General features: G+C 41.7%; 8 protein-coding genes across 29 annotated transcripts; 2 read left to right on the top strand and 6 right to left on the bottom strand.

Moving 5' to 3' along the window:
- The first annotated feature begins 14,950 nt into the window (after positions 1 to 14,950).
- On the top strand, positions 14,951 to 49,340 carry FAM131B (family with sequence similarity 131 member B). The gene is made up of 7 exons (XM_071558549.1): positions 14,951 to 15,296; positions 34,897 to 35,006; positions 36,407 to 36,442; positions 38,976 to 39,069; positions 39,675 to 39,872; positions 40,174 to 40,317; positions 40,750 to 49,340. Exons 1-7 carry the CDS (start codon positions 15,269 to 15,271, stop codon positions 41,292 to 41,294), a joined length of 1,155 nt encoding a protein of 384 aa, XP_071414650.1. The 5' UTR covers positions 14,951 to 15,268; the 3' UTR covers positions 41,295 to 49,340.
- Positions 49,341 to 56,210: 6,870 nt separating this feature from the next.
- CLCN1 (chloride voltage-gated channel 1) lies at positions 56,211 to 93,440 on the bottom strand. The gene is made up of 23 exons (XM_071571901.1): positions 93,228 to 93,440; positions 86,853 to 87,003; positions 86,159 to 86,290; positions 84,547 to 84,675; positions 84,310 to 84,443; positions 83,468 to 83,545; positions 79,597 to 79,675; positions 76,715 to 76,840; positions 73,364 to 73,448; positions 70,800 to 70,901; positions 68,974 to 69,058; positions 68,466 to 68,615; positions 65,870 to 65,939; positions 64,470 to 64,580; positions 64,130 to 64,343; positions 63,276 to 63,409; positions 62,540 to 62,766; positions 62,314 to 62,419; positions 60,594 to 60,676; positions 59,784 to 59,822; positions 59,033 to 59,137; positions 57,184 to 57,270; positions 56,211 to 56,708 (listed from the first exon to the last, which is right to left on the bottom strand). Exons 1-23 carry the CDS (start codon positions 93,438 to 93,440, stop codon positions 56,310 to 56,312), a joined length of 3,039 nt encoding a protein of 1,012 aa, XP_071428002.1. The 3' UTR covers positions 56,211 to 56,309.
- Positions 93,441 to 119,969: 26,529 nt separating this feature from the next.
- On the bottom strand, positions 119,970 to 139,387 carry CASP2 (caspase 2). Its single transcript, XM_071558385.1, has 10 exons — positions 139,104 to 139,387; positions 133,626 to 133,793; positions 131,909 to 131,984; positions 130,418 to 130,512; positions 128,209 to 128,385; positions 126,915 to 127,043; positions 126,407 to 126,497; positions 122,717 to 122,866; positions 122,516 to 122,625; positions 119,970 to 121,919 (listed from the first exon to the last, which is right to left on the bottom strand). Exons 1-10 carry the CDS (start codon positions 139,251 to 139,253, stop codon positions 121,785 to 121,787), a joined length of 1,281 nt encoding a protein of 426 aa, XP_071414486.1. The 5' UTR covers positions 139,254 to 139,387; the 3' UTR covers positions 119,970 to 121,784.
- Positions 139,388 to 140,166: 779 nt separating this feature from the next.
- On the bottom strand, positions 140,167 to 145,820 carry TMEM139 (transmembrane protein 139). 6 transcript variants are annotated; one of them, XM_071558424.1, is made up of 4 exons: positions 145,641 to 145,820; positions 144,589 to 144,752; positions 143,364 to 143,672; positions 140,167 to 142,016 (listed from the first exon to the last, which is right to left on the bottom strand). In XM_071558424.1, the coding sequence occupies exons 3-4, from the start codon at positions 143,609 to 143,611 to the stop codon at positions 141,548 to 141,550; spliced, it is 717 nt and encodes a 238-aa protein (XP_071414525.1). In that variant the 5' UTR covers positions 143,612 to 143,672; positions 144,589 to 144,752; positions 145,641 to 145,820; the 3' UTR covers positions 140,167 to 141,547. The 6 variants fall into 6 exon arrangements, with proteins under 6 accessions (XP_071414525.1, XP_071414509.1, XP_071414536.1 ...); XM_071558408.1 differs by lacking the exon at positions 145,641 to 145,820 and adding an exon at positions 144,990 to 145,081; XM_071558435.1 differs by lacking the exon at positions 145,641 to 145,820 and adding an exon at positions 144,990 to 145,081 and having other exon boundaries at positions 144,589 to 144,728.
- A 16,086-nt stretch (positions 145,821 to 161,906) lies between these two features.
- LOC139673144 (rap1 GTPase-activating protein 1-like) lies at positions 161,907 to 212,546 on the top strand. 17 transcript variants are annotated; one of them, XM_071558261.1, is made up of 24 exons: positions 164,818 to 165,249; positions 170,208 to 170,301; positions 170,749 to 170,784; positions 176,331 to 176,378; positions 177,460 to 177,498; positions 177,606 to 177,797; positions 183,874 to 183,977; positions 185,438 to 185,516; positions 185,802 to 185,855; positions 185,946 to 186,029; positions 186,732 to 186,832; positions 187,433 to 187,562; positions 187,818 to 187,973; positions 190,115 to 190,186; positions 190,367 to 190,453; positions 191,170 to 191,304; positions 195,224 to 195,370; positions 196,610 to 196,713; positions 198,976 to 199,092; positions 203,960 to 204,086; positions 204,175 to 204,277; positions 209,498 to 209,583; positions 209,742 to 209,811; positions 211,437 to 212,546. In XM_071558261.1, the coding sequence occupies exons 1-23, from the start codon at positions 165,206 to 165,208 to the stop codon at positions 209,763 to 209,765; spliced, it is 2,163 nt and encodes a 720-aa protein (XP_071414362.1). In that variant the 5' UTR covers positions 164,818 to 165,205; the 3' UTR covers positions 209,766 to 209,811; positions 211,437 to 212,546. The 17 variants fall into 17 exon arrangements, 14 of the variants coding, with proteins under 14 accessions (XP_071414411.1, XP_071414400.1, XP_071414353.1 ...); XM_071558271.1 differs by having other exon boundaries at positions 164,817 to 165,249; positions 209,742 to 212,546; XM_071558310.1 differs by lacking the exons at positions 164,818 to 165,249; positions 209,742 to 209,811; positions 211,437 to 212,546 and adding an exon at positions 161,907 to 161,969 and having other exon boundaries at positions 209,498 to 209,670.
- Positions 212,269 to 221,476, bottom strand: GSTK1 (glutathione S-transferase kappa 1). The gene is made up of 8 exons (XM_071558370.1): positions 221,347 to 221,476; positions 220,702 to 220,783; positions 219,838 to 219,966; positions 219,381 to 219,481; positions 218,933 to 218,968; positions 214,475 to 214,591; positions 213,870 to 213,963; positions 212,269 to 212,609 (listed from the first exon to the last, which is right to left on the bottom strand). Exons 1-8 carry the CDS (start codon positions 221,410 to 221,412, stop codon positions 212,569 to 212,571), a joined length of 666 nt encoding a protein of 221 aa, XP_071414471.1. The 5' UTR covers positions 221,413 to 221,476; the 3' UTR covers positions 212,269 to 212,568.
- Positions 221,477 to 224,095: 2,619 nt separating this feature from the next.
- On the bottom strand, positions 224,096 to 242,201 carry LOC139678015 (antigen WC1.1-like). The gene is given in 16 exon segments (XM_071568540.1): positions 224,096 to 224,202; positions 224,503 to 224,715; positions 226,361 to 226,430; positions 226,982 to 227,078; positions 227,382 to 227,520; positions 227,826 to 227,864; positions 228,061 to 228,375; positions 228,462 to 228,524; positions 229,311 to 229,625; positions 230,865 to 231,179; positions 231,882 to 232,199; positions 232,624 to 232,935; positions 233,739 to 234,053; positions 235,496 to 235,804; positions 237,304 to 237,618; positions 242,132 to 242,201. Coding segments are annotated over 16 exon segments (3,312 nt in total).
- Positions 242,202 to 258,740: 16,539 nt separating this feature from the next.
- LOC139679815 (taste receptor type 2 member 40-like) lies at positions 258,741 to 259,676 on the bottom strand. Its single transcript, XM_071571888.1, has one exon. It carries the CDS (start codon positions 259,674 to 259,676, stop codon positions 258,741 to 258,743), a length of 936 nt encoding a protein of 311 aa, XP_071427989.1.
- Positions 259,677 to 260,158: the final 482 nt, after the last annotated feature.

The raw sequence follows: 260,158 nt of genomic DNA, 5'->3' as shown, positions 1-260,158 counted from the left end.
CTTGACTCCAGAGGAAACAAAGAATGTCTCAGGCGGAGATTAAAAAAGTGCTGAGTGAATATGAAAAAGAGATCTATGCTCTCATATTTTCTGGTCACTTCCCCTTAAATCCAGATGCTTGCATGTTTGATTGCCTCATCTGTGGGGTGATGTTAAAAGTTCATGAAGCAAAGAGGGAGTAAGAAAAAGAAAAGCAGATCTTCTTAGGCATTTTGTATTAACTCCTTACTATGAAAAAACAAATACAAAACAGGGGTATTTTGCAGGTTGCATGTGTGAAAGGTAGAATTCTCCAATCAGAATAAACAGGGGGAAGCTAATCTGATTTCATGCTTGCCATATAGTGGATTTAAAGTTTGTGCTTTAGGAATCAGAAATGAAGATGAACTTACTTCCTTGTGTTAGTTTTGATTCCTCCAGAAAGAGGATTAGATGTTCCTTATGCTAGCAACCTTCCTTCCTGCAATTATTTGCTTGAAAGAGCAGACATTTTTCTGCTATAAATGAAAATTAGAGCCTTAAAATGTACACAGTTGTAGTCACTCTCATTAGCTGAAGGAAAATATTAGTCCTGAAGAGGCATTTAGCTGTCTGGGTACAGAAATGGATCAGCAGGTATACTTAGCTTCTGCCAGACTTTGTTATTTCTGGAATTAGCAGCAGTCTTCTGCATAAATCACATTGTCTGTCCTATCCAGGACTAAAAGTGATCTAATATTTTGAAATATATTGTGATAGGAATGCTACTATGCACAGTGGGTGAAGCGACAGCACACTACAAAGCAGGTATTGGAGGGATTTAGAAGGTGCAGTTCTAGCTGGCTGCTTCTTTGAGGCAAGTGACAGAAAGCAAGTCCCAGTACTGGCTATCAAATCAAAGTTTAGAAATGCTTAGGGTTCAAGGCACTCACCTCAGAGTGACTAAGTTTTAATAGAGACAGTTACAAAAAATCTTTGCTGGTAATTCAGTCATGTAATGCAAAGAGTAAATAAAGAATAATGCTGCACAGAAGTGATGTGGCCAATTCATGTACTGCACTGGAATAAGGAATATGCTAGCAGTGGTTAGGTGCCTAAAAAGTGAAAATAGATGTGAGAGAATTAAAAATAAGTCTTTGAATGCAAAAGGGAGGATTATTTGCAGGAATGCTATCAGGGAATTAAACTTGTTGGGCAGAAAATCTGTTCTGATAGCCAGGTAGGGTTTGGGTAGCTGCAGATGGGAATCTTTGTGTTAAATGTATGTTTAAGGTCAGAGAAAAGCAATCCAGAATCTGGACAGAGTGCTTTAGTTGTGCTAATAATGCAAAATGTCCGCATCTGTATAATTTCCATCCATATCAACAGATCAATTAGTGCCATTTTTTCTCAGCATGAGTTAGTTAACAATTAGTGATGCCATGTGGGAGTCCATGTTTTTCCTAAGCAATGAAAAGTTCTGACTTGTACCTGTGTCAAATCTCTGACACATCTTTAGTCATATATAATTTCTGTTTAGTCTAACCACATCTTATTGATTATTGCTAAGTTGCCACTTAATAAGTTTTCCCCATGCTGCATTAAAGGCTGTATCTGGGCCTACTGGAAGAGTTAGGAATATGTAATGGATCTGCCTTGGTCCCTTGGCCGAGAGGTGCAGATGTGAGGTTAGGCCTGCCCTGTACAGGGCAGAGCCACCTGCAGCAAATTGCCTGCATCCATATGGACCAACAGATACTACAGTTCGACTCCATGAACTTGGAGTTCTTTTCCAACATGAACAATTCTGATTCTATGCAATGCACCTTGGTAAGAGGTCTCCTAGAATCTGTTGTGCTCCCACAGCACAGCCTTCTCCTGGCATGCTCCTCGCTCCTGCCCTCAACTGTGTTCTCTGTGTGAAAGACGACATCTGGCATAGATTGTCACCTGCCAAGGCTGCTGCTCACACCCTTTGCGGAGGCCATGACCTGCACAGCTGTCTTTCTCCTGAGCAAACCGCAGTTTCAAATGGAGTGCCTTAGTCCCCTTGTGGGATGCGTGTCGACTGCTAAGTGCCAAACACAGAGAGCTGTGCTGGGGACAGCAGAGCCTTAAGAGACAGCAGTCCTTACCAGCCTAGTCATCTTCCTGCATCTGTGAAACTGGCACGCAATCAGGAATGCTATTTGAAAAAGGTCATGAATTGTGGAGAAGTCCCTGAATGACCAGCTACCCGGGACATACAGCTAGCGTGTCTCTGCTGATTCTCTTGAAAACTGAGTCTCCTATGCAAAGAACACATCAGAAGTGTCCCTCCCCAAAACCCAGAGCTGTTTAGTAGCTACAGAGAGCCTCTGTGACCTTTGAAAAGTGCCATTGTAGGTCCTCAAATTCCACTATAAAGGTATTGCATGGTTCACATGCACGTATGTACATACTTCAGAAAGGCATTCTACCCACACACTTACAATTGATTACCATGACTAAAACACTAGAATAGGCCAAAAGTTGTAAACAGAAAAAAACCCAAACCTGTGCTGTGCCATGAAACACTTTTTTAGTGAGGCAAATCAGCCACATACAAATAAGAGAGAGCAGAGTATCTCTGTGATACGGCCTTGGTCCTGCTAGGCCATGACTGGTCATCAGAGCAACCAGGCAGCCAGAACAGAAGAACAGGGGAATGGGGTGGTGTCTGTCCAGGGAAGAAGCTCCATTTCCAGGAAGGCTGGCAGGTATTTTCTATACAGAGCCATGGCAGGGGCTCCTGAGCTGAAGGTGCAGCTCCCAGATGAATTACCACTGCTGTTTTCTTATCTCCTTCCACCAAAATTTTCTGCTGAGCTGCTGCCTCTATCTGCTTCTCAGCATGGCAGCAGGCCTGCAATTCCACGGCTTCTGGAGCTTGCTAACTGGCAGGCTTTCCCTCACATGATGTTCCCACACCTACTGCTCACTGCTGCTGGGCTCTGTGCTTGAGGAATGAGGGATGCAAACAGGCTGTCCCAGTGGATATCTCTTCCCTCAGGTGCTGTGTGACCTGTTCTGCAACTCTGGAAAACTGTGAGATGGCTCCTGGGGCATGCGTATGTGTGTGGTTGAACATGGGTAGCCGCCAGAGCCCATTCTGCTCGGAAAGCTGCCATTTCCACATTCCAAGGCACCCTTACTATTTTCTCCACTGTATGCCACACCCATTGCCACCAGCAAGACAAGCAGTGACATACTTGGCTGTTCTGTGGCAAATATTACTGCTTTCAGAACTGACTGTCAAAGAAACACATCTGTCAGCCCACTAATTAAAAAGTTCCTGTATGTGGTGCAAGCCTCTTTCCACCCAAGTGCCATGCTCTCATGGTAGAAGTCTCCTTTCTTCACTACATTATGTAGTCTTGTAAGCATGGCATGAACAAGCCATGCTCCTTCCCACAAATGAGTGTAATCAATAGATGTAGGTACTCCTGGGCACTCACTGTGTTGCATCCTGGGGGATTTTGAAAAAAAGTCCCAGAAATAATTTTGGTGTGTGTATGTGTTGGGTGGGAGGTGTCATGTCCTACGAAAAGGGTTCTTCCCCTGCATCCTCCCTGTGACAAAGCTGAGTGGCAAAAGCAGGTTCTCAACTCTCTTGATCTCATACTGAGCCTCCTCCATACAGTAGAAGTTGTATTGTGTCTTCCCAGAGAAGCATCTGGTGCAGCCACTTCATACTGGAGTGACAAGAGATGCCAAGCTACAGTCTTGGTAACATTAACCTGGTACAGGATCCTGATCACTCCAGTCCACACATGGCCCCTTTCTATCCCAGTGCTATTATTTTCTTGTGTAAGAAGTGAGGTAGCCAAATAGCAGGGACAGGGTTTGGAGACTGCTAATTCTGTGTTTCGTAGCATGCCTACAAAGATGTGCCATGCATATGCCAAAGTATGCTGTACTTCTGAGTATATTAGGAATGCACAAACAGATTGCTCTGGTCAGGAAGAGTTAAGCCTGGTATAGTCCACACCTGCATTATCTATAGGGTGTGGATCTTGAAGCAAATTATCCTCTCATAAAACCAAATAATTGGTTAACTCCAGATTAGAGTCCTGGCAAAACCTAGTATGTACACAGTGTAGATGATCACAGAACTAAGGCCCGGAGCAAAGCAGCAAACCCACCAAAGAGACGATACTGGCATATGGTCCAACAGTCTGCTGGCAACAAAAAACCCCCCAAACCAACAAAAAAACCCCTGTAACAAAACCAGGTCAAATATTACCCACAAGCTGCACAGTAAAACACCATTTGGGTACAGCTTTCCTTACTTTCAAAAAGTGAAAGTTGTGGGGCTATACGAAATTTCCTGCAGTTCCCAGTTTTAGTACATATGGCTACTAATACCTTTGCTAGTTAATTTCATGACAGTATGAATAGAAGGATACCTACAGACCAGACCAGGATAATTAGCAGTGCCTTGCAGTAGACCCACTGTCCTTTCAGTGGCAGCTAGGAGTCTGTAACAAGTGACAGCTTATGGGAGAATGGTTTTCAAGCAGAGTATGATTTTCAGTAGGTTGAAAATATAAGGGTGTGACAGGCTTTACTGAAGATCTGTGGTAAGTTCATTCTGTATCCAGCAAAGTGATCAAGCCCTGACTGTTCAGGATAGGGCAGTATCAGTTGGAGGCTGCCATTTCCAGTGTTTGTAGCTACTGAGAGATCAGTAGTCAAAATGTAGGAGAGATCCTTGTATTGCCAAGTCACTATTTGCACATTGGGTTCTGGCATGACAGAGGCATAGCATAAATTCTGGGTCAGTTGACTACCACCACTTTGCACCAATGCAGGGGGCTTTTCCTCATAATTGTGAACCATCCTTGCATTTCCTTCAACCAAGGCATTCTGCAGTTGCCTTGATGGAGGTCAATATGATGACAATGTCTCCAAGGTACCTGGCAAACCTCCCACCCCTTTGCTTCCGTGGCTCATGAAAGAAGTAATTTGGAGTTTTTAACCTTATCCAAAGCACTTCAGTTTCCATATAAACCACTTTAGGTATGCATATGGCTAGTTGCAATCTACCTGAAGGTCATCAGTGTTCAGCCTTTATATGCAAATATACTTCTTCCCTGGGATTCTTCAGTCCCAGGTAATGTCTGTGACAGTGCTGGCTACAAGTTGGGAGCAGCAGGTAGTGAAAGATGTTTGGAAACTAAGCCAGCAGAATCTCATCAAGTTGCTAATGAAAGTAAGCTCAGGTTATGAGGAAAGCCCTATCAAACTATTTTCTGCAGAGTGACTCACGGTTTCAGAAACTGTTAGTTGCCAAAAGAAATTAATGGGATATTTACAAAGCTATTTCTCCAGATCAGTGTTGCTTTTCCTGGGCCTCCTACGAACAGCTTTCTTCCCAACACCTTGGTACATGGTGTTCAATACCATGAAAATACCATGAAAAAGACTGCTGGGTCTTACCACCTATAATCCTTTTGCTTCCTGTTTATCTGACCTTTATAGCCATGCTCTCCAAAACTGTGTCCTCCCAAGGTGGTCATCAAGCCTCTATTTTAAGCATATAAAACAAAAATGGGATTTGATACAAAAAGGAAGGCTATATTTGTTTAAAAACATGTTTTTTTATTAAACCAGAAAATGATGTGGATTACTGTAAGGGCTTGGCAGATTTGAAACAGAGTTAGAACCACATATTACATCCAGTCAATGTACAGGTAAGCAGTGCAACCTCGGATGTAACACCCTGAAAGGGAAGGACCTACCTTAATTCCCATTGTCCGCTTGCTTTGGAATACAGACAGCCTGTATTTCTTAAATGCAGTAAAATGGCTCCTTTTTTTTCTGATTCAAGAAAGATGAAATTTGCATAGAGGTGAAAATTTAAATGTACATATATGATATTGTCTGTATCCATTCCTTCTTAAGTTTCAAAAAGAGGCATTCCACAGGGGCTGGACTACATACTGCAAATGAGTCCTCTTGAGGACTGGGCCAGGGAAGGGTAGAGTTCATCTGTGAAGAATACAGATGCAACTCTGGTCTGGTTGATGCTGTTCACTGCCTCTAACTCCTCAGATGGTATCACTGAAGACAGATAGCCCTTCGGTGCCAAAAGCCCAAATTCAACTTAATGACCTTAGCTTGCAGTCAAGATTAGAGGGATACTAAATTGTAGGCTTTTTTTACTCTTTAATGTTGCATATTCTCAGGCCCCTGGCTTGGTTCTGAGGCTGGAATGACTCCTTCACTAGACTCAATTAATTTCGTCTTTCAGCCTACACTGATGAGAAACCTACAGTATGCTGCATCCTGCTTTGCTGTCTCACCAGATTATACCAGAGTCCTAGAGTCTCCATTTGTGTTTGCTTTTGACTCAAAAATTGTTATTCTACAAATCCCTGCACCTCCAAGCAAGGAATGGAATTTCAAGTTACATAGTTGGTGCCTGAAGAATTCCACTCTCCTAAACATAGCAATTATTTATGTGACTTGAGGGACCACGAGACTAGAACTCTCCTCATCTACAATCATTTCAACTCCTTCTCCCAGCTGACAGTAAACTGAGGAAGAAGTAGTAAATATGAAACTATGGTAAATGTTCTCTTACCTACTGCAGATTAAACCCAATTTTGGGGAGATAGAACGGAAGAGCAGCCTTTTGTGAGAGTGAATAAAAGCTAAGAGCCTTTGCCTTAGCTCAGTATTGATACCTAGTACCTCCACAGACTGTGTGGTACAACAATAAACATTATTAATTATTATTCCAAGACTTTCTAATAGCCAGCTCTTGAATTGCATTGGTGGATTTCTTTCAAGAATCAGCTATGATCCCAACAGGTTTGAGGACAGGATGCTCTTCTTTTCTGGGCTGCTTCTGTTAAGGGTTGCCTCCTAGCCAGAAGGTACCATTAGGATGTCAAGTGTTGCAAGACTGTGAGAAGAAAATGCAGCAAGACAGACTCTTCTGAGATGCTGTTCCTCAAATTTCAGTAGAGAACACAAAAAGAAGCAAGGTCCAAATGTTCTTATTAAGATAGTTGTCAGCAGGTAAAGACATTAGACCTCAGAAGACTTGTAAACAGATGGGAATGGAAAGGTCACCTCCAAATAAGCACAGAGGGAAGCATTCTGGATCCCACCATATTCCTTATGGACTGCAGCACAGCACAGCAGAGCAGGTAGATGTATTCACATCTTCCAGAAACAGCAGCAGGCCTGACTTGATTCCAAAAATAGTTTGAGTCAATGTTGATTTGCCAGAGCCTACTCACAACAGCTGTGTTCTCTGTTAGAGAGTAATTTCTGGAGATATTTTTTAAAATATGAGGGCCATTCTGTCAGTGCATGAGTGAACAGTTTAAGTCGATATTTAGCTTCAGGATACATTATACTGTCATTATTCCAGACATAAGAATTTGGCAGTGAGGACAGAATCATGAGCTTTTAAAATAAGAAGTACTTTCTTTGTTCAGACTTGCTTTTAAGGTTTTGGGTATTTTTGTATGTTTTTATTAAGATCTGTAAAACTCCACACTGCAGGAAAAAAACACCAAAACCAAAACACTGCATTTTTAAAACTGTTAGTATCCACAGTTTCTCTGAGCTTCTAGTCCCCTATCTACAGTATATCAAAGAGAGAGAGTGGGGAGATGACAACTGATATTTTGTAAGGCTAAAAATATTTTGCCTTTTTACATAACAGTGAGAATTTAAAAAGCACATTAACTGCTTGCAGATTATTTTTAAAAATGCAGTTTGAGCAACAGCACTAGTGTAGATTCAAGTGACATTTAGCAGAAGTAACTGCTGTATATTTCACTATTGGGAAATGAGACATTCTGCAGAGAATGAAGTAAAGGTCTTAAAAAAGGCAAAGTAAGACTCAGACTGCATCAAAGATGTCTGCACCCTAATATACACCTCATTTTTATGTAATTGGTGGCGTCGGTATCTCTAATACATATCAAGTAGCCTTTTTGACCCTCCAAAGCCACCTCCTTAGACTGCTCCTCTTGGCACTACCTACTGGATGGTGAGGAACCTTAGCACTGTGTGACTGCCAGAGACTCAACAAATTGCCTTTTTTTTACACTCCTGGAAATTTCCTTTCTTTTTTCCTCCTCATTCCTTAGTATCTGCAGAGCCCTTCCTGGCAGGGAGGGAGTGGTAAAAAGAGTGCCTTATCTGAACTCACTTATCTTCCCATTTCACTTGCTGCTGGAAAAGCCCCAGGCCATGGCAGAAGAAACTGGAATTTGAGAGCATGGCCCAGCATACCTTCAGTCTCATTCTGTGTGAGCAGGCATTGAGCTGGTTCACACACAAGGTAAGGACATATAAGGATGCAGAACAGATTTATGAAAGATGCTTGCCAGAATGGTGTTGCTGAGTGGGTGAAGTTTGTGACAGATGAAGCAGCCTAGACTTGCTAATTCTTGGATGCTGAGCTGCAGTTCCAGAGGGCAATGGTTCTCTATGCTCAAATGGAAGGTGATGCATGATCACATGCAGTAGGTCAGTGTGCTACAAAGGCATCAGTGAGATGCTAACAGAGCAAGCTGCACCACCACAGTCCCAGATGGTAAATTCCTTTTTTATGTCTTCTGTTAAGTCTTGAAATGTGAACTGTATGAAAATGAGATGTTACTTAATATATACAGAACTGAGCATGACACTTCTGCATGACTCTGGATAAAAATCAAAACATGGATGAAGATGCTGAGAGAATATTACACTTGCTACAAACCTGCAAAACAGCAATTTTCTGAACAACTATGAAGCTACAAACTCCTAAGAAAAACTAATGAAAACCAAGTATCAAGATAAGGTGAGAAAGGAATGGCTAACACTGAGTATTGAACATTTATTTATGTACCAATACATCAGTCCCATGTGTTATACAAAAAGCTGATTGCATTTTAATAAAAGACCACCAGATTAAGAAAGGTCATACAACAGGGATCTTGCAGCAAAGCATGCATGTTAGTCCTGTCTGTTGTTAATTACAGCTAGCCCATTGCTGGCCTGTGCTTATGGGATGACACCTCTCCACTGCAGAGATTCTTAAAAGTTTGTTTCAGAAATACACTTTTAAGAATCTCAATTTGCATTGAAATGAGTGTATTTTAAAGGTGTCTAGCTAACATTGAAGTATTTCACTCCTCTGACTAAGACTGTCCTTTATTTGGGACACTCCGTCAATGTTCAGTTTCCAGTAGATGATGCCAGGATATCCAAAGCCTGTGTTTCTGCTTCAGTAGCATAGGCCAATTTGAGAACTCACCATGCAGAGGAAGAGGAAAATAAAGTTTTGGTGCTCACTATTACCTCTCTTCAGCAATATGGGACAAAATGCCCAGGAGGATTTTTTAAAAAATACACTATTGAGGGAGTGTATTGATTAGTTGTATCTCAACACTGAACTAATATGCTCTCCTAAGTTTGTTTTTGAGCTCTGGGTGCAGGCAGAATAAGATCATATTTGCTTGGATATGAGTGTAGGTAAGCATGAGCTTGTATCACAATATACAATGTAAACATATCCTACCTCTCTCAAGCTGTTGTCTCTTCTAATCTTCAGCTGATTCACACAGCCTCAAATATTTTCTCAGCTTGAAAGGACCCAGCCTTTCACTTATATCAGATAACCTGCACCACTTTCAGGATCTGAACTACATTGACACTGCTTTTTTCATTCTTTAAACCTCATAAAAAGCCTTTCTGTTTGTCTTCTGCACCAAAGGAACTCTGAACAACTGTATGAGTCATTTTGCTATCTCATTTCCTTTTTCGTCCACATGAAAATCCTATCAGTAGCTAATACAGCTTTATGTAGAATTAACTCTTACGGCACCTACTCCATTACTTCTATGAAGCCATTACTTTGATCTCTGCCAGAAGTAGCTTTTACTGGGGAATCCAAACTGCCAGTGGAAGGAGGCCAGCAGAGAAGCACGTTGGAGCAATAGTCCCTAAAGGATGATTCCTGCCTCTATAGATCTGATATAGATACTATTTTTGTAAACATCTCCTACTCATGAACTTCATAGGCCTCTGTATATTTTCCACAGCTGAAGACACATCTTGCAAGAAGCATGTAGGAAGTTTCTCCATGTCTAACTGTGATAGTAGCTGGTCACAAGATATTACATAAGGATTTTAAAAAGGATCAGAGAGGGTGGTGAACATCCATTTTTCCAAGCCTTTTCATGGGAGCATAGACATGGTTGCCAATGACACCTCTGGGGACAGTAACAGAAGGAGGACATTTTTGGTGGTTGCTGATGTTTACTTCGAAGTGGAGCAATAGTTGGCAAGATTTATATTGTTGTGGGTTTTTTTTTTCATTTTAACTGGTTTAAGTGGTAGCTAAGGGAGATAACAGGGGCACTGTGACATCATCTGCATCCCTGATAATTAATTGATGAAAAGAATAAATTTACTCAGCAGGTACAACAGTGACAATAGCTCTGTATTTTATAAGCAGTGTTTCTTAGGAAGATGCTGTTTCAGTATTTATAAGGTCTTTATAGAGAGATATAGGGAATGTGGTAAAATAGGTTTAATATATTCATCAATGGCTTATAGAAAAGATAAACACTGCTGAACAGCTGTCTCTTAAAACGCAAACAAGCAGTTAACAATTTACAGTATAATTTACAGTCTTCAGGTTTATGATGGTGGCCTCAGAGTGGGTTTAGAACAAGTTAAAAACTAGGTTAGATCTATAACTGCTTTGCTCTGTGCTATCATCAGCCTCTCTACCAGGCACAAGGTACTTTTGCTGGAATTATATTTTCCTCCCCACTCATCCCTGCTCAGACTTAAGAGTGACCACCTGGTCTGAGTGCTGGGGGTTGAGGGGGAAGACACCATTGGAGGCATGGATGCTTGTCTGATTCTAACTCACCTTGGCATACGACTCCAGAAATAGGTGGTCCTCACCTAGAAGCAGATGCTTATTGAGTTGATTGTGCATTTCAATTTCTCTGTTGCACTTATGGCAAAGGTGCAGGATGGGGGAAGAACAAAGGTCAAGGGAGCTTTCTGTTGCACTTCTTTGAGCAACATCCTTGACCTAGTTTGGGCAGCACTAAAGCTGTGCTCTGCAAACAGAAGTTGCTAATGGCGTTGACCTATGGCCCACAACAAGTCAAACCTTTCTCTTTTGCATAGCGTGCCTCTCACAACGGGGGCTGCTGAAGGAAAGGTCTGCAACTCTGCAATAAGCAGAGAGGCACATAATTTCATCCATCATAGAAATAATTTAGGAGGTTGCAAGTGGCTGTTTTCTACTGCTCCTTCCTTTGACATACCCAGCTATGTTAAGGATCTATTCATCTTTCTCTCTCTAGATACTCAAATCTCTTTCTCTTCCAACTCTGTATGAAAACTTACATTTACAAAGATCTTTCAGACCAGCATCTAAATCAGCACGTATCACAGGTGTTTTGTACACAATTTCCTACACAAAATTACAGCCTCACTGTTTGAGAAAGTACCCACAATGCTTAGAGAAAACACTCAGAGCTTGTCAAAGTGTATTTCAAAGAAAACAAACCCATTTATGTTCTGCCATTTGTCTCCAGCTCCTTGTAGCAGCAGTGGGAATACTGTTGCTCAGGAAGAGCAAGGACAGAAAGTGTGGGGGACAGACTTATGCTGTTTCAGTCCCATGTTCAGAGATTCAGTCCTGTCACTTCTCTCCTACATGATAATTCTCATGAAACCATGTATATCTTCAGAATGTAAAATTGTTACTTTTCTTATGCTACTGTATGATAAACATGTTTTAATTCATATTAGGAAGTTAGTTACTGGCTTGTTAAAAACTATAAACTGTTCACTGATGATGAGCTCCCTATTGCATAGAACCTACTGTAAGGAAGAGCCAAGTAACTGGGTGAAAGCTGAGATAATAGTCTAACAAAGTCTTCTCAACTTCTAATGAAAAGGAATTTGCTTTAAATATGGAGATTTATGTAAACAAGGTCCATAATAAATAAAGGTGTGATTAAAAACCAAAGGATGATGAAGAGTCTATCTTTTCATTAAACTGACTATATTAAAATGGCAGACAAAGCATGGCTGTAGGTGCCAAGGCAGGTATTGCTTCCAGCAGCTAAGTGATATTGACTCCAAATTACAAAACAGGCGGGAGCTTGTGGCATCAGGACATGTGAGACAGCCACAAGACAGGCCAATATTTTGGTGGAGTGAATGAATGGACACTTGGGTATAGTCCTCCTTCTTTCCAGTTCTTTTTTCCTCCTGTGCATGTCTGACACTTACTTTGCAGCAGCATGGGTGCTTGCCAGATCCCTTTGTAAACTGCCACCTCACTAATGCAACAGAAGACAAATCCATCAAGAACTGGAAAGCAGCTTTTCAGGCAGGGTTAAGTGCTAGGACTTTCCCACCTGCCTCTGGAAGCACACCCTGAAGCAGAAGTCAGAGCAGACTGATATAGATTATATTGTAGCTTAATGAAAGGAAAGCCAAATGTGCACGTGCTAGGACCTGGGGTGTGACTATGAGCTCGAGATAAAGTGATAAACAAACTAAAGCATCACACAGGAGGAAACAAAGTAAGAGGAGTCATTGTGACTCACCTGAAATCTTCACTGAAAAGCAGACATCACTCAGTCCAAAAATCAGGTTTACTGAGGAACAGATTTAGATTGCTTGGGTGGATGAGAAGAGAGAAAGGGATTAAAGTGAAACCAGACTCTCTCTGAACAGAGGAAAAGAGATTGCCCACAGCTGTGTCAGTAATACATCTTCTCAGGCCAGGATGAGATGCAAATGCTGTTTGGTGAAACTCCTGAGGACAGCTGTCCTGATGGATCTGTCCACAGGAGACTGCGGACACAACGGTTGGCTGGGCAGCCACTAGCTTACAAAACATTTATCCGAAACAAGACTTATGTATTAATATACCAGTCTTCCCATTAGAACTTGCTTTTGTTTCCCCTTTCCTTGCATTTAGCCTTGGAAGTTGATACATATCTCCTTTTTAGAGATGGTGACACACCTATGGTTAACATAAGTTCTGCCAGTCCTATGGTTCCCCAGTATTTTTACAACCTAGGTTTCAAGAATGCTGAAACATTGGGAAAAGTATCTTTAGTGAGTCATTCAAAAAGACTAGATGAAAACTGATAGGTTTGGAAATATATGGAGGAGGTGGAAGGAAGAGTGAAATACGGAAAGAATTCTAACTGCAATAAAACTTCATCCTCAGCAGAGATCTAATGTGTTGTACCCAGTGATAAGCATTGTAGCACCAGAGCAGACTGGCCTTGGGCACCCAGAGAGGAGACTATAATCTCCTACACTTCAGAAGTGTCATGTTCATCATACATAGTAATATCTTTGATACCATAGAGAAGGGGAAAGATACAATAGCTGCCTATATTCAGACAGTGTGTTTTTTCCCCTGCCTGCATTGTTTCCTTCCTATATAAATTTTAATTTCTAGACTGACTTCATATGAGCAGACTTCCTGCTTATTGTTTCAGAGGGTCAGGCAAAATATGATCTGTCTGCAGTAGTTTTTTTCTTTAATGTTTTTTCCTTCCTTAGGCTGACTGTAAATTGTGAAAATTAATGAACTTAGCTATTCCCTGGTACTGCTGTTAATGAGGGCTGTTCAGCTGTCTTGACTTATCAACAATGCTGACAAAATCTGAATATTCCAACCCCAAGGATGAGATCAAAATGGCTTATTTGGGATCAGTGAAATTCAATATGCCTTTAACTAGAGATGGGTGGACGGACGCTGGCAAGATTAAAGAGGCTTTTGGAGTGAAGGAAGCACAAAGGGCCAGGGAGAAATTGCGAGCATTTCAGAAAGTGGAAATGGAAGGTGCAGACTGGGGAGAGACCGTGGTGCTGGGGAAGTGGGCAAGGAGGACACTGCCTGTTGCTGATGCCATCTGGGGGGAAGGAATTTGGGCTGTGAAAGGCGCTGACCTAACCACACCTTCTCCATCTGCAGAGATCCCTCCTCACTGCCATGTTAGCAGGGAGGACGTGGGAAAGGCCTCAGCGATCATCCTCCGGGATGAGCTTGCTTCCTTCACCATCCTGCGGGGCGACGGGCAGAGGCTGGCTGGGCAGCGCAGCGTGTCTGCGCCCCGCAGCCCGGAGTCCCGCAGCCCGGCCAGGGGCAGAATGCGCGGGGGAACCACAGTCCTCCCACCCGAGCTCGCTGCTGGGGCCGCTCCGCGGGCCGCCGCCGCCCGCCCCTCGGTGGCTCCCGCAGTCCCCGCGGGCAGGGCTGCGGCCGGGCCGCTCCCGGGACCGCACCTGGACCTAACCGGGAGCGCGCCGGGACCGCACCGGCCGAGCCGAGCGCGCCCCGGGGGAGGCGCGGCGCGGCCGCTGGGGGGCTGCCGGTAACTGAGCCGAGTCCGCAAGTGTAGTCACCGGGAAACCGCGCCCGCCGCCGCCGCCGCCTCATCCATCCATCCATCCATCCATCCATCCATCCATCCATCCATCCATCCATCCATCCATCCATCCATCCATCCATCCATCCATCCATCCCCCGCGCCCTTCACTGCTGCTGCTTCTGACGGGGAGAGAGACGCAACCCCTGCCCGCCTTCCCCCGTCCCCACCTGCTCTCCTCTCCCCCTCGGCCCGCTCCCGGCCTGCGGCACCGCCCGCCGCTCACCTGTGCCCGCCCCTCCCCGCTCCGCTCTCCAGGCGGGCGGGAGGGGCTCCGCTCCGCTGCACCGCCCCACTCTCCCCGTTCCATCTCCATCCCGCGCCGCCCGCACCTATCCCGTTCTGTCCTGCCCTGTCCTGTCGCGCCCGCCCGCCGGGGGTCCCGCGCTCCCCGCGGGCAGGAGGGGCGGCCAGCCCGGCCGGCGCTGCCTCCTCACCCGGGCCGCGGAGCGCGGCAGCCAATCGGCGCTGCGCTGCCGGGCCGGAGCTGTTTACCCAACCTCATCCCGCCCCCCGTCGGGGAGCCGGGAGCAGGGGGCGGGCGAGCAGTGGGGGCTCGGCGGCGGCACCGGCGGGGACGCGGCCGCGGTCGGGGAGCCGCGCGGGGCGCTGAACAAAGCGCGGAGGAGCGGCGGGGGCAGATGACAGCCTGGCCCGCGGGCTCCCCGCCCGCCCGCCGCGCCCCGCCGGGGGCACCCCGCGCTCGTACCTGACCATGACCCCGGGCGGGTCCCCGCTGGGCCACCCCGGCGTTTGCCGCTGAAGGCACTGGCTCTTTTCCGATCTCCACCGCTCCCTACCTTCTCCACCTACTCGCTGCTGAGGCTGCTGCCTCTCCCCGGAGCCCCGCCGGAGTGATGGGCTGCATCGGATCCCGCACCGTGGGTAAGGCGTTGGCGGGGACGGCGCTAGAGGATGCTCGGGCAGCCGCGGCCCCCACCCGGGTACCGGCACGGCAACCCCTGGCACGGCGGGTGGCGGGTGTCCCCTCGCAGCCCCCCTCCCGGCTGCCCGTCCAGCGCCATTAGTTGCGTGCGACCCTTCCCCACTCCCGCTGTTCCCGGTCTCCCGTGGCGTGGCTCCGCGGAGCCCCGGCCGCTGGCCTAGGCGCCGGCAGCGCGGCGGCGGGACAAGCCCGGGGCCGGGGGTCGTCTGCCCGTGTCACCCGTGACGGAAGGTCGAGGAACATGTGGGTCAGTGCGGCGCCTCCGGAGAAGGGGGTGGGTGCGGGGCGTGCCGTGCCGTGCCGTGCCTCCAGGAGCGGGATCAGGCTGCCGGCGGCTGCCTCCTTTGCGCGGTAGCGGTTTATTGTTATCCGAGGATGCATAACATTGCATGATGTGCACGTCTTCTCTCCCCCTTCCCCACTACGTAGACTTCAATGGAAAACAGCAAACAAAACTGAATCCCTTCCCTCTCGCAGAGCCATTGCGAGGGGACACGGAGGGGAGGGATCGCATCCTTCTCATGGGCCACGCACATTTTACAGCAGACGATCCCAAGCCTTAAGGCTGTGTGACCCAGCTCTCCCCTCCTAGACACATGCAGGTACCAAGAGATCTCTTGATCCCTAAGCACAGGTCTCTACAGGTAAAAACACCACCGAGGGCATACTTTTTTATCTGCAGGAAAATTTATTTCTTTGCAAACCACAGGTACAGTCATCAGTTACACAGGGTTGTATCATTCAAGACACCAAAAAAGAGTCTCTGAGAGTAAAGCAGAGTTCATTTGGTAGTACGTGTCTCTCTCCTAAGCCCATCCACAAAGCACACGGGCACCGTGACATCTGTGGGAAAAGGAGACCTCTGATCACAGCGGAGTTGCAGCACGTCCCCAGAATAAATCTGACGGGCTGTCTTAAAACCTGGTGCTGAGATGATGCTTCTCTCAATGGGAAAGCCCTTTGTGAGCACTTCCAGGGAACCATCTACTCCTGCAGCAGCAAACTTTAAATGCCAGAATCCAGTTTCTAACTCTGGGAATTAATTCCCACATCTAGCCTATGTCTCTTAGTGGTCTCAAATGTCCTCATTACCTAAACAAATCATTGGCTTCTGTAATGTCCACATGGCAAAGATCACTGCATTATTTCCCATAAGATTCTTCAAGCTCACCTAGATCTCTGTCTCTGGAGCATATCAAAGCATATATTGCCTCCATGTCCTGCCTTGCTCTTATCCTTCACACATCCACACTGCTGATGACATTATTATCCTGTTAGCTGGCATATTATCCATGTGCCTTTTATTGATACATGACTGAAGTAGCAGCGTTAATTCTTGTTCTCTCTTCCCATACCACAACACTGTTGAAATAAAAAAACATGGCTGTAGTAACATCCACTCTCCACTCCAAAATGTAGTTAAGCTGTCATGCATAACCACACAGGTATTTGTTCCTATGCATGGCAGTGTTTTGATGGTCTGGGACTTTAAATTTTTGTTACAAAAAAACCCCTTGTATAACTGAGGTATTGGAAGTATCATTCTCATATAAGAATATATGTATTTATATATATATTTATAAATGTTATACAGATATGTGGGCATACTTGAAAACATAGAATAGCATCTGCACGTTAAAATGATGATAGGATAATGATATTTGAAAATTCACTTTGTCTGCAAATTGCAATCCTTAAATACAGACCTTAATGGTGTAGGTATTGCAATTCCTGTATTACAGCGACTTTTGCTGGATGCAATATATGTTCTTTCTAAATGGTAATAGCACAGCGGACATTAGGGACCTATTTGTCCAGTTAACTGCAGAATTGTTCTTGAACCAGTGTTATGAAGGTGGGTGCTAAGGGGGATTGCACAACTGTGATTCTAATCTCTGTGGGAGTCAGATAGGAATGCAGTAATAGTGCCTGATGCCTGTTTTGTGTGAAACTTTGATGCTGTTTTGCTAGATGAGGCTTCATCTCTTCACAGTCCTAGAGGGTCTATTGAGTGAAAGTGGGAACCGTCAGTTTTATTTGGACTCTTCCACCTAAGGAGTTTTGATCAGAACAATTCTCATTTGGCAGACTCGTTTTTTCACCCAGCCTTCCTGTAGTTATTGGGAGGATTCTTCAGACCTGTTTGGGGAAATCAGTGCTTTAAAGTACTAGGTCTGAGCTCTAGAGCATGGTTGGAACTAATACCCTTGCATGAACAGAGCTTTGTCTTTTTGCTGTATAGTGTATCTGGTTAGATTTTTGCAGAATTAGTTTAAATAGGTCCTAAAGGTAGAAGAAAGGTAGTATGCTTTACCTTGGAATTTGCATGGAGCAGATTTTGATCTCAGAATTTTGTAGGTTTTAATTAGTGATAGAAAGCTCATACTCAGTCACATTTAGTTTATTCACTACATAAGGGCCAGTGCAGGATTGTGCCTTGAGCTTGCTCTGGGCCTTTTTCCATTCCAATTTTAGGCAAGCCACATGATTTCTTCATTTCCCGCAGGGATGCTTTAGTATGATCTCGTTAGATGTCATAGTTTGCACATGTTTAGTGATGTGCAGCTTCACATTTTCTTTCCCAAATATGAGTTTTCTGGTTATTTTTCCCTGGGGAAAAGTAATTGAAAGGGTCATAATGGAACAGCTCCATATGTGTTAATTTGAAATAGAGTCATATAACATCTTCTAGTTTTACAGAGGACTGCAGAAATCACAATGGTAATAATCAGATTAGGATTTCCTAGGGTATGAAAAAAGCTAAAAAGTGATCCTAGCAGTCTAAACTGATATCCAGTCACCTTCTCCACAGCTGCACCCAGTTACGTCTCAATGTCATATATGTGCTTTGTGTAACATGGCATGATAGCAATTACACAATGAGCATTGCAACTGGTGTCTGCCTCTGGTAATAGCTACAAGTCAAGTCTGTGTATTGGTGATGCTTAGCCCATCATAGTTCTTAAAGAGCTGCCTAGCAACTCTCATCATAGCTGGGACTCAATTTCAGGCACTGTACAGGAGATTTTCACTGCGATTGCTGGACAGTTAAGGTTGCAAAATCCAGCTAGGAACTTGTAGATATTTAAGTACCAACTAAATGCCAAAGATCAGCTTGATTCCTGTACATAACTGAATTAGCCAAGTTTAGGATTTCAGGCCTGCATAGACATCTGAATGCATTGCAAGTATACCTTTGACCACAGTTTAGACATCTCCTCACACTGTTCTGACTAGAGTACCAAGATTTCTTTTAATTCCTTGAATGTACTTAACTTAATAGAAAGCTCAAGCTTATTAAGCTCAAGATTGCTCTGTTGTTTGTTTTTTTTTCTGATTTCTCTGAGGTCTTTGAACAAAAGCCTGCAGCAAACATTTGTGAAGTGATGTAAAATAGTGGGGAAATATTTCAAGAAAGTAAAAACTAACAGTACTTTTGGAGTGGAGGAGAAGAGAAACTAGACATGTTCACACTGGGTATCAGAAAAACCTTTTTGACTTTCAGAAGTGTCAAGCATTGTAAGGGATTTCCCAGAGAGGTTTTGCAGTGTCCATCCTTTGAGGTTTTTCAAGACTAGACTGGATAAAGCCATGAAGAACATGGTCTAACCTCATAACTGTCTCAGCTTTGAACTGGAGTTTGGACGTCAGAAGGTGCCTTCCTCCCAATTACCCTGTGATCCTGTGCTTAGGATCTAAGCATGGTTTCTTTTCTGAGTCAGGTTGGACCCATTGCTTTAGTCTTGTTCTTCCAGAGGACCCCACGTCTTCTACATATCATCAGTACACTGTTGGAATTTTATATGGTATTTCACCTAGAAAGCAAGCCATATGCTGAACTGCCTATGTAAATTAGTGCTGTAGCCTTAAGAACTAATTAATGAGATCAGAAATGGCTGCTGCTGACTTTCTCAGCAGATGTTCATGGTCAGCCAATTATGAAGGGCTTTGTAATATAAACAACATTGTTAGCCAATAATGAGTGCCAAAGTGTCAAGCACCTGCGGAAGGTTACAGTCTTAAAGATGTATATTAGTGTGTGTGCGTAAGAATAAAGGAGCCTGTTGCTGCTAACTTCTGTGAAGTCGTCTCTGCAGGTCACAAACCCGCCTCCCTACGGTTACAGTACACCACTATATACATTCACCACATCACCACTTTCCTTTAACTACTGAGAGTACCATGTGTCACAAAGTCCCTCACCATTATAACACCAGCTGTCAGCTGAAGTCCTCCCTGTGTGTTTTTGGTCTGACAATTTTGTAAGAAACAGCCCAAGTGATAGCTAGGCTCATGCACTGAGTATCAGTCACTGACCATGCAGACTGGAAAAGGCAGTGCTTTTCATTATTCAGTCTCTGGGTCAAATCTGATCTGCCAAAGCCAGCTACCTGGCTTGCTGGACTGGCCTCTACAAGGAGTGGTCAGCATACCATCAGAGGCAGCAGTACATACTTTCTATATTGCTTTCGCACTGGATGTTCTATATGAAGTGTAAATGAGTGGCTCATAGCGTCCACAGCCGGAGAAGCAGAGCCAAAGACCACCCACTTCCAATCCAACCACTTTAGATTCAGCAGAGTGGGAGCAGGATAGGAGACTGACAGGAGAGGGGTAAAGCAGCTGGAGCAAGCAGTGAAAATTTCCTGCATTTTTCACCTTACTCATGCCCCTCACAGATCTGTAGGTGTGTGAAGTGAGATCTGGAATGGCAAGTGTAGTCTACACATTTGGCCGGTGAAAAAGTGAGACATCCAGTCTGCATACATACATATCAAGAGGCACAGTGTCCAGTTCCTCCCTCCTCCATCTTCAACATGTAAGTTACTCAATGAAAATAAATAGAGAGAGAAGCCTCAGAGAGGAAATAATGCAAAAGGAAACTGAGTCATGAAAATAAGGATATGTTCATTTATTTGCATGCACATGGGTGGAATGAGAAGGAGCACAGAGTTCTGTGTAGAAACTGCCACTTTGTAGCCGATGTGGGCAAAAGAAGGAGAATACAGGGAGAAGGACATCTGAGCATGTTGTTGCACTCTTACCTGGGGAGGGAGAGACAAGCAGGACAAGGAGAACAAAGGAACAAAGGGATATCTTCCAGATCAGACTGGTTTGTGGTTGATCTCTCTTCATTAATTGTATTTCTTCCCAGTCTGACTTTTCCTCTTTTGAGCAGTTCTCAATCTGGTCATTTTAAAAGCTCAAGTAAAGAGCTCAAGGATAAGAATTTGTTTCTGCCAGTAAGGATCTGAACAGGAACCATCTCCCAAACCTAGCAGCCAGTTGTCATGAGGGGTGTACAAACTGGATCATCTCTGCGACCTTTTTCTCTCGTCAGAGTTTCTGAAACATAGGTGAATTGTTGTGGGAAGAGGGCTAGCAAATAGTGTGATTGCATAAGCCTGGCTTTATAAGGAAACAGTACTAAAAAATGTGTGCCAAGTAAGTGTTTGTCAGCAACAGTCATTAGTATCAGAAAGCAGTCTTGGCATGTTGCTGATTGACCTCAGACTTTGTGTGTATGTATGTACAACACAACAGATGTGATTTTGAGGAACAGAATTGAAGGACAATGTACTGACTTTGTGAACTTTTATGAACAGTTAAACAAATGAATTATGGGAGAAATTACAAGGGAGCTGATGAAAAAATGGAAATAATGAATAGAGTTTCCTTGGCATGGTAGAGCAGAGAGTCTGACTTCTATACACTAATGTGTATTGAAGCAGAAAAAGTGAACTAATCAATAAATATTTTTGGTCTGTTTACCGGGGGGTGTGGGGGGGAAGAAGAAATAAAAATAGTTTTCAGCTCATTTAGATGAATTTAAGCTCTCCAACACCAAACAGCCCTGCTTTTTATATTTATTATATATTTTTATATTGTTATTATATATATTTTATATTTATGATTTATATTATATTGGAGAAGAATTCAAGATAATTCACACTCAAGAGTTTTTTAAGCACTTGGATAAAAAGTCAAAGCTTTGTTTTTAGAAGTTCTGAAATAGTGAGGAAGATCTCCAAGTGAAAAGCTGGGCTGTTACTGCAACTTTAAAAATTCTCTGAGATGACCTAGGTAGTTAATTTTGTCAATCTGATATAAAATATTAGAAGGACAATATGTCAGTGAGAATGGGCTTACACAAAATGGATCCTGTCAAGCTAACTTAATTTCTTGACTTTTAGAGGCTCCCTGCAGCGAAGTACTGCTGTGACAGAAGTACCTTTACCTGGAATTGTGGTAATGGAGCTGCAACACAGGATTGGTAAAAGATAAAAAACACTAATCAGTTAGCAATCGGCTTAGCATCACGTGATTATTTGACTAATGATATATGAATACAGTACATTTTGCGTTCATCTAAATTCAATAGAGGGCAAAATAGTAACAAAGAAAGAATCATTGAAAAACTTGTGGTTCTTATGTGAGCCTGCATCTCTCAATACAGTTAACATATTGTTCAAAATCCTGAGGGAGATCTAAAATATTAATAAACTTGGTAGAATCTAGAAAGACTGGAAGAATGCTAAAAATTAAAGTGCAAATGAAAGGAATAAAATGGAACAGTTTGATTAATTTTGAGTAATGAATCCAAACACACAGTGTGTGTTTCAGTATAACAAAAAATGAGTTCATTTATCTAATGACAGAGTGTGAATAGTATTTACAGGACAAGAACTATGTTAGAAAGCAGTCACAGTAAAAATGCTTATAGATATCAGAACTGCTGATCAGTAGATCAACAGCTACTATTGTGATGCTGCAGCCAAGGAAGCTGATGTGGTTCTTTGATCTGTTGAGAGCTGAATATTGAACAGGAGGAGAAAAGGGCATCTTTTCTCTGCATTTGTCACTTACAAAAAAACTAGTTTTCATCTACTTTGTCTAATTCTATTATTATCACTTTGAGAAATACTGGAAAACTGAAGAATGGCCAGAAAGTAAACATGGAACCATGAATAAAAACTTACAGAAGTGACTTGATGACTTTCTTTTAAGTGGTTGACTGAAGAAAAAAATACCTCAGAGTCACTGTTCAACCCAACAGAAAACTGTTAAAGTGTGATAGAAGGGCAGCAGATACGTTCAGGCTGGAAATGAGGCAAAAATCAAATGGTAAAGATACTGAACTATTGAAGTAATTTTCCAAGAGTTGCACTGCGCCGTCTGTCACATGAACACATAAAAATCAAGATTAAAAAAAATGCTCCAGTTCAAGCACAGCAACAGAAAGTATAATTAACAAAGGGAATACTGTTAGCCTCTCTTAATTTAAGGAGGTCAGATTAGATGATCAGAATGTTTCTCTAAGTTCAAGCTCCAAGATCTTAAGTCTGGGAGTATACTAGACTTTCAAAGGAAATGTAATTTCTGTTTCCTGGAATGAACTTAGTTGTATCTGCAGATGCTGATGAGACTTGGCTTGTGGGGAGAGTTTCAGTGCAAAATTTCTAAAGTGCATTGGAGTAAATAGTTTGGTGATCCAAATGGTGCTTGACACACCATGTGGCAAAATGAGTTTAGGGTTATACTACTGACCATTTACACTCACTGTCCAGGATGGTGACAGAAAGCTTTGGCAGCCAGAGGAAGATAGATCTAAGAGATCTAAGATCTTGTGAAGGCAGGAAACTCAATAGTAACAGAGTCTTCAGTTAACCCTACGTATAGGCTGTCACATTAAATACTTGCTTCAGGAGCTATTCAAAGAGACTGTAAAAGGCAAGGAACTTGCCTTGTGCAGTGATTAGGAGGACTTAGTGCATGATGTTACTACTAAAGAGGCTTCAAGTGACTCAAAGAGATTAAGCCCATAGCAGAACATCACCCCAACAGTTTTATATCTGTTCATCATGAAAGACGTTGTGTAATTTTATCCTGTGGAATTTTTCCTTTATGGAGATGAATCAGACCAACTTCAAATCAAAGCCTCAGTGGTGTTGTAGAGCAGGTAGACAAAAAAGTCATCAGATGATATTAATGAACGACATCTTGAGGGGTTTGAGTTTACAAGAGCTGAACTACTGATGATTATTTGTAATGCTTTCCTCTTACTTTGATATAAGAAGATTGGAAGGTAGATAATGTGCCAGTTTTTAAAATGGTTTTGAGACATGGAAAATTGTAGCCTAGTAAACGAGGTATGCCTAGGAGGCAAGCTATAAAGATTACTTCTGAAGAACAGAATAAATGCATGCATGGAAAAATAAGATATACTGAGGAAGAGTTAGCTCAACTGTTGTTAAGGGATATCATAATTTATAAGTCTTAGAAGGGGTCAACAAGCATATTGACGAAGGAGATCCAGTAACTATAGTCTGCTTGGATTTGCAAAGCACATTTGTAAAGGTCACTCACCTCAGGCTGTTAGAGACATGAATCTGCTGTTGAATCAAAGAGAAGTTTCTGAAATTATTAAGGAGCTGGGTAAAGATAGGAAACCAGGATTAGCACGGAACAGAGATATTTTTTCAGATTTGTGCGTATCCATAAGTGATATGAAAAAGAGGGGTACTTAATGAGGTAACAAAGTATGATAATAACAGTAAAAATTTGTGGGAGCAAGCAAAAAACTGCATGCAGAGATTTGAAAAAGGATTTCATAATATCAAATTACTAGGTCATTTGATTTCACAATATCAAATGATATAGATTATGGGTGAAATTTGATGTGGATAAAGGTAAAATGATGCACACAGGCAAAGCAATTCTAGTGTTACATTTGCAATGATGGAGGTTTTGAGTTTACTATTACCATGCAAGAATGATATCTAGGGGTTGTAATGTGTAACTTAATGCTTAGTATCACTAAAAATGCCAATCAAATGTTAGCAATTAAGAGAAGAATAAGAATAAAATGAGAGACAGCATTATGCTATGCATAAATCCATACTGTGTCCTTATTTTGAATATAATGTGTTGTCCCTAATTGTCCATTCCCATTTCAGAAAGGCATAATCAAGCTGGAAAAGATTCAGGAAAGGGCAGCAAAGTCAATCAAAGATATGTGGCTAATGTGTGAGAAGCCATTGAAATAGACAGGGATTTCTCTAGTATGGAAAAGAGATGATTAAGGAAAGTTTTGACAGATATCTATAAAATCATGAATTTTCTCTATGGTAGGTGCAGCATGGAGAAAATTATGAGGGAAGGATGTTTCATTACCTATTTCAAAACAGAATCTATACATCAAATGAAACTAGTAAGCGACAAGTTTCAAACCAATAAAAGTCAACACTTCCTCATGCAACACAGGATTAAATTGTGGAACTATTTGACATAGGATGCTACAGATACTAAGAGTTTTTTTCAGTTTATAAAGGGAACAGATGTGTAGAATAAAACTCCTTAAAAGATGACTAAATGCAGAGGCAATGTCTCTGTCTTGGGAACTACTTGACAGGGTAGGACAAGTATTCTGAGAAAATATCACTGCTGTTTCCCCTGTTCCTATACTCTTTCTTACATGTACACGCACACGTCAGGGACAAGTTGATATCCATCCCAAACAAATACTAAATGGCTCCTTTTCCGCCACTTTCCTCAAGAAGGAAAAAAGTGAAGAAAAGAAAATAGAGAGAAAAGAAGACAATCACTGAAGTGGAGGGAGAGGGTGAGAAGAAGAAAAAAATAAGAAAAGAGAACAGGGTGAAAGCTAAGAGGATAAAACCTGGAAGACAGGGAACCAGAGTGGAACAATGAGCACAGCACCCCTCTATTTCTGTCATGTCCAGAGGCTGGTAGATGCTGCTTAGTGATGCCCTGCCCAGAGCAAGGGAATAGAAATAGCACTGTTAGTTACTGAGATCTTGGATTTCCCTCCTCCTGGAGCTGGAGATAGTCAGCTTGGTGAGAAACAGGAAACTTGATAAAGAGGGCTCAGAATTTAGTGGGTCTTGGGATAGGAACTGTACAGTAAACATGTGAGAAGTGTAACCAGAATCCTATAATAAGTTCTGGAGGAGTCCGAAGAGTGACATGCTTGATGTGCCAGTCTGCAGAAGGAACATGACCCGGGGGATCCTGTGGAAAAACTTGTGCCTTCTACTTGATGAAGGATTTCCCCAGTGATGTTCCCAATGGTCCATGCAATTAGCTTGAAGTAGAAATGGGCCACCAAGGTTCCTCATTCTCTCCTGACAACTAGTTGTCCTGAAACCATGTATTGTGGTTGTGTTTAAGGGGGAGGAGGTTGAACAATTGCTGTGTTCACCTGACAGAGAGCAACGACTGTTTCCTTGACATGAGGACAAACAGCAGAGGGAGGGGGGTAGCCCTTGGGGATCAGAGAGACCTCATGAACAGTAAGTACCCCCTGAAGGTTGCTCTGTGTAGGTGCAGATGCTCTCAGGAACAGCAAGGAAAGTCATGGCGTGGGATTAGGGGTGAGTATGATGGTGTTTGTGATGGTGAGCTGTGGCCTTATCCCAGCAGGTATAGGAGTGGGCAGTCAGAGGCAGGACTGGGCACTCAATGCCTGCAGTTCTGCCGGGTGTGCTCAGCCCCTGCAGTCTCAATGCTGGCAGGTCTTTGTCATTTTCCCCAGTTGCCTGGAGAGCTGTGGTGCTCTGTTGGGTAAGGACACCTGAAGCCCTGCGGGTGGCTTTCTAGGATTGGGAACAGTTTCTCTTTCCAGATATCTGTTGGAAACCTAATATAGCAGAGAGAAAACAGACTAGGAGTTTCCTGGAGTGTGTGCAAGATAATTTCCTGACACAGCTGGTGCGTAAGCCAACCAGGGAAAACACCTGCTGGACTTCTTGTTTGTGAACAGAGAAAGACTTGTGGGTGATGTGATGGTTGGAGGCCATCTTGGGCATAGTGAGCAGGAGGATAGAGTTTTTGATTTTCAGAAGTAAGGAGGGGGGTTAAGCAGAACTGCCACCCTGGACTTCCATAGCTCAGACTTTGACTTGTTTAGGAGACTGACAGAGTCCCTTGGGAGGCAGGTCCTGAAGGGCAAAGGCATCTAGGAAGGCTGGACATTCTTCAAGAAGGAAATCCTGAAGGAGCAAGACCAGGGTGTCACCATGGGCTGAAAGATGCGATGGTGGGGAATAAGTCTGGACTGGCTGAACAGAGCTTTGACTGGAATTTAGGAATAAAGGAGAGTGTATCACCTTTGGAAGAAGGGCCAGGCCAGTCAGGAAGACTGTAAGAATGTTACGAGTTTGTGCACGGTGAAAATTAAAAGGGCCAAAGCCCATCTAGAACTTAATCTGGCCACTGTCATAATAGGCAATAAAAATGTTTCTATATTAGCTATTAAAGGAGGGCTGAGGAGAAAATCCATCCTTTTTTAGATGTGAGGGAAAACAGTGACAAAGGATGAGGCAAAGGATGAGGGACTTAATGCCTTCCTAGCCTCAGTCTCTAATAGCCAGACCAGTTGTCCTCAGGGTGGTCAGCACCCAGAGCTGGAAGACAGGGATGGGGAGCAGAATAAAACCTCCACAGTCCAAGAGTGAATGGTCACAGACCTGCTACACCACTTAGACACACACAAGTCTGTGGGGCTAGGTGGGGCTCTGAGCAACTTAGTCTAGTGGAAGGTGTCAGTGCCCATGGCAGAGTGGTTGGAACAAGATGATCTTTAAGGTCCCTTCCAACCCAAACCATTCTATGATTCTGTGGGATTCTCCTGGAGAAGATGGCTGCTCATGGCTTGGACAGGTGCACTGTTCACTGGGTAAAAATTTGGATGGATGGCCAAACCCAGAGAGTGGTGGTGAATTGAGTTACATCCAGCTGGCAAGTAGTCACAGGTGGTGTCCTACAGGGCTCAGTCTTGGGGTCAGTCCTGTTTAATATCTTTATCGATGATCTGGATGAGGGCCTCGAGGACACTCAATATGTTCACATACAGGATTAAGTTGGGTGGGAGTGTTGATCTGCTGAAGATCACAAAGGCTCTGCAGAGGGATCTGCACAGGCTGGACTGATGGAGTGAGGCCATTTATATGATGTTCAACAATGTGAAGTGCCGGCTCCTGAATTTGAGTCACAACGACCCCATGCAACACTGTCAGTGGAGAGGGTTTGGGTGTCCAAACAACAGTGAATACAGAGAGGAGGGGGGCATGAGAAGTAACAATTTTTTCGGGTAAACAGCCCTCTGCTCCCTGCATGGGGTCCCCCCAGATGTGTTGTGACCACTTCCATCCTTCATTGATTGAAGGGCTAGTGACCCTTTCCTGGGTCAGAAAACAGTCAATTCAGAAGTGTCCCTGGCTCATCAGTGGAAGGCCTGAATGCCCCTTGAGGACCTGTGGATGCACAAAAAGATTCCTGATGTTGAATGTCAAGGACTTTGCAGCTCTCCATGCTGTGTCCTGCCTCGCTGTCTGGATGAGGACTCACTGGCAGAGGGAGTTGTCCTTTGCAGGCTTGCAGGAGGGATGATAGGAAATACAAGCTCCTTTAGAATGACCAAGGGAGGTTTAACAAGGATAGCCATATTGGGAGGAGAGATGAGGCAGAAGTTGGTGTCACCTCTACACCTAGCACCTGGAAAGGCTTGAGGAGGATGAAGTATCCCTTACCAAGAGCCCTTTACTCATCGCATCCCATAGAATGGTTTGTATTGCCAGGAAGAAAAGCTGCTGTGGCTTGGAGGTCACTGTTGTGGCCTAGGGTATCACTGCCTCTGCAAACTCTCACACTTTGGTTTTTAGGGAAAGTGGTGAGTGGGAGTCAGCATTCTTAATGCCTCCTGGCTGGCTCTGACCAATGCTGCTGTTCCAAAACCAGATGCTTGATGAGGACTGTGTCTGAGTGTGTGATGGCTGTGGTAGAAAAGCATGGAGCCACCTAGTTATATACTCTGGGGCTGCCAGACTGATACACCATGGCTGAAGCGGTGAGAGGTAAGGAGAGTGGAGCCTGGAACTGACAGGCTGCCGCTGCCCCCATGTGCTGGTGTTTCGAGCAGGTTCTTGTTTTGTCCACCCCACAGAGAGGGACCACAAGCACCCTGGGGTAGAGGAAGGTGCATTGGGATCTGCTGGCTGACTTCTGAGGAATATTGGGTATGGTTCTTCTCCACTGTTAGGCGTGAGCTATGGCACATAGGTGTCACATCTAATGGTATCCTTACGCTCCAGGACAGTGCCCATGTGACATGCTGGCTACAGACAGATTAAAATTTAAACACCTATGGAAAGCAACATATGAAATTGCCTGCTGCATATTACTTCTGTAACACTGGCTATAGGCCAGGAAAAAAGGGCTGCTACCTTGGTTCATATTGACGTTTTCATACTTACTGTGCTGAATGATGCCCCTGGGGACACATTCTCTGCACTTCAGAGAAATAGTGAAGAATGAGGATAAACCCATCACTGCTGTTCATGCTGGCTGATACTTGTTCTGCAAATGAGATAGGGCTTTGAGATTTTTTCTTTAAGTCTGTGTTAATTGGGTGTGTTTCGTTTTGCAGTATCTCCTTAGCTTAAGTGACTGCTTCTCAGGACGGAACTGCCTGTGTCTAGCATTATGCTCTCTGTTCATCTCTTGTAGTCGCAAGGACATGATGTAGTAGCCTTTAATATTGCTTTGAAAGTGTTTCCAATCAAGAAGAAAAATGTTGCTGTTGGAGCTTTGTTCTTTAATTCTATTTCCTGAACAGCTCTCGAAAGGGGACTTACCTGCAGAAACAGGCAGAATGGTGTGGAAAACTATTCCAATTGTCCAAATCCAAAGCAAAGATCTTGAGACCTGCTCATCTGATTCCTATTCTTACAGCCATCTCAGTGCTGTAGGTGCTTTCATTTTTTATCAAAAATTCCCAAAACATCTTTTTTTTTGAGACCAAGATGTTTCTCTGCCTTGATAAGCACCAAACTGTTCAACTCTGTCTCATTCATGAAAACAGGTTTTTTTTTTCTGTTCCTCTTCCCCAAGTGACCCTGTTGGTGAGTGCCAACAGTAGCTAAATAATTTTTATGTTTCCTTATGCAGCACAAGGTAGAATACTTACAGAGTTAGGTGAGTAACTCAGGTTGATTGATTTCTCAGCTTTCCCTGGGGGAATTTGAATGGTTCCATTGGAGGTTCACCTCAGGGACCGTTCGGTTGACAGAGGTTTGCTCCTTTCCTTGGTATTGACTTTTTGGCTGGCTGTGGTTGGCTCGGTGTGAAGCATGCAGGAAAAGAAAAGGTTTCTACAGTTACGCTACCCATCCATCTGTTAGTCCCTCCCAGTATCTTCAACTGCTTTAACTTCAACCACCATTTGACAAGACATGATGATGTTGTGTTTGACAAAGATATACACTCCCACAAGTATCATGTAAATTGATACCAGGGAAAGAATAATTTAAAGACTGATCATAATTACTGCAATTACATTTGTTGTTTTCTTAGTTGTTTGGGGAAAAGAAGGGAATGGAAAAGAATAATGAACCATTTACTCTAAATATTCATCTTTACCAACATTAACATTGGCTACCAGTATCAAATGATAAGGTTGCTACTGCCTGCTGGAAAGTAAAATTTAAGAAACAGAAGAAAGGGTGCTAACAGAGGATAATAGCAGTGCTGGAGTCATTGTTTAATTAATGTTTCTTCTTATGTTAATTGGCATGACACATCAGAGGGCAAATGACACAAACGCATGTTTGGTATATGGTGTACAACTTCACCAGTGTGATGTACTGATGGGAAAACCAGAATTTAAGACTCTAAAACTGTATTTATCTGCTTAGTGTGGAAAAAAAAAGACAAATTGGAGATGACTAATATCCAGCACAGAAGTTACAACACAATAGATTGTTAAAGGCTATAGATGCAGATTAAAGTCAGAGATTCAGAATACCTTGTAAAATGAGCAAAATACAGGCAGAGGTACCAAATATAGTATCAACGAATGCACAGTGGGAATAGCAATTGAGAAAATGTCAAGAGAAAACCCGAGGAGAATAGACTTGTTTAGATTAAGTAATGAGTAATTCAAACCAAGGTGAATTTCTTAGGATCACAAAAATGCAAAGAAACTGAAAATATGTCCAACTATGAAATTCCGTGTCTCCATGGTAAATTAAAGTATGTGGTAAAATGAACTACTGGTGTAGGAAAAAAATGGTAATACTAGATCAGCAAGGTGGGATACAGTCATCCAAATGGTTTCTTGGGGTTTTTCCAGTGCATTCATCCAAATGGTCACTTTGCCTGGGAGTACTTACTATGCACATTTTCTAATTTCTGACATATCAAAGTTGTGATGCTCAAAAAAACCACAAAATAAAAAGTGAGGAAAAGGGTATTTTCTTTCCTCCATTTTTTTTCTGTTTTAAATGCTTTTTTATCTTTATTATTTAGAAAGACTTGATTTAAAAAATAAATCTTGATTTTTGACTCCAACAGTACTATGAGAGAAAGAGGGATGGTATTTTTCCCCCAAAGCTTAAATGACTTGAGTTGGAATGGTACTTCAGTTGTAATGGAGACATCTTTTTCTAATGAGTGTTTTTCAGAGTTTGTTTTTATCTAATTTATGTTAAAAAATACAAAGCCGCCATTATTTGCAATAATGTGGCTTAATATATTTATGTATTTCAACTGCTTTGGTTTTCTCTCATTGCTTATATAATCAGCTTCCTACTTGTTCTTCAGTCACCTACTGAGTCTCTTAGTGCAAGGGTGGAATTTATGATGTTAAAAACCCCCAAAACACATCGTAAGTTTTTAAGTAAAATGAAGACATCTTTTAAGAGTTCCATGAAAATGAATCCCCTCTATATCCTTGCCATACACACCATACAGAAACGACTGGGAAATCATAAACCCAGTTATCTTTCAACTTTCATCATCTCATTTCAGAACATTCAAATGAGAAATTTGATAGCATGTATTTGTAAAAAATCCTATTTTAAAATTAGCTTTATGATCCACTCATTTTAAAATGCTTATCAGCTCTATACGAAACGAGCAAATACTATTCTGTAAAAGATGATTGATCATAGAATTACAAAAGGAATAGTCATGATAATTAGCAGAAGCTGGAATGGAAGATGGATACGAGAAAATAAATTCTATTGGAGAAGAATCATACCATTACAAAAGAAAAACAACCATACAAATTGAAGACAGAGATTGACAAAATGTTGGATAAAAACAATACTAATATACAATGTACTGCTCTCAGTTTCTCTTTTTCTACTTCACTTCCATACTTTTTTTTCCTGATTTTTCATGCTTCTTTTCTTCCATCTGTCTGAGCAGAACTTGATCTTTCATGTTTGTAGGTTAATGTTGCTCTTGCTATTTCAAACAAAAGAGTAAAAAACCCCCACTAACCTTTATCCAACTTTCAGTAAGAGAAAATAATATTGGCCCAGGTCCAACACCAGTCAGAACACAGAGATTTTCTTTTCAACCAGTGTGCGATGTTGTAACTCTTCAGTAGATATTACTGCATTTAAAAGCATTTAACAGATGTTAGAGTTATTTTCTTTCAATATATTTCTTTCCTCACACCTGTGAAACTGTTTAGACCAAGAATTTATTTTCAATAATTATTCAGTCTTCATAGAGCATGCAAAATCACCTATTACTCACTCTTTTCCCTGAACTAGATAGATGAGCTATTTCAACTGGAGAAAACCAATGATGAATAAATTCTGAGGGCCTTTAGTTCTACTATTATGGAACAGATGTGGACTTTGAGACAAATAATTGTTTGATGTTAATGTTCTTCAACCATTTGAGACCACCATCTGCCATCAGCCTGGAGAAGAGAAGGCTCTGGAGAGACCTTATAGCACCTTCCAGTGCCTAAAGGGGGCCTGAAAGCTGGAGAGAGGGACATTTTACAAGGGCATGGAGGAATAGCACAAGGGGGAATGGCTTCAAACTGAAAGAGGGTTGGTTTAAATTAGATACTAGGAAGAAAATCTTTACTGTGAGGGTGGTGAGGCACTGGCACGCTTTGCCCAGGGAAATTGTGGATACCTCATCCCTGGAAGTGTTCAAGGCCAGGCTGGAGGGGGCTTGGAGCAACTTGATCTACTGGAAGGTTCCCTGTCCATGGCAGTGGGGTTGGAACTAGATGATGTTTAAGGTCCTTTGCAACCCAAACCGTTGTGTGGTTCTATGAATGTTTTCCACAGCCTAACACTCAAGGAAACCATAAGTGGGCTTGCAGAATTGAGAGCAAAGACTGGGTGTCATTTGCTGAAATTTGAGGCTGTCAAGTCCCATGTGCTGAGCACCAGGCTCCCTAAGGTTCTTCTCTTTCTTTGACTGGGGTGGGGGTGTCTTTGCAGTGCATTCCCAGAGCTGTGCTGCAGCCTGCTCAGGGTGTGTGCCAGGATGTTTGTTTAGACTTACAGAAGGGCCACAGCATTATGCTTAGAAACAGCTGAGAGTACAGGAAAAAGACCTTGGGTAAACAGATAGAACAGGCATGACACTGCTACCTGCCTGAAGGCTTCTGTACAACTGCCTTCTACTCTGGAGAGGTGGCAGGTCTCCTGCCTCCCCAGATCCCTGTCTTAGCTCTGTGGCAGGAATGCCCGAGCTCTTCCATTTTAGTGTGAAGGATTGCAGGTGAAGAGATAAGGCACAAACAGAAAAAGGCAGCTGGATCCCAGCATGCAGGGGCTAGGTCCCACTTTGCTTTTCATTTCAGTTTCACTGCTCTGCTGATCCCTCAGCTCAACCTGAAGGCAGTCAACCCCTCCACTCATCCCCGTACCTGTCCTCCCTAGATTTACATTTCCTGATGGTGTCCCTTTCTTCTCCCCTTTACCCCTTCACTGTTCAAGAGGGGGCCAAATACAAACGTATTCCACAAGCAAACCTTACAGCTGATATGCCTGTGTCTGTCATTTGGGCTTTCACAGCTATGCCTGGCACTTCCCTTTGCCAGAGATATTCCTAGCTCTGGAATGTTTGCTTGGACCCCAGATCTAAATGGTTTCCAGCCACGCTGGAAACAGACAACTCATAAGTGGCCTGTTAAAACCTTGCTTGTCTCACTTGAATACAAAAATGCCCAAATTTCAAGATTGCCAGTCTGATTGGTGGCAGTGCAGTCAACAAGAGCTCAGTGATTCCAAATGCATGCATGTGCTTGTCAAGAAAATCAGTTAAGTGGATCACAACCTTGAAAAGTGGTCTTCGTCATGCTCATCATAGCCGTGTCCTGCCTTGTCCTGAAATCTATCTGTGTTTGACTTCTATGATCACCTTTGTAAAGTACAGTACAGGAATTCTTTTTCTTTTAAGTTCCCTGAGTTTCAGGGAATTGCAAGTGAAAGAAAAGCAACTTTACTCAGCTTAGTTAGAAGCATATAGGGGATGCTATTAGAACACTTTGTTCTAATAATCCTGATGAACAGACACATATTTTGGACATGAATGGAAAAATATTCCTTAGTTCTTCCAGAAAGAGATGTTTTTGCACAGCAGAAAATAGAGATGTGAAGGTGTGGTGGACACCACATTATGCAATAACATTTGCTTTCTGATGTTTTGCATATTGCCTTGTTTAGCCTTTTTAGGAGACCAAATTTTGAATTCTAGCTAATGAATGCTTCAGGTTTCCCATCCATAAGTGCCTACATGGCTCCTGCAGACCTATGTGGGGTGGAGTGCAACATCCCTCATCTGGCAGAAGATTTCTACCTGGGAAGTGCAGTGATGAGAACTGTGTAAATGTGACAGAGGTGCTAGAACGAGCAAGGGGCTTTGCATATGTCTGTGGAGGAGGCATTTGCTATAAAGAGTAAATAAAAAGCTAAAAGCTCATGAAAATAGAACCATTCACATTCAATGGCATGTATTCCAAGTAGACTAGACACTGCTGAATTGTTCCCAGGAACGGATAATCGTTTGGGGAGCTATATTTCTTGCCAAGTTCTAGAAAGGCTCAAGTTTAAAGACAGTGCAATTGTTCCTCTGTGAGCAAAACAGGGTTTTTAAACTTTATGTAGAGTTTGAGGATAGCACAAAGGCTAAAGGCACAGTAAATCATGAATTGCCCTGAGCAGTTCTGGTTACTTGGCTATTTATGTGTGCTTCTTTGCATTTAGTTTCACTTTTTTAATTTAATCTTATTTAATTTTTTTAATCTTAATTAAATTTTATTAATGATAAAATTTGAAATGTAATGACAGGTATTAAGAAGGTCTTTAATCTTGCTGAGAATGGCAAAGCAAGCATTCCAGCAGCTCTAAGTTGATGTCAGACCAATTAAAATTATAATGCAGAAATGCTTTTTTAAGTAATGATGATTTAATATTGGAGGGGGCTATCAAAAGGATTGGTTCTTTCTCAATCACACATCATGACTGGATCAATCTGTACTTTAGCCAAACATACCTTATGATTGAGAAAAACACAAGTGACTAGTCTTCATATGGAGATAGCTGTGTGAAATATAATAGTGGATTAAAAACAGAGTGTCTGATTTAAGGCAATTGTGGCCTTAATCTAAATTATTCTCTTGTTTGTTGAGCTGAGTTGGCTCAAGACTGATAGAACAAATTGTAGTGGCATTCAGAGGCCTGACCAGATGTGTTCCCACAGGAAATGAGGTGATTGCAGTGGACTGGAAGGGACTGAAAGATGTGGACCAAATCAATATGGACAGCACAAGTTCACTGCATGGCAGCAGCTTCCATCGACCTTCCAATGAGGTGAGTGCCTATCCCAGACCTACTTAGCCAAGGTGATCAGACAGTTTTAATTCTGAGTTCAGAAACTGTTGTTGTGCATCACTGAGAGATCATCTGGGAGAGGACTGGAATGCCAATGAGCACCTGAGGATCAGACTTTCATACCTGTGTAGTTTGGCTTGCATTGAGTAGAGTTGAATCACTCTTTCACAAGTTTCACAATGAGTAAGAATTTGCAAATGAAAGTGCTTTTTGAGGAACACAACATGGGAAAAACAGTGACAGTTCTCATAAGCCTGTAGGTCTGCATTCCTTGAATATGGATTCCTATTGAAATGTCCAGCACTTTGTCTGTCTCAGCTTCTGCAGCACAGACATAAAGTCTTTCAATCAGTCTCTGTTTTGTTGTTTAGGGCTGCACTCACTAATAACTCCCATCCAACTGATTGACCATGCAGTATCTCAAGGACTGGTTAATTTGCTGTTCTGAATTATTGCAGCTTCTGCACTCTTAGATACCTGAATTTTCAGCTCTGTAAGATTCAGTATATGCAATGATGATTAATAAAACTATCAAAGCTATTTTAAATGCATAATGTTTGAAAAATCACAGATTATGTTCACAGATAACTTTAAAAATAACATGTAATTTGCAAAATCTTAAAAAATGTTAATGTGTAGGTATTTTTATTTCCTTTTTATACCTCTATGGCTTAGAATGTAACTTCGAGAAACTTGGAGTTTCATGGAATCGTGGCAGAAATTGCTGGGCCCTATCATGGATGGAAGATTCAGTTAAATCAAATGCAGATCCAAAAGTCAATGAGCATAAACTACACCTCAGTGAACATCTTGATTTATATGAGTGGATACAATAGGTGTAACTGACTTGTCTAAATTTTCCTGAGTGTCTACATCCCCAAAACCAAGTTGTTGGATTTGAGTCCTCCCAGCTGAAGGAAAAACACTATGAATAAGTACTGTGATGGCTGATATGGGAAATTGATCTAGTTTGCAAGGGGAGAGTGTGTCAGAATGGCTAAACCGAAACACTGCAAAAAAATAATTTCAGCAGAATTCTGTCGCTTACTGTAAGATACTTAAAATATAAAGGTGGTGTAGCTCCTCCTTGTGTTAGCCTCGAAGTGGTGCAACTCCCACACTTGGAAGGGGAGCCTTGTGAAAAAGTGGTTTTTTCTTTCCTACTCTATCATCCTGTTCACTATTGCACCTTCAAACACTGTGACACCTACAGACACCATAATCAACAGCAGGGAATGAAACGTGCTTGAAAGACACAAGTTTCTTTTAATATATCAGATAAAGTAAAGGCTGTTGATTATGGCAAAACTACTAGAGTTGCCTGCCTGTTTGCAGCTTGTTTGTTACACTAATGTGATGTTATTCTTTGCTTTCTTTAGCAAACACGGACAGATTTCTCTTGGGATGGCATCAATGTGAGTATGTGCTACACTATTGCTCATTTTTCTAGTCATAGGAAGACAAGGATTTTTCTGCCATTGGATACAGTGGAGGCCAGCATGGAAATATGACTGAAAGTCTTTAGTGCCACTGAAATTCTGGGAATTGTCTGTGATTCAGAGGATGTGATAAAGTTTTGTTTGCTTCTGAGTTTTTTGCTGTCTGGCAGCTATTTAGATCTGCAGGTGGCTATTGTGTTGCTTTCATCCCTTTTGGGAGAAATGTGTGATATTTCGTATGTTCTATTTTTGCAATCTCTGGGCACTGCTGCATAAGAAAGGTATCTGTCCAGCATGTTTAAAAAACTGTTAGTCCTTGATCTTCATTTGATCTTCTCCAGGAGTTTGGGAGAAATGTCTCATACTTAGTTGCATACAGAAGTAAAACGATTCTTGATGTCCCTGGGGGCAGATGGTCAGTACCAGTTAACTTCAGTTAAGCAGCAGAAGAAGAAACAAGGAAACATTTTAACACACGTTCCTTTTGCTTGTAATACCTATGCCATGAAAAAAATGTTTTATTTTTTTTCCTTTTCCCTAATGCAAAACCAGCATCCTGGAAAGGGAATAATGCATATTTGTGCTACCAAACTTTTTTTCCCCCTTGCTTGGGAGGCTTAAAAAGAATGTTAACATAAGTTAACTTGATAGTTTTGTACCCTTGGAAAGGCAAGATTAGAAGCTCCATTTTAAGTAATATAAGTATTTCTGAATTCCAGATACTTTCAAAACTTTTAAAATGTCTGTAATTTTCTGTTTATCTGTGATTTGAAAGCACTTGGGAATTTGAATATCAAGAGAACATATTTTTAACTAATTCTCACCCTGCCAATACCTCTGTCGTTGTAGGACTTACGGCTTGGGATCTTCTGCCTAGAATCAGTTAGAGAAACAAATTGTGCAGGAATATAGTGGTGCATGCAGCAACTGTCTAGAAGAAATTTGTCAGGTTTTTTTTCCTCACTGCACCTCTGTCTAGCTGAAAGCAAGGTACAAAAAGTCATGTTTCCTTAAAGAACGTAGAGGACAGTTTCCTTACTTGCAGTTTCTCGTTTTCCAACCCATTCAGAATCCATGGAGCTCTCTCATAATGCAGCTCTTTACCAGTGTAGTTCCATAGATCTTCTTTGATATCAAAGCTGGATCATGAATTTCCTTCCTTTCCCATTCATTCCTGCCTTCATGTCATAGTTCTCCAAACTTGCGGTGGTAGAAACCTTCTGCAGTTTACTTTCTTCTCTGGGTGGTTTCCATGAGGCAGCTCATGGCACAGCTCCCAGCCTGTCATGGAACAAGTGGGTGGATGCTGAACAGCAGTACCCAGGCAGGAATGACCAGTGGGGGCATAGATGGACTTTCTCCAACAAGCTTCATCACCTAAGGAAATGCATCATTCAACAAGGACTGTGTTCTCACTTTTTACTGTTCTTTCCTTGCTTTTTGATTTCTTCAGCTCACGTTACACGTGGACATTCCTGGCTCCAAATTTACAGGATGCCTTACCTGCTGCATTTAAACTCAGTTTCCAGAAAAACTCATCTCTCATATTTCAGCAATTGACATGAATTATATGCAGTTTGCCATCTTTAAAATGCCTTCCTTTGTGTCCAGCTACTTCACTGCCCAGTTATTGCTGCACTCTCTTTTTGTGAGGTCTGTGCCTGTGACCAAATGCTTGTTTTGTGTCAGGGTTTAAAATTTCCAGCTTCATGGTCGCTACTTTTGAGTATCTTTGTGCTTGAAATATTCTGACCTTGATTTTCAGAGAGGTTGAAATGAAGAGCAGAAGCAATGCTTGTTTTGCCCTTGTGAAAATTAAGCCTCATATGAAATGCCTGACATCTCTGAAGAAGCCTGATGAATTCATCTTGAGAGATTATTTTTATGATGATGTTTGTCACTGCTGCCTGTCCCAGTAGTGTCCTGTCCTTGTTACTCCAGGACTGAAGATGAACATAGAGAGAATAGTAACAAAAATTAGGTAGAGCTGTAAGCCACATTTCTTTACAGATAGTTGTAGGAACAGGGCCCATCACTGATGCAGTCATATTAATTTTATTAAAACCATATGAGAAGAATAAAACCCCCAAAGTGATGTATGAAAATTATTATCTGTAGTATGATGCATATAATAATACATTAATAACTATGCCTTGTCTATTGCACTGACAGCTCCCCACTGTAAGTTCCCTGAATTGTCCATCAACCATGTCTTGCATCTCTAATAAAGAGTTGGGAACAGTGCAGCATGTATATAAAGGACTGGCAGCAGCCAAAGGGAGGCTTCTCACAGCCTAGTTCTGCCTCTCCCACTGACCTTGCTGCACTCAGTCCCAACACTGTGCAATATCCAGTCCTGGTTAAACAGCCTTTAATTTTTCCTTTTCTTCTTTTGCTCTCATTGCTTGCTTCTGCTCCTCATCTTCCAACTACCTAGTGATTTCTTACTTCAATTCACTTCCTTTTCTCCTTCCTGTATATCATTTCTTCATATTCTCTCTCTTTTCAGCTCTCCATGGAAGATACGACCTCCATCCTCCCCAAGCTGAAACGCAACTCCAATGCTTATGGGATTGGGGCTTTGGCTAAATCATCTTTCTCTGGTGAGGTCCTCAAAATTTGAGTTTATCCCTGGCAGCTTCTCTCCACAGGCCTTTGTGCCTCTTCCCATATCTCTCTGTTGCTCACACAACTGCTCCTTTCTGACTCTTGCCTTTTCAAGGCCTTAGAGCAGTCTCCACCACCATGATTCCAAATAGAGAAATCTCATAGTTGTTGCCCTTTCAAATAACAGATTTTTCTTACTCCTGTTGACTTCTCACTGTGCATCCCTGCTCAGACATCTTCAATTGCTTCCCCTCCAGTAGTCTTGATTTTAACCCCATTTTCTATTTCTTAGTTTGTTCACTTCCAGGCTTCATCCTTCATGCCCAACTCTATCCTAAATGGATTCTAGGCAAGGAAGGAAATGGTCTTTTATATTTTGGGTTTCCCTTTTTTTCCCCCTTCTGAGAGCTAGTCCAAGGATAGATGGAGAAACTCTCCTGGAGTGTGTTACAATAAAAGATGGGAGACACCTAACCACAGGCATGAATCCTGTCAGGAAAGGAGGGGAGAGGCTCCTTTCCTAAGAGAGGTAAACTGCATGGCAGACAACCCTGGAGCTGTGTAATAGCCCTTCCTTGTTTTCCAATGTCTGGCCCCTTAGGGATATCTCGCAGCATGAAGGACCACGTCACAAAGCCAACAGCAATGGGCCAAGGCCGTGTGGCTCACATGATTGAGTGGCAAGGCTGGGGCAAAGCTCACAGCCAGCAGCAGCAGCACACGCACGAGACAGCACGCAAAGATGCTGATGCCTACTCGGACCTGAGTGACGGGGAAAAGGAGGCCCGGTTCCTGGCAGGTAGCCCTGACTGTTTTTGGTATGTGGATTGGCTTGTTTGGGATGACCCAGAGCAGAATTCCTTAGAGACCACTCAGGAGAGGCTGTGAGTGGTTCAGATGGCCAAAGCAGAGAGAGACGTGGTTGCTGGAGTATCATCAATGGAATGCAAAGTGAAGAGGGTGAGGGCCCATTGTCGGTGATGGGTAGTGCTGAGATAGGACAAGAGTGGGACAGTGTGAGCAATAGATGATGTTAAGGAGGGTGATGAGATGTGGGGACTTTCACACACTGTTTACCCTCGCTGTTTTCTTTGGTACAGGAGTGATGGAGCAGTTTGCTATTTCTGAAGCAACTCTCATGGCCTGGTCCTCCATGGATGGTGAGGATGTGAGTGTAAACTCAAACCAGGACAATCCAGCAGGCAACTACTCTGAAAACTATCAGGAGCTGATGGAGAGCCAAGGTGAGCTCCAGTGCTTCTTGCTAATCTTAAAACACCCCTTTACTGCTCTTATTGTCAGGTTGCTCACTTTCCCTCTACCCTGTTTTATTCTGTAGCTTTAATCTTTGAGAGTGGGATCTAGTAGAATCATTCTTCTTTGTGGAGCTGTCTAAGGAATCTAATCTTATCAGGGAGGCTCGAAAATCCACTTGCTTTTGCCTTTTTTTGGGCACAACTGTGGAAAGCTACCAGCTCTTGCAGTCAATTATGGGGATAACCAAGGTCATCTGCCTACTGCCTAGAACTGTGTTTTCTCTTTGCCCTCCTTGCTTCTAAAGGATTCATCTACCCTTTACAGTGCACTGCCATGCACAGGCGCACAAGCTCCCTGAGCAAGGCAGCTTGGCCTAGAGAGAGTGTCTAACTGTGTGTTGTTTCCTCCTTTCCTTGCAGAGCATATGGCCCAGACACAGTATGATAGCTGGCCTCATTCCTACGTCTCACAGGGCATGTATTGCTTAGGCTCGTCCGATGCCTGGGAGGCCAGTGACCAGTCCCTCATTGCTTCCCCAGCAACTGGCTCCTACTTAGGCCAGAATTTTGATGAGTCCCAGACAAACCTTCAGGAAAGCATTTTGCTTCAGAGCAGCTTTCTTCAGCAGCAGCAGCTGCAGCAACAGCGGCAGGAGCAGAACTTCATCCAGAGCACGGGGCTGGTCCACGTGTGGCCCCTGCAAACTGCTCAGAGTGGGGGTGGAGCTGAGTCCAGCACATACATGGAGGACCACATTGAGGATGAAGGGAACCCACGGCTGGAGAAGGCTCCTCTCCTAAACAAGAAGCCCTCTCCAGAGGAGGATGATGCAGTGTGCCGGGACCTGGAATCTCTGTCTCCTCGAGAGGAGATGGAACATGCTGCACTGAGCCGCAAAGTCTCAGATGTCACCTCCTCTGGGGTGCAGTCCTTTGATGAGGAAGAGGGAGAAACAAACAACTGATGCTTTCTGTGAAGTTCTCATCACTGCTGAACAAAGAGAGGGGTGGCAAGGAATGAAATTACAGGGATTCTTTTCTCCAGCTCCCCATATTTCTGAGGAGACACACCTTCCATTCTTGACATTTAATTATTTTTTTAAACAAGAGGAAAATGTCAAAGTAATTGAAACATAAAAACCTCTTTTTCCCCTCCCCCATGAACACATATTTTGAATTTTCATTGCTCTGGGCAACACATGAGGTGCTTGTAGAGATCTGGATTGGAAAATAATTTCTAAGTCTTTTTAATACAAAGTCTTGGGTGTGGATACAAACTCATCTTGTACTGGGAATGTGGCTGATGAGACAGGCTTGATATAGGGAGCATCTATGTGGCTAGAATTCATCTTGGCAGAATGGATGGTGCTCTGTGGACATGGTCCCTTTTCATAGAATTTATGAATATAAATTGTTTTAAAATGAAGATGTGGCTTTGCAAATACAGATTACAATAGTATTGTGTGATTGTGGCTGATACAGAGGATAAGGCTGTATTTGGTGTAGACTGTATTGAGATGAAAGATTTTCTGTGTAACCAGATCCATTCTCAATAGCACCTTGATATGGAATTGTAGGTTTGATGGATACAAACTGTGCTCCATGGGCATGGGCTATGCTGCTGTACAGATGGTGTGGCTCGGTGACCATGGCTCTGCTGTGGCATGGAAGAACGGATGGAGATGTGAATTTAACCCTGCTCTCAGATATTCATACTTTGGTCTCTTTCATTTGTTTCTTTTTTTGGCATTTCCACCTTTCCAGGAGCTGGCAGGAGTGGTGTGTCCTTTTGGCATTGGGCACTGGAAGCCAGTGGAAAGGACATTTTCAGCTATGGAAATAGTCATAAAAAGCTGACTCTTGCAGGGCACTTGAGAACGTGTCCATCTTGGTGCTGCTGCTGCTGCTTCCTTCTGTGTTTTCCCTTGCCAGCAGTATAGGGTGACCCAGAGAGTAGGCAGCAGATCCAGGAACAGTGTGTACAGCTATGAGATCACAGATAACCCAGTTTACATTAGAGTTTTCAGTTTCTGATGTTTTTTTAACCTTTTTATATTGCTGGGTAAGTGTTCATAACAAAGCAGTTATTAATAGGAAAGGCCTGTACTCCAGTCATATCTTAACAGAAGTACTGCTCCTTTCACATTTTTTCACTCCTTCTGCAGTGCCAAATGTAGCTGGAGGAAAAGGAGTGAGAGGAAGTTTTCTCCTCCTATTAGTCTTCCGGCCTATATTTTCTTTTGCTTTCCTACCCTCAAGCAGTGTAAATAATGCTCAGTAGTTGATCTGCTTTTTTCCCCCTCCCATCTCTTTTTTAGGTGTGGAGAAAGTTGATTTCAGGAGTTCTCCCTATTTGTGGTCATTCTATGTTTTTTGTTAAAAAAACATAGTTCATTGATTGGGGGGAACTTGGTATCTTGCGATTCCTCACCATGTTTCTACAGACCTCCTTTTGGGAAAGAGGGGTTTTGAAAGGAAGTAGTCTCCTTTTGAGATTTCACCAGAGAAAAAGAAAACAGGGACAAAAGCAAAAATTTTGCTGAAGGATAGAACAGAACCAGCAGAGATTACCCAAGTGTTGGAACAGAACCAGCAGAGATTACCCAAGTGTTGAGTTTTAATTGCAAGACCTCTTGCAAGGAAGCATCAGCAAAGCATGAGTGTAGATCAGATGGTAAATCTGATGAGCTAAAGAAAGTAATTTGCCTGGACACTGCCATACTGTTCCAGGGGCAACTCTTTCTCACTTACTCTGAGTCATATCTGGTCTGTTTAATTCATGATACATTTGTTTCTTCTTTGCCTCCTCTTCAGGCTTGGTGTATTTTTTGCATGACAGGAGAGATAAATGCTTCTTCCCTGCTTCGGGTTTAGTTCCTGCATATTTGCAGGGAAGAATGTCTAAGGGAGAATAAATCATGACTGAAGTAGTATCATTAAGTCTCAGAGTTCAGATGGCAAAGCAGATTATGTCCAGGACTTAGAAAAAGTAGTAATGGGACTCTCAGGTAGAACTTTACCCCACTCACCTTTCTCTCAAATGGCCAGCTGCATGAAGAGGGACTCCTCTTTCAATGCCTAAGTCTTTCCAGCCAAGTCCACTTCAAGCAGAGCTGTCTTTCCTCTCCATTGTACCTCTAAGTGAAAGACCTTTGGGATATTTAAGACTGGTAATTTGATGTAGGTAAGAGGGAAAAGTTTTTGTGACCATCTTTTGTTACCTATTTGCTTTGTCTTGCTTACATCTGTGTAAGGAGGTAGCTCTTCTCCTGAATGATGACCTTTCGGTATCTCCTCAAAGATGTTTACACATTCAGGTGCTAACCTCCCCTGGGCAGGAGGGCTTGATAAATATGATCTTCTATAGTTCTTGCAGGGCCAGTGCTAGCTCATTGTTTAAGCTGGTTTGGGTCTAGCCTTGGACATCACACTAGCCAAAAAAGGGAGATGGGGCAAATGCCAAGAGCACCTCAGCAGATGACGAATGAGTAAGTGTTAACCTTTTCTTATTTGTGTTTTTAAAAGCCTTCAGGGAAACAGAAGTGGTTGGTTATGTTCCTTTGTGGGAGATTTGGGTGGCTTCTTGTTTTTTTTCTCCAAATCATTTTGTTCCCACGTGCCTCTCCAGGACCAATCTGGATGTTTACGATAACTTTCAGAGTAGCTTCTCATGATCCCTCGGTATTGTTTGCAGGACTGGGACAAGTGAAACAACTTGTCCAGGACTACTTCTCCTTTAATATGGACGTGTGGTACATTTTTTAAGGCATGTGATTGATGTCTAAAAGATGTACATTATATCCATGGAAGGCAAGTGACAGGGAATTATCCACATGAGAAAAAATGTGAAAAAAATCTACCTTATAGAAAATTTTATGGAGCTCAATAGGAAGCGAAAACCTATCTGTAGATTTTTCTAACCTCCATGGAATGGGATAGAGAATTATACCCTACTGTATACTTCCTAAACCTGATCTCTAGAAACCTGTAGATAGCCTTATTCTCTGTGAATACAGACTGGTTTGAACAATACTCTGTAAAAACTTTCAAGCCTCCTAAATTCTACTTTTTTTCCAAAAAGGTCTTGACTTTGTGTGAATAATAAAATTTTAGCCTTTTCCTGAAAGAAAGAAAAAGGCTCTTTTCCATGACCTCTCCACAATCCAAAAGATATATATATTTTCTAGAAACTTGACCAGAGAGAGCAGATCTGCCTATCCACACTCGCCACCTGAGTGAGCATCCTGAGCTGAACTGACAAGGCGGTTTGAATCTCTTGGAAACTGGAAAATTGTTTGTGTAACCTGGCCTTTTCTTACATAACAGGCCTGCTGCATGTGTGTATCCAATATCAGAGAGAGAGACCTGGAACCTACTGTACATTTCCCAGAAAAGCTGTTATTACATAGATACACCTATTCAAGCATATGGGAGGCACAGGTGCTCTGTGAGCAAAATTTGGCCTGCAGTCCATTTATCCTGGTGAGGAGGGATGAGTTGGAGAGAGTCCAGCCAAACAGACAGAGCTCAAATTGTGTTTGTGAGGTTGAAAATACGAAGGAAAGGTAAGCTCAGTATCCCTGATCTGCAGTTACTAAGAAACTGAGCCCTGCTGTTTGTTTCCACAAACCCTTTGTAAAGCAGAGCTGCACCACTGGAAAAATTTGGATATTCTTGAAACAGTGGAAGTAGAAGATTCCCATCTTTTCTCCAAGCTTTGTCTTCAATCGGAATTTGCTGGAAGTGTGAACTTAACTGTGCTAAACACAAAGGAAGACTTAAACACAAGTGACCCTAATTTAAAAGCTTCTACTGTAAGAAGATTCTCTCTTGTTCCTTTTTCCATGATTGCTCATACCTGATCAGTTATACTGTTTCGTAAGTTTTTCTTTTATATAAATCTGAAGCTTTCTTTATAAGCCTTCTGAGTTCTCTTCAACTCCATTACCTCAGGCTCTGGGATGGAGAAGTCAATCTGCTTCTTTCAGTTTCTGTGCCTCTAAATCACCATCATCCTCCTCTGGAAAGCTGCTGGCAAGTCACCCACTCGCTTTTCCCCCTTAATGTCACCTTTTGTGACAGGCTTGCAGCAGAGAGCAGAGTTTAATCATGCTTCTAAGCTGATCCAGTGGTGAGCTGCTGTGAGGAAAGGCAGCCCTTTGCCCTGGCTGTGCTCCCCTCCCACAACCCTTGTGCCGATGCTGATGCACAGTTGACTGACGGCAAATCGTGCACTTTTACCTATAAAAGTGAAGAGGGAACAGCTGTGAGCAGAGGGGTGGATAGTGCTGTTCTCAGCAGCTGGCCTTCCTTTATATCAGGTTAGAGAAAGTGGGAAAGTGCACTTTGAAATGGCATCTTCATGATGAGTTTAAGCTGCTCAAAGGAGCTGTCATTCCTCCTCCCTTCCACCAGCACCAGCTGTGTACTTCTACTGCCTAAAAAGCACCAGCGCTGTTGCTCATTTGGCTGCTCAGGAACTGGTCCCATTGAAAACTAACCTAGTCCCCTATCAAATAAGAGTTTCAGTGGGATGAACTCTTCATACTGCTTCACTTGGTGAGGCAAGCATCACTGAGGGCTGCTGAAATGTGCAGGTGGTCATGTGAAAGACTGACTGGTTGCAGATGCAACTTAAATTGACTTCAGCTGACTGTGAAATATCTGTCTGAAAAAAATAAGCCCATCTGGGGCACCATGAAGGACATAGTCCCCTGTTTCTCCTGTAGTGTTTTTCTTGGAATTTCTAGTATGGTTTTATCTGATTTGGTGTTTGTTGTTATTTATGCTCTGTTATTTCCCTCACTATTCCCTTCCCTTCCATAGGCTCCTTTGAGATAAACCCTTGCAATCAGGCAGGAGGGCGTGAGTAACTTGATACATGCATGGAATTCATTAAGTTAACATGCAAAAATTTTGTATGCACTCAGTGATTACACTCCATGGCAGCTAAAGACACTAAGTTTTGTCCTGTAATTGTAATAGGAGAGCTTTGTGCAAGAGGGAAGCATAGCTGGAGGAAGGAACATTTATCCCTGTCTTTAAGGCAGTTCCAGTCTAGTGTGAGAACCAGAAGAGCACACCTGGGCAGAGTCTGTGCATGCTGTACTGTGTACAGCAACAGCAAAAAAATGTTGTAGAGAAGAGAACTGGAGAGAAGAAATGGTCTTTTTAGTTTGACAGATGTATGAGATATGATGGTGAGGGAAGGTGGTGTGTGCCAGTACAGGCTTGTGGACAACTATGAGTGCTCTGTGCAACAGCAAAGAGAAGTCTAGCTAGAGAGGAAAAGACATCAAGAGAAAGGCTTGGGAAAAGGGCAAGTAAAGCTGGATGTCATTTGTTTACACAAAATGGATAGGAATCTTAATGGCAGACTTGCTGCGCAAGCTGTAGGTCCAGGATTGTTGCAGCTTATGGTACTCCTTTGTCCAAGCCCCAAGCCACTTTTCTTTTCTATTAAGACAAAGTGATAAGAAAGAGACTTCCCTGAGTTTGAGTACCTGCTATCTTCTTTTTCATTGTCTTTGAAAAACAGTTCAAAATATGCTTAGCTCTTCAGGGAAATAATGGGAGAAATACACCAAATAAGAACCTACTCCTTGTCCAAATTAAGTTAATGTGAGTTCTGTTTTCATTAGAAACCCAAAATACCTAAATTCAGCTCAATTTGCCTTTACTATTGTATTGGTAATTGCCTAGAAGGAGAAATTCAAATCCACCTCTAAATGCTATAGAAAGGCGAGCAACATTGATATAGTCTAATCTCTTTCTTCTAATTTCTTCCAGGTGGAATTTCCAATATTCCTTTTTTTCAGACAACTCTAGCATATCTTTTAAATTGTTTGACTTTCTCTAAAAGAAAAAAGAAAGGAAAAGAAAAAAAATCCATTCCAATACAGAGATTATCAGCAGCTGGTACCCTTACATCTAGAAAAATGTAACTAAGTAACAGTTTCATCTTTGATTTTCCTCCCCTGTAGCAATCTGACAGGGAAAGATTTCTATGCCATGGCTCAGGGAAAGGGAAAACAGGGAAAATGTGAGTAAAATAGTGCCTATTAGAACTAAACGTATGTGTAGAACAGCCTACAGTCATTAAAGCACAGTCTCAAATATGTTTGCAGGCTGTAAAGTCGATGTCAGGTGCCTCTTTTGTATCATAGGCTTTTCCCAGACTAAGTAGTAGTGAACCTGTGCAGGAGCAGAAGAGCTGGACTTCTGTCCCAGGTCAATGTCTCTCTTTGTCTCAGAGTATGTCATGGAACCTGAGGACACTGTGCTCTCTTAGCAGCACAACCAGCTCCATGAATTCACAGGCATAGTAGACTTTAAGACAAGTGGTTACTATATTAACAAATGGACATGGAAGATTTGCAGTTGGAACATTAGGGTCTATTTACGTCCTTGCAAATACATTTTTCCCCAGCATAGGCAGATCAAAGTGTTATCTTTTCCTTGGAAATGAAGGGAAGCTCTATGATTGTCAGTGTTGGTCTGCACAAAACAGAATAAATATGTGATATATTTTTCCACTGCTGATACACATTGGTGGAAGAGTAATGATTTAGTCAAGCTCTGATTCTGAGAAAGAGTATGCTTACTACAACTATAAAAACTTGTTCCAGAATGTTCTCAGTGCAGATACCATAGAATCACAGAATTGTTTGGGTTGGAAAGGACCCTTAAAGATCATCTAGTCCAACCACTCTGCCATGGGCAGGACTTACCTACTGATGAGTAGGAGCTGCTGTCTTCTAGGAAGAGAGGGATTGCAGTGTTCTCTGGATCTTCCTTATCTCCTTTGACTGGGGACATGTTAAATGCCCTCTGAAACCTAGTCTTGTTTTTGCTTTCCCATAAGGGATCAAATGACCATGCTGGCAAGACAAAAATACCATTAAATGCTTTTTTCCATTATGGAGACAACATCATGCATCAAGATTTGCTTCTTATGAGATACAGGCATCTAGTCCAGATTCATTGGCCTTGTGGATTCATTTTCATTGGGCATGGAAATCTAGTCATGAGTGGGAGGCCAAAAGGTTAAGAACCCTCTTCCAGAGCCCTGACAAGTTCCCATGAGGCAATACAGTGGAGTTCCCTTCTTTTCAGATACTGCATGCTTGAGCAATGTAGCAAGCCAAAAGCTCTTTTGCAGGTATATATTCTTGTTTGGCTTTAATTTTTCTTTTCTGATTTGTGGATATTGTGCATGATTGGAGGTCTCTGGGAATCCCTACACTATAGCATTGGGACTCAAGTAATTTTACAGGGAACAGGATTTCTCTTGTTTCAGCTCTTTTCAGATATGGGTGGGTACAGACAGAGGATTTGGGAGGCACAAGGGTGGTGGATGGGAGTCTCAAGGGTGGCATGCGGAATGGATTCCTGAAGCATGTATGAAAATAACTAAAGGCTTGGGCCTTTAAACGTTGTATTCTCAGTATCTGAAACTACTTTAGCATAAGTGTATGGGACAATGGAGGTTGCTGCAAAGCAATTTTAAAGAGCTTCCCCCAAGCCTGTACACATTTTCTGTAGTGGGGAGGCTGCATGGTGATTGTATGTATTCTTTCAAGCTAGTGTTTACAGAGGGGCACTGACATTTGGGGAGAAAGTACCGAAGTAAAACAAAAAGGGAAAGGGACTCACTATGGAAACCTTCATCCTTACCTTGTCCCACTCTAGCCCATAATAACTGAGTCTGATTTGCCTTTGGTCTTCCAGCTCCAAAACATGTTTGCCTGAAAATTTTTGTTGGATATACTTCGCATGTTTTGATAATGTGACTTATGAGATAACACTTCTACAAAGATATATATAAATACATACATGTACAACCACATACATACATGTGCACACACACTACATATAGACTTAGAAAAATGTATGGCACTACACACCTCCATGCCTGTATGTGGCAGCAACCACAGTAAAGGAGGGGAGGTAGTTCAAAATAGCATGTACAGTCCTTTATGGAGTTGTTATTAAACAGAATGTGGTCTTGCCATCCTGGCTGGTGGAAGTGTTTTATTTCTGTGGGACTGGTTCCAGGGGAGTTGCGTCTCAGGAAGGAGGATCCTAGGAAGAGGGGGTGGGTTTCAATTATATAGTCTGATGGAATATGTTGAAAAGGTTCTGCAGTGGCTTGGAGAAGCATTCCAGAGTAGGCACTACCTGATGCACAATTTCTCATTAAGAAGATAATGTTTGACTATACAGAGCTAAAGTCTGATGTGTGTCTGTGACTGCCATGACATGAATCCCAGGCCACTGAGGCAGATCTCAGGATAGATAGCATCACATCAACAGAACCCTCTTGTTTAACATGGAGTGAGTTTTCCTGTTACACCAAATAAGCATTTTCCAGGTGATACATGTAAGATTTGTCCCAGTATTGGTGATGTGCAGACACATCTGGCACAGAGTTGGACAGAAATTTCACAATAGCAGGTTAGGAGAGAACGCAAAAAGGAGTTTGATGCTTAGGCACTGACTTAGGGTAGCGTGTCTCTGGGTTCTCATTTTAGTTTTAAACCGGTGCTCCTCAGCCTGATGTTCTCATAGCAGATTGGGGAATTGGTTGACCCAGAAGGAAAGGAACATCTCTGCACTTCCAACATATTCGTATCATCTGTGTCTGATGTAGGATATTAGGCCAGATCCAGTGGCTATTTTCTTGCCATATGAGACTTTTAAATTCTAGTCATAAAAGATACATATTTCCTTGTCAAGACACTTGTGCTTTTCCACTGATTCTTCCAGGGGCAAAGCAATGCTAATGCCCTACTTGTGTGTGTGTGTGTCTCACTACTTAAGGCATAACATATTTCACAATCAGGGCTATTTAGCTGATCTTTGCTTTCTGTATTTGAAGTTAATTTGCTTCTTTCCAGTTTACCTGCCTTTTCTACTTCAATAGATTGCCACCCACCACTTGGTACGTATGTCTGCATAATTATGTGCATATAATTAATTGTGACTTACATAAGACACACTTACTTAACTTCTTCAGGATTTTTTTTTGTTTTTGTCAATTCTTTTAAGTCCTGCAGTACTATCCTCATTTTGTGGAACATTTTTTGTTGTTTTTTTTTTTCTTAATTGGGCTTTAAATTGTCACTACTATTTTTTTTATGTAATGTACCAGATGGAATCAGTTATTCCACATTTGTTTAGGACTTGAGTCCCTGGGGAAAGAACATGTCTCTGGGCCTGGAATTCATACCTTTGCAATGTCTTTTTTTCATGGTTTCACATTCTGCTACAGAGGTGGTGTCCAGCTGCTGAGTGCTTCATCTAAAAGAACTCTTTTACCATCATACTGGGCTCCACTTATCCCTCAATTAAGTCCATCTCCTCTGGATTTAGCTGCTTAGCCCCAACATGAACCTCATTCTGTGGTGTCTGCCTCAGGCTCTGATCTCCACTTTCTGCTTATTTCTCTGTTTAGACTACATGGCAAACCTACCATATGTTTCTCTGATGTTACTGTTTTACAATTTCTCATATGTTACTTCTAAGTCATTAATGAAAACAGTAAATAAAAAGTGCATAAGAGCAATTTGCTGCACACCTCACTGGATCTGCAGTATGCCAGCTGCAGCGGTATTTTTGTACAGTTCCTCAAACAGTTCACATCTTCTGTGCCAGAGAAATTGCAAATTTGATTTAAGCATAAGATTCTGTGACATGTTTGGTCATAATCCAACCATCTCAGCGCCCATTTCTTTTCACAGCCCATTTACTTAAGTGCACTATAGAAGTTTGAGGGGGAGAAAAAAGCATATTTTTTTTGCAAGTGCATTCCTCATAAACTTTCCATTACTGTTTTTTGCATTTGTGTGGGAAAACTGAAAAGCTTCTAACTTGAGTTTGTGTGACTTTAGTTCTCAGTATATCTCAGATCTCAGTATGTCTTGTATTTTTACCTTCTGTTCTTCAAACTTAGTAGCTATCCTGTAAATAGTAAGATATTAACAGTGTTAGATTGTTGTCCATGTAAAACAGGCAAGTCACATTTTCATTTCTGTACATTCTGTTTCCTTTATAAATTTGCTACCAGACTTTCCCTGTGGTTATATTGTCCTCCATATCAGATGCAATCCTTCAAGCTGGCTAGATCTGTTTCTATAACTGGTTTACCGTGGAACAGAAGATGTTTGCACAAGCAGCACACCAAAACAGCTGGGATGTGAGCAAATGGTCATTTGAAAGGTCAGTGCTTGAATTAGTAATAGGTTTGGCTGAGACTGGCTTCATTTAGCTATCACACTAATTCCAGCAGTGTCCACCACAGTGTCTGTAGTTGCTTGTCTTACCATGAGGCTGCACCATGACTTAGTAACTTCCAGCAAGCTGAGGGAACGGGAGATGTGGCTCTGGGCACAGGCAACTGAATTGCAGAGCTTTCTGATATTGGACAGCTGTGATTTGACAGAGGTGATGTTTGTGTGTGTGCATGTGAGTGCACATGCCCAGGGTTGTTTGTCCAGTGGCGAGGCGGGGGCACAGAAGAACAGCCTGTGGCTTATGGTCCTTAAGCCTGCTGCTTAAGCTTGCCTCCCACAAATAAAACCATAAAAAGTTTTCTATCACATGGCTTAAGATATAAAATGTTTTTCTCTGAGAATAGTAATGCTCAGGCATGGCTTTTAGGTGAAAATATTAATTATTGGTCTCCAGTGTTTAAATTTTTATGAGAGCTGTGCCCAGATTTGTGCTTATGTGACCATGAACAACTTAGTGCTTGCTGTGACCATATTTTTAATAGTGTGTTTTTAGTTATACCCTTTCTGGGTTTGGACTAATGTGGCAAAGAGGAATCTTCACTTGCTCAGCTGGTTATTGTCCTGTCTTGTACTCTCTGGCCACAAAACACACACTTCTATACAGTGTTTGCATAACTGAGGAGATGGGGGAAGTTATTTTCATGGACTCTATATGTCTCTGTTTCTGCTTGTACTAAGTGGTTTTGTCCATAGACTTAGCAAACTAGAATTTTTCTTAGTCTCAAATAATTTGACAACCACAAAAGTTACATGGTTCAGGTAAATTTTTCTTATTGTCCCATAGTCCATCTCCATGCGTTTTATCCTTCATCTGACTCATGACCAAGTCTCTTAGCCTTGTCATAGCTACCCAAAGCCTTACCTGCTGTCTTACCAAACTTGTCTTCCCTATTTTTTCAATTCTTTATATTGATGCATTTAAAACCCAAACTTCTGCTTTCACCTTTAAATGCCATGTTCAGTTTTTTGCTAGATTAAAATTTAAGAGATAACTTCTTGCCTCCCTTAACTTCAGTGAACTGACAATTAGTTGAAATTAAGATTGTTTTTATTTTGAAGATACAAGGTCAAATGATTTTATTTAGTTTTTCTTTTGTTGTTTCTAGTAGTGATGTTTTCCCCAGATTTTCTGCTCTGATGAAAATATTTCATTGTTATGTTCTTCTCAGACTGTTATCTGTTGGGTACGAAATGTAGTTCAGCAGGTGTTTGGTCTTGAAATAGGGAACAAGATCAGCTCTATTTTAGTGATTTGAGTGATAGTGGTAAGCTTGGTGTAACGAGGCTCTGCCCCAAACAATAATTTTCAGCAACTGCACATGATATTTAAAAGAAAAGCAAGTTTCTGTGAGCCTAAGGAGCCTCATAGCTGCTTAATTTTCAAGGCTTCTGCTTGGATTTTTATGGGGAGATCTGAGATTTGAATTTCTAGGTGAATGGGAGGGCCCTAGTGCTGATAGAAATATTAGGAGTATTTTGTGTTGGGGAAAAAATGATTTTTCCATGTAGGTAGCCAAGTCTGTGCTACTTGGATAGGATGGGAGACACAGGTTTTAGAGTGACAGATCAATGTGACTCTGTTTGCTGGACAAAGGTTTCAAGTTTAAACTTTGATGGGTATAGTGGAATTGCCTGAGAGGGCACAAGCTTGAATTCCCTTGACAGAGGTTCAGTGTCAGCTTACTGCACATTTTACACCTGTTAAAAGTACTTGACATCAGCTCAGTGAAGATTTTATTGGTAAAATGGAAGTGGAACAGCTCAGCCTTTGCAAACTGTCTTTGCAGTATGTTTTTTTGTCCTATTCTGGCTCCCTGTGCATTTTCACATATGAATACAGGTGAAAAAATGGTGCAGATGAATGCTGTTTGTATTCCATGGCTGGAGGCAATACCTGGAATGGATCTTGAGTGGTGTCTATGGTGAGCAGCAGTTACACCTACCTTTCAGCTCTACCACAGTGAACAGTCCAGCTCCTCATAGGGAGGACAGCTCATTGGGACAGCTGAATGTAATAGGAATGGAGAGATATATGTATGGAAGGGATACATGTGTATACATGTGTGAGCACACATGTGTGCTGTTGTACTCTCAGGTGACAAACATCAAGAAGCTTTCCAGGTTCGCTTGTGTCTTACTCTGAGCTCCCCAAGCCTCTCCACGTGCAACATTTTTGTTCCAGCTTCATCTCCCCCAGCTCACAATCTGTCTGTCATGACTCACACACTTGCTGGCTTTGATTTAGACTCCATCTGCTTTCTCAGCCAGTCAAATCCCAATTCTTCTGTAACACACTGTAGGAGAAGTGTGGGACTGGATCAGAACATGTATCTATACTCAGGATAGAGCAGGAGGAGGTGTATTGACTCTAGCCTCAAAGTTTCTCCTTGTCTCATCTGTCTCAGTGGAAGCATTTGGTTAAGCTGCACTGTAAGGCTGGGAATGACTTGGAGAAACTCATCCTTTTTGAAGGTAATGGACCCTCAGATCTGATTTGGTCTCTGTGTTGTCACTCACTGCACATTTATGTGTTTTTAAAAGGAATTTCCTTTCTCCTCAGCTTCTATAAAGGACTGCCACAGTTCCCTGAGGAAAAAAAGCAGTTGTTTTGCCTCTTCTCTGCAGGCAGTGGAAGGTGACACAAAGGTAGCAGGGATACTGTGTGCTAATGCCTGGCAGACAGAAATGAGCCCCTCTGGTGGAGGTAAGCAGCTGGTGTGTGCAAGAGACTTGCCCTCAGATCACCATTGTCTTCTCAGAACAACAGAGTGACTCTTGGAGGACAGAAGATAATTAAAGCAGGGAAAGCCTGTCCCCAGTTTGCTTTTAAAGGGGCATCCCATGCCAAAGACAATACACAGCTGGTGGGCTCTGAATTCCAGACAGCAAAAATTAATTTCTTTCTCTTCAAGAATGTAGCTAGTAAAATTTCCTTCTACTATAATCTTGTCACAGACTCTCCCACCCACCCATAAGCATCATCAGAGAGGAATTGGTGCAAGGTCATTGTCAATCCTTGGAATTAAAGCCAGGAGGGAATTTTCCTTTGCCAACTGGGTTGGAAGTAATGATATTTTTTACTTGCTCCTGAGACAGCTTATGGAAAATTACCTGTTAAGGTAAAACTGATCATTGTAAGTTAGATAATAGTAATAGCAGTAAAGGGGATGTCACCCAGCATCTGGGAGAATTCCTGCAAAAACATGTTCTCCAAGCCTGGATTTCTTTGTTGCTGATAAATGGAAACACATCCAATAGGCTGCTTGGTACTGCATCTAAGTACCATGAGACACCAAAAATATGATAGAAAGAGATGTAGACTGTTAGAAGAAAGGTGCAGAATACACAGAATTTAATTTTGCCTTTTTACTGAGAAAACCTCATGAGAGCAGTGAGTTAAACAAAGCAGCATCTTATCTTTGGATGCTAAGGTTTTGTCATGCATGACACAAACTGAGAAGACATCTTTTTGCAAGCTGCAGATACAGGATTTGCTCCAGATTTAAAACTGGAATAAAGAGGGCTGCTGCAGACAAGGGTTGAGGTCTCTGCTGTTAGTCACAACGGAGACAAGCTGGCAAAAGTGAGAGCTGGAATTCTCAGATCTGAGGTATGCAGAAATATGTGGAAAGTAGGCAGTGCAGAATTAGCAGGAAGGAGATCAGAGTTTTCAGAAAGAAACCTGTTTTCAAAGTGTAGAAAATGCGGCTTCCCTCTGCTGTATTTCTTGGCAGCCTGCTAACACTCCATAATTTTTTTTTATTTTGAGTTCTTATATTTTAAGACTATAACTGTGGGAAAATTGTGAGCAGTGATTCAAAGAAACAAACACAGGTATTTGAAATATAGGTACATATATCTGCTGTTTTACTCCTCCCAACACCAAGTCTGCCCCCACTTGAGCTTTTCCCATTCTGTTTAAAATTCCAGAGATGATGGGTAAACAAAGAGGCTTTTCTCCCTTCCAATGCTTTCTAAATCCCTGGCTGAATTCAAGACATGAGACATATACCAAATATTTTCTTCCCATCTGTTCTTAGGGCACAGCTCTGCTGAAGGACAGAGGAGAAGCTCCTAACTGCACCCCCATCCAGGAAAATCCCAGAGTAAAAACTGAGAAAGAATAAAAATGTTCTACATGGGAATGTTTGGGGGGATGCAAGATAAGAGCTGGTGGAAAGGAGCTGCAGCAACCTGGACAGGATTGCAGTCAGAAGCAGCAGTATGCTTCTAGGCTGGAGGCCTGGCTGTGTTACACTGGTGCGTGCAGGCCAGGTGTGACTGGAAGGATTACACCAATGGTGAGTGAGAAGAACTGCTCCTCCTCCACCTTCCACATGGCAGATGGACCCAGAGCACCCTGACCATGTCCAGCAGTATTCATGTCCTGTGACAATTTCTTTCTGCTGTGTTATGTAGACAACGCAGAAGCCTAAGCATTATGAGCCTGTACTTGGGCACCTTCCAGTCCACATTTGACACCTGCACACACCTGTATAGTCCAACAGCCCAACAGTCTGCACAGAGAGAACGCAGAACTAAAAAGGGTCCATCTGATGCTCCTCCTTCCAGCTGAATCATTCCTCTGTGGGGATTGCAAAGAACATCCAAAAGCTTCTCTTTGAGGAGCAAACAAAAGAAGACTGGCTCACTGAAGAGTGTGATGGACTACTACCCTCACACCAGCTATAAGGGGACATCCTCATCCTCATCATCATCTTCATCCAGGTCAGTGGTGCGTAGGCTTATGTCCTTGAGGATGTCTGAGATGTTTTCAGCAACTGGCCCTGCAAGCTCCATGTCTTCCAACTCAGTATCAGTGGCATAAGTGGAGGATGGTACTTCCTCCTCTTCATGTGAGTGTGAGGGCTGAGGGGAGTGTGAGCAGGGAGGCAGTGGGCTCTCAGTGCCCTCGTGTGCTGCTTGCTGTGCTGCCACCATGCCATTGTCCTCCCGGCTCCACACCTGAGTGGCCTGACTGACCTTCTCACTGTTGGTGGAAATCCGGTTGGTATTACGGAAACTGGCGAGGGGTGGGCGGAGGCGAACCCCAGAGCTTGTGGAACCCTCTATTGCCTTCTGGAGCTGCAAGAAGAGAAAAACTTCAGAAGAAACAGATAAAGGGGAGTGTAATCTAGCCCTACTCAGCAGAAGTTCATCTACTCCCTGGAGTCAAGGGTTCACAGAGTCACAGCTCTAGCTCTGGGGCCTGTGGAGGTAATCTCTTACACTGGTGGTGTAATTGAAAAATGCCATAGTAAATAACAAATTCCACACCACTTTCAGAAACAGCAATAGCCACTCAGTTAAGAGCCCTACACTTATGAAAAGTATGAACCTTCTAAAATTCCTGTAAACAACACCTGCTGCTTCCTCTGAAAGGCAGTCATCCATTCCTTTACATGGCTTCCAAAGAGTTGACTCAGAATTCAACACTTGATTGAAAATGCAGCAAGTGTAGTTATATTCCCAGCTGAAACTTGCAGCATCTGTAAGGTATTGCAGTGAACCACAGGACATTTGCAGTTAATTAAGAGAATGATGAATGATCTGTACTTACCTCTTCTAACGCCAACACTCCCCTCAGCTTTCCCATCTTGGTTACATAGGCATGGCTGAGGCCCAGTAATGAGAACAGTGTATGTGTCTGTGAGCAAAACCACAAAAAATCATTTCAGGGACTTTGGTAACATAGTACTTGGTGCTAGAGCTGGGACTTGGAATTTAGAAATGGAAATCACAAAGGCACACAAGTCTGCAGTTAACCTGGTGAGAAACTACCTCTTCCTCTTTTGTATCTGCCAAATACTACCCTTTGGTACGTCTGCTGTGCAGCTGTAGTTGGGAGCATGTTGATGATGGAGAACATATTCTCAAGGTCACTCTCATCCTGCGTCTGGCATAGATTCACATGCAACACAACAGTATGTGTTGTGTATTTGGGGACTTATGTAGATCCTATTTCATTCTGGGGCTGGAAGTCAACCTAGCCTATGTAAAGCCAGAAACTGCTTAGGTTGTTTATTCCAGTGCTTTCCTTAACAATAGAAGATTTATTTTTTCCTGTTTCAGAATCTCTTCTGTCAAAACTTAAGCTTGTTGCTGCTTATCCAGTGCAGTGGAAACACTGAGAACAAGTTATTCCTGTTCTCTTATGAAGTCTCCTTGAAAGGGCAAATATCATACTGTTACCAGTCTTCTTTTCTTCAGCCTAAATATACCCCATTATTTTACTATTCTTCATAGATCTGGATTTCTAAAACTTTCCACATGCTCAGTGCTCATCTGTGGTGTAATTCCAGCCTTCAATTTCGTTTAGCTGAGCTCCAGCTGGACTTTACCTGTGGCCTTACATTTAGTTGTCCTTTCACAGTTGGTGTTTGCCTTTTTTTGTTTTTACATCACATGAGCTCATGCTAAAGTGCAAACTAAGGAAAATCTCATTTCTCAGGAACAAGACATTTTACTCTAACGTAAAAGGAAATCAAACTGCTTAAATATAGTTTGATCATGATAAAGTGTGATATTCTTGCCATTGGCAGGAGTCTCACATTTAGCTCTAACTATGCATACCTCAGATTGTTTATTTACTCCTGCTTTTTTGTGTGCATCCAAGTTAAGTTGATTTGTCCCTTTTAAGAGTTTCTCATTTGCTCTTTTGTGTGACAGGTACAAAACTTCTTGTTTTGAAGCCTTAAGGTATAATTTCTTGTAACCCCTATATTATCAAAAATAAATGCTAGTGCTTTTCAGATGACTTCAGCTAGCCCTTTAGAAAACACCAGACTCCTCTGAACTATATGCTAACCTGTTCTTATTTTACTCAAGGCTAATATCTTCCCCCTTTGATAACAGTAATTGATTTTGTGCAAGGCATATGGTGACCACATTAAATGAATATTGATAAAAACATGTACTGTGTACTTCCACTTCAGAAGACTGCTTTCCCTTTGCATTGAATGAAAGGCTCTTCCCCTGATATACAATGATTGCTTTAATCAGGAGCCTGTGGTATAGGCCTGACAGAAACACCCTGAGAAATCCAGGACTGTTCATTCCAGTGCTGCATGCTGGCAATGCAGAGTGTAAATCTCCATGTAATGTCCCAGCAGCAAGGCATACAATGCTACCAAAACATTAATGTTGTGGCTGGGAAATCCTGTGTGGTGTCCAAAAGCTTTTTTAATAAATGCACTCAGACTTCTTATCATGTAGCCTTTCATTTTGCAGGAAATTGGAAGTATGGACAGAAGGTTGTAGGAACAAACTTCTGTAACTGTATGTGGAAGTAACCGGTGGTAGTATTTGTAAGTGTAGAGAAGGAGAAGAAATAAGTAATAGACTGAACTTGCAAAGATAGATAGGGTGGAGAAAAACAATATATGCCTCAGGGAGACATTAGCACCCACCTTGTGCAGGGAAGTTCTTTCCACCAGTTGGAAAGGGCAGGGGTCTATGCGGCAGCTGTCAAAGCACACATTCTTGTTCAGCTCCTCCTGTTCCCAAGCATCTATCTGACACAGGAAAGAAGAGGAATCACCCTTACAGTGATCTGCAATGTTGCTATCTTATGTACCCAAACTAGTCGCCTTCTGTTAATGCTTCTTCCTTCCTATGTAGGTCATTCATCTTGCCCATTATATCACACTCCTGAGGTTTCCTATCCCTTTCTTGCCAGATGTCAAGTCCCTATGGAAACACCGATTCCAGTACCTCAGAGGTTTTCTGAGAAGATGGGGTTTTTCTTCTTTCTGCTTTAAGAGGGAGTGAACATCTTTAGCTTTCCTTTCTGAGAGCATCTTCCCCTTGTCATTGCAAGGTAATTGATCCTTTGTGTAAAAAGTGAAGGAACAACATAGGCCCACTGAAAGATTTGGGTGAGGGGGCACCTATGGAGGTGTCTAATCTACAACCCTGCTTGCAGCAGAGGTCACTTCAAAGCTAGATCAGATTAGTCAGTCTTATCAGTCCATCTAGCCAGACAATATCTTCTCTTATTGGATGAGACTTGCCCACTATGCAACTTGAAGAAGAAAATGGCTTTAGCTATGGCTTTATGTGGCAATCACTGAGGTTGCTAGTGCTAAAGAAGTATTGCAAGTGACAGGAAATGGGTATAAAAAGCACTCAACATCACTCCCTTTCTGCAGCTGGTCTTACCTCTTCTGGTGTCATTGTCTCAACAGCTTCCACTGGCTCCTGTAGGAGAAAACACTGTTCAGGACAGCCAAAAACCCCACTGTTTCACTGAGTACAGAAAGGAAAATTCTGCACAGGCTTCTCACCCCATGTGGTCCCCTTTTTGTTCTGAATAGTAAGTACATTACTGAGTGCTTAGATTTTCTTTATACTCATCCATTATAAGGTGTACTCTGCACTTCCTGTGCTTCCCTTGCCAAAGACAGTTCACCATGGAATTCTGGTGGAACAATTCAGATGCTTAAACATGGTTATCTAGTACTGATGTAGATGCTTTCAAAATATCCCACACGGAGTCCAACCATTGCCCTAGAGTGGGTGGGTCTCCCATAAGCTCTTTATGATATCCACAAACCCTGTGAATATATGTCAGATAACCAAGGACATTTAACATATTAAGAGCCAAAAGCAATTTTTCTTTTTCTCTATCTGGCCAAAACTGTTTGCCAAATGGAATAGAACTGCACTTTATTGCAGGTTATCCAAAATACCATTAATTTTTTTTCACTGAGAAAAAGATGCCCACACTCAATCATGGTGACAGCCTTGACACCTGAGCACAACAGGTGGCTCTTCAGGAAGATGAGCAATCCTTTACAGTAATCACACCCTTTCTCCTTGGAGAGTGTTCCCCACTGACACTATCAGAGTTCAGGACCATAATTGTGTCTGTGTTTTGGCCAAATGCTGAATGTGTCTGTGTAGGAGGTGCTATTTCTATTGCATTCCCTTCCTTCTTCGGGGTACTACTAGGCTCTCTGTAGCCCTAACCTGGACAGTGCTCTCTGTTTCAAGTGAACGGCCACAGCGGCACAAGAACTGCTGGATCAGTTGCCTCAGACTCCTGGAATTGCCTGAAGGATGAGAACAAATACATGGATAAGACAGAAGAATAAATGAGAAACAAAAACATAAAGCCCCGTGCCCATCCCCTTACCCAAGGCAGACTTGGAAATAATATGAGGGACATGATACATGTTATATGATAGGGCTGAAGTAGTCACAATCTGGCACTGAATTTGTAAAATGGTATCTGGGACATTCCCATTCAATATCTGTTCCTTAAACAGAGGAAGGAAACTATTACAAAGTTGTCTTTGCAGATAATATTCATAGATCAGAAAAAAAAACCAACAACAAACCAAAAGCAGGACTACTAACACAGCAAACAGTGTGATACATGCGATAAAATGCTGTGACAAGCTTTGTGCAGTCCACAAAGAGAATGTGGAGGATGAGTGTGGCAAAGAAGGTACGAATTTCAAAAATACTTCAAAGACAAAACATATCAACAGACTGAATGTGACAGGTGCAAAGGGGTGAGGAGTCTATGGGCTGTGACAGCAGTGTAACGATGGGAATGGACATGGCGAGAATTATACTCCCAGGCAGGATAGGCAAGAGTTAGAAAACCAGAGGAGACGAGTTTTGTGCTGTTGTGAAGAAGGCTGTGGAGGAAGTTTGGTCAGGAACAATGATAGCTGTGAGCCAAACTGAAAAGGCAAGGCCTCATGGAGTCAATCCTGTACCATATTCTCTTGTCATTCCTGGGTCACTACTAGCTTCACACAAAATGTCTCTAAGTTGTCCTTATTTCCATATGTGATTCTTTTTCTGCTTTGGTGGGGAAGCTGGATGGCTGCCCCAGCACTCCAGTGCTGTAGAAGCATAGGATGGAGTTTTCTATGCCTTAGAGGTTTAGTCATACATGAGGGGTGTTAGGGAACCAGAATGTGCTATATGCTGTGTTATATGCTAACCCTTGTATGCCTAAAAGTGTGAGCTAGAATCCTATCCTCTGTTCATTCTCAAGATTGGGCTTCATCTCTGTGCCTACTCCCCCTCTGTGTGTTTCAGGATGCATAAAGGAGAAAAACAACCCACTATCCTGTATCAAATTTACATGATATGTGAATCAAAAATGAGCTATGAGTACAGTTTTGAAAGCAAAGCTAATATAGGCTGGGGTGGCACACAAAGAACACAATACATCAGTATTTGTCCATCATGTAGCTGAATCAAAGAGATGCATGTCCAAGGGAGGAGCTGTTCAGTCTTGAAGAAGGCTAAACAACAGCCTAAGCTACTCAAAAACCATATGCAGATGTTCAGCTTTCAGGCTGCTTTCCCCAGGGAAATTAATTTATGTGGTGAAGGAGTCAAGAGATGGGGCTCTTCCTTGCAGACTCTCCAGAAAATGTCCAGAGATGTTATTGGAAAAGGTGGACTGGGGAGTTGCGACAGAGAGAGAGTGTCTTTAGTGGGCCTACTTTTGCCATACTCTCTGAGGGATCACAACAGAAGATATTTCCAGGTACAGTACACTGATGTTGAGGTGCACTAACAAAGTACCTTTAATACTGGAACAACAGAGAAAGCTCCTCTCAGTCTCTGGAAACTGGCACATCACACAGGCATGTACCCACAGTTAGCATGAAAGATTCCCCAAGCTGGCTAGGGTGTGTTTGAGGCATGCTAGAAGTTACCATACCTGGGTGTTGCTGGGGCTCCAAAGTTTCAGTCATTTGTTTAAGAGGACTTGTCAGGCCATTGGGCTCCTCTGGGTAACTGGGAGTGGGACTTGGGGGCTGAGGAAGCTGTTGGAAAGGAGAGAAAATAAGAGTCCCCATTTTGTCATTTCTTTCTGAGCCTCTCCAAATGCCTTCCTGCTTCTCAAACAGTGTCTGTGTTGCAGTCTCTCCACTTCTCTCCCTCACCTCTCCCTTCTCATCTGTATCCTCATCCTCATCAACATAGGCAAAAGATTCATGCTTGAGCTTTGGCAGGTTTGCCCATGGTCCCTGGCTGTGTCCATCATAGGGTGCCTCAGACAGCTTCTGCTGCATTTCTCTGTTGAGGAGCTGTCGTCGTTCTGGGCTTATATGTTTTTGGAGGAGAGCTTGCAGTTCAGATCGCTCTACTGAACCCAGCAGGATCATGGTCTCTGCATAATGAAGAGCAATGAAGCCATTAAGCCACTTCAAGGTTTTGAATGTCCCTTTCTTCCCTCAAGGCTCTTCAAAGTGCTCAGGTTTGTTCTGTCTACAACTATAAAAGAGTCATTAACCAGCCGTGCTAGTTGCTACTAGGCTGTGGGAAGGAAGCTCACCATTCCTGAGCCATGCCCCTCCTCAGCACCACATCAAAGTCAGCAGGCTCTTCCCTTATGCAAGATGCCAGGAGGGCCCTGTTGTTACAGTTCAGTCTACAGACTTTCTACACACCTCCTTTACATGCTATATCTGCCTCACCACCCACACTCCAGCTTACCTGTCTGACCAGCTGAAACAGCCTTCTGTCTTACGTCATCCACAGAGGAAGACTTCTAGAAAGATTTTTTTATGTAGTAGGTTCACACTGTCTGCTCCTCACAGCGTGTAATTTGAAAACTAGTTTCTTTGGCTCTAAGCTGAAACAGCCTTCAGGAAGGACCAGTTTCTCCACATTGCTTACCTGGTGAGTCTACCAAAGGCAAACTCTTCACTGTGGTATTTTGGAGTACTGTTTGCAAGTCTCGGTATTTACAGTTGGAGGAGACGAATTTGACATCTTGGACCATAATATCCTCAACAAAGATGTTGTATTTGCTGTGAATTTATGGACAATAAGGGGAAGAGTTAGCATGTTAAAAATGTCTACCAGATAAATTCCCTAAAGAAATACATAAATGACCACTTCTTTTAAAAGTGAAAGTTGAAAATACAGTTGTCAAATAATCTTCTGTGTAAGTAAGCAGAGGACTTTCCAACAGGATCAACACAGACAAATGGGATTTTCACTTCAGTTGTATTCTGTCCCGTTACCCTACACCATAAAATACACACATATGTATACATATATGGATAGACGTTTTTTACGTACATAGCTATGTATTTTACATACACTAGAGAGAGGAAAACATATATATGATTAACTGAATTTTGCTTCAAGCAAAATATCCAAATAAAATGATATTTCCAACATTCGCTGAAGAAACAAAAAACAAACCTCACTGAATTTAGATAAATGAGACTCTCTAGTTTTAAAATTTTAAACTAAAGCAATTTGGCAATTTTAATACAGATTCAGTAACATTGCAGGTCATTCAAACCTGTGCTTTCAGTGAAAAAAAAAAAGAACTTTTCTCCATTTTTTGTGTATGAACTCTAATTCTATTCTACTGCTTGTTTTTTTTTCACTGCAGACCTTTTCTGTCTTTATTTCTTTTGTAGTACTTTTCATAACCTCTTTTTTTCTCCTGTGGTCTTATCCTTTTCTGCTTTTTTTCTTTGCCACTCCCTTCCTCCACCTCTATTTTGCTACTATACCTTATGTGATTCCAGCCCAGGTCTGGCAGGTAGGGCAACTTCTTCACCTGGATGATGCTATCATAGAGGCTGGGCTGCAAACTCTGGGCCACCATGTTGGCAAGAATGACAGCCACCATCATAGGGAGGATGTGAGAGATCTGACCTGTCAGCTCGAAGCAGATCACGGCAGTGGAGACAGTGTGGCTCACCGCTCCTGTCAAAGCTGCTGCACCTTTCTCAGGTAGGGTGGAAAAGGAATAGGGAGAGAAGACTATCATATAGAAACAGCATGTCTTGTCAACAAGGCAAGTTACAGCAGTGGGACCAGGTGGAGAAAAAGAAAGGCATGGAGACTCACCAATGACAGCATAACCTCCAGGTAAGATTTGATAAACAATATCATCAAAGAGGATCCCATTGGGAAAAAGTGCTGCCATGATTTCCCCAATAAGACGTCCAAATGCAGCACCTGAAAAATATCACTGACAGTTACAGAATTAACATCTAAGGAACATCCAGTCTGTGCTGTGCAGCTGTGCTGGGCAATCACTTCTATATTTTCTAACAGGAAGAAAGGCAAAACCTACATTAAAATGACACTGGGGACTAAAGAATAGTTCTCAGTTACAAAATATGGAAGTTATACTCCAGGAGGAGAAAAGGGTACCAAGAATGTAAATACAGTTGATCCCTCATCCATCTATTTGGGCACACCAGGCACAGCAGGACCTGTGATTCCCAGGCAGGAGGATATATTTTGAGACTGTGTACAATGTCAGTCCAGGTCACAGCTGAGGTCCTTCAGACTCTCATTCTATGAAGGTCCAAACATTAGTATCACAGCTTACAGAAAAGTTTAGGTGGGAAGGGACTTTTGGAGGTCTTGTTCTGATCCCTGCCTAAAACAGGGCTAATTTCAAAGTGAGATCAAGTCACTCATGGCCTTGTCCAGACAGGTTTTACAAGTCTGCAAGGATCTATTGTATTGGTGGACTCAAAATGACACAATATTCCAGAACTGTGTCCAAAATGCTGAATGCATAGAAATAACCAATTTCTTCACCATGCTGGCTAGGTTTTCCTTAATACAGCCTTTTTTGTGGTTAGCCTTCCTCACTGCCAGGGCATGCTACTGCCTCATGTTCAGCTGCTACCTGCAAGAACCTAGAGGTTCTTAGAACAAACTATTACATTTGAGAGTTGTGGGTACTTAATACTAAACTTCATGAGCTTGGATACTTCAGTCTAACTTAGCGTCTCTTTCTTGAAATGATGTAATATTATTTTTATTTTCTGTTATTGGAATTAAAGCCAGTTAAAAAACCAATAAACTTCTGTATCACATTTCAGACAGAAGAAATGAATAATTTGTAGATTACATTGCAGGTAATAGTTTTGAGGTCATCTCTTCTAGCTGGTCTTCAGGGAGAAAGGAACAACTACTACTAATTGCAGGATGAAAGTTTCTCTGTAGGTGAAGAGGCAAAGAGATTAGAAGACATGATTCAGCATGTCTCCCCACAGTGTGGCTTTCCTTATGTAAAAGGACAGGGATTTTTATCTCAGCATTTGGGTTTGGGGGGTTGGGAAAATGGCAAAACCAGAGACTCAGAGGCTGGTGTACAGACTGCAAATCAAGCAGAGATCAAGTGATGACTCCTCATACACTGAAGGAAACCTACTGGGTATGTGTGCAATGTCTCTCTTATCTTCCCTGCCTGTCAGACGTATATGCTGCAACACAAAATAGAAACTCACCTAATACGAAAACAGGCATGAAGCCTCCACAGGGGATTGGCATCGTGGTAAAAACAGCAGACATGCAAAACTAGAACAGAAGCAGAGGATTCAGTTGTTACTGAGCAGTAATAGCATTTCCTGCAGCCCCACTCTACTGTCCAGCATGTGAATCTATGAGGAATCACTTTCATCCAGAAAGTGAAGGATAAAGGTGCTGTGAGGCATGAAAGGGAGCTATAGAAATTCTGGCAGCGCACCAACACTGATGCAGAGGCCCCCTATGTGACCACTGTGGTGGCAGGGAAGCTGAATCATGAAGCGGATGGATGAATGTGAGAACTGTTTTGCCTTGGACCTCAAGAGTTAGTATTTCCTACGGCTCCAAACACTTTAACTTTCTATAGAACAACATTGCCAAAAATTCACTGACTCAGAAAGATTTCATAACAAAAGGAATGCCTTTTTCCCAGTTCCCTTCACCCAGAAGGGCTAATTCCTAAGTTACATGGAGTTGCTCAGGGCCTTCTCCAGGTGAGTTCTAAACATTTTGAAGGATTGAGATTCCCCAGCTTTTCTGGGCATTTGTGCCACTGATGACACACAGTCAGGAAAATTTTTTCCTTAAGTCCAGCTCCTAAGTTTCCTTTACTCAACTTGTCTGTTGCCTCTTGTCCTATCACTCTGTTGGTTAAAATGTTCTGGTATTGCTAAGACCAATTCAAATGTTGATTTATCCCAGCACATACAGACTTCTGGAGGCAAAGGTCTTATCTTACAAACACCTCAAGGGCCAATGTGCTCAGGATTTCTCATGCGATATTATAAGATACTTCCACAGCTGAGGGGAACAGAGAATGCTGCTGTTTCAGAAGCTTGTACAGAAAAGTGTCCTGGCAAGATGCCCCTTACTGCCCTAGTAACATCCATAGGAGGCAGACAGCCATGGTCCAGCACATCAAGGGCAATACTTTCAGGTATTTCAGGACCATACTCTCCTCAGAGTTGGCAAATCCTTCCTGTTTAAGGAATGTGTCTAGTCATTGTTCTAGCTGTACTAATGATATACTAACCTCTTGACAGTCAGTTTGTTGAGAGGAAATCCACCCAAGACAGCTTTGCCACTGTAACTCTCATAGGATAGTTGGCTTAAAAGGGAAAATGAAGCCAAGATACAGCCTGCCATTTAGGAAAGCTGACTGTGTAGGCAAAGAGCCAGCAGAATAGAGTTTCTTAGCCCACAGTAGAGGAACATGCTGTGAGGATGGGTTGGACCACCAATTTGATACTGGCTATTGCTCTTCCTTATGTTAGCCATTTGAGGAAAAGTTCCTGGCTGGTTACAGAGGCCAGCAAGTTGCAGAAGTGGAATACTGCTAAGCTTTGTCTTTGCAGTACCAAACCTGGCCAAACATAGCTGAGAACTGCAGCTACAGTAGAGTGAAGCCAAGGCTTTTCCCAGAATCAAAACAGAAGTTTCTTGTTTATGTGGTCTATCTCAACTCTGAATATATCCTGAAGAAAATAAACTGCTTGGGCCAGTTATCTAGCAGGTTGACAAATCCCTTTAGTAAACAGGACAAGGCCTATGAATCTAGTGTCTGAGGATGCAGCTCTTCCAAAGACGAACAGGTGGACTCGGGATAGATACACTGTGAAGTCCATACCTCTTTTCTTTAAGTAAATGAGACCTTATCTTCTTGAAACATGGAAGCAGAACCCTTAACTGCCTGTCAGAAATTTGATAGACTGGTTTACTTAGGTGGAAACAGCTGTGTCCATCACTCATTGCCATCCATTTCTGATCTACTGAAATGTTGCACTGGCATTGCAAGGTGGCCTCAACTCCTTTGCTCCTTTGCAATACTTAAGAAAAAAATAACACATTTTCAGTGATATTTTCATCCTTTTATATATTTTTTCCATCTTAGGTAAACCTCTTTCTTGCTACTTGTATTTTGAAAACTGGAATACAATGTTTTCTTCTTTCAAATGCCCTCTTTTGTTCTGTCCTGGATCAGTTACACAGATGATCCTTTCAAGGCTGAACAGTTGCAAGTTAGACAGACCAACTCAGCTCAGAACTTTTATTCTGCTGTTGCTTTCTGAAAGAGTGAGTAAACTGTTTTCAGATGTATTTCTCCATCAAATCATGGTAAACAAAGAAATCCTAACAAATCCTTGATCCTCACATATTCTTGTGTCCATCTATAGTCAGGAATATAAAATAGACTATATCAAACTTTATTTAGATCAAATATAAATTATCTGAGAGCTTTTTAGTCAAGTATGTATTTTTCTGGAACTTGACAAATCTTTCTGATATAGTCCTCCCCATGAACTCTTATACAGTGAGTATCAGGAAGTGTGAGGAGATTAACCAAGGGAGCAGTGAAGGAGGTCACTACATTTAGACCAGGAAACTATTCCTAAATAATTTTGGTGATGTTGCATTCAAGGTGGACAAACATCACACCAAAAGATGTAGGAATCCATTGCATTTGTAGTGCTTCGTTCAATACCCAGCAACTCCTCAGCAGCTCACAAACTGTTTTACAAAAGGTTAAGAGCATTCACTCCTGAGTGGAGAAAGGTTATGGTGAGCTGGGCTTCCTACCTTCACAAGGAAGAAGAGCAGGATGATGACGAAGATGCTGACTTTAGGATGGATCCAGGCAGCAGATTTCCCTAGGATCTGAGTGTCACCAGTGTGTTTTATCCAGGTATAGTTATCAAAGAGAGTGCTGATGGCTTCCCGTGGCATCAACTGAACAGCAAAAAAACAGGTATGTGTCATGAGATTAGATGGAGTAAATATTCTACCTCTGTTACAAGGAAGTGGAGATTTTTACTTCAGTAATTCATGGCTATTAGACACATGTTTAATCTTTAGGAAGAGAAACAATACTTTATCTGAGCAGGTGAGTATGGAGTAACATCTTCCTTATTATTTGTTTTTCAAGTTTTCTATGAAGGAGATAGCAGAGATCATATTGTGCCTCCTCAGTTCGAACCCCTCCCATATATTTCTTTCCCTTTCCATGACAAAAGTTATTGGAGCATAGGATAAGGAGAGATTGTTCTGCAGAATTGCACCAAATTTCTAATACACATTCCACTCTCACCTCTCCTGCCATGAACTGCCCAAATCCAGGTGGAAATGTCGCAGTTGCTATAAGGAAGGTGATAACCCCAGGGTATATGAGTCGGCTGTAAAGGAAAAAAAAAAATTAAAATACAACCTCACATTCTGTTCTGGTACCTCTATCACTTCAGGACTATGAATGCTGTTTCTGTGAAAGCTCCCTGGACGTGTATCCAGTGCTCTGGAGTGCTGTTACTGGCAGTTTAATGCCCTGCTCCACTGATCATCATAATTCATAGAGAGTTTACCTGTCAGCAAAGCCCTTTTTCCCATCAGAGTTAATGTAATGGGAGGGATGAAGGTAGAGAGAGGGATGTACAAAATGCACAAACTTGAATATAGAGGGGAAAATGTGTATTTGCAGTGATGTGTCGACCTATTGTCAAGAGCCAGTACCTGCTCCATTTGTCCTGATTATGCCAGTCTTGCTTCTTCATCCCCATGCAATGTATCTGGTCCTAGTGGATTTAAATGTTTTTTTTTTTTCTGCAGCACTCCCTATTGCATGAAATCTTATGGGAAAAACTGCTTCTCTTTCCATGGAATTACTGGCTGTTGCAATTTTGGGAAAGGTGTCACTGGAGCAGTGGGGCTTAGCTGGACAGCAGGCTGAAGCCATCTGTGTTTTCCTAGTGCTGTGTCCAGACCCAGGGTGATTTTAAGGATAAACTGTGACACTTCATGAGCACTAAGACAACACTAAGCTACCTCCATGTGCTGAGCTAATCCTGTCATGTCTCCCCAGCAAGTTATTGTGTTCCCTATAGGAAGTGTTGTCTGAGATGCTGTGGTATTCAGGAGGGCAAAAGATAACCTTTAATTTCTTTTAGTCTAAGGATCTAAAAAATCCTGATAAATTAGTGAAAAGCTTAAAGTAAATTCCAGCTTTGCAGGCTTTGCTCCACTTTGCTATTAACTTATTTTGATGGCCCTGCTGATGCTTGTGGATAACGCTACATAATGAAGAAAGACAATTTGTTTTCCACATGAGAAAATAAGTCAGTTTGAACTTCTTTTTATCTAGTGGTTTTATTCTGCTTAGGTCTGCAACTTGCTAAGAAATGTAGACCTTCTGTACCTCTCACAGCATCAGATTTCTTCTGTAAAAAGACATTAACAGTTAGCCACCTTTTCTTCCTAAGGCTATAACTTTGGAGGTTAGGACTTCATTAAAAAGGGGGAAAAGGCATCTTTGAGTGCCCTGTAAAATGTTTATTGTTAAGACTTGCATTTCTCTTCCATGCTGCATTTCACACCATTTGGTTATTATCAGTTTCGGCTTTTGGTTCATAACTATGCAGTAATTGCAGTATTGCAGAACATTCTTTATATTTTTGCCAAAATTTAGATTTTTTTAAAAAGTAGACTTTAAATACAGGATTAGATTTTGGCTGCATTCAATTTTCCTGGAATATAAATGATGTTGATTTTTTTAGATTTCAAAAAACAAACAAACCAGAAACAGCATGATTTTAAGAAGCACAGACATTGACTTTTTAATTAAAAATATTTTCTGTCTAATCAATAGTTTCCCTTCTCCTCTTAATGAATATTACAGCTCCCCTTCTAACCCAGGAAGCTATTTGAAACCATCAAGACTGGTCAAAAAGAAAATACAGCACAGAAAAAAATTCTCTTGATGGTTGCATAGATCTTACTTTTATATGAGAGCAGTTTCTCATGTTTTTACTATCTATCTTACACTTGAAATAGTTCTACTACCTTCTAGAAATCATATGCTACTATTCAATACCAGTAGGGTGTAAAAATCTAGTCCTTAAAGAGAGTATCTTCAAAGGCACTCACTATTTGGTGAGAATCCTGCTCAGAGCCTTGTGACGCCGGATGCACAGCACCACTTGGCGATTGAGATAAACAAAAAATGCTCCAAGGAACCCAGAACATATGCTGAAATGGAGAAGAATAAATAAAATCATAACAAACAACAGATAATGCACAAACCATCAACCAAGAAAATGAGTTTAAGTGGTTTCACCTTCAGATACTTATGAAGTCTTTTAAATGTCACCTAAAGGGTTACTCCTCTAGCAACTGATTTGCAAACGTTGGCTCCCTGATGAAAGGGAAGACATTGATTTAGACCTCTTTGTCATTCACACTGCCATTTTACCACTTAAATTTTCTCTTGCTCAGAGTGGGAAATCTCATCTACAAAAATAAATAAAACAATCCATAACAAGTGATTGCAAGTTCTCAGTGGGGGATGTCAAAGAGCAACTGGACAAGACCAGTATTGTCAGAACTTAAACATCAGGTTGGAACAGGAAATAGTTAAAAATGAAGGGCATTTAACTCTGATTCAGCAAAACTGTACACCTAAAACAAATACTAAAAGTAACAGCAACTCTTGTGCCTAAAGCAAAGTATGTTGTCTCATGATCCTGATCACCGAGGCCTAAGTTCTTGCTCTTAATAAAGTAAAAATAAATATAGTTGGCTAAGAACTGGTCTTGATCCTTATGCTCTGTAGCTTAATGAAACCTGGACAAATAGGGCCTAATGTTCAAAGGTGAAATTAAAAAAAAAAAAAAAGTGAAAAAGGATTGGGTCTGGAATTCGTAAGGGGGAGCCTTATTTTATGTGGCACATAATTAACCCCCACAATATTGAGAATAAACAGGTAATGTCTTCATTCTATTAATGGAACTTTCCTTTGTTATATGTTATGCAGGCTTTTGCCAAATCTCAAAGATTAATTTAGCATACTTAGAACATTGTATGTTGAAAAATTCCCATTTGATCACTTTAAAATTGCATAGAAACAAATTTAAATTAAATATAATGCTGTTCACAAACAGACATGTCCAGTGAGCTACTCTTAAGTATTTTAAGCAAGGACTGTTTAGAACTACAGATAAAATAGACCAGGCAATATAAGCCTAAGAACATCACTGTGAACTGAATTTCTCTATAGTACTTTATATTTAAAAATAGATCTCTTCATTCATGTATATTAATTTGCCAATAAACTGGAAGTGCACCTCCTGAATATATTCTGCAATTTAACACTTGCTGGCGCAGAAGAACAAGAACTACCTATTGACAGTGCTTATCCTACCTGAAAGTGAAGAAATATGTTGGATAGAAAGAGAGTTCAACTTATGTTAAGAAAATTTTGAGCATTCCAACTTGGCATCAGGACTTTATCCAAGACTATCCAAGTCTTTAGAGCTGTTTTCTATTTTAAGTACCACATTGAACACGCAGGCATTTGAGAGCATTTTGCAGTTGCCATATACTCCTTTCCTAGACTATGTGCAGTACCGAAAAAACCCCAGCTCTGTCAAATCTGTTCCAAACATGGTGAGAAGAAGTTTTGCATTCTGTCAATCAGCTGTAAATCTGGATTCCCTTTTTCCTTGTCAGTCTAAACAAATATATCCCCCTAAATCCAGCATGCAAGTCTGTTTAAGGGAAAGAACAAAGTGGATACATATTACTAGCAAAAGATCCTGTATATTCATATATCTGATGTCTTAAAATAATCCCAATTGAGTTTGTATTCAAATAAATGAATAGGAAGGCAACCTACTAAAAGGAGCCAGAAAACCTCAAATACATTTCTGGTCTGGGATTCAGGTGTTACAACAGAATATGTCCACAACATCAGCACAGGTGTTTGTTCCTACAGTGCATTCCCTTCATTATTGCTGTGCAGTTATTTCCTTGAAGCCTCTCTCAAGCTCTAACCAGAGATGTTTCCTCACAGCAATTTCAAATTCAGGTTTTCTCTAGTATTTCCCAATTTTCATTCTTCTTTCATTTCCCCAAATTTCTTCCACAAATGAAACCAACTCAGATATCTCCATAAACAAAACAAAACTGATGCTCATCTTAATAAACTAACCATTGTTCTCACTGAATCCAGTTACAGTTCAGTTACCCCTGCCACCAAGTCGGGTGTACCGATCTCTCTCTCTTGAAAAGGATAACCATTCTGACACTGTAAAACCAAGACTTCTAGATAAATTAGTTGTCCTATTTTTGTCATGTGAAGAGGCCATACTTGTTGGATCAGTTCGTTTTGGGATGCTATCAAAACAATGGGCCATTCAGTAAATCTATTCCCAAAACTTTAACCAAGCTAGAGTTTTTCCCTCAGAGCTTAATTTCTGAAAAAGATACATGGAAAAGAAATAACAAACAGCTTGATAATGCCCACATGTCCTTCCTTACCTGTGGAGCTAGATGGGCACCATTTCTGAAGGAAAAATTCCAACAGGTAGAAGCCTTATTTGTGACAACCAAAGTGTCTAAAAGTGATGTATGTAACTATTTGACAGAAGATTTCCTAACAGAGATCACATTATAATGTTGTAGAGCAAGGAGGCAGGTTCCTGGGAGCTTACCCTATTATAGCAAATGCTGGCAGCTCCTGCAGGTCAAAGGGGAAATCCATACGGAAGTTTGTTCTGAACAGGGCTGTGATGGTATCTGTGAGAAAATAAGGAGATAGAGAAGGAAAGGTAATAATGAGGTGAGAAGTTAAATGCCATAAAAGTTAGGGGTAGGGACAAGGAAACTAGTTCATACGTGCTCCTGTGTGGTTTTGTGACATTATATACAATATTACAGATCGGCAGACTGCTCTGATTTTAGAAGTGCTTATATTTGAGCACTCGCAACCCTAGGTGGTATAGGTTTGTTTTCAAAGACTGTATAATTTTTTTTAGCTACAATCCCAGATTTTTAAAGGGTTTTCTTTTCTCTCTTGTCTTCTACCATCCATTCACTAAAAAAAAAAAAAGCTCTTTTGACTATACTCATTGACTCTGAAAAAGTCTCTTTGCTGAGGCAGGCAGTGCTTGCATATCTGGAGAAGCTGTGTCACTCACAACTGTGACTGCCTTCTAGAAGCAAAACTCAGATTCTCTTTGAAGTAACATACGCAAATTTTTTGACTGGTACCAAAACAAGGAAAGGCTTAAATATCAGAGATGGAAAAGATCAACTAAGGCCCATCTTGTCCAGCTCATCCCTCCTGGTAGTGTTGCCCTGCTAAAATGAAATATTGAAACCTGTTCTGCATTTGTCTGAAGGTACATTATTGTGTGGGAACAGTAACAGTAAATATCTGTATGCTAACAGGTGAAATACAAATTAGCAATTTAATACAGAGTGGAAATGCAGCTGAATCAGGATGGATATACATTCCAACTGGCTCTGAATGAAGAAATTATTAGCAAAATAGGAAATAAAAGAAGTAGTGAAAGTCTAACAGGACATAATAATAATAATGACAGGAAGCATTAATTACTTATTAATTGTTCAGGCAGCACTAGGTTTGGGGCAATGATTTAATCAGGTGTCTGTGGGTTACATTAGCTGAGATAACTGCATACTACTATCCAAATTGGGAAGATCTTGCTCCCTGCTTCTGCACTCTGTTCCTTCTCTCGCAGCCACACCATTTTCCTCTCCCATTGGGCCCTCTCTGACACATATCACAGCCTTCCCTGAGTTCTGTCACCTCACTGAAACCTGACAGAAAACCTATCTGCCCTTTAGAAGAACAGGCAGGAATGGAAGATGGTGAAAAGCAGGAAGTCCTATTTTTTTGTTAGATCAGCCCAAGAAGGGATCATCTCAATACAGTTTTAGGAAGCAGATGGTTCAAGCAATAAATGGCAGTGCATTTAAAAGTATAGTAGGGCTCATTTTCAAAGAGTTTTGCCACAGGGTGGCAAAGATGACCAGAGCAAAGGGAAACAGTCACAGCACTTAGTCTGACTCTTTCTAGGTTCCCCCTCCACTCTGACAAGACAGAAAGAGCTTTCCACAAAAAGAACCATCCCATCTATCTTCATCCTCTTTTCTGAGTAACTGTGCCATCCTGAAACTGGATGTCTAAGCCCTTTTCTCTTCATTCTCTACCAACTCGACTAGTTTAGAGGAGCTGTTCAATTCTTAAAAGGTTAGAAGAAAAAAGAAATGAGTACTTTAGTTAATGTGAAGTCTACTTAAAAATAGCTTTGAACTTTAAAATAACACATATATACACTTTAAAATAACGTGTAGCAGGAGGAGCAGGCAAATAAAAGGAAAGATCAGGATATGGTAAAGCAGAAATCCTGCAAATAGTAGAACTCCAATCATCCATGACTGGCAAACAGGGGTTTAAGCTGCAGCAGTTGAACAGAGTGGGCCAGATGTTATTTGGAAAGTACCGATAATGGTGTAAAGCCAGCCAAGAAAGCCATGAGTCTCCAGAAGAAGGCAAAGACTTTGTGGGTCTAAGAAATGGAGGAATTTTGGTGAGATGCTACACATTTTATTTGCATCTGTCACTCTGATGTGATTACTTCCCTACCTGCTACTTCCTGGTAGCAGGTATAATAGAAAAACCCTTGCAGAACAAAGATTGAAAAGCCTGAGCTTGTAACTTCCAAGAGAAATGGACAAGAAAAGACATGAAAGAGGTTAGAACAGGCACGATAAAAGATCATAAAATAATGAATGACTTAGCTAGACAAAAATTTCTAGTTCCTTAATACAAGGACAAGGAGACTGGCAACACAGACAAAGAAAATTCAGAACTATGAAAAGGAACAATTTTTCATAGGCAGTTGAATTATGGAGCTTTTTACCCAGACAGTCAATGAAGCAGAACTTAAGGAGCCATTAATATGGATATTAAAGCTGTCTGAGTGATTTTGAAGAAAGGACAGGAGTCAAGATGTTTCAGGATTAAGCTAATTTCTACTGATTTGAGAGATCAACAAGAGAGCCAGAGCAGATAAAGTGAAGGACAGGAGATTTTCTCCTGTCATCTCTCTTTGAATTTCTTATGTTTTTCTGTGGGAAGAACAGAAAGATGTGGGAGGGTTTTTTTGTGACAGATCTAATGGTTGAATACCCTTCAGTTTTATGCAGTGTTACACAAACAAAGATGTAGTCACTTTCTACATTCAAGTAGAAAGTGTAGTCATTTTCTATACTCAAAAGAATATTCAACCCCCCCAGAAACCATCCCTGTGAAGAGACATGTTACAGCAAGTAAACTGCCCACATGGTGCTCAAATCAATAAAATACATACAACTGCAAGAATAAAAGAGAAAGGCATTATAAGGGAGAAGTTTACATAGAAATGACATGTTTCTGCACCAGAGCTCTATTCCTGCAGCACCTGGGATGCTCTCCTGAACAAGTTTGCCCTGTGCTATTTCTGTCTGCATAAATGTCGCTCTCTTGGTTTTCAGTTACTTCAGAGAGTTATTTTTTCAGGGCCTTCAGTCAGATCCTACTAGTCCTGTAGCCTCCTAATCACCTCAGTTTTCTCAGCTATTTGGTTTAATGTTTTCAGTCAAGAGATGACTGAAGCAGACCACGGTATTTCTAGCAGATTACAGCAGCATACACTGTGGTAGGCATTACATCCTCTGTGATGGGATATCTCTGTTTGAAGCCTTGATGGTAATCTCATTAGAGTTAAAAACCCCACCTCAGGGACCCTTTTTGCGTTCCAAAGGCTCATATTCTGTCATTTATCAGTCATATCCCCAGCACACCTTGGAACAGGTTAGGTAAGACAACCTTTGACAAGTCACTTCCCTTTTTTTCCCTTCTACACTGCTGGAAGTCACATGTTATGGCAGAAGCTTCAAACATCATAGAACATTGTGGTTTTGAGGAAGATAGAAAATAATGCATTAATAGAGCAACTTTTGTACAAAGAGAGTAGGAATGGCTCTTAGCTTACCTGCATCCTTGTTCCAAACAGCAAGAACTCGGAAGATGAAGGCACTAAAGGTAGCTGCAAAGAAACCTCTCCAATAATTGCGCACAGCAAAGTAAGTGGAAGTGACCTCAATGCTGAAAAGAACCCCTAGAAAGAGTTGGAAAGTGAGCAAAGTTACAATCAGAAGTGTAATGTTAGAATCATGAGAGAGGCTTCTAAATACCCTTCTAGAGCAGTGGTCTCTACACGTATTTGATCATGCACCCCTACAAATAAAAGATCATGTACCCTCCCTTCTCTATGTGTATTTATATAAAAATAATATGCATGTACTACTGTACTAAAATATTATGTACAATATAAAACACACACACACAAAGAAATTAGAAAAGGATGAGATGATGAAATAAACAAAATTTAAAAAAAATTTGTTTATTAATAGAACAAAAAAATTTTGTTCTCACTAAAAATACTGATATCCTTCTTACTTTTTAAAATCTGGGGTTACCACTTTATGACACAGTGATTCAAAGTTCTGGTTCTATGTTCACTTTATTTCAATACTTGGTCTTAATGGCTGTCATACTTGAAAAAGATGTCTCTCAAAGACACATAAATCCAAATGCAAGAAATGTATCATTGGCTGTGCTGGCTAAATCATGATACTATATTTTCAATCCCACCCACCACTTAGGCAAAGATTTTTGTTGAAATTTGTATCATAAATTTCCATCCTCTCTGATGTCCATCAGTTGTTCTTGCAAAATAATCAGAAGATGTTGAATTGTCGTATCTTTAACAAGTGGGTTCAAAACCCACTCAAATTCTTAATCTTGAAGATTTTTAAATGGGTTAGAAATTTCTGTTTCCAAGTTTTTTAAGTGTGCATATTATGAGAGTTTTTGTAGCTGAGACACTTACATTGTATTTGGCAACAGATTCACAAAACCTCCACAAGTTTCTTTAGAAAAGCAGTTACTACCCACTGTTAGAACATCATTTTCATCTTAAAGTACATCAAGTACATACATCAAATATGTTTATTTTTCCAAAAATAACTGCTAGGTAGCACACTGCTGACAGGCACTTGTCATCACAGAAAAGATCAACAAATTCAGAACACTTGTGTTTTTGTAAAAGAAAAATGTGTAACTGGTCTTTAAATTCAGTTGCCACAAAGTAATCAGCAAATGTCTGTAGAATTTTTGTGGTCACTCCCCCTCATCTCATTTATGAGGTATTGTAAAGATTTTACTGTTTCAAAGTCTTGTTTTTATGGAATGAAGCACATCAACAACAACCTTGTGTGTGTCTGACTCCCTTTCTTTGCTGCAATAGCACATCTACAAAGAGTGCAGGGAACGAATTTCAGGTGTAGTGCTATCGATGTAACCTCACCAGCCAGGCCTTTGCTTATGCCAGTCACAGCAGCCATTCCACTGGTCTTTACACTTGCACAGCTTTTCCATAAAAGACTTTTTCTTTAATAAAGAAGTAATTTATTATTGAAAAGGTGGCTTTTGTGATAGATCTTTCCTTCAGTGGTTTACAGAAAGTAGTTCTACATGTATTTCACTATTGAAACAGGATTTGGAAATACCATAATCTAAGGCATTTTAGAAACACCTGTACTTTCGCCTATCCATACAGGAAGCCTCTTCCACTGTGTAATTTGTACTGATACCTGTTTCTTCAAACCTTCAGCAATGTTCTCTATGTATCTTTCAGTAGTGTTTGCTGAAGAAAGAATGCATTTTAGTTTGCTGCTCTATTGCTTTCTGTGTATTATTGGAGCCATTTTTACCTTGGCAGGATGAACTAGTGCTTTCAGGGTGGTATATGGCTTTCTGTATTTTGTTGTGAAGCAAGAAGCTTCCTGGCTTCTACACATTTGTCATTAAGCTCAGTGAACTTTTGTACTGTATTAAATATTGTATGACTTGAAACATCACTGAAAAAATTGTACAGGTTTATCTTCATGTTTTGGATGCTTGGATTTTAAATGTCCTGATAATTCTGATGGCTTTGTACCATCATTAGTTAACTTCTCAAAACACAATACACACTTAGGATGAGGTTCATCATTAATGATAGCAGATGTAAATCCATATTTAAAATAGCTTTTGATAATTTAGATCTTTTTGTCCAGCTTCTTGTCAGATCTGATCAGCTATCGCTGCTGCATCTTGTAGTGTGGCTGATTAAGAACCTGTACTAGAAGTGTCAGTTCTGACTTTTTCTTGTCATTTGTCTGAGCTTCCATTATTAGAATTATCTTAATCCATGGTCTTTTTGCAGGGATCTTTTTTAAACTACTTGACCAATTTGTGAGGATTAGTTTAGTTAACACTAGATAATATAATCCATAAATTCACTTCATCCAATGTGGGCACGCATTGATTGCAATACATTGCAATATGGTGAAAGAAAGTAAAGGATTGAGGGCACAACGGTCAACTCCACATTTTGGGAACACCCCTACACCTCATGCACTGTGTGTGACAGGTGGCCATATGACATATGAGGGCACCACTGCCAACACATATATTTATTGTTAGGAAAGTTTAATAATTTATTTTTTTATATTAAAAAACCCTCAAAATTCTGATATTTCCTTCCCACACCCAGGTGATCACCTTTTGCACCCCCAGGGGTATGTACACCCCAGTTTGGAGACCACTGTTCTAGAGAGCCTTCCCCTCTTGCCTCGAGAAGCTGGACAACATGTGGAAAAAAAGACTGCATAAGAGGTGCTGGAAAGGTTGGTAACACTAAAGGTAAGCTTCTTTGTCCAAAGTGAAGGACCGATCAAAAACATGGTGCAGGAAAGGGGACGAGGAGAGGAGGATTAGGCAGGAGGGGATTTAGATACCTGAGGAAAAGGAAACAGAACAGCCACTTGCCTCCAAGTGGTGTCCCAAAGCAGCAGCCAACACCCACAGCACACCCCACAGTCAGGACATCCGTGTAATAATATGGCTGCTACTGGTGAAAGAGACAAAGAGAGGCAGACAAAGAGAAAAAAGAAGGAAAGAAGGCAGAGAGTGAGTAACAAAATTGGCAGGTACGGCCACATACTGTCATGCAGCTCTGTCACCAGTCTCAGTTACAGCTATATTTATCTTACTTTGCCCTTCTGGATGGCTTCAAAATATTCAAAAGACAAGACCTGGCATAGGACAGGCATATACCTGGAATGACACATTCAAGACATGTGAAGAAAGCAGCATCTCATCTTCCATTGAAACATGCACGTTTCTGTCACTGTAAAAGAAGTCTCATGGAAAATTCGCCAGAGTGTGGAAGGAACATAAGCAGATTTCACTCCAACTCTTTTGCTTTGGCAGGGAATCTCAGGATGCACCTGTGCCATAGAGTGCCTGAAAAAACCATCCTGTGAGATGCACAAGGCACATACATGTCCAGAGCAGAGTGTGGACTCATGCTGAAGGCTCTTTCACACAGAGTAGGAGAGTGGATAACAGATCACCTAGTAAAATATTGTGCTATCGTGGTGGAAACTATCATGATGATATAGGGAATTGGAAGATATAAAAAGTAGAATCTTCCTCAGAGACTGGGCACTATTTGCTTGTCAACGGCTAAACTGGCTTTTTAAATCCATCATCATTAAAACACAGGGCGATGTTTACCAACAACAACGCCAAGAAGTTATGAACCACGGGCAATATGATATGAATTTGCAAGCTATAAACTGGATTAAGATCAGCTGAAGATTACATGACTCCCAGGTAATGGAAATCACATGTGGCAATTTGGCGTGGATCCAAAAGAGCAACTAGAGCTACAAAAACTAACATAACAATCCATTTGTTCCCATACTACTGTGCTGTCACAGACTCACAGCAAGTGGAAGGTACCTTTGATTGCTTCTGTATCTCTCTACTCAGAGCTGGGCTAACTCCAAGGTTAGAGCAAGGGTGCTAGGATCAGGGTGCCCAGGACCAGGGTACTAGGTGAGCCCTGAACACCTCCAATGGTGGAGATTCCCCAGCCTCTCTTGACGCCTGTGCCACCCTGAACCACCTTTTGGTCAAGGAGAAAAAATTTTTTATGAATAGATAGAATTTCCCTTTTTGCAAATTGTGCCAGTTGTCTGTTGTTCTTTCACTGTTCCCTGAGAAGGCTATTTTTTTTGGCTATTTTTGTCTAACACCTCCTTTAGCTACTGAAGACAGTAGTTAGACCACTCCCCATTTAGCCTTCTCTTTTCTTCTCTAGTCTCTCCCAGTGAACTATGCAGCATGTGTCCTGCAGTCTCTGAGACTATGTTAATTCCAGATATGGAAAAACAAACAAGAATCTACTGAAGGGTTTTTTTAATTTTGATTTTTTAATGTTGTTTTTTTACCATTAAGAGAGATACCATTCTCCTGTATATTACCCATAGTTCTACCTGACTGTGGTCTAATCCTTGGTTCTGAACTTGCTTTCTTACAAGGTTTTTGGCAGACTGACAAGTTTTGCCTTGAAGCCTCAGGTTTCAGGTCAGATTTTCTGCAACATGGTGTACTTCCCACATACACACAGCTCTCAGCTTTTTTTTTTGCTGAGCCTAATTTTCCTCCTGGCACATCTTTTCTCAAGTTATCCATTGAAGAACTTCTAATTTGTAGCTGACAAACTACATTCTTCCTTTTTTTTTTTAATAGCCAACTATAGTAAAGATCATTATTATTGGTGGTGCAAGACCATGTTGCATTGTCAGCTAACTCATCCATTTCAAGACTAACAGGAAAGTAGCGCATGAAAGAAATAAAGCCAACTTAGAAAAAAAACGCATTTAAAAACTCCATAAACTTACAGGCAAAATAACCATGGAGAGAGGTACAGGGCAGTGCATGGGGAGGGGTAGAAGTGACATGAAGGCACAGCAAAGAATGGAGAATGTTTTAAAGATAAATTATTTATGAATACATTTCCACTGGTTTAGGAAGACGTTATCATGTGCTTCTGGCACATGTGCTATTTAAAGAAATTCTGTGAATCAGAAGACTAGTACAAATGTTAGGGGGAGACATAAATTTCCACATTTCTCCTCAAAGTGGGATCATAGAAAGGTGGGAACAGACCACTGGAGTTGCTCAGAGTTCTGCTAATTCCAAAGCTAAATGAGGTTCTTTTTAGGTGAGTCCTGAACATCTCCAAGGATAGAAATTCCCTGGAAACTCTGAGCATGGTGCTGAACCACCCTTGGGAGAGAGGAACGTAATTTCCTTGAACACAGTTAAAATTTCCCTTATTGCATGTTGCATCCATTGCCACTGGCACCGTGCCACTCTGGAAATAGCCTGGATTAATCTCCACTAAAACTCCCCTTTAGGTGGCTGATGACATTGGCTAAACCATCCTACTTTAGCCTTTTCTTCTTTAGACTGAACAAATCCAGCTTCCTCAGCTTCTCCTCATATGCCATTACTCCAAACTCGCAAACATATTATTGGCTCTTCACACCTCTCTTATAAAGGGAGACCAAAACTTCACACACTGATGTTTCTGTTCTCCAGTTCATGGATGAAGTATGCATGTAGTAGTTACCAGTTCACATTTTCATTCCTGTCATACTTGCCCTCATCTCCTTCTCTACTGCTGCTCCTTACATTCAAGGGGGTTTTTTTTACTTCTATTCTCTACTCAATCCTTATTGACTTTCTGGACAGACCTTAGTGCTCTCCAGGTAGAACAATGTACACAGCAGGCTGGGAATGAACAAGCTGCACCATTAGAAATCAGCACATTAATTGGTGTCCCTTTTCCTACAACCTTTTCTTCCTTTTGCTGCTGCCAGTTACAAGTGAAAAGAAAGAACTTGTGCTGATAGAATGGTGAGGTATCTGTGGAGAACCTTTCCTGAGAGCAGGAAATCTCACAGCAAAAAGCTAAATGAATTGTACATTAAATGTCACATATAGGAAGACACTTGCCTCTAAGAGGAGCCCCGAAGCAACATCCAATTCCAACTGCACAAGCCGGCACCAGAAGGTCGAACTGCCTATGCACATTCTGGAACAGAGAGTGCAGCCAGAGACAGGCATGCTGGGGTTAGAAGGAGCAAAGCCAGGGGGTTAGGACCCAGAACAATGAAAATAAGCAACAGCCAGCAGCAGATTCAACTGCTGCTATTACAAATAGCAGGCTCTACACGCTTTAGTGCAGTCTTTAGTACTGTCAGCTGGTCTTTAGCAGTGACACCTGGTCCTTGTATGCAGACAGGACCTACTCAAGTAAAACAGCCCCTCCAACTGTTGTATTACACAGTAAGTTTCTGCTAAGAGCCTGTGTGTAAACGAGTTCCTACATTTAGCTATATGTGCAGTTAATAGGTTTTTTTACACAACTAGTCAACATAGTGATCAGACTGCAGAGGCTGTTCTGCGATAGCAAAAGCATAGACAGTGTCAGTGTCTATAATTAGCAATGCTGTATAAATTTGGCTTAAGGACAAATTGATCTTTGTCTGCAGCTACTTTTTCATACAATGATCACAGTGCAAATGTATCAGCATCATGAGATGTCAGATACATGTTACTAACCAGCCTCTGTGTAATTGCAAAGTAACATTGGTGGTCCTGCACCATTATTTAGACTGTATATCTGGCCTCTCCCATTTTGTTTGGCTTGTGTTTTGCAACTCTATAGCAGCACAGTGAACTTTGAATGATGTTTCCTGTGTTCTGTGACCTACCCATACTATTCTGTGGGTCTTAAGAGTTCAGCCTGTGCAAGAGCTATATGCAGAGACATCTGCCTTACCTCATACACACCACAGAAGATTGACATGAACTTGCTGAGTACTGCAGCACAGATACTGGCAATATGCACAAAAGGACCCTGCAAGAGAAGAGGAAATCAGAGACGGTTACCCTCTGTTTAATGACAACTATTTAGCTATTGAAGATCTCATAATTTCTCTTTGGCCATCTCAGCCAGTCCTAGACTCAACAGGGTTGCAAGAGACCTCCGTTAACCCAGCAGCACCACGTTCACCACTATACCATGTCCCCAAGTGCTACAAATACACAACTTTTGAACTCTTCCAGGGATGGTGGTTCCACCACTTGCCTGGGCAGCCTATTTCAATGACTGAAAAACCTTTCAGTGAAGAAATTTTTCCTAATATCTAATCTAAATCTCCCATAGTGCAACTTAAGGTCACTTCTTCTTGCCCTGTCATTTGTTACCTGGGAGGAGAGAGCAACCTACACCTGGCTACAACCTCCTTTCAGATAGTTGTAGAGAGTGATGAGGTCTCTCCTGAGCATTCTGGTCTCTAGGCTAAACCACACTAGCTCTCTCAACCAATTCTCCTAAGATTTGTGCTGCAGACCCCTCAATCTTCCTCAGTTCTCCAATCTTCATTTATTTTTCTTTCCTCTCAAAGGCTACCTGACTTGAGTTCTTTGATGTTTTCTATATGAAGTCTTTCCAGGTGGAAGGAAAATGGTCAGTGGAAGATAAGTGTTGCTAGAAAGAGCAGAGCTTTGAGAAAAGGAATGGTGGTGAAAGAATGAAAACATTTATGGACTCCTCTTCCACAGACATGTCCCACCTTCTCGATCCTGATCACTATTACACATGGAAACAGTAATATTTACCTCTTTCCCCACAGGCATGCCACTTCCAAGCCCAGCGGTGAGGCTCACAACTTTGGCCACAAAAGCTTTGAGAGTGAGATATTCCTTAAGGACCACTCCCCTCATAATGGTCTTGAGCTCTGGGATACCAGACCCTGAAAACAACAGCAGAGCAGGGAATGAACAAAACCCACAGGCAAATGAAACAAGAAAAACAAGACAGACAGAAACAGATCATGCCATGCCTTCTGCTCTCACCAACAGCCTGTGGAGAGACGAGGTGGCAGACAATGGCCGCAAACAGAATAAGAGCAAGTGGGTATGCAACCCACACCACATACTGCAGAGGAACATTTGGGTGCAGCTTTCCATACATCCACTTGTAGGCTGTAGACAGACAAAAAAAGAAGTAGTCAGTAACCACAGCTGCTCCAAACAGGTTGGTAAATATCAAAGAATCACCCATTTTCTAATCATGCCCATGGTAAATCTCCCTGAGAAATGCTACCCCTAAGTCCTAAGTCTTGTTACATTTTCAGTATGAGTTCCCATATAAAGCAGGCATTCTGCTGGAGTGGATAGAAGACAATATTAATACCTGTGCCCAAGTGTCACTTAAGAAAAGGTGTGTTACATGTCGTTGTGAGGTTGAATGACAGTACAGTCTCTTCATTCAGCAGCCTGACAGTCTTATGTGGGCCCTGAAGAAGAATAAAGTGGTCCCCCAATTGCTTCTTCAGTTTAAAAGCTGTAACTCTGATTTGTATTCTAGAGCAGCAGGATGAAGGGAGCTGTGCCAACAGCTATTAAAACAGCAGTGGTACCATTGCTCAGCCAGGTACAACAGCACGAGCTGCTAGGAATCCAAACTGAACTGCAGCTCCTGCGCAACTGCATCTTCTCTGCCTGAGCTGGCTCCCCACACAGTAGGAGGCTGAGACTTGTTGGAGGGAAAGGAAAAAAGCCCTCAAAGGACTCAGCTGCAGGAAATATGAAGGACAGGGTCTCTCAGAGACTGGTAGACTATACCGGGTGCTTGGTGGATGGGGAAGCTCTGGGAGGAACACTAAGCTGAAGGAATATTAGGAGCTTTGAGGAATTGCAGTGTCTGGTGGAAATCAGCAGGCAAGACGAAATGGTTGGTGTGCACGTATACTGGTCAGGATTGGGACACTGAAGGTAAGGACAAAGGAACAGTGAAGCTAAAAGGATGTGGGCAATGTTGTGTGTGTGTGCACACTGAGATGAGGGGAAGGGGGCCTGAAAAATCTTGTAGTTTTTATAGCTGGGAAAGGGGAGACAGATCACAGGAAAAATGCAGAGAAGGGATATAAGATGGCAAATAGGAGATCTCTGTGGAAAGGGCTAAAGGACAGAACACTATGTGGTCAGGTAGCAGAAAACTGCAGAGCACCGTATAAATAAAAATTAGAAAGAACAATAATGACATAAAAAGTAGACACAGGGTCAGGAGGGCTTCTAAGGTCTTTCCCATCCCTCCTGTGCTTAATATTCTTATGGAGGAAGGGGAGCAGCAGTATAATAGGAAGGACGATAGTACCACTTCCCTGTGCTCCTGCACATTCAAGGGAGCAGAAAGGAAAGGGATTCAAAATAATGGTTTTGTCTTTGACTCAACATACACATACTCTTTGCTTATGCCTGCTAACTTCCAAATTTTTCCCTGCCATCCATTTGAAGAACCTCTTCATAGTTAACCTTTATTCTGCTACGTTGCAAGAACTTCAAATTTACTAGGCAGTGAGGGGTGAGGATAGGATTCTGATATTAAAGGAACATTGGTAACTGAGCTTTGTAAAACATTTGTGTCATGTACAGTCTGCTTTTGCAAGATTTGAATGGGACCCACCCTGTAGGCTCTTTGCACTGGCATAATCCATTCCCCAGCTCACCAACGCCATGACCAGCCCCAGCAGAACCAAGAAAATCCAGTCCTCTCCAAGCTTCTTGGTAACATATTTCTGGATACGTTTAGCACAGTCTGTAGAGGGAAGAGTGAACCAGAAAAATGAGGGAAGACAGGTGAAGCCCAGGTCTGTCTCTCCTATGCTGAGAACTGACTACAATGAGGATTTACTTGGAAGCATCATAGGTTTCATGTTGAAGGACTGATACCTATCCTGTTCTCACACAGTTCTGCAACATCTTACATATTTTCAAAAAATAGAAGGGGAATGTGTGTGTGTGTGTGTGTGTGTGTGTGTGTGTGTGTGTGTGTGTGTGTGTGTGTGTGTCTCAGGATGCACAGGGTAGAATTTATCATCTTGTACACTAGCAGCAAAAGTCTAACACGAGGACAACCTTTTCCTTTTGCTACAGAGATCTGTTGTGGAAAAACTTACTGATTTGAGACTGTTTTTTATTCCAAACAGATCTTAGTTCTTCCTAGGATGAAAGTTCATATGAAGAATTTTTTTTCTTCCAATGAGTTTCCTTTTCCTTTCCCCTCTGATTCGTCCCAGTCATAATAGCTAAAATTCCGTCTTTCTGGCTGGCCTGCCCAATATCTGGTCATAGGGTAATGAAAGATGAATTCTCCCTACCTTGACATTTGGAATAGTGCTCTTCTTTAATCTGTACTTGACTGTCACGTTTCAGGGGTCTTCCATTGTTCTTTTGGGCCTGTTTCTTCAATAGTATTGTTGCTTCCTTGTCTGAAATGTCAGTTATCTGGTCTGTGTATTTGCCATAAAGCTAGAGGAGAAGAAAGCAAGAGACGTCAAAAGAAAAGGTAGGGCACATGCTCCTTCACAAATAGCATTAAGGATGAAAAGGCAGATCGACCAAGATGCAGATCCAAATGTACCCAAGTAGGGAGACTGAGACAGAATATCTCAGGCTGATGCAGCTCATTTTTCTTTTTTCTTTCTAGTTCCCACTTTCCAATCTCTCCAAAACCTTTCCATCTCCTTTTTTTGGGGTATGAGATATGATCACAGAATACTCGTTGTTTTCTAATCCTGAGAAAAATCTGGCTGTGGTCTAAAGACATTGAGCAAGCTTTCTGGAGGTACAAAAGAAGGTCAAAAGAGTTCACATGAGGCTGCCATTCTCAGGGCTTTCTCACAGATTGCAGCAACACTGTAAAACATCTCTGAAGGTTTTGAGAGGTATTACACTACCAAACAGGCTGCAGAAATGTCCTGCATTTGTTCCTGCTGCTGCCAAGAAATGCTTAACAAGGCACACAGCTACTAATGGTGCCTGCAGAGGAAAAGAAGCAGCATCAGCTCAGAAATATCACAGGGTACTGCACTTCTCCTCTCATTATTCATCCAAATCAGCATGTTAAGTCCTCATGTATTTCAAATTCCTCTGAATTTCCTGACTACTTAGTCCAGTCTTTGTCTTCAGAAAATAATCTTGAAATGCCATTGCTTATATGGAATTCACAACTAGCTACACATGCTTATCAAGGATATGTCATACATGGATATGCAATAAACTCAGCAGTTGTGCCATCTTGTCAACAACAAGATCTTAAGGGAGTTTTAAGAACCCTGACTGTGCCCCTGTGTTTGTTTGTCAGATTCTCTGAGGAGTAGCTATCCTCCCTCACTCTTCCAGAGTATAGGTGGGGAAGGTGTGCATTTGAGAAGCTGGGAATAAGCCTCTCCTCCTGTGTCCTTCAGTGAATCAGGTTTGGCTTTACTTCAGGTCAGGTTACCATCTGATGCACTTCCCACCTGTGAGAATGTGATTCTTTGCTTCCTCCCCAGCATATCTGCTTCTCTGAGATTTTTCTGAGTGGCAGGAGGAGAGTGAGCAATGTTTTGATCAGCAAAGTCAGACTCTTTAGCTGGAGAATGACAAGGCATATGAGAGAGATAATGCACTACCACATAGTTAGGAGACATTTCTATTTGACAGTTCCTGCCTCCTCCTTTCAAGGTAAGACAAGAGATGTTCCCGTTCCCCTGAGATAAAATAGATTCAGAGACTCACAGAAAGATTTACACTGGTAGGCACCACTGGAGGTTTCTAGTCCAAACCTTTGCCCACAGCATGCAAACTCCAAAGCCAAATAAACCAGATTAGGTTGCTCAAGACTTTGTCCAGGCAACTCCTAAACGTCTCCAAGGGTGGAGATTATCCAGCTTCTCTGAGCACCTGTTTCAGTGCTCTGCCAATTAATATCTCAACATAACCAATATGACTGAATGTCCTAAGTATTTTATTTATTTGCATGTATTCCTCAAGAGACACTTGAACCATATACCATAGGTCCCTTTGGAAATCCTAGTGCATTTTTTTTCACCGAACACACATCTATGCTTTTTTAAATTATCCTATTCTGAAGGTGGCTCACCTGGCATCTCTTGAACAGAATGATTCTGTGTGAACAACTGAAGGTAGTCTTCCATTCATCACTCTACTGGAAACTACACAAATTTCATGCAATTATTAACCACATGGGTACCAACACATTCTAGGTAAATTAAACAATACAGAATCTTCGCGGTGAGGAATAGCCGTGCTCTGACTCCCATAATACAGACAGGACAGTGAAATATCAGGCTGAAGAATTTTGTCTACAAGCTGCCACATACAGAATTCAGTGCTACGTATGAAAACTGCTCAGGCTTTTTTCTCTCACTGTGTGTGTTTCAGTTATAAGTGCTAAGTACTAGCAGATTTTAGACAAATGCATCTTCACATCACCTCAGCTAGCATTTCACTGCTGTTAAATGGTCAGAAGGGATGGGCTCATATCAAATACAGCTCAAACCCCACTATGAATTTAAACCAATGCCAAGTATGAGATTCAAATTAGAATCTTCCATCTGTTAAATAGAACAACATGACAGCACAATAGTAAGAATGTTGAAAGTCCTCATATGGTATCCTAATGCACTGCTTCTGACTGACTGGAAAATGGTGCACTCAGGATGAGGGGGAAAAGGAGTTAGTCCACAGATATAAAAAAGAAGCTTCTGCTCCAGCAAACAAGATAGTCTAAACTCATTTAAAGAATGCTTCACACATGCGCTTTGTTTCTCCCTTGGGCCATATCTGAAATGATAGGAGATTGTGGGACAGACAAAGAATGCAGAAAGCAGAGGATTACCTTAAAGCAAAATTAGACTAGGCAAGAACTATCCACTCTGCTAGAAGGCATGTAAAACTAAAAATATAACACAGTAGGACTCAGGCTTCCTTCTTCTGTTGCTTCCTCACCAACACAAGGAACACAGGGTTTCTGAGCACCAAAAAAATTTAAGACAATTTTATAACATCTCAATTATCACCTAAGGGTTGAACCAGAAAAGGTACTATCACGCCTACACCTTGGCTAAATGCTGAGACCATGATAATGGTGCAAAAACAGCTGAAGATATAAATACCACTAAGGACAGAGGGGAGGAACATATCCAAAAAAAAAAAAAAATCCAGGGAGAAAGCACAACTAGGGTGAAGTATATTTTCAGGGAAGAAGCATTTATTAATGCTTAACCGTACACCAGTAGGGTTTGTCTTTCCAAAAATTGAGGACATTTCATTATTTGAGTAACAGAAGAAAAGCTGCACAGAATCTCAGGGAAAAAATACACCACAATCTCAAGACTTTTCTGGGAGCTATTTTCTGAGAGCTCATCAACTGCAAAAAACTGTTCTCTCACAGTCCAAAGCCTAAGCTATTTCCCATGCCATTCCAACTGAACAATACATTGTACAGAGGATACTCCAGTCCTGAAATCCCTTCCCCCAGCGCTGTTAGTGCATCCTGTTTATAACCTGCCGCTCCTGGTCACTAAGGCAGTCTTGGGCTCTACTTCTTATCCCTTTCATGCCAGCCTTGTAGCCATCCTCTATCCTTGCAATTATCTTCATTAGGTGTTTTTCTTTTGATGGATCACAAAAAAAGAATCCATATTTCTCAAAGAAGAAACCTCCCAGAATTCACTGCATAAGTAAATTTAGATGTCAGTAAAAAGTCTCAGATCAACTGTTTAGACATAGAGGCCATGAGGCACATGTAAACAGTGGGGGACAGCAACAACATAATAGTTGTTCCTGCAGAAAATATGTCAGAGGGGATGTCTAACAGCAATTCCACCACCTGATGGGGAGAAGGGTTGAAGAGAAACATCAGAGCAAGACTTCTTGGAGGGGCACAGCAAAGGACAGAAGGGAAAAAGCACAACTTGCAAGAAAGGAAAGTCCATGCAAAAGGAAAACATATCCCCATCTACCCTCTTTTGAGGCTGTTTCAACACAGGAACAGGTACTGAGGGTGCTGGGGAATCTTCAGTTTTGGAGATGTTCAGAATGTGCCTGAACAATGTGACCTATCTTTGGAGTCAGTCCTGCTGTGAACAGGAGCTTGGGCTAGAGAGCTCCAAAGGCCCTCTCACCTACCTCCATAGGGGCCTGTTATTCTGTATTACTGCATTGCCTAATTTCTTATTGCACATCCCTCCCACTACACCCATCTGTGTATTGCTGAGTGAGCTCTCTGCCAGGAACACCCTTTCTATAGTCACAAATAGCACAGCTTCTAAATACTTCACCAGCTGTAGCTGCTTTCTCATGCAGACAGAAAGCAATACAAAATCGTACAGTGTATGATAATGTATATTTTTATCAAGGTATATTATATCATATATCTGCTATGTGTTATCTTAATTGTCCAACATTATGTGTATATTATTATTATTATCCTACTCTTGTTATTATTTCATTATCTATTGAGCACTATATGTTTTTTTTATCGTCAGTTTTCTGAAGGTCCCAGACAAAAGACCAAGATTTCACTCTTTTGGGACCTGTGTAAACCCAATCATATCACATGTAGAACAGAAGGTAACAGCTAGCAAAAGAAAAGTGCACAACAGAATCAAAACCTCTCTCTGCCAAATGTTTTTTCACATCAGTGGGGAAAGAAATCCTAATGATTAATCTGCATAGAAATGGATGAAAACATGTGCAGCAGGTTGTTTTTCATGCTAATTACATGATAATAAGTGTGCATGTTTGTACAGAATATACATGCAAATTTATCTGCATGTGGATGGATGAGTGGCAGGCAAAATATACACAGGCATAGCAAGCCTGGCTTTGCAGAATATGTCTGCATTCACATACATGCATATGTGTACATGGTTGTTTATGTAAAGTATTTCTAGGACATATTTTTCAGTTCAACTATAAATAAAACTGGTGTTTAGGTTGCAAATTGTGTTTGAAAATGCATGCTTGCTTGGGGACATTTCTGCCTGAACATATGCATGGGAAAGCACTTGATGGCGTTCTCATAAGAGCTTGAGGTTGTCTATCTACGTGCACTGACCATAATGCCTCTAGAGCTGAGCACAGAGACACTTCAGTGCCAGGCAGCAGGAGCACAGTGGTGGGTTGTATCCCCTCACTGTGTCATCTGTGTCTGCTAATGAGGATGGTTTTACACGTGTGGGACTGACATATCTGGTGGATATGTGTGAACTGCAGTGTTTCTGGGATGTGCCCACCTGGAGAAGCGGTTTACATCCCACAGCTCCCCCCAGCCCAGCTCACTGTCGGTTCATGGCGCACACACCGAGATGCATTTCCTTTGATCTTCTCCGCATTCCAGCCCAAAGTGCTACCCTACCTGCTCCTCATGGGGCAGGCGTGACCCCTAGTGGAGCTCAGCTCCAGGTGTGCAGGCACACCTCTCCATCCTGTCCCACCCCAGCCTATGCTCAGCCTCAGCGTGGCTGCTGCAGCCAAAACACTGTCCCGTGTTACTGCAAATAAAGCTTAAACTGCTCCAATCAGACCTTTGTCCAGAAGTCTTCCCATTTGCATTGCTGCTTATGAACCTGCCAGGGTGGCAGGATTTGGAAGACTTTAGTGTAGTAGACACGTGCAAATCCTCAGATGTTTAAGTTTCAGAAGAGAATTTCCTGAATATGGCCATATAACTGATTCTCAAATCTTTTATATGACACATAACCATCCTCCTTGGGACACTTATCTACTGGAAGAGATTTTCTTGGTAAATGTGGCTTTTGTCCTATCACTAAATCACAGAAGTCTTCAGAAGATGATTAATGCATCCCTCCCTCATCCACCAATCATTCACCATCCATGTAGGGGGATTTGCATTCATGTAAGGAGAAATATCAACTCTATGAATTTCACAGTCACACATTCTCTCCCTCATCATTTGACTGTATCCTTCATTCCACCAAAGCTCTCTTAGGTCAGCCTAGTCTGAGCAGAGTGGTAGGAAATTAGATTACCAGGACTCTGCTCTAAAACCTCTCTCTTGCATGAGTTTGTCCCAGAAATAGAGGGAAAAGGAGATATTGAGAGTAAGGGAACAAGAAGCCATAACCAGAGTACCTCTGATCCACTGCTTGTATGAATCAGAGCAGGAGTCAGATCAAGTTTAAGAGTTAGAAAATCCCTCACTTACAGCTCCTCCAAGAGTTACCAAAACTATCAATATACATGCTTGGATCTATGACCATGAAGGGTTTTTTGATCAGAGAAAAGTCACAAGAAAGCTTTACTTCGTCTATACAGCTGTACTCAGCCATCTACATCACTGTTCTCTTTGGTTTTATTCACTCTTCTGCTCTACTTAATATCACTATGCAGATGAAGGCAGCTGCAACTTCTCTTTGCTGCTACAAATACATTAATGCTCTGGTTCATTTTACCCCATCCCAGCTTGTCTATTCCAAATCTCATTTAGTCCATGGCAGGTAAAAATTACCTCTGGCTGGAAATGCTGGTAAGAACTCCTGGGTTTAAGTACAACCAAAAATGTCAACACCTGACCTGGGAGTCAGCAAACAAAGGGGAGAATTGGTAGAACTGAGAATGGACAGGGATGTGTGCTGTACCAGCACTGTTCTGGGAGTCCTAAGAGCCCATATGATCCCAGAGAAACATGTGCTGCCACAAATGTCCCAGTCATCCAGCCCTACCTGTGGGTAGCTGAGGGAGTTCTCCACGTGGCGCGTGTCGTCCCCTGTCCCCCCGGCCTCACGTTCTGCCTCCAGGGGTATCCCGTAACGGGTGCATTTCTCAAAGCAGACATAGTCGTACTGTGGTGTGCCCCCCCACAAAGCTGGCTTCGATCTGGGGTCCTGCGTCATGGTCTCTGAGCTCTCCATGCCCCTAATTTCCCTCACACTCATCTTTAATGGAGCTGCTGCTCTGGGCCTTACCTAGAACCACCTTGTGTTCTGGCAGAGAGCAAGGCCTCCGCATTTCCTGCTTCTTCTTTCTTTTTTTCTCTCCTCAGATCACTCTGACTTGTCCTGTTCTTGCTCTTTCTCTCTGCCTCCCTTCCTCCTCCTTCTTGTGCCTCTCTCACTTTCTTCCCTTCCTGCCTAAAGGCAGTGATGGCAGGGTTCAACTATATTTATAGCAACTTTCGTCTGCCACATGATTTCTCAGTGCCGTGTCTGATCTCAGCAAAAGGCAATAACTCTGCTGGGATTGAATATCAGGTGTGAGCAACGGGGGAACTCCTGAAGGAGAGGGAAGGGGGAGGGGGAAGGAGGTGGTATGAGAGACAGAGCTGTAAGTACAGAGACATAAAGCAGACAAGAGGAAGCAGAAATTATTATCCCCATCCTGAGCAAGCCATGTTTGCAACGGGTACAAAAGTCACTGGGCTTCCTCATTGTCTCCCCAGATACCAGGTGTCCAAAAGATTGAGTGACAAATCATAAAGATGCCAGAAACTATGGTGAGATGAAAGGAGATGGGTGTCCACTTAGTGTCCCAAGACAATGTTTCCTAAGTCCATGCCAGAGAAGCAACTGCTCTGAGGGTACTTAATTATAGGTGTACGCAGAAATTTGTTCTTGATGCTTATTTTTCCCACACTGGGGCATTCAACAGCTTCTCCTCTCCACTCTGCCAGTTGTTTTTCAGCCAGGGAAAAAAAGCATCAAACTCAGCCAACACCAGTGAACTACCAGACATCGGTAGGAATGAGAAGTATGTTACAGCAACATGGCCTAGAGGCATCTCCCAGTATGCCAGTGTGCTGCCTGTAACCATTCTGATGGCTGTTAATTAAGGAAGAGCAGTGAGTTAAATCAAGATCCTGAAAACTGTGTACAAAAAAAAAAAAGACCCCACATGCCAAGCTTCTCATACTGCAGGATAAGAGATTTGCAGACAGGATGGGTTTGAGAGTGAGGCAAAACACCTCTTTTGGGTCCAGAACAGTGGGCTCATTATTTTATTTTGCAGACCCCTGTAAAACATTTCTTCTTTTGCTTTTCTTAGTCTGCATGATCCTTGAGAATAAATTAGAAAGAAAGTCTCCAAGACACACTTGGTCTTCTCCATAAAACACCTCTACAACTCCTCCAATGTTTCTGCTAAGATATCCAAATGGATATCCATTAGCAGTAATATCCACATGGATACTGTTAGTCTGTACAACCCACAACTGGTGGTGGGCAAGCAAGCACTGATTATTTACAGAAGCAATATCAGTGCTGCCTCAAAATTTAGAGTCTCACCTGTTTCATTCTTACCAGCACTTGCTTTACTGTCAACGAGCAATGTTTTCTGGTGAAAGACTGTGGCCCATCAGTAGGACAAAGCTTGTAATGCACCCCCTTAAAGAAGAGTTTCTAAGTGACTGTGTCTAGGAAATCAGAGAAAAACATCTGGATACCCTCATGGATTACCATCATAAAAGCATTAATTGCTCCCAACAAATTGATAGGGTTTTGAAAGAGCAATGTCATTATGGCCTGACATATACTATATAGTGTATAAAATATAAAAATAAACTCCGTAGAATGTAAGTGTACATCATCCATAGGAAGCTGGAACTCTGACCACAGTAAGGTCCAGCAAACATCAAAGCTGTAATACCGCACCAGATCTTCAGTTACTATTACATGTACTGGAGGAGAACACTCATCAAAGCCACTGCAGAAAGCTGCTGAGACCTTTACTCAAAAGTGCACTCTTCTAGTTCAAATCTTTCAAGAGGCACAAGAATAGCACATTAGAAATTGCTACAGTATAAAAGTGAACCCCAAACTGCCAGCTAATCAAACTCTACTGTCTGTCTTGCATGATATTGTTGTGGAATTTGCATGGGAAATAATTATATAATAATAACCTAGAATTGGATGAATGCACTCTGAAAGGCTTTTTCCAAGAACTACCCCTCTCAGCCTCCAAACTAGGCCTAGCCTCACTCACCTTATCAATAAAAGCATGAAGGATGCCAAGGCCAACCACCCCCAAATGATGCCACCTGAACAAGAAACCTCTACTATCCTCATGAAGAAGACAACCTACAAAACTCCTGAGCCTTCACTCTTACTTTCCACAATGTAATACACCTCATCCAGAGCATGGAATGGTAATAATAACTGAACAACCATTGTATTGTGGAGGTACTCATGTGCACTCTAAAGACCTACCTCCAAGCACATCAGCAGCTAGGGACTAGTATTTATCTAAATCCCAGTGGGATGGCACTTCTCATTAAAAAATATCCCTAGCTCTTGTCTCTGTACCCAGATATCATCTACAAAAAGACTGAGAACTGAAATTCACAATTCCAGTGCCTAAGAAAATATATGCCATCTGTAGAGATACTGGATTTATGTTCCATTATGCCCTAAACACTAATCTTATCATGCCCCTAAGCTTATAAATCACCCCTCTCCCTGTTTTCCCTAGGTGGAAAGCACTTTATCAGCTCTCTGGGAACTGTTAGCAATCCTCGCTATTCCACAAGGTACCAATAATCTTCCATCACAACTCCAGCCTCACTGACATTGGTGTCGCTAAATTCAAAGCAGCTACTCTCAACTTGTGTTTGCTCTGAGATCTGCTTCTTCTATTTCATACTCAAAGAAGAACTTGTAGACCTAACAGCTTGTTCACTTTTTCCAGCTGGCACAGCTGAACTAAAGAAATGTATAGTTCCAGATCTACCCATTGTCTCGTCTGTGTTTTCAGATCCACAGAGTCCCATAAGTACAGAATACAGAGCACACCATGAAAAAAGTCTGCCTTTCTGCATTCCTGCTGCCCAGCAACTGCTGTCAAATCTCCCCTATCACTTTTCCTGTAATTTCCTACCATAGTTCTTTCTGTATTTTTTTTATTGCTCATGTGTCCTGATGCCTGCTATCCAGGCCTTGCTCTGCCCTTTACTAGGATTCAGCAGTGTACTGCTGTTTCTTAAGAAATTGCCAATGGACTTAGGAGACCATCACAGACATAAAAAAGAGGAAGATTTAATAGCCATCTTGCACTAACCATAAACACAGATGACCTCTATGCATGACTTGACTCCTTAAGTGTACCTAAGCCTCTTGAAAAGGGTCACAAAACTTTCTTGACTGTCCATGGCACAGAAACGTATACAACCTACTCATACACTGGGGTTTTTTTCTTTGCATATTACAGGCCCTAGCAGAACTCCAGAGTGTGTTTCTGAGGTATTTCCTTCAAGCAGGGCATCTTTGGGACAGATGAAACTACAGCTATAGTCCAAATTACGGTATTAAATGATGAAAAAGGAAGGAATAGAAGTTGGAAGAACTCTCACCCAAGATGGGTATCTTCTCCAATCAGCCATAGATGTTTCTTCTTCCTCTTCCCAGTTTTCTCTCAGGTTTCCCTTTCTCTGCCTTTATTTGTGTCTCCTGAATACTTTTCAGGATGCAGAAATATAATTCCTGGCCTTCCCATCCTACTGACTTTATAGTGAAAGCTCTGATAGGGTGAGAACAGGAATGATTGAAGACTTGCACTTCTCTCATGATCTCATCCCTGTGCCCTGCCCACCCAATCATCAGATATCATTTAAACTTCTATACTTCTGCTTATTCTAGATTTTTTTTTATTCTGTAGCAGATTCATCCCAAAATATCTAGATCACTTAATGACCTTACTGTATACAAATCTTATGGCTCACCATCAGACTGAAGCCTCCTCTGGAACGAAGCATCACGTCTGTTTTTCAGCTGCCACCAGTACTGCATACACATACTGCAGAGCCCTCTACTACCCCAGACTGACAGGAGCTGAATTTTATGAGGCAGAATTCTTGTTACTCAGAACCCTGCATGCAGAATAGTAAAAAACTTATTTAAGAACAAAGAAAAAATTAGTATTGCGTGCTTAAAAAAACTCAGTCCAAGAGGTCCACAAGGCTGTGAAGGAGATAATATAAAAGGTAAGTTATAGACAAAAGAAATTGTTACAGTGAAAAAGGGAGTTTTAAAGGAGGAAGAGGAGAAAGGTGACAAAAGGAGGACTACTGAACAGTACAGAGGCTCTAAGAGATATACACAGAGGTAATAAGAGATAAAGCACAAAGGGAGATCAAAAGATGAGACACTGGACATGAAGAAGATACAACAAGTGCATTTTGCCTCAAGCAATAGCATCAGATGGAGAAAAAATGAGTGAAAAGGCAGGAAAAAGACTTCAGTACATGTCAGATAAGGCAATGGTTTCTAAACAAGAACAAAGTGCTTGACTAGGACATGTTATTAGACAAAAATACCCATGGAGTCTTCAAAGAGCTACAGGAGGCAATTAGAGTTTGTGGAGAGAAAGAATGCTGTGAAAAGGGTTAGGAAGAGGGAGGGAGACTGGAAGAAAAGACAGCTTTTATAGTAAAAGAAAGGAATAGATCACGGACTGAGGCTTGAACAGTAGCAAAGGACAAAAATTTAAGCCGTGCAGGGGCACATACTAAGCCAGGCTAAATATGGAGAGACAATGAGAGAGAACTCTCAGAGGACACTTGAAAGAGTAGGTTGAGTTCACAGTAAAAAGTAAAAAGAAAAAGACCAGAAAGTTTAAAGGCTTTCGTCATGGAGAAATAACAAGATAATATGATGGTATTCAAGTGGACATGTACTGACTAATACTAAACTGAATAGAGCAGAATTGACAGAAACAGGGCAGATTTTGAGAATCATTAGCTTTTGATAACTCAAATAGAGAGAGGCAGAATGGGGAAAAAACATCTCACAATTGAAAGCAGATAAGTACAGGAACACAACAATATGAAGGAACCATTGAAGTAGATGTGGGAATAGATGAATTTGGAAAGAAACTTTAACAGATTATGATAGGGCATTATGACACTGTGATATGACATGATATGATAATATGATATGGCATGACTGGGCAAAAAAACCCCAAACAACTTTAAAGGGGCAGGGTTATGTCCCAGTTCCAGAAACAACCCAACTGTGACAGTCTGCATGGAGCACCATATCTATGTTGGTGGTGACACCTAAGGTAAATTACCTGTTAACTTGAGGTTGTCTGGTCACAGTTTGGAACTGAGAGTAAAAATAACAAGCAGAGAGAATTTAAACAAACCCAGTAACAAGTCCAAGATGCAGAAAATCAGATGAAAGGGAAGACAGCAAAATTAGATTTTATAAATGGATCCCAATTCATTCAGAACTTTAAAGTGGATCTGACTGTCCTGGTGAGCTCTCTGGTAAAGATCATCAGGCTTCAAAACTCAGAACAGCCTTTACTAGAATAAAAATAAGATAATTTGATTCTTTTAAGAAGAAAAAACTTCAAGCATGTAAGTCAGGAAGCACAGAAATAAATATAAAGTTTATACACAACTCTTCCCCACCCACTGTGACCTTGGCTGCAATTAAGTTGATGACCTTCTGAGCTGTTAAAATTTTGTGCTTACACCCTATTGCCTGGGAGATTGTTTCCATATCTCCACAGCTTGGATGGCTCCTCCCCTACAGCTGCCCCTCTTCTTAAATTGCAGCCCTCAATTCCCTCAGTGATTCTCTACACTACAGCATCCTGTAGTTTCTAATAAATAATTTCTTCTTTGCATATGCTCAAAGAGTTTCCAAATGAAGAGGTGTCTTACTAGTTTGGTAGAGAATTGATTCTCTTGTCTTAGAACAAACCAACAGCAAATCAAGTAGGCACAATGTGTATACAAATATCAAAAAGTTAAAGAAAAAACATAATAGTGGTCTGCTGAGAAGCAGAAGATTTTTTATAACTGGATTGTGCATCCAAAACTCAGGGAGAACTAGCAAACATTTAACTGTTTTAAGTGGACTCAGTGGATTTCTTATTTTCTAGGAAAATGATTTGGTATCACAAACATTCTCTGATGTAATTGACTTGAAAGCACTTTTAGTAGAAAGGACCGAAGAACAACTAGGAAAGACTGATTTATCTCTAGTGATCAAAACTTATTAGGGATGCTTCTAAGCTAGTGAATTTTTGTTATTCCAGCCCAGGTAATCTACAACTTGTGTGTTTCTTCTCTTTCTCCCTGTAGATTGCCTGCTGAACAGGTAAAACTAATAATTGCACATTAGATCTGTCAATCATCCCATTGCACAGCAGCATGACTGACATCATGAAGGTGGAAACAAAGTGCAGTGATGAGCTGCATAGCGCTGGGCTGTCACAGGCTGTGCCAGGGCTCCTGGTTTTGAGTCAGATTTGAGTAATTTCAAGCAAAGAATGCTGCCTCTTACATAAGCCATGGCCAAGGAGGAAAATGTGTGGTTCTAGCTGAAAGGTTTAAGAAGGACTGGCTTATAAAGTGAAATTATTTGGACTGAGGTTTCAAGGACATGTTTGTGGTGTGCTTGAGTTGAGGTTGGTCAAGAAAAAGAGATCATGAATATGGACAGAGTATCTCCAGGAGGCCATGGCTAAGATTAGAGATATGCAAGAAAAGAAATAATGTATTTCATTTTCCTGATGTATGTTCAACTTTCAAATGCTTGAAAAGCATTTTGTTTGAAGCCCTATAATCTATAGATCTCTCTGAAAGAGTGATCACATTACGTAATTTAGGGGACTTAAGGAGTAGACTGGTTGAAAAAGACAGTCCTAAGTTTTTATGTACTGGAACTAGTGATGAGGAAGCTTGATGCAAGAGAAAAAACTAATTTTCAGCAAGCTCAGCTCTCCATTTCAACTCATGCAGAGCCACAGGAATGTGAGTAAAGAAGGGGTCAGGAACACACCTGTAAATTAGGAAAGACTGTCTTTTCTGATTGCAGCAGAGACATTAATCAGCCATAAAGCTTGTCTCGGTAACATGTAAGTCTTGTTTACATTTCAGACTTTCACCATGATTAGAACAAATGCTATGAACTACTCACAAGAATTCCATGGTTGCCAAGTACTAGTTGTTATCTGTACTAGTTTGTCCTGTCCTGTCTCAGATAACCAAGATAAATGGTGTCAATATAAAAGTCGTAGCACAGATGTGTTACCACTACCATTACAGACTTTTTATACCTTATTTACAATGAGGTATACTAGTAAATCTTGTACAGCTTTGACTAAGCTTCCTGTTTTCCTCCTTTCCCCATCTAAGTGCAGATACTCATACAAAAACATATGACCCTCCAGCACAGCTGGAGTCTTGCCTGTTTCCCACAAAACAATCCCCGGTGGTAATATGAGATAAAGACTAAGGTAAACAGAGGGAAGACAGTATTTCTCTTAGCAGCTTGAATAACAAATCCATCACAAATGAGGGCAAAGCAATTCCCCTGCAGCAATAACCTTTCCTGTTATCACTGGCTGCTGATACAGGGAGAATAGTGAGAGACAGCATGATATTCACTAGACTCTGTCCCTCTTCTATCAGTCAGCTGCTTTGACTTGTAGGAAAGTGTTGGGGCAAGGGAAGGAGAACTGCATCATTCAAGTGCATCCAGGATGAAGTGTTGGGCTACCCTTTGGCATGAAGGCTGCAGAAACTCTTTTCTCTGTGGAACTTACTAAACTAAAGCTGCTTCATACTTACCAGCAAGGGCCTATTTTGACTGTCACAAGGGGAAAAGGTGCAAGAAGCACCCCCAGGGCCATGAGGCAAAAACAATCTCCAGATGTCAAAGAGACAGGTAGCCTGGTATTCCAAGTCCAGAACAAGATAAGTCAGCAAAAGAAAGCACAGGAAGTTACACATAAATGGCATTGTGTCCCAGAACTGGCATTTAATGTCCATGCCATATGCTATAGTTTCAAAATGTTTTATGGATTTTCTTTTCCTGTCCCTTACCAACACCGTGGGAGCTGGAGGCCAGGACAGATGGCTTGTTGAAGCCCAGTCTCCCACTACCTGCTCCCAGAGCCAGCTAACTGTCTAAAGGCTAAACAAAGGGATGGCTTATAGCTTTGTATTCCAATGTGATGCCTGGGGAGAGGACTGGGGGAATGTGGTTGGGGGAGAGAGGTTTTCCAGGCTTTTTGCCACACTTCTCTTCTCTGGCTGCTTTGTGTGCCAGCCGCCGTTTGCTTGGAGGGGTTCCTCTGGCTTGGCCCCTGACTCCATGTGCCCTGTGCCGTTCTCCTGAGAGAACAGTCGCCGCCGCCTGGATTCACTACAGACTCCTTGAGGGGCCGATGCCACCTGCAGAGGAGTTGCTAACCAATGCTTGTGGACAAAGTAAGGTGAGAGGGTATTTACACTGCCCACGGGAAAGGTTTCAGCTTGTCCCTGTGGCCACCATTCCCACATGAGCTTCAGAGCCAGCACCTCTCCTTACCCTCTGTCATTGTCTCGCCAGACCTCGTGGGTCAGCACAGCCCCTGCCTCCCAAGGCACAGCATCACCTCCTGCTGTCTGTAAATAGAACTGCACTGAAGGGGCAGAGACAGGACTTGATTTGTTTGAAAGTTTTAGTGTTGCTGTTTGTTCTCTTCTGGTTTTGGTTATTTGGTTATTTGCAGTAAATAACTGCTATCCTTTTTCTCTACACTTTCTGATTAAAGTCTCTTAATTTCAAAGGTTGTGGTGGTTTTGGGGGAATGGCCGCCCCCTTCCCAGTCCAGAAGGGTTCCTCACTTTCCTTGATAGACATCTTGCTTTTCTTTTAAACTGAGACACTGTCTAAAAATATTAAAACTGGAAAAGAAATCCAGGAAGTGGCTGCAGATCAACATTAGAAGCTCTTGACTGAAATTAGGAATGGTGGAGAGCTAATAGGCCAATGCAAAAGAAGGTGCAGAGGATAAGTGGTGGAAACTATTCTAACTTTCAATTAAGTTGAGAACTGAAATTAGTTCTAGGAGCTGCTAAACTCAGACTATTTATGAGAAATTACATATTTTTGGATGCTATGTTTGTTTGTGCAATAGCTTTGCTCACAGTCCTGCTCGTGCTTATTAGGTGTTCAGAGTCAGCAACAATCCCTAAGAGTGTTTGTGGCATCTTGTTCAAAAACTTCGCTTGGTCTGGGGTGTATAGCAATTTTTGCCCATCCATATCAGAGCCAGATTCTGTTCCACAAATAGGATTATGTCTTTAGCATATTTTGATAGGGATGAGTCAGTAAACAAACAAACAAACACAAAAGCAGAGATGGTCCCTGTGAAATTTTTCAAATTCCATTCCCTCTGCTGCTTATTCCTGCATCAGAGAGAGAGTTGTTGCTCTGTGACTGGTGCACTGGCTGGGCTGGGGAGCTTTACTTGGCAAGAGAGGAACAGAAACATCAAGACCACAGGTTTTTGTGCACTACAAGGACCACAGGCTCACACAAGCCTGCAGAATCCTCAGACCCACTGCGCTGATGGATAAGCTGTGCCACCTGCTGAAGACTCCATTGCTCTAAAAAGAATATGCATCTGACCCTTGCCATGGCAGATTACAACCACATCTTCATCAGTGTTCAAGGAGGGAAGGGGATCCAAAGGTGTTGCTGTGGTGCTTCCCTGTACCATGAGGACCACAGTTCAGGCTACAGAACTTGCTGGTAGCAGTGGCATCACCACTGCCAAACGACAGGCTGAAACTGCACAAAACTGCTCAAAATGCCATCATTAAACCCTGTGGGATGGACGTAAGGTCTCTGTGGGGGCAGGGTATTCTCTTGGCTTTGGGCAGCAGGGTTCTCCATTGTCGTCCTGCAGATTTTCACCAATCTAAGTGTACTTTGTGGCAGGACCATTTGGACAGACGTGTCTGTCTATACAATTTCATGTTGAGTTTTGCCAGACTGATCATGACAATCCTGTCCTTTCTTGACCTATAGTCTTGTATGCTGAGGAACATGATCATTGCATGCTGCACTTAGAAGTGTTTTAGTGTCTTTAATATCTGTTCTGATACCAGGTCTCCAATGGCATTTTTATCAAGATGTCTTCTTCAGCAGTCCTCAGTCCAGAGGATTGTGTGGCCCCAGCTGTGAATTTTGCCCTGCTGACAGATTCTGCCCTGCTGACACAACTGCATTGGAAATAAGAAGTAGACACCACCAAGAAAGCAGGAGGTCAGCACTCCCTAAAGGACTCCTGGTACACTCTCCAGTCAGATAATAATGCTCCTTTCACCTATATCCATGTAGAATGAATCAGTGTGAGCCACAAACAATGAGACAGAACCTATGTCTTGCACAAGAACGTCTTATGGACAGCCTCTGGCACCCAACTGTTGTCCTTCCCAGACAACCCTCCAGTCTCTGGGAGGGCTGTTGTAACTTCTTGGTGGCCTGATGGTCATTTTAGCATGGAAATTGTAGGACCTGTGGAAAGACAGGTCCAAAGTCTTTGGAAAATGGCAAATACCTGGTCATATTGTAAGACTTCATCCTGAGAAGCATAGAGAGTCAGCTGATATACTGTTATGGAATCAGTGATGTCAGTCCTCCACATTCAGTAGCAGAATGTCATCAGCTGCTGATTGTTCAGTCTCTTTAGACAAGACTGATTTACAACATACCTCAACACACTGATCTGGGAAAGTGGGAAGGAGGGAAAGCCTACATACGTAAAAAAGGGTTGTGTGGGGAATGGAAACCACTAGAGATTCTGAAAGAGTCAAAATCTTTGCAGAATAATTTAGAAAGGGTGTGCCAGAGTATCTTAGCCTATTTTGTTAATACATTCTACTAATATTATACTATTTGCTATGTAGCATTTCTGTAGTTCCCCACACTGATGGAACAGTAAAAGTAGAGAATAAGGATGACACAAGGCAGCTCAGAGCTATACCTGAATGGGGAGTGGGGAAGGACTACTTCTTGCAGATATTCTGACTCTTTCTGGGCCCTTGCAGTGAGGGGTTACATGGCAAGATAGAACAAGACACTCTACCCAAGCTCTGCACAGAAAAGGCTGCCTGTCACACTGTACACTGGCCTAATCAAAAGCCAGTAATATATCAGTGCCTGACCTTCTTCATCTCCCTTGTTCCACATTTCCAGACAAAGTGTCAAGTCTGGTCTTTTATCTTTTGGTATGAGGCAGATATAAGAAAAAAAGGAGAACTTTTCTGGGGTCATGGCATAAGAGTAGTTGAGACTGCTTTTGAAATACAGCTCAGTTAAAGAAGAGAGAACACACAGGAATTTAAGGTTTTTCAGTGTTAGCCTGAACCTTCACAGTCATCCCAAAACTGTGAGCAACATAAAAAAGGACAGTCACATTCCCTTCCTTGCACCAGCTCTGATATTTTTGTCCTGAGTATTGTGAAATGTAAACTGAGGAAAACATATTCATATCTTCAAGCAGTTATCTGCTCAGTCGTGTGTCTGAGTGAGTTCACTGCAGGTCAGAGAAGCAGCATTGAAGTACCAAGCTGTTCATGTGGCCATTAATAGATCATGTCAACTACAACGTACACACTCACATGAAGCATTTAAACACATGTTTAGGCAAGAGAACTTTGCTTAGCCTGTGCTTCATCTTCTCAAGAGAAGGAGTGTTTCTTCTGACGCTAACTATTCTGTTGCACAGCTGTGATGTGTTTAATCCTGCATTTGCCTTTACCATTCCTGGAAAACTCAACAGAACCTGCAACTCTTTTGCCCTATAAGCCTGGAGCATTATGGACTTCAAACTAATGGAAGTGAAGTTTCCAACATGCCCTGTTTCTATGTGGAATTGGAACTAAAAGCAGCCTACCCTCAGTGCCATGTCCTCTATTGCTGATAACAAACTTGATGCCAAGAAGCATTAATATCAACTACCTCTCTGGTGTGGATAAGGGCTAACAGAGTGTTTTTAAGTTATTCAGAGGAGTAAAAATGGCTGAAGAATTGTACAAAGACTTTAACAGGATGATTGAGCAATAAAATTACAGAAGTCACAATAAATCTAAAGTGATTACTATGAGGAGGAACAGACATTCTAGTTTTGCATACACACGAATCATCCGACCGTTACTAATTAGGAACAAAGTCTTGGGATTACATGGAATGGTCATAATAATGACTCCCTCAGCATTTATTTAGAATTACAGGTTAAGAACTAGGAAAATAAGACTGAACTAAATGGAATGTGCAACTATATCTGAGTAATTTTTGCCTGTTTTCCCCCTGTCTCAAAAAGAATGTAATAGAACTGGAAGAAGTTTCAGAGGATGGGCAAAATTATGGAATAGCTGCTGTATGAGGAACAGTTAAGTAGACTTGAACCTCCCAGGATGAAAAAGACAATGAGATCTGAACAAAAATAAAATGATAAGTTATATGAAGAAAGTGAACTGAGGAGGTTTATTTTGCTATATCTCAGGAGACAGGGTCAGTTCAGAGGAACAACAAAAAAGTTGATCTAATAATATTCATCTTGTTCTATTGAAGCCTCAATTTCTTGGAATTTAGATGCAGGCAAAGAGTTTCAATTTGCTTCTCTGTAATAGATGTAAATGACAAGTTCGTGTGAGACTTAACAATAAGGGTAGATAAGAGAGTTCATTACAGATGAAGAATTAAAAATACATTCTGCATCATATTTAGAAGACAATAATCTTGTAGATCAGTAGCTAACTTGCATTGCTGTTTCACTGAGTACTTTAGTTAACTACAGAATCAAGGAATATTTGAGTTTTGGATGGGACATCTGCTGTCTTGTTCAATACCATGTTCAAACAGTGTCAATAAGAGCAGACTGCCCTAGGCTATGTCCAGACAGCTTTTGAGTGTCTTCCAGGATGCAAATTCTACAATCTCTCCAGATAAACTGTGCTAGTGCTCAGTCATGCAAAAGCCTTTTTATTTATGTTCAGACAGAAATTACTGTTTCAGTCTGTGCCCATTCCATCTTGTCCTGTCACTGGACACCACTGAGAGGAGTCTGGCTCCACCATCTTCAGTCTTATACCAGATGACAAGACCTCCCCTGAGCCTTCTCTTCTCCTGGCTGAACAATCCCAGTTCTTTCAGCCTTTCCTCATATGTGAGATGCTCCAGTCTCTTCATCATTTTTGTGGCCTTTTGCAGAACTCCCTTCAGTAGCTCCATATGTTTTTTGAACTAGGGAGCTCAGAACTGGACACAGAAATCCAAGCACATTTCTGTTTGTTGAACTGCATGAGATTCTTCTCTGCCCATTCCTCCACCCTGGCAAGGTCCCTGTGGATGGTACTGAAACCCTCTGGCATATCAACTGCTCATCCCAGTTTTTTACTATCTGCAAATTTGCTGCAAGTTTACTGAGTTCCATCATTTAGATAACTAATAATAGAGGTTAAACAGTACTGGATCCAGTACTGACTTGGGGTACACAGCTAATGAGAGGCCTCCAGCTGGCCTTTGTGCTACTGATCTCAACCTTTTGAGCCCTGTAGTTCAGCCAGTTTTCAATACACTTTAAGGTCCACTTGTCTACCCGGTACTTAATGAGCTTGCTAGGAGAATAATGTGGGAGACAGAATGAAAAGCATTACTAAAGTAAAGACAAATATAATCCATTGCTCTCCCTTCATCCACCAAGCTGTCATCTCATCACTGAAGGCTGTATGTTGATTAAGAGTGATTTTCTCTTCACAAATCCATGCTGACTACTCCCAGTCACCTTCCTATCCTTCCATGTATCTGGAAATGGCTCCCAAGATGAGGTGCTCTATCACCTTTTGGGTATTAAGGTGACGTTGTCCCACCTGTAGTTTGCTGCACTTCTTGCTCTCTTTGAAGATGAGTGACATTTGTTTTCTTCCTGTCCTCAGTAACCACTGTGAATCCCTATGATCTTTGAAAGATAATTGAGGGTGGCCTTGCAATGAGGTTGACCAACTCCCTCACACTTGTGGGTGCATCCTATCAGCTTCCATGGCTTTGTGCATGTCCAGTTTGTTTAGATGCTCCCTGACCTCATCCTCTTCCAGTGAGGGTCCTTGCTCTTTGTCCTCTGGTCCCCTGACCCTTTAGAAGAGGGCCCACCTTCATCATCCCTTCATTTTGCTGCTGTTATACCTGTAGAAGACATTCTCGTTGCCCTTCATGTCCCTCACCAGATTAAAATCCAAATGAGCTTTCGTTTTCTTAACTTCATCCTTGCACACTTGGCCAGTGTTTCTAGACTCCTCCCTGGTCACATGACGCTGCTTGCACCTTTTTTCTTTGGGACAGATGAAACTACAGCTGTAGTCCAAATTATGGTATTAAATGATGAAAAAGGAAGGAATAGAAGTTGGAAGAACTCTCACCCAAGATGGGTCTCTTCTCCAGCAGCCATAGATTTTTCTCCCTCCTCCAGTTTTCTCTCAGGTTTCCCTTTCTCTACCTTGTGTCTCCTGAATGCTTTTCAGTATGTAGAAATATAATTCCTGGCCTTCCCATCCTACTGACTTTATAGTGAAAGCTCTGATAGGGTGAGAACAGGAATGATTGAAGACTTGCACTTCTCTCATGATCTCGTCCCAGGAGATTTATCCCCTGAAATCCCAGGGTTATTAATCAACAGTGACAATCTTAATGTTCCCTGTGCCTTGCCCACACAATTATCAGATATAATTTAAACTTCTAGACTTCTGCTTATTCTAGAACTTTTTTTTTGAGTTTAGTCAGGAGTCCCTTGGTAATTCATGCAGGTCTTCTGATGCCTTTGCTTGATTTCCTGTTTTTCAGGATGGATCATTCCTGAGCTTAGAGGGGATGATTCCTGTGTATCAACCAGCTCTCTGGGAACTTTTTTCTCTTCAGGGTCATACTGCATGAATCTCTTCCAAGCAGATCCCTGATGAGCCAAAGACTTCTCACCTGAACTCAAGGATTGAGATCATGTTTTTAGCCATTCTTTCTCAGATCCTGAGGCTGTCCTGGACCTTAAAACCCCCAACCAGTCTTTCCTTCCCTGTAAATATCAGGTCTAGCAGAGCACATTTTCTTGCTGCCTCCTTGATTATCTGTATTAAGAAATTGTTGACAGAGCACTTCAGAAACCTCCTGAATTGTTCATGCCCTGCTCTTGTTGCTCCAGCAGATTCCAGGAACTGTGAACAGCTTCCAGGAACTGTGAACACGAGGCTCTTCCACTTGTCTGAAGAAAGCCTTATTCTGATTCTGAAATCTGTTTGCAGGACTGTGCTCTATACCTAGGTGGAACACATACTCAGTAACGGGCAATTATTCTTCTGTAGCTGTTAAATGCAGTAAATTCTTTCTAACAGTGAAATATTTAGTCAGCTTCTGTGAGTGGTCTTCAGGCAAATTCTCTTCAGTGTCCCAGCAGAGATTTGGGTAACTCTGAGTCTTAGGATATAGACATGCATAGTCACTATAGTAGTTTACACCAGATCAAAGAATGTGTATGCTAGACTATACACAGTTAAGATCAATTGGACTAGCTTTAATCTGAAACAAACTTGGGGTTGCATAAGATAATGTACTTAAACACTGTGTTTGCTCACATCACCAAATCAGAAAAGAACATACTGCATGTAATTTGTCTGTTTTTAGACCTAGAGGTAATGGCTTTCTTTGAAAGGGTGTAGGTGCCACTCACACTTGCATTACCTCTATGCAATAGACATGGTGAAGATGCTTTGTATTTTAATGTACTTTCAGAATCCACTCTCAGTGCTGATAGTTCATAGGCAAACAGTCCCAATCCACGGCCTTTTATCAATATGTTATGGAAATGCCACTTTGTTTCTTTAAGGACACATAAGAATTGATTTCTTCACCAAAGGCAGGAATTTGTTGTAGAGGTACATGGCTGAGTTTCAACAATGTGAGCGAACCCTTTAACCCTTTCTACATCCTTACCAATGTCAAAAGACTGAAGTGTCTGTTGCAGTCCCAGCTTGCAGAGGATCTCTGCTACGCCTACGTTCATAATATGCCTTCTAATGCAAAAAACCCACAATGTAATCTCGTTCCCCAAGAAGTTCTAAGAATTAACAATTATCATTGTATCATGCAGGTATGTGGAATCTGTTCTATCAATACAGACAACAGCAACTTACTGGTGCTTTACTAAAGCAAACATTCAAAAAATAACTTACTTTAATGTAGTGTTTACCACCAGCTTCTCTCCAGCAGGCCTATGTTCTTTGCTGTGATTTCATGGAGATTCACAACAGTACTTGAGTTTACCTTGGGGATTTTGATTTGCTGTACATTTCTGTATTGATAAATTATTTCTCATCTACCATGCTCTCTATGCCACCTGCTGTACAGTTCGGGCAGTAATCTCTGTATTCTAGTTGCCCCCCTACTGCCATAGTTGAGAATTATACTAGCAACAGGTCTAACATTTTTTAATGTCAGGAATTCTAGTACATGGTCTTTCTACACATACATCCTCCCCCGCCCCAAACTTGCCTGAAATAATTTAATCTGCCACATTGGTTTGACAGCTGATGCATACTAATTTGGCAATTATGTACTTTTTGTCCATACAAAAATGCTGATAGCATGGAGCTATCCTATTAAGTTTCAAACAAATGTTGGATGCCCCCATATGGCATTTACACCCAAACAGATTTGTTTACTTTTTACAGCACAAAATCAATGGCAAGGTTTAGGCCAATCAGCATGCTGCCAGCCTTCGGGATTCATTTGTTTGAGCAGGAGGTCTGGACAATTAATTGAAAAGTTTAAATTTTATAGCATTATAAATAAGGGACATGTAGCTGGACAAACTTGCTGAAGTATATTACTGCTACTATGCTATAGTCATGACAGCTTTCTCAGGAATAGACAAGTAGAGTGCTGAGGGGACCACCGCACCCCACTAGCTATCCCACTAGTTCCTGGTGTGTGAGAGCTCCACTTTATACCCGGACACTTCAGATTGTTTGAAAATAGCATATTAAAAAGTATAATTCTGTACTCTTTCCCAACAGAACCAGCACCTGAATCATGTTGGAAATGTGTGCAAAAATACATTTTTCTGCAAGTAGCAGAAAAGGCCACTTGCATTCCCTGCCAGGATGGTGCTATCCAGGGTACAGTGTCTGCAGGCAACCTGCTCCCATGGGGCCGTAACTGCTCCCACTGTTCACTGCAAGGACAACATGGACAACAGCCAGACAAGGTAATGACAAGTGTGTTGCAAGCCATGCCTAGTGGAGACTGCACACACCAATGTGATGTAAAGCAAATCCCAAGTTTATTCAAAAAGACAGGTATATATGACCTCAAGTGACCCCGCCCCAGGTGCGGTGGTCTGACTCCAATTGGTTGAGGCTGGAAACATGTCCTTTTAAGGTGAAAACGAAACCTGTAAGGTGGTCCTCCAGACCCACCTGAATCGGGCTGCAACACAAGTGGCAGGAAAAGTCTTTGGTACCATTTCTGTTGCACATGCTACTGTTAAACCAAATTTGTTCAAAGGGAAAAAGGATTTAGGACAGGAACATAGCACTGGTGTGCAGCTGTGGGTGTCACCTTGGAAAGTCTTTCTTGGATTGTTGACTAGAGAGGCTGAAGGAGCTGTTTCTTTCACACTGGAGAAGAGGCTGAGGGGTCTGCCACTACCCAGAAGATGGGTATAGATAAAGCAGAGCCAGGGTCTTCTCAGAGAAGCCCAAAGAAAACGCAAGCGGCAACAGCTGTGACTTGAAACAAGGGAAATTTGTGACCAGGAAGGAAGTTGGACCAGATATTGCCAGAGTTCCCTTTCCATCTAGATCTTACTATTACTCTGGGGTTTTTTGCTTTGATAGAGACAAAACCAAAATACCGGCAGGCAAAGTTCTATTAATAATAGGACTATGGAGACCAGGTGTGCTAGCAATACAAACTGGAAATTCATTTCCTCAAGAAGATCATAGGTCTCACAGCAGAGTTTATGGCCACAGCAAAATATATTTAAAAACTCCTAGGTAGGACAGCTCTGAACATCTCTCCCATGCAGTAATGGACAGAGGAAAAAATTCCTACTTTTATCATAGTCAGCAGTCTACATCTTGCTGTGTACAGCTTGGCCCTGTATTCATCTGCATCTTTTGTCCTGTCCAGCTTTGGAATTGGCAACAGAAATCTGCACAAATAATCTTTCTCACGACCTCAGTTCCCCAGATCTCTTCTGCCTTCTAAAATTACTTTCTGTATGATTGATATGATCTTCAAAAAGAAAAGGAGGAGAAGGAAGCTATGGGGAATCTCCCCTTTGCCTTGGGACAGCACAGGGAAAGGGTCAAATGGGATATTTTTAGAACAGAATCCAATGGCAGTGATGTGAGGAAGGCACAGAGAAAAACACAGCTGTGAAACCTAACACTTGGCTTCATAGATACCAAGAGCAGGAACAGCAGAGAAACAGATTGAGGAGACACAGCAGAAGATGAGTGAGGAAAAGGCATATGAGCATAACAAGGGAATGGTAAAAGAGTAAGTGACAAAGAGGTAATGAACACCTGTGAGAGTAATGGCTAAAATAGATTATTGGAGAGAAATGGGAAAAAAATTAACCAGGAGCAGAAAACATTAATCAAGTGGCCACATTATATAAATAAGCAGAGATACTTCAATCATAGGAGGGATTTAAGGACAAGAAATGGTCAGATGACTCATCAGCCTCTCATGTAGACATTTTGTAACCTTGACGGCTGACTAGCCAGTACTCACTCTACTGTATCTCCTCATCCCAAGGTCTAAGGGCTTCATGAGTGACTGAGGCTGTGGATTGTGACACTGCAACAGATTTTCTAAATCAGAGGGAAATAGAAATCATTCCTACAGTCTTTGAAGACAGGCAACGACCTACTGTCCCTCTTTCACTACTGACCAGCATGCCCAAAGAGCAGTGATTGCTTTATGTCTGATGTCTGAAAACTAATGTATGCAGAATTAGTTCAGAAGAGCTCTCTGCTACTCACTAAACTAGAAAGAAGTAACATGATTGAGTACTCAGAGTGAACAGAGGTAATGATGATATTTGAGAGGAGCCTGCTCCTAAAGATAGCATTCTAAGGCGTGAATTGCTAAGACACTAAAGTACTGAAAGTGTCTGGTATCCACTTGAGGCAACAACATCCAGAATTATGATCCCTTTTTCACTTAATCCTCACAAATGTTATTAATTTTTCTTGTTTTGAAAAATAATTTATTCTTTATTGAGATTAGTGATTCAGTGCCTACTTAACACTAATGCCTGGATTATATCCAGCTACTAGCTGTTGCTCTGCCTGTGATCTCTGAGGACTTGAATATATATGGTCATTCTTGAAGAATTGCCAACTTTATAGTAGATGAAACAAGTTGCAGCATGGCTGCCTCCTTACCATGAAACTTATCTGGAACTTGAATTCAATGAAAAATTTGGGCTTTACCTATGCAGATATCTGAGGAATCAAGCAGCTACCATTTATTACACAATCCTGTCCTGTCCAGAAGCCTAAAAGACCTCTCCATGTCAAATATTTGGGATAAATTTATGAATAAATGAAAATTATGTAATACATTGTTTTTCTTTCTCTCACAAATAGCTACTTAGTAATATACAAATATTTTGTCAAAGACATGCCTTAGCTCAAGTTATATAGATCATGTTCTTTGAACTCAAGGAATCTAGTACTAGTTGTGTGTTCCCACAAGCATTCCAGAAAATTCTCATTAGTCTAAATACTCTGACTAGTCTAGTTCTACCCTGAAGAACCTAGTACTAAAAACTGTAGAGATTCATGAGTTTGTTACAGCTGCAGAAGAAATATAGTTATCTTATCCAAATAGCACACTTGCTATTTTTGTATCTTTTGCTGTCTCATGCATCCTTCTTTATCACTGCTTTTGTTCAGGTTTGTAGTATTTCCTTACATTCCAGTACCTCATGCAATCATTACAAGTTTGTTTACTATGCAAACAGGTCACAGCAATCCAATTATTTCCTATATTAGGCTCAGTCTTGATGCTCTACTGTTGGTGCTACTCATTCCTAACATTGAGGATGATTCTTTTTTGTATTGGACAACAGAAAGTCAGGCTGCCAAAGATCAAATATGTCATAATCCAGCCTTTCCACCGTAATGATTGTCTTCTTCAGCAGCGTTAATACTTTATATATGATAAATAGCTCTCTTAGTAAAACACTGTTGAGCTGAGGGCATGTGCTTTTGATATACTTCCATGGAGCACTAAGAAATTTACAATCCTTACATAAGTCTGGATGTGAAATCAAGATTTCAGTCATAAAGAGCTATACGGTCGCATCACAGATTATACAGTTCTTCGTTCATCTATAAGGCACCATGTCCTACACAAGAGCAGTGTTTAGCAGCAGAAAAATTTGAACCGAGAGCTACACTCCTGTTCATCACCTCAACTTTCTGCTCCCAAAGACAATCATACCTTCTCCTTAGTAAACCAAGTGTTCTAGAAACAGAAACCAGAAAGTGTAGCAACAGGTTGCATTCAGATATCTATTAACCAAAGCAGTGTAAGGTCCTACTTGGATGTGCCCAAGAGATGCCACAAAGCAACGTGTTAAAAAGCCTCCATCTTTGCAGTAACTGAAAGAAAAGATTTCACACTTTCCTCAGTCCCAACACAGTCTTATTTGTCTCTAACCACTGCTATCAAAACTTTGCGTGGTCAGGTCACTATTCATTTTTAGAGGCTGGGATTCCATTCATGCTGGTCCTCAGACAATCTGGAATGTATGATACTAATTCTCACCTCAGTGACCAAAGTGGCTTTTTAGACACAGTAAAAACTGCTACCTCCACTTGCCCAGAAAAGTGTGAGGACTTGTGAGATGCAATGAATCTCAGTTCTCCTAGCTGGCAGTAACCCTTTAAAGTAGTTAAAGCAGAAATTGGTGCAACAGCTTGTATCCAAATACCTATGAAATAAAGCTGTGCATGACCCCAGTTGGGTGTGCCCAAAAGATACCACAGAACAGCATGCTCTGTGCTCTCACAGCACCTGTTAATATCCAGTATGGCAGAATACTAACCACACCTTCTGGGAGCTGTAAGAAAGGGCAGGGAAAGGTTTCAGTGTCTTATCTGTGGTTGTCTGGAAAAAGGAAACCCATTCACAACCAGTGGTTGCACTTCTATGCAGCTCTGCAGAATAGGCATCCCTACAGACTCAGCACTGGGTCATTCCAGTACTTTTTTCCTTGTCTGGTGATGTAAAGTTTTCACCCATGTGGATTAGGAACAACTCTCATTTTCATACTGAGCAATGGAGAATATGGCCTCATTCTCTCTCGGAGGAGTCCACTACTGGAGCAAGTGCTTGGGCACATCTCTCACAGAGAAGGATAACTGTAGGCAAAGAAAGCATTTAGCCCCTTGAGAAGAGAAGCCAGGTATCATGTAGGAAACATTCTGTCCTGCTGCAGGTATTATACTCACCAGAGTTTGTTGGTATCTGAACGCTTTTGTTGGAGAGGCATCCCCAGTCATATTCCCAGAGACTGCGTGTTCAGGACAATGTCTTTCCGTCTGCCCTCCACGGCAAAATCATGGAGTAAAGCAGGTACAAGGCTTCAGCCAAAATCCCAAAGAGCACCCCGAGAAGGTTACTGGTGAAGGAAAGACAGAGAGGGAGAGTGTAACCAGAGACTCCCTGCCCCCTCCTGCTCAGTCTGCTTGGACACAGCAGCCACTTCCCTGCCTTAATCTCTCTCTGCTGACTTGGCAATGGGACAGCTCAGTAAATTAACAGGAGGTAACATTTCCCTCTCCTCTCTTAGGCAATGTCATTCTTCACTGCATTTGGAAAGGGTGGGGGATCATAGAAAGAATCAGTGCTGATGGCACAGAGAGAGTAGGGAAAGAAAAGGATGGAAATGAAAACTTACCAAAATTAGAGGCAAGAGAACCATCTGCAACTTGAGCAGGATTCTTCCTACAACCTGTTTCAGGGACAACTTTGTGAAGTGTCGGCATCTGAGAGGGCAAGTTCTCCCAGCAGGCTTTGGAATACTATTCCTTTTAAAAATTACATGCTATCCTCACATTTAATATAATTTCTCTTAAAGAATACCATTATTGCCAGTTACCTCACTACAAATAAACAGACTTCCTTGCAGTCTTAGTACCTTCATCCATTGATAACCACCAGTCAGTATCTTTTTCATACTGAATGACAGAATGGCTGATGTTGGAACAGAGGTCTGGAAGTCATGTGGCCCAACAACCCTGCTCATCCAGGGCCCCTGGAGCCAGTTGTTTAGGGTCATGTCCAGACTGATTTAGGGTATCTCTAAGGATGGGTGCTCCACAACCTCTCTGCAACCTCCCCCAATGCTCAGGCACCCTCACAGTAAAACAGTGTGTCCTGATGTTCATATGGAGCCTCCTGGGTTTCAGTTTGTGCCCATGGCCTTTGGTCTTGTCATTGAGCACCATGAAAAGAGCCCTCTTTACAACCTTCCTTCAGATATTCATATTCATGGATAAGATTCCCTTGAACCCTTTTTTCTCCAAGCTGAACAGTCCCAGTCCCAGCTTCTTCCCGATACATGAGATGCTCCAAGTCCATCATCTTTGTGGCCCATTGTTGGCCTGTCTCCTCTCTTGTACAGAGGAGCCCAGATGAAGGCTTGCCAAGGCTGAGCAGAGGGGAAGGATCATCTCCCCATACCTGCTGGCAACTCTCTTCCCAATGCAGACCAGGATATCATTAGCGTTGTTTACTACAAAGGCACACTGCTGGCTCTTGCTCACTTTGGTGTCCACCAGAACTCCCACTTTGGTGTCGTCCCAGCACATAATGGTGCATGGGATTGCTCCTCCCAAGTGCAGGACTACACTTTTTGCTGAAGTTCATGAGTTTCAACTGTTAAGATGCATTTTGCCATTTTATTTTTTTCCCGTCATCTTCAGAAGTGAATTTCAAGTTTTGAAACATTTTGTGATAGATACACAAAAAGAATGCACATTCTAACATCTAAATACAAGATTCCTGACATCTACCTTGAAAAGATCTGCTATTTTCTTCTTGTGTTAGTATTGGTGGTTTTTTCCTTAATTTCTGACTAGAAATTACCTGGGAATATAGAAGGCAACAACAAAAAAGCTATGCTTAACCAAATTTCTTATACCTAAAACCAGTCAAAGTTGTTCAACCACACAATCAGGAAGGATTTATGAGCTGTTGAGGATCCTGGGACATCTGTAGGGCTGCAAGTAGGGAGGTCCTCCCTCCTGCCCTTCTGTGTGTTTTGGAGAAAAGCAAAAATGAACTAAAAGTACAGAAAGCACAAAATCAGGGTGCTGCTGTGGGTTTCTGCAGTGAGAAACAGAGCACTGAGCAGCTGTGGCAACAGCTAAGTCCTCAGCTGAGTCACAGCTACTGTCTGCTGTACCCTGGGGCAGGAGCAAGCACAGTAGTTTGTGGGGAATGGAGCAGATAATATAGCCCAGTTCTTTTCACAGACAACTGCTCTTTCTTTTTTTATTTGCTATCTGTAAAGCTTTTCATTCAGAGAAAATGATAAATTCTTTATCTAGGCAAAGCAGTTATTTTGAGCAACATCATGTCTTCCTAAGCTGCTGCTCTCACTAAATAAAGATGGGTTATGCAAAGGTATGTGAAAGGTGAAAGCTTCTCCTTTACTGAGGTTATCTAGTCAAGGACCTTTTCAATGCAAAAGTTGGAAAGCCACAAATAATGCCACACAGAGACCTAGAACTCAGAGACAAGGAAGAACAGAAATCATGCAAAAGACCAAATGTCTCCAGTCACTATTTTACAGGTCATTAAGAAACTTCCGGCACAGCTTTGAACAAGGCCAGCCTGAACTTCCTAACTATTATGAAGAGGGAAACAAGAAACATAAGGATTTGAAGTAGGTGTGTGGAACTATGCAAAACTTGTTAAGGGAAAGGGTTGGGGAGGAACAAAGAAGGGAATAGATGAAAAGGGACAGGTTTCACAAAAAACCAAGGCTGGTCAGTGTCCATCCTATATTCATATTAAATGCTTTCTTAACTATCTTTCCATGAAACCTCATTATTCCATATACATAAGTGCTGCAAATTTGAAGTGCCAGCACCTGGCAAGACTAACATGAATGAATTTGGGGTCATCAACTGTAGTCAAAGGGTGATGGGGTTCTAGGGATAGGAGCTGAAGCAAGTGGGGTCTCAGCATCAGTAGCTGCAAGAGCAACAGCTCTCTGAATCATCTTCACTGGTGCTCAGACTGTTAGCTACAGGTCAGATCTGTGTGAGGAGACCCGGCACTACTAACGGGGTCAGACTTGAGGTGTAGGTAGCTCAGGCCTGTGGACTTAGCAACAGGAGTGCACAAGTGCCTGCTCCACCCTCTCGGATGGCACCACTGCATGTCCTGGATGCAGCTGCTGAGGCATGAAGGCCACAGTTTCTGGGCTAGGCAGGAGGAATACCCAAGTCAGAGTTGCAAGAGGCAGTGGCAGTCTTTAACATTCCTTAACTGTTTATTTCTGTGTAAATTGATTTAGAAAATTTAAGCTTATGCTCAGTGTGACCTTTTCCTCTCACCCCTTAAATGACTTTACAAGTGACTGAATACTAACAGCTAGCTAGCTTGTGTTTTTCTTTACAACCTGAACATAAGAAATGCAAATCTAAGTATTTTCTCAATACAGCATGATGCAGTTTCTATGGGAGGTGTTACTGGTTGTCCTTATTTTGCAGCTGCAAATCAATTTTCAGGAGTGACAGAGGAAAATAAAAAAATATATTAAAAAACCCCACAAATCAACGGCCTGAACCATAGCAATTCCAGTTATTTTTCTAAGTTACAGAAATGAGTACAACTCCAAGCTCTTTGAAAGATGTAATGAATTACACAGATGTCATCTTAAGAATTTGTGCATGCAGACGGAACAGTTTATGCCAAAACACAGTCTGAAGACCAAGTTATGCATAGCACTTACCATAAACAAGGTACCAAATGCAGATGAATAGAAACAAAAGAATACCAAACTCACAAGAGAGAATTCTGTGAGTAGAACTTGCAAAAGCAGCAACACGAGGCCAAATTGCACTGAGTAGGACATAGCACTCATTCCTATTGAAACAGACTCACCAAGCCTGCTGATCCTGTGACAATGATTGGTTGCAACTTCTCTGGAGATCCTTGTTTCATTCCCTTCCTTTTAAAGAAACCGTTTTCTGTATGCATATGCTGATGACATCATCTATTACATAACAGTATCTTCTTTTCTTGTATTTCCTTCTCCTAGCTTAATAATTTAGTATTGTGATGCAGTGGAGAATTCTCATGTCCTGAAGAGTAAGAACACTGCAGAGCACAGGTACTTTATGTTAGGAGTCTCAGTGTGGTATAAATTTTATTTTGTAAGAACTAAGCCAAATATTTTGATGTTTTGGAAAGCATGCCCTCTTTCATTACCATTCTGTACATACAAATTTTTAAGGAGACTGGTGACTGTTTTAACAAAATCAGATCCTTTTAGTACCTACTACTTTTAATAATGGCAAATAGGGAAAAAATCAGTTTAGAATTACAATTTTATTAATTTACTGAATTGTTCTATTCATAAAGAAAATTATTGTCATACAACTAAAGATTTTTTAAATACCTTGTCTGTATTGGATTCACTGTTTTCACTCATCTCCCCCACCCCACCCCCAACCCCCTTTGACTTATTCTTTTGGTTTCAAGACAAAATGTGAACTTATCATATTTCTGCTATCCCAACTATTAAAAGTAATTCCTTAAACTATGCTAGTAGTGCAAAACCTACTTCTGTGAAAATACAAGCATCTTTTTTACTTCAACTTTTGGACTACTAGAAACACTTTCTGCACAGGTAGATGTTGGTAATTCCAGTGGTAGTATTACTAGATTTCCTGTACCACAATTCAGTTTTATTAACAAACCAATGTACTTCACTGAAAACTAGAAAACAGGAAACACTCTTCTAGATGTCACAGGTGAGACAGGGTAAATGGCAACCTCTAGTGGATCTGGATACTGGGTATTATTTTAGAACTTACAAGAACAGAGCTTTTCATTTACTTCACACTCATTGGCTTTCATTGTTTGTGAAGGTGGAACAGAAAGTTCTGTTGCTTCTGTGCTGTACAGAAGCTCCAAGTTACAAGTCTTGGGCATTACACATCAAGGCCTCTGGGCACCTCCTGGCATTTGTTTCCATGCAGCTTTCTGATTCCCTGGATCTTCCGCCACTTCCAGCATTTTATTTCCAGCTAGAAAAAGACCTCTGGGCTCTTCCTCCTTCCAAGACCCCTTTTTTTCAGGAATCCTTAATTTTGGCAAGAAGACCAAGCTCAAAATTTTCCCTGCTGAAGCATATCCTCAGCCTCCCACTTGGTGGACTTACCTGGTATATCTTTATTAATGTATTAGCCTTTGTTTAGCTCAAGTGTTACCAAAATTTAAAAGCAACTCATACTGGTTGAAGCTAGCAAGTAGCAGGCTTCTGCCTGAGAGTTCAGAAGTGCCTCTGGGATGTATGTCAAATTACACAAAAATCTTTTTTTATAGAACCTCCATTTCTGCAGAGAGGTCTAGCTCTCCAAATGGAAGAAACTGCACAGGATATTCAAACAAGAATACTTTATTTTGATGCTTCAAGGCAGTAAATACAAGTATACAAAAAGAATATACAAAAGTGGCAGTGATAATGCAACTTGATGCAACCCTACAGAAATTTAATCCATCAGAGTGGACTCTTCATCAATACATCCATCTGTAAAATATTGCACCATTTCATAGAGGGAGCAGTCAGGAAGACAGTGTTTATACTCCAGGGAGGTTCAACAGCCCCTAAACTGGTATATTAAACTTCAGAGTAAGGCACCAATTGGCAAGTATGGTTCGTGTTCTGTTTTATCACATTGTGTGTAAGATAAATGCAAAATACACATTAATGATGCACCTTTGTCAGCTGGAGGGAACAGCCTTCATTTTCCTAAGCAGAATAATAAAAAAGCACATGCCTAGTTTTCCAGCCTACCTTTATATCCCTTTGTGCTTCCTATTCATAATTCTATCCTGAAAAAAATATTTTAAAAGCCATACTTACATAAAAAAAGAGTAAGCCAGGAACTATGCCAACTTACTGCTACAAAATGAAGAAGATTGAGACTCAGGTAAACAGACAGCAGATAATATGTAATCCAGTATCTCAGGATTTAGGCTCCACCACTGAATAATGCTCATCTCCCACATCACATCAAATGGGAGTAATTGTAATTGGACACAGCAAGAGACAAACTAAAGCTTGAAGAGACTGTGCAGGCAATTTCCAAAAAGAAGTGATAGATTATGCTTTTAAGTGATCATGGCTGAAGGAAAAAAACTCATATAATAGGATAATAATGTGAAACTCTTCCCTTTCATTTAAAGGGAAATAAACTGCAGTGATAAATTGTCTAAGTAACATACTTAGACTGTAAAGAGCTGCCTTGAATGCTTTTGTTAATTAAAAAAAAATTAGACAAGAGATCCTTTTCTGCAAGGCTGTAGGGTTTCGGGGCTTCAGTTATACAGTGCAATTTATAGACTCCTGAGAAGTTGTTGGACTGAATGCTCTCTGCTGTGACACAAGTACTATGGCAAACAAATTCCTGAAATGTAATATTCCATGCAGTTGTTCATTCTTAGGACTATGGGGACCTAATCCAGAATTTATAGGTTTAAAACTATTTCTGGGACAATTTATGCAGACTTACTTGTCTGGGTCTCCATTTGTTTTGTTGATGATCTGGGATGTTTTGTAGTTACGCTGATAACTTGGCTATAGAAAGAATGTAGGAAAACAGACTTTTAAGTCACCACAATGTATAGAAAAGTGCTGAGCACTGAGAACAATTACATTTCATTTTAGAGAGCAAAGTTTCTCCTTCACAAGGGAACCCTTTTTCTAATGTGCACAGTAGTCCACTGTCCTGTATGAAGAACCAAGCAGAAAGTATTTAAAACTTTTAAAATACAAGCATAAGATAAGTAGCATTTTATGACTGATTTTCCTTCCAAAACGGCTTAACTTTTTTTAAAAGTTGTACTAATAGTCCATTTCCATTTTCACTTTCACACTGTTTACAAATGTCCTCATGTCTCCTTCCAAAGGATGTTTCCACTTCTTCCCAATTCCAGCGGTGATCCTCTTTCAGTTAATTTCTATACATCCTGAGCAAATCAGGATATTGGAATTTCAAACCCTGAACTGAATCAGATTACAAAGAGAGTTGCCACAATATTTTAGAAACAGACATCAAGCAAGAATTGGACTGGGCAGATATAAAGAAGCATTCCTTGCTTGCACATGTGGTGTCACAGTCAATATGAGTGAAAACGCAGACATTCATAGTCAAAGTTCAGATTTGGCAGTTACCTCTCTTCCAACAGAGAAGGTCATTTTCCTGGTAGATAGCCAGGAAACAGGTAAAGGTCCTGGCAGAGTGAGCTACAATATTCTGACATTTCCTTGCAGCGGTGAAATTCTGTGCCTGGGGCATAAGCCTCTCGTTCCTTGATTTGCCTATTCACCTAGATGTGATATTAAAAAAATATAAAATGACTGGAAGAATTAAGACAGAAGAAAATTGTCATTGTTTTTTGTACTCATAGATTATTCTGTTTAACATATTAAGTACTGTCTCTCTAAACTCTAAAAAGGACAAAGAACTAGGGTGCAGTTCCACAGTAGGTCAAGTTGCTGTGATCACACTGCTTTCTTCACTCTTTCTTCCCCCATTTTCTCAATCTTTACCTTATGTGAGTACTAGAGCTTTTGCAGTTCAGGGTGTGCCTGTTCAGGGAATGGATTCAGCTGAAAAAACAGCTGGTCCTATAGAAGAAAAGGAATTTCTGGCAAGAGAGATTACTTCTTGTTGCAAGTTCATCATGTGATCGCACAAGTGAAACAGAAGGAGTGAAAGAAACAGCAATTTTACTTTGCTTAAACTGCCATGGAACTGCAAATAAATAAATAAATAAATGTGAACTGGGAAAGAAGTAGTAATTTTGCTATAAACAAGGCAAGAACAATGGCTTTAACAGTAGACTAATCCTAGCAGTTTGAAGCGCTGGAAGGCTCTTCAAAAATAAGGTAAGAGTGGGAGGGTAAATACACTTCTGCTTACCTTCACCAACATGTCAGCCACATGAGTGTTCCAGGAGTCCTCAGCAAACACAGAGGTGAGAGCCTCGATGTACCAGGACCCACGCTTGGTGTTTCGCATGGCTGCAGTGTCTGAGAAGAAAGTGTCCACAATGATGTTTTTGGGGAGCACAGGCACATAAAACCGCTTTGTGCCCCAACAATTAGAGCCTCTACCCAGTACCTTTCAGACAAGCATATCCACAGATCATATCCGAGCGGGTGGGCAGACGCAGCTGGAGACTCTCTTCCTTGTTTGCATCACTTTCTTCACAGCCTGGGGAATCTGACCGTTCTTTCCCATCTCTTTGATCCACTCCCTGGTCCAACTTATCTGTGGCAGCAATAAACAAGGAGAGGGTAGGGCAGGAGAAGAAATTATCCAGAATTACTGGACGTAGTTTTCCTGTACTTCCTTAGTTTTCGGCTCTGGTCAGCAATGCTACAAGTGCTGTCAAGCACAAAGCTTTTGAATGAACCTTAATATTTTTCAGTTGTTTTAAAAACTCATCTGAAAGTTTTTCTGCACAAACTAATGCAGGTATCAACAACTGCCGAACTGCTCACCCTAACCTGACTTGGTCTGCATGCCGATTTCTACTTCTCCCTCTTGCTTGAAGATCATGGGATAACCATGAAAGCAAAAGTTTTTGATAGTTCTCCACCATCCATGAAGGATTTGATGCCTAGCCATGAAGGTTTGGTTTTCCACTTGTATCTACCTTAGAAATAGCTGAAAATCTCCAGTGCAGTTTGCAATGCCAACAACCTATTCACTGCAGAACTCAAACAAGAGCTATAATTTTAGTTGCTAAGGTCTACCTCCAAGACATCTAGAAAACATGGACCAGGTATCTCACCCAGTTCTAAAACCTGACTACAATACTGTTTGTATCAAGCAAAAGCCTAAAATTTGCAACAATAAAATGCAAAATAATGTGACTCCAAATGTGAGAGAGAACTTCAGTACATGGAGATTAGCTTAAAACCTGAGGAGTGTTCAATGTCCTTTCCAGGATTCATTAGTACATATTATGCAGGTGTAGATATTCTCAAATGGTTTTTCACATGATGCAGATTTTCCATTATAATCTAGACTAATTACTTAGTGGTGGTAACTTTGATAGTCCAGGTATGTTGTAAGAAAATTAAAAGTACATTTTAGAGATTTTTTTTTAATAAAATATTGCCTTTTTTTTTGCATTTCGTTTTAAGATGAGAATCTATTATTCTACTTACTCCCTAACAGCATGGGTCAGAGACTAGTTTCAGGAGGCATAAGTGTCCCCTTCAGAGGCCTTCCTGTTATGATGGGTCTTAGTTTTTGTTCCCAGCTCATGCCTTAGAAATACACTTAGATTTCTAACCCTTTTACAGGCAGTGGCACTGGTGGCATGTCATAATTATGCACAGGCAATGGTCAGGTCATAAGTCACCAATATTGTTCCTTTCGGCAGCAGTGGGAGGAAGGGATGTGATTGTCTGACAGGTTAGATATATCCCAGAATTAAGGCTCCACAGCTCAAACTTTCATGACTTCCATTAAATTCCTTCCTCATCTCCTTAAGGCTGCAATGCAAATGTTTCCATTTTTAACTACACTTTTTTCATGTCTTTTATCACATTTTTCCAAATCCTCTCAGTTCTTTATCTTAAAAATTTAGTGTACTGTTCATGGTGTATGTTATTTCAGATAAGACTCAGGTAATTTTACAGTCAAGCTATGTTATTCACATTGCCATCATCCCATTATGTAAAAAGTCAAAACTTTTTTGATTAAAGCTTCAGAATTACATCTTCCTCATGCATTTGTCTTCAAACACCACTCAAGTCAACTTAACAACATAACTAAAATGTGTAAAGCACTTACCCTCTAATGTAAAGCACTTAACCTCTAATTTATATCACCAATACCTGCCACAAAGATAGATCCAGTCTATTTACATTTTACTGAAGCACCCAGACAGCTGCTTTGCCAATTGATTTAAATAACTATTAACTACCCATATATCATTACTAGGCACAGTTCTTTGCTCTTCTGGATCAACTACTACGCTAAACACAGATATTAGGCAGCTTCAAAGTTACATTACATGCCATACTGAAACTCCTCCCAGTGTTTTCTGTAGCCACTGTTTTTTGATTTGGGACTGTAGGCAGACTACTTCAATTTTTTAGCAGACTCCTGACAAAGGCCCTTTGGAAATTAAGATTTGATTAACTCTTTTTGAGCTACATTTTTAATATGTCATTAATAGAAGACAGAACAGGCCTACTATGTAAGCTCAGGGAAGAAGAATAACCTGTACATTTCTCATTTTGTTTCAACTAGTTCCAGCTAATTTGCATGGCACTGATAGATTTACCACTACTCTAAATTAGCTGTCCATATTATTTATACAGTCTTTTAAATGCTAGAGTTGAAAAAAGATTGTATTGGCTACTCTAACCTTTGACTGCTAATATGAAAGGGTACACTTTTTTGGACAGTTAATTACTTTGTAACTAGCTTTCTCCTTCAACCATTAATCAAGGTTTAAAAGAGGTTAGACAAGGCAGGGTTTTGGATTTCTTTTTAATTGAGGAAAAAGTTTTCCCTTTCAGTTGCTCAAGTCTCAACCCTTTGCCTTTTGGAGTATTCCCATTCTAAAGCATTGTGCATAGCAAGCTTTACCACTCTTTCTCAACTGCAACTTTTCTGGGAATAGAAAGAACAAGCTTTATTTGTGAGTCTTAACAGACTCATTATTCTAACAATACAATTAGGCTAGCTGCAAATTCTGGCTTATTACACTTATTTCCACACTGTGTCTACGCATTCATGTTTTCTCAAGAGTATCTAAATGTTCAATAACATAAGGAAAGCAATCACATTCAATTCATATTGTAAACATTCATGTTACAATATTTCTGATCATCAAAATACTTCATGTAGACTTTAGGTTTTTCTCTGCATTGTGATTAAAAAAGATTAAATAAGAGGTGAATGAACCATCCTCTTTGCCTAGAGGACAAACTATAAAGCTTGCTAAAAATTAAAAAGGACAATTGCAAGTAACAAGGAAAAATCAAGGCAAAACTCATACATGCTATAAGGGGAAAAAAAAATTCTAAGACAGAACTTCGCTTTGGAGTATCTGAAATTTCACAGTGATCTCAAAAAGGATCTCTTGAGGAAAAAATTTGGTCGTTAGTAGATCTGAAAGGTAGCTTGTTACAGATGTGTCTAGTTACAAAAAGAAGGGAAGGGAATAGCAGAATTAAAAAAAATAGGAACAGAAAGTATAGAAAATGAAAAGGTCTATAAGAAGAAGAGACTTCTGTACATTAGCAGGTGAGAATTCTATAATAGCATGAGGAAAAGGGTGGATCATTTTGAGGTTGAAAACAGGCTAGAGTAAAGTAAAACAAAGACAAACCTCTGAAAAATACTTGGAATCAACTTCGATAGCTCAAGAGACAACCACATGAGATGCAACAGGTCGAGGATGAAGGCACAACCTCAGACAAGACTCCAGCACCAGTGTACTGCTCCATGCTGTGCTGCAATTTGTGCAAAATATGCCCCACTCCCCTAACTGCAGGCACAGCATGAAAAAGCTTCCATGTATGAGGGATATGACAGAATTTTATGTCACTAAGGTGCTCTGGGGTCTGCAAGTCAATGCACACACCCATGCAGAGTGAAAGACACTTACAGGGCAACAGATGCAGTGGCAGCAGCAGGGCAGAGGGAAGTGAATATGGGTCCCACATATACCTGAGAGAAGCAAAGAGGAGAGTTGACAGCAAGTTGAATGTGAGGGTGTGCGTGTGTGCAAAACGAGCCTTAATGGCATGCCAAGCACATGGCTTTTAGCATCTGGGCACTCACCTCCCCGGCAGGCCTGAATAAAGAACATCTTTGGCTTATTCTGGAGATTTGGGCAGTTTGCATTATCAAAGAGCCGGAAAGCCTCCTGTAACTGAGAGAAGAAAGACAATAAATATGCTTCACTACAGCCTTCTGTAAGCCAAATACAACCTCACCTTGCTTCTCTGTATTTTGGTTATTACCTCACCAGTCTTGGTATTTTCCCCTGTATATCCAAACTCAGTGTGTGATAGACTTATCCCTTCTCCACCCTCTCCCTCAGGTCCTACTAGTTTGAGTTCATGCACTCAATGAAACAATTTCCCCTACTCACCAGTCTTTGTCTTCCAGACCTCTCACAGACAGCAATGTGCCCTTTCCTTCCTGGAAGCCCTTACTTTTTCCATTTAAAAAAATGTGAATCCTCAAGTCTCCCATAACTTCATTTTTTTTTAACTTCCCCCCTCTCTTTCCATTGTTACTTTCCTAGAGCCAACCTACAACATCACATTAGGACACAGCAACATACCTGTAGTAGCTTGCCATCAGTGCCATAAATCCCACCCTCCACACCATGAGAGAGCAAAGCTACAATGCAGGAATCCACATATTGATGATCTGGCAGCTTGGAGAATCTCTCCAGTGCATTCTGCATCTCCTGAAACAGAGGGGGGGAAATGTGTTAATGCTTTCCAGACTTGCACAGGGAATGTGAATCAATATTCAAGGAAAAACATAAACAGCCCTCTTGTGACAAACAACCCCGCTACACACTTCAATTTACAGGAGAAAGCCATGGGTTTAAAAAAAAAATCTGCAAAATATTCTTGTTCTTTTATGTAATATTCAGCCCTAAGTATAACATTTTGAAGTAAGAATCACTTAGGACATCAGGGGGATGGAGCAAGTACCTAAGTTGGTACACGTGGATTCAACACAGAAGAAACTAACAGCTATTTTACAAACGTTTCACACTGACACTTGAGTCTGGCTGGGATATTGGAGCAACTTAACAGATATACACTCTGGGACTTCAGGCATTCAAAGATTAGGGGACAATAAACAATTTAAACTGGAAAACTGAATGAACTCTGACAAGATGGCAGGTGAAAAAGTCTTATAATGTTGCGAAAGCTTCATTCTTGAATAAAACACTCTTTAACAGATCCTGCACCATCTGGATTCATAGGGATTTAAAAGAAGTAAGAACAAACAAGGATGGAGAAGGCAGCAATTGCATTGCTAGGCATAGTGGCTTGATTAAGTAAGTCATGGAATACTACCAAGTTTCCTAAGTGAAATACAATCACTTCTGTAGCAAAGCAAAGACTGAAAGAGTGAAACTTAACTGCATAGATACTGTAAGACTGATAAACAGGATGACAATTGACTCCATCAATAAAAGGACATGAAAACATCACACTTGCAAGGACTACAACAAATACTTGCAAAGTTTCACTTTTAGGAGAGCAGAACACTGGAAAAGTCTATCTATGGAGACTATTCATTTGTGTTTTTGACACATGTGCCAGGTGTGGTCTAGAAGTTCTTGCACCTTGCACTAGAGTCAGACTACAGTAGTACTTCTTATGGTGCTTGGTAATACTACTTTCCATTTTAAGAGCTCTGCCTTCCAAACCTCCTCATATTGATCAGTATGTGAGCAGACATTAGTCCATTTAGCTATATTTTCTCCTCGTGATAATTCCTATCTTTCTGTTCAAAACTTAGTTACATAACAAAGGGAATCTCTTAAGATGATCATATAACAGTTACAAACTCTCATTCATACCAGGTGTGACATACTGGGATCCACCCCTTACCTGTGCAGTTCGATCAGAAAGAACAGTCACGCTATATCCAAGGTGCCTGAAAAGCATCTGCAGAGCAGCACAGTCCACGTCTCCCCCCGTGCGATACTCCAAGTCCTTCCCACTGCCAAAACTGACGTTGCTAAGAATAAGTGCTAAGCCTCGAGGCTCTGATACCAGTTTGTATGCCTAAGAAGAAGATCTAGAAATCAGTAAATTTAAACTACACAATAACTGTGTGTTATGAGTAGACGGCAACTCCTATGTCCCAATTTGATATACCTGTATTTGCAAGCCTCCACAACTGCTGAGCCTACAATACTATTACTAATACATTGGCCAAGAAGGCCAATGGGATCCTGTCCTGTATCAAAAATAGCGTGGCCAGCAGGACCAGGGCAGTGATCCTTCCCCTGTACTCTGCGTTGGTGAGGCCACACCTTGAGTATTGTGTTCAGTTCTGGGCCCCTCAGTTCAGGAAAGATATTAAGGGGCTGGAGCAGGTCCAGAGAAGAGCAACAAGGCTGGTGAAGGGACTGGAGCACAAGTCCTGTGGGGAGAGGCTGAGGGAGCTGGGGTTGTTTAGCCTGGAGAAGAGGAGGCTCAGAGGTGACCTCATCACTGTCTAGAACTACCCGAAGGGAAGTTGTAGCCAGATGGGGGTTGGTCTCTTCTCCCAGGCACTCAGCAATAGGACAAGGGGGCACGGGCTCAGGCTCTGCCAGGGGAAATTTAAGTTGGATAGCAGAAAAAAGTTCTTTCCAGAGAGAGTAATCAGGCATTGGAATGGGCTGCCCAGAGAGCTGGTGGATTCACCATCCCTGGAGGTTTCTAAGGTGAGATTGGACGTGGCAGTGAGTGCCATGATCTAGTAAACAGACTGGAGTTGGACCAAGGGTTGGACTTGATGATCTTGGAGGTCTTTTCCAATTCAATTGATCCTATAATTCTATGATATTGTTAGACTAGTTGCCTTATTTCTCATTTTAGAAGAAACAGAGCTTATCTATTTCAAACTATGAATTAGCTCTTGCTAACATTTTTTCCCCTTCCCCACCCTCATTGCTGCAGGGCCTCAAATATTTCTGTCATCTCCATCAATGACACTAGAACAACACTACAAAACATTTAGCTAGTATTTCTTAATTGCTGTTGGGAGCAGACAGATGTAAAATAGCACGAGTGCAATTGCAACTTTCATTGATCTTGAAAGTTATGTGACTGGCAAAGGGTAACAAGAAAATAACTAATTTAACAGGGGTATCTTCAAATTAAGTTCCCCTTTTGTCCCCACCATTCTAACAACAACAAATCAATAGTAATTCAGTTACTAGCACTCCTGTAAATTAGAAGTAAAATTTAGTACCAAAGGAGAATATCAAATAAGGATCATCCAGGCACAGATGTAAAAGGAACCAAGCCAAGTTCACACTGGAATTGCTTATTAATCAGCTCACCCCAACAGACTGTTAAAAAACGCAAAAAAACGAACCAAAAAACCCAAGCACACAAACAAAAACATGGTTTTGCTATACAGTCTCTGACAGAAGTGTTAATTGTTAGCATGTGGTGAAAACCTAATGAAGTGTACATCCCATTTTACAAAATAATTTTATTCCTTAAGCCCACCCCATCCTAATGCATGCTTTACAAAAAGAATAAACAAAAATTAATTGGACTACCTATAACAACTTCAAACACTGCAGTGGAGCATTAGTAATTCAGGTTGTTCTACCCAGTACTACCCAGCACATAATCCTGATCTAGTTAAGCCTACAGCCTTTTTGAGTAGAATTGGCAATTAAAACAGCCAAGACAATGTATACTATCTGAAATACTGTTCTACTACTTTACAATCATTTACAGTGTGTGTCATCATACAGAAGATGAGAACACAAATACATTTGAGGTAGTAATACTGACAGCTTACACAGAAAAACAGAACAGCAGGTATTTCACCAAGTTCTTCATGAACAAAAACCAGAGGCAGATAATTGTATAGAGTTACAGAACTTCTCAGAATTTCCTGACACTTGCAAATGAGAACTACATCACATGGAACACTACTGGTAACACCTTTCAGCTGCATAAATAGCACAACACTGATTTGCATCCCAGTGAAATGTTTAGACCCAAAAATTTTAAGTAGCTTGTGTTCAGCCGATAGATCCAAACATCTCATATCTTTCATATCTTAAGATTTTCTCTATTAATGACCTACCAAGTGGTGATGATCACGATAGAATTCAGGAGTGCAATACTTCACTGGAGGAATTGAGGGGCCATCTCTATTATCCAGGGAAACTTCCATTGGTTCTGTGCAAAACAAACATATCAATAATAATAATAAATTTCAATCACAAAGCCTCTGCATTAAGGAAGCAACTTGTAAATTCTGAACTATACTCTCTTAGGCATATTCCTCTACTATACTAATCTCACCTCTAAAAATTTTGTTTAATCAGGTACTACAAATAAAATGAAACACAGCAGGAAAAATGTACTGTAATGGTATAATTATTTTTTATTATTTTAATTGGTGAATTTTTTTTTGCTTGTATGTGGGTTAGCCTTACCTAAGGCCTAGTAAATTTGGGTCTGCAGAACGAACACAGAATTCTCATCTAAAATTAGAACCTTGTGCTGCCATTTTGCACAGTATGTTCTTCCTTTCACAGTTTGGTTGACAAAATATTGCTAGAAAAATTCAAACAAAATAGTGTTTTTCCTTTCATAAAAGGCTTCCCATACTGAACTCATGCATAAATGATCAAACAAGAAGTTTCAAACTTTCATAAAGCATGATGCCCTTTTTTTTTTTGATCTGCCTCAACACTTTTCTCTGGATAACAGCAGATAAGGGGGATGATAATCAACTATTTGCCATTTGCAGACAGTCACTCCTCTGAACTTTAAAAACTGAGCTAATGACATTCATGATATCCTTTGAGATCCCTTTTCAGCCTTTTGAGGCATGGCTCTCCTGGCTGGAGGAATCTATGCTCTATAAAAACCAAAACAACCCAACCCTAAAACCTCTGTACATAAATAAAAAACCCCCAGAAAGTTGCCAAAAATTAGACACCTGTTCTTTAACACCAGAAAGATCACCTAGCAGCCAGCACACAGGTAAAGGTTAGGGAAAATGAGTACTTCAGGCATTATCACAGGCAATATAAAAACTAACAAGGAGATTAATTCCAACAACTGTTTATTAGACCAGTTTCCTGATCTGTCATAAATACATGTTAAAGAAAAGGTGATTTGCTGCACTTGACAGAAGTTACAGAAAATCAAGTTGAGCTCATGTAACATATGTAAGGCCTTATACTTAAACTGATTTTCTACATAGTAGGTTAAAGAATGCTGCCCCAAATCAGTACCTTGTCACAGCTCTAGTTCAATGAAACTCTGTTACAAATCTTAAACAAAGAAGGAAATCTTTGAAAAATCTAAAACTTCACTGACATTTACAGGGAATTTTGTTGCTTAAAACAGTAGGAGTAAATGAAGCTGACTAGAAACTAATTTGGTTGTCTCTTCCAATATGCTATTTCACTAAATAGCCCCTTTTATGTGTTAAGTTTGTATTCCTGGGATGAGCAAAGCAGTGGCAAGCTTAGTTCTAGAACTGAATTAAGAGAGCACTAAGAAATTAGAAGCAGCCAAACAGGTATCAAGTTGAGTACCCATGAAGTCATGTGCAACTCACCAATCCAGCGTGGTCTCTTTGACTTACAGGACTCACTGACAGGGAATGGAAGATCTGATCCATGACACTGTTCAAGCTACAAGACATCCAATAAATCCATAAAAAGGGTAGCATTAAACAGGTACTGTTTTCATCTGTGGTACAAGACTTAAGTCATCATGGAACAAAAGATACATGCATTTACCTACACATAAAAATGGCTTAAAAATAATTTTATGGTTCATATTCAAATAAAACATCATGACAAGGCATCAGCATTTTCTCTCAGTGCAAAACTCCTTCCCTTCTTTGCTCATCTCTACTTCTACCCGAATCCCCAGTTTGGAAACCTTACACTGAGGTCATCATATCCTCCTCAGTTTTGCCAAAAATTGATCTGTCCAGTGATTCCTACATTTTCATCTGCTGTCAAGATTTCATTGTTTGAATAGTAAAGCACAATGAAAACAAAAAAACAGAAAAGGTAATCTATTAAGTCCTACATCTGTTCAAAAGTATCTGCTCTCCCTTCCTTCGTATAATATATGCTTACTGAGTTTCCATTCTTGCCAGTGCACTAAGACTATGGAATCTTTGCAAAATTCTTCCTTTAGTCCAATACTAGCAGCCTCAGGTAGGCAAGACTAGCTTTCAGTAGCTTTCTACCCAGAGAATCACTGAACGTTAAATCAAAAGATTTAGAGAAAATACCTTCTTTGCAGCTTTTGGATTAATGATGACATCCATTAACAACATGCTGGATGCAAAAACATCCAGGAACACTGTACAGCAGTTCAACGAAGAGATGTCCAAAGTTCTGCACCTGAGAAGGAGCAATCCCACGCACCAATATATGCTGGGGGCCATCCAGCTGGGAAGCAGCTTGGCAGAAAAGGACTTGGTGGCTCAAGTCAAACAGGAGCCAGCAATGTACCCTTGCCATAAAGGCAAATAGCACCCTGGGCTGCATCAGGAGGAATGTTGCCAGCAGACAGATGAGGGGAGGTGATCCTTCCCCTCTGCTCATCAGTCATGGCAAGCCCGCAACTGGAGTCCTGCGTTTAGTTCTGGGCTCCTCTGTACAAGAGGCATGGACATACTGGAGAGAGACCAACAGGCCACAAACATGAAGGGACTGGAGCATCTCACACATCAGGAGAGGCCCAGGGAGCTGGGCCTGTTTAGCTTTGAGAAAAAAAAAAGGCAGAGGGAACTTAACAATGGGTATGAATACCTGAAGGGAGGTTGTAAAGAGGACAAAGCCAGGCTCTTTTCAGTGGTGTCCACTGACTGGACCAGAGGCCATTGGCACAAAACAAAACCCAGAAGGCTCCACCTGAGCATCAGGGAACACTGACTGTGAGGGTGCCTGAGCATTGGAGGAGGTTGCACAGAGAGGTTGTGCAGTCTCCATCCTTAGAGATATTCAAAACCCACCTTGACATGACCCTGGACAATCTGATGAAGGTGATGCTGCTTGAGCAGGGGAGTTGGACCAGGGGACCTCCAGAGGTCCCTTCCAATCTCTACCACCTTGTGATTGGTGGTAGAATAAAAATTCTCTTCCTCCTGAATTCCTTCCTCTCTGTGTTTACTAAGGCTTCTAAAATTTCAACTTGCAACCAAAACCGATCCTGTTCTTCACAAATGTTTTTTTTCTATTTGACAAAGATCCCTTTGTGCTCAAACTCAACCTGAAATGCAGTCCATTCATGTTATTTTTTAAAAACTTTTGTACCTTTGCAATCTTATGGCTCAGGTCAGACACTGTCTTCAAGATCCTTGCCTCCAGATGCTGCTGTTGGGTTTCTCTTAAAGCTTCACAGAAGGCAAAGAAGGCATTAGGACCTCTCTTGGGCAGCAAATTGAGGAATTCCACATTTCGGTCAAAGCTCCCAGACTTGGCCTAGACCCAGAGATAAAAAAAACACCAAAATCCACACTCTGTATAATATTCAACACAATCAATTTTCAATGAATTATCAGAACAACTGTTTTTAAAATTTCAGATAAACATTTTACCACTATGCTTAGCGGTGCTAGATTCATTATTATACTTTTCCTAGTTGATTTCATTCACACTCTTCTGTTCCTATTTGCTCAAGGATAAGAATATATGACAACACAACAAGCCAACAATTCATACATTACCACATACGGTAATATACCATATTCTCTCCAAGCTTTTACTTTCAGTTACTGTTGGAATAGAATCTATTTGTCCTCATTGAATACACAAAGTTCAAAACATGTTTCCACTATTATGCAACAATTTATGGTCTCATGCAGATACTCAAATCCTTCAAAAAACACTAAGTAAAATATTCACTATGTCTATGCAGTCAATTCCCCAACACTTCATACGTACAGACTGTAATATTTAGACCAATGAAGCAATATATAGTAGTATATGTGCAAAAGTAACAAAAAATAAAATTTATGTTTTTGTAAAATACTGTCAAGAAGTTCTAATTGTCAGAATACTAACAGGGCATTTCCAAGAAAATGTGTAATTTATACAATAATAACCTTTCCTGTGAAATCTAAAAGACACCAAAAATCACATACTTAGATACTGGGTATCAGAAATAAGTTTTATTTATTTGGTATTCACCCTATAATTTTTTTATTATCACTTTGATCTGAGATCTCTCCTTTTGGTGGATAATTGAAAATAGCTGGTAAGTTACACAGAATTAAGGCCTAATAATACAGCAATCTTAGGAAAATCAGGAAAAAAGCGCCTTTAGGAACATGTGTAAATCCTCTGCTACAGAAGATACCACATCATCTGGTTTCTTTCATAAAATTTAAAAAATAGTTTTGCATTTGCCCCATCACATTGTTTGGAAAGATGCTGCATCATCTTGTTAGCCAATGCTTATGAAGCTATTTAGAATTTCAGAGCTATATTCATTCATGACTAACAGCATTTACTTTTCTATCAACACCATTCCTTGACTTCAGTGTTCTCCTGTCCTTTCTCTTCTTTATCAAACTTCTTTCTATAAATTGGTCTTGATTTGCTACAGTAGCAAGTCACTTTCTTTCAGGCTTCTCATAAATCGCCTCTTCTCCTTGACAGTGTAAGTACCTTCCCTATTCCCACAGAATCCTCAACTTAGAGAGCACTGTTGATTAGAAGAGCACACAATAGTATCTCACCTGTGTCTTTCCAGAAGTATGAAGGCACTTTCCCCTTTCTCCTGGTAACACCCCTCCATTAGTTCATTGAACATAACCAGCTCCATACACTTGTATCTTGCTGTAAGCTCACTGAGTTTTATTTTAACTAATAAAGTAAATAGAGAGACTATTCCTATAAACTGTTTCTTACTTTCTTGGACCTGCCGCTGATTGAGACAAGCTGAGGATCATCCACCTTCTTTACTCTACATCTTCATGGTCCATGACTCTAAGCCATAAATGATAGCTAAGAACACAAGCTGACCTCAGGAACTGGATCCTAAGTTTTATTGAAAAGTTAAGAAATTTCCATAATGTTCATATTCTGCACTGTGTATGTACAGCAGTCACCATTTGGGAAACTTCTTCCTTAATGCTTCCTTTAACACCCAAAAGGCTGTACCTCCTCATGAAACTTCCACATCAACATCACATTTAGGTTATACTAAATAATGTTCAGCAAACATTCATAAGTAAAACTTTCCTAAGACACATTTCTTTAATTTTACTTTCCAATACATCCTTAGTTTATTTCTGTACCCTCACAGATGGGTTTGATAATCTGCATAACAGGAATTGGTTGTAAAATAAATTCTGAATTCCTGTAAAATTCCATAATATTAGTCTTATTGAATCAGAATATACCTGCAGAACCTGTGAAAAGAGCATATATACTTTACAAACATCCTAGTCAAATATATTTCATTTTGTCAAAACCAGTGGTCCCTTCATTACTGTCTAGTGATCAACACAGAGTATTTAAGTGTCCAAATCTACACAATCTCAGTCTTTGATTACACTAAAGAGTGTTCAACTTGTTTAAAGAGCAAGAAAAATCTCTTGCTACCTTATCTGCCACTTTGAAGGTCCATCCTAGAGCTCTGGAAGAACATCTGATGCTCTGACAAGAAGACATTTTCAAAGTGCTTTGCATTTAAAACAACTGTTTCTACTTCCCACTTTATTTCTACCATCATTTTTGCCCTGTGTTTGAAATTCCCCTCTTCTGTGTCTTCATCTAGATCATTATATTTACATCATCTTCACTACAAAGAAAATACAATTTTTTTCTTTACTCTTTTTTCAAAGTGTATACAGCTGAAAAAACTTCACACTTTAGTATCTTTCTGAATGACTCAATTTAAATTAATTCCTGTCAGATTCTACTATCTCCCCACATTTCAGACATCAAAGGAAGCTGCTTCTATTTATTGATTCTTCTCCAATGTACACCTTAAAAACTTAACTTACTCTTCATATAGCTCAACCACCTTTGTCTTCAGTGGCTCTTCCTGCAACACTCTCTGTTCCCACCTTTTTCACTTGTGGAAAACTTTCAGTACTCGGTTCACACCTCACACTTGAAAACATTTCATCCTTCCTTCATTTCCCTGAGCTCCTTAGTTTATTTCACTTTCCTTGGATTACAAAAGTTTATTTAAGTGCTCTATTTCCAGAACCATTTTCTTCTTTAGTTTAGCTTAAATCAAGCCAAGAGGGCCAGCATCGCTGCTGTGCTTTTAACACAGTATGATTTGTAACAACTATCCAGATCTTGATTTCCTGACTTAGTGGAGGAGCAGGGGAATATATACATACAACCAGTTAGTTCTAATGTCTAGGAAAATATATGCTCTTTCATCAGACACAGTGGTATTTGACTCCTCCTGTTTTCACTTAGGTACCTGATGATTGGCACCAAAATGCATTTTCAAGAACAGGCTACCTAATAGCACTTTTAAGGCCTCTGCTCACATTTGAGTCAGAGACAGGAAGAACATCAAAAATTCACAGACCTACTACAGAAAAAGGAAAAGTAAGACAAAGTGTTCTTCACTCAAGTGTTTTGGTTTTCTTTATGCACTTTTTCTCTACAGCAGTGTTATGACTAGTACTATTCTTCTAGTACAATGAGTATTCTGCAGTGCTGCTGTTCCAGTTGTGAATGCTTTCCTCTCACCCCTGCCATATTTCGATTTTTTTGCTATTTCCAGATCCATACTCTGCAGCAGTAATTCAAGTCCCTTTGTTCTCTTGCTCAGGCTGTTTTTGCTACTTATATTACATTTCAGCTCTTAGTTATGTGAGTATATTGTATTAGGCACAATTTTTTCATTGAGCTACTAGTCTTTATCTGACTAAGCCATCATAACACCTTTGTCCTTACTAATAATCCATTACTAAGTATTGTTGCATCTCCTTTTACTCAAATACACCTGGAGGGGAATCTTCCTTTGGTCTTCTTCACCTCTGTCTCAGTTTAATACTTCTCAACTACAGCAGCATCTCGCCAAAAGGAGTATTTTCTCTGGCATTACTCTAACTTTGAGAGGGCTTTTTTCCCTCCCCTTTTCTTCCCTCCCCTTGCTCCACCTTCAAGTGACAAACTGCAGGCCATCAAATGGACATCCCTACTAACCACCCATAGTTCAGGAGTGTTGCTGTTTTACCCCCATGGGCTGCTGGGCACCACAGAGATGCTCTAGTTACTCCCTCCCCAGCGGGATGGTGGAGAGAAGCAAAACGGTACAAGTGAGAGAAGCTGAGATAAAGCTGGTCTGACAAGTAAAGTAAAAGCCACACACAAAGCAAAACAAAGAATTCATTCACTACTTGCTGTCAGCAGGCAGGTGTTCAGCTATCCCCAGGACAGTAGAGCTCCATCCCATGAAACAGGTGACTTGGGAAGACACTGTCACTGTGAGAGTCTGCCTCTTCCTTCTTCTTCCCCCAGCTTTATATGACAACCATGACAGGACACACCGTGGGATGTCCCTTGAGTCAGTTGTCTCGGAGGTGTCCCCTCCCAGTTTCTTGTGCCCTGCCCCAGCATCATCACTGAGGTGGGGTGAGAAGAAAAGGCCTTGGCTCTGTGCAAGCACTGCTCAGCAATGCCTAAAATGCCTCTGTATTATCAACACTCTTTCCAGCAAAAAACCAAAACACAGCCCCATACCAGCTACCATGAAGAAATTAACTCTATTCCAGCCAAAACCAGTACAAGAAGGGATTTGAACTATTTCAGATAACACTACCTGCATCTCCCACAACTTAACACTGATATATATCCTTGACAGGTCCCATGAGGAACCTCTCATTATCTATGACACCGAGTTAAAGTATATAAAGTGATTCACATTATCTTTGAATATGACTCAAAATTAATCTGGAAGTTATTTCTTCATTGCTATCAAGAATCTTATCAGTTTCAGGTTTATACTTTCAGTGCTGGTGCCCAGCAAATAATTCATAATCTGTTCTTATTACAGGACCATCCACTTTACTAAGGGACTGAAAACTTTCTCAGCAAATAATTCATCGTCTGTTGTTATTTACGGGACCATCAACTTTACTAGGGGAATGAAAACTCTCTCAGTTGCTTACTCGAATCCTGAGATGTGCAAACTTCAGCCATTTCCTTCCCAGTCTGCTTTCTTTGAAGACCTTTATCTTCGTCCTGCAGTGTTCAGTGCACTACTATCCCTCTGGGAGAAATCCCAAGCTATTTCCAAGGATTCCGCACTGCTCAAGGTCAGTGACACAGGCACCAAACAAAGGGCATCAGTGAGCTGAGAGTGGGCCCCGAACCCTGCAGGGCTCTTCAAGCAGTTCACACAAACACATTCGAAGCACAGATCCTTAATGTAAAACGTGCCACAAGAAGCAGGTTCATAAAATATTCATTTACTTACTTTCACGGTATTCATTTAGAAATAGGTATTTCTCCTTCTCTAAATGGAAAAAAAAAGGCACAGCAAGACAAAAGAGTGAAGGTAGTCACCGAGCCAGAGAGTGAACCGTGGACAAAATACCATTGTCAGCAGCTCCTTACACTTCTCCTGCACCAAATCTCTCACGGTTTGCACTCTCTGAGCGCACCCACGCCAAGCCGTGCAGGTCTCACACACACACACACACACACACACACACACACACACACACACACTGAATTTCTCCCTGCGGTGCCGCCAAGAAGCACACAGAGCTCAGCCAGGAAACAGCTCCCGGCGCCGGCGAGACCCCCGCGTACCTGTATCATTTCCACCATCTCCGGGGTGATGATGTCCTTCTCCACCATGTGTTCCACCAGCACATTCAACACGAGCTGCTGTGCCAGGACCACCCGGTTCTTCTTGAGCGCTTCCTGGTGACACCGCTGCATCCCGCAGGCGAGCAGCATCCTGGGGCGCGGGGGGAGCCCCGGAGCGGGCTCAGCCGCAAAGACCCACCGCGCTCCTCCGGACTCCTCGCTCGGCAGGACCCACGGCGATCCCGATCCCGCTCCCGCTCCCAGCAGGCGGAAAGGGCCCTTCCCTCCCGCCCGCCTTCTCCCGGCGGCCCCCGCGATCCGAACCGCGAGACCCGCGGTCCTGCCTCACGTGACCGCCGCGGGCGCGCGCGCGGGAGCGGTTTCCCGCCTTCTCCCGTCTTCTCCCGCCCGAGCGCGGCCCCTCCGGGACGCGGGGGTGGGAATCATGGCACGGGATAAAGTGCGGCACAGCAGAGCCACGGCAGGTCCTGACTGCAGGGAGGGGTGGTGCGTGCGCGGCTTTCCCTACGGACATGCCGGTCTGGGCTTTGCTCGTTTGCTTTTGGTTTTTTTAAATGGTTTTGTTTCCTGTGTTTTGTTACACGCGAGTTTCACCGGAAATCAGCTGAAATCAGAAAAGATAACGCGCAGTAGTTAGCAGGGAGACCGAGAGCACACAGGGTTTGCAGAGAGCATGTGAAATACGAAGGGAAAATGGGAAAATCAAAGTGAGCATCATTCTAGCAGAGGCAAATTCACAGCTGTTGTCACATCACAGAGTCACTACGATTGGGAGAGAACTCTGACTTCACTGACTCCAACCTTTGAACACCAGCAATGCCACATTGTCTCTATCAGCATATTTGTCTCTCACAATACTTCTATGATAAAGGTGTCATAGCTGCTTAATGATATTAAAGTGATTTAGCTGTAGATTCAGAAATGCAACACCACTCCTTTCTATAAGCCATGATTATGAAATAAGCAGAATGCAAGCAAAGGCATAGCTTTGAAGAGTGGTTGTTTTGGGAGGGAAAATTAATGATGCCACCAGGAGTTTTTAATGCAGTCCTCTTTAATTATAAACAACATAAAAGTTTTTTCTTGGAATTATAAAGAATCAAACTATATATAAGAAATAATTTATTTGCTTCTAGCCTATGGTTTGATGGTTCTGCATATCAAAGATGATGCAGTCATACGATCAAGGCTGTGATGATTGCTGCTCTCCTTCATGAGGAGATTCGGACCACCACTTTTATTTTTTAATTTGGACATTCACCACACATGAATGTCTTGTCTCTTTTCATACTGCAGTCCATTTTGACAGTGCAGTGCCTATCAGTTTAACACCTATTTTAAGAGATGGCACAGCATCACTGATCAATGAGAGCTAGAACCTGGCTCCAGTCCAGAGCCATCAGGATGAAGACCACATGTGCCTTGGGACTGTTCTCAGGTGCTCTCTGCTGCATCTCTGGCCTCAGCAGACTGGACCTTTCTAGAGTCCAGAGAGAAGCCTCTGGGTACATCATTGTTACAGAGAACTGGAAGAGCTTTGGCCTTTCTGTGCAAGTATTTGCCATGATGACAATAAAGCATCTCAAGCCATCTGTTAGCAGCTGTAGTACAGCAGAGACATACCCCACTGCAGAGCCACCAGGACTGCTGGTCCATGCAGAGGATGCATGTCTGTGTATGTATCCCACTGCCAACCTCTCTTACAGGAGGAAAACTAATCCCTTTTGTCCACCACTGGCTGTGGTGCAGTGAGAACTTTGTGAACAACAGAAGTCATTTCACGGTGCCTTGCCAGCTCTTCAACCTTAAGTGACAGGTATTGGGTGGTACCAGGTTCCAGGTGCAGGCAGGCACCCTCCCCTCAGTCACGCTCCAGTGCAGCAGAGCTGAGGATGCGGTGCAGATGCAGCAGAGGGGCAGCAACAAATAGCACAGACCATAAATTTTTGTTGCTGCAAAACAGCAACTCATGGAAGTGCAGGCTTGGTCTCTCTGCAGGGATTTCAGGGTGGCTGATGACCTCACAGCTCTCAGCAATACTGCTATTTGTAATGCACAGGCAGAACCTGCTTAGTGCTGTTTCTATTCCCCTTTCCCAGGAAGATTCTTTTGGCTGCATCCTACAGTCCTTCTTCAGAGATCCTTTGGTAACCTTGTCTCTTCTCATGATTTCCTCTCCTCCCCCATAAAGGTGTATCTTCCTTCAGTTTGAGAATGTTGCCATATATAACACAACTTTCCTCACAGTGGTTTTAGGTATCTGCCAAGACAAAGCAGTGTGGTATTGCATTGATTTTTATTTTGTGCAGAAAGATTATAGTAACATCAGAAGTTGTGTATGTAGTTCAACTGTGGTTCAAAGAATGGTGACACAAACTTCTACAGTTTCAGGCATGAAAAATCTCAGCCCTTTTACCTTCTCTCTAGGAGCATTCTGTATTGGGATGAGGGTGTGGTTCTGTATTCATAGAAGGTGAATCATGATGTAATGTGGAGGGCTGGAAAGCATCTTCAAAGACCTCATCATTGATGGTACTCTCATAGGCAGGTGGTGGAGTGAGTGGCTCCAGTGGTTCAAACCTGTCTTCAATATTTTTCTCCTCATGGATGTCCGAAACAAACCGCTGCAGTCTTGGGGGCAGCACCAGCTGCAGCTGTATCCTGGAGCCTGTGTCTGTCTCAGAGGTGGGCCTTGTATCTGGTGGCACTGACGCCCTGAGGGCCTCCACTGTAATCTCCTGTTGGGCAGACGATTCAATAACAACGCTGTAAGGAGGAGGCTCACTTAGCGGCGAGGGCACTGAGCCTGGGTTGGATGTAATTGTCCATATTGCTGGAGCTGACATGGTCATCACCTCCTCATAGGTGGGTGCTTCATAGGCAGCATTCACCCTGTGCAAGAGAGGAAGGCCCAGTTACACTGGTTGTTTTCCTGCTTAGTTTATGCAGAGGCAGGTAGCATGGATAATGTACTCTAGGGACCATGATACAATAAACAAATAGATGGGACTGAGACAGGGTATCTCACATGGTATTACTGTATGGGATATTCTGCCTCTGGATCACTTCCCTGTTCCAGCCAGCTTAATGTCGTGCTTACTGATATAGAGAATGGCTCATCTGCCCATTTTCCCTCACTCCCCGGAATAAGTGAACTGACCCACATAGTTCAGCTCAGTGTCTTAGGTTTTCCTTGATGTCCTCCAGTTAAAATCTCCTACCAATTAAAATTCACTACTAAGAATTGATAACTATGGATTATTTCTTGGAATTAAAAAGGACCTTGCCTTTTAAATACATTAGCTCATTGTTCATCTATTTTTAAGAATTGGAGAAAATTAGGTATTTTCATTTAGTCTAAAAAATGATTAATTATTCTGTGTTGAGAATAGTTATCTGCAAAAAAAAACCTACTTTAGAAACATTTTCCTTTTCAGGTCATATTTTTAAATAAAAGGATGGTAATTTTCTTCTAGTATGCCCCAAGCTAGCAAAGCCCAATATAGACTTCTTCTTATGTACTCTTTCTAAAAGGACACACATAATAACATTTTTGTCCTCCCACAGGTCCTATATTTGAGATTGTTAAGTCAGTTATGGATGTGGAAAATGATTATCGGAAATATACAAGGAAGAAAATACACAAATAAATTCAAACTTGTCAACTATAGTAAGCAAACAGGAGTTGAATTAGGTGATGCTGAGAACCTGCAAATGTGCATGAAGCCGAAAAAAAGTGGAAGTATTCAGTCTCTCAAAATCAGAGTTTGTTACTGTCACGTTGGGATTCTAAGACTGGAAACACACCCAGTTACAGGTTCCTTTTAAAACGTTTGCCAAGAAATGGTTGCTCTGGAGATACGGTTTATAGAACTAAACCCAAATAAGATGCAGTATTGCCTCAGCATTTTTCTTTTTCCTTGTCTGAGTCATTGTTTGGCAAGCCTCGATTACTCAAAGTAAAATAAAACTGGGCCTGGATCTATTTAACCTTGGAAATTTTTAGTGCATCAGTTTCCGGGGGTAAGAAAATTCATATTGTACAAGACACAGGAGATGCATGGCATAAACATTTGCAACCTCCGCTTGAAGAATGAAGGAAAACAACCTGAAAATAAATTTTGTCTTTGGGAATGGAGTCTGTGTTTGTTGCCGCAGGGGAAAGGCACCAAAACAGTATGTAAAATGTTCATGACTGAGGTGAGAGAGTTAAAGAGGAATAACCAGGTTGCTGCTTACCCTGCTTGGCTTTGCCTGTTTGGAGGTATTTCATTTGCGTCACGTCGGTGTTGATTTCTCAGGTAACACTCAACAAATACACTCAGCAAATAGCCGACCAGGCACACTCCCCCTACCCCTAGAAAGAAATAGCCTACTGGGTTGATATTAGACGAAATGGCCAGCATGGTGACCCCAATGAGAAGAGCAGCAGTGAAAAGAAGCAGCAAGGTTTGGCGGATGTTCTTCCAGCGTGTCTCTAACCACATGGCAGTACAGATGGTGGTAGCAGGCAGTTGAGAACAGATGAGCAGTTAAAGGGACAGACATCTGTGGAAGATGGAACAGTTTTTTCAGAACGAAACATAAGAAAATAAATCCATTATAAGTATCATAAGTAAGATCATATATACTAGAGTACACAACATTGTGAGAACGTGAACTATAAACATACATAATAAGCCTGGGAAGTCTGTACATAAATGCACATCAATGTAAATGTACTAGAATTTCCTGTGTGTATGCATACTGAATAGTGGAAATGCTTGGACATGTAGCTGGAAGACATAAAATGCATAAACAGACCATAAGTACTTATTGCCAAACATATCTAAAAAGATTTGACTTAATAGAGAGTCTGGGATGCAGATTTGAGGTTACTATGAAAGTGAAACACAGAATAAGAGTTAATTCCAAGACAATTGTATGTTGCATAATGAACAGTCAAATACTTGTTCAGATCCCGGAAGAAAAGTGGCCTTATTTAATGGTCCTGTCTGCCAAAGTAAATTGAGCATCTAACTTCAGTGTAGCATAATAGCAATAATGTTACTTTAGGTTCTGGATATAGGTAGTGTACATGTAGCATTCAAAATGTAGGCACAGTTTGAATATTTGCCTGTATCCTCAGTTCTTTCTCTGTTGATGTGCCTTTTTTGCACCATCCTAAAACACAAGAACCTGTTGTCACCAGGGATCTGTGGTATTCACAAATACCATAATTAAGGAATTGTCTTGCATGTGTTTTGCATATATCCCTCTGTTTTGATGAAGACCCCTTTGAAGGAAAAAAGTAGGACACAACGGGCATATTTTTATGAATATGCACCTCCAAACAAATATACAGTTTTATATAGTTCCATATTACATTGTGTGCTTTTCCACACTAAATGTGATCCCTTGTTACAGGAAAATAGTTAAATATATATATGCAAAAGAAACATATTCTTGTTCAGCATTTACTTACCAGAAAGAGGTTTTGGTAGGTATGAGCAGTCATGTTTTAACTTCTGTCTTCATCACAAGGAAAATTGTGCACTGCTGCTTCCCGTTCTGACCCAAGAATAGGACACCAGTGAAAACTCTCCCTTCTTCCTTTCAAGTTTTCTTGTAGGGAAACAATGAAGATTTCTTTTGAAAATAAAAGTTGGAAACTAGTGAGTATGAAAAGGTACCAAATGACAAGAAGATCCCATTGTATAAGTTTTGCATGAGAAAGTAGAATCTCCTTCTTCCAGGTTCTGAATCCAAAGCACTTTCTAGACGATCACATACCTTCTACTCTTTCGCAGCTCTTCTCCGTCTGTCCCACAAAAGCAGGAAACTCATTAGGAAAGAAGGCGGAGTGAGCAGTGGGGGAGTGCTTACCTGTGTCGTATCTGTTTGGTCTGCTTTACTTTAATGAGAGAAACTGCCCTGAAAATTCTGGTTTTTTTCCCTGCGTGGCAAAGGAATCTTGAACTCTGCCTCACAAAGCAGGAACAACTGCCCGCCCAGCCCACATCACATGGCCCACACATAAATCTATTTATGAGTTCTGTAAAATGTAAATCTACACATTTTTCTATCCTGATCACGTGCTGTTTGTCAAATGTTTTACACTGTCTGCAATTGTACAAACAAAAGGGAAAAAATGGGGGCAACGGGCTATTATTTCACAGAGGGCTGAGTTAAAAACTTTTTTACTCTGTATCTGGGAATGAGGGGTACTGATAAGCAAGAGAACAGGTACTGAATTACTTCTATTGTCTGAACCTTTAGTGTGTGTCTGAAAAGTAGAATAGAATAGAGTATTTCAGTTGGAAGGGGCCTACAACAATCCCCTAGCCCAACTCCCTGCGTGCTTCAGGGCTGACCAACAGTTAAAGCATGTTACTAAGGTATTGTCCAGATGCCTCTTAAACACTAAAAGGCTTGGGGCATTGACCTCTCCTAGGAAGCCTGTTCCAGTGTCTGACCACTCTCTCGGTAAAGAAATATTTCCTAATGCCCCCTGACAAAGCTTTGAACCATTCTCACCTGATCATTCGCTGGATTCCAGGAAGATGAGATCAGCACCTCCCTCTCCAGTTCCCCTCCCCAGGAAGCTGCAGAGAGCAAGGGGGTTTCCCCTCAGCCTCCTTTTTCCAAACAGAAAAGCCCAGAGTCTTCAGCTGTTCCTCACAGCACACGCCTTCCAGCCCATCCACCAGCTTTGTTTCCCTCTGGACTCACTCCAGGACCTTCACACCCCTCTGAAACGGTGGAGCCCAGGACTACACCCAGCACTCCACGTGAGGCCACACCTGAGCACAGTGGGACGATTCCCTCCTCTGACCGGCTGGTGATGCCGTGTTTGGTGCTCCCCAGGACGGGGTTTGCCCTCTAGGCTGCCCAGTCACACACTGCTGACTCACCCCGAACTGCTGCCCACCAGCACCTCCAGGGCTCTCTGCAAGGCACTCTCCAGCCACACCTCTTCCAGTTTGTACTTGTGCCCAGAGTTACTCCATCTCAGATGCAGGATCTGGCATTTGACTTATTAAATTTCAAGCCATAGATGACTGCCTAATGCTCCAATCTGTCTAGATCCCTCTGCAAGGCCTGCTGTCCCTCAGACCTGTCTTGTCCTCTAGACCTCATCTCAGTAGTTGGATACAACCTGTGCAATAGTCCTGTCCTATTGCACAGGACTGACCCTGGAACTGAGCCCTGAGGAACACTGCTGGTGACCAGTCACCAAACAGATGCTTCATTCACAACACCCCTTCAGCTCTGCCCTTAGCCAGTTCGCCCAATACACAATTAAACCACTCATCCCACAGCTGGAAACTTGTCCAGAAGGATGCTGCGAGTGATGGTATTAATAACCTTACTAAAATTCAGAAAATCTACATCCACTGCCTTCCCTTCATCCACCAGGCAGGTGATGTTATAGTAGAATTATATCAAATTAACTAAACAGGACTTTCCTTTGTGAAACCATGTTGCCTGTGCCTGATAATTGCATTGCTCTATAAGTGTCCTTCAACAGTACCCAGTTCATCTTCTCCATAATTTTCCCAGGTATTGAGGTTAGACTAACATGTCTGTAGTTCCCTGGGTATTCCCTCACACCTTTCTTGTAGATTGAAATAACACTGGCTATCTTCCAGTCAGGAGGGACCTTCCCAGACTCGCAAGACCTTTGGTAGATGATCAAGAGAAATTCTGCCATAACATATCCTAGCTCCTTCATATCTCTTGGGTGAAACCCATCAGGCCCCATGGACTTGTGAACATTCATCTGATACAGATGGTCCCTTACAATTTCAGTGTTCACGAGTTGAAAGTCACTGTTCCCACAGTCACAGTCCTCCAACTTAGGAAACTGGGCAGCCCAAGGTCTACCATTATTATTAAAGACTTGGCAAAAATCACCTTCAATGCCTCTGCTTTTTCTTCATCCCTGCTAGTCAGGTGAACATCTTCAACAAGAATCACTGAAAATTTTAAACACAACCATTTCATGATCACTGTGGTCGAGAGAGCCTCCTACCATGACATCTCCCATGAGTCCTTCTCTATTCACAAGAAGCAAGGCTAGGAGGGCATCTTTCCTAGTCATCTCATTGAGTATCTGTGACAAGAAGTTACCTCCTACAAACTTCAGGAATTTCCTAGATCTGCTCATCTCAGCAATTTGTTATTCCAAGTTGATGTCTGGGAAGTTGACATATTCCATAAAGACAAGGGCTACTGATCCAGAGATTTCTCCAAACTGCCTATAGAAAACCTCATCAATGTTTATCTCATTGGAAGTTCTCAAACACTATAACATCAATTACCTCCAGGAGTTGCCTGCAGCTCATGGCTGTCTGGAACAGGAAGATGCCCTACTGCTAGATCTTTATTAATAGTATTTAGTTTGGAAGTTTGGGCCAACAAGAATTCCAAGAAGCAGTACAGGCTGGGGTCTGATTGACTGGGATGCACCTCTGCTGAAATAGCCTTCGTGGGCATGATGAATGGGAAGCTCAACAGGAGTCAGCACTTTGCCCTTGAAGTAATGAAGACAAACTGTGTCCTGGGCTGCATCAGTAAGAGTGTAGTCAACAGATCAAGGGGTGGGATTATTCTATGCAGCACTTGTTAGGACACACCTGAAATATGGTGTACAGTTCTGGTCCCTCTGGTTTGGATATGGGGTGAAAAATTGGATATAGTCTAGTGAATTGCCACCAAGATGCTTTGAGGGTTGAAGAATTTTGACAATTTAAGAGCGTAGATTTGTACAGTCTAGAGGGCAGAAGGCTTGGGCTGGTGGTGGATGTCTACTTACAGTTTTCCAATAGTAGTAGGTAGTTACAGAGTAGTAAGCAGTTACAGTAGTTACTACAGAATAGTAGTAGAGGTAGAGGTACTTAGAGAGAGGAGAGGAGTGCTCTTCATGAGGGTACATGGTGACAGGACAAGAGCCAATAGGAAAAAGAGTAAGTTCCTCTGGGTATAACAAAAAAGGTCTTTAATGTGAAAAGAGCAAAACACAATTACTTGCCCACAGAAGTAGAGGAATCCTCTTGGTGAAAATATTCAAGACACAGCTGAATCTAAGGCTCAGTTTTAAATAGGAGGTTGGACCAGATCATCTGCCCTTCCAGCCTAGACTTGTCAATGTATTTATGTTTTGAATATTTTCTCATTATAATTGCCTTTTTGACTGCTGACAGATAAAGGACCTTTAGTTCTGATTGTTATACATTCTTTGCTTTAAGATAATTCCTTGAAGATATCAGACTTAATAGCCACATAAAGGGGAGGAAGCCAGGACTGTGGTGTGTAGCATGTCATTTTGAAAGACTATCATTTAAATGGAAACTATAATTTCCAATTTGGAGTTGCCTGGTGTTGAGAACAATGTAACTGCTAGGGAAGATTTGACAAAACTGTTTTCACAGCCTCTCTGCACAGGAATCATGACTGACCCATAGTGAAATCTGCACGTGTCAGTACTAACAGCAACTTCCTTCTAACCAGTGTAGCTGGTGGTTGTTACAACCTTTCTTTAGAGATAAAGATTTATATCACTCTGATTTGAGAAGGTAATTAAAATTATTCTCCTTGTCTTTTCTCCATTTCCTCCTGTCCTTGCTGTGATCCAGCGCTCAGCTGATCTCTTTCTGAGCCAGCCCAGCCGACTCAGCCGGTGGGAAAGTATTTACATTCTTCCAGAGTGAATTTAGTGGCTGAATCTTGTCCCTAAAGTATGATCTAACTGCTAGTTCTTCATTAAAAGAAAGCAATGAGAATGCATGGCTAGAGTGCTGGAGGACAAGGGAGGAAGAGTGGGAACAATTTCCAGGGCAGTAGTGGCTGTCATATGATCCACTGAGCCCAAACCATTGGAGCAGAAGGAAATTCTTCCTTCTTTGACAGAGTAACCCACAAAGAAAGGTGTAGAATCTAAGACCTGTCTTGTCCTCAGCAAATCCTGTTAGTTGTGTCAGGGATTTCTAGATTTAGTTATGTCAGGGATTTCCACTTGAGGCAACTCCCAGCTCTGGCACATGCACTGATCACTGTTGAAGCCCTCCAAACCTGCCCATTGTTGAATCCCCCTTGTTAAGTACCCACAGAAGGTACTTTTGCTTCTTTAAGCTGTGTGTGGGGAGCTCAGGCACTGTGCTTGTCTGCTCATTCTCCTGTAGGCAGTAGGTGCTGCTTTGGGGCTAGATCTTTTTGCTAAATTAGGAGAAAGTCAGAAAGGTGAAGCAATTCTTCAATATTTCATGGAAAATGACCTCTGTGATTGCAAAGGCTGTATTTGATTTGTGGATAGACAGAAAGATGTCAGGTTTGTGGAAAATCTGTATAGTAGTTTTGACTGGTGCACCATTTTTTAAAAATATTAACAGAAATAGTTATGAAATATCAGGATGAAAAAGGCTAGAAATTGTAGGTGTCTCTGCTGCATTAGTTGTTGCCTGTATTATTTTCGTTTATTTCTGTTGAAGTTCGGAGTTCACTAACTCCTGTAGATTTTACCCATGGAGTTCATGGATGACTGTGCTGAATCTTTAGGAATTATTTTTTTTCATTTACATGAATACATAAAACAACAATGATACTTTATGATGCAGCTGTGAATGCATTAGTTGAACACATTTATAGATGTGATATGGACTGCTTTTTGGGTCTAAGAATACAAAGGAGGGTGAACTACTATGAACTAACCTTTGCAATATGTTTTCTAGCAAACAGCACTTCTACATGAGGCCTTCTGGCATTTCTGAAAGACTTCTGAAATTTTAATCTCTCTTCTGTTTTGATTCTCTCCATAATCTGATTCAGACTGTCACTGGTTACAGTGTGTGGGGATCCATAACAAAATAAAATTGATCACACAGCTGCATCAAGAAGCTTTTGGTGACAAAAAGATTCAGAAAATGCAGATGGGCTTGAGAAAGGCCTGAGAGACATTACTATGCAGGGTTTGTTAAACAAGGTGTTGAAGTCAGGGAGAGTAAAGAAGGACATGTATACTGCCATCCTAAACTGTCTCCCTTTCAGGCGCAGTAAAGATGGTTTCTTTAAGGAAAGCTTTCTGTTCTCTGTTGTTCAATCATGCTATGGGGACCTTAATTTAACAGTAGATTTCCTTAGTTTAGGCCACAGATTTCTTTTTTTTTTCCATTCTTTCTTTGTTTCTTCCAGTATCTTCTTGTCCCCCTCTAGGAAACATTTCACCTTTCCCCTGTTCCATCTCACTATCTACTCAACCTCCTGCCCTGACTGCTACTAATTAACTTAGTACCTACAGTAAGCTCACTTATCAGCTTGGTATGCAGAGAAGCTTGCTTTATTCCCAAGGGCCTGTGACGTACATACCACTGCACGATTAATCTCATGGTAATCGCTAAGTCTATTCTTCCCCATAACCTTGTCCTGAAGCAATTTCTGAGAACCTGAGGAAGTACTGAGGACATAGTGCTACTGAACCACCTCTTCCTGTCTTGTCTACGTCTCCTCTTTTCTCCCAGGTTTTGCTTAGTCACCTTTGTGACTAAGGAAAATGCATCATTGCATTGTACCTACTGAGATCATGGGGCAAGCCACGAACTCTGGTTGATGTTTCTAGTCAGTGTTATGTCTTAGGCAGGAGAAAGCAAAACCCCAAGGAAAGCAAAACACCTATCCCTGGATATTCAAAAAATGTGCGTAACTTTGAGAAAACCAGTTGTTTGACCTGTCACATCTGAATGTTCATACATTCCATGGGAACTAGCAATCTCTTTTTGTCTTCCAGCTTATTCCAGTTCTTACAGAACAATGATTGAAAGTTATCATCTTGTAGTCACTGTGTGGTGGGGTTTTTTTGGCATGGCTATGCTCTACCTGCAGTGGCTGAGATGTGGTCACAAAAGGACTGATATTATAAGAAGAGCTTCTACTGCTGCTAATAATTCCTTAGCTGTTTCAAGGATTCCTGAAAAGTACAGTTCTACAGAGATTGAGTCAGAGACACTTGTTATGTTGTGCAGAACTAATGGATTTCTCTCTGCTGTAAGTGGGGAGTCACATTCAACATGAGAAGAGTTTCCAGAGGTGTCTGCACATCTAAAGTTACTAAGTATTTAAAATTAACAAAGCAGCACCTCCGTTTTTGCCAGGAAAAGAACAGAAAAGTAACAATCATTTACCAAGACTATGTGAGGGGTTTTATCTCATCTTACAGCTCTTTAAATTCGTTTACATCATATTTTGTTTTTTTCTTTGGGGAAAAACAAAAATAAAGGGAAGGTGAGAAGCTTCCTCATCTTTTTATTCTGAGGTCTCCTTAGGGCAAGGGCTTTAAAATTGCGAGGTTTCGTTAGCATTGGTAAAACTTTGTGCTGCTGATTTAGTTTAATGACAGAGCCCAATCTGGTCTAAATTTTGTTGGAGGACTTTCCTCACTTATGTAGAATGTCTGCATACTGCAGTACTTCTATTGATGAAAAATCACATGTTACTGTATGTGTGGTGTAAACTGGCAGTATGCACTTCTTTGAAGAAATCCACTCTGGTGACTGTAATGCCACTGAATGGAACACTACAGTGGCCTCTCCTCTTTTTGCTAATTTAGACCTCCTAATGTGGATCAGACAGAGGAGGAAATGACTGACTAAAGATGAAGAAGAAGGAAGGCAGTTGAGATCCTACTGCTAGAATATGGTGAAAGGATTAAGTGGAATACCTAGCGTGGAAAGAGCAAATGAGCAGAAAAAAATAATTGAAAGATAAAATTAAGGAATCAATTGAGAATAGCTAAAAGAAGACAGCAAGACAATTTGCTGTCATTCTAGAGTGTACTAGGTGTCTCTGGAAATAAGAGAAAATAAGACCTGTATATGCTGAGTGGCTTTGCAATGGAACATTCCTTTTCTCCACATGTAATTTCACCATTCTAAACCGGGAAAGTTTTCAGCCAAAGGACTTGAGATACAATGAGGAAAGTTAATGTGTAATTGCCACAGAGTTTTTGTTCCTTATCTTCCTCCCTGGTCCTAGCGACATATTCTTGCTGCTTATGTTGTCAAACCTGTTATACACTGGGGCCCTCCCTGACATGTTCTGAATTGCTAACAAGGCATAAACAAGTAAAAAGAAAAAAAGCACTATTTTCTCTTGTGTTAGTAAACCCACAGTCATGAAAACATGCAGGAAGTGTCAGTATGGCCACAGGAGAGGAGAAAGGACCTCATGGCCTGTTCCTGTGTTGAAGAATGGGGCATGCCCTTTTCCTTTCAACAGCATTAGGCAGTTCTGCTAGGGAACCACACCTGAAATATTTGGGAATTACCACCCAACATTAAAATAAAGCCTTCTTGAGCTGAATTTGGCAACTATGCTACTCACTGTGGTACTAATAACTGTGGACTAAAACATAATAGGCGTGAGAGGAGGAGAAAGATGTTGAAGCTCCTGTTGCAGAATGTAGATTCCTGAGCAGGAATTTGGCATTGTTTGCTGTCACTGGTGGGACTAGTGGTGTCTCTGCATGAGGTGCTCTTACATTCCTATTGTATAACATTGCACTTTCTTCAAATTCTTTCAGTAAACAGAGGGGTGGGAGAATGGGGGAGGTGTTGCCAGGCAAAGAGATCACTTAACTTTTTTATTGATGAGCTGTGCTTTGGAGAAAAAAGACTATACTGCTGTTACTAGTACTGGTCCCTCTCTGACTGTTGTGCTTTAAAGCAAATGCAGCACAGAATCCCACATGCTCCTTGGCACCTGTTCTCAGCCTACAATCCCCCTAGTCTAAAGCAAATATGAGAAAGCCACAGAACAGCAATTCAAATATGGAAGGCCAAAAAGAGATAACTTGGGGGAAGGGGGGAGGGAAGAAGGAAAAAAACCCTAGTAAAATCTATTTTAATAAAGATAGTTTGCCTGAAAACTAGATCTATAACTGGGATACTTTTTTTTTCCTTCATTAGATGTTTTCCATTCAAAGACAACACTGTTTCAGCCTAGTTTTATTTTAGCACTAGCTTTAGGACTAGTTTTCACCGCCCTTTGCTCCAGCCACGTGCCATAAAGGCAGCACACCTTGGAGAGAGGAAACTCAATCTGGTTCCTTTTTCTGCCTCAGGAAAAATGTGTGATACATTTCAGCTACATCCCTGCAAATAGGCACTCACAGGGGTCAGTAGAAGAGCAAATATGTTATTTTATGAAAGCAAATAGTCTTATGAACTGAAAAGAATGTAGCTTCTCTGTTGGCATGGTTCCTCAACATGCAAGCTGTCAGTTTATTTAGTGATACACATACAGGTTTTGTCCAGTTCTGGCATGGATTCGCATTCCTAATGGCCACTGCCAAATTAACAAGAGCACATCGTGATTCATTACTGGCATGTGCCATTGTCATGCCTTGTAGTATTGCAGTTTGTATGGCATCTGAATTGTTATTTGGTACATTCTAGCATGGCATTGTGACAACGTTTCAGGTGTTTGTTCCTGTGGAGGGAAACGACTGTTTTCAAGGTCAGCCATCAGCTGCAGGGACAGTCTCATGAAGAACACTGTGCCACATCATTGCCAGTCCAGGCTGCTCTGTGTAAATCAGTGCTCTGAAAGCAATACATCACTTTTGCTTTCTCCTGAGGTGGCAGCAGTGGTGATACTGCAACTCTTATTGTTTGTAAAGGGGAACTCTCTGTTATCAAGGCTTCTGTTGCTGAGAGATAGCTTTCTTGTTCCCCATAAGCAACAAAAAGCCGGGACTCTCAATAGGTGGAATTAACTGTATATGTGTTTGAATTGATGGCTTTGAGAATTGATTAATGGTGATAATTGTGCAAGTCTGCTTGTTCCACATTGCAAAGGGTCTTTCTGTGAAAATGAGAAGATTGCCTTTGAAGGGAGAATTTCAGGATAGATTGGTCATGATGCTGTTGATGGTCCATGCAATGGTGCCTCTGTTTCTTGGGAAGAGTTGTACATGACACCCACATCTCTCACAAGTTTCCAGTCTACATCTGCTTGGGATCCTAGTTGACATTAATATTGACAAAGTCTACAAGCCCCAGAATACTGAAGTTTTCAAATCTTTGATAAATGGTGGTGCTGCTTTTACCCAGATTCTCCTGCTCATCAAGCTACTCAGCAACAACTTTGACCATCATTAAGACTTCCTAAATTTCTACCTCAGCCACTGCTATGGGATGCACATTTGGCCATCTGAAGAAAAGATAAAGGGTCTCCACAATGAGAGCTGACTCCTCTGCTTCCTTGGCGATATTATGTTAACCTGCTGTTGTTAAATGATATTTGCAAAGTAGGGGACAGGGAAGCATGAGGAATGTATGGAGGTGAAGTGATTTATTCAATGTCTGATGAACACTGTAAAGGCCAAATGATGCACTGATCTTTATTTATGCAAAATTCCTGACAAGTGTTTGCTTATATTGAGAACTACCGCTTTCATCTCTTGCTTCTGCTTGCTGCTTTCCCCTTGCAACTATACCCTGAAGTCTCCTTTCAAGTCAGTACAGCTCTGATGAACTTTGTTAAGCCTGTGCCACAATTTCTAAAATTCCAAACCTCAAGTACATGAAACTGGCAACAAGAGTATCTACCATATCAACACATTTCATTATGGGGCTGGAGCAGGCAGAAATATGTTCATTTCCGTGCAAAGTACATATGGCTTATTTAATGTAATAAAACCCTAAATATGACTCATTAAAACACTTCTAGAGATAATTTCAGAGATTATTTTTATGCTATTTTATATTTTGTGAATTCACAGGCTGAATATTTTTTTTACAAGTTGTGTTGAAAATGGTAGGTCAAACAAGCAGTGTAGAATCTGACTGTAAACATGTTTCTAAACAAAACAAAAGTGAAATCAAGGCTTCTTGTTAATTGTGGCTCTCTAAATGGAAAAGATTTGTCTAGAAATTGGCACAGTAAGAGGTTTTTGTGGTGGGTCAGTGAGAGACAACTGAAGTGGAACAGCTTCAAGAGCATGTAGAAAAAGGTAAAAAATCAAACCTGATATTCTCCATATTAACACTGTATGTATGTCATTGAATGAGTCAAAGGGACACAAAATTACTGTTTTGGGGTGATAGATGAAATAATGGTATTATAAACAACAAGGCTGTGGTTAGCAGATTCCCCACATTTGACATGCCTATGCAAAACTCTTCAGGATGAGAGAGTAACTGCTTGTTGCTGCTGTTCCAAAAGTCTCTGGTTTAAGCTGTTGACCTTTCTGAGTTTTCTTCATAGCATTCAAACCAAGCCAGCTGAGCTGGTTAGTTGGGCACTAACTCAATGTAAATATTTTCTGCCTAACAAATCTGACTTTCCACATTTTGGTAGAGTCCCACTATAGATTATAGCTCTGCCTTTCCTTTCTCAAATATATTTACAACACTTATGTCAATATATTTATCAATTCTTAAAATTCTTTGAGAAGGAAGAAAAACATTTTGCTCTCCTTTCATTACATTTTAGTTTATGCAGCTCTGCTTGGTGTTTGAAGATTGCTGGATTTTCCCTGTTCTCAATTTTATGTGTTACCAAAGCATTGCTGGCATTCTTTATTTCAGGTCTACAATTTATAGAACACCACTTGCTGCCTGAGGATGGCTGGATGCTTTTTTTCCCATGCTGTACTGTGGTAGAGTTAATTTTCCTCAAAGTACCTTGTATGAGGCTGTGTGTTGGACTTGTGCTTAGAAACACTGCTGATAATTTAGAGATGTTTTAGTCAGTTGCTGAGCAGTCTTTGCACAGACTCAAGGCCTTTTCTGCTTCTTACCCAACACCACCAGGAAAGAGACTGGGGGTGCACAAGAAGCTGGAAGTGGACACAGCCCTGACATCTAAGACCAGATGGCCAAAGGGATATTTCACACCATTTGGTGTCATGCTTAGTATATAAAACTGGGGGAAGAAGGAAAGGGGGGACATTCAGTGTGATGGTGTTTATCTTCCCAAGTAATTTTGAGGCATGATGGAGCCCTGCTGTCCTAGGAATGGCTGAACACCTGCTTGCCTATGGAAAGAGGTGAATGAATTCCTTGTTTTGCTTTGCTTGCTTATGCAGACTTTTCTTTACCTATTAACTGCCTTTATCTCAAAGCATGTGTTTTCTTTCTTACCCTTTTGATTCCCTCCCCCACTCCATTGCAGAGAAGTGAGTGAGCCATTTTCCCTGCAATCTACAAAGATGTCTTTTTTATTGTAGCAGTTCAGCTCCCTGCAGTCTAGGAATTCTACTGGATTCTTACTAACCAAGGTGCTCTATGCAGGATGATTTTCCAGTGGTGCTGTTTGTCCTCTTAGTGCTATCCAGGCCAGTGAGTTGCTTAACAAACTGGCCACAAAACCATTTTTCCTTATTTTTTTTATTTAAGTTTGATGTGGAAACACTATTTTATGAGAACTGCTGACTGACAGTACTCCAAAAAGTTTAGGGAGCACTTCTCTGTAATAAGTAAACTGGAAGCCATAGATTCTGTTTTCACTCCAGGGCTGATAAACAGAATATATGTATTTTATAAATATATGTGTACCTATTCTGTAAAGCCCACACATGTCATGTTGTACCGTAATGTGTGATATGTACTGTACAAACAAATTAGGACACATATGTAGCCATTCACAGAAGCAAAATGTCCCCCACATTCTTCAGTAACAGATTTTCTGGTTATTTAGGTTTTGTGTCTGGTTAGTAAGTGGTAGACACTTTCTTATTGAAGTGATTCTTTTTAAGTCGTTGTATAGGCCAAGTATTTGTCAAAGTGAGTATCAGCTGTTCTTGGTTGTCGTAAACACACTACTGGACCCTCCTTATTCTCTATGTGTCCTTTTTTGGTTAACAAGTAAATTATCCATTATTTTGTCTCCTAATGCTCTGCAGAAACCATCTTTACCACTTTTCAGGTGGCCTGTCATTGTGGAATAGTTGGTAGGTGCTTTTTGATAAAATTCTGTTGAGGAATTAATCATGAACTGTCTGCATGTTGGTTGTTTACTGTCCTGATTCCTGTAAGCAACCATGTCCCTCCCCTTTCTGTGCTTGGAGAAAGGCACTGTATCAGAGGCTTTTATTTTATTGATGAATAGTGGGAAGGAAAAAGGAAGCAAGGAGACTGTTCCTGTAACTGAGGCTCTGATCTCTGACACAGGTAATCTCAGATCAAATTCCAGTAGCTACAAATCCTTGAACTGTGACTTTAAGCAAATCCCTTCACTGCGGGTGTCTCAGGGAACATTTTCTTTTAGAAGGGGGACCCTTGCAAGTACGGCTGAGATTTTTCTGAGCTATCATCTCGCATCCTCCTTCAGTTAAAAAAGTGAAGGGAGATGTTTCACTGAAATACAAATGTTTCACTGAAATACATAATTTCACAATATTTCTGGTGTTGATCAGGTCCAAGAAATTATCTGCACGACCCCTCTGCCCCCACCCCACCTGTATTTACAAGCGACCTCTGTCGTCGGGGGTGTAAGCCCTGTCGGGTCTCCCTGACACGCTCCCGCTCCCCCTCCGGCTCCCGCTCCGCAGTGAATCGTGCCGTCCACACTAATCAGCACCGGCTCCCATTATTAAAGGGGCCGCCGCATTACTCTCACTTCCCAGAGAAGGGGGCTCCTGCCAGAGGACCGGGGTCTGGGTGTCCTGTCCCCGGGAATTCTCCAGCTGTATGTGGGCTCACAGGTACCCTTTGTGCCGCGGGCTGCTTTAACCCCTTCTGCACCTTCACAGTTGCAGAAGGTGTCTGGGGGCAATAATCCCAGCTGGTTCAGGTTATCTGGACAGAGAGAAATTGAGAGCAACTTTATCTCTAACTCTGCAAAAGAAACTTGTCCAATTGCCTTTCCAACCAGGTGTTCCTCTGTTGTCCTCACCTGCACTGCATCCCAGTCTGACTTCCCTTCCTCCCCTTCCAGTGTTTCTTTCTAGCAGCTAGCACCAGTTTGGAAACTTGTAGGTACACACATAGCACAAAAACTGCCTGTGTTCCCTGTCCTTCTGTTTGGATTAGGCAGCTATTATTGCCCTTGTTTGAATACCATTTCATTACTGCAAATTGTTAAACTTGTTGATGCAACCCAGGCAAGGCCCATGTGCTCTTCAGCCTTTCCTCAATCTCATAATGATGTGCCTGTCTGTCTCTGCTGACCATCTGTCTGTTTTAACATGACCCTGGCAATCCTTGATTTCACAGGTAATTCACAAACATGAACTGGCTTTGTATATCCATGTAACACTGCTTTTGAGGGACTGGGCTGAGAGAGAGTATAAAGAAAGTTTTCCTTTGATAAAATTATTAGTTAAAGCCAATTATGAAGTTCATTGTGCAGTAGTGCCTAGGAACTAAGCTCTTTCTCTTAAGCGTGCTTATTATATAGGTACTGCTCTATTTGCAAAATACTGGTTTATTAGAGTGCTTTCCTCTGGTAGAGCTGTCCTCACATCTCATGTTTTCCATCTCCTTGAGTTAATCTCTTGTTGAGTCCCTGTGATGTTCTTCCAGGAAAAGACAAAGACTTGCTGGATGCTACAAACTCTCTCTGATTTTCCAAGTACTTTCACATATGCCAAGAAAATTTTTACCTGTTGAATGATTAGAGAACTTGATTTCTGGATGGAAACCACTGATGAAGAATTCCAACTTGGTTATGATCTGATACATTGCAGAACTTGAAACTCTTGCATATTGTACTGAAGTTATGAATTTTGAGCTTTTGAACATGTTGAACCATGGATTTTCTAGCACGCAGTGAATTAAATCATTGAATAAATTAGTAGGGAAAGGTCTCATTTAGGTCAACTGCCATGCACAAAACGGACAACCTGAAAGCAAGAACAGGTTCCTCAGGGCCTTGTCCATACATCTTCTGAAGATCTCCAGGAGTGTTATTACTCAGCATCTCTTGGCACTTCTCAGTGCTGAACTACCCTCATGGGAGAACCAATTTTTCCTTAGATATAGCTGAAATTTTCCTTGATGCAACCAGAATGTAATCTCTTGTCTTGCTGTGTCCCTAGTGAGAACCTAGATGTCACTTCTAGGGAGGAGCTGCTTCCTCTTTTCTCAATGATGGCCATTTCAGTCACCCCTGAAATAAGCAAGTAATCCCATAATTTCCTTCCATATGAGTTTTCCCTGTTGACAAATATCCAGAGTTATACTGTCAAAATCTCCCCCAATTCATACAGTACTGACAGTCAGATAAATTAATATTTCTCATGTAAGTTTTACTAGTAGACAACTTTGCTCAAAGCTTGAAAATAAACTGAGTTGTTATCCAAGGGCTCTGCTGAGAGATTGATGATGCACTTTCATGGGCCAGTTTAAAATTCTGTTGCTTGCAAAAAACCTGGAACCTTGACATATCCCATTTCCATTCCTGGCCACTTATCCCAGTCCCCTTCATTGCACCAACATTACCATTCAGAATGTTGCATGGATCCACTGGCTGATCCGAGTTGGACTGTTCCTGTGTCAGTGTAGTATGCAGGCACTTCAAGCTGTTTATACAACTGTGCTGATGGACTCAGAGCTCTATTTCCTTTTTCTGGTCCTGGGTGACAGTAAGGGTTAGTGTCTCTGTGCCAGTTTATCCTTATGTGGAATGCTGGTAGTCGTGGGAACCAATATCAGTAACGTATTGTGAGATCTTCAAATAATGGGGGCAAGGAAATATGAAGTGTTAGTACTCATATGAAAACAATTTCTTCTAAAGTCTTTACAGACATATATGAAGACCAGTCAGTTTATAGCATACAGGTGTTTTAAAGACTTGTATAAATGGCAGGATGTTTAAATTGTATTGATCAGGTTATGAATAATACTAATTTCCAACCAAAATAGTCACACAATTAGTCTGGTATGAATCTGATATTAAGAAAAAATGTATTAATCTATTTTCCTATATCTGTAGGTAGATACACAGGTATTCACATTTGCTGTTCACTGAAAAGCCAAACATGACAGCTCTTCTAATATTTACAATGATGATTTTCTTACTTTTATTAAGTTTTACCATGCTTTGTTCTTAGTCTACTTTTCTAGAAATAAAACATATTTTAGGCTATCTAGTTTAATGCCTGTATACCATTATTCCTTAGTAACATTTGGAATAGTTATCTCCTGCTAAAATTAGGGTATCAAGGTCTCAAAGATAATTTGTTGCTTTGATAATTTTCTTAAAATTATATTCTGATAATTTGATAATTATGTCTCTGATATATATTTGATAATTACCTCAAAGAGAATTTTTTCTATAGAAAAGGTTCCTACCAACTTAATTAAAATGGTCAATCAGGAAAAAGTATTTTCCATAAAAGATCCAAAGGAGGGACAGGTTGCAAAGTGAACCTCATCAAAGATTCAGCAGAAGAGAAGGGTCTTGTAAGTGCTTCAGTGGATTCAATCAGAGTTCTTAGACATGAAACAACTGCACAAAACAATTCCATGAGAAATCTATTGTTGTTCCATCTATAGAACTGGATGGTTCCCATGCTCAAGTGAAAAGAAAAGGTGCTGACTTCTTCATGATTTAAAGTAAAACATTTCCAACCTGCATAATTGTGGAGAAATGCTTGACAAAGCTTGATCCGTGATGTTTTGAAAACAAGATAATTAAAACCAAGCACAGTCCCCTCTTAAAAAGAGTTGCTGTTTTTCAGGAGTCTTACTTACAATTGTGGTTGCAATACCAACAATTTCTATTAGGCACTTTATTTTTAATGTAATTTCTGGAAACTCTTTTCTACTTCCAGTAAAATTCCTGCAGATGTTTTTTTCAAAAGATGGGAAAAGTTAAATAGGGCAAAAAGCCATGATGACCTACTGTTTCAGCACCATAGTATGTTGAGTTTTTGTGGTGGTTTTTTTGTTAGCATTTTTTGTGTGTTTTTTTGTTTAGTTTTGGTTTGGTTTTTTGTTTGGTTTTGCTTGATTGTGGGGTTTTGTTGGGGTTTTTTTGTTTGTTGGTTTGTTGGGTTTTTTTCTTTATGGGGCCTCTGCCAGAGCTATGGTCATGGGAAGATTTCACAGAACAAATTACTGTGATGTTTGAGTTGACCTTGTAGGAGGGTCCCCCAGTAGACCGATGGGACCAGCATGAGTCAGGCTGAGGTACCCCAGTGCAAAACAGAGCAGTAATTCGGCCTGGGAATTGAACCTAATTTGGCTGTGAGGCAGATCTAAAGCACTCATCCAGTTGTAGGTAGCAGCCCTCTACACAGGCAAAATGCTTTAAAAGCCTTGACCTAGGTGTGCCAGAACTCATTCTACCTTTGCCTAAGGCTGGTATCATGGAGGAATATTTTAATAATCTACAAAAATTGTGACTGAGCAATCATGCCTACCCATAGGTCAGTCTCATGACTCATGATTACCAAAAGCATTTGCAGAAAGTACCATGTCATCCTGTCGCCTCAGATTATCCTCTCTCAGTGCCTTTGCTGTGGAACTAAATAGTACAATGTAAGTATGTTTCAGATTTTTCCCATCCTCTACTTTCCCTTTCTACTCTGATCTATACACATCAATGCGCATGACCCAGTTCACTGTCCCCAAATAACTGTCATTATACTTGAGATGACTAGGAAAATGTGCTTTTCTGTGGAAAAAAACACCCTCTCTCATTTTTAAAGGTCATCTTTGCAAGTCTGGCATTAGAAACGCAGGGAGCAGGATGTACAGAGCTGCCTGTGCTCCACCTCTGGAGCTGCCAGTCTGTCCCCTTCTGCTAGGGCCAATTTTCACTGCTTAAGAGCACAGCTGCTCGGCAGGCTGGCTGTGCAATCGACAATGATCTCTAGTTTCAAGTATGACAGCACCGACCTGCTCAGTCTCCATTCAGCCGCAGGTGGGGGCAGCGGAAGAGAAAGGGAGGGAGGGAGAGGGAGGACACTGCAACCTACGTGAATAATTGATAGTGCAAGGAAAGGAGAGCAGCTGGGTTCCCTGTCTCCATCTGCTCACCAGCTGGGGATGAGAGATCCTTGCTCAGGTAGGGGATGAACAGCTTAGCTGCTTTTATTCTCATCTTGCCTGCAATGCCAATTAAAACTATTTTGCATCTAGAAGGAATGGGAGCAAAGACTGAGGGAGGGTTGATCCAGATCTTCTCTGTTGCTTGTGTGGCGTTGTATAATGGATGGACTTTGGGGCAGTTTCAGCCTCAGTAGGGAAAGTGTCTGTGTGCTTTTTATAAGACATTATGCTATACTGCATTGTGTACTTGGAGAGAGAGAAAGGGAGAGTGGAGGTGGGGAGAGCAGATGTTTCTGCAGGAAATGAAACAAATTGAAGGGATGAAGGGGCATGAAAGAGGGTCTGTCCAGACTCAAAGGAATCCCACCCTGATTCTGTCAATCTTGGATGTAAAATGATGAGTCCAAGTGCACAGCGGGAGATGCAGTCTGTGCACAGCTGGTACTATATTTAGAAGCTGTGTGCATAGAACTGTGGAAACAGTTGATGTGAAAACATGTATATTTCTAGCTGTGGATACATCTATGAGTTTAGGTAATACTGTAGTGAAATAAAAAAAATACAGTTTTTACCCCAAAGAGTTTACCCTTGAAGGATATGCTGCTGTGTTTATCTGGTACTGCGCAGCATCTGTGGAGCTTCTGATGTTCTTACAATGACTCAATAACATTGCAGGGACCAGTTTCTGTGTTACAGCTAGTACAGACTTTTCTTATGTGAGCAAGATAAAATGCTAATACAGTTAAACAAATGAAAAAACTCTGCTAACAAAACTGGGAAAATACATAGCAAAAGGTATAGACACCAATTACTGTAATACATATATTAACATAGCTACAAGGCTATTTGAAATAACAGAAAACTGTATGCCAGTCCCTAAAACACACAGTAGCTATAAAATGTGTACTGATCTATGCTACTATAGACAAATATTCGGGTTACAATCTGAGATGGTAAGTACACAGAATTAGTCATACAAGAATGCAACTATCAGTAGGAGCTGAATCTACTCAGTGCAACTCAAGGCTTACATTTGGTGATATTATTGCATAGCAGAGTAAATAGTAACAATTGTTAGCTTGATTATAAGTTGAGGAACAGAAAAGGGTCCTATGATTTGTTTACAAGTGATTTATTCATATGATTATTGCTAAAGGAGGCTAATTAGAACAGTAATTAAGATATTTAATAATTGCTGGTTTGCTTGTGTATCTTGAGGGCTTTGTACACAACTGGAGTTGTACAGAAGGTTGGGTTAAGCTGTGAGACAGTTAAATGAAAGCTGAGCCCAGTATGGCTTTGAATGTGAACAAAGTTGGCTCTTGTCTGTAGTGGCAAGCTGCCGAAGAACAAGAATGGCAGAAAGACCTGGGCGCCTCTATATGCTTTGCTTTCACCATGGCCAGGCTTGCTAGTGCTGCTGATAATGACCCTGAGATGGGGAAGGGCAGTACTTACTGCTGGCAGCCTTTATCAGCAGCAAAAAAGAATGTCTCTTCCTCCTTCCTAGATGCAGCAGAAATGGCAAGCTTGGCTCTTTGCCTTGGCCCAGTCACATCTCTGCTCAGATTCAGGTGAATGAGTAAGAACTGCTTGTGCAGAGAGCAGCTGCTGTATTCAGTGCCCTGGGCCTGTCTTAGAGGCACTTGGGTTGCAGCAAGGACATAGGCTGTATGAGTTAGCCCATGCTCCAGCATCAGATCTGGGGGATAAAAAAAAAATAGGCAAGAGGAAATTGAATTACTAGGACTCCATGCAACTTCCTAAAAACAGCAAGTGGTTACTCCTTTTGTCTATACAAAGTTGTCACCTGATTCCTTACTCCTTACAGTCTCTTTTTGCACCCACAGACCCTTGAAACCCCCATAATAATTTCTACCCAGGTCTTTTATGAGTAAAATTTATAGGAAGTATTAGGATGAAAATACTGCACTCATCCCGAAACTTTTGATGTAACTGTTTGCTCTCTATTTTGGTTTTGACTTTCCTCCTCCCTCCGCCTCCATCTATATCAACTATCTCATAGCTGTCTGGTTTCTCTGCATTCCGTTTGCACTCTTCCCTTGCATCTTTTCCTAGCTCTCTGGCTTCTCTGCAAATTCTGTCTCTTATTCTGTGTTTCCTTATGTCCCCTTCACGAGTTAGAACAAAACCAATGTGAAACTGACACTTGATGTAAGGTTGTAGCTGCTTTTATAGGTCTTGATGTAAAGAGGAAACATTACATCATCCTGTGGAGTGAAACTGAGAATCACAAAAAAAAAAAATTGTCCAGAAGAGCTCTGTGTTCTCATTTAAACACAGGTTTGTGCACACTTTTGCAATAGAAGATCATCTTCTCATGTTCAGTATTTATCAGGAATGGTGATCTGAGTGAATGTAAATACATGTGGTTAAGGTGTTTGTGATTCCTCAAACGCTGAGCTTCCCTAGTTTACATGTTAGATCAGTGGGCTATTTCATAAGTGGCATAGTGCCAAATCTCTGTAGTACTTGATATATGCCAGCTCCAAATGCCAAGGGCTAGCGGATTTAGCATCTTCTTAGCCTTCCCTTGAAGGGAATGGGCATTTGTGGAGGAGTGCCTTGATGCTCACTTTCCTCACTGGAGATTGAGAGCTCGGGGACGTGATCCTGTTCTACAGCAGAGTTGAGCGAGGGACCCCTCTGCTCTCCCTGTCTAACCTGTGCTGTCTCCATCACGAACACCCCGCAGAGCCGTATCCATCTCCGGCTCGGCTGTCCCAGCGGCTGCTCCTGCAGGCTGTGCCCACAACGCGAGGCTCCAGGGGGAACTCATCTTCCACAGCGGAGGAGGGGCAGGAGTCACCACCCCATCCCCCTTCTCATCTTCCTCCATCCCTCCTTCTCCTCCTCCCTCCTCGTCCTTCCCTGAGCCGCTGCCCGCCGGGGCCCGGTCCCGGCCTTGCGGGTCCCTCCGCTGTCTCTGCGGTGAATCCCGGCCGGGAGGAAGAGGAGGGGTGGGGGCGGGAGCCGCGGCTTCTCAGGGGGCCGGGAGGGACCCTGTGCCCTTCTCCATGGCGAGGCCGGGGCCGAGGAGCCTCCCGAGGAGGGAAGCCGGGAGCTGAGTCAGCGGAGCAGCCCAGCATGTTTTCCCGGGAGCACGGCTTCCCTGCCGGAGCCTGCGGAGGGTACGGACCAGGAGCGGGAGCGGTGCCCGCCGCCGCGGGGCCGGGCCCGGCCTTTCCCGGGCAGCGCGGGGGGGGACGGGGCAGGCGGCGGTGCCGGCGCTCGGGGCTGGGGCCGCAGGAGGAGCCCCGCGGGTTGGCTGGAAGTGCGGAGAGCCGAGGAGGGGAAGGCGATGGCTGTGCCCTGGCCCGGCAGGTCCGGATCTGGCTGTGGGCCCGGAGCTGCCTCCTCCTCCTTGCCCTCCTTCCCCCGTCCCCTCCCGGCCCCGCTCTGGCCGGGGCAGACAGGCCGTGAGGCGGCCGTCGGTGCTCCTCTCCCTGGAGGGAAAGACGAAGGTTCGGCGGGCTCTCCCGCCGCCCTGGGAACGGGGAAACTCTTTGGCTGGGACTTCTCAGGGGGTGGGAGTGCGCGAATAGTTTCTTTCTGGAGTTCTCTTTTCTCCTGTCCCACGGGGCAGTCCTGGAGGGGAGGGAGAGCTGGCTGGATCCTCTGGGCCCTCTCCATGCCCTGCCCACCTCCCCCGTGGGCAGCTCTGACAGGGGGCATGGGCTGCCCACGGGTGGGAGCAGTGGCTTCTCCTGCCCCACAGCCAGGGGAGTGTGGCTGAAGTGAGGTTGTTCCCTATGAGGAGTCAGGGTCTGTGGGCAGAAAGTTTGTGACCAGCTGAGAGAAAGTCATGGTTGCTTCCTTCCCCTAGTTCTGTCTCAGTAATTCTTTCTATTGAGTTCTAGGAATCGGTGTGTTAGCAAATGTCAAAGCTGCACAGATGTTTCAGAGTGGGGTTATTTATGTCATGCCTTCAGCTGTCTTCACCTTATACCTAATAATCATATTTGGCAGAGCAAATGTGTCTCTCGGAGGGAGAAACAAGGGAGATAAAAGAGCAAAAGCTGTTCCTTAGAAGTTGTTGCCCAGAATTTTCCTTATGAGCATTTCAGGCCTGCTCTTGTTCCATATTACCTTCAGTTCTTCCGAATTGCCTATCACCTTTAGTGAGGATTTAAAAAACATTATTGTCTCTCTGTCTTATCAGGCTGTGACGCCAGTTACTATCCTGTCATTCCAAAGATAGCTGCAAATCATGCTGTAGTGTTTCTCCTACTGGAAGGCTTCCAGATTAGCAGAAGTATTTATGTTAGCTATACACCTGCTTCCCCCAAACTTCCAGGAAAATAGTTACCTGAGTATTTGGGGCACTTGTCTTTTCAGAGTGCAAAAAATCCTCTTTACCTCTAGAATAATATATGAAAGAATGTATGAAATTCTGTCAAGTTCAATTTGTAATTTTCTTAAAACAAATATTTGCATTGACTTGGTTATTGAACTGGCTTAGCTATAGCAGATAACAATTTTGAGAGCTGTACAGAGGGATCCCAGCACTGAAATAACAAAGGATGCTGCAAGACAGGGATACAGGGTATGAGCAGTGTTGCGTGTGTGCGTAGATAGTGGCTTAGAGGTCTGCAGAGGTTCTTCCTGCACTGTTTCAGAATAGCGAGTGGAGGCTTTGGCAGTGAATCAGCAGTACCTACCTTTAGTTTGGTTACCCACTTGAAATGAGTGCACTGGTTAATGTCACTAGCAAATCCTAGTTTAGACTTCAGCATCTTCCAGGCCGTTTGCTTCCACTTGTTGCCATTTCCTAAAAATAAAGCTTCAGCAAGTATACCTTTGCACATAAGTATTGCACTCTCAGACTGCAGTTGCTTTTCTTTTTCATTCGCAGTTGCTTTATTTTTCATTTTTGTGGCCAAAGAGTTTGAAGTTCCAATTTGAAAAGAAGTACGTTCTTTCTCCTTCTGTCATAAAACTTAGTGTTTTTCATTCTGGAAGTTAAAAGTTCACAAGTAGATTTTCAAGTAATAGTTATAATGACCTCACGTTTTTATGGTATTTTATAAAAGATAACATAATATCTGAGTAGTTCTCCTGGATTTCCAAAGTCCGTTGGCACATTCCTAATCTGGGATAATTACAGAATTTTGAACATCTCGAAATGTACGATAGGCCTGGTCATTTTGGTATCTGCTGGACTCATTTTGTCAATAGAACTGTACTAGGATTCAACAGTAAAGGAGCAGTTGCTGCACAAAGGTCTCCAGTCAGTCCAAAGTGTAGTGATGAATTTACGGTGAGAGAACAGGGCTGGTTCTGGTCGCACAGATCTCACGTAGGAGCTGCCAGATGTCCACGATGCAGGTGTGTATTTAACTCTTTACTGAATGATTCAGCATTCATCCCAGTGACATGCCAAAGAAAACACTGTAGTGTGCAACAAGGCCCCCAGGGCTTCCAGTTGCACAAAAAATTCAACTAGTACACTTGTCCCTGAAAATGAGAATTTATTAAATTAACATCTTAATTTTTTAGGGCTCAAAGAACAGAAACTTCGGTTTTTAAAAGAAACAATGAAAATCTTTCATGTACTGCTTTGGACATAAATTTTGCTCATCCCAAACATGCTTCAGTAAATGAATAAGATGATAAATAAAGCATGTATTAGTATGATATTAATACTCATTTAAAACACATTTGCTATCAAATTATTTCAATATTTATTTGAGCTTGTCAAGACTAACTCCTACATCTCCCCTCCCAGATATTTTATGCCTTTAATCTCTAGATGCATTACATAGATCTCTCTCATTTGAATTTTGGGATGTGGGATTGGAAGCATTGTGTTACTTTGTGTGGATGAGCATATATGCAACTTACATGATACCATTGGGCCACTGAAATAAATTGTGAATTGTCAGAGTAGTGGTGAGCATTATGATTCTTGGAGCTTGCAATAGATCTGGTAGCTTCATGATTACAGAAATATGTTGTACCTCTGTGCAACAGGGAATGTAGCCACTGGTTTCAAAGCAAGAGTCTGCATGACTTACAGATACTGACTCTTAGCATGGAAGCTGTAGCATTTGTGTATCTAATAGTTAGAGGATAGCAATTCTTGATTGCAGTATATGATTATTATATGCATTATGTGGTGATTATATGGCTAGAGACATGTGGTGTATCTCAGGGCTCTGTCTTGGGACTGGTGCTCTTTAATATCTTTATCAGTGGCATAGATGGTGGGATCGAGTGCACCCTCAGCACATTTGCAGATGACACTCAGTGATATAATTGACACAGCAGAAGGAAACGAGCAACCAGAGGCACCTGGACAAACTCAAGTGGTCCTTTGAGAACCTTCAGAAGTTCAACAAGTCCAAGTGCAAGGTGCTGCACCTGGGTCAGGGCAGTTTCAGACATGAATACAGACTGGGAGAAGAGCTCATTGAGAGTAGCTCTGCAGAGAGGGATTTGGGGATTTTGATGAGTGAAAAGCTGGACCTGAGCCAACAGCCAAACGTATGCTGGGCTGCATCACAAGAAGAATGGCCAGTACATTGAGGGAGGTGATTCTGCCCCTCTAGTCTGCTGTGGTGAGACTCCGCTTGCAGTGCTGCATCCAGCTCTGGAATCCCCAGCACAGGAAAGACGTGAACCTGTTAGCGCAGATCCAGAGGAGGCCACAAAGATGATTTGAAGGCTGGCGCACCTGTCCTGTGAATACAGGCTGAGAGAGCTGAGGTTGTTCAGCATGGAGAAAAAAAGGATCTGGGGGCAACTTACTGCAGCCTTCTAGTACTTAAAGGGGGCTTACTGAAATGGAGAGTGACTTTTTACCAGGCAGATAGTGACAGGACAAGGGGGACAGTTTTAAGCTGAAAGAGTAAAGATTTATATTAGATGTGTAGGAAGAAATTCTTTACTCAGAGGGTAGTGAGGCACTGGAGTAAGTTGCCCACAGAAGCTGTGGATGCCCCATCCCTGGAAGTATTCAAGGCCAGGTTGGATGCGGCCATGAGCAATCTGATCTAGCAGGTGACGTCTTTGTCCATGGCAGAAGGGTGAGAATTAAATGATCTTTAAGGTCCCTTCCAACCAAAACCTTTCTGTGATTCTATGACCACATAACAAACATATTCATGATTGCTTTACAGAGTGAATGAATCTTGTTGCTTGCATTAGAAGGCTGTGCTTTGTTCCCAGCCCCACCTATATGGCCTTTACCATGGCTTAAAGCCCAGTTGTGACTGCTAGTAAAAACTGTGAGTGGCATGGAAAGTTATTAAGTAACAATAGGAGAGCTGCAGCTGGCAGTAAGACTGTCTGTAGTGCAGTGGCACAGGGATAGTACGTATGTCTTTTTAACTATGGTGCATTATTTGTGTTGCTTTTTATTTTCTTTTCTATGAAATCAAATAAAGTGCTGCTGCTGTTTGTCCACAATACCTCTCCAGCAGTGCCCATAGTAATAATATATTTTCCGTAGCAGGTGTGCAAACAAAAGCCCACCTAATCTCCACAGTGGCTTTACCAGCAGTTGTAACACAGAACCATGCCTGCATCTCTCCTGCAGGGTGTATCAGTTCTGCTTTCATGCCATCTCTGTTATGCTCCTGTCTTGGAGACTAATACCCAGGTTGTGGCAATTGGGACTGTCCTTTAGATGCTGATTTCAGTGATATTTCAGAACTTTCATCTCTTTTAATACGGTTATGAGATCTGAACACAAAGCTTCTTGTGAGACCTTCTTGCGAGTCTTTAGCTTGCTGCAAATCCATGGTGGAAGAGGAACTTGGCAAAGATAGATCATTTGGCACATACATGACAGTTGTGAGGACAATATTGTGTGTGAACAGAGACAGAACAGTCAGGGCCAGAAGATTTTTGCTGTTATATCCAGGATGTTTGCAGATGGTAAGTGGTAAGTTAAGACATCTCAGGGATTCTCACGGGAAATGACAGCTTGACAGTTTCCTCATAGGTAAGAAGTACTCTGGGGAGAGGAACAGTAAGCAGAAGGTAAAGGAGACGCTGCAGGCAAGCGCTGGTGTCTTAAATTCTCTAAGTGTTAGAACTTTTTTTCTTCCTTTTTTTTCCCCCTTCTGCCTCTTGTCTGTTGCAGGAGGTCTGAGGAGGTTGTGCAGTGCTTCAGTGATGTTATAGACTCTCCCACAGAAGGCTTTTCATGTGCCCTCACTCCGGCTGTCCCCAACAAGGTAAAAGCAGTCATTGTCCCTCTGGCTGAGGGTTGGAGTGTGCTTTGACAAAAGTTATGTGTGCAGAGGGAATGACTGAAATCAAGCTCATGTGCATGCATGTCTTACAGCTACAGTTGCCCACTTCTGTAAGAATCCTAAACTTGTTTATGTAACCAGTTCTTGTGCCATACTGTGTCAAGTCAGTCTGACCCACTGAACAAGAGAAATTCCTGATACTTGTCTGACCAGGTTTTAGGTTAGGCTTTTGCAACACAAGCCAGAGACAGTTCAACCAGTTGTTTTGTCCATGCTGGAAGAACAATTTCATTAGGTCTTCAGTGAGCAAGTAGTTTCTTTGCCAAAACATGGAAGGAGCTGTTGGCTCCTTCAATATCTGGGTTACCACAGAAGATAGTGTTAGCTTCTTCAAATGTTCAATTATTTTCCCCTGTTGTCTTTTCACAGACTGTGGACTTGTTTGAGATGATTGAAAAAATGCAGGTAAGGAGAAGTAATTCTGTCAGGCTTTGGGATCTCTTTGATTTTTTGTAGCCAAACAAAAAATCAGCTGCTATTTGTCCTATCACTTCACTCCCAATACCCTTTAATTTGGGCTTGCGGAATGTTTAGGCCTTCTGGGCTCAAGCTCCTATACCTGCTCTTCAGTGGAATTTCAAAAGCGTATTTCTGTGTTCGTTTTTCCAACCAACATGATGAAAGCAATAGACACAGATGGTTGTAAAATTGTGTCTGTTTTTTGCAGAAGTGTGATTTTGAGAAAAAAATTAAAATTGCATTAAGATACCTCTGTCATTTTCTTCAGGAAACTGTCTTTTTCCTGGGTAGCAGGTACTAATGACAGGTGATTAATGGGATGCTAACCTAACTGCATTTAGCAAGGTCAAACAGTTTAATAAATAACTACTGTAGGCCCCATCTTTAACTTTAAAAAGAAGGACTCTGGCTTAACTCTTACATGGAAATCTGTGTGTTTAGTTGCATATATTAAGTTATAAAATAGGGCAGAGTTGAGTTTTTCTCCCTTTTGCTCTATCAAATAAAGAAATAGTAATATAATAATATGCTATATGTGTTAGATACCTAACAACAAAGTCTTTAAATTTTTCACATTATCTGTTTTCAGAGCATCACCAATGCTTTTCTGAGTGGTGCACCTGCTTTAAAATGCTGTGGTTAACCTTGACCTAATGTAAAATACAACATCTCACATAACTCCTAACTTTTATTATGTGCAGGAATTAAACTTATCAAAACCAATTAACTTCTTTTCTGGAATTTGGGTGATCAAATTATGAATATGAGGAAAATGCAAGACTTTAGTGGGACCATAAAGATGAGGAGGTGAAATGTGGCAGCAAAATGCTGAATATAGAATTACGAGGCTGAGGAAGTATTTCTCAGACTACAAAGGAGGAGTGAGAGAGGGGCTGAAGGTATGTCTGCTGTATATTCGTGTACAGACAGCCATAGGCCTTGCAACTACTGTACTGACATTCAAACTATGTTTGGGGTGTATTCTCAGTGATTTAGAATAACAAACTCTGTGAGTGTGCCTGTCTCATTTCATTGTGCTGTCAAGTAAGTTGAGCATGCAGTGCTGCTTCACTTCAAGCACATGTTAAAAGATATGACAGTCCTTTCCAGGCCTTTTGAAATCTGTATAAAGAAGTCATTAGCAGATGTCTCTTACTGGACAACTGTTGCTTAAGATTCTCAGTGTTTCTCTGCTCCCAGTTTGCCATATGAAAAATCTCTGACTGGATTTGCACCTTTTTAGTTCGATAACAGGGAGCTGATGAGAATTTCCAACATATGCAGACTGCTTAATTTTGCATCTGTGTTGTTTTCTTAGCTCATTGTTAAGACTGTGTAGTGGTTTGTTTTTTTCTAATTTAGCTTGTTTTGTCATCTGACATGCACTAGGAGAATTAATGCCTGCTGTTTAAGCATGACAGAAGTTTTTTGAAAGAAGAGAGGTGTTTTCCAAAAGAAATAACTCCCCCAATATTTTGTTTTAATATTTGCTGTTATCTTTCTTTATATTTTTACTAATTTATTATTTATTCTTTGTTGGGTTTTTTTGCATTCTCTTTCTTTGCATTTCTTTAGATTTGTTGAATCAGTCTTGAAAATGAAATCTGGGATTTTCCTTAGCAGTCAAAATACGCAAAAAGCAAAGCAGGAGACTTGAACATTTCTCCTGTAAAAGAACAGCAAAGCTACAGGATAGAATTGATTTTTGAGTACTTTTAACAATTGGCTTGGGTTATAATTGTTTGACTGACAATTAGCATAGCCATTTTGCATTACGTGTGATGAATTAACAGGTAAAGTTGTGCTCTCTCTTTGAACTGAAACCAATCCCCGAGACCTGGAAGAGAAGTTTGTCTTTTTTTCTTTTACTTTTTTTTTCCCTTTTAAATTTTAAATAGTCACTACTTGGAAGTAAATGGACTACTGGCCACTTTGTTCCACACTTCCAGATGTAGTGAAGTCACAGCAAATACTTAATTAAGGGCACTTAGTAATATGTTGTTCCTACATTGCTTTGCAGTGCAAGCAGCTGAAAACCAGGTAATTTTATTTTAGCCAATAAAAGCAGATTTTTCAGGTCTTCACGTGTTTGTATAGCCAATCCCTCTTCACTTAACTGCTTCTCGCCAGCTCTCTTCTCCATTCATACAGTTTCTGCATATTCTTCAGTCTTCTTTTCTCACAACTACCTTCATGTTTGTTTCCTGTATCCCGTTTTGTATCCAAGTTGTCTGCTTTGAACTAGTCCCCTCAAGGCACTGCTCTTCCCCAGTAAAAATGTGTTTGACTGTAGCATTGTTATGCCATGTTGGACCTGACTCTGGGTCTGGATAGTTTTTTCTATGCCATTCATTCTTTCATCCTGCTCAAGCCAGGTATTTCCCCTGTACAAGACCTTGGGATTATCAGATTCCCAGACTGATGCTGTCTCTGGGATGCTACCCAGGGAAACAGTGAGGCAAAGCCTTTCCTTAATGCAGTGCCGAAAGCCAAACTGGACCAAACCAGAAGGAAGTCTCAACAGGTGGCTGAGACTGATGTAGCTTATGCCTCTCCCTTTTGAGGAATGACAATGATCCTAACCAAGTTGTTCTGCCCATGCTTTGGCACTTCCAACACCTTATGCTGTAAGTTTCCTGCAGTCCTGGCTACCCTGTAAAATAGAGCTTTGGACTGTACAGCCTAGGGCTGCTTTAGATATTTGCCAGTATTTTAAGCATTGCTCTAAAGGAGAGGTTGGTAGATTTAGAACTATGTCTTCTACTCCCAGGCTACCAGGAGCTCTGTTAACAGTGCAGAGTCATGTAATGTGCTGGTACATTCCTACACCCTCTGTAGAGGTTACAACAGCATCACCTTTACAGCAGCCCAGGAAGTTTTCCCTGAGGCCTTGCTGAGGTACTGGTCTCCTACCAGGACAACCTTTGCAACTGGAAAGTTTTTTTAGTTATCAGGTCTGCCAAAAATGTCAGGGAAGGGGAGAGACATATCAGAAAATTGCAGCTTCCCAATCTTCATTTCCATGTGCAGAAAGCCCATGGTGTGCAGTAAATTTGTCCCAGTACTTTCCACAGTTTGTTTAGAAGGCTGTGTCTGTACCTGTGTATGTCCCTCCTGTTTCAGTCCTGTTTTGATAGTGCACAGGACTCTCAGTCTGTTCCTGAAACTCCTGTTTCAGAACGTAGCCTTCCTCACGAGTCCCAACTCAATACCTTGGCAAATGAAACTTGAAATCACATCAACAAAACATCCTTTTGCACTGGCATTTCATGCACTTGACTTTCTCACCTTTATGACTTCCCCAAAAGCAAAATGGCTACTACTACCTCTGCAAAAGATAAAGATCACTTGTCAGCCTCTGTTTGTCTTAATTTCACAGCCCACTATGTCCTGGTAGTTTGTTGTTCATTTTGTCAATGCTGTATACTGGCATAACAATTTGAAACAGGTCTTCTGAAGTTTCCCTGTGGAAGGTTCCAAGCTGGTGTTTGTTTAAACTTCCTTGTTGAAAATACAAATGAAATTTATTTTTTTGGTGGAGGAGGTGGGAAAGTGGTGGTGGTGTAACTGTCTTAAAGCTCAGCTTTTATAGTTTGAACCTGTGTCACTGTGTAGATACTATGCCAAGCTTCTTGCTCCTAATAGTTAAGGAAAATAATTTGATTTGCTGTTATGTTGTGTGCTGATTGTTCCTTGGTTGCTTTACTGTGTTTCTATATTTATCCAATTAGAATTTGTTGTTACTACTCCTTTTTGTGATTGAACTCATCTTCAAACCTCATGCATCTATTACTAGTTTCACTTACCCTGTAGCTTAGCCATACTGGTTTAATTCTGGTGGTTTTGAGTGCTTTTTAAAGGTATTAAACATTTGATGTGAGCTCAAAGTCTGTCTCCTCATCATTTCATGAAGGTTTAGGGGTTTTTTTGGCTCATTTTTATGTTCTTTTAATAAGTTTTCTCATTTTTCCAAAGCCTCGTTTTTATGTGTATTAGATACTTTGGGATCTTTTTCTTTCTTTCTTTCTTTTTTTTTCTTTTGTTGGTCCTGCAAGGAGAATCCTGATTATTAATAATTCTTAATATAAGGTTGCTCTTGCTTAATGTTAATGTTGTTGCTACGCTAGCAGTTTTTGCTCCCTGTACAGCTGGAGCATTGACCCAAAACTTTTGGTCTTGAGCCTTCTTAGTTTCCACTGTAGAGCTCCTCTGAGATTTACCTATTTCTACCAGTTTCTAGTTTAAAAGCTAGTTCCACTCTAGAATACGTGCATAGGCATAGCTGTTACAAATCATATCCTGCTTATTTTCACAACAAAGTTGAGAGCTGCCTATGCTTTCTGAAATCCCTGATTAGCCACAGCATTAAGCAGCTGCTGCTGATGTATAAAAGTGTAGTCTCAGCATCATGTTCCAGTATGACAGTTACAAGATTTAGGTGGCAGTACTTGAATACTCATGGTACTGTGAGTAAGAGAAAGTTTCATCTTAAATTCTAGTCTTCATCTTCCCGTCTGATAATGCAAATTTTGTCTCTTACTCTTCTGTCTGTGATGCCCACTGAAACTATGGCCTGTTGACCCCTGTATCTTTTTGGCTTCTGTTCCGGGCCTCTGCTCTGTGTTGGGGATATCCTCAATAAAACTTTCCTATTCTTGTGTGCTCCCTTGCTATGGTGAGAAGGCAGAGGATGGAATAGCTTTAAGAAAGTGAATCAAGTCTGGATGCCAGCTCCTGATTCAGGAAGAAACTAGCTATCCAGTAGCCTTTTGCCCTGTAATTCCAACCCACCTTGCATTAGTGGTGCCTGGGAAAGCAGATGTACATGGCTTTGCATTGTGGCTTCTTGCTGCCTGCAGGAGTCTGTTGCACTATTGAGATGTACGAATGGAGACCAGCTCTGATTTTCTGTCTGACCTCCAAGAGTTGGATTTGTTCCCATATGTGGATGGTGACAAAGCACATAAGCTGCTTGATAAGAAAAGGTTGTCTTGTTTAACACTCAAGACAAGTGTTTTTTACTTCCCTGAACCCTGCTCTGAGGCTCTCTTTGCTTTGCCTGACAGTATCTTCAAGGGAGAGGGAAAAGTAGAACAGGAGTGAATGGTTGGAAATACTGTTTATTTGTGTTCTGTCTTTACCTCTTCCACTTTTTTTTATATTGCTTGGGATAGGAAATAAAGCAACTAGAGGAGATTAGAGAATCAAATAAGATAATCAGTCTGGGAGACTACTTTTGATATCTGCCAGCTTTCTGCTTCCTAAGAGATGTAAGGTTGGGTTTAGCCTTACAGTTTTAATGCCAAACTAGGGGACTAGCCAAGTCCTGGCTTTATTGCTCCTGTTCATTCAAACTTCCAAGCTTGCATAAAATAGAAGATGATATAGAAAGACAAAATGTGCATATTGAGGATATGGAGAAAGACACAGAGGGTAAGTGAAACAGACATGCTAAAACATAGGATTCACTGTCTATGACTTTATGTTTCCAGGGGAGTCGTCTGGATGAACAAAGATGTTCCCTTCCAGCTCCTCTCAAGGTCAGGCCAAGTCATTGTTACCTCCTAAATTGCTGAGAGTGGCAGATAATTACTGACCTGGCTTGTAGTGTATTTTCACCTTGGAATGAACAGGGAGTCTACAAACATCCCAAGAACACAGATAGACTTGCCTTTTTAGTTTTATTTTTTTTCCTAATTGCTGCATTCACCTTAGTGGATGAAATTATGTAGCTGAAATAAAATTAACACTTCTCTTTTTCTAATTTAATGTTTCAGTAAGTGTTTTTTATTATTGACAGCCTTAGTTTTGCCTAAGTAATTCCTTAAATGTATTCAATGTAAGAATTATAATGATGTCCACAAAACCAGATTGCATTTATTTCAGTAGTCTGCTTGAGGACTGATAGAGATGCTCCTAGAGAGCTGGTCTGTTCTGCTCAGTATTAGGCCAGTAGGAACAGATTCCCATCTTTAAGTTCTCAACTCTTCCTCTCCATTTCTTCAGTCTCAGCTCAGGCCCAATAACCTTAAAATCAAACTTGGCCTTGATATAATTCTTGGAATAACCTTTAAAAGAATCCCATTGAGAATTGATATAGCCCAATTCTGTCAGAGATAGTCAGTACTCTTAGAGGTGATGGAAGGGGCATCCAACTGCATCCAAAGTGGCTCAGATACTGCTCCTGTTTCCTCAGTCATACCTCAGCAATGTGCAGTTGTACTCCACAGATCTAGCAATGGAGGTGACACAACCTCAATCTCGCTGTATAATTCCTGCTGTCATCTCTGTCTGCAGAAGAGCAGCAGCTATCTAACACTTTGGAAGGAAAGAGAGAGAGAATTTGCCTATAGTTTGGCTATGTCCTCATTTTGCATGCCTGTATTCTGTGTAGTTTCAATGAGGAAGGTGGATAAAATCTGACTTCAAAAGTTACTGTTCTCAGAGTTCTATGTTACAATGCTGAGACCTTGGAAATGGAGTCTAACCTTGAATTCTAAAGTAAAACTCTAAAGATGACCTGGGCAGAATGGAAGCTGAGGGCACAGCTTGCACCATCACAACAGCATAACACTTTAAAAGATACCACATACTTTTGTTAATAGTCTTTTCTGATTTCAGACAGAAGAGGAGTATATTCCTTACCCCAGCATCCATGAGGTAAGTTAGTACTGCTGCTTTTTTCTTGGACTTTGCTGTTTTTTCAGTTTATTGACCTTCCAGGCTATTGGTCTGTCAGTTTTGATGCCCTCTGTCCTTCTGAATAGGTTTTACAAAAAGGGTGGCCATATCCACTCATTATCTTACCACAGTTTGGGGGCTACTGGATTGAAGGGACCAGCCACAACCTCTCCAGCTTGAGTCCAACTCTGTCTGATGTGCCCTTTCCCTGGAGTGGTAAAGTGAAACTGGAAAGTGACCCTACAGCCAAGCTGTATCGCAAACATTTTCTGGGAAAGGTAAGAGTGACCTTCAGAGCCTTCTTTTCCCACCCAACCTCAAGACTGAAATGTTTCTTGGGCTTTTTGTGATGGACTTAGACATGACTGTAATAACTGCTCCATTTCAGTTCCTTACAATGCCTTGAATAAGATATATACTCTGGTATGGCCTGCAGTGTGTTGAGTTGGTCCTGTCCCCTTGTGAAATGTGCATCATCCCATGCACTAATAGGAAAGAAGGATTTGGACAGGAAATGGTTACAGTTGGTCAAGAAGCTATTTTGAGGCTCCTGTACAGTTACCAACCTTGGGATGAGAAGGGGAAAAAAATTGTAGTAAAATTGGAAATGGAATGTTATTATTCTAGAGAGGACTTCAGCACTGACAGTGCAAGCCCCTCAGTAGGAAGCAAAATGGTCCATTTTCCATGATGTATGGTCATTGTAGAATGTGTATGATGAAACTGAACTGTGTGTTTTATAGTTGTTGATTTAAGTAAGTTTTGTGCTAACTCTTCCTGGACTTTAAAAATTCCAATTTGACACATAGGGAAACAGAGCTTGGTTTCATAAGTGGGTGTTTCAAAGTGTGTGTTTGCTGGCTGGCCAATAAGGCCCATCTGCATTGGCCTACTTAGTGAGTTGGTTGCTTACCAGACTGGATCTAAGGATGGTATTTGCCATCAAGAACAAGTGAGACAACCCATGATTTTTTTCTGAGATTCAGGTCATCCATAAGGACATAGGAAAGCTTGACAGGTGTACTCACGCTGCATCTTACTCAGTGATCTCCCTCAATGATTCCTCAGTAAGTTCAAAAACAGGAATTGGTGGAGCTTTGAGCAGGTCCCCAGCACTAGTTGTGCTTATCTGAATGATCTTGTGCAGTATGCAACACTGAAAACTGATATTAAGGTAATTGATAGTAATTAGGTAAAAAAAGAAAGCCTTCCCATGGACTTCCTTTCAAGACTGACAGATCTACTGTGCAATCTGTTAATGGGCATTTATCCTGTAACCTTTTGGAAGCTTCCAGTATGCCAACTGTAATTATTTTTCTGTCATGGTAAATTTGGAGTTGTACTTGAACACTTCCAGAGCCAGATAGCGTGAGAGGCAAACTGGGGTATGATTTTTTTCAGTATGATTGTAGGGTTCACTGCTGACTTGGTATCACAAAACAGTTAAGAGTGGAAGGGACCTCTGAAGCTCATCTTGTCCATACTCCTGCTTAAGCCAGGACCATATCATCATTGTTCCTTCCAAATGAGATCCAGGATTTCCTATATCATCAGGCTTTGCATTTGCAACCATCAGTGCCTCAGTATTACAGAAAATCTACTCTCTCCTGTATTACTTCTTTCAGCATTTTGTTCTTTACCTTAATTGACATGAATGTGTGTCCATGTTCAATTAAACATGCAAGTTTTCTGAGCAAGCCAGTGTCAGAAAAGAACAAGGTGAGCAGGACTTTTGTCACAGAAAACTCTTCCCATGGATAGAAAACTTTACCCATGGTTTAAAAACTTACATAAGGAGGGAGCTCAGTGCTTTTCCTCTAGATGAGTATTCCTTCAGTATAAAGGTTGTGATACCAGTGATTTTGGTTCTGTATGTGTTGGGTCCTTTTCTTGCTGATAACAGGGAAAGGCTATTTCAGCAATGTCAAGACAAGTCTCTTTCAAGCTTTGAATAATGGCAAAAGATTCTTAGCTGAAGAAAAGTCCAGAAGCATCATGTGATGGGAGAGGATAGCCAAACAGTTTTTAGGGAATATCCTTTAAAAAAGATGGGATGTTAGAGTATTGTGTGGTATTACAAACTTAATATACATGTCTGGGTTGTAGGCGTGCATATCTAGATCAATCAACTCGAACTATTTTTTTGAGTCTTTGCAGGACATTTTGTAGCAGTCCCTTTAAAACAGCCATCAAGAAAAAGTGCTAGGACACACAAGTTATAGCTCAGTTTCTATTCTTTGCATCTTGGTCTGTTTTTTTATGGCAATTACACTGTAAGATTTATTCTGCCTGTAGGAAGAAGGCTGTAAAACCTTTCATCTTATACTGTGGGAATAATTTGATGTCTACTTTGTTTTTCAAAGCTATAATAAAGACATAGACTGAAGCCAGGAAGGATTTAATAAAAGTATACATTGGAACTGCCAGTCAAAGAAAGAAGTGCAGTTTCAAAGAAAGAAGTGCAGTTTCACAAGCACTTGAAGCTGGCAGTGCTGATGCCATGCAGCTTTCTTGCTATGCATTCATATGTGATCATGTATTTCTCCATTATGCTCTTCTTTCTTTGTGCTGGTTAAAGTACTGTTGCTGCAGATGGCAGATGTCTTAATAGCTTTATAACTTCTCAGGCAAACTGTCAGCACTCCTTTTGTATTCTGTTAGTCTTTTCCCTTGAACCCATGGAAGATACTTAATTGTTTTTACAGAGATCTGTTTGAAATCCAGACCTTCCTTTCAGACTGCATTAAATGTTACAGATACCACTTCTGTGGCTGAACAAATTTGTACCTCTATGTAGGTCATCTCAGCTCCAGGGTATCTTGTCACCACTGAGTATCTTCAGTATTAACCACAAAGCCTTTTGATGGTTCATCTCTTAACTGCAGGACAGCTGTTGTCCGTTGAAGGACTCTGTGTCTGCCGTCTATTGCCTATGTGTTTTTACAGAGAAAGAAAATCACAGACGAAAAAGAAAATCATAATGAGGAAATTATAGGTTTATACACACATATGATTACTCAGATCTCAGTTTAAAACCCAGACTTGCATTCAGGATCAAGCTACACAGCCAAAGTAGCTTTGACAAAAATTCAGATATTTTAAGACCTCTGCTAATCCTGGTGGCCACTACCCTATGGAGATTGCAGCCTTTTGTGCAGCTCTGCCTTGCTATGTTGCCTGCAGAGCTGATAGCCCAGTCCCCAAAACCACTGAGATCTCAGTGTGTCAAATCTGCTGCGGTCTGGCTTGGATGTCTCACCAAAAGGTGTCCTGATTTCTGGTCTTTGCAGCTCAGGGTTAGGTTTGGCTGCAGCTAACCTCAGGCTTTGGCTCCTATTTTTTTGCTCTGCCTTCTAGTCCTGACTTTTGTTGGCATTGTGCCATATTTAACAGCCCATCTTGGGCATCTGCCCTAGCATATGACTTCTTTCGTTTATGGGGTTTGATTCTAGACTTCAACTGACCGTTGAATATGTCCATTGAATCTGCCTGTTCCTCAGCTACTCTGTCTTTCTGCCCTTGGTCACAGTAATTACTGCACCTGATTCTTGTTCACATCCCCAAAATCCGTTAGTATCCTGAAAATCATGGTCAGAAGAAATAAACTGTCTTATGTGGCTTCCTTTGATTTCAACTTTTTTTTCCCTGTGTGCAGATAAGTTCAGTCACTGTCACTGACTTGTGTGACAGATGACACTGGACTTCTGTAACTTGAACACTGCAGCTGAAGGCCATCTTGCTCTGTTTGCCTCTTTGCTGCTCTTTACTTACACATTATCTTCTTCAGACCCTCTTGTTTGATCAGCCATGAAACCTTTTGCCTGTGAGTCAGTGGCAGGGCAGTTCTGCCTGTTAGGTTTTTTCTGTCATGGAGAGAAAGTGAAAACAATGATATCTTTAATACTTAAAAAAGTTCAATAGCTTCATTTTTCACATCAAGGTTCAGAGTAGTGTCTGTAGTCTTAGTTATTCCTTTTTTTTGTTTCAAAGAGAGGTTTGGTTTATATCTCTAAACTTCAAGTTGGATGTGTCCGCAGAGATATCGGAGTATTTCACTAGATTTATCATTTATTTCACAATGAGTCAGAGCTATGACTAATATAAAAAATTATGTAGACAGCAAAAGGGAGTCTTACCAGTGTATTGAGAGAGGTTGCAATCCACCAGAGCCAGAATAGAGCTTCTGTATTTTCTAGACAAAAGGCTGAGGAAGGAACTGACAGACTAGCAGCCATTTTGGATCAAATTACTTTTTGCTCCCATTGAGTTCTTATTAATCTATTGTGTCTGGAGTATTCCTTTCACAGGACGTGTTCCAAATTGTGCAAGTTTTGACTGTACAATTGAACACAACTTACTGTCCCACTTTTGTGTTACACATGAGGATGCTTTTATACAGTATTTCCTGTGTTCCTCCTTCCAAATCTGGCAATCCCGGTTACTGACTTTATTGGCCATCTTGTCAGATTGACTCTGTCTTTGATTCTTAATGACTGGATGGTGGAACAGCCCATTCATTATTTGCAAGGGGATAGTGTTTTATCTCTCTCTTCCATTTCATTTGACCATGGCAAACACTTCGTAGTTAGGCTGAGGAGATCACTTCTACAAAACAAACAGCATAAACCCACTGATATACATGAGGACAGAATCTGCACACACACAAACATATACAGAGTACTTTGATTGTATCTTTCAGGTAAGTTGGTGATGGGTAACACCATCATTAGAAAATACATCAACAAGCAAGTTAGCAGTTGGTGCCTCTTCTCAGTGAAACAGTTGACAAGTGGTATTTGGGAGTCAAGCTCCCCACTGAAGTCTGTTTTATCTCCTGGGAGCATCTGACTTCTCAGTGAGTAGACAGAGCTGCTTTTTCTTACAGAACCACAAGTGGGAAATCCAGCTGGATATCTTGAGGTGTGTCATCTGGTATTTGGAAAATCCCAAGATGGGTCTATAAAAGATACTAAAAGAAAGCCTTCATTTTTTTTCTATTGCCTAAACTGTTCTGCACTGCAGGTGTCTGTGGGCACATTCCTGATCCACTGTCAGCAGATTGCTGTATGACTTTCTTCTGATTTTTGTGGTCCCAAGGCATGAGGAGGCACTGATAATTCCGCCAGCTGTAGGGTAGCTGAGATGATTTTGGTTTTGTGAGTCTCTCTTTTGTTTTATTTATTATTATTTTGCTTTGCTGCAAAGGAGTCTGACCCCAACTTTCATCACTGCTAGCTCAGAAGTACCATACCAATCTCACTGTACTCCCCTGGGTTGAGGCTAAATACTGAAATGTACTACTGCCCCTTTCAACAGAAGTTCTCATTATCAGCAAAAGATTAAGATACTAATCTAATCCAAAGAGAATTGGATCCCGTGCATGACATTTTCATTGGTTTCTCTCTGCTTATAAACCTCAAATCCATTAAGTTTGGACTGTTTGCTGAAAGCATAAATTCAGTCTTGGTGCTTTGGTCAGAGTTTAGTTGCAGCCAGTTCTGAAAACTGGCCATAAAGAAGTTGTGCACCAGGACAATGGGAGTGATCAAAGCATTTCTGCATGATTCCATCTGTGTAGTATTTTCATTGTGCTACAGGTTTCCATTCACATCCTGTGCCAAAGGCTTTAACCTTTTAAGATCAGAGGTTATATATCAGTATAGATTATATATCAATATATATTGATCTGTGTAGGCCATTGGAATATGCTGTATACCCAGAAAAAATGTTTGGTCACAGCCACTTACATATAGAGACTGTTAAAATGTTGGCATTATGTTTCATGGTTTGACTGAATGACTGTTCCGGACACACTCCACTCAAGCTCCAGAAGTGGCACTGCTGAGAACACCTGCAAAGTGTTTACTTACTGACTACATCCTTCCTGAGATGTGAGCAGTCATGGAGGTCAACCATTTGGCATAATGATCCGTACTCTTTCTATAGAAAATTCTCACAATGACATCCAGTTGAACGTGCTGAAGAGCACTGCTTAGTCATGCAGAGTCTGAATGAATACAGGGAAAGTTCACAGAAGATACAATTTTATTTACAAGAAACTCAATTTCTTCAAAATGTGTTGCTGAGTGTTCTAATCCTATTCCTTCTCAGGAGTCCTTCTGATATTGAACAGGTGAGGAGAAACTGAATTGAGAGTGGATGCACTCTGACTGATATGCTCATGCATTAATGATCAAGTGGGCTGGAAGGCAGCATATGCATGTCTTCAAGCATGCTATTGCTACTTTAATTAAAAATCAGCTAATCTTGAGAGACAGGTTGTATGCAAAGAAATCCAGTAAACTTCTCTGGGAAGCATGTTGGAAACAATGCATTTTGGCTTCCTGTTTGCAGGAGCACCAGAACTTTTACTCCAGTGATATGTCCTTGGGCTACCTAGTACTTTCTGTGAAGTATGAACAGATAGAGAAACAGGAAAATCTACGCCTGTTGCTGAGGTAACAGTGCCTGTTGTTGAAGTTGTGTGTTACTGTGCTGTGTCTCTCATCTTACACTGAGCTTCCTCTGCATAGATGTGGGTGTGAATTTCATGTCTTTCTTCTAGAGAGGACTACAAAGAAACCTTTGAGCCTTTTTTTTTCCTTGCCTTCCCCTCTGAGTTTCTCTCAGCAGTTTCCTTGAGGAAGCTGAAATGATGCTTGCAGATGCATCTTTATAGTACCTGTGTAGTATCTGTGCTTCCTTCAAATAGAGAGGTTTTCTGTTTATCCTGTTTACTTAGAGACATGTGAGTGCTCTCTAGGAGAATATGGATTCCCTAATGGAGGATAGCCTAGCCCAGGCTTTGTCCCTGAGATTAAGGCTCCCTTGGAGGTGAGCTAGAACATTCCCTAACTTCCCAGGGCAGCCATAACCTTTAGGGTTTCCACAGAGGGACGTTACCCAGAGAGAGCTGCTGAATGAACTAGAGGAAGAACAGAGATGGATCTTGCATAGGGGAGAGGCACGCTGCAGAAAAGGTTTTTACCACACCGTGGGCTGGATGAACTTCCAGTAGGCAACATGCTACTGGAACCAGCTGACATACAGTTGCTGCTGACAAGGATTTGTCCAGGACTGAGGAAAAATACTGGTTGCATAGGAGTCAGTTACAAGAGAATCACTGGTGGACTTCCTCCACTGTATGCAAAGAATGCTTCAGAGTGCCAGCAATAATCTTGGAAAAAAGAGAGAGCCCATTTATGAGCTGTGCCTGGGAATGTTTATCTTAGCCTAAAAGCCTTGCTCCATGGAAGAGACCAGGGAAGAACAAATGAGTACTAATTCCTCTATTAAGATATTTTATTATGTGCAGTACTTTTTGCTCAATAGCCTGTTTATAATGGTTTGAAGAGTATTCTGGCAGCCCAATATTTCTTCTTCCTTAGAAAAATATTTCTCCTTAAGTATACAAATCCTGAGGAGGGAGGCTTTTCTCTATCAGCTTTCTGGAAAAATACTACTCCAGTTTCTACCTCCTTTACTTTGCATAGATCTGCTTTCCTAGACTGTCTCTAACAGATCTTTTACAGTCTTTCAAGCCCTCATTGTATGATCACAGGAATCCCATATTCTGTGTCCATGAATTGTATTTCAACATTTAGATGTCTCTGAAAGAAAATTGGGGCAGGGCTGGGGGAAAGCAAAGTATTTTTTTAAAAAAGAAAAGAATGCAATGGAGCAAGAGAGTCAACATTTGTGTTTTGTCTTCTCTGCTCCCTACTAGGAGTGATGAGCAATAAAATGTGAAAGAACCTCATTTTTCCAGTGATTTTGTGCATCAGGGTTAAAATTAACCCTTTGGAATTTACTGCTTTAAGTATACTCTGAAGAAATGGCTACTTTTTCTTTAAAGAGACAGTGTCACTTGTGTTTTCCCTTCAGTCATGTCTCTAATGCTTTTTTTGTTCTGTGTCAGGACTCGTACTGGCACCAAGCATGACCTAATCCCCATTTCCTGTCTGAATGAGTTTCCCAATGCTGTCCAGATGGCAAAGGTGAGATTCATGCTTGCCTGTTTGTTTTAAGGCCTCATTCTTCAAGTTATTTTCACCTCTGTCCTCCCGCTTCCCTTTTCTCTACTATTCCCCAATCAAACTGTTGTATAGTTCCCTTTTACCTCTCCATTTAGCTTCTCTTCCTTCTCTTACGATTTTAGCTCAGAATTTGTGCCTGGAGAGGCTCCTATCAGATAATTGTAAATAGTGCCTGCACTGTCATGCCTGCAGCAAGCTAGGGCACATGATAATCATGCTTCTGTTTCCTTCTCTCTCACTCAACAGCTATTGTGTGAGGATGTGAATGTTGAACGGTTCTTTCCTGTCCTCTATCCCAAGGTATAGTGTTTTAATATGTCTGTACGTCACTTTTCTGTCAAAGTCTGGCTAATGACATCCAGTTCATAGTTTCTGTTTTCATTACCTCAGGCTTCGCAGCTTATTGTTGCATTTGATGAACATGTCATAAGCAATAACTTCAAATTTGGGGTCATCTACCAGAAACCTGGACAGGTAAGCTCCATCAGATCCCATTGTACCTGGGACAAAACACAAAGAGTCAATTCTCTTTGCTTAAATGTAATAACAAGGTCTGTACTGTCCAGAGGCAGTGGTGTGGAGGCAGCAGTGTTTGTGCAGTGCCTTGATTCCCTTGGCCTGCCTCTTCCAGCCCCAGTGTCCCCAGCAGTATAGGCTTTGTGAATTGCTTAACCCTAACCTTAATGTCAGCGTGGGGCTGAGGCAGAAATGCCCAGCTCCATGGATGGCCCAAATGAAAGTAGCAGAGGCAGTGATGTTGTTCTAGTGCTGTGCTTGTCTTGTCATGCCTTTTCCACCTCACTGTCCCTGGAGCTGTAGGCTTTGTGGACCTCTGAACCCTAACCCTAATGGCAGCTTAGGGAAGAGACAAAGCTCCCCAGCACCATGAATGGTCCAAATGAGGAGGATGTGGAGGAAGCAATGTTGGTGCAGTGCCATGCTTCCCTTGGCATGCCTCTTCCTCTCCCAGTTTCCATGGAGGTGCAAGCTTTGTGAATCTCTGAACTCTAACCCTAAGGGCAGCTTGAGGCTGAGGCAGAGGTCCCCAGCACCATGGGAGGCCCAGACTGGAAATACATTTAAGCAGAGATGTTTATTGGTTGAATTGTGCATGGAAATTATTGCCTGTTCTTTGTACTGCTTGTGTTTCTTATGATTTCTGCTTTCCTTTTGTAGACAACTGAGGAAGAAGTCTTCAGTAACACGGTAGAGAGTCAGGGGTTCCTGGAGTTCCTGGATTTCCTTGGTGACAAGATTCAACTGCAGGATTTCCGTGGGTGCGTACCCAGCATAGCTGGAAGGCCAGAATAAGTTAGGGAACACTGTGTGTTTAGAGGCTGCAACTCTGTTAGGGCCCTGCTTTCAGAAAAGTGCTATGTCCTCTGAATCCCAGGAGTGGAAGCCCAGTGGATACTTTTGTCAGCCATCACGTCTGGGAACTAGTTGGAGCTTAGGTCTGGGCTGAAATTTTCCTGGTATCTCAATCTGACCCACAGTATCAGCAAAGAATAATTTTATTTGACAGTGCAAATACAAGTTTGTTTCACAATGATATGGGACAATATTGTTTTAGGCTCTTTTTGTGGGGCAGTCCTGTAGTTCTGAAATATGGAGTGTGTTTCTCAGAAGAATGCCAAAGAAAGTAGCTTCTTTGAGGATCCCTGGTTTAGCTTCATAGCTTTTAGCAAGTTAGTATGTTCACCAGCAGAAACTCTGTGCAGCTTCAGTCAGTGCATTGGTTTGGGGAAGATTTGGTGCCTCACTATCACTGATTTCCTAAAAATTACCTTTAATAATACTGTTACTGATACTGTCTTTCTTCTCTCTCCTTTCTCATCTCTACTGCCTGACCTATGGCATGGTATGGATTTGCTCAGGTTCCGAGGAGGCTTGGATGTTACCAGAGGTCAAACAGGCACTGAGTCAGTCTATACAAATTTCCGGGGGAAGGAGATCATGTTTCATGTGTCTACAAAGCTGCCCTTCACAGAGGGAGATTCCCAGCAGGTATCAGAAGAAGCACTAAGGGTGATAACAGTGTGGCTGAGAGAGGAGAGGTGTTTGAAGAAGGACTGCATGGAAGGGAGAATGACTAACTTCATAATATTTGGAATTATGGCTGGAGTAATGGTAAAAGTAGTGATGAGGGGTTTGGTTGAACAGATGGGTTTGAGATGTTAGACAGCCTGGTGTTTGACGCCCCATTGTGCTGTTCTCCTCTTTTTCTCCTCCCTTCCCCCTTTATTATTTTTTCCTCTCCAGCTTCAGCGGAAGCGTCACATTGGGAATGACATTGTAGCCATCATCTTCCAGGATGAAAGCACACCTTTTGTCCCTGATATGATTGCTTCTAATTTCCTACATGCTTATGTGGTAGTTCAGCTCACTCACAGCACCACTGGGGACACTCTCTACAAGGTAACCAGAATCAGTAGATTCACTTCTACTGATTTTGATCCTTGAAGTGGAAACCTGCACTTGGGGCCTTGCGGAGAGGTACAGGTTCAGCCACTTGTCATCCTCATTTCTTAAGTATCTGCACATGAAACTAGAGTGCAGTTGTATGTTTTTCAAAGTAGCTGTTGAATTTCTGAAAGAAACAAGAAGAGTTCAGACAAAAAAATTTTGCTTACATCAAAGAGCATGAGGCACAATTGATCCCACTGTGGGGGTTGTCTTGCTTATATGATATAAGACAGGTAAAATTCATGTCTGCACAGCTTGCACTGCCCGAGACTGCAGGTCAGATACAGCTGGTTTGCCTAATCTATGAAATCTGAACCAGCTACACTTGCTTTTGGGGATCCCAGAACTGATGCTCATCTTGCAGGGAAGTGCTAGAGGGAAGGGCCCTCCAGTTAAAAGGCCCTCCCTCTCTGACATGACTGTGTATATATGTCTATATAACTTTATGTTCAACTATCAGACATGCTTAAAGAGCAGAAAATACAAAGAAACTTGCTTTTGTGATGGATTTTCCATTGTAGAAACATTTTAATCCAAGTGCTATGTCTTGTATTATATAGAGGTTTTGATTTGGTGATGATGCCTTGGAGTTCTACAGGAATGCCAAGAATATCAAAATTAGAACAAGTTCCCCATCTGCTCTTCCACCAAAGAGAGTGTTGGTGATTGAGCAACCACCTTTCAGTGTTCCCTATGCTTTGGGCAGCTGGTTTGTAGTGACAAATGACAGCCTTGTGTTGATTTAGGAGCATGGGATTCCACTTCTCTTGCTCTCTGTTTTGTAAGGCACAAAAGTTCACTGGATTTTTTCATGAGAAGAGAAAGAGCTTGTGAAGGTTGTTATTGGACTTGTCCCTTCCAGCTATTGTTTTCATCTTTGCCTGTATGCAGTACCATTTTCTTGTTAATGTACTAGGGCTGCTTCATTTCATGAAGAAGGAATAGTCCTGTCAGCACCCTAGGGCCAGTGCAGAGTTTTCTGTAAAGGCTTTTCCAAAGGAGTTTTAACTCTAACTGCCTTGACAGAGAGCATTGTAGTACAGAAAAGACTGCAATTTGGAAGATTTCTTTCCCCATCCCTTGTTCCATTTACTTAAGCTTTAGTGCCCACTGTTAAATTAGAATATTAAAAGCATTTATTTCACAGAATCAATTTTTGCAATCAGAAAATTAAAAATGCAAAGCAGGATTTTAACTAGTAGATGTCTATTGGGAGGAAGATGGAGGCTTTGTAATTAGAGGAGCTGCTGTACAATGTGAGAAATGTGAAACAAATCAAGAGACCATTTCCTTCTTCCTCTCAGCAAACTCACACCTCACATTGGCTTTGTGACATTTATGTGTTGTTATTTTGAGACAGTTGCAGTTGTTATGACATTGTTCCCTCTTGTATGAAGTAGCAAATAATGGTATTATTCCATCTCAAACATGGCAAAGAAAAATAGCTGTGAAATACTGTGAGGTGGTGTGTGTATCTGTAAGACAGGGAATGTAATTATACATAAGAGCTCGGAAGAGACAAGTGACTATGTGAAAGCTGGACTGCATTACAGTCACTTTTTGACATTGGTATGTCAGGTAGGATCATGTTAAAAATAAAACAAATGAAACCAATGCATTTCCTTAACTCTTACTGGGAAAATGCTTTTGCATGTTTACTACCTGTGACGGAGAGGCAGTGGCACTGAGATACTCCCCTCAGTGTATCTCCATCAAGGATTCTCTGTAAAGAAAAAAAAATACGTCAGTACAACCACATAGACAAAGATTCTTCTAGTGAAGGTAAATCTTGCAGGTGGAATAGAAGCATTTTTTTAAAAATAATCTGGTTATTATAAAAAATATTTTTAAAAAAGCAGACAGTTCAATCTTTTGTTGCTCTTGCTCTGTGCACATCTAGCTGACTGAATCTCTGGTACATAAATCAGCACATCCATCCAATGAGTTCAAAAACGGGGATGCACAGGATGCTGTATTATATCTCTCTTAGATATATAAACTATGCAGAAGGCATCAGGTCTATCATAGTTTGAAAGCTTTGATAGTCTCATTTGTGTTATGATACTTATTTTTGTCCCCTTATGTTGTTTCAGGTTTCAGTCACAGCCCGAGATGATGTCCCCTTCTTTGGACCCCCTCTGCCAAATCCAGCCATATTTAAAAAGGTTTGTTTCTCTGGTCCAGTGTTAGATGGCAGGGGAATATGGTGCACATGCTTGAGTTGGTATTGTCAGTCTAGCTAGATGACTTTGGCGGTCCAAAGAGTAGTAAACAGAGCTTTTATTGTGTCATATTTTTATTACTGTTTTCATCTAGTTTAGTCTAGTCTTCATCTTGTCTTGTAGAGTGCGGAGTTTCGGGAATTCCTTCTGGTCAAGCTCATCAATGCTGAGTACAGTTGCTATCGAGCTGAGAAATTTGCTAAATTAGAGGTGGGTCTGTTATCTGGTTGCTGCCATTAAAAACTATAATCATATGTAATTATAAATATAGTATTGTCAGATTGAGAAAATACAGTAAAATTTTTATTTTCTGATTTTTTGTTGCTTAAGAAAGGAAGATGAAATGTGATTAATACTCAGCTATGGGATGCTTCCTTCATATTTTGTAGCAGGTGTGACAGAAAACGAACAGGTATTTCATAGCTGGTGTCATAGAATAAGAACAGGGACATTTTAATGTAAAGATCTAATCCTCAAGTAAGAATGGGAATGTGATGCATACATTTTGCTGGAGGAAAGTCTGTATTTGCTGAAACTCAGGATTATGCTACAGGATGCGTACTGGTATCACTGATTTTTGGTTCAAGGTACCAAAATTCTGTTCAGACTCTGCTGCTTGCCTGATCTAGAAAAAACATGTGAAAAGGTGTTCTTTATGACTTACTTTAGAAAGAATCTCAAAGGGCTGGGCATTACTGCAGTAATAACTATGTAGTAAAAGTGTAAACTTTAACTATGCAGTTAAAACACCTCATAGTTTTTAAAGCCATTTTCATGGGGTTTTTTTGTTTTTGTTGCTGTTTGGGGGATTTTTTGTTTGCTGGGTTGTTAAGTTTTTTTTAAGAAGGATGTTAGACTTTGAAAAAACCAGGAGAAAAATCCTCTGCTCCCATTAAATGCTGTTCTCATTCCCAATGTTGATGCAGGAAAGAACACGGAGTGCCCTCTTGGAGAGCCTTTTTGAGGAGCTGCAGCTTCGCAGCCGTAGCATGATGGGCTTACCCATAGGGGAGGATGACAAGATAGAGAATGGCAGTGGAGGCTTCCTCGAAAATTTCAAGGTGAGCCTTCCTACAGAGCTATAGTGTGGTCCAGAATTCCATCCTGGCTTGTAGAAGTCAAACTATGCTTCATGGTGGTGTCTGGTGTCAGACAGGGTTTTATTCCATGACTTACAGAAAAAGGAGTCAGTGTTTGCAAGTGGAATTGCAATAATTAGTAACAAGGAGCTTTTGGTTCCTACAGTAGATCTCCTCCAATTTACTTTCATTATAACTGGAAGAGTTGCAAGAACCACTGCAAGAGTTTCTAATATATCTGTGAGTGTACTGTCTAGAAAAACTGTGTTGCTTTACTTACTCTCTGAAAACCAGAGTTATTTTACCTTTCTTTGGTGTAAATGGCATGTTTTTGTTTTGTTTTGGTTTTTAATAAATCAGGATCACGTGACAGAACTTGGTTTTAAAAGTGATCAAGATGATATGAGAAAACAAAGTTTCTGTATGAATGGGCAAACCGAGTTTTGAACAAGTTATGTAGAGACAAGCTGATACCATAGAATTTCATAAAATCAACCAGGTTGGAGGAAACCTGTGAGATCATCAAGTCCAGCTCTTGGTCCAACACCACTGTGATTACTAGATCATGGCACTAAGTGCCACATCCAGTCTCATCTTAAAAACCTCCAGGGACGGAGAATCCACCACCTCTCTGGGAAGGCCATTCCAATGCCTGATTACTCTCTCTGTAAAGAATTTCTTTCTAATATCCAACCTAAACCTCTCCTGGCAGAGCTTAAGCCCATGCCCTCTTGTCCTACTGCTGGTTGGCTGGGAGAAGAGACCAACCCCCACCTGGCTACAACCTCCTTTCAGGGAGTTGTGGAGAGTGCTGAGGTCACCCCCTCAGCCTCCTCTTCTCCAGGCTAAACACCCCCAGTTCCCTCAGCCTTTCCTCACAGGATTTGTGCTCAAGCCCCTTCACCAGCCTTGTTGCTATTCTCTGGACCCGCTCAAGCACCTCAATAACTTTCCTGAACCGAGGGGCCCAGAACTGAACACAACACTCAAGGTGTGGCCTCACCAGCACTGAGTAAGGGGAAGGATCACTTCCCTCTTCCTGGTGGCCACGCTATTCTTGACACAGGCCAGGATCCCACTGGCCGTCTTGGCCACCTGGATACACTGTTGGCTCATGTCAATCAGAATACCCAGGTCCCTTTCTGCCTGGCTGCTCTCCAGCCACTCTGTGCCCAGCCTGTAGCACTGCAGGGGGTTGTTGTGGCCAAAGTGAAGGACCCGGCACTTGGCCTTGTTGAACTTCATCCCATTGGAATCAGCCCATCTCTCCAGCCTATCAAGATCCCTCTGCAGAGCCCTCCTGCCTTCCAGCAGGTTGATACTCCCTCCCATCTTGGTGTCATCTGCAAATTTGCTAGTGATGGACTCAATTCCCTCATCTAAATCATCAGTAAAGATGTTAAACAAAACTGGGCCTAACGCTGACCCCTGAGGGACACCACTGGTGACCAGCTGCCAGCTGGACACAGCCCCATTCACCAGCACTCTCTGGGCCCGACCCTCCAGGCAGCTCCTAACCCAGCAGAGGGTACACTTGTCCAAGCCATAGGCTACCAGCTTTTCCAGGAGTATGTTATTGGAGACAGTGTCAAAGGCCTTGCTGAAGTCTAGATAGACCACATCCACAGCCTTCCCCTCATCCACCAGGTGGGTCACCTGATTGTAAAAGGAGATCAGGTTGGTCAGACAGGACCTGCCCCTCCTAAACCCATGCTGGCTGGGTCTGATCCCTTGTCCATCCTGAAGGTGCTGTGTGATCACACTGAAGATGATCTGCTCCATAACCCTGCCAGGCACCAAAGTCAGGCTGACAGGCCTGTAGTTGCCAGGGTCTTCCTTGCAGCCCGTTTTGTTGTTTGGCATGACATTTGCCAAATTCCATTCATCTGGGACCTCCCCAACGAGCCAGGACTGTTGGAAGATGATGGAGAGCAGCTTGGCGAGCTCTTCTGCCAGCTCCCTCATCACCCTGGGGTGGATCCCATCTGGGCTATAGACTGTGAAGATCCAAGTGGCTCAGTAGGTCACTAACTATTTCCTCCTGGAACACAGAGAGACTATTTGGCTCCCTGTCTACCACCTCCAGAGGCCAGTTGTCCAGAGGGCCACCTGTCTTACTGGTGAAAACTGACGCAAAGTAGGTGTTACATACCTCAGCCTTCTCATCTCTGTTAACAATGTTCCTCCCCACGTCCAGCAAAGAATGGAGGTTTTCCTTTTGTTATTAATGTATTTATTAGAAGCGCTTTTTGTTATCCCTAACAGAAGTAGCCAAATTGACTTCAAATTGCGCTTTTGTCTCTCTAATTTTCTTTCTACATAACCTAACTATATTCCTAAACTCTTCATGAGCAGCCAGCCCTTTTTTCCACAGTTGGTAAGCTCTTCTCTTTTCCCTGTTTTCCTTCAGAATCTCCCTGTTCAACCAAGCTGGTCCTCTTACCTGCCGGGTTGCCTTTTGGCGCACTGGGCAGCCTGTTCCTGCACACTCAAGACTTCCTCCTTGAAGCATGTCCATCCCTCCTGTACCCCCTTGTTTTCAAGGGTTGTTTCCTAGGGTATGCTATGGACCAGCCACCTGAATAGGATTCAGTCTGCCTTCTGGAATTTCAGTGTAGAGGTCTTATTGGTGGCCCTCCTTGCATCCCTGAGTGTTGAAAACTCAATTATTTCATGGTCACTGTGCTCCAGACAGCCTCCGACCACTACATCTCCCACCAGCACCTCTCTGTAAACAGCAGATCTAGCAGGACCCCACCACTGCTAGGTTCATTTACCAGCTGAAGCAGGAAATTATCCTCTGTACACTCTAGAAATCTCCTAGACTGCCTCTTCTCTGCTGTTTTCAGCTCCCAGCGGATATCTGCTAGGTTAAAGTCACCCACAAGAACAAGGGCTGGCAATTTTGTGACATTTTCCAGCTGCTTGTAGAATAATTCAGCCCCTTTATCATCCTGGTTGGGTGGTCTGTAACAGACTCTCATCACGATATCAGCCTTGTTGGCCTTCCGCCTAATTCTGGTCCACAGAGACTCAACCTTATTGTTGGTGACCTTGAGTTCTACAGAGTCAAGAGACTCTTCTGTCTGGAAAGAGAGACATGTTATGAATAACATTTCTTCAGATCACCTCCACCGGCTTTGTGTGGTAGGCTGGTTAGAGTTCTAAAGGCTCTGAAACTAATCCATTCACACATAGGTTTGGTAGCTCTGTGCATAGTTTTGGTCAAATCTGGGGTGCTTTGGTAAAGATATATTTTTACATACTGCTGGTCTACCCTGCCTTTGCTACTTACCATGAATTTCATACTCATCCATGTCTTACGCTAGTTATCCTAAAGTGTCCTTTTTCTGACTTGTAGCAGATAGTGTGATTTGCATGTCATGTACATAGGTGCCCTTTGTAAAAGCCTGGAAAATGCTGAGTAAATTCAGAAGATGGTTTTTTTGAATGCTGCAGATTTTGATAAGTCTGCTTTCCCCTCAAAACCAGCACTCAAGTTCATACAAGTCTGAACCTTACAGTCTTGAACAGGAGTTTGATTTTGTGTTTTATATCCTGTACTGGATAGGACTGATCCAGGTGATGGTATCTTACCCAGTATGCTGGGATATTGGTAGGGAATTTCTATTTATTGCAACAGGACAAGGGAAGTGAAAATAGAGAATATACTTGAGGAAGTGTTCTTCCCTGGCTCTTCTCAGAACTGCATGCATCGACTAGGATCAAAATGGGCAGTACCTAAGATGCTGCCTTCTAGGAGTTAGAATTTGTGTGGTTCTGGTGTCAGTCTGTCACAACTTTCCACTCAGTCTGTGATGCTTTTCATACTACCCTACCGTGTGCATGTCTATATGTGTATTTCTGTGTTTGTCTGTTTCCCTGCCTCCCTTCTGTTCAGCGGGTGATCAGAGGCCGCAGCCAGAGCCTGGATGCTATGGGGATATCCATGAGAAAGCAGCAGCCAGCCACCCTGCCCAGCCGCCCAGCTACAGCTGGCCTTGCCCTCAGCCAGAGTGTCGCCGAGGGCCCTAAGGCCATTGCTGCGGTAAGGTATTCGGGTGGGCTGTAAGAAGAAGACCCGGCATACCTTTGTGACCACCCATATGTTTTATTTCTCTTTCCCTATTAGTTTGCCCTCTTGTCCTGCTGTGAATCTTTGTGTTATATCATCCCATTTCACAAGTGGTGACAGCATGTGTTGCAGTCTATTCTGTCTGTGCCTATCTCTAGCCAGAGTTCATGTGTAAACTAGAGCCGAGATTGATGCAGGCTGGGAGAAGAAAGCCAAACGTGGTTCTGCATTTGACATCTATCTCTGCTATCCTGGATTAGATCCTGTACTTTGCCATATATTACAAAATGCATGCACTGTGTTTTGACCAGAATGGTACTGTATTGTCATATGGAAAGAGCTGAGAACATAAGGACACTGGAACTGCTTGATTTTTTTTCAATTTCACTGATAAGATTATTTTCTGTAATAGAAACAGGTGCACAATATATATTCAAAGTGCTGTTTTGCTGTAAATAGAATTGCATGTTGGGAACAAACAGCAGGATTAATAAAGTTTGGGGTGAGAAAAAGAATATTTCTAGTCACTATCAAAGCCTTTCTTGTTTGATAGGGATACTAAACATACGTGATCAGTGTGAGTATAACAGATCTATAACAAATCTTTCCAGAAAAGGATCCATGTTTCCAATATTGAAAATATGGTTTCCTTGGCCAAAGTGCGTCCAGCTGGTTGTGGTCTCTGCACTAGTGATGCCAATACAGGCAAACTACAACAAAAGCATCTCCGAGTAAGCCAAGAAGGAGTCCTTGAGTGGGAAGATTTCTTGGTGATAGTTTACTCGGTTGCATGAATTCTCAATGTCAACACAGTGAAGTCACAGCCTACTAATAGCTTGGGTTTGCTGCCTTCTTCACTGCTTTAACTTCTTGTTTTCTTTACCTTCCTGATTCTGCCTCTCCTTTCATCATAAGGAGGTACCTCCCTTCCAGAGCTCCTATCTCTGCATACTGGCTGTGTTCTGCCTTTGTTTCTGTATATCTCTGTCCCTTTCTCACATCACCTTTGTAAAGCCTGGCTGCTCTGCTCTTTCTCACTGACAGAAAGTATTCCTTCTTGCACAGGTGAAGCTGGGCCATGCTATTGTATTGCAGAGTAAAAGAGAGGATCTGGATCCACATCGCAAACTCTTGTCTCATGCTTCCAGTTCTCCACAGTTTTTCCTGTCTTGTTCCCCTCCTTCCTTTCTGTCACGCTTTCCTTTTTTCTAGTCTTTTGCCTTGCCTGGTAGGAGCCCATCACGTACTCGAGCCAGCCGCTTCCATGGGCGACGGAGTAGTGCCATTGGCATTGAAAACATACAGGAGGAAAAGAGGTACGAGCTGTGGGAAGATGAGACAAAGAGGGTAAAAAACCAGGAGGAGATGAGAAAGGAAATATGGAAAGGCAAGTAAAAAGATAGAAGGGGAGTTGGCAGGAATGACAACTGAAATGGAAATTGTTGGAATGGGAAGAAAAGCATGATTGTCAGCTAATGGAGAAATGGACAAATGACAGAAACAGACAAAATTTAAAAAGGTCATTTGAAAGTGGGGAGAATCAGTATTTGAGGAAGAATGGAGGAAATGGATGGAGGAAAATTGTAAGGTCACTCCTAAATACTGTACAGTATGATCCAGGATTCTTCAGTCTCCTGTTCTGTATTCACCACTTTTAGATAGGAGTCAGTTGAAAGGCTAGTACTTGGGAAGGGGATGCTTCATTGTTTTCATGTTAAAATGTTCAAATAGGCAAAACTTCTGGTATTTTAAAGGATTTTTTTTAAAGCTTTAAGTAAAAAATACTATTATTTAAGTTAGATCATCTGAGAAATAATTACAATCAATGGATAAAATACAGGTTCAAGGAGTGACTTAGCATATTTGACAGAATTATAGCCATTCAAAAATTGTCTACGGGTCATGAGAGTTTATTTAGATAAATCATAAATTTCTCTGAGCTCTAGCTGAGACACCTTTTTAAGATTATAGAGAGTCTCAAAAGTCACAGGAATGCTCTAGATCTAATATGCAATTTTCCCTGTTGCAAAACTTCCAGGAAGCAGGTTAAAGACTTGCTGTAGAAGGGGAAAAGCCATCTTTAATGTGGAAACATGTGATTTTATGACAGGAGGAAATTACTACATTTTCCCTTCTTAATGAGGTGCATATGACCTAATCTGCATAAAAATAATACAGAGCTAACCTTGAGAAAAAGTAAATCTTCTAAAACAACTGTCCTGTTGCCCGGTCTAAGCCAACACAGTAGTCACAGCTTCTCACTACTTTAAATACATTTGTAACTTAGGCAGCCGTGTCCCTTAATCCATTACTTTGTGTACAATGACCTTTTCTATCTCCTTGAAGGATCTGTAAAACTTTTCTATCACAAGGAAAATTCCTGGATTTATTGTCTTCTTTTTTTTTCCCCTGCTCTTTGCTAGGAGGGAATTAATTGGTTGGCTTGTTTAGCTTTCCTTTTGCTTATTTGTAAACTTAGATATGAGGAACAGGAAGCCTTAGCTAGTATTTTATGAAAGACTTTTTGAGTGATTCTTGAAGGCACAGCTTCACTAGCAACTGCTCTGTTCTAGCAGTTCATTTTTATTGAAAAGCACATGTGATACTTCCCCTCTCCCAGTGTCTCTTTCAACTACCCAGTCCTGACTATTCCTTGTGGTGGCTCAAGTGCATAGTCGACCTTTCATCAAACTGTTTCAGCCCAATAAACTAAGAGAAAAACTATCAACTTGCTTTCACTGGATTAATTGTCTGCCAGGTTCTTCCTTGAACTAGCTCATGGAGAAGTCTGATGGGTACCAGGACTGATGGGAAGTGCACTCAGCAAGAGTGAAGGAGGCTGGAGCATGCTCTCTTTCTGGCAACAGTGAGCTTAATGTGTGACTTCACCCTGAAGCTTTAATTTAATGATATGCAGGCTTTGATGACAGAGCTGACCCACTCCATTCCTCTTTTTCAATGTGTTTCAGGGTTGTTTTAATTTTAGAATTTTTGTCAGCGTAATTTCCAGTCCCACAAACAATTGTATTAGCACAAGTGAGGGCATGGGGAACTGATTTGAGGAGTAGAGGTAGGATAAAGTGACCAGCAGAGCAGAGGAAGAGCTCTGTGAACTCCCATCACTGAAGCCCTCCACGCCTCCCCGCTGACCAAAAAAACCCCTTAGTTTTCCTTTACTTAATTAAACATTTCCCTCTTTTCATTTAGCTCTCTTCAGAACTATCTGGACAAGTACTAGTAGCAATAATACTACGGTAATCCTCATATTTACACTTTCTATTAAATCCTAAAACTTCTTAAGACCAATTAAAGGCAGAGGATGGAATAATAAGTTAAAGAATTAAAGGTGAACACTGAAATTGTTCTAGGCTTCTATATCAGTTCAAAAAGGAGCTGAAAGTTGGCAATTTCAAATATGTCAGGTGACATCTGAGGAGTCTGCCCTTTTCAACACATCTGTGTTTGCTTTCTTATGTGTATGAGAGATCCAACTTTGTATTGTGGCTTGTAAAGGAGTGTTAGAATAGATAGTAGTTAACTGTGTCCCTGGCATATATCTGGTTTCTCTTTTCTCCTAGTAGGGACACTGCAGAGAGGATACAGAGGGTGTTGGACAGTCCAGGAACTTTCTTTGACCTGAAGTCTGATGGATCATCCAGTCCCAGCTCCCCAGAGTTCCCCAGCAGGAAGAACAAGTGAGTTGAAAATAATTTCACTATTTGAAAGATGCTCATTGTCTCTGCTATTGGCTTAAGTGTGGTGCATGTCTTGTTCTGTTGGAGTCTTTACTGACATTGTCCACATCAGGCATTGTAGCATCTTTAAAGTTAGATGTCTGGCTGTGGCACAGTAATTCAGAGCCTGTTAGGAACTTGGCTTCCTGAAACAGCCAGTGAAGAAAGATTGGACCACTTAAAGGTGATTTTGGCTGTATCTTTACTGTAATGTTAGTTTGCATCCGACAGGATACACAGTCTTAGCTGTCCAATTATGTTTACTCATGTATATGTTTCTTCTGTAGTTTGCTCTGGAGTGATTTTGGAGCTTCATGGAGAAGCTTGGACAAGGGTATGTTGGGATGTTGGGTTGTACTCAAGTTCTGCCCCTTTGAGCAGGATTCATGCCGCTGCTCCCAACCAGCGTGAACTAACATGTCTTCAGTCCTCCCAAAGCGTTACAGCAGGTGTTACAGCACGGTCCCATGTGTTGCACTGATGTTTCATTGCTAAAGCACGCCAACCACACCCAGTGTTCTCCTGAAAAACACTTCCTGCAGTAGTCTGCAAAACAGTTCTTCAGTTTTCAGTTGTCAAAAACTAAAAAAAATGCAGTTTCCTGGTAGTGGAGCTTTGCTGTTGGTAAGCTGTATTATACTGGTGTGTGATTCTGTCAAGGATACTTTAGGCAAAGCACACATTTACATTTCCAAGACTCCAGAGCAGCCTGTCTCTAAATCCAAGGCTGCAGGGCTTCTGCAACAGGTTGCCACACAATTTTTTTCAAGAGAACTTGGATGAGACCTGTGGCAAAAAAGGGACCTAGTGCTTTGTATTAGGCCATGTCCCTTTCTCAGGACTGTGTCTACTCTAAGAAAATTTCAGGAGGTGCCCTAGAACCAGGCCTCTATGGCTGTAGTTGCTCCAGGTGCCAAGTTTGACAATTAAGAGCCTTCCTTCCAACTAGACCTAATGCTCCCTAAGAATTACAGGCTGGTAACTATCTGCAGTAGTTCAGCTATCCAATTGTATGCTGTAGGACTGCCCAGAATTTTGTCACAGCCAAGGTCCAGAGTTCTGGTAAGTATGTTTTTGTGTATGTACTAGATTTTGTATTGAATGAGTGTCCAGAATTTTGGTGTGGAGAATGATGGGAGTACATCTAGGAGATACAGACCATTTAAGATCCTAGCTCTGGCAGTCAAGGGCAAGAGAGAATGCAGGACATGGGACTGCTGATTGGTCAACAACCCCCATCTTCCGACATTATTACATCATTCCACCTCCCCTTCCTTATCCTGCTGGGAACCTTGTTAGTGAACTAGAAGTTCCTGACTAGGCATGTGTAAGGGACTCTTGCTTTTGTTAGATAGCTGATTACTTTGCATAATCAGCAAGAAATCTCTTACTAAGAAAAGATCTCATAACTTGGCTAGTCCTATTTACCCAACTGTAGAATGTGCGCATGTCCCAGAAAAAAAAAGTATGAAGCTTTCTTGACACTGATCCTGACTTGTGCGTTTGATTGTGGGCTTCCCCCACTTCCCAAACCCCTTTCTCCATCAGCTGAGGAGGTGAACCAGCTGCAATGGCTGTTTCAAGCTTGTATTCACATGCTTTCAGAGAGCAAACATAGCATGGGATTTCACTAACAATACTTGCATGAATGTTGTTTATGCACATGAGGCATGACCTGTATGACTTGGCACTCTGTCTAGTTCTGTCACCAGGATTCTCTCTATGCATTTTTTTCCAGTCATGGACTCAATACCACTTGTGATCACCAGAAAAAACGTATTTTCATAATTGTAGTGGTTTAGCCCATTTCTGAACAGTTTGTTTACGAGGTGGGATGTAGCATGGAGTTTTGCACAATTAGTGATTAGCCAGAGTTAGAGTTGTGATCTCAGAGTTAGGGACTAGCCCATGTGCAGTCACACTTTCTGCATGATATCTGGGGCAGGGAATTAAGAACATATAATTCCACCACGTAAAGCACAGTTTTCAGCAAGACAGTATTGGAACAGTATTGCAGGAAAAGGCTGGCAGTGTAAATTTTAAGTCTTTTTTGGAGACCATTTATTGACATTCTGCTGAAATAGCCTATCTTTCATTAATTGTGGAACTACAAATCAGGATCATGATACAGGCATATTTCTATTGCAAAAGGAGTTCTGAATGGTTCTAGAATAATTTATGTAGTCCCTATTAGATAACATAAATGGGTTATCCCTGGGTGGTATGTCATTAATCCACTCCTGGTTCTCTCCATGGAGTAGAGTCATGGAAAATGTCTCTCATTGCAGAAATGTTCAGCATGTTGCTGCTGGTCTTAAGTAATCATTTCAGATTCACGACTTGAATGATCAACCTTTTCATCTGTGTCCTACTAAAACCAGCCTGGAAATAAATGCTAAGGGAACACATAAATAATAGATTAATTATTTTACAGTAGAGACAAAACAGCACTTACTCGCTGTCCATGCATGCTGATTTTCAACACACTCTTCTGCAGTGATAAGCCTGCAATCCATGAAACTACATTGTTTGCTTGAGCTAACAGTGTCTTCTCTCCCACATGCAGGGAAAATTTTTCTTAGTTTTTCTGCTCTACTGTCCAGGTAGCCTTCCAAATAGTCCTTCTACCAAAGGGACAGACTCAAAAGAATTAACCCAGCCTATGTAACCAAGTAGCAGAACTTCTCAGGAACAGATGACTTTCTGGGTTGCATCTGAAAAATCATGTGCTGTACTGTGTTATGTCCATATCCTAGGAAAAGTACATGGGTTTTTTGTATGTGTGTTTTCCCTCCTCAGACACATCTGAGTGGGGACATCAAGCCAATCAGGAGTGGACCGGATACTACTCAGTCATTGGTTACCTCACTGAAGATACTGGCAAGACTCTTGGGGTGAAATGAGAGTCCTGGTTAAGAGGAGCATGAACGTACTTAGAGGACCTCAAGGACTGTGGAGAGACCAAGTGGCACCAAGTAACGCTCCACTAGCAGTTCCTGGAGCAGGAATTCTGGGAAAGGGAGATGGACAGATAGCTCCTGTTGGAGCATTTTGGCTCTATGCTCTTCCCATGGCCCAATCAGCAGTCACTAAACCATCCTCTAATAACAGTGGGGAATGGAGGCCACCTTGAGTGTGACCCTTTTTCTTCCCCTCCCCTCCTTTCAGATGAGTGAGAACAGCTTGGCCTGCAGGAGGCAAGAGCAGAAGAACATGTTTCCACCTCTGTCTCTAGTGCCTTTGGACAACATAAGTCAGGAAACGCAGTGCAGAGAATGAGGATGGAGAAACCTGCTGAGGAAGGATGCTGAGAAGCAGATACTTTGTGGAAATCTAGATCCCAATTCACTTAAATTCATGTTACTGATTTGCTCTGCTAAGGGAGAAGCATGTTGGCCTTCATTTCCTCAAAAATATATTTCCTAAACTTGAGGAAATATCTTTGGCCTGTTTTGGCCCTATCTTTACTGTTCTCCCTGTTGCATGCTGGCATGTAATATGCCTGGGACTTTAGGTTTCATTACTGCTTGTAGGTCATGACTGGCCAAGTTTTGCAATGTTTCTGAAGGAATAAATATATTTAGTATGTTAAAAGTGTCTTAGCTTTCTTGCCTCTCTTAGCTTTTGTTACTTTTCTTAACATTTTTAAGCTCTTCATCTCTCTCTTACTGGCTAGTCTTACACAGACAGTGATATTTCACCATAAATTTTAGGCTTACAAGCACAGTGCACCTTCTACCATATAAGCACATCAGTCTCATGGACTGCTATATCTCATAGATGACTGTAAGCAGTGGACCCCAAATTCTGAGCTGGGAAGAGCTGACCTTAAGGGTCTTTCTTGGCGGATATGAAACATGCACCAGGCTACCTCATCTGCACCTTTTGAGAGAGTGGTGGTAAAGTGATCCAGTACAGTTTGTTTTGAATGTCCTTTTTGAATGATTCTGTGGGAGCTAAAAGTTTTATAGAATGGACCTACAGGAGCCAGTCTACCAGCAACTGGGCATGTGGAAAATCACCAGGATGGGAATCTGACCTAGATGTGTTCCTGTCTGTAAGCAGGAGGAAGGTTCTGACGTGTCTGCACAAGAGCTTGGCACTTGATCCTAAATAGTTTGACACTGAGACAGCCTATAATCATCCAGATCTCAGTAATTTGTTTCTACCTCCCCAATGCTTTAAACTTTCTTAGTTAACTGTTCTATAATACTGGTTAATGCCTGTATGCTTTCCTGCCTCCTCCTGTTATACCTGTCCAGAAAAAACACCAGTAACAATTTATAAGCTCTATCACATGAACAGTGTGCTTTTTATAGTCCCTTTGTTCCATCTGGAATTTCACATAAGACCAAATATGATAGCTTGATAGTGGCTGTGGAAATAGGTGGCCTAGACTGGGTCTTGCCTGCCCTTTATACTCCAGTTTAACATCTCTTCATATTGTATTTAGGCTTCTAAATCTCTGATCTCCAAAATAAGGCATCTCTTGATTTTAATGGATGGCTAGATGTATTTAGTACTTAAATGCAGGTGGTTTGACTCACTCTGCTTTATTACAGTAAAGTCTGTGGCTTAAAAATTCAATTAGACTTTTCTTAGTTATCCAGCATGGAGACAAAGAAGTGGTGTTTCTACTAAATGATGTAGCAACTAGAAATGAAGGTATGCAAACCAGTTCACCTGTGTTTTGTTTCTAGGTGGAAAAACTAGCTGTGGATCAATAATTTCTTCTTACTGTTTCTGCTGCATAATAAAGTTATACCACAAAAAGTAAAGCCTCTGTGTAACAATAAGCATGATGATGTTGAATGCTTGCATTTCACAGAATGCTCAGGAGTCAGACTTCAGGATACTGTGTGATGCAGCCACTTTCACGTTCTTCATCCGGTGTAAGCAGTTGTTGTAGTGGATTGAGGGAAAATGGAACATCTGAGGAAGAGGAGAACGACAGGGTGGGTGTATGATCTCTAACAAACAGAGGCTACCCTCCTTGATTTTACCAAGTGCATTATTAAAACACGTCTTCTTTGCCCTCTCCAGGAGCTGATGTGCTCTCTTGAGGGCCCTCCAAAACAGGATTCAATGGTTCAGAGTATGTGGCTGGATGACAGTGACTGCACACCCAGTACTTCTAGCTCACCAGGTAAAAAAAAAAGAAAAAAAAAAAAAGAAAAAAAAGGAAAAATCCTCTCCTTATGCTTCTAGAGGCATCTGGGAGGTTGAGCCACATCTTTTGTACGCCGTACTTAGGATTTCAGAAGCATATGTAGATGATAGAGAAATGGGGGGAGAAACTGGCATGCAAAGGTTAATGGGAAGAGTGTTTCAGGAGCATGAATAAATAGTGCCGTACATACTGCATATGGAGTTAGAATAGATTGCAGAGTTTATGTGTTTGTGGAGAGCTGTGGTTGCTTTTTTGAATGCAGTGCCATACTCTTTATAGGTTGTTTGGATACGGGAGTTACAGAAACAGTGCTTCCTGAACAAAGCAGTATGCTGCTCAGAAGGGGGGTGATCAGGTAGCTAACCTGCACTGAGGTTTTCTTGGGCTGGGCTCTTAGTGTAGTACTTGATTAACGCTGAGGTTGTTGATTAAAGTCAGCTTGGATCCATTCACAGTGCAGAGATGATTATAGTCACTAACAGTTCTTTTCAGTCCCATAGCAGAGAAAACTATTGTATTACCTGCCCTGATCTCAGACTATGTTTGCAGTTGAGTTTTGCTTTGTTGAAATGACTGGTTTGGATTAGTGCATTTCATGTTAAGCATCAGCCTAAAGCTAGAATTAGGGAAAATTTAAATCAGTTTCAGTCTGTTTCTGAGAATGAGGCTGAGAGGACTGTAGAGTATTTTGGGAAAGTATGATTGAGAAGGTCAAGCTATCAACTTTGGCAAGTCATTAGAAAGGGTAAAAGGCAAAACTTAACTGTAGTTGCTGAAAGGCTGGAATAGGACCATGTTGAGATGGTAAGAAATACTAGGGATTATGTTTATGGCAAGGGAGAGAGTTCATTGGAAGGGACAGTAAAATCCTTATAGGAATTGTGTGAAAAGGAATTGTTGATAAAGATAACATGGGTCAGCAAGTGGAGCCCATTTACTTTGAAGATAGAGTTAGGTCTTAGTCTCTGCAACCGCCCTATATGTGATCAATAGTGGCCATCAGATTCCTGCTTAAAGTTGTCTGTATCTTAGCAACAGCATTGAAGATGTGATACTGTCAGATGTTCTGTGGAGACCTCTGTTCTGTGAGATGTTTGTAAGATTTCTCCATTTCCGCAGAACAACTCACAGCGTGAGTGTTTGTATACTTAGAGACACAAAAGAATGCAAGGCATTGATACTGAAACTCTGGAAGAACAGGGAGAACAACTGGGATTATTGATCATGAGATCAACAGAGAGCCATGCCATATGCTACAACTAGGAACTGGGGTACTACATACACAGATTGCCAGTCCTGAGAGAGAGATACAAAGGCATTAAATATAGTGAGAGGAAAAAGTGCCATGTCAGGGACCTTCACTGCAGAAGTCAACTAATGAGTTGCTATTCAGAGGCAGAAGTTAGGAATGAGCTTCAGTAGGTCCTTCTTTTGACAGCTTGGAAGAAAGAGTTCAGTGTCATCAGCTCAGACCAAGAGTGATAAATAAATACTGTAAGGCTGGGAGGTCCAACACCATGAAATTGTCTCATTTGGAAGAGACCTGGAAATGACACCATAAAGGCAATAGTTGCCTTGTGTCTGGTGGTGTGAGGGTTTTCACTTGTATACACCATGGCACTGTCCAGGTTACCATTTCCATGGATTTCTGGGATTATCCTGAGTGGGCCACAGCTCGTCTCACATTGTTTGAGCTATATTCACTCCTATTGCCATTATGGCACCTCTTTGAGAACCATCAGGTGTAAGAAAGATGGTTCCCTGTCAGAAGTGAATGAACAGCTTGTGTTTACTTGTGTTGAGAAATATTAGTGGGAGCAGAAGATTTGTGTAAATGCAAACTAGTTTGTTTTGCTTGAGTGTCAGAAATGGTCTATTGTCATCAAGTAAAAGGTTTTACATTTCTTCTGACCTTGCAGGTAACTGCAGTCCCCCTTGCCCTCCATTTACCTGAGGCACTCCCAGGCATAGAAACAGTCCCCTGCCATGGCCGATAGTTTAATTCATGTATGATCTTTCCATAAATCCACTTACCTCTCCCATCTGCCTGCATCATGTAAAGCCCAGTGGAAGTGATCCGCTATCAACTTTTATTATACTGGCTTGGGTTCTCTCTCCTTTTAACTCTCTGCTCACCTGTGCAACATTTGCTTCCCTGCATTTTTTTTTCTTGCCTGAAAACCCCACTGAGAGCTGTAGCCAAGCTATGGAAGTTCAGATCCAGATCAAAATACGAGGTTGATAGCACAGGCCCAGCCCATTCTGAGCTTGAACCTTGCTTCCTTGGGGAAAAGCTGCTGACTAAATGTACTCTCCACTAGAAGGGAGCTAGGCTATTCAGCCTAGCAGTTCCCCTTTTGTTACAGATGTTGGAAGATGGGATGCTTTCTAGTGGCCTCTACTGCTCTTCCCGAGACAGTTTCCCTATCTGCTGACTCCTTACTGTCCCACAGGTATATAAATTATTAATATGCATCACTAAGAATAATCATTACATAGGATGCAATATTAACTATATAAAGTTCAACATAATTTGTAGGTTTTATAGGCTCCATTGTCAATGGCAATGATGTGATACTGACACTGCAAAAATTTGATTCTGCTTTCTCAGTACCTTGGCACAGTCAGACAGCTGCACCAGGCAGGAGTGGTGTTCTTTTGCTCTACCCTATCTATTCTTTTATCTTCAGTGCATGCTTTAAAAAACATCAAACCTGTATAAAGGTACACCAAGAAACCTGCAGGTTTGTATGTGGCCTTCTAATTTATGCTAAGAGAGCCATGGTTAAAAGAGATAAACATTATGGATACTTTTCTGATGAGTTGAAATCAATTAATCTCAGCAGGAGACTGCAGAGACCATGTGTGTGTGAGGTACATGAGGTAGCAGAATTGATCCTGCATTCTCTAAGCACAAAGAAATATTGCTCTTAGGAATTTTAAAGCTTTTGAAAGTTTATTTCCAGAAATTCTGACGGTTCTTGAGCTGGAAAAAGATAAGGTTAAGAACAATTTGTTGTGCTAAAAAAACAAGGGAAAATTACAGGGATGATAGATTTATTTTGATTTTTGCAAATACTAAACATTTTCAATTTATTTACTACATGCAGTCCTAACAGAAGACTAATTACCACAAGATCAAGTGTGGCAATATGCTACTATTTGTAGACAAAATTACATTTAAATGAATATTGGTAATTTGGGTTAATCTATGCAACAGGGAAGAGCTGTAATTATCTATAACTGAGCATAATAAGCTGAAGAAATGCCAGAATTAAACTGAAAGCAAAGAAAACCCCTTGGGGACACAGAGAGGCATCCTGGTGTTTGAGTTTTGCCCTTTAGAGCTATAAAATAACTATTCAGACAGTTAATACACTGTGTAAAATCAGACTGAATTGATTTTTTTTACAGAGAAAACTAAGACATGCCCACCACAGGTCCTAGATCTTACACTGAATGATTCCAGAATTCCTAAGCCATGTACACATTCTTGGGTTCTCCAAAGTGCCTTTCAGATTGAGAGAAAAAGGTTACAGAAAAGGAGAAAAAATTGTCAGCAGTCTGTGGCCATTATGCTCCCAGATAAAGACACAGAGAGTTGGCATTGCCAAAATATTTTCTGAGTTGGCTCTAAAGCACCAATATGCCTCATATGCCAGTGCGTATCACATGAGGCAGAGGTGACTTTCCTCATAGCCTCAAGGGCAGGATATAAATTCAGCTATAACTCTCCTTAACCCTTGGACACTTCTAATTGTTTTAGATGTGTTTTTACTCAGTTACTTGGGTTGTTAGTCACTTCTTACAGAAACATAATTAAATTTAATAGAGCTGGGATATATACAAAATGAAGAACCCTTGTACTGTAAATTCATGTTGTTTAAAACCACAGTTTCGCAACAAATGGCAGTGATTTACCAGTTTTGTTTTTCAACCTCATTTTTAAATTACATCATGAAACTGGGAAATGGGATAGTCTGCCTTTGAAAAAATACTGAAAAATTGCGTCTCATCTGTTCCCTAGAAAATATTGGTATGATCATATGTAAGTCAGAAAGAAAAAAATGTTCCTGTGATCAACAGCTTACCATCTTACTGCAGGAATTCCTCATTATCTGAGTTTCACAGCTTTCTTCACTTTCCTGATCAAATGGTGGGTAGGTGATATGCCATCACAGGGATTCACCTGGTCCTTCTGCCCCCTTAGCACATTCCACACTGGTACAAACTCTTAAACTCTTTCCATTTTCCTCTGATTGAAAGAAAATAGTTATAATACAGATTAACTGTTGCAATACAGCCATGCATAAACTCTCAGAAACTATACTGGTTATGAAATTACCGTATTTAATGATTTTAAGTCTTAGAATGGATAGATTGGAGGGTCACCTAAGAATAAATTTAGAATGGTGTAAAAAGACTGTTATTTTAGATATCATACTCATTTCTTGTGGAATGTATATAGTGAATGTAAGATGATTCCAGGAAGCAAAAGAATGTTCTTCATTTGTGAATTTTGGAAAGTATTTCATCCCTGGTTTTGCCATGGTGTTGATATGTGATGAGAGGCAAATTCCTTAAACTATGAGGTCAGATGTGGGCATCTCAAGGGAGGGGTCAGAGGGAGAACAAATACAAACACTGTTGAGATTTTAAGATTAGACTCGCTTTCACGAAAGTGTATTCTTAGAGATAAGGTATTCAGGCTGCACAGATGTCTTCAGTAATGGCATTTTTTAGCTTGACTGCATGAATTGTCACTTATTGGAAGCTGCTGTATTAAACTATTTCTTGTGTGTAACAGTAGAACTGATACAGAAATAAAAAATGGACTGATGTGAACATTTGGGAAGGTTGGAGAATGCCTTTATTACTCATTAGATAGCTATAGGTATAGCTTCTTTAGGCAAGAATTCAGAGCACTTGTGGCATTGTAACAGTCTGGAACCAGTGACCAATGATTTTTTTTGAATGAATGAAATAAAAGTAGTCATGTTGTTTGTGTTTCATGCTAGAATGAGAAATAGGTCAAGGTAACATTAGTGAAATTGGGCACAGATATTTTCCTTTCACTCTTACCTGTGGATGAGCCACAGATCTCTGAAAAGTTTGGGGTAAAACCAGCTGTACATGCAGCTCCTGGGATACCCTCTTGATTATTTCTGTGTTGTTCTGTGCTTGGTTCCCTTCTAGGAAGCAGGTTGCTTCCTTCCAGCAGTGTTGCTGGCTCCACTGGAAAAGGAAAAGGCAGCAAACCAGATGCTCAGCACCATAATCCAGTAAGTGCTCTAATGAAATGTTTCCTTCTCACTTGCACAGAGATAAAGATGGGAGAAAAGAGAGAGACTTAATTTAGGATGCTGTGCTTGCTGAGGGTTGAAAGGGCAGTTAAGAAGGTGCTTGCAGGGGGAGGTTAAAGAACTGCCTTGTTCTGCAGGCCTCCATTTTGTGCTGTGTGTGATGTCACCGCTGGAGGACTGTCTCTGTGCACTGGGTGAAGAGCACAGGTAACGGATGTGGGAGAGCACCATAAGCCCTTGGCTCAGGGTGGAGGCAGGCCCTGGGTCATCCCTGTCCTCCCTGGAACAGTGGAGCAAATACTGTATGGTTCCACAGTGCACACAGTTAATCCTATACCTTCTTCCCCAAACGATCTTCCATGCCCAGCTGACTCTGGCCTGCGTAGTCTACCTAACCTCTCCCTTTCTTGGTTGCCTCCTCCCTCTCAGGGAACAGCATTTCCCTTTGAGACATTTCTCTCTGCTCTAATCTAGGTACACTTTTTTTTCTCTTCTTTTTCTTTAATTTCCTTTGCTGAGATGCAACCTGGGTTTCTCTGCACCTATCCTCTGCTTCTTATAGTTTTATTATTTTACAGAGCCCCTTTCATTTGCTCATGTTGTGATGTTGTGCCTATTTGTACGCTTGCTTGTTTTCAGCCTAGCATTGCTGGGACCTACTTGTCCACGCCAGTTTCACAGCTTTTCCAGACGTGGGAAGTGGGACTTGATCTCCTGGCGAGATCTATAATAGAGCAAAGGGGAACACACCTTCACACTTTTTCCCTAGAATTCATAGTCCAGTTTCGATTGTGCTGCTCAGTCTCTCTTTTCACTCAGTATTCCTTTCCTTTCCCAGTGTTTGCTTTGGCCTGACAGCTAAACAACATGAGACCTTGAAAGTGGTATGGATTTGAGGCTCTCAGGAACTAGTTTGGTACATAGCTAAGTAGAAGAGGTATCATCTTTATAGGAGAAAATTCTTCCAGATACTCTTAAATATTTCTAAACAGCTGGTAGTTCTTACTACTGCTGTTTAGGTCTTCAGTGTTTTTTCAGTGCTCAGCTTTTAGCTGCCCTGCCACCTTGTGGCATTCGGAGCAGTCAAGTAAACAGTTCACCTCCCTGTGGTGATGGCCACTGGTGCCACGGGAGATCAGAAAGGGAAGCCAGGCAGAGAACCTGGTATTCACCACTGAGACTACTGCAATGCTACTACAACATACATAAATGCTGAGCATGACAGGTGTAGCTGCTGGTCAAGAGTTCACTGAAGTACTCACCACAGTGTCTGCCAATGTTTACAGAGCTTGTGCTCTGTAATCCTGGAGCAAGGTTGTCTAATTAAGAGGCAGAATTCCATCCAAGTTCTGCTCCCAAACAGGCAAATTTTGCTCGAAGTAGGTATACAGTTAGAATTGCAACAATTTGCAAACTTACAGATACAAATGCAAAGGCTGTGGGTTTGCATTTACTGGTGATTATTACAGGCACTAAGCAATGTAAGAAAAATCCTGAGTTTGGATTTTCCTTATCCCAGTAGTGTTTAAGTATTATTTTAATATGTAAGGTTTTGAGCATTTAATTTCCACTGATTTAAAGTAGGTCTAAGGGCCTTTAGGAGAGTTTTGCGAAATATATTGCAGTCTGTAAGATCCATCTCATTTGGTATATCTGCTAAATCAAGAACATTCTGCCACAAAGGCTGGTTATTCTTCAATCAGTCTGGTTCAAAAGATGAAAGAGGAGCAAGAAGGCAAAATTATGGATGGGGGAACAAATGATACTCCCACAACACTTAGAGCTGTAAGAACATGAAGGATACAGATTTTTTTTCTGATACTTTGTTTCAGGATTTGATGTTCACGCCAACAAGCATGAACATGCTTTACCTTAAAGTTCAGAAAAAAGACGAAAAACAGAATTCCAGCTGCTGCTAGTTCTGCTTCATCAAGTGATGCATCAGAGACAGCCCAGGATCACTGAGAAATCAAGCTTGGTACAAATTAAATTAGTTTCAGTGTGTTACTCCAATCCAGCCAATACAAGGCCATGTTCAAAATGTTTCCATGTGAAATTTCTTAGTTTTACTGTTTGCACACCTTTCTCTCTGCATTCTACAAGATGGGAAGTCCGTCATAGCCATATCTAAATCACCTTTGGATAGGCAGCAATTAAGGCACCCTTGAGGAAGCAAAATCCAGTCTGGTTCAGTTGCCAGCTAAACTTAAGTTGTGATCACCACTGTCCTCTGAAGACATTACTGTAAGACTTGAATTAATTAAAAACCCCTGCAAGGTCTGGGGTTGGTGCCCAAAAATGCATGTGTGTGGTGGTTTCCCCAAATGTCAGTCACTGCAGAGCAAGGTGTGTAAAATACTGTCCAGGATGGGGATAGTTCCCTTGGAAATACTTCACTGGTTCCCTAGACTTAGCTTTGGGCTTGAATTATGCCCCCTCCAGGTGCCATGCTGCAAAGTAAAAGGAAGGATGAATACCTTATCCTGTGCTTCTAGTGTCTATGTAGTACATTGGATTTAAAATAAAAGGAGAATATGGCCAGCTTCTCTTAGGTTGTGTGTGTGTGTGTGTTTACAAAGGACAAGCAGGAAGACATGAGAAGTCCAAAGATCACAGTGCCATTACAATTTAAGCCCCATGTTTTTAGGGTAAACGAGAGAAGGCTAACCAGGAAAAAAGAATGTTTAATCTGCAAGAAGTTAAATATTTAATGTTTAATCTTTCATGTTAGTCTGTGATCTCTCAAAAGAAAGGAGGCACATTTGTATTGGTAAAGACCTCACCAGAATGTAATACTGGCAATCCTTTAAATTCTTCATAATTAGGTATAAGACCAAGCTGTAAAATTATGGATGTTATGGATGAAAAAGCCATCTCTCCATAAAACTGGATACATTCAGATAATCACTGAAGATTGACTGTGTACGTATATATTTTTCTGCTTATATATTTCCTCAGAACTTTTCACAGCTTGGAGCTTGGAGCTGGTCCCAGCCATTTTTCACCTGCAGGACAAACCAGCACAAAAGAGACAGTTAAAATTTAATACACAGAAGTGATTGGGCAGTCATATTTCTGCAGCAGGATGACTGTTCTTACTCTTTGGAAGGGTAACTGGTGATGATGCAATACAGATTAATATGTGGTTTGGCATGGTTCAGACAGCTGCATAAATCCTTCATTGCCTAGTAACAGCTGAAGCTGCACAGAAGAATTATTTTCCTCTGTTAGACATGATAGATTTGGCAGGTCTGGGGTATTCCTCGTGAGGGTCAAGCCAATTCTTTTTAGGACTTCTTTTTAGGACTCTTTTTATGGAGGGCTGGGGACTAAGAAAGCAAAAAGGGGTGGAAGGCTGGGGACTCAGAGAAATAAAAGGAAAATCTGAGTAAGTACTTGGAGTTGAAACTAGAAACCAGGCCACAGCATTTCTAATCAGGATTAGTGACTGCTGTAGTGGTTGTTGGGTATTCCTCTCCTCACTCTCATTTTCATCAAAAATATTGTATCAGAAACCCATCCAGGTGAGAAAAAAACCTCAAAAAATGTCCATTCTGTTTGAGCCTGTGACTAAAACTAATTTAACTTTTTCTGCTGAGCATGAGCACTAGTTTTGTGCATAACTCTTTCTACTGACATACTCTCTCAAATGCCAAATCTTAAGATCAATAGTCAAAGGCCTTCTAACCCTTAAAACAGGTGACTTGAGTTTTATTATTTATCACAACCTATTTCAATCTCTTTAAAAATGTAAAGTGTGCATTCTATTGCAGAAAAATGAAAAGAAGGATGTTCAGTGTATGAATATCTGTTAAAAATTTGTGTAGGTAAGCACAAGTTATACAAGTTATGGTTTGGGAAGCTGTGATAATGTGGTTTTTATTAAAAAGATAGAAATGAAAAACTGATAAAACGCAGTATCAACCACAGTCTTATTCTTAGCCAAGACCTAATGTCCAGTACCAAAAGGTTAAAATATGAGTTTTTTGAAAACAAGTTTCAGTTGCATTGTGAGAATGACATGTGGAGCACAAAGTCTTGAAACATACTGAGAGAGGATGGAGAACTTAGATTACTCCTTGTCTCAAAAACGACTATACGTTTGGTCACTTTAACTGTACTGAGATTTCACTCCAGGAGGATACCCAACATTAGTTAGTATTTGAAAGACTTTAAGAGTGTTTTATTCAGGCACATTTTTAATGTGTTCCATTACAAGAAGGTAAAAGCATGAAACCAAAAGTGATGTTATTAGGTAGACTCACCTATTACGCTGCCTAGCAGCTCTAAGCGATCAGAGCCAAAAAAGAGATGAGGTTCCCCATTATGATGTGCCACAACAGCAGGCATCCCAAATGCCTATTGACACCATGGAGGTGAAACAGAGAATGTTATAATGAGGCAAGTTTTGCAGACATGTCATCAGTCTTCAGTAATAAACCCCAATAATTTTGACTTTTTTTTCCCCTCCCCTTCTTTTCACTTTTTCATTCTTAAAGTCTAATGAACCCATCAGAAAGTAAGTGACTCTCCAGAGTCTGTGTGCCCTTTTTGAAGGAGCAAAAGAAAGCAGCCTGATAAATCCACAGTTCTATTTCAAGTAGTGATAAATGGTATCTCTCAGTACTGGTCCTATTCTTGCTGTCCAGCTGGAATTAGCTGAATGGGTCAACTGGGTTTTCCCTTGACAGGGAGATAAACTACCAACAACAGAGTTAACTTTAACACATTCAAAAAGCAAAGAGTACCCAAGAGATATGGTCTATATAGTGCTTTCTAATCATCATCTTCATTATTCCTTGTTTCCCCATATTTGTAATAGGGAAGGAATGCATAGCTGTGAAGCCCAGTGGCATTGGAAGCATCTCACCCCATATTTCAAGGCTTCATCTGTTGTCTCTTTCAGTCGGTCCTTCACTTTAGGGGATGAAATCATTTCAAGTACCTTCTGGGAGAGCTCTGATGATAGCCCAGCCTGTTTGGCAACCTGAGAAAAGATGGTATAATTAAGAGTACTTTAATAGTAAATACTCTATCTCCTACTATAGTCTAATTAATTTAATCTTCAGTGTTATCACCCAAGGTGTATTGCCAAAAAATGTCAAAATACTCTTGAAGGACTTCTTGCACAACTGTCTTGCTGTATTCCCAACCCAATCCATCATTTAACAATTCTCAGATGCAAAGTGGAAGAGATTTTATTTTAAACTTCCAAGCCCCCCCAAATGAGATAAATACTAAGTTGATCCTCTAATACAACGACTCATCAGATAATTTACAAAAAAACCCCAAACTGATGTTATGAAGAAGAAAACCTTACTGTACAAGCCTGTCAAGACAGAAACAGTTTGTATGACAAATGTGGCCACATGAGATCTGTAAGTGACGCTGCATGAAAGACGCTGTAACTCAGAGAAGTTAAACATTGCTGGTGTTACTATTGTATCATTTTCACCACCTCTGTGTCTCTGCCACAGAGGAAGGAAATAAAGTAGCCAAAAAAGGTCTGATGTTTATCTGGTAACACTGAAATTACAATCCCTTTTAATAAAGTATTTCACTAAAAAACCCCTTAACTTCTTTCCATCTACCTGAATGGCTGAATAGCATGCCTTTTTTTTTTTTAAGGAAAAAACCCCAAACAAAAACCAATTATTGCACATGGACCAGTAATCCTACACATGCAGGTGTTGGTGATTCTTCCTTTCTTTCAATCGCCTTTTTTGTTTAGCATCCACATTTTCTTGTATCTTCTCCTCCTTACACATCAGGGAGATTAGAAGCTTTTTTGACTTGTGCTTGAACAGGAGAGTAAAAATGTGTAGCACTGGACTAGAACAAAAGGCTGTGTATGCTTAATAGCCACAGTGTTTAGATTGTAGCATTTCCACATTAACGTAGTATCTGGTCCTCACTATTTTAGGGCAGAAAAAGTACTTAGACTGAGGCAGAGTTCAAACTAAACATTGCTGCTGTAGCAATTTGTGAAATTGTTGCTGACAAAAATAAATTAAAAAGACTAAGGAACTGTTATGAAGTAAAAAACATTCCATTTTTCTAATTGTAAAATAAAGTCACCTATAAAGACTGAGATGAAAGGGTTGGGACCCCTCCCCAAGCTTTGGATGTCAAATTTTCAGAAGAGAGGGAAGTCTAGTACTTGCTGCAGGGGTGAATGAAGATAGACACAAGCAAACAAGAAGATGCCTACCTGTCTGCCTTGATGAACACAAGGGGATACTCACTGACTGCCAAACAGTAACTACATTAAAAATCTGAGTATGAAGTTTGTGACTGAAATTCTGCATGTCCTTGCTTTATTTAAATAATTGTGGATTAAGAAACTATGTCAGAATGTTCTGTGTATATTTATGTACTGGGTCTGGCTGGGATGGAGCTGCTTTTCCTCACAGCAGCTCCTATGCTTTTGTGTTTCAGATTTGTGACCAAAACAATGCTGGTAACATAGGGAGTTGAATAGCCCTCCTGTATTCCAGGAGGATATAGTTAATGACTTACTGAGCCAGCTGGATCCTAACAAGTCTATGGGACCAGACGGGATCCATCCCAGGGTGATGAGGGAGCTGGCAGAAGAGCTTGCCAAACCGCTCTCCATCATCTTCCAACAGTCCTGGCTCTCTGGGGAGGTCCCAGATGATTGGAGGTTGGCCAATGTCACCCCAATCCACAAAAAGGGCTGCAAGCAGGACCCTGGCAACTACAGGCCTGTCAGCCTGACCTCCGTGCCTGGCAGGGTTATGGAGCAGATCATCCTGAGTGCAATCACACAGCACCTTCAGGGTGGACATGGGATTAGACCCAGCCAGCATGGGTTTAGGAGGGGCAGGTCCTGTCTGACCAACCTGATCTCTTTTTACAATCAGGTGACCCACCTGGTGGATGAGGGGAAGGCTGTGGATGTGGTCTATCTGGACTTCAGCAAGGCCTTTGACACTGTCTCCCATAATATACTCCTGGAAAAGCTGGTAGCCCATGGCCTGGACAAGTGTACCCTCTCCTGGATTAAGAGCTGGCTGGAGGGTTGGGCCCAGAGAGTGCTGGTGAACGGAGCTGCATCCAGCTGGCAGCCAGTCACCAGTGGTGTTCCCCAGGGGTCTGTGTTGGGTCCAGTCCTGTTTAACATCTTTACTGATGATTTAGATGAGGGGATTGAGTCCATCAGCAGCAAATTTGCTGATGACACCAAGTTGGGAGGGAGTGTCGATCTGGTGAAAGGCAGGAGGGCTCTGCAGAGGGATCTGGATAGACTTGAGAGATGGGCTGATTCCAATGGGATGAAGTTCAATAAGGCCAAGTGCCGGGTCCTTCACTTTGGCCACAACAACCCCCTGCAGCACTACAGGCTGGGCACAGAGTGGCTGGAGAGCAGCCAGGCAGAAAGGGACCTTGGGGTACTAATTGACAGGAAGCTCAACATGAGCCACCAATGTGCCCAGGTGGCCAAGAAGGCCAGTGGGATCCTGTCCTGTATCAAAAATAGCGTGGCCAGCAGGACCAGGGCAGTGACCCTTCCCCTGTACTCTATGTTGGTGAGGCCACACCTTGAGTATTGTGTTCAGTTCTGGGCCCCTCAGTTCAGAAAGGATATTGAGGTGCTGGAGCGGGTCCAGAGAAGAGCTGCAAGGCTGGTGAAGGGACTGGAGCATATATCCTATGGGGAGAGGCTGAGAGAGCTGGGGTTGTTTAGCCTGGAGAAGAGGAGGCTCAGAGGTGACCTCATCACTGTCTAGAACTACCTGAAGGGAAGTTCTAGCCAGGTGGGGGTTGGTCTCTTCTCCCAGGCACTCAGCAACAGGACAAGGGGGCACGGGCTCAAGCTCTGCCAGGGGAAATTTAAGCTGGATATCAGAAAAAAATTCTTTCCAGAGAGAGTAATCGGGCATTGGAATGGGCTGCCCAGAGAGGTGGTGGATTCCCCATCCCTGGAGATTTTTAAACACAGATTGGACGTGGCACTGAGTGCCATGATTTGGTAAAGGGACTGGAGTTGGACCAAGGGTTTCACTCAATGATCTCAGAGGTCTTTTCCAACCCAATCGATTCTATGATTCTATACTAATTACTTTAGTTATTCGTGAACAGTGTTTGCACACTGTCAAAGCATTCTCTGTTTCTCACTCTCCCCCCACAAGGAATAGATTGAGTGTTCACAGCATGTTGGGAGATGACACAAGGGAGATGACATGAATTAACCAAAGAGAGAAACTGTGCCATATAACAGACTCAGGAATAATTAGTGAGGAGGGAGTTTAGGGAGATTCACCTCCTTTTGCTTGGGAACTGGCTGAGCATCAGTCTACCTGTAGGCAGTGGTGAGTGATTGCCTTTGTTTGGTTTTCTTTCACTCTTCTACCACTTATTTTGCTTATTAAGGAATTTTATCTCAACCCACAAGTTTTCTTGCTTTTGCTCTTTACCTCTTCCCTTGTCCTCCTGGGCAGTGGAGGAAGCAAGTGAGTGTCTCTGTGGTTCTTAGCTGCCTTACCAGGGTTAACACACCACAATTTAATCCTATCCTTCAAATCTTGCCTCCTAAAAAGACCAAAGGAAACCTTTGCTGAAATTCTGGTAAAAAAGGTACACTAAGATGAAGCAGAAGTGCAATTACTAGACTGGGGGAATAGCAAGACTGCGAGTTTCAAATTTCAGTTAGGACATTGGATAGGAGAGACCAGTCATGGACAACTCCTCTCTTTTCTTCATATTCCAAGAACTTATAAAATAATGTAAAAAGGAGAGCCCTTAAAGAGGATCTCCTGGTACACTAACTTACATGCCATTACAGATTTCACAGGAATAAACAAAATCTAAACACCAAAAGAAAATGCATCAAGAATATAATTTCTAAGCATACAAAAGGGCAATACAGCACTGAGTTTAATAGAAAGCTTGGCTCCATCAGTCCAAGGAAAGTCAACTTCCCCAAAGTGTTGCATTTCACCTGAACACTTCATATAGCAGCAATACCTCAATGCATTCTGGAGAAAACTGTTCATACTTTAACAACTGTTAATAAAATAGTACTAAAAGATAACTAATCATCCATCCTGGATATCTTGCCACATGATTACCAAAAAAAAAAGGGGGATTTTGGTTCTGAGTGTCATGCAAAGCATGACAAGAAAGAAAAAAAACCATTCTGAACAGAGCTGCTAGGGAAATTAAATCCACTTTTTTTCTACCTGAAATTTTACAAAACTCCAGGTGTTAATTTCACTAAGCTGTCTTCATATTTACTACTGATCCAAGTCATGAGTAAGAAGCTGTATCAGAAATGCAAAAGCACCAACAAAGAGGAGACACTTACAGTCAATATATTCTCTGGCTGACTGATATCTTCATGCTGGGAAAAGAATAAAATAAGTAAATCAGTACTTAAGAACAAAAGCTCAGCTCTGGACTTGAAAGCAAGTTTTCTAAGAGAATAGAAATAAAACCAATACTAGTTTCTGGAGAAACTCCTCAGAGAAGGTTTTAAGTCACCTAACATAGGAATGTATTAGGTTTTTCCTGATAGCAACCACTGATCCACTCAGCCTGTAGGACTTACCATATAGGCCTAAAAGAAGGTAAATTAAACTGACTATAAGCTTGTTCTTCTCACAGTGGCTTCTGAACCACTATGACCTTGAATTCTTCCTATGACTTTTCATTAAAAGATCTTTCCTTTCTCTTGCTCAAATTCTACATTTGCATGATGTGGGACAGGAAGGGTGACAGAAAGGATCAAAAAGTTGGCTTCATAGAATACTGACCTGTGACCAAAACCGTATCCAGAACTCCCTAGATAAGGGTTCCAGGTATTGTGGTTGTGTCATGTCAGTGGCTGTGATAAAGCGCATGGCCGCAAGACTGCCTGGGATTAGTGGGAAAACAGAGAAACTTACTGAAACAAGGCACAGGATCAGGAGCAGATACAGTCTGAATGAATGCTACCTAAGAACAGTATGATTTCCTCTGTAACAGGCCTGATAAATCCACAGTCTGTAACAGTTAAGCTTATGTTAATTCACAGTTATCACTCATGCTAATGTAATTCACAACCATATTTCTCCAGAAATGTCTATTATGGTTGAAAATTCACAGACTTAATATTGCTCACAGATACAAGAAAAGGCTGTGGACAGGGAATTCACCTTTAACTGTTATGGAGAACTGGAACCAGAAGTGTTAGATGTGAGAAGTACCAGCTAAGCTAAGTCTCTTTCTTACTTGTACGAAAGATACGTTGGAAGTCATCTCCAGAAATGTTTACAGGCACTTGGTAGTATTTTGCCATCCTCTTTATATCCTTCAGCAGGTACTCAGCACGCTTTGGTAACATTGCTGGTGGCTTGTTACCTTTTAGGAAAAAGTTGAGATTTTCAATTGTATTACAGTGACACTGGACAAAGCAACCCTGGACAAATTAGACCTTATGGATACATATGCCTAAGGAAGATTATAATTTCATACTGGCTTACTGAAACATAGTCAGCTTTTCCAAAGACAATGCTAGGATTTAAACATGATTTATTTTGGTTTTACACAGATGAACCCTTTAAGATAGCAGAAACAGTTTTAAACCAAGGTACCAATGTCGTAGCAGGGATTTATGTTGATTCAGACAGATGATTTTTAAGCTAGACAATTACTAATGCCAATGCAGACTTGTTAATTTCATGATTTTTAAGTCTCGGTGACCAATTTGTTCTCAGATGACCTGTTTTAGGACATACTTGGATCCTTTCTGCATATTACAAAGTGCAAGTGTTCCACAAATTATTTTGGGTGGAATGAAACAGAAAACTTTAAGGAACACACTCCATATCAAATTATTATTACGGTATTTTAGAACTGATGAACTTTGGCACAGACTGTATGTGTGGCTGTGTAGTTGCAACAGTATGAAATTCCTTGTGACTGATTTCTCAATCACTATCGAGCTCCACATTCCTACAGGTAACTTGTTATTGGTGCCAAAACTTAAGCTTAAATCTGTCTCTGTGGGCTCTGCACTCACCATGAGCTTGCCCACTACTGCCCTACTAGTGAAGAAGGTGTTTCCCTCCAGAACTAATCTCCCCGTACGCCTACCAGTTTGCTGCATGATGCCACCAAGGAATGCTGGACGAAAGCGCAGCTCAATGTTCCATATGTGCTGGTACCGGCAGAGAACCTGCACCAATAGAAGAGATGGATTAACAGAGGTGTCTATAGGGCTGTGCGCGACTAAGGAAGGAAATGGGCACTGCAGATAAATCCTTTTCTATTGTATTAGTCATAGTCCTACAGCTCTTCCTGGATGCTGCCAGAGAACTCTGATCTCAGAAAAACTGAGAGGACCACGTTCGTGTCACGACTGTAAAAGTCTAAGCAGGATTAAATACGGGTGAAAATCAAGCGCCTGAGTGGACGCTCGCACTTGTTAAACATAAAATCGATCCCTGAAGCAAAATGTTCGGCAGCAGCTCCCGCACACGCACGGCTGGCTGGCTGGGACAACCTTCCCTGGTGTCCCTGGATTTCAATATTTTCTAGGAAGAACCCTAGACAGCCCTGACGGGTGAGAGAAGAGCTGCGAAGCGGCGGGGAGGGCGCAGCAGCCGCCGGGCGCTGCCCTTGAACAGCCCTTGGAAAGGAAGGAAGGGAAGGGAAGGGCAGGCGGCGGCGCGCCCGGCCCAGCCTGGCCCGGCGGCAGCGGGAGCCGGGCAGGGCCCCCTCCATCTGCCGCTCCCTCACCTCAAACCCCAGCCAGGAGTAGGGAGAGATCACATCGTAGAACAGCTCCACGACCGTGCGGCCCATCCCGTCCCGTCCCGCAGCAGCAGCAGCACCGCCCAGAGCGGGGAGCGCGGCGGAGGAAGGGCGGCCCTTCCGCCGACCCGGCCCGCCCGCCCCGCCGCCTTCTCCTGCCCGCCCGCCGCGGAGCCCAGCCCGGCACGGCACGGCGGGTCCCTTCGTTGTCTCTGCGGTGAATCCCGGCCCGAGAGGAAAAGGAGGAGTGGGGGCGGGAGCCGCGGCTTCGCAGGAGGCCGGGAGGGACCCTGTGCCCTTCTCTGTGGCGAGGCCGGGGCCGAGGAGCCTCCCGAGGAGGGAAGCCGGGAGCTGAGTCAGCGGAGCAGCCCAGCATGTTTTCCCGGGAGCACGGCTTCCCTGCCGGGATCAGCAACCGTGCAGTTGGCGCTTTAATCCCGCTACCCTCGATTTTCCCATACTTGTTCTTCCTCCATTCACCTGGGCAGTTTTGGTCCTAAACGTGGCCTGGAAGGTCCTCCTGATGAGGCACCTGGCTGTAATGTTAGTTTTCAACAAAGCAGCTTTGTGAACTGCAAGTAACTTTAACTCAAGAATGAAAACTCTGAACTGCCAACAGTACGGCCAGACTTCACTAACGAAGATTTGGGCAGGGCTCTCCCCACGTGGGTGTGCCCTTCCAGCCTGCGCAGGGGATTTTTTAGGTGAGGCACAGCGTGAGCAGAACTCGCCCCACCGTTTAAGTCCCAAGGTCCATTTGCCACGGCCGAGCGAGCTTGGGCAGTGACAGGGAAGTCCTCGGGACTGTCACAGCACCCGCTACTAACCAGGGCTGACCCCGCTGAGCATCCGAGATCTGACAGGATGGAATGCCAGGGAGGCATTGAACTGCCAGGGGACGGTCCCACTGAGACTGGAACTCAGGACCTTGGGATTCGGAGTCCAGAGTGCTCTCCTTTACACCGTGGGACCACCACTGCCACAGTAGGTTGTGACCTTTCACTGAAATCTTAACACCTGAGTACTTGGCAGTGAAAGAGTTGTTAAGAAAGGATTTGGGAGAGAGCTGGGAAAAAACGTCAGTGTGAGGTCTTTACCAGGCATATTGATAGACATGGTGGCAAAAAAGAATTAATGAACGACTGAATAAAAAAAAAATCTATTGAAAGAATTGGTAGAGCTTCTCCAAAGGAAAATCCTGCCTTATGTTTTTCTCAAGAGGTCAAAACCACTGCAAAGTGTGACTTTTTTTGAGGGATGCTGTAAGTCACTGTCTCAAACATCCTCTGTGATCTGGAGTTTCACCTTTCCAGGCCACTGTAGATGTGACTGCTCCTTTCACAGGTGCCAGTTCAGCCAGTAGTGAGGCTGAGTGTGTGTCCCAGAGATATACATAAGTACAGACACACACAGGAGACACCAACACAGCCAGCTGCACAGTCTGCAACAAGCAGTGCTGCCTGTAACCTCACTCACAAACAACAATTTCCTCTTGTCCCTTTTTTTTTTAAATTTTAAAGATGGATTTGTAATGAACTCAGCCTGATTCTCTTGGTTTTCATCCTGCTCTTTAGCTTCAATAAATGATTCATTGTTTCTGATTTAATAATTTGAATTATCTGGTACTTACAGGAGATCTTATACACAGTTCTGTATGCATGGTGTGCATCCCTCATAGTAAGATTTTGCCTGATACATCCCACAGTTAAGCCACTTTACATATTTTATTAATCTTGTGCTCTGTTAGTATGCTTTCAGTACAGTTACTCCAAATATCCTTGTGCAGGTCCCATTCAGGTGCAGGCATAATGCTCTGAGAGTTTGGCTACAAATTTTGACACTGTGGGCACATTTCCCAGAATCAGTCCACTTGTCACATTGAGGATTATATATCCCAGTCACATGCTAAGTACCAGCTCAACTGGATCATGCCAATGACATCAGTTGTTGCCATCTCTGAGGCGCCAGAATTCCTTCTTCCTGGTCACTGCCTGGTGCCACTGGAGAGAAGAAGTTCTGTCCTGTGTAGACAATTCTAATAGGGATAAAAATTCTGCTACACATTTTGTTTGGCATAGAATTGGTTGCCCCTCAGTTTCTGCTGCGTTTGCTGTTCCTTGCAATCACTCTTTATTTCTACTTTCCCAGTTTTTCTGTTAGTGAGCCAGGAAGACTAGATCACATGATGCAGTCAAATCATGTGGATGTATGTGTTGATTTCCTTCCATGTTTCATAACATGCCCATAGCATGCCTGCCAGGCCTTGTTGGTGCTGCTGCAGAAGCAATCAGGAAGAACTCCTTTCTCAAAGACTGGACTGAAACAGAATTTTGATGATTTTCTTGCAATTCAGTCTCCATTCATAATAATCCCTGGAAAGCTGTCCCATGTATATGAGAGGAAAAGCATAAATTTGAGAAGATATCTTTGAACAGTTTCTAATAAGAAAATATCACAATTTAACAAATTAGCTCAGTAGAAAAATAACTGAAATATTTAGAAAAAAAGCTGAAAGTGTCCAGGCAGTCTTGGCAACAAGAAATTGTAAGGGAAATTGGAAAAATTTTCTTAAAAGTCATATTTGTTTATAAGTATGCAATTCTCTACAAATAAACCAAACTTATGTAAACTAATCCTAAATGCAGGTTGTTCTGGTTCTGCTAATACTGAATTAGCAGTATTTTATGAACAGAAGTGTATTTCCAAAGTGGTCAGTACAGCTCAACTGTCCCTATCAGTGTTCCAGCTCTTCAACATCATCATAGCCTGTGTCTTCAAAAGCAGGAGATGAAGGTCCCTCAGCCTCAGAGGTCCTGTTTTGGGACATATTAGGACTCCAGTCTGAAAACATGAAGGGAAGAAATTGAGATAGATAAATGCACACTCTGTAGTATTACCTTTATATGCTTGCGCAGCTGTCAGTTGTTTCCTCCAGAAATCAGAACCTTAGATACGAGTAATTGTGAAAGATCTTACAAATGCTTATGTCATTCTGCCTTCTGACACATGCATACATATCCAAAGATAAAGCTTATTGTTTCCAGAAAACAAATTAGATCTCACTTTAAACACTTCTAGTAGAGGCAATTCTTCCTGACAGGGGTTAGATAAAACCCAGCTAATCCCAAGAAGTCCCTGCACCTTGATTATCACTGAGTTCAGTACAGTAACTATAGATTATGAAAACTCACAGCACTGCTCTTCTAGCCTCACCTGTCTGCGAATCCTTGTTTCTGTCAGTTTCTCCAGGGATCCCAATGATTTCCTGTACATTCTGCCCATAAAGAGAAGCATCTTTATGTCCAGGAGCTTCTGTTGCATCATCATAACCATTTTCAGGCAGTGGAGTGGTCTCTGGAACAGTATGGGTATTAGCTATAACAGGGAGAGATCTTCCACTAGAGAAAGCAGTAGCTGATGATCCAGCAATACAGGACTGACATGTCTGTCCTTAACTGGAATCCATTCCTCAGAGAATGTTAGTTTTCACAGTTTCATAATATATATATATACCTACAAATAATACATGTATAAACATGCACTGTGGCTAAAACGCCATGCAGTGCTACAGGCTGGAGGCAGAGTTGCTGGAGAGTTGCCAGGCAGAAAGGGATCTGGGGGTTCTGCCTGACAGAAGCCAGCAGTGCCGAGGTGGCCAAGCAGGCCAATGACATCCTGGCCTATATCAGGAATAGTGTGGCCAGCAGGACCAGGGAAGTGATTCTTCCCCTATACTGGGCACTGGTGAGACTGCACCTTGAGTCCTGTGTCCAGTTCTGGGTCCCTCAATTTTGGAAGGATATTGAGGTGCTGGAGCGGGTCCAAAGAAGGACATCAAGGTTGGTGAAGAGACTGAAGCACAAGTCCTATGAGGAGCAGTTGAGAAAGCTGGAATTGTTCAGCACGGAGAAGAGGAGGCTCAAGCGAGACCTTATCACTCCCTACAACTACCTGAAAGGAGGTTGTAGAAAGGTGGGGATTGGTCTCTTTTCCCAGGCAACCAGCAGTGGAGCACGAGGGCACAGTCTTAAGCTCTGTTTAGGTTAGACACAAGGAACAAATTCTTCACAGAGAGAGCGATCAGAATGGGCTGCCCAGGGAGGTAGTGGATTCACCGTCCCTGGAGGTATTTAAGAAGAGACTGGATGTGGCACTTAATGCCATGGTCTAGGTAAAGATGGTGGGTTTAGATCAAAGGTTGGAGATCTTATTTAGAATAATTATCTTCTTTATAAGGATTTTAAAGCAAGAAATGAAAAAGTTTCAGTTTATTTTTAACTAAAAAAAATTCCTTAATACTAAAAAAGCATTGGAAAATAAGATTAAAGACATGGTGCAGCAGAGTCTAGGATATGGTCAAATGAGGACCAAAACTTCTTGTGCCTTTGGCAATTGATCTCTCAGAGACCAGGCAATAGGTCAGAGAGGTTTTTATCAGCTCTAGGAAAATTCAGGTTTTCTTTGGACACTTGCTCTCCCTCAGCTATTTCAAATTAAAAAAAAACCAACAACAAAACCCCTCCACAAATGCGCAGCTGCAAATCTGCATTTTCTTCAGATCCCTTGGATTAAAATTTCCTAATCAACTCAAATTGTATGCCAGTGTTCTTATTTGGAGTATGTCGTTCCTCTGTCTTAATTCTCCCCATTTTTCTCAGAAATAAAGCAACAGCTTACAAGCTGTTACAGCTGAAGTTTCTGAGAGAAACAGTTGTCAAATTCTTGGATTCAAGTGACTGGATCCTGTGAAGTGTGCAATACTACCAGCACACATTTATTTTGAACTTCTCATATAGAAGAGAAAACTAGCACTTGTATGTGAGATTGTATGACATTCTTCTACCACAAGAGTTAAACAGAAAATCTTAGTTCACATCAAAACATCACTAGCATGTGAAGTGCAGCAATAAAAATGTTTTAATCATTAATAATGCCTTGGATGTTAAAAGCCACCCTGATCTGGGGTATCTTTCTTTACACAATCCCCATCTTTCCTTACCTTGAGTTGCTCCAGGACCATTTTCTTCATCACTGTTCCCTCTATAAAACTGTACCTTTGTTTTTGAACTCTCTGAATAAGAATCTAGGCAAATGAGAAAGAATGTGTTATCAGATTAAACTCTTTTTCGTTGCTAAGACTGCATCATGAGAAAAAGAGGAGGCTAGAGTAACATCATCCAAGTTCAACAGATTCTTATGCAGTCAGCATTACTCCTGCAAGGCTTACAGTGAATAACCAAGAATCCCTCAGAGGCCCCATAACACTTCTCATGGCACATGGGGGAGACAAACCACAAAGGGAGAAAAGCAATCCACAGGAGGAAGCTTACAGGGACACAGTTGCTGAGAGGGAGATGCAAATTATTCCTTTATTTGTCTCTGCTTTAAATAATTGCAGCAAGAGGATTTTGTTTGTTTGAGCTGTACTGATCTATGGCTGCAATGAGGACTGAACAAAAAAAAAATTGTCCCTAGGAGAGGAATTGACAGAGTCCACTGGGCAGGAAACTCGTCTCCTCAAAACTAGGCATTTTCAGTTTCCCAATAGATTTGGAAGGTACAAAGTATCAGACTGGAATTGGGGCCACCAGTAGGAGCTTTTCCTTCACACGAGCAAGACGCACAGACCTGAGAGGAAAGTCACGACCTGCTTTTCCCTCATGAGGTTATAATCAATCTCTTCATAGACAGCCTCGGAGAAGGGGTCATAGGATAGTCTGGAGCCTGAAAGTAAACGGTAATGATCACTCACACAGTCTCTGCTCATACTCAGGTTGGGGTCTGGAAAAGGACAAGTGACCTTAAAGGGGCTACATGGCCTGGCTAGTACCTAGAAAGTCACCAAGAGATGCTGACTGTGGATAAGCACTGCTGGGCTATTTCACTGACAGAAAGTGAGTGAAAATCTCAGTGTGGCAACAGATGCAGTCCATCTCAGTCACCCATCCCCCTGGCCTCCCCAGCCAACTAAACACTTGCCAGCCACATCAAGGAGGCATTTCATACCAGTCCTGAGGAACCCACCTCTCTGCTGTGCCCTGGCACGTTGGATCTGCCCAGCAAGAATGGCAAGGACCAGGCAGAGAAGGGTCCCGAGGATAATGCAGAGGATGACAGGCATTGAAAGTCTTGTGTCTGTTGCAGGGCGGCGTGGAGGAACTGAATGGAAATGAAGCAGAAACAGGAATCAGATGTCCTGAAGAACTGCTGCTCTCTAGCTGCCTGTGGTGCCCATGCTAGAAGGGTGAGGCAGGTCACCTGCTGCCCAGCTGTGGATCCTGCTCAAGCGGATAGAATTCATCAGCTGGGGATAGTGTCACTTGGTTTTCCTTTACAAAAGTCTGCAGAAGATGCTTTCTGATGGGCTGAAATACACTGCTACTTTATCTACTAGGCAGTAGAAGGGACATAAAATTGTCATTTGATAGGAAAAAGAAAAGGAGAAGAAGGAAGAAGGAATTTACCTGCTCTAGTGGGTGATGCTGTTGTTTCTGTCATTGTTGCTGTCGTATCTGCAAAAGGAATGTGAGTCCACATTAAGGATGAGGCAAGTGGGAAAAATAGGGAGAACATCTTCATATAATTTGTGAGGTTCCTGCAGCCAAAATTATGAAAGGGCTGGTCACTGGGAAGTGTAGCTGATATAATGCTCCTCTATCTGCCTCCTCAGATCTGTGTAGTAAAGCACCAGTCACTAACCAGAGCAATTCACAGCAGCATCTTCCTTATGATCACAGTTTTTGCCAAACAAAGGCTTGGAAGGACAGTCCCAAAGAGACAGCTCTGTTCCTTTACAGTGCACCTTCTCCAGCCAGATGGGACCGCTCCCTTCCCCAAAGGCAGCCTCACTCAGAGCAGACACAGCAGATCCACAGCCCAGCTGCCTGCACACAACGTTAGCATCTGCCACATCCCAGGCGTCATCACAGATTGTTCCCCAGGAACCTTGGTGCCAAATCTCCACTCTGCCTGAACATTCATCCTCTCCTCCTATTACTCGTAACTTCTCCCTGTCTGCAAAACACAGAAGCCTTCTGTTTTATTGAAACAGCAGGAAGGTCCAGGAAGACCAATAAGGAAAAATAAAGAGGTTGAAGTACCTGAACAACTTGTAGAGTTTGGACACTTAGCAAATGTGGCTGGAGATGTGGCCTCTTTTCTTCCTGTCAAATTTAAAGAATGAAATAAATAATTGAATTATTTTGGGGGAAAAAAGTGAGGGAGTATAAAATGCCTGAAAATTAACTATCAAGTTAATTTTTGCCCTGAAATATATGTATGGCCTGCTTATTTCTTGGTGGATCACTGTTTGGCTATTGCTGTTAGTAAAATAATCTTCCTGATGGCTACACTTACTTTCTTCTCTATCACGAGGCAGCTGCAATCCCTTTCAGGATATTTGAATGTCATCTGGAATTCTTTCATATTATAGTCAATACATACAAATATAGATAGTAATACTCAGGGATATGAAATACTGTCATAAGAGCAGGCATTAAAATGGATCTTTAGAGCAAAACTGATTTGTACTCATATCCATGGCTATGTGCATGCAAATGTGTGCATTTTTACACATGTGCACTGATATGCCTCCATACATGTAGAAACACATACCTGCCTCTAGACCTCTTGAAAAGTCTGATCCTAACTCGGATCTCACAGACTGACTGTGTGTATTAGATTTTTCATTTAAAAATATGCGATGGCACCATCCTGTTAGGGAGTTCCTAAGGATTTCCACTGGGTAACTGCACTTGGTGACAATCATGTAATTTTAATTCACTCGTTTACATCAAGGATATAGACAAAAACGTTGCTGCCATTTACATGGAACTATAAACAATGTATACCAGATAACAAGCAAGCATAAGGTAATTAATGTCTTTATATGTGTTGCATAGGTTAATGTATATGTCTGGGCAGTCCTGTACAAATGCATTTCTGATTACCAGTGCAAGAAATGTGGGTCTCTTCTGCTCGATTATCACATGACTGAGGATTCCAGGGATCTGACTGACATTGCCAGAGAGAGCTGTGTTGCTCAGTACACTCAATGTGATCCAGCCATGTGGGCCCAGAACCTCTGCCATATTTGAAATCTTCTGTGATTTCCCCTTCATCTCCACAGTTCAGGTGTTTGCATACAGTTACTGCAGTGAGTTGAGACATACGATTGGAACAAATGCTCCCCCATGTCCCATTGTAGAAAACTTCCAGGCGCCCAGCACAGTCATTGCCATTCACCAACCTCAGATCCAGGAAATCTGGAAGTGAAGACATAAAAATTAAATTAGAGGGCTGGATCCTTCTAGGAACTTGGCTATGATGAGTGAAATCCAGATATGTATTATCGTATGTTAGGGTTTTTACAGTCAAAGGCATTTAGTCTTCCTCATACTATTGATTGCTGGCCATTGACTTAGTAAATTCAGCTAATCCTGATCAAGAGCTTGAATCAATGTGCTGATTGGCAAAGGGCCAGTAGCCATTTTTGCCATGTAATTATGATTGATCGTCCCTCAGTGGTATTGAATCCTTGAGCCTAAAATTCAGAACAACTAGTCTAGGGCACAACTAAAGTCATCTGTTTGCACTCACTTCAGTGGTACTCAGACACACTCTTCCATGTGCAGTTAGAATTTCTTGCTTTAGAGGGAGTAGTTATTTTCTGCTCCTGTGTGGCTCTGATTCAGAGTACCTACAGTGTCTCTCATCTCTTGAAATGCTCATTGCCACAAACTTCTTATGTTTTTCTTTCCTGCCTGTTTATATCAACTTTTCTGACAGTGCTAAGTAACTGTATTGGTGCTACCTGTATTGTGGAGCATGGATGATCCACAGGCTCCAGTCCCTTCAGAGTTTATACCCGCTCCATCATAGGCCCTAACAGGCTGCACTCCCTTCAGGGCTTGTACCTGGTCAAGTGTGGGTCCTCCACAGTCTGCAGTCCCTTTAGGTGTATGCCAGTTCCAGTGCGGCCTATTCACAGGCCACAGCCCTGTCAGAGACCTACCTCTGGTATGGAAACCATGTCTCCAGCCATGTCCCCATCAGGGTCTTTTTCCACTTCTCTTTCAATTCTCCTCTCTCCCACAGCTGCCACTCTGTCTTAAATGTGCATGAGCAGAGCCACCATAATCTACTCGGATTGTCTGATGTTTTTGTGCACAGTGCGTTGTTTCCATTGGTTTCAGAGCCAGCTGCAACTGACTGTAATGGGCACACAGCCCCTTGCTTTGGAAATCTTTACAAAATCCTCTAATTTACCCCCTAATTATCCCACCACACCCCACACATTTGTGTGTGCGTGTGTATGTATTAAAGCAGAATATGGACTTCTGTAGACCCTTTGCATCTTGGTGGGACCAGGAGGATATGTTGAGCAACTATGCTTGGAATCAAGCAAGAGTTAGTCTAAGCAAGTCTCCACAATTCCCTGCTTCCCTTTCATGTAACCCTCCCATTTGAACCCACAAGCTAAGAAAAAGGTTTTCCAAACACACCTGAGCACAAGACTCCAGCATCCTCTTTGTGTTGGCAGTTGTGTTGGCCCCATGCCCTAGAGGGACATGCCCAGAGATCAGGTTCAGCCCCAGTGCAATTCACGTCATCCAGCCAGATCTGTCCTGACCCTTCACCATAATGAGCAGAGACAAATGCCTTGATGGCATGTCCACATCCAAGCTGTTTGCAAACAACATTAGCATCTGATAGATCCCAGTTATCATCACAGATGGTGCCCCAGATGCCATCATGATAAAGCTCTACTCTCCCAGCACAGCGTTTTGTTCCATTCACCAGCCTGATCTGTCTGCTACCTGTAGTAGGAAAAGCCAGCTGTTCAACTTGCAACACAACCAAAATGCACAGGTCAGCAGAATGGCTATACTTTTAAAGCATTTTTAAGATATCATGTTCTTGTTGTATTGTTATTCTTCTGCTCTTGTTGCTTGGGCAGAACTCCTGTGAGGCTAAAACTGCGTGAAGAGAAAAGCCTACTCCTCCATCTTGTAAGTGTTTGAATAATTCCGGTGAGATGTTGCAAACAAGAAGGAGTGTCTAATCATACTAAGTGTATGCAGAGGTCACTTTTTCTTAGAAAGTCAGAGAAGCTGTTCTCTATCTATACTCTTTTAGTTAGAGACAGTTTCTGTTACAGACGGATTACAAAATAGAGAAGAGTAGAAACAGTTGTAATATTCTTTAGAAAAGCTGCAGGTATTTATAAATATAGAAATGTCACAAAATAAAAGCCATTTAATTCTCAAGTGTCAGTCAGAATGCATGACAATCATGACCAAATTAGTGGTCTAATGGCTCCTGTATTCTAATATTTCTTTTTGATTCTGGAAGATAAATTCTTTAAAAAATTCAGACAAACAAAGCATTATGTAAATTACACTTGCTTCCTTAACTCTCAAGCTGAGACTCGTACCTCTTTAAGATCTGCTGAGATCACAGCACAGGGTGGTATGGAGCCAACACTAAGAAACATTCTGTACCTTTCACACAGAACTCACCTGAACAAATCACACCAACATCTTCAGAAACTCCTGTTGGCACTGTCTGGTAGTGGTAGGTCTTACAGAGCATCAGCTGAGTCTCATTTCCAGTACACTGGACACTCCTTAAGCCAACAAGACCCATACCTCGCTCAGACTTTGGAACATAATAGGCTTTCTTGGCACTTCCACACTGGAGCTGTCTGCACACCACATGAGCATCCTTAATGTCCCAGTCATCATCCAGGACTCTGCTCCACACACCATGGAGTGAGATTTCAACTCGCCCATCACAGCGGCTCTCACCATCTGAGAGTCTGAGTGATTCAGCAAGGCCTGGGCTCAAGAGAGATAGAAAATATATTGAAGAACCTCTACTGCTCTTGCTACAGTGCAAATAACTTGCAGGAGAGATAGGAAAGATGAATTTCTATGTAGAAAATTAATTCTCACTACAGATTAAGAGACTGCCTGTACTAGGGCTTTGTTTACTTTCATGTACACAAGTCTGCAATGGGAAGCAAGAAAGTCTTTCTCAGCTCAATGACTAGATCCTGGGGGAAGTTAAGCTTATCTAAACAACATGAATTCCTCTACGAAATGAAGTTTCTATGCTGAAACAAAGGCTGAAAAAGTGGGGTACAAGAAAGGAAAGAATATTAAAGACGGGCTGACATACCAGACTTGCTTGTCAGTGAGGTCACCAGCACTGCTCTGGTCTGAAGTTGCACTACCCATAAAAAGCCTCCTCCTGACTTACCTGAGCAAATCACAGAGGCTACTTCTTTGGCTGAACAGGTTGGATTGCCTAAAGTCACTTGAGCACAATCCCACAGGCAGGACTCTGTCCCTTTACAGTGAAAAATATCTCTCCATATAGTCCCATTCCCTTCCACTAAATGGTCTTCCATCTGGATTGACTTTGCATAGCCACAGTTAAGCTGACGGCAGAGAACGCTGGCAGCTTGCAAATTCCAGTGGGAGTGGCAGAGTCTTCCCCACGTGTCTTCATGGCGGATCTCCACTATGCCAGAGCATGTGGTGCCATTCACCAACCTGCCCCCTGGGCACCCTGAATGTAGGAAAAAGTGAATACTGAGATGTTATATTTGTAACTGCTCATGAGCACGGCCTGGGCTTGATTGGGAAATGGGAATGAGTTTTCCTTATAATTCAGTAGTAAAAATTACTTCACTGGGTTACTGGACCTTCCATACTCATAACTAGACATCAGTCCACCTGTTTCACTGAGAAGAATGACTAGAAATCAGGATCTGGTCCCCTTTGCAGTTTTAAAATAAGGACATTAGGTTTTGGGGCTCTGCGTTAGCCAATAGACCTTAATTGTTCAGACCAGCCTCAAAGAGGGCCTATAGCTGTGCATCCTCAGCCTGCTGGTCTAAGGCAGCACTTAAACCTGAAACAAGAATTCAGTCCTCACCTTACATATGCAACAGGTGTAACTGTCTCCAGTCTTATCTTCTGCTATGCCTGGCTGTTTTCTCCAGCTTGACTCTACATTTGGTTGATTTCTTTGACTTGTCTGGGACTGTCCATAGACCTTATTACCAGCATCATTCTCTATCCTCTCTGCAGATGCTTTAGACTGTGCCTTTTTGGTAAGGACTCTGCCTGTGCTGTCCTCACTCTCTGCCCCCAGCTCGTCCCACCTTGTGGAGCAGCCCTGCTATTGCTGTTCCCTGACTCTAGAAGCATATCACAGAAAGTAGCCTTGTGGTACAGGTGAAGTGCAGCCTTGACTCCTGTAGCAGCGGACAAAAGAGCCTGACTCCACAGACTCCTTTGGAATTTTGGGTCCATATTTTTCCTCAAAGAAGTTTTTCAGTTCTCCTTTTAGACCTTTCCACTGCTCACCTGAACATACCACACGAGCATCTTTTCCAGCAGGGCATTCATCATGACCTAGCACACTCACGGGACAGTCATTCAAGAGTGAGTCATTCTTCTTGCAGGTGAATGTGCCATTCCAGACAGATCCATTTCCTTTCCCAAAGGACTGTCCACCTGGTATCAATAGGGCAACTCCACAGTCTAGCTGCTGGCAGAGGATATTGGCAGCTGGCAAATCCCACAGGTAGTCACACAGGGTTCCCCATGTGCCTCCATGAAGAAGCTCTACTCTCCCTGAACAGGTGGTATTACCATTTGCCAGCCTGTACCCACCATATCCTGCAAAAAGAATAAAGGAACTTAGGAGTTACTTTTGGGGTTTTGTGCTGTTGCACTGAAAATTGTAAGAGAGCTCTAGCGGCAAGAAACTAGCTGCAAGGAGCTAGCATTCACTATCTCAGGTTATTGGAAAACATGTAAGATCAAGATGCTGATACGCCAGCTCTGAAAAAAAAATCTATGTTGTCCATATTGTATCCTGCCCTGCATGACTAAAAGTCTTTTGACTTTAAGTTCAGTCTCTCCTTCTCTGCTCTACTCTCTCCTCCCTCCATAATACTGTTGCTGCCTTGCAACATCTTTTCTTGTAGAGGCAGTTCCAGCACTGCCTTGCATGTGAGAAACTCAGAGGAGGTGTAACAAGCAATTGGTCATCTCGTGTTTCTCAGCAAGCAGCAGCTGTGGTGTGCAATTCTCAGCTTTTATCCATGCCCTAGCATAAGTCTCTGAACACAACAGGCCATACTCATCAGCATATTCACAATAAATTAAGTGCAGCATAGGTGGGATTATGGTGTGCCACTAACCAGCCCCATGCAGTGCCTCCATCTTTTTACACTGTCACTTCCTATCCTTACCTGGTCCTTGCACTGTATCCCTAATGAGACCTGGATTTCAGCTCTGAGCTGAGACTCTTGCAATATTGAGGCAGGAGCCAAGACCTGTTAGATATCTTAACTGAGCTGTTTTGCTGCCACAGTTTCCCAGTCAACGTGGCCAGTGGGACAGTGTCCAAGGCAGCCTTGAAATAACTTCAGCCCTGTGACTGGGAAACAGACATGAACTGCAATCCTTATCCAGGCTTGTTTTGTGACACAGTGTTCCATAAGCTCTGCCCCGTGTTTAGTTTACCCTTTTTGAATTGTAGCCTCAGGAAAAAAGTTATGTTTGCCAATTTTCATTTTTGTAGTGGGTGGCAATACATCAGCTGTATTTAGATTTAGTAACTAGTGCCTCCTTCAGTCTTTTGGAGCTATGAGATCTCTCCCAGTTTTATAATTAGCTGAAATGTCAGGGATTAACATACACACTAGCACCACAGGAAATAAATTCTTTTCTCCATATTCCTGCTTGTCTGTTCTGGCCATTTCTCTCTGTATTTATAAGAGAAAGACGTGTAAAGAATTCTCAGCACTACTGAGTGCATATCTCTAGAAGCATAAAAGAAATTACAGTTCTTTTGAGATCTGCCTCTGGTGCAGTAGTGAAGTGATTAGAACAGCTCTTGCTAAATGCAAACTCTCAGCAGAGTGAATGAGAGAGAGTGGAGCCACTCTCTATTAATTTCTGGCCTCCCTTTAATGACTCAAGGCATGATAGGGGAAGCATCTAAGAATCTTGAGATCCACAGAAATGAGTGTTCAGAGGCTCTGAACTGCTGGTTAACAGGAAGAAGACATATAGGACACATATAAATTACATTCAGCACTCCAAAGTCTTACCTGAACATACAACAGTGGCATCATGAGAGCATGTCTTAGTATAGTGTAGGTTCCTGGGACAGTGTGCAAGGTGAGTCTCATTCCCTATACAGTGAAACTCTTCTTGCCAGATCAGTCCATGTGTGTCACCAAAGTGAGTTCCTCTCAAGATATTCACAGCATGGCCACACTGTAACTCATTACATATAACAGAGGCAGCTTTCAAATCAATGTGTGAAAAACAGATGGAAGCCCAAGTTTCCTCTTGCTTTACTTTCAGATTTCCTGAGCAGGCAGTGTCCCCTCCAGTCAGATGTAGACCAGAGAAGCCTGGGGAAAAAAACCCCAAACCCTAAGAAATCCAGCATCAAAGGTTGGTTGTACTGACCTAATTTCATAACTTCCGTACCTTCATGGGCATGACACGTCACTTCTCTGAGGACCACTGATACTTTTAAATAATGATTGGGGCAATTCCTGTATGCCACTGACAGGAAAGAAAATGGTATTGCTTATTTCTTAGTATGTGAAAATACTAAGTCCTTGGGAAGCTATAGAAGGAGGGAAGCTTTGAACATCTGCCAATGACTGAAAAGTAGCAACCCTCAAATAGATAAATAAATGAATATCTATTTACTAGTGTGTGTCCTTGAGACTTCATTATTTGAATGAATAAGAATCTGAAGCTTCCTTCTTCCCTGGAAGAGGAAACAGGAAATGTTGCACCCATCTGCAGAAAGGGCTAAAGAGACAGTCTGGAGATCTACAGGCTGATCAGCCTCACTTTGGTATCTGGGAAAAATATGGAGTGAGTCCTCCTGGAATATGTTTCTGGGCACAGGAAGGTGAATGGGAAAAGTCAGCACAGATTTATCAAGGATATATCATGGTTGTGGGACCTGATTGCTTTGTCTATAAAAGTGGATTTATGAACGAGGGGACAGCAGGGTATGCCATTTACCTCACATTTAGCATAGCCATTAACACTGTCTTGCACAATATTCTTATGTCCAAAAAACTAGGATATTACAGTCTGCGAGGAAGGACAACATGGTTAAAAAGCTGATTGAAAGGTCAGACTCAGAGAGTAGTGATTGGTGGGTTTCACTCTACCTGAAGACTGGCAGCAAGTGAAATGTCACTTGTTTGGTCATCCCTGGGACCCGTTCTGCTCAGTGTCATTACCAACAGCCTGGAGGAGGTGATGGAGTACACTCATAATTTTGAGGTTGGAGGGAGATAACCACAAGAGCAGAGCTGCTATTCAGAGAGTTCTAGACAGGCTGTACTAATGAGCTGACGGGAACCTTAAAAAAATCAAAAAGGACAAATCTAAGGTCTTAAAGATGGGAAGGAAAAACCTCTTGCAATTGATCTTTATCTGAACAGCAAAACCAAGCACACCTTCTGCAGATGAAGCAGCCAAACAGATATTCAATTTGTTTGCCATTGCAGACTGTCCTGTTTTAGCTTACATGAAGATCTGGAGAAGGGCAGTTGTGTGGCATAACACTGTATTTTCTTGCTTCTCCATCTACACCTGCTTTTTTAGCGCCCATTCCTGGTCACGGACAAGTTTAGTACTGCTCTCCTATTGCCTGGGAGAGCTGTGATAGAAACAATAGTTGGGGTTCTTTTCTGTTCTGTGTCATTTCATATGTCCATTCTGTGTCATTGCTGTGCTCAGGCAAAGTACACTTGCACTTGTAGTCATCAGAAAACTTAATGCTGGTGCAACTTGCTGTGGTTGCGTAGAGGCAGTACTAGGACAAAGTTTAATCCCAACCTCCTATCTTTTTTCTGTTATACAAGGCTGGATGACTTCTTACCTGAGCAGATCACTCCAATATCAAAGTAATGAGGGCAGGTAAAAGCACCCCATCCTGGATGTGTGCAGTTCCACAGAGCAGATTCATCACCATGGCAATCAACTCGATACAACCATGTTGGTCCAGTCCCTTCTCCAAAAGGAGCTCGATTAAGGGCCTGAACAGCAGATCCACATTGCAGTTGCTTACAAACAACCTCAGCATCTTTTATGGTCCAGTCACCATCACACACGGTTCCCCACTGCTCCTCATGCTTTACTTCCACTCTCCCAGAGCAGGGGCCAGTTCCATTTGACAGCCTCAGTTCATCAGCACCTTCAGACACAGAGACAGAGCAAGGTTATGGATAGGACAGGGACTCTTGATGATCATTTGTTGCAGATGGTTAATGTAATTATTATTGCTCTTAATTTACTCTTACATCAGACTTAGTTCACCTTTCTAAATAGTCCAACTTAAAGGTTTTCTGCAAGAAACTGTGTCTGTATTTCCAAGTCTGAGCTTACTGCACTGCTATAACGACAGGTAAGCTTTCTCTTCTGACTTACCAGGGCTAGGAAATGCTGAGTAATGTCCCTGCTGTGTGATTCACCAAACACGCCACAAGAGGCACCAGCAACAGGAGTGGGTGAGATTACCACGTGTCAGTGCATGATTGCTAGTGTATATCAAGCTGGATTATTCTGTGGGTTAATTGACCTGGGAGCCAGCTATGTGTATGTGTCTGTGGGAGTGAGGTAGCTGGAGGAGCTGGTTACCAGAGGGACCAGAATGCCCAGGTCTGCTACTGGAAGGATGGTAACTCAAAGATGCAGCTCAAAGTTGGCTTTCTGAGTTTCAAGCACTCATTGCCAGGCCATGTTCAACTTGACACCACCAATATCCCCAAGTTCTTCTCCACAGGGCTGCTCTCAAGCCATTCAACCTCCAGTTCATACTGGTCCTGATGGCTGCCCTGGTCCAGATACAGCACTGCACTTGACCTTTTGGGACTTCATGGGATGAAGTTCATATTTGCCCATTTCTCAAACCTATCAGTGTTCCTCTGGAAGGCATACCTTTCCTCAGTGGTAGCCCCACTTAGCTTTGTGTCATCTGCAAACTTGCTGAGGGTGAACTCAATCCCACTACCTATGTCAGCAATAAGGATATCGAACAGTCCTTATGGAGGGACAGCATTTGTTAGTGATCTCCATCTGGACATTGAGCAACTGCAACTCTTTGAATGCATCCACCCAGCCAATTTCTCATCCATTTAATGACAAGAATATTATGTGGGACCATGTCAAAGGCCTTAAAGAAGTTGAGATAGTTGGCATCGGTTGCTCACTATAACGACATTGGTGCTCTTGGTGTTTATTTGACTGTTGTGTGTTTTAATCTCTGTGGCCAGCTGTAGGGGTGACAGTGCGTGTGTATATCTCCTAATGTCTGAGGTAATTAATGAATGCATCCTTAAGGACCAGAGAGCCATCTGTAGAATGTGTGATACCGTGTAACCAGTAGGATCTTTCCATGTATGTTAGGTGAACTAACTGACCAATAGTGTGCTGACATGTTATATACAAGAGTAGATAAAAGTGAAGCTGTAACTAAAAATAAAGTCCTTTGTCTTCCGTGTAGCCTTCTGATTAGACTGCAGCCTGAGTTGTCTCTGCCTCCTCTGACCGCTGCAAATCTACTTTACCCCGACAGCCAGCCATGTGTTTGTGTGTGTGAGTACATATCTGTATAACAGCATATGTGTGTATGTGCCTGTTTGGACTATGAGTTAGCCTCACTATGAGCTGGAGTCAAAGTTTAGAGTTTGGAGTCATGTTTAGAGCATGAAAGAGGACACGACGAAATGGGTGGAAAATCAAATGGTAGAAAACCACATACAGGACTGTTGTGTTTCCAGGTTAGGGACAAACTACAAGCTAAATACACAAAGGAAACAGGAAGAAGTTGGCCACCACATCCGAGTTTTGTCTTCAATTTGATCAAAGTTGGGTTTCAGCATTTTGTGGAACAGTTAGATACCTGAAGAAGGCTGGTGTCTTCTTTTGGGCCTGGAGGATTATTCAGATTGATCACATAGCTAAAGTAGATTTACAGGACAGTCATACAAGAAGTCTAGTAACTTTGGTCCCAAATTTGCACTGTTTCAAGACCTACCATGGAATATTAAAGCAAACATCTATAGGACAGGTTTGAATTGTCAGTGCTCTGCACACACTAATAATCCTTTATGGCCTTGACTTTCCCCACCTGGATTTTCCACTCACACACTCTGTCCGTGGCCAAGACCTCCATTTAAGCACCTTCTGTTCCCACTGGAGCTATGTGGTAAGTGTGTCTGTGTTGAACTCTGAGACAGCTGTGCCTGACCATGGGCCCTGTTGATTTGCACCCACAGTCACAGTGACCAGATACCAAAAGAAACCTGCAGCACTCATTAAGACATGGCACTGGGCAGTGATGTGAATGGAAAACAGTGCAGCTGCGAACACCTTGCAAATAGTCCAGACAGATCATCTCTTATCAATGATGCTATTTGATAAGGGACAAAACATAATTTGCACTAAGGGCCTTGGGTTTTCCTGTAAGATTTTTCAAAACAATCTGTTGTGGAAAATATCACCTTCCCTCTCTTCCTCATATCTTCAATTGACAGAGCTTGCTGTCATTTCAGAGCGTGAAACAAGAACATATAATTTTTCTTTGAATTGAAAACAAATCTAATTCTTTTCTCTACTCACTGCAAGCATATCACTCTTATCCCATGAACTGATGCTAATGCAGCCACTTCTATAAGTACGTAACCATTGCTTTGTTTGTTATTCCATAATAAACTGTTAGCAGCAGTCAACTAGAAGGCAATTTTGCCTTCATCTTCATGTGGTCTGTTGCCTAATTCCTCACTGCTTTATCAGACACAGGCAATGTGGCTTTGACACCTGATCACTTCTTACACACATGCAGAGGTTTTACCTCTTTGCTAACACTGCTGGACTTCCTCAGGATTTCCTGCCCTTCATTTAGATTTAAAAACTAAAAAAAATCATTACTCAAGTGACTGGCAATTGGTAACTTCCAAAGCCAATTATTTTGCAAACTGTCCTCTCTCCTCAAGTTTCTTGAATAAGAACTACTCTCACATACATAGCACAACCTCATATAACTCCAAAACCACTTAGTGCTTGCAACATGTTGCCTCAGAAAGAACATAATCTTTCTGTAATAGGTCTTATAAGACTCCTCTGAAAGATCTCCTGGAGAACAACTCACAGTCTATTTGAAGAATGTAGTCCAAAAAAGAGTTTTCTCAGATAAAACATTTATACATTTAAAAGATAAATTAATTTTAAGAAAAGTTGAATTCATAATACATTTTAAAATTAACCAGATAACCTATTTCCATTAGTCATATCCAGAAGCAAAACAAGCAGCTCCTCAACTGATTGACCTCTCCGCACTGGAATTTTTAATAATCCAATATCTGATGTTAATACGTAACAGCATGCAAGGCTGGATGAAAAGGTAGGTGTAGTGCTGTCAACAGATTTATGTATTCCCTAATAAAAGCTATAATTTGCTGTAATTCATCTCCTGTGAATTTTTTATGATACATACAGGCACACTGTTTTGTATTTCCTCACACTCCATAGCATGTCCCACAAGTACCTTCCTTGAATTTAGTGATGCAATGTTCTGCTTGAGTAAGAATTTTTGCTTGCTCCAGCTGAAGACCCAGTTCTCCTCATAGGCCAGGGATGAGAATGAGCCATGCATCCCTGTACCCAGGGACTAAGAGGAGGTTTTCAGAAGGTTGCTGGGTCACTCCCCAAGGGCTGTGCCTCCTGTACTGCTGGTGCAGTGCCCCTGCCTGGGGAATATCAGGGGTCTTTAGAAGAATGGAGAGCGCAAATACTGCCAGAGCAGAGACGAGAGTGGTAGGTACTGATGATGGTGTCCAGGCAAAGCTAGTCATCTGCATCTTCCAGTCTGTTACTATTCCCTGACATTAAAAAGAAGTTGGCAGAAAACTCACTCTTTTCTACAGCACAGCTCAGTCAACACTCAAACACTGCTACAAAGACGTCTGAATAAAAATGTTTTATATTGTGAAAATGTGTGTCAAGAGTGCCTCCTCTTCCCTGCCATGTGAACTGTGAGTGCATCCATGCAACTCATGAGAATCTTAAAGACCAGGGCCATGCTAAATCAAAGCATTAACCATGAAGTCTTGTTCTCATCATATAGGGATATAACCACCACCACAATGTCATCACCTCCATGGGTAGAGAGAAAAAAATAAGGTTTCCAGAATCTGTCACTCATCACCAGCTTTAAACATGTACACAAAGCTCTAGAAGAACAGAGAGATAAATAACGATAAGCTTCAGATACACAAGAACAACTGAGGGGATGGTGTGCCACCCAGTCAAACTCCACTGGACACACAGAGCACAGCATCATCATTTTAACTGGTATTGCACAAAGATCTGGAATTATTAATTCTGTCTACAAAAAGCTCAGAAGAAGAGATAAACCAGTAGTAATAATATTCAGCTGGATTCTATGACAGCTTGATTGTTTATGAAACTTGAACTCAGATTCCTATGAAAATGGCCAGTCTCTGATATCTGAGTAAAATACAAAACTCTTAAAAATTACTTTCTTCTTTATCTCAGGATTACCAAGGACATTGAACCAAAGACAGAAACGTATGTAAACAATTTCTTGTCACTTTGCCTTACAGGTTGATAGAATAATAACCTCTTTATACTAAATTTACATACTTTTCCTATCACTCTGCTGTATGTGACATAAAGTATGTACTTACCAAGGGAGGTCTGGATGGAGAGGAGAAGCAACCACAACACTGGAGCAGAAAGATGCCCTTTTGTTGCCATCCTGATCGCAGACAGATGAAACTTCATTCTTTAGGCATTGCCTAGATCAAACTCAGCATGGGCTTTCCTGTGTCTTACAAATAACTGCAAAGGAGGAAATATATAGATTCACGTGCTAGCACGAAGTATGTGAAGGAACCAATGGAAATATTGTTCACCTTTTAGGACGTTATCAACAGATTAATCTCAAACCTGAAAGAACAAAAAGCTCCAATAAAATTTGAAAGGTGTGCTTGCAACCTTATATGAAGGATGATTGCATGTCTGATGTCATCATCAGAATTGTTTTACTATAGGACCAACACTGGCGGCACCAGCAGAGCAGTACACAAAGCGGTTATTTGTCACCTGGCAAAGCAATGTGAAAGTGCAGAGTACTGGTCATTTATACATCACTTTAGAAGAGAAAAAGGCAAAGAAAATCCCTGAATTCACAGCTTAGCCATCTCATTGGGAAAAATTGTACTCCAATCAGAGGAAGGTGTGTTTATAACTAGCAGTAGTTCTGTGAGTAAAAAATGACACCCACTCTATCTTTGAGGCTGATGCTTCTCAAGACTTCCTTAGTTGGTTAAAATTTTATGGGCAGAAGCTCTTGAAAAACTATCTTCCTTAGGGTGTGGATTACAGGACTTCCCGTTCTCTGCCGAATTTCTTTTTGTTTCAGGTGACTGTGGCTGATTGTTCTACCCACTCTCTCATTCACTTTAGAATGGTGAATGTAGGGAGATAGAAGCTGCTGTTAATTAAATGGTGGCTACCTGACTCATTTTTGGCAACTGGAACAAGTTGCAGAGAGCTGTTTACACCAGTTTAAACACAAAGTTCTCAGGAGCTCAGACACTTGCCTATGGTCTCTGCTACAGCTACAGAGTAGCCACACTTGGGTCTGGCCATGAACTTTGTTGATACTGACCCTGATCTGCTGACTTGACTTTAGGGATTTATTTTGGACTACCACCTTGCTATAGTTTTGCCTGGACTACTAGCTTAACCTGGCTGCAATTGCCAGACCTATTGTGGTTTTTTTTGTTCAGGTACTATGGGACTGCACCCCTTGTGAGGATCTTGTCTCATGCTTGGTTTGCTGTCAGCTTCAGTTCCTGGCTGACCTTCCCTTGCAGAGCATCCTGCTTCTGCTCCCTCATACAGACCTTTGGAAAACAGAAAGTTACTGCCACTCCACTGGAAATCTGGCCAGGGTGAGAAAAAATCCACTACAGATAAAATAACGAGAGCTAGACAAGGAATCCATTATAATGTCTCTTCCTGTACTGAGGTTCAGCAGTTTCACTTAGCACTGTTACTTGCTGGTTAGCAGCCATCACCTGAATTCTCATTGAAAAACCCATTCCAGGAAGTCTAAGCTTAAGATTTGTTTATCAACATACAAGCCCTTGATGACCAGAGCCTCTTTCATGAGCACTATGTCCAAGTAACCAGGTACATTCCAGTGGCCATGGATGTTAGAAGTCAAAAGTCTTAGCTGGCAACACTCTGCTACTCTGCTTTTCTTCTCTTTCCTGTTGCAGACAGGCTTGTCATCTCAATCAGTATTCACTTAGGTTGAGACTGCCAGCATGCCAAAGGGCTTAAGGGCTTTCCTAAAAGCTGCCCATGATGACTTTAATGAGTCCTGAATATGTCCAGTGACAACAGGACATGGTTTTAGTTGAATGACCAGGAGAAGACATCTATTCAAGGACAAGTTCAATGGCAGCATGATGCCACATCTGTCATTCAGCCCTATCTATTTACCAATGTTTGTGAAGCATCTTAACAATATCTTGCCACTAGACTTGGACTCAAAACATTCCTGTACCCAAAAGTAACCCATTATTTATCATTGCACAGCCTATCACGGCTGCTGGCATCTGTAGTCTGGATAAAGGGGCATTCTGGGACACCCTTCCTGCACAGATAGCAGAAGAAAATCCAGCACCATGTCCATTAAGCAATAACAATCTGGTCTGCATATCCAGAAATTCTGCTTCTTCCTCAGATTAATGAAACCCTTGTTTCATAAGGAAATCTCTATTTTTTATTATAGGTATGGTGAGAGACTAGTAGGGTAGAAGAGGGGATTCTGTCTTTTGATGCTCCTCAGTTTGTTCACTTTGCATTTGCAAAGAAATGTAGCACAGGCTACTGACACGCACAAGAATGTTCTTGCAACATGGCTTTGAAGCCATTTGCATGAGTACCATTCATGGCATGTACTGTGGGAGTGGTTGGAAGAGTCCTGATGCAGGACCCCACAGCTGGGAATTGTGTAGGGACTGCTTTCACAGAGACCCACCTAAGAAAGCAAGTACCTTGGAGACTCTGGGCCTTTCATCTCCTAGAGAAGGATGTGGTTAGAGGCTCATCTCATCTTTGAAGGAATCAGCACAAATATTGTCTACAGTTCTAAATAAAAGTTAGTCAGGGACTGAGTCCTGGGTTCAGTGTCAAGTGACACAGATTGAATTGCATCCTCACTGCAAAGGATTATTTCCCTCTCTATCATATTTTCCTTGAAGTGTCCCAAAGGAAAGGTAGAGACTGAACCAGCACCTGAGTCATGATGCTCCATGTTTGGAGAGGCTAAGTGCTTAAGTTAAGTTGTTTATTTTGCAGTGTAGGGACACCCACAGGGTCCCTACCATCTCCCTCTTCTGCAGATGAAGAGCTCCCTGATATTCTCAACACCTGCCAGGATTCAGCCCCATGGCAGCTTGGGGAATCCCTTCCCATGGACATTAATATGAACTGTATAGAGTAGAAAGTCAAGTCTTTCCCTGTAGTCTGTAAAAAACATTCTAAATGAGTTTTCAACATCTGGGAATACAGACCTGCCTAAAGGAAAATCTCCTAGGAAAAGTTGTAGTGGAGATGGCTAAAAAAAAAACATTAACAAGCTTCTCTGGTTCACCTGGACTACACAGGGGTCTTTGCAAGTTTTCAGGCATGCACATTGATACAGAGTAAGCAACAAATGAAGTAATACAGCCCCTTTTACAGAATGGGAAAGGAAATGTGGAAATCATCTTCTGAGACACAGAGGTGAAGCATAGAAAGTCATAGCTAGAGGGATGGGAGAGAATGGGAATGGGTACCTCAACTGTCCATGTAGACCTCTGTGGTACTACTTACTGTCCAGCAGGGAGACATGGAGAATCTGTGGGGAGAGGAGATCCAAGACATCAGCAGATGTCTGCTGCCCATTGGAAAAGAACCTGTGGGTGCTGGTCAACAGCCAGCTGAACATGAGCCAGGATTGTGCCCAGGTGGTCAAGGAAGCCAATGGTATCCTGGCCTGTATCAAAAATAGTGTAGCCAGCAGGAGTAAGGAAGCGATTGTCTCCTTGTACTTGGCACTGGTGAGGCCACATCTTGAATCCTGTGTTCAGTTCTGAGCCCTTCACTGCAACAAGGACATAGAAGTGCTGGAGCATGTCCAGAGATGGGCAGTGAAAGTGGTGAAGGGTCTGGAGCACAAGTCCTATGAGGAGCGGCTGAGGGAGCTGGGGGTGTTTAGCCCGGAGAAGAGGAGGCTTATTGCTCTCTCCAATGGTAGCCAAGTGGATGTCAGTCTCTTTTCTCAGGTAACAAGCAACAGAATGTAAGGAAATGGTCTCAAGTTATGCCAGGGGAAGTTCAGGTTGAATATTAGGAAAAGATTTCTTCACTGAAAGGATTGTCAAGCACTGGGACAGGCTCCCTAGGGAGGTGGTTGATTTACTACAAAGATGTGTAGATGTGGCACTTAAGGCGATGGTTTAGTGCTAGGTTAATGGTGAACCTGTTGATCTTAAACATCTTTTCCAGCTAAAATGATGCTATGATTCCGTGAGAATCAAGAAGCATGCACCAGAACAACTTTGAAATATTTTCATTAAGAAAGTGAACATAATGCTTTGCTCACCAATATTATGTACTAGATTTGGAAAAGTACAAAGAAGGTCTTCAGGGATGATCAGATAAAAGCAAAGTCCATCTTACAGTCAAAGGGTGATGAAAAGAATTCCAAAAGTTGTCAGCCTAATAAAACAAAGTTCTGCTTCTAAGTATTTTGAGACAGGCTATCATTAACTGGAACAAGGATGGTATAACGTGAAGAAAAGTAAAAAGTTGTTGTGAAGACATGTAAAACTAGATGTCACAAGGAGTCTTCTAAGAATCAGAAAAATGAAGTCCTGGAATATGCTTCCATATGCTTCCAGACTGTTAAAATGGTAACAGAAGAAAACTTTTGTGGTAATGGCCAAAATCATAATTACTGAAAGGAATTATTGGACATGATTCTTTTGGTTAACACAAGTGTAGACTTGATGATCCTCTTAAATCCCTTGCACCACAGTTCAGGAATTATCACAACAGACCTTCTGAATAAATTATATTTTTTGCTGCAGAAACAAGAGAAGATTTCTATATAGTAGACAAAAAGGCCTTACTCCATAGTGACCAGGTAGCAGTTTCAGCTGGTACTTGCCAATAGACTCTGCCCTGTTGATATGCAAAATCTCAGGCTGACTTACACGGTGATCAACAAGATGCAAAGCAGGCAGGTCAGTGAAGGGAGAATGTGCAGTATTAGTGGAATATTTATTGGTCAAGTGAGGTTCTGATGGGACTCAGGCAGGCAACCGCTAATGAGCCTGTGCTAGTCCTAGAGAGTCAAGCAAGAACAGGATGGTTTCATGAATAAAATTGTAAATTTTCCTGGGAGATATAAAAGTCAGGAAAGAAAAAGATCACAATCAGTGTTTAATAGATCACTCCTTCCTAGTTAAACTGTTAATAGAATCAAGCTGTTATTATTAATAGCAGACTACAATTCACACAGTATGCTCAGTTACCACCTCACGCTCAGACACTCACAGGCAGTTACTTGGTATGATGTGCTTGTGGCCTCAACAGACTTGAGAATCTTGATGTCCTGAGTTTTTCTGTTCTTGTGAATCCACAGGACTGAGAGTCTTCAGACCTTATGTGTTCTTGGGAGAGCTTTACATTCTGTGTCTCAGGACCTACCCATTCTTTCTTTGATCTGGTTTCTGGTTTCACACACGCAGGCACTGCTCATTCATGCAAATTCACACCATATGAGTTTTTATGACAGAAATGCAGAGCCAGAATTGATCCAGCTTATGTCCCACAAGACACTGTCCTATCCATGATTTCAACTTACAGCAGTAATCTTTACCTCCAATCCTTTTGAAGACAGTTGTCTCGCATCTGTGTGAAATTTATACCTTTATAGTTGCCACACATTAAAACTTAGAATCTGGAAGTATGTTGCTCACTGCAACATAACTAAGAGGCAAACAGCGTTTGCCTGATTGATTCAATTCAGAGTATGAACCTTTTTGTACAGAAGACTGTACACATTTCTAAAAGCTTCCTCCATGTCTTAAGACCATCAGTCCCATATGTCTATGAAAGTGAGGAAGATAAGCACACCCAAGTGCATGTCTTGTGGTCCAAAGTTAATACAGGCTGCTTCAAAACTTGGTTTGGGACTGTGTAAGTATATGGGTCTTTGAACTACCATTATCTTTAAACAAAACACAGATGGAGCTAAGAGATGAAGCTAATACCCTTAATGGTAAGGTAAAGATGGGGCTGTCTGAAGGAAAACAAGCAGTTAGGAAGGAAACCACTTTCTTCCTTACTCAGGCTGTGCTGAAGGGACTTTGAGTTTCAGAGAAACAAGACGTATCCTGTGGTTAAGATTAATCTCTGTATCTCAAACTGACAATGGTTTGAAGAAACATCTGAAATGAAGTAATCTGGAGTGTCAATTTACCTTTGTGTATCTTTATGCATGTATTTTTCAAAACCTTCCAAAACCCAGTCATACATTTTATTACTGTCTAGTGAGCCCAAATGGTTTTGAAGAAGTGTCAGTCAAATTTCTTCCAACAAAAGTATAACTTAAGGAAAGTACTTTAAAGAAAACCACAATTTTAACAAAATTTGGGTTAAGGAGATCTCAACTGCAAGTCAGTATGATTTATATTGTAAGAAAAGGTAAGATGCCATTCAGTTTCAGAATAAACTGTATTTTGATCTTATGATGTTTTGAATGCTTCTGTCCCCAAGAGTTAAACAAATTGAATGTAAAGTTTAAGTGACTTCTTCAAATTGTGGTCTAAGGCAGATGTTTTCATTACACTTTCTCTGATACATACTAAGTTATGCAATTTCTTTTTGTGGCTATTGTTTCTTTCTGGATAATTTTTCCTTAAAACAATAATTAAAAAAATATTTTCATATGATTCCCTGTTCCTTTTTTTTCACTTCAAAGTTTTGTTAACTCTAAGTAGTCACGTAATCACTATTTATTCTAGTCATGTGTCGTAAAAATAATTTGAGATAACTGTCCAGGATTTCATTATTAGTGTGCAATCAACTAACAATCATAGAATCATAGAATCATAGAATCGATTGGGTTGGAAAAGACCTCCAAGATCATCGAGTCTAACCCTTGGTCCAACTCTAGTCCATTTACTAGATCAGGGCACTCAGCGCCACGTCCAATCTGCGTTTAAAAATCTATACGGATGGTGAATCCACCACCTCTCTGGGCAGCCCATTCCAATGCCTGATTACTCTCTCTGGAAAGAATTTTTTTCTGCTATCCAACTTAAATTTCCCCTGACACAGCTTAAGCCCATGCCCCCCTGTCCTGTTGCTGAGTGCCTGGGAGAAGAGCCCAACCCCCACCTGGCTAGAACTTCCCTTCAGGTAGTTCTAGACAGTGATGAGGTCACCTCTGAGCCTCCTCTTCTCCAGGCTAAACAACCCCAGCTCCCTCAGCCTCTCCCCATAGGGCTTGTGCTCCAGTCCCTTCACCAGCCTTGTTGCTCTTCTCTGGACTCGCTCCAGCACCTCAATATCCTTTCTGAACTGAGGGGCCCAGAACTGAACACAGTACTCAAGGTGTGGCCTCACCAACGCAGAGTACAGGGGAAGGATCACTGCCCTGGTCCTGCTGGCCACGCTATTCTTGATACAGGACAGGATCCCATTGGCCTTCTTGGCCACCTGGGCACATTGGTGGCTCATATTGAGCTTCCTGTCAATTAGTTCTCCAAGGTCCCTTTCTGCCTGGCTGCTCTCCAGCCACTCTGTGCCCAGCCTGTAGCGCTGCATGGGGTTGTTGTGGCCAAAGTGAAGGACCCGGCACTTGGCCTTATTGAACTTCATCCCATTGGAATCAGCCCATCTCTCAAGTCTATCCAGATCCCTCTGCAGAGCCCTCCTGCCTTTCAGCAGATCGACACTCCCTCCCAGCTTGTTATCATCAGCAAATTTGCTGCTGATGGACTCAATCCCCTCATCTAAATCATCAATAAAGATGTTAAACAGGACTGGACCCAATACAGACCCCTGGGGAACACCACTGGTGACCGGCCGCCAGCTGGATGCAGCTCCGTTCACCAGCACTCTCTGGGCCCAACCCTCCAGCCAGCTCTTAATCCAGGAGAGGGTACACTTGTCCAGGCCATGGGCTACCAGCTTTTCCAGGAGTATATTATGGGAGACAGTGTCAAAGGCCTTGCTGAAGTCCAGATAGACCACATCCACAGCCTTCCCCCCATCCACCAGGTGGGTCACCTGATTGTAAAAAGAGATCAGGTTGGTCAGACAGGACCTGCCCCTCCTAAACCCATGCTGGCTGGGTCTAATCCCTTGTCCACCCTGAAGGTGCTCTGTGATTGCACTCAGGATGATCTGCTCCATAACCCTGCCAGGCACGGAGGTCAGGCTGACAGGCCTGTAGTTGCCAGGGTCCTGCTTGCAGCCCTTTTTGTGACATTCGCAAACTTCCAATCATCTGGGACCTCCCCAGAGAGCCAGGACTGTTGGAAGATGATGGAGAGCGGTTTGGCAAGCTCTTCTGCCAGCTCCCTCATCACCCTGGGATGGATCCCGTCTGGCCCCGTAGACTTGTTAGGATCCAGCTGGCTCAGTAAGTCAGTAACTATATCCTCCTGGAATACAGGAGGGCTATTCAGCTCCCTCTCCCTGTCTACCAGCTCCAGAAGCCAGTTGTCTTGAGGGCCACCTGTCTTACTGGTGAAAACTGAGGTAAAGTAGGTGTTAAGTACCTCAGCCTTCTCCTCATCTTCCTTAACTATGTTTCCCTCCACGTCCAACAGAGAATGGAGGTTTTCCTTGCCCCTCCTTTTGTTATTAATTTATTTATAAAAGGACTTTTTGTTATCCCTAACTGAAATAGCCAAATTTACTTCAAATTCCACTTTTCTTTCCCTAATTTTTTTCCTGCATGACCTAGCTCTATCTGTAAATTCTTCGTAAGTAGCCAGCCCTTTTTTCCATAGTCTGTAAACTTTCTTTTTATCCCTGATTTCTTGCAGAATCTCCCTATTTAACCAAGCTGGCCGTCTTCCCCTCCGGCTGGCCTTTTGGCACACTGGTATAGCCTGTTGCTGTGCACTCAAAATTTCCTTCTTAAAACATGTCTATCCCTCCTGGACCCCCTTGCCTTTAAGGGTTGTTTCCCAGGGTATGCTCTGAATCAGTTTTTTGAATAGGCCAAAATCTGCTCTCCGGAAGTCCAAAGTAGAGGTTTTAATGGTGGCTCTCCTTACATCCCTGAGGACTGAAAATTCTATTATTTCATGGTCACTATGCCCCAGGCAGCCTCCAACCACTACATCATCCACCAGCCCCTCTCTGTTTGTAAACAGTAGGTCTAGCAGGGCCTTACCCCTGGTAGGCTCATTTACCAGTTGATGAAGGAAATTGTCCTCCATACACTCCAGGAACCTCCTTGACTGCCTCTTCTCTGCTGTATGAAGCTCCCAGCAGATATCTGGCAGGTTAAAGTCACCCACAAGAACAAGGGCTGGAGATTTTGAGACATCCGCCAGCTGCCTGTAGAATAATTCATCTCCTTCATCATCCTGGTTGGGCGGTCTGTAACAGACACCCACAAGGGTGTCAGCCTTGTTGGCCTTGCCCCTGATTCTGGCCCACAGGCACTCAACCTTGTGACTGCTGACCTCAACTTCAACAGACTCAAGAGACTCTCTAACATATAAAGCCACCCCTCCACCTCTCCTTCCCTGCCTGTCCTTTCTGAAGAGCTTGTAGCCCCCCATAGCAGCACTCCAGTCATGTGAGTCATCCCACCATGTTTCTGTGACAGCAACTATGTCATAGTTTTCCTGCTGCACTATGGCTTCCAGCTCCTCTTGTTTGTTTCCCATACTGCGTGCATTGGTGTACATGCACTTCAGCTGGGCCATTGATTTCATTCTCAACTCAGGCTCTATGCCCTTAGGCTTATCTCTGGAGAGCCCAGTTGCCGTCCCTTCCCCCTTCAAACCTAGTTTAAAGCCCTCCTAACCAACCCTGCCAACTTATGGGCTACAGTTCTTTTACCCTTCCTAGATAAATGAAGCCCATCTGGTTTGACGAGACTGGGCAACACGGAGTTTGCCCCATGATCAAAAAACCCAAAATTTTGATGATAGCACCATCTCCTAAGCCACCTATTGGTAAGCTGGGCTTTCCTAAACCTCTCCTCATTCATCCCAGCTAGCACAGGAACTGAGGCAATTACTACCTGTGCTCCTGTCCCATGAAGAGATCGGGTCAATGCCTTGAAATCTTTTTTAATTACTCTGGTACTCCTTTTATTAATGTCATCACTTCCAACCTGGACAACCAACAGAGGGTTGGATAAGCTTAGGAAGTCTTTTGGTAATATCCCTCACCCTGGCCCCGGGAAGGCAGCAAACTTCCCTGTGGGATGGGTCTGGCTGACATAGAGGCCCCTCAGTTCCCCTCAGAAGGGAGTCACTGATTACAACAACCCTTCTCTTTTTCCTCTTACCTGTAGTTGTAACCCGTCCGGTAGACTGGGGGTAACCAGAAGACCTTGTAGACAGATCCTCCTCCTGACTGTCCTCCAACAGACTGTCCGAGTCCAGGGCCATATACCTGTTTTTTAAGGGCACCCTGGCAGGTGAAAGGGGTTGAGAGGGGGTGTTTTTGCCTCTACGACCAGGCACCTGTTTCCATTCGTCCTCATCCCTATGGTCTGTTCTGTCTGCCTGATGGCAGGAGGGGCTGGGCTTCACCACCTCCTGCTGGGCTTCCTTAAGAGTGGAAAGGGTGTGACTCCACCAGTCAATTTCCCTTTCACTCTCCCTTATGTTTCTGAGCCTATCGACCTCTTCCTTTAGCTCTGCCACCAGACCCAGCAAATCATTCACCTGCTCACATCGTATGCAGGCGCTTCTCATACTGTCCTCTGGTAGTAGGTCCAGGCTCAAACAGTCTATGCAGCCAGAGGCCTGAGTGGCTGCATCCTTTTTAGAGGGTTCTGTCTGTATTGACACCCCTCTACTGGTAACAGGAGCAACAGCTTTCATTTTTTTGGGAGGCATGACTGCCTTGAGCTGTGGGGAAAAGTAGAAAAGAGAAACAAACAATCAAACAGAAAAAAAAAGGCCACAGAAATACCTAGGCTTCTGCCCTGCAAACTGCCGTGCCACGCCCACGCCCTCGCTGATGTGCCACGCTCCTGTTCGCCGCGCTCCAGGTCGCTTGCGCTCCCTAGAGATGTTTTTAAAGCCTTCTCACTCTCCTGCTAACGAGCAAGCCACGCCTCCAACTCCCCTCTGAGTCACCTGCTGATAGCTGAAGGAGCAGCAAACAAAGCCTGCCAGGGAACAACTGATACGATTGCTGCTGGAAACTGATGTAAATTGTGGTGGATTATGCTCTGACCTTTCCTTTAGAGACTTGTGAGGTCACTTGTAGTTTTTAATTAAATGCCAGGATCTAACTTCTCAAAATCAAAATGATATCATTTTCAGTAGGAACCAGGTGACTTGTGTATCTGTGTTTGTCTCTTTTTGTAAGATAAGGTTTTTAAACTTTTACTCTAAATATTTAAATCTTTCATCCCTGAATTTGAAGGCACAAATTAGAAACAGTGGATTAAGTCTCTCTGGTAGCTTGTCTTCAAACCCATAGTTCCTCCCTCCCAAACCAGCACAACACCAAAGTTCTAGTTTAAGAAAAGGATTTCAATGCTGTCTGAGGATGCAAATCAGTCATTAAACAACATTCTACTGCTGCTCACAATGTTTGCATATTTTCTTCTTTCAGCAGTGATGATTGATTTCTGTTTTCTTTCTGTAGTTCTATTACAGGTTACCATGCCTGAGCACATATGTGTGTGGGGTGTGAGACAGAAAGAGAGAGGGAACTATGTAAGCAGGTGAGTTTGTTTGCTGAGTGAACACCTATTTAGTAATTAAATAAGTATTCTAATAACACAGCAGCCTATATAATACCAGACATTGAAGTAAATATTTTTTGTGCACTGAGTTTCTCCTTGGCATAATCTTCTGACAAGGAAAGTGGAATTTGCAGCAAACCTTGTGTCACGTCTTGATATACAAAAGGCAAAAATCTGTTCAAGAGTTGTAAATTCTACTATTATATACGGCTGATTGAATTCTTAAATTTTCAAGTTTGAAGAATAGAAAATTACTGTATTTTTACAAGGAAATAATTTCAGATATGAAAATTTAGGCATCAGGTATGATTGGTCCATTTTTACTAATGTTTTGATGCTTTTATATTATATACAACATGTATTAGGCATATTTTCAAGACACTGTATTAAAGTTACTTACCTTTCAAAAGTACCATTTGTATATAGGCATTAATCAAACTAAAATCAGGAGGATAGCTTTGCTCTTAAGGTACATACTCAGAAAAAGATGAAGGAAAGCTTCAAAAAATACAATAGAATTATCCATTTTTCTTAGCAGAGGGTACAATGCTTTGATTGTAAAAGCCCAACCAGTAATCACAAGGATGCAAATTACAGTGAATGGCTGTTTGCATATCCTGTTGGGATCATTTACTCTCTGCATCTAACCTGTGGATCATCTTCCTCTACAATTCCATATGGTGCCCAGAAATAGCAGGCAATAAAAAAAAAACAACAAACAGAAAATCAGTGCAAGCCATGCCAGTTAAACTACATCTACTTCCATGAACATCATGCACCTAGAATAGAGTCAGCCTAGCTAATATTAATAACCAAGGCTCTGGAGGTTGTATGAAATTAATTAAATAAAGCAAAGTGATCACATCCCTCATAAGGATACATAATACGTTCTTTTCCTTCTGCCTCTGATTGGAAGGATTGTGTCAAACACTAAAGACTCTGATGGTCCTACCTGTCCAAGAGTTGAAAATTGTGGTGATGTCCAACAGAAAAGCTGAAGAAACATGTACTCAGATGCTGAGAGAAAGCAATAGATAATTCATGAAGGCTCCATGAATGAATGAATGAATGAATTCCCTTTTTACTGCTGGTCTCTTTTACTCATAACCAGTTATACAATAATCTATGTTGTTGTCTTCAGCTTTTCTCTGACACTTTTGTTCTCTTGGTCCTGCACTTGGTATGTATCATGTTTGTCTTCCCTTTCAACTATCTTCACAATTTTGAGAGTGCGAGTTATTTCATGCCTTACTCCTGTCAGTGAGATCTCAGCATTTGTTCAGACGGTGTTGGAAAATTATTTGGTAGCTATTTCCTAAGACCATTAAGGCTGATGTCTGCCACTTCATCTCTTTGCTGGGAAAGACGAAGTTTTCTATTCTGGTCCCTTTTTCAGCCCTCTAAAATAAGTGATCTGGGAATCCATATGAATGTAGTATATACTTGTAGGTACATTCTTGCTGTGACTGTGTTAAAAACAATCAGTGTTTTGCTGACAATTCCTTTCAGCAAAAATTTCCTTCACTTTTGCCGCTACTGATGTTAACTAGTCCTGGGCTTTCACAAACACATAAATACTGTCACAGTGAACTGGAATTTCTGACCATACTGCATTTTAGAGCAATTCAACACATACCCTTGCAACAACTTGAAGATAACAGAAATGCAATTTTTCATCTCTGAGGTTTGTGTAGTGTTCCAGGTGTGAAAAAGGAAGAAAAATAATTCCATTTCATGAGATACATGAAAATAATTCAAAGGCTAAGTGTAGGTATCATCGTTTTAACTTCCCTTCATGCAACAAAGATACTGTTCTAAGAGGTTTCACTGCTTAAGTAAAGAGTAAGAAGGTGGGTGCAAAGAGAACTGAGTAAACAACAAAACTAGGCTTGTGTAAGGCTCTCATAACCTGCCATATCAGATCCACTGTTATAGCCATGAGTAACACTAGCATTTCCATGTCTCCAAAAAGTAAGCCCCATGAAGGTGAAAGAAAAGAAATTGTGCGGAAGAAATTATGGCCTTTTGACAGATGTGTATTTTGGGTTAAGTAGCTATCCAGTTTAATGCTGAATTTCTGCCTTCTATTTCTATATGCACGTGCAAAGGCACTAAAGAGCCATCATATAAGATGCCCAGGTGCCAATATGTACACATCCATGAATATGTTGGTGTGTACACATAGTGTTCATTTCGGGAATGTGTGTGAGGAATGAGCAGTATCTGTGTTAATGTTGTCAGATTTTCCCAGTTCTTAAAACCATGTTCTGATGGGCATTGAAAACAGAGTCCATCATATGTCTTCCAGAATTTCAGTTATGAAAATTCCAGCTGTGCTTATGCATATTCAAATCAGAGAAGGATCGTGTAATGATCTTTCACTTAGATATTTGCATTCCTTATGTTGAATTAATGACTAGAATCAAATTAATGTTTTGTTACTTGAGGAAGACACCAGGCTGTGCTTTAGAAACTAAATGGTGACTGCTGCCCTTTTTTCTTCCATTAATTCGTTGACTATTTTTTATCACTGATGATTTTATATCATTATGAAGGAATTACTGATTTACCAGTCATCTATAGACAACCATATGATCACTGAAAACTGAACTTCTTACTGTGATCCAATTGCTTAACCATTTTGTTCAGAGCCTTTTCTGTGTATGGGTTTATAGACATTCAATAGTTCCATGCAGTATAACAGATGGAAATTACTATATGTCTACTGCAAAGGAATCTAAAGGCCATATACCTTGTTAAAATACAGTTATAATATTGCAATTTTATAACAGTTCTTCAGTTAACAGAAATCATATCACATAGTAGTTATGAGGAACTTGCTCCTCAGGCAAAATGAAAAGTTTCTGCATAAACTAGTAATTTACAGAAATCCAGAAAAGTCTCTTCAGTGGAAAAGGCCATTTTTAAAAAATGCTGGAATATGTGCTATATGCTACATATGAGAAGTTTCCTGGACCTCCAATGAAAAGAGCTACAAGATAATATGATTTGCATCATCTTCTTCTGCGAGGATTAGGGCAAGATGAGCTTTGAAATTTGTTCATTTACTGAATTGATTTACCGTACCACTTCCTTAGTCCTGCTGGCTACACTATTCCTGATACAGGCCAAGATGCCATTGGTCTGCTTGGCCACCTGGGAATGCTGCTGGCTCATGTTCAGCAAGCTGCCAAGCAGCACCCCAAAGTTCCTGTTGTTGTGACCCAAGGGCAGGACCCAGCACTTTGCCTTGTTGAATGTCATGCAGTTGTTCTCAGCTCACTGATCCAGCTTTTCCAGATCCCTTGATAGAGCCTTCCTACCTTTCAGCAGATCAACACTCCCACCCAATTTGGCGTCATCTGCACACTGACTGAAGGTGCAGTCCGAGTCCAGATCATCACTAAAGATGCTGAAGAGGATGTTTTAGAAGGGTTTGATTCCATGACTTTCAAACTCTCTTCAGGTTGCAAACTGGTGGGTTTAAGATAGTGGAATCAATCAACTTCCAGCTTACAAACAGAATAGAGAAAAGAGAAAAATCCCTACTCTCAAAAGAGATGCATGGCATGAAAAGATCATAATTCCAGCAACTATAATTTTCCTTCTTGCACAGGGGTTGTTTCTTTTTTTTCAGAACAAATCTCTATTCAACTTACTTAATAATTTATCAAAGAGAACAGAAGAATTTAGGAGACTGTACAAAATGCATTTTGAAGATATTTTTATTCACATGACAATAGAGAGTTAGCTGGTCAGTTAGAGAAAGGTCTACCAGAAGACTGACCCTATAAAGTCCTGTCCAATATTTCTGTCTACTTTCCCTCTTAGATTCCAAAATACAGGTAACTTTTCTACTTAATTCTCTGCACACACAGCTTTGGAGTGAAGATCTACTTACAGAGCAAAGAAAATAGAACAGGAACCTCTTTCAAATCTCATGTTCATGAGGAACATGGAATAATGTAATGTAAAACAAATTATGTGACAGTAGCCATTCCGGGTATCCCTGATGATCAGTCATGCGTCTTATAGCTCAGCCAGGAGCAGAACAAAACACATGTTTATGAATTGAGCACAGCTCATGTGTCTTGCTTGTTCCAGTAGTGAGAGAGGTCTGAGGTTTGCTCCTTAAGTGAGGGGATGCCATGGAAATGCAGAACATAGACCAGACCTTCCAGTGTGTGTGTTTCATGGTGCTAAGATGGGAACCAGCATTTTTCACTGGTGGTGACAATGTCACATCACGATGTCGTTGCCCTGTCCTGAGTTTTCACCAGATTTGTTAAATGGCATAAAAAAAATTCCCTGCAAGCCACTGCTGTGACCTGTGAAACAGTTTATGTTGTAAGGGGAAATTATCTTTTCCTTGGTATTTTTCAATCTTCAAAATAAAGCAATACCAGCACATACTCTTTTTAAATACAGATATGTTGCTGTAAACAGATTGACAACTTCAAATCCAGAGACATTAATTCAGAATGGGTTTAGTCAACATGAGGCTCAAGTCATGCCTACTTCACTGACAATCATTTAAAATGAACGTGAACTCTCACTGCAACTGAAAGAAGTTCCAGTCTGAATGTAACAATAATGTGCTGAGATTTTTCTTATTAGCTCTAATAACAGAATTTTGGCAAGTCTTCCAATGTATCTTTTTGCTAGGAACACAAGACACTGATTACTACTTCAACAAAAGCAGGAAGATCAAAAGGCTATGTCATTCTTTACTGAATCATATTGAAATCTTAAAGATGCCTTTAGAAGCAACAAAGATTTTTCTGGAGTTCAACAGTAGTCAAAAATGATCAGTAAGAAATTCCCAAATTATTGGTAGTTCCTTAGCAGTTCATTATGAGCTTGTAGTATCCAGAAACAGCCTTCAAGCATCATTTCCACATATAAAATTTGAGCTCACCTGTGCACAAACAGGTCTGTTCTGTTAGTACCATGATTTGTAACTTAAAGCATTTCAAGTGATTATATTCTTTTCTGAGTCTTGGCCTTGTTTTTCTGCTGTCTTAGAGAAACAGTGGTGATTTCCAAGGAAAGCACAGCAAGTACAGTGCTGGTATTCCTCAGGCAATAGGAGAGAACTTCCACAATTCTTCATAACCAAGAATCACATCCATGTAAACCAAATTCCCAGCTTCTGCATGATTCCATGATACCCTAATCTACTCTTCAATTTCTATTATTTTATACCTCTGGTGACTTCAATTTAGTTAATTTGGATCTGAATGAGAAAGTCCAGGCAAAGCCATTGTCTTTTACATGTGTCTAGTTCTGATGTGACAGTTTGCATGGTGCAAAATCCTAGATGGGAGCTCTCGAAATTTGGGATTGCTCCAAATTAAAACCATTGAGTGTCCTGCAGGACAGGCAGCAATTACAACTGTACACACGGATTTCCCAATGCTTGAATATGAAAAAATATTGCATAAAAGGAGGAGCAAACAAATAAAATATACAATATAGATGATAAGGAAGGAACAGACTGACTTGATAGCACTCCTATGGGCCTCTAAGCTGGGATCCCTGAAGCCAGTTGCATTACTTTTCATCTGTCTGGTGTGTGTCCACAGAGACTGAATTATCAGGATACTTGAAAGAATAGAGAGTATGAAAGGCAAACCAAAACTTGCATTGCAGAGAAGAATCAATAAAGTTAAGCTGTCTTTCCTTGTGACTCCTGTTTCTGAAGAGTTTGTTGCGATTAAAGGAGCAGTGACGTTGTTGGGCATGCCGTGGACTTCCCAGGCGAATGGAAGTGCAGTTGCCAAGGAGAACAGTGACGATGTGATCAGCATCCAGGGGACAAGGCTGGCAATTCTTTGCTTCAGCCAGATGAAGAAAGACTGTGCAAAACTGGCAACCTTGACGCAATAGAAGACACTAAGCCAGGCACCAGACCAGATGCTGGAGTAGCTCAGAAACATATAGACTGTCTTGACAACTACAAGTACATTTGCTTCATAATAGGACTGATCATAAAATATAGTTAAAAATAAATTTAGCGTTGTCCAGGACTGCAAAATGACTCTGGATAAACTCAGATAGATCATGATAATGTTGTATGGAGACCATATTGTGCTCCTGATGCAGCTAGATAAACTGACCACCAAGATAATTCCAAATCCTAGTATTGCTGCCATAGATTCAATTATTGCAATTGATAGAAGAAGGAGAACAAAAGTCATGGCCATTGCAACTCAAGAGCTTGCAATTTTTTATTGGCTTCTTCTGGGCTCCTGAAAGCCTCAGATGTGCAAGGCAATGCCAATGAGCTGTTATTGGCACATGCTTACCTATTTATCTCAGAGGAAGAAGTAAAATGATGTCATTTAATACTTATGCTATTTTACATGTTTCTGGTGGTTGATAGGTCAGCTGATTTCTCTAAGCATACAGATTAGATAAGTAGTCAAATACAGTGTTTTCAGTTTGGAGAAAGGATTTGCATTTGAAGGTTATGTGGCAGCTGAATTGGGGTTTTTACAACTGCAGTTTTGCTCTCCAGTGTCTGATGCCTCACTTTAAATCTCTATATTTTTTTTTCATATCTGATGCCTTAACTTCTCCTTGACTTGCACAATTATCACTTCTGAGTTCATGAGAGATACTTACTAAGGCTTCTTATACTGGAGGCGGCTCCTTTTCTTTATCAGATATGTTCAAACAGCTGCTA

The sequence above is a fragment of the Pithys albifrons genome, chromosome 1 (assembly GCF_047495875.1).
Source record: "Pithys albifrons albifrons isolate INPA30051 chromosome 1, PitAlb_v1, whole genome shotgun sequence".
In the NCBI taxonomy this organism is placed as follows: Eukaryota; Metazoa; Chordata; class Aves; order Passeriformes; family Thamnophilidae; genus Pithys; species Pithys albifrons.
This window is presented reverse-complemented; position numbering and strand designations above follow the sequence as displayed.

What these genes read in the sequence shown, in the direction of transcription:
- FAM131B (XM_071558549.1), top strand. Translation starts at nt 15,269, where the DNA reads ATGGGCTGCATCGGATCCCGCACCGTGG. An exon ending in TCTCTTGGGATGGCATCAAT is followed by an intron (nt 36,443 to 38,975) that starts GTGAGTATGTGC and finishes CTCTCTTTTCAG; the next exon opens with CTCTCCATGGAAGATACGAC. An exon ending in GGAGCTGATGGAGAGCCAAG is followed by an intron (nt 40,318 to 40,749) that starts GTGAGCTCCAGT and finishes CTTTCCTTGCAG; the next exon opens with AGCATATGGCCCAGACACAG.
- LOC139673144 (XM_071558221.1), top strand. Translation starts at nt 165,206, where the DNA reads ATGTTTTCCCGGGAGCACGGCTTCCCTGCCGGAGCCTGCGGAGG. An exon ending in CTCCGGCTGTCCCCAACAAG is followed by an intron (nt 170,302 to 170,748) that starts GTAAAAGCAGTC and finishes GTCTTTTCACAG; the next exon opens with ACTGTGGACTTGTTTGAGAT. An exon ending in AGAAATTTGCTAAATTAGAG is followed by an intron (nt 190,454 to 191,169) that starts GTGGGTCTGTTA and finishes ATGTTGATGCAG; the next exon opens with GAAAGAACACGGAGTGCCCT.
- CLCN1 (XM_071571901.1), bottom strand. Translation starts at nt 93,440, where the DNA reads ATGAGTGTGAGGGAAATTAGGGGCATGGAGAGCTCAGAGACCATGACG. An exon ending in GGAGCCCCAGCAACACCCAG is followed by an intron (nt 60,677 to 62,313) that starts GTATGGTAACTT and finishes CTCATCCTTCAG; the next exon opens with GCAATTCCAGGAGTCTGAGG. An exon ending in AGACAATGACACCAGAAGAG is followed by an intron (nt 59,138 to 59,783) that starts GTAAGACCAGCT and finishes TTCCTGTGTCAG; the next exon opens with ATAGATGCTTGGGAACAGGA.
- GSTK1 (XM_071558370.1), bottom strand. Translation starts at nt 221,412, where the DNA reads ATGGGCCGCACGGTCGTGGAGCTGTTCTACGATGTGATCTCTCCCTAC. An exon ending in CCAACGTATCTTTCGTACAA is followed by an intron (nt 219,482 to 219,837) that starts GTAAGAAAGAGA and finishes CACTAATCCCAG; the next exon opens with GCAGTCTTGCGGCCATGCGC. An exon ending in GCTGCTAGGCAGCGTAATAG is followed by an intron (nt 212,610 to 213,869) that starts GTGAGTCTACCT and finishes TTTGTCCTGCAG; the next exon opens with GTGAAAAATGGCTGGGACCA.
- CASP2 (XM_071558385.1), bottom strand. Translation starts at nt 139,253, where the DNA reads ATGCTGCTCGCCTGCGGGATGCAGCGGTGTCACCAGGAAGCGCTCAAG. An exon ending in TTTCTGATCGAACTGCACAG is followed by an intron (nt 127,044 to 128,208) that starts GTAAGGGGTGGA and finishes CCTCTGTTTCAG; the next exon opens with GAGATGCAGAATGCACTGGA. An exon ending in CTGATGGCAAGCTACTACAG is followed by an intron (nt 126,498 to 126,914) that starts GTATGTTGCTGT and finishes TTCTTCTCTCAG; the next exon opens with TTACAGGAGGCTTTCCGGCT.
- TMEM139 (XM_071558424.1), bottom strand. Translation starts at nt 143,611, where the DNA reads ATGTGGTTAGAGACACGCTGGAAGAACATCCGCCAAACCTTGCTGCTT. An exon ending in AACAGGCAAAGCCAAGCAGG is followed by an intron (nt 142,017 to 143,363) that starts GTAAGCAGCAAC and finishes TCTCTTGCACAG; the next exon opens with GGTGAATGCTGCCTATGAAG.
- LOC139679815 (XM_071571888.1), bottom strand. Translation starts at nt 259,676, where the DNA reads ATGGCCATGACTTTTGTTCTCCTTCTTCTATCAATTGCAATAATTGAA.